Source organism: Pyrus communis, chromosome 13 (genome assembly GCF_041283825.1).
Source record: "Pyrus communis isolate YQ-2024b chromosome 13, ASM4128382v1, whole genome shotgun sequence".
NCBI lineage: Eukaryota > Viridiplantae > Streptophyta > Magnoliopsida > Rosales > Rosaceae > Pyrus > Pyrus communis.
Genome location: NC_142577.1, coordinates 29041135 through 29286708, shown reverse-complemented (window position 1 = coordinate 29286708; position 245574 = coordinate 29041135). Strand labels below are relative to the sequence as shown.

The 245574-nt window shown below is 37.6% G+C and overlaps 29 protein-coding genes, 1 long non-coding RNA gene and 6 pseudogenes across 46 annotated transcripts; 17 read left to right on the top strand and 19 right to left on the bottom strand.

The window, feature by feature from the left end:
• Positions 1-26037: 26037 nt before the first annotated feature.
• On the bottom strand, positions 26038-31807 carry LOC137737388 (uncharacterized). The gene is made up of 7 exons (XM_088683245.1): positions 31744-31807; positions 30364-30825; positions 29981-30256; positions 29716-29877; positions 27568-27650; positions 26752-27457; positions 26038-26514 (listed from the first exon to the last, which is right to left on the bottom strand). The coding sequence occupies exons 2-7, from the start codon at positions 30793-30795 to the stop codon at positions 26170-26172; spliced, it is 2004 nt and encodes a 667-aa protein (XP_088539371.1). The 5' UTR covers positions 30796-30825; positions 31744-31807; the 3' UTR covers positions 26038-26169.
• Positions 31808-33705: 1898 nt separating this feature from the next.
• Positions 33706-35646, bottom strand: LOC137736372 (uncharacterized; annotated as a pseudogene). The gene is made up of 5 exons (XR_015954602.1): positions 35564-35646; positions 35017-35158; positions 34479-34666; positions 34017-34248; positions 33706-33934 (listed from the first exon to the last, which is right to left on the bottom strand). The product of XR_015954602.1 is annotated as an uncharacterized LOC137736372 (transcript).
• Positions 35647-36665: 1019 nt separating this feature from the next.
• LOC137738188 (uncharacterized) lies at positions 36666-39171 on the bottom strand. Of its 2 annotated transcripts, none has more exons than XM_088682258.1 (7): positions 39015-39171; positions 38832-38907; positions 38651-38712; positions 38386-38528; positions 37859-38057; positions 37534-37721; positions 36666-36901 (listed from the first exon to the last, which is right to left on the bottom strand). In XM_088682258.1, exons 1-6 carry the CDS (start codon positions 39015-39017, stop codon positions 37554-37556), a joined length of 651 nt encoding a protein of 216 aa, XP_088538384.1. In that variant the 5' UTR covers positions 39018-39171; the 3' UTR covers positions 36666-36901; positions 37534-37553. The 2 variants fall into 2 exon arrangements, with proteins under 2 accessions (XP_088538384.1, XP_068333918.2); XM_068477817.2 differs by having other exon boundaries at positions 36666-36900; positions 37550-37721.
• A 7508-nt stretch (positions 39172-46679) lies between these two features.
• On the top strand, positions 46680-47696 carry LOC137736371 (putative two-component response regulator-like APRR6). Its single transcript, XM_088683476.1, has 3 exons — positions 46680-46758; positions 46863-47492; positions 47596-47696. The coding sequence occupies exons 1-3, from the start codon at positions 46680-46682 to the stop codon at positions 47694-47696; spliced, it is 810 nt and encodes a 269-aa protein (XP_088539602.1).
• A 39-nt stretch (positions 47697-47735) lies between these two features.
• LOC148692063 (uncharacterized) lies at positions 47736-48761 on the top strand (annotated as a pseudogene).
• An 8555-nt stretch (positions 48762-57316) lies between these two features.
• LOC137736370 (uncharacterized) lies at positions 57317-58057 on the bottom strand. The gene has a single exon (XM_068475650.2). The coding sequence runs from the start codon at positions 57925-57927 to the stop codon at positions 57469-57471; it is 459 nt and encodes a 152-aa protein (XP_068331751.2). The 5' UTR covers positions 57928-58057; the 3' UTR covers positions 57317-57468.
• A 1911-nt stretch (positions 58058-59968) lies between these two features.
• On the bottom strand, positions 59969-60688 carry LOC137736369 (uncharacterized). The gene has a single exon (XM_068475649.2). The coding sequence runs from the start codon at positions 60577-60579 to the stop codon at positions 60121-60123; it is 459 nt and encodes a 152-aa protein (XP_068331750.2). The 5' UTR covers positions 60580-60688; the 3' UTR covers positions 59969-60120.
• Positions 60689-62188: 1500 nt separating this feature from the next.
• On the bottom strand, positions 62189-64990 carry LOC137737073 (lipid phosphate phosphatase 2). The gene is made up of 8 exons (XM_068476431.2): positions 64542-64990; positions 63950-64175; positions 63733-63820; positions 63513-63622; positions 63288-63381; positions 62920-63108; positions 62762-62821; positions 62189-62535 (listed from the first exon to the last, which is right to left on the bottom strand). The coding sequence occupies exons 2-8, from the start codon at positions 64163-64165 to the stop codon at positions 62309-62311; spliced, it is 984 nt and encodes a 327-aa protein (XP_068332532.2). The 5' UTR covers positions 64166-64175; positions 64542-64990; the 3' UTR covers positions 62189-62308.
• A 1438-nt stretch (positions 64991-66428) lies between these two features.
• Positions 66429-69240, bottom strand: LOC137737569 (putative lipid phosphate phosphatase 3, chloroplastic). 5 transcript variants are annotated; one of them, XM_088682923.1, is made up of 10 exons: positions 68889-69240; positions 68744-68818; positions 68537-68607; positions 68003-68230; positions 67802-67889; positions 67585-67694; positions 67363-67453; positions 67063-67251; positions 66920-66979; positions 66429-66800 (listed from the first exon to the last, which is right to left on the bottom strand). In XM_088682923.1, the coding sequence occupies exons 3-10, from the start codon at positions 68585-68587 to the stop codon at positions 66586-66588; spliced, it is 1032 nt and encodes a 343-aa protein (XP_088539049.1). In that variant the 5' UTR covers positions 68588-68607; positions 68744-68818; positions 68889-69240; the 3' UTR covers positions 66429-66585. The 5 variants fall into 5 exon arrangements, with proteins under 5 accessions (XP_088539049.1, XP_068333192.2, XP_068333194.2 ...); XM_068477091.2 differs by lacking the exon at positions 68889-69240 and having other exon boundaries at positions 68744-68874; XM_068477093.2 differs by lacking the exon at positions 68889-69240 and having other exon boundaries at positions 68003-68227; positions 68744-68874.
• An 8228-nt stretch (positions 69241-77468) lies between these two features.
• Positions 77469-80485, top strand: LOC137737077 (uncharacterized). The gene is made up of 2 exons (XM_068476437.2): positions 77469-78866; positions 79012-80485. Exons 1-2 carry the CDS (start codon positions 77653-77655, stop codon positions 80099-80101), a joined length of 2304 nt encoding a protein of 767 aa, XP_068332538.2. The 5' UTR covers positions 77469-77652; the 3' UTR covers positions 80102-80485.
• A 1965-nt stretch (positions 80486-82450) lies between these two features.
• On the bottom strand, positions 82451-87183 carry LOC137737713 (elongator complex protein 2). Its single transcript, XM_068477259.2, has 9 exons — positions 86828-87183; positions 86635-86722; positions 86420-86505; positions 85762-85915; positions 85250-85410; positions 84144-85143; positions 83768-83985; positions 83361-83538; positions 82451-83077 (listed from the first exon to the last, which is right to left on the bottom strand). The coding sequence occupies exons 1-9, from the start codon at positions 86984-86986 to the stop codon at positions 82593-82595; spliced, it is 2529 nt and encodes an 842-aa protein (XP_068333360.2). The 5' UTR covers positions 86987-87183; the 3' UTR covers positions 82451-82592.
• A 114-nt stretch (positions 87184-87297) lies between these two features.
• Positions 87298-91724, top strand: LOC137737714 (uncharacterized). Of its 2 annotated transcripts, none has more exons than XM_088682673.1 (9): positions 87298-87654; positions 87789-87866; positions 88141-89016; positions 89190-89292; positions 89652-89752; positions 89868-90042; positions 90219-90389; positions 90467-90567; positions 91543-91724. In XM_088682673.1, the coding sequence occupies exons 1-9, from the start codon at positions 87298-87300 to the stop codon at positions 91591-91593; spliced, it is 2013 nt and encodes a 670-aa protein (XP_088538799.1). In that variant the 3' UTR covers positions 91594-91724. The 2 variants fall into 2 exon arrangements, with proteins under 2 accessions (XP_088538799.1, XP_068333361.2); XM_068477260.2 differs by lacking the exon at positions 91543-91724 and adding an exon at positions 90678-91051.
• Positions 91725-92055: 331 nt separating this feature from the next.
• IAA32 (indole-3-acetic acid inducible 32) lies at positions 92056-93278 on the top strand. Its single transcript, XM_068475765.2, has 4 exons — positions 92056-92246; positions 92414-92662; positions 92743-92851; positions 93045-93278. The coding sequence occupies exons 1-4, from the start codon at positions 92102-92104 to the stop codon at positions 93124-93126; spliced, it is 585 nt and encodes a 194-aa protein (XP_068331866.2). The 5' UTR covers positions 92056-92101; the 3' UTR covers positions 93127-93278.
• A 707-nt stretch (positions 93279-93985) lies between these two features.
• Positions 93986-96835, bottom strand: LOC137737619 (receptor protein kinase-like protein ZAR1). 2 transcript variants are annotated; one of them, XM_088683098.1, is made up of 3 exons: positions 96637-96780; positions 95119-96519; positions 93986-94961 (listed from the first exon to the last, which is right to left on the bottom strand). In XM_088683098.1, exons 2-3 carry the CDS (start codon positions 96341-96343, stop codon positions 94288-94290), a joined length of 1899 nt encoding a protein of 632 aa, XP_088539224.1. In that variant the 5' UTR covers positions 96344-96519; positions 96637-96780; the 3' UTR covers positions 93986-94287. The 2 variants fall into 2 exon arrangements, with proteins under 2 accessions (XP_088539224.1, XP_068333255.2); XM_068477154.2 differs by having other exon boundaries at positions 95119-96835.
• A 4630-nt stretch (positions 96836-101465) lies between these two features.
• LOC148692062 (non-specific lipid-transfer protein 2 pseudogene) lies at positions 101466-102075 on the top strand (annotated as a pseudogene).
• Positions 102076-102900: 825 nt separating this feature from the next.
• LOC137737704 (uncharacterized) lies at positions 102901-105439 on the bottom strand. The gene is made up of 3 exons (XM_068477248.2): positions 105159-105439; positions 104853-105058; positions 102901-103537 (listed from the first exon to the last, which is right to left on the bottom strand). The coding sequence occupies exons 1-3, from the start codon at positions 105249-105251 to the stop codon at positions 103228-103230; spliced, it is 609 nt and encodes a 202-aa protein (XP_068333349.1). The 5' UTR covers positions 105252-105439; the 3' UTR covers positions 102901-103227.
• Positions 105440-106808: 1369 nt separating this feature from the next.
• Positions 106809-110371, bottom strand: LOC137737430 (uncharacterized). The gene is made up of 6 exons (XM_068476895.2): positions 109508-110371; positions 109218-109429; positions 108526-108754; positions 108324-108409; positions 108156-108247; positions 106809-107562 (listed from the first exon to the last, which is right to left on the bottom strand). The coding sequence occupies exons 1-6, from the start codon at positions 109817-109819 to the stop codon at positions 107330-107332; spliced, it is 1164 nt and encodes a 387-aa protein (XP_068332996.1). The 5' UTR covers positions 109820-110371; the 3' UTR covers positions 106809-107329.
• A 1791-nt stretch (positions 110372-112162) lies between these two features.
• Positions 112163-115256, bottom strand: LOC137736496 (putative F-box protein At4g22165). 2 transcript variants are annotated; one of them, XM_068475760.2, is made up of 2 exons: positions 115138-115256; positions 112163-113795 (listed from the first exon to the last, which is right to left on the bottom strand). In XM_068475760.2, exon 2 carries the CDS (start codon positions 113779-113781, stop codon positions 112573-112575), a length of 1209 nt encoding a protein of 402 aa, XP_068331861.2. In that variant the 5' UTR covers positions 113782-113795; positions 115138-115256; the 3' UTR covers positions 112163-112572. The 2 variants fall into 2 exon arrangements, with proteins under 2 accessions (XP_068331861.2, XP_088539399.1); XM_088683273.1 differs by having other exon boundaries at positions 115034-115237.
• A 3631-nt stretch (positions 115257-118887) lies between these two features.
• LOC137736494 (LEAF RUST 10 DISEASE-RESISTANCE LOCUS RECEPTOR-LIKE PROTEIN KINASE-like 1.2) lies at positions 118888-126353 on the top strand. 2 transcript variants are annotated; one of them, XM_088682683.1, is made up of 4 exons: positions 118888-119717; positions 124302-124334; positions 124601-124849; positions 124981-126353. In XM_088682683.1, exons 1-4 carry the CDS (start codon positions 118940-118942, stop codon positions 125949-125951), a joined length of 2031 nt encoding a protein of 676 aa, XP_088538809.1. In that variant the 5' UTR covers positions 118888-118939; the 3' UTR covers positions 125952-126353. The 2 variants fall into 2 exon arrangements, with proteins under 2 accessions (XP_088538809.1, XP_088538810.1); XM_088682684.1 differs by lacking the exon at positions 118888-119717 and adding an exon at positions 122327-124068.
• A 1357-nt stretch (positions 126354-127710) lies between these two features.
• On the top strand, positions 127711-128488 carry LOC148692061 (uncharacterized). Its single transcript, XM_088682686.1, has one exon. It carries the CDS (start codon positions 127843-127845, stop codon positions 128305-128307), a length of 465 nt encoding a protein of 154 aa, XP_088538812.1. The 5' UTR covers positions 127711-127842; the 3' UTR covers positions 128308-128488.
• Positions 128489-128801: 313 nt separating this feature from the next.
• On the bottom strand, positions 128802-132285 carry LOC137737620 (nicotinamide adenine dinucleotide transporter 2, mitochondrial). Its single transcript, XM_068477156.2, has 9 exons — positions 131832-132285; positions 131628-131711; positions 131070-131176; positions 130849-130897; positions 130574-130686; positions 129970-130064; positions 129683-129771; positions 129486-129580; positions 128802-129378 (listed from the first exon to the last, which is right to left on the bottom strand). Exons 1-9 carry the CDS (start codon positions 131908-131910, stop codon positions 128965-128967), a joined length of 1125 nt encoding a protein of 374 aa, XP_068333257.1. The 5' UTR covers positions 131911-132285; the 3' UTR covers positions 128802-128964.
• Positions 132286-138650: 6365 nt separating this feature from the next.
• Positions 138651-142432, top strand: LOC137737510 (putative protein phosphatase 2C 15). The gene is made up of 9 exons (XM_068477017.2): positions 138651-139376; positions 139622-140040; positions 140403-140574; positions 140679-140832; positions 140919-140982; positions 141096-141203; positions 141308-141433; positions 141526-141758; positions 142042-142432. Exons 2-9 carry the CDS (start codon positions 139834-139836, stop codon positions 142262-142264), a joined length of 1287 nt encoding a protein of 428 aa, XP_068333118.1. The 5' UTR covers positions 138651-139376; positions 139622-139833; the 3' UTR covers positions 142265-142432.
• A 16248-nt stretch (positions 142433-158680) lies between these two features.
• LOC137737509 (LEAF RUST 10 DISEASE-RESISTANCE LOCUS RECEPTOR-LIKE PROTEIN KINASE-like 2.1) lies at positions 158681-160975 on the top strand. Its single transcript, XM_068477015.2, is given in 4 exon segments — positions 158681-159488; positions 159625-159663; positions 159785-160729; positions 160732-160975. Coding segments are annotated over 4 exon segments (1938 nt in total). The 5' UTR covers positions 158681-158704; the 3' UTR covers positions 160902-160975.
• A 4347-nt stretch (positions 160976-165322) lies between these two features.
• On the top strand, positions 165323-173539 carry LOC137738241 (rust resistance kinase Lr10-like; annotated as a pseudogene). Its single transcript, XR_015954833.1, has 3 exons — positions 165323-166132; positions 172209-172247; positions 172349-173539. The product of XR_015954833.1 is annotated as a rust resistance kinase Lr10-like (transcript).
• A 2152-nt stretch (positions 173540-175691) lies between these two features.
• LOC148692060 (putative leucine-rich repeat receptor-like protein kinase At1g68400 pseudogene) lies at positions 175692-177787 on the top strand (annotated as a pseudogene).
• LOC137738349 (rust resistance kinase Lr10) lies at positions 177111-183364 on the top strand. 2 transcript variants are annotated; one of them, XM_068477986.2, is made up of 4 exons: positions 177113-177251; positions 177620-178845; positions 179073-179117; positions 182166-183364. In XM_068477986.2, the coding sequence occupies exons 2-4, from the start codon at positions 178152-178154 to the stop codon at positions 183281-183283; spliced, it is 1857 nt and encodes a 618-aa protein (XP_068334087.2). In that variant the 5' UTR covers positions 177113-177251; positions 177620-178151; the 3' UTR covers positions 183284-183364. The 2 variants fall into 2 exon arrangements, with proteins under 2 accessions (XP_088538811.1, XP_068334087.2); XM_088682685.1 differs by lacking the exon at positions 177620-178845 and having other exon boundaries at positions 177111-177251.
• A 2344-nt stretch (positions 183365-185708) lies between these two features.
• Positions 185709-188397, top strand: LOC137737537 (putative leucine-rich repeat receptor-like protein kinase At1g68400). Its single transcript, XM_068477051.2, has 2 exons — positions 185709-187190; positions 187549-188397. Exons 1-2 carry the CDS (start codon positions 185840-185842, stop codon positions 188226-188228), a joined length of 2031 nt encoding a protein of 676 aa, XP_068333152.2. The 5' UTR covers positions 185709-185839; the 3' UTR covers positions 188229-188397.
• Positions 188398-188445: 48 nt separating this feature from the next.
• On the bottom strand, positions 188446-189849 carry LOC137736367 (glycosyltransferase BC10-like; annotated as a pseudogene).
• Positions 189850-191017: 1168 nt separating this feature from the next.
• Positions 191018-193086, bottom strand: LOC137736701 (glycosyltransferase BC10-like). The gene is made up of 2 exons (XM_068475936.2): positions 192517-193086; positions 191018-191850 (listed from the first exon to the last, which is right to left on the bottom strand). Exons 1-2 carry the CDS (start codon positions 193084-193086, stop codon positions 191203-191205), a joined length of 1218 nt encoding a protein of 405 aa, XP_068332037.2. The 3' UTR covers positions 191018-191202.
• Positions 193087-194554: 1468 nt separating this feature from the next.
• Positions 194555-196782, bottom strand: LOC137736366 (glycosyltransferase BC10-like). The gene is made up of 2 exons (XM_088683289.1): positions 196005-196782; positions 194555-195296 (listed from the first exon to the last, which is right to left on the bottom strand). Exons 1-2 carry the CDS (start codon positions 196596-196598, stop codon positions 194649-194651), a joined length of 1242 nt encoding a protein of 413 aa, XP_088539415.1. The 5' UTR covers positions 196599-196782; the 3' UTR covers positions 194555-194648.
• Positions 196783-197653: 871 nt separating this feature from the next.
• On the bottom strand, positions 197654-199792 carry LOC137738091 (glycosyltransferase BC10-like). Its single transcript, XM_068477695.2, has 2 exons — positions 199100-199792; positions 197654-198456 (listed from the first exon to the last, which is right to left on the bottom strand). Exons 1-2 carry the CDS (start codon positions 199655-199657, stop codon positions 197812-197814), a joined length of 1203 nt encoding a protein of 400 aa, XP_068333796.2. The 5' UTR covers positions 199658-199792; the 3' UTR covers positions 197654-197811.
• A 5093-nt stretch (positions 199793-204885) lies between these two features.
• LOC137738023 (uncharacterized) lies at positions 204886-209406 on the bottom strand. 4 transcript variants are annotated; one of them, XR_015954980.1, is made up of 13 exons: positions 208963-209403; positions 208737-208884; positions 208424-208578; positions 208141-208323; positions 207966-208041; positions 207775-207852; positions 207280-207365; positions 206792-206865; positions 206391-206436; positions 206134-206243; positions 205814-205988; positions 205535-205740; positions 204886-205203 (listed from the first exon to the last, which is right to left on the bottom strand). XR_015954980.1 is itself a non-coding variant. In XM_088683017.1 (13 exons), exons 1-12 carry the CDS (start codon positions 209224-209226, stop codon positions 205577-205579), a joined length of 1470 nt encoding a protein of 489 aa, XP_088539143.1. In that variant the 5' UTR covers positions 209227-209406; the 3' UTR covers positions 204886-205203; positions 205535-205576. The 4 variants fall into 4 exon arrangements, 2 of the variants coding, with proteins under 2 accessions (XP_088539143.1, XP_088539142.1); XR_015954981.1 differs by having other exon boundaries at positions 205535-205659; XM_088683017.1 differs by having other exon boundaries at positions 205535-205651; positions 208963-209406.
• A 4993-nt stretch (positions 209407-214399) lies between these two features.
• LOC137736933 (chaperone protein dnaJ 15) lies at positions 214400-219501 on the top strand. Its single transcript, XM_068476259.2, has 11 exons — positions 214400-215110; positions 215995-216118; positions 216436-216518; positions 216590-216701; positions 216778-216882; positions 217058-217108; positions 217758-217847; positions 217978-218086; positions 218190-218338; positions 218423-218476; positions 219022-219501. The coding sequence occupies exons 1-11, from the start codon at positions 214980-214982 to the stop codon at positions 219259-219261; spliced, it is 1248 nt and encodes a 415-aa protein (XP_068332360.2). The 5' UTR covers positions 214400-214979; the 3' UTR covers positions 219262-219501.
• A 965-nt stretch (positions 219502-220466) lies between these two features.
• Positions 220467-221722, top strand: LOC148692059 (uncharacterized). The gene is made up of 2 exons (XR_015955176.1): positions 220467-220581; positions 221363-221722. It is a non-coding gene; the product is annotated as an uncharacterized LOC148692059 (long non-coding RNA).
• Positions 221723-231121: 9399 nt separating this feature from the next.
• Positions 231122-232037, top strand: LOC137738058 (zinc finger protein GIS3). Its single transcript, XM_068477662.2, has one exon. The coding sequence runs from the start codon at positions 231205-231207 to the stop codon at positions 231907-231909; it is 705 nt and encodes a 234-aa protein (XP_068333763.2). The 5' UTR covers positions 231122-231204; the 3' UTR covers positions 231910-232037.
• An 8764-nt stretch (positions 232038-240801) lies between these two features.
• On the bottom strand, positions 240802-245067 carry LOC137737331 (cysteine--tRNA ligase 2, cytoplasmic). Of its 2 annotated transcripts, none has more exons than XM_068476777.2 (9): positions 244628-245067; positions 244313-244376; positions 243320-243481; positions 243041-243211; positions 242674-242955; positions 242452-242577; positions 241708-241941; positions 241475-241594; positions 240802-241386 (listed from the first exon to the last, which is right to left on the bottom strand). In XM_068476777.2, exons 1-9 carry the CDS (start codon positions 244795-244797, stop codon positions 241033-241035), a joined length of 1683 nt encoding a protein of 560 aa, XP_068332878.2. In that variant the 5' UTR covers positions 244798-245067; the 3' UTR covers positions 240802-241032. The 2 variants fall into 2 exon arrangements, with proteins under 2 accessions (XP_068332878.2, XP_088538836.1); XM_088682710.1 differs by having other exon boundaries at positions 241475-241591; positions 244628-244950.
• Positions 245068-245574: the final 507 nt, after the last annotated feature.

Genomic DNA, 245574 nt, shown 5'->3' with positions numbered 1-245574 from the left:
CTGGATTATCATTATATTTGGTAAAATTACAAAATTTTAGCCAAAACCCGAACTTATTTAAAGTAATTAACGATTAATTATCAAAGTATCGAAGTGCAGAAAAGGGAAAGGGAAAGCATGGAATTTCCATGCTGTCATGCTTTCAGAGAAATCAGATTCTACTTTGAATCAGCATCTAGCTAGAACAAGAGAGACAACACCAGAAACAAAAAGGAAAAGAAGGTTAAAGAGGGAGAGAGACAAAAGATCGAGAAGAAAATTAAAGTTCTTAATTCTTGATAACAAACCAAATTACATGATAGGTGTAAGTGATGCATGCCCAGCAGCTTTACAAACAAACAAGAACAACGTAATTAAACAGACTGGCTACCTCGTATGCATCTCTTACATCCCATGTTTTATAACATTAAGCATGCAAAAAAAAGAAAAATAAAAAGAGAACTAATCGAGAGCAAATACTTACATATTCAAGCACAAAGAGGCCAAAGTTAAGTAAGTAATAAAAGAAAAATAAAAGACCTAAGTTGTTAAGGTAAACTCGGACCGCTACCCTCAATTCCCCGCAATGCAATAATACCCGCTCTTCCGACTCTGCCCGGCACTTTGGTGCTAGCAGGCTAGAGATTCAGGAGAGCGTGCAATTGCAAAGCCTGTTTTGTATGTTGTTCTTTCGTCACTTTTCATTTATATTTACAGCACAACCCTTCTCCTCCACGCTGCTGCCGCTGCCAACCGGCACCACCTTCACGCACTTCACCCAAGTGGACGAAATCCCACTGGTGGCAGCTGGCCATCATGGTCGATTTTGCTTCGTAAATTGCTAATGAGGTGAAATTTTATGGGTAGCAAGAATGGAGGACTAAAAGAGACTGATGAGTATAGAGCTGAGGGGACATGGTAGGTCGTATATAAAGACGAGACTGTAAGCTTTTTGTTGAAACATGAGTGTCACGGTTTTTTTTATTTTTTTATTTATTTGATAAAATTTAATTTTCGTAAAGTGAGGTTGAAATTCTTGGTCCAAACTGGTTAAGGCATGTTTGTGGGGAATGCAAATAACTCCACTAACTCGGTTTCCAAGGCTCTCGGAATTTTCATATTATTCTCTCATGGGAGAGAAAAAGAAAAAGAGTAACGTCAAGGGGACTCAGTATAAACTTTTGGATATTTCATAGTTAATGTTAATTTTTATGTTAATGTTATAACCATTATCCTAAAAATAAGAGGTAATAAAAAGTTGAGTTTCACTTTTGCAATAATCTTCTTAACTTTTGGATGGGGTTGATTTGTCTGGGTGTGTAAACGTGGCTTGTTTTGCTGCATACAAAAGTTGGGAATAGAATCCTTTTCGGATTCTCTTTGTGAGGATTCAGATGATCAATCATTTATGTTTGTTCATTATCTATCGTGCGATCAAATATTATTTTTAAATTTATTATTTAAAATTAAATATAAATAATAATAATAAAACTAACAGCATGATATATGATAACGATATAATTGATTAATATTTCAGATCCTAAGAGAATTCAGGTAGAATCCTCAACCCAAAAGTTGCAAATTTTCCACAGAGCTCAAGACAAAAAATTAAATAAAATAAACTAAGGGACAACTTTATGGATTTATTACCTTATTATTGTTTAGATAGGGTTAGGGTTTAGGGAGGATGAGGTGAGTGCGTGGTGGTGGGTCATTTGCATGGAACCGTGTGCATGCATGGAACTTCGAAGCGGACAAATGGGCCGGATAAATTTCAGCCGAATCCGACCTGTCTGTCGAAGTAAAAGGCTGGATGATTTAGAGCAATAAAACACCGTCAGTTTAAAACATGTATTTAACGTTAATTATATAAGAAAACTAACGTTTTTAAAAATTTTAGTTTTTAATCAAAATAACAAAATAAAGGTGTAAATAAATAGTATCATAAGTAATTTTTCGAGCTAAAAATATCCTTAACGTTAAAAATGAATAATATCAGAAGTTTTTCATTGAGATTTCCTAATTATATTCATCAAGATAAATGAAGCTAATTAAGAATGAAATAATAATAAACAAGGGAAGGAAAAGAAAGGGTTCCCAACTTAAGCAACGTTAAGATGATCCTTTCTGTAGAGTTAGCATGCATATTCCTACCCCCATCATCAAACCGTATCACACGCACACACATATATAAATATATATATATATATGTATATATATTTCGTTTTGCCCATGCACGTTTGATGCTTCAAACTTTATAGCTAAATCATTATATTTTCAATTTCAGTGGGTTTAATGATATAGACCTTTTCTAATCAAATGTCCTAGGTTTTCCTCTTTTCACACTGTTTTAGCAAGGAATGAGGTATAAATGTCTTTTCACACTAAGCATTTTTCTCTGAGCTGCTCACAAGCAATGGTAATACTCATCACTCTACTTAGTATTATTAAATGAGTTTAAATTTTGAGATTTGTATCTATCTATTACACAAAAATCTCACAACTCTTGAAAAATTAAACTTGTCCAACGTTAATAAATACGGTGGTAAAAGCTACCATCACTCAAGGGTGGTGAGCAAATAGATATCCATAAAAATATCTTCCAATTAGTGATGGTTTGTATGGGTGCAACTTGGGTTGGATCAACTCGAATCCACCATGCCTAACTCGATTTCAAATCCGACCGGAAGGTTAAAATATAAAATAAATAAATAAATAAACTCTGTCCAAACCCAACCAGATCTCAACCCAATCATTATTCAGTTGGGTTGGGATGATGCATTGTCTGCCCATGTGTTTGGGCCCAAAATATTGGTGTGGGCCAAGTTAAGAGTTGTTCTCGACCCGACAATATGTTTCTAGAATCATCATAGGCTGCTTGGTTAAGATCGGCCGAGTTCAAGTATGAGGCGGATTGATGGGGTGAGTCGAATCCTAGTATAATAAGGAGTCTCAATGGAATGAGGATGCTGAGATCTGAGAAGTGAATATGGCCGGATAAAGAGGTTGGTTCAAAGTCCTAATAAAGGAAGGATTGGCCGAGATCTGGTTAGATTAGGATGAAGAATCCTAATATGAGTGTAGTTCTGGTTCGGTCATATCGAGTATGGATGCTATAAATACAGAGTCGCATGCAACATTTCAAGCCTCTCGAATTCAACACACAAACTGTACTGTGCAAACCCTCGCTCTACGCGAAACCTCTCAAACATCTTGAGATTTTTTATTTTCTTTTTCGCCAACACATCTTCAGTTTGGATAAACAGTACTATGAAGGCAACCGGCGACATCTTCAGTTTGGATAAGCAGTACTGTTGCCGTAAAATCAGCCGACCCCGGAGCACCTTCAGTTTGGATAAATAACACTACGTCGAGGCCGATTGGTTACCTATCCAAGTCTCAGCCAAGAAGGATTTTCGAGTTCTTGTTGGCAGAGGTCATCTCATTAGCCTTTTCGGCGAAGTGAGGTGTTACAGATTATTGGGCTCGGCACATTGAAAACCGAGTTGTTTATGATTGGATATTCACAAGTAAGTTTTAGAGTTCAGCATTCTGACGGCCTAACGACGTTCACTATCAAGACATACATCTCTTTTGAGTACTTGTGTCCGTATAGTTTGATGTCAGTTCTGCGTGCTTATACTCTCATAAATATAATCATTGCAACCGAACCCAGCACCGACGATCTGTGAACTTCGTAAGACTAGCAGCCTTGTCTTCAGACTCTCGAACCCAAAGGCCGAAACGTGTTCCTTCCTCGACCGCAGTCGCAAGATCAAGAAGTCAGCAGCGCACTCAACACAACATCAACACATTTTACTCCTCAGCCGACAAGTTGGCAAACCCCGCATCAATCGAATGACGTAGTTAGCTTATTAATTACTCGGCCTATGCGCCACGTAGGCTTTGTAGTTTTTAGGGTCAACATGATGTCAACCCAAATTGATTTTAGCCCCAATTCGCTCATGCACATGTTACCAATCCCACTTCATACTATATGAGTTATGTATAAGTTATGGAATGACTATATACTAGAAGTTTATTGTCGGTTTTCATATGGATAATGAATTATAATGTTACTTTTTTATATTTCTTTTGGTTGAAGCTTTGTATACGTCATGTAGTTTAATTTCAACTTTGCATTGTTGAAATATAGTCTCCAAGTTGGTTGTTTAACTTTTGTGTACATGACGATGTGTACATGGAACTTTAATTAACTAATATTGATGTTGTTTGGTTTGAAATTTGAAAAGTTATGCTTATAAGATTGAACATGATAAAGTTGGTTGAACCCAAACCTAGACCCAATCCGAATAAGTCCGAACTCAACTCAAATTTGAATTTTGAAGGTTGGGATTAAAATTGTGTTGACGATCGATCCAACCTGCCAATCCGCGGAGTTGCCCTCCTAATGGTTTGTCAAAGGCTGATCGTGTAAGTGGTTTGAACAAATGCTTGCATTATTAGATCAGTTGATTACCTTCATGCAGACGGAAGCGAACATTTGAGTTTGGCTTATACAATGGGGTAATTTAAGTAAACCAACCGACAAAGAAAATGGATACACGCGGACATGATAAAGCAAAAGTCTATAAAGACGAAACATTAGTCAGCGCTCAGATTCTTTTTCTTTTTATAAATTTTTAATTATGACAGAAATACAAGTGGTACATTACGTATTTATATAAGTGATGAAATTTTTTACTTTTTAAGTTATTAATCTTTTAACACATAAATCTCATTATTTATATAATAATACATTATATATCATCTCATATGACGATCATACTGAAAAATCTTCCATCTCTTTCACTTTGCCTATTATTTCCTCTATTAATTGTATAAAACAAATATTTCGTATTTTGAATTGTCAAGGAACAGGTGGATAAGTTGGTGGAAGTTGATATTGATTAAACGACTTGTGTTTTGACAACAAATATGTCTGGTAATTGTCGTGAAAGTTGACAATATGATCCATCATGGAGCAATAGTAGATGGGACCCATTACGCATTAGGGTTGGGGGCCCCAGCTCCTACTCGTAGAATTTGTGGCCTAGCATTTTTTATGCTCTGCCTCACTGAGTGGCCTCCTACAGTCCTACTACATCTGGGCCGTCAAAATACATTTAAAATTTGATCATCGTCATTAATTAAATTATTAAACAACACCATGTTTTACGTCTTGATTACGTCATTTTTACATCAATTGAACACTGATAACCTTTAAAAAATTTATTGTGAATGTAATTATGGTATTTACTCACACAAAATTAATCACATTGTCGATCAATTTATTAAAAGTATAACTTATAGATAATATGGAGAACATAACTGTATTAGGAGAAAAGAGAGTTGATCAAGAATTTAGTTAATTTTCTGCATCTAAACACCGTACATATTCAACACCCACTACACGAAATTCATGTTTAAGATTTCAGATTTAAGTTGCAAGGCAAATGAATAATGTGAATATGATTATAAGAGAAATGCTAGTAGTACTATCTCAAAAGTGAAACTCTCTATAGATTTTTTGTAATATTTATAACACAACGTTTTATAATGTTGGCACGAGATTTAAAGTTAACTTTGACAAAGAGTTCATAAAGAGTCGCCGTTCTGAGAGAATCCCTTAGCATTCCTCCGTCTATATTTAAGGAAGTAAAACGCTAAGGAGACTCTCTTAAGTAAAGCCGGATTCTTCATGGAGTCTCTGCCACCTCATATTTTTTGCATAATATTTTATATTATTAGCACGTGAATTGTGCAAAATATATGAAGTGGAGAAGAATCGCAATTTTGAGAAAGTATTCTTAACAGAAAACTAGATAACAAATTAAGATTATCCATCAACATCCCGAGTCCCAACCCCAATTTCAGGATTCAACATCATTCCAACCAGAAAAGGGAGGAGAGAAAGCAAGCAACATCCATAAGGAGTTAATAAAGGGAAATGTTATTGACATTTTAAAAATCTCATTTTACACTAATCACAAGTGTATTTTTCTTTCCAAATATAAAAAAATTTGAAGTGTAAAATAAGATTTTTGAAGTGCTAATAACAATTACCTTAATAAAAAAGAAAATAAAATTACAATCATTGGATACTCGAGATATATCGAGTTGCCGTCGTCCTCGTGAGGAAAAACCAATAAAGCGCCATGTGTCCCTTGACTGTCCAGTGATTGGTGGACAGGAAGCGGCGCGTGAGGCCTCGATAGTCCATTTCATCTAGCACGGCGTTGGTTTCCACTCCCCCATCCCCCGATTTAGCCGTTTCCGGTCAAATACGGCGCCATATTGGACCAGAAAGCAGCGTCCAACCGAGCCAACACCCACGCTTCCGCATTGGATCCCTCGTAGGCTCATAGATCACAGGCATGTAAAAGCCAAAATAAACAAAGGAAAAAGAGTTACCTTTCTTCTTTTTTTTAACTATGGTTAATGGATGCCACGTAACACTGCCCACCAAAAACTCAACGGTGATAATGCATGTGTCTTTTTGTACTAATTTGTGCGTTAAATATTGTGACACGTTTTATAATTATTTTTTGTTATAGTAATTAATTAAGCATCAATTTAATTTAGAGAGTTTTAACGGAATCTCACATTTTCATCTACTGATACTATTTAATACATTTTTATTTGTCATTTTTTATTAAAATTAAAGTTTTTTTTTATTTTTATTTTTTATTTTTTACTTTTTATTAGTTTTCCTTTTACTTTAATGTACAAACTTGATTGTTGTCACATTATTTCTTGCACAAATTCAATGTAAAATTTTGATGCGTCTAATATTATTCAATGAATTAGAGTATTTTTGTTATTTTAATTCATACTTAATAGAAATTTTTTATGAAATGATCCAAATAAATGATAATGAACAAATTCAGTCACCACTTTTATTAATTTCAAATATCAAGATCAAAGTACGGAATTATATCTATCTCATAAACTATTTTAGCTAAAATACTGTTTATCAATGTGTAGTGATTAAGAAGAGAGATTGGCCAAAATTAAAATTTAAAGGACAAGTAACAATAAACTGTAAGTTCTTGATGTGTTTTTGTAAGATTTGGATGAATTCTCTTTCTCATGCATCATCATATCATGTAGTAAAATATAAATGTTTTAATATTTTAATAGAACTGGATTCAATTATACATGCAATATTAGCATTTTCTATGAATTTATCATCTTGGATTCTTAGGCTTGGAAGAATGATTGGCTTGATTATAAATCCCATCTTAAAAATATATTTACTTTACTTGGCCTTCCCCTTTCTTTTGTGGGGCCATATATGTATTCGTTTGTCTTGTCTTGGATTGAATTGTCATCTTTGATATGATGTATCATTGGAGGATACTCGAACATGAGTCGCATCAAGTGTCATAATAAAATTGATAGCATTTTTAATGTTTAGTCGTAAATTAATTGTATTATAACATTTATTTATCTTTGAAACAAAAAAATAATTGGATACTAACGGGAGCAATTTGTGTGAAATTAGTTCACTGCCATTGTGTGGTTTCATCCAGAACATGATGTAACACTAAGTACTGGTTTGGAACTGATGTGCTTTTATAAAAAGTGAGTATAAAAAAAAACTGAACTCAAAAGCATGTTTGGTAAAAACTTAAAAACAACTTATTTTCATAGGTTTTGGTGAAAAGAAAGCTGAAAATGTGAAGTAGTAAAAATGAGTTTATTCTCAAAGCACACTAAAAACAATTTTTTTTTCAAAACACAACAATACCAAACCAGCCCTAACCTATTTCCATATAAGTCATACTTCAGGCTAATTGGCACCGCTCAAAACCCTTGGTCCAAGGATCGTCTGCCCTTCCACTTCCGGTGCCCTTCTGTACCATCCTGTTTGTATGGTCACGGTTAAGCCACGTCAACATTTTATATTACTATTCATTTTTGTCTTATTATCACTATAAAAAAAATATAAAATATTAATGTGACTTAACTGTAACCACACAAAACGGGAAGACACCGAAAATAGGAGGACAGACAATCCTTGTCCGGTCTTTGGATTCGTATAAACTCACCTAGCAACCAGTAATTAGTTTTTCTCCGGAAAATAAGAAATGATTTCAGAAAGCCTTAAAATAACAAATAATAAAATTAGAGGGTAAAAAATAAAAATTAAAAAATTAAAAAAAAAGGTATGAAACAAGTTATTATGAAACGCGAAGAATATATGTAAAGCTATAAAAGTTCAAGATGAACATTTAAATCTGAGAACTAGCTCATAGTAGGGATGACAATTCTAACCGTTAAACCCGATAACCGTGAATAATTGCCTGAATGGATTGGATTTGGATATGAAAATTCGGGTATGGTTTGGATATGGGGAAAAACCGTTAAGTTTATTCGATTATGGTTTTGGATATGGTTATAGAGGTACCTAATCCATATCCGTACCCGAATCCGATCGGAATATTATATATATATATTTGATATATATTATAATTTATTCAATTATGTCCTTCGAAGTCTTGGAATCATGCCCACAACGTATTCAATTATTCATATCCCTATAGTACTAATTCATTATATATGCATCAAACCCTATACTATCTTTATTATGCACTAAACATCATACATGGGGCATACCAACAACCTTATCAATTCAATACTCTTATTGTTATACTCAACCCAATTAATTCATTGAATCATTTTATATATCAATTATCAAATGTTCCAAGGTTATCAGATTCATCTCTCTTCAAAAGTCTCACTGTCAAGAAATTGGTGCATGTTGTAAGCTCAATAGGTAATCTTTCATTCTTTTTCATGTTATTTGATTCATGCAAATTATCAATTAGCGTCAGTTTTTCAGTTTATTACATATGTTATGAGCCCATAGAATTATGCAAAATTAAATCAATAATTGTCTTCTTGTTTGTTGTCATATATTTAGTTTACATGTTTTATCTTCCCTTCATATTTGTTTATGTCCTCTTTTTCTTTTTTATTGGACCAATTTATCATATTGGCTTATCATGAACAACTTCAAATATATATTGTTATGTTTTTTGTAATTGGATGTGGCTATTTAATGGCAAAATTAGTATCTACTAAAATTTATAGTGTGTCAATTGGATGAATATAATTTTTTAATTTTTTTTTGACGAAGATGGATATAACCGATAACCGATTGAAAATCCGTTACCTAGTGGATATGGTTATGGATAATCCCCGATGGTTATTTTGCGGTTATGGGTATGGTTAATTTTCATGGTTATAGGGATGAATATAACATTTCTATCCCCAAACCGAACCGTTGTCATCCCTAGCTCATAGTCACCTATAGCATTTCAGCACGCAAGTTGTTGATGGAACAAGTAGGAAAAGATACAAAAAGAGGGAAAAGGATCTTGTCGGATCTTTTTTTTGGGGATCTTGAGAATTTAGTGATAGTGATCATTAATCGTACATCGTACGATCATAAATTATTTCAAAATTTAAAATTTAAAATTAAATATAGGTAGTACCTAACGAAAACTGATACAATGGATGATTATCATCATGGAATTCTCAAGATTCTCAGAAAAAAAGATTAGGCGACAATCCTTTTCGCAAAAAGAGATAAAAAGACAAGAAATCACCAGCTTTCGTGATTTCAGAGAGAGGAGAAAACCCTATTATATCAGAAATTTAAAATATTAGGATTTTCCTTCTCTTTTTTTTCTTTTTTTGATAAAAACTAATGAAAATAATTTAAAAACATTGAGTTTTAATCATAAAGATAAAATAAAGGGTAAAATAAATAATACTATAATTAACTTTTTAGTATAAAGATATGATATTTCGTTAAAATGAATAATACTGAAAACTTTTTGTTAAAGTTCTATTTTTCTATCCCACCAAAGCCGATAACTTCCTGTCATTTCTATTTTCCCCCCTTACTCCTTGCTCTGTACTACTTTCCCTCACACAACCGGCCTAATTATTCATAGAACAGGCTAAAGCAGGGAAAGTTAAGGAAAGTGACGAAAAGGCATGAAATCATTGGCCTCGATGGTTTTCGGAAGAGGAGAATAACCCATTATATCGTAAATAGTAAGTTTTCTCTTCTTCTTAACCCACACAAGCCGATAACTCCATGCCATTTCTGTCTTTCCCCTTACTCCATTCTCTCTATTTTACTACCCACTTTTTTTCTAGAGTAATTCTATTCATAATATGTTTTTATACCATATTTCTATACAATCTTAGGTGACATCTGATGTGAACAGCCACATCGTTTAAAAAATACGGTACAAAAATATGGTATGAATAACATTTCTTTTTTTCCTAAGCATGAAAAGTTAGTGAAAGAGACGGAAGGGCAAGAAGTCATTGGCCTGAGCGGTTACGGAGAGGAGGAGGAGAGACATGGAGTTATTTGGTTTAGTGAATTGAGAAGAAAAAACAATCCATGTTTCTCCATCATTTTCCCCACTATATATATTTAAAAGCAATGAATGTCGCATTTAGTGTATTTGAATGTATTTGAATGCATGCATTCAAATACACTAAATGCGACCTTCATTGCTTTTGAATTCAAGATCAAAATCTCACCCACCCTCTGCCTGGGAAGATTGTGGGAGATGTGGAGTCTCGACTCTTCTCTCTTACTAATTTACCAGAGCCTGGGCTTTCTGTTTTAAAAATAACAAAACATAGGCCCATATACTGTTGGTATTAGGGAGAAGCAGACTATATTTCTCTCTTTTTTTATGGAAATAAAATCATTTAGTACTATATAAAATATTTTCCAGGTATGATTTTTAATGGTCAAATGGTTTTGGCCATTTGTTATCGAACGTTTTTGACATAAGGCTATCGATCCCCCTGCTTCTTTTGGGTCCCGCCCTCCGGACCTGGTTTTATATGGCGTTTTCTTTACGTTCTACTTGATATGATTCGAAAATGTTTCTCATTTTTGTGCTCGATTGACAAAAGAAAAAAAGAAAACAAAAGTAAATGGGTAAAACGCAACACGATACGACACCACATATTGTCAAATTTATAACTAGGCATGATAACATGTTCATTTGACTTAAGCAGAATCTCACCTAACAATATGACGAGTCATATTGTTAGCTATGAAGATTTTATGAAATCCACTGTCTGCTAAAGCCCATAATCTCATGGAATTGGAAATTTTTTAGGGGTAAACTGCCAATTTGCCCTTTGAACTATCACTCAACTTTCGATTTTTCCCTTGAACTTTTTAATTGGAAAATTAAGGACTTAAACTAATTTTTTTGGCCAATTTCCCCCTACCGTTAGTTTTTCATCGATTTTATCCAAATTAACGTTAACTCTTATCATGTGCACATTACGTAACTCTCCTTTGTGGACAAAAGTGTCACTTTACTAGACCTTTAAACACAAAATTTATAGAATCACACATATTTGCATAGGTTTATATTTTAGAAATCTAAGGTTTTCAATTATTTTAAATAATGAAGCGACCAAACTACCCACACTTGTTATACACATGCTTCCATTTAACAGAAATTTGGATGGAATGAATGAAGATTAACAGCAGGGGGTAAATCGGCCAAAAAAATTAGTTTAAGTCCTTAATTTTCCAATTAAAAAGTTCAGGGAGGAAATTGAAAGTAAGGTGATAGTTCAAGAGGCATATCGGCAGTTTACTCAAATTTTTAGTGTATCCGTAAACTGATGCAAAAATATCAAAAATCATAATATAATTAGTTAACATCTTTTATTTCAAGTTTCTAATTAATTATATTATTAATCTATGCAACCTCACCGAATAACAATAACTAAGGAAAAAAAATGGTTTTGCGGTGTGGTGGAGGATCTTTTAGGGTCAAATTCAATGTCAATTTCACTCACAAATAAGTAGTTTTATTATAAATAAATAAAAAAAGAATTAATGAAAATAGTTAGAAAACTTTGAGTTTTAACGATAATGATAAAATAAAAGATAAAGTTAATAGTACAAGAATTGACTTTTTAGTATAAAAATATATTTTTTCATTAAAATAAATAATACTACGAATTTTTCGTTAAAACTTCGTAAATATAAAAAGAAAATAGTCAAGGCAGACACAAGCCAAACTTTACACTTACCATTACAAAGGTTAACTTATTTAAAATGGTAATGTAGAAGCTTTACATCGTCACAATAATATTAAACAATGTGGAATCATAACTTACAAGGACATCAGCGACTTGATTACTTTCTTTAAAAACGTGAGAAGACTGAAAATGCATTTGGGACTTGATTTGCAAGGTTATCGTGTTATTGCACATTTTTTTTGTTTTTTATGCTGAAAATACTGTTCAGTATATTAAAATGTCGTAACATTAGTAATTGAAAATTTAGAAAATATTGAATCACTTAAATTATTGTATCAAATCACTTTTCACATCAGTATTTCACTTTCACTTGCCCTGCCTGTTTTCAAAAGGTTACAGACAAATTCATTGGAATTGCCACAAACAGGCGTGCTTTGTACGCCACCAGACTTTTTTTTTAATATTTCATTGGCCTTTAGACCTTTCCTGAGTCCGAAGATATTTGATTCGAATTCTTGAATTCTTTTGATTCCCAAAACAAAACGTAATACGAAATGGAATAGGATCCTTTTTGTGTAGATCGAAAAAATCAAATCGTGTTCGTTAATTCGATATCTTCTTATTAAAAATTATTTTAAAATTTTAATTTGAAATTAAATATAAATAATATTTAATAAAAATTAATTGCATGATACGTGTAAAATATACATGATTAATTAATTCTCGAATCTTCACAATAACAACCCGGAGAAGATCCTTGTCCATACGAAATATTCATTTATCAAAAACATAAAAGGTTCGAGTATAATAAAGAAAATAGTACAAGTGACTTGTCCCTTAAGGAATTAGATCGTTCTGGACTTTAGTGTCCATAACTTAAGAATCAATTCATTAATTGGTGTGAAAAAAATGAAAGTGGTTGATTTTGTGTGATGGGCCAAGATAATGAGTTAACGAGGATCGTTAGATTGAATTTGTGCGGTTCAGATGAATTGATACTTATACTCTGGACACTAAGATCAAGAGCAGATCCAATTCCGTACCTTAATTAACTAAGAGTATCCACCGTAACATACATCTAAGAGTATTCGCCATCATCTAACTCGTAAAAAATTATTGACCATTAATGAGGACATGTTCATCTTTAAACTATTTTTCCTCTCTAATATTTGTTTTCTGTTCAAATCCCCTCTTTGTGCTTCAGTTTCTTTAGTTTAATATAAATTATTGGGTAATACAAAACTACCTCAACTATTAGGTTATTAACAGTTCTATAACTCATCTTTAAAAAGTATCAATGTCATAACTCATCTATGAATTTGTTAAAATTTCATATATTCCGTCAGTTGTCTGTCAATTCCTCTATTAAAGTACTGACATGACATAAGACGGAATCCACTTTATATTAAAAAAATTAATTAAAAAAAAAAAAAAAAAAAAACGAAACTCAAATCCCATCACCCCCACCCCCAAAACCCCATCATCTTCATCTTCTCGTCCACCCTCCCCTCCCCCCTCCCCCTTAAAAACCTTCCTTCCAAATCTAGAACCCCACCCCCACCTCCCCCACAATCCCTCCTTTCTCTCTTCCAAGCCTCCCACCCACCTCCCTCTCCTCCACTCTCTTCACCTTCCCTCCCATTCAAAAGCTAACAAAAAAAAAAAAAAACGAGTTGAGGTGGTCCGGGGAAGGAAGGGTTGGTTGAGGTGTGACGATCTGGACAATCTAGATTCAAATTTGTTTCTGATTTTTTTTTTTTTTTGTTAGATTTTGAATGGGAGGGAAGATGAAGAGAGTGGAGGAAAGGGAGGCGGGTGGAAGGCTCGGGAGGGAGAAAGGGGTGGGGGTTGTGGGGGTGCGGTTCTAGGTTTGGAGGGAAGGTTTTTTTTTTGGGGGGGGGGGTGTTGATGGAGGGGGTGATGGGATTTGGGTTTTGTTTTTTTTTTTTGTAATAATTAATATATAAAATGGGTTCGCCTCATGTCATGTTCGTATTTAACAGAAGAATTGACAAATAACTGATATAACGTATGAAACTGTTAATGATCAATAGTGAAAATGGTTATGTGTAATTTATCTTAAATTATTTTAATCACATAGTATTAAGATCTAATAATATTCTTTTTTATTTATTGTTAGTAAGAGATTTAGGTTCGATACTCTTCAAAACTAGACTTAAATTACATTATTACTAGTTAATCATAAAACTTAACTTACTATCTACTTAATTAATGTATATAATATCATTTTGTTAAAATCAAAAAATATAATTATCCTATTAGTTGTGTAAAAAAAACAAAAGAGAAATTGATACTTTCCGGGAGGAAAATCTGGGGGCTGGTCCAGTTCCAACCAGAAAAGTCTTTTAATTTATTTGATCTTCAAGCAAAATGGTCTTTGCTTCTTGCTGTATCTGCACTAGATGGACTTACTAATTAATTACTCTAACTGGAATTAAATTATATAACAAAAGAGTTCAAACGACTCCTCGTATTGCCAATTGAATTCTATAACAGAACCTCAACTTTATTCATCGTATCAGATTGATCAGGAAGCTGCAAACGTCTTGTAGATTTCTTGAAAAGAGATTCAACACAAATTTTTTAGCATAAGATAATTGGAGAACGTAACACAGAAATATAATTAAGAAGCTGCAAAGAGACTAAATTCTCACTGATAAAGTTACCATACCTTCCAGCTTCTAAATTAATAGATAAATTAGAAAATTGTAAACAAGGCATAAGATCAGAAAATGGGCAAATTAAAGTAACAATTAACCAAAAACAGAACACGCAAAAATAGCGTTCTACCAAAAAACACAGATTAAAATTATTCTGATAAAATTATTATACATTTTATGAAACTCATCTCTTTCGCCTTACTCCGTAAATTATCTCTTTTCGCTCCCGCTTCCTCTCTCAACTTAAAAAAACAAAGAAACGATTTGCTAGTATGTAAGTTAAAATACGCAAGAGGGGAAAGGGAAAGGGAGAAACTTTAGCAAATTGAAGGAATGGGAGGGATAGGAAAGAAATTCTCTCTTGAATTTGGAAAATAGAAGAGAAGTTTCTTCTTTCCTACCCTTCCATTCCAACAACTTCCCTTAAAGCCTTCCTATCCCACCCGTCTTTCTCACTGGAATTATGTGGATTTTGTTCACCTCCTTCTGTTTATATACGCAGGGAATGGTTGTGAGGAAGAAATGTGAAGCTTCCTTTTTTACCCTTTACCATGCTGCTACCCACCAAACCCTAATCTTTTTATTTTTGAGAGATTATATTCCCATTTCCCTCACCTTTTTATTTTTTAATACTCTACACATCGTTAACACTTAATAAAAAATATTAAAATTTCAAAAAACGTAGAAAAAGTAATTTAAAATGTGAATATAATCTCTTTTATTTTTTTAATGTGAAAATTAACCTTTTCAAATGTCCAGTTCATCTTTTCCAACTTGACTAATAAACAAATGTAGATGGCATCGCAATCCTGTTTGTACATTATGGTCTGGTTCGGTTTCCAACTTGATTAGTAACAAAGCGCCACATGGATTGTTAAATTTGAACATCACGTTTAAAATTTGTTATCTCATTTGGAGATACTTTAACGTTATTATTTGATAAATGATGAGTTTCTCAATATATGTACTCATTCTTAAAGTCCTAGTATCATTTTGTTAACAATTAATATTATCTATATTAAGGGGAAGGGAAGTAAGCTAGGCTTTACAATAAGCTTTCGAATTCACTTTTGGTAAAAATCAAACTTGTGACCTCTCATTTACCAGTGAAAGAAATATTACTAGACTGCAATACCAAGCGGTATCCACTAGTGCGTATATTATATGTATTATTTGCTTAAATCCTAAAGGTATCAAATGTATACTCATTTTGATCTCTCGAATTTTGAAAATTGTCCAAATATAATTCAAACGGAAAAATTATGTACTTTTGACACTCAATGAGTGTTTAATATTTTAAATACTCATTAGTATGTTACTAGTAGCATATTATATATTTTCATGTGCTTAAGTTTTAAAAAGTGTCAAACGCAGGCGATTCGATTTCATAAATGTAACAATTGGCTTGAAGCCAATAAAAGTTACACTTGTATGAATAAAGAAAATAAAACGAAATTTTGTTTAAAAATAAAAAAGTCAGGAAATAATAGGTTAGTCATACGATATATTTACTTACCATATAAGGAATTCCCCTTAGCTTCGGCAATTTTACAGTGTTCTGAGTGTTGTGATCGGTGAGCCCGTGATTGCATGTCTTCAACGGACATTTCAGGTGCTACGTGGAGCCCCTGAATCTGTCAACGTGATTGGGATCATTAGTAAACCTTTGATTAACGTGATTTTTGATAGACTAAATTTTACCAACCAAGCACCAATAAATGCTTAAGAGACGGCACAGACACGGACATGGACATGGCACGCGTAGGTTATAAAAGGTCCCACGCGCAGAAGAATTTGGCTAGACATTTGTCTTGTAAATGTCAATGGACCACACGGACACGGCATGGGTTCACCTTTAAGATGATGGAGAGAAGGTGGTGGGACATAAAAAGTAGTGGTTAGTAATGAGCCACTTTTTGGTGCTTCTTGTCACAATATGGCCACACGGAAAAAGATTCCTTCAATTCAGAGTTCGAGCGTTACGAACAATAAATTTTCTTTCTCAAACAATTCATCTCTCACCAAGTATAAGAATTCGTCTTAATATGTTCTTATAATTACTTAAAACGTTTTTAGAAAAATTATTTTTAAGTTTCAAAAGTATTTAAAGTGGTTTTGCAAGAAATATCAGTTATGTGTTTCGTGCAGAAATATTAATTATGTGCTTCTTCCATAAATCATTTTAAATATTTTTTCAAGATTTACTTCCATTTTTAAAAATTAATTCCAAAAATATTTTCACCAAAAACGATTTCAGTTATATTAAAAGTACATTCAAACGAGCTTTAAACGTTAAGAAGACTCTTAAAGTGAAACTTTTTTTTAACTCTTCGTCATTTTATGTTTTTAACTTAATTATAATGCTAATATTACAAAATAATATACAAAAAATATAAGATAGTAGAATCCATTGAGAGTTTTATTTTAAAAGAGTCTATTTAACATTTCCCATCGATTAATGGCATTTTCCTTGTAAATGTCAAACGGACCCCACGGCATGGGTTCACTTTTAAGAAGATAGAGCGAAAGGTGGAGGTGGAGACACGAGAAATCTAGCGGCTAGCAATGGGAAAGGGATCATCTTCCTTATAATTCATCAAAATTAGGGGATCTATGCTATTCACGGCTACAAATAAAGACTCATTTTATAAGTTATAATAATTTCAGTCGGTTGATAAATTTTTATCAGCACGAATCTCTTGATTTGGTGGATTAAGAGGAAGGGATCCGGAGAGTTCAAGCATTACAGACAATAAATTGTCATTTGCTTATGATACACCTAAACTCTATCTATTATTATAGAGCAAAAATTTTCATTGTGACCAAAACACGAATAGTACATGATGTGTTTTTATATAAATAGTGAGAAATTTTGATTTTCAATTTATTAATTTTTTAACGCACATATTTTATTATTTGTATAACAATACGCAATGTACCATTCTGTGTTACAGTTACATTGAAAAAATTTCTTCATTATAGAGAGAAAATAGTAAACTTTTTATTTAAGTCTTCAATTGCGTCTATAATTCAAACTATCCTTTCTCTTAATAGAAATTAAAAGAGAAATATCGTTTATCATTTTGAAAAAAATAGTAATCATTTACTAACAAGTAAATAGAAAGAAAAAAAAAAGAAAAAAATAGCTTCTTAAATGTTAGTGGCATAGGAAAACTTTGCCTAAAGTTACTCTCTTTTGTTTGCTTGTACTTGGAAAATTTGTTTTGGTTCACATTTTAAGCTAAGACAAAACACGCAATGACAAAAAGAAAAAAAAAAAAAACTAATAAAAAAGGATTTCAAATCTGTATTTTAATAAAAAATCATACACAGACTTTATTTAATGTTAAGAACAAAAACATAAAAAAAAAAAAAAAAAAAATCACGCTGTGCGCGTCTCCCCCACCCACCCACCCCCCAAAAACTCCATCAAACAACTTCGCTTCTAACCAACTACTACCCCTCAGCTTAGACAGTTCTTTCTTTTGCATCATTCTATTCACAACCGCAGCAGCTCTCCCACCTTGCAAGTTTCCTTCACGGCCCGTTCCCTTCACAGACCACGAAATACAAAGCTTGGCGGGAAGATCAAGCACACCACAGCATGAACATCAACCTGGGCACTACCACCAAGCTTCACAAACTCATCCTTTTGTTCTTGCTATAAAATGCGCTTTCGTTTCGGCTTTACCATTTTTCATAGTATCCTACAAAAATATAACAGCATAAACAAATCCAAATCAACAGAAATGCGGAGTGTCATACTAAGTGCTGAGATATACCCGCAAACGTGTACCCAAGGGAGAGTGGAGGAGGAGCGCATGACATGTTCGCAGAAGGTGGACTTGCCGGTTCCAGGCGCACCCACCAATATTACTACGACAGGCTTTCCTTGCTTTTCTTACCCTGTCAAAAGCGCATACTGATTTTGTTATCACCGAAGGTGACGACGACCCAGGATAATATCCATGTCCATGTTTTGGAAGGCTCTGCGTGGCACGTTTGAATTAGTAGTATAATAAGTTAATTAGTAGTATAATAAGTTTATCCTAAGTTTTTATAACTAGTACAGTAAATTTCATAAACAGTACCATATGTTTCATAAAAAATGTAAAAGTTTCATAAACAGTGTGAAACGTATGCGTCAGCACATCAGATTTTTTTTTAATATTAAAATTTGGTCTTTTCATAAAAATTTAAGTTCTTTTGTTATTTTTATTAAAATTTAAGAATTTTTCATTAACATTTAAATATTTTTCATTAAATAAAATTATACCATCATTTTTTATTAAAATAAACTTGATCCAAACCCTTTCCAAGAAAGTTCCAAACAGAAAAAAAAATAGTATTAGGTAACATTGAAAGAAGTACAAAACTTAAAATAACCAGTCTAGCATTAGAAAATTCAGATCAGTCATTAGAAAGCGTTTGAACTTATTAAGAAGCTCCGCAAGCTCATGAAGATTCATTTAGCAATTTAAATCCAATTCGGCAAGCCTATCAGCCGTAAAGTTAAGCTTTAATACTGCAAATTACAACTTTAGTTCTCCATGAACAAATTTCTACACTCCGAGAGAAAACCGTAGAGAAGATGACTAAATCCACAAAATGGGCAAATCAAAGTGACTAATAACCAAAAGCATAACGAACAAAGATGAAATAGAATTTTCTCCCATTCTAATTTCTATCCTCTTTCTTCCCCTTCTATTTGAAGAGTTACGTTTAAGTCACCTTAATATTTTGTGTTAATTTTTTAATTAGCAAAATAACACAAAAAACAATCTATATTTGAAGGGTTACGTTTAAATCACGTTAATATTTTGTGTTAATTTTTTAATTAGCAGAATAACACAAAAAACAATCTGTGAGAGAGAGGGTAGGAAAATGATGAGAATAAGAGGGAACATAATCCTATCTGCAAAAGACATACATTAACGAAGGAAGACAAACAATAAAAAAGAAAATGAGATCACATCAGACAAGTTCAGAGCAGAAGGAGAAGCTGATGGAGGATAAGCAGGGTAAAGAGAAACAGATGCAGAGGGTCATTACAATAAGCAGTTTTGGGGATAGCTCTTGAAATAATTTCGTGTTCTTCCCAAAATCCCTGTTCTTACAGATTTATGCAACTCATCTCCTTCCCCGTACTCCATAATTTTCTCTTTTCACTCCGCTTCCTCCCTCAACCAAACAAACGATTTGCTGGTATGTGTGTTAAAATCCGCAAGAGGGGAAAGGAAAAGAGAGAAACTTTAGGAAATTGAAGGAATGGGAGGGTTAGGAAAGAAATTCGATCTTTAGGATTTGAGACCAAAAAGAGAAGTTGCTTCTTTCCTACCCTTCCACTCCATAAACCTCCTCAAAGCCTTCCTATTCCACCCCTCTTTTTCCATGTCTTTAAGGTTCTCCGATGCTGCACACCCCTCCTTTATATATGGGAATTGGGACGTAGAAGAAGGGCCAAGGCTATTTTTCGTTTCCTTTTTTGCCCTTTCTTCTGTTACTACCCTGCCCTAACCCTACCTACCTCTCAATTTAACCTTTTAAGTTTTTTTATTTTTTATTTTTTTATGTGAATATTAGCTTTTTGAACTTTCTCTTTTCGTTTCCATCTTTCCTTTTTTCCAACTTGACTAATTATGGATGTGTATGGCTCTTTATCTAACGTCAAAAGAGAATCATATCTGTACAGGATAATGCTATATTTATAATTTATTTATTCATCATTTATATTAGGTACCACCTACTAACATATGTAAATTCCATTTTTATCACAGAAGTAAAATAAGTGATAGTACGAATAACATTTTTGATCTATGCATCTTAGTTTGATTAATATCAACTTTTTTTTCTCTTAACAACTGATAATTTAACTAAAGTTATTTATAATAGAAAATAATACATGATGAGTTTGATGATAGGAATAACATTTTTGATCCATGCATCTTAGTTTGATTCATATCAATTTTTTTTCTCTTAACAACTGATAATTTAACTAAGGTTATTTATAATAAAAAATAATACATGATGAGTTTGATAATAGAACTAAGTGTAACTTGTAGAAGTAGAACTAATGTGGAGACATAAAATGGCTTGCTTTCTCATTTAGTGGAATCATATTTATCGTGACGCAAATTTTGTGTCGAATGCCATTACCTTTTTAGAATATAGTTGCAACAATCTGTATATTTAGGATGGCTGTATTCTCTATCAAGCTAAAACTGCTCTGTTATATGGCTCAAGCCTCGGGAGTGCACCCGAGACTACTCCCTTTATTAAATTTCCTTTTAACCTAAAAAAAAAACCAAAATACAGGACACTTTGCAGGTAAGGCGTGAGGTGTCTTTGGTAAATTCGCAATAAGATATAACTGACAATAAAAAGGTTTTTGGGATAAGGGACATTGAACGAAAGGTTACGATTTGGATTGGAATTGGAATCCAAGGCGGATGCTTTGGTATTATTCTCCCTCCACCAAATTATAATAATAAATGGTCTATAAAAAACCAAGCACATATTAAAAAAATAAAAAGCTCACGAGAAATTGTGAATTTTAATTTACCAGGATGCGTCGAGACTATGAACAAAGCACATTTCTCGCGTGCAACAAAAACAATTGTTCACTTACGTATTTACCCATAAATATGGGTAGGTTTAGTTTCAACCTGTTCGATTCAAACTTGTTTAATTTTTGTTTGATTCAATTTATTTTCGATTTTATTTTTTCCTGTTCGATTTCAACTTTTTCCTTTTGGTTCAGGTATATACATTTAATTTATGGACCTAAGAATGCAATTATGCTTGCCTTTTCAGGGATTACATGCATGAAAATGTGATAAAATTTCAGTGTGAAAAGGAAGTAGAAGATATTCTTAGCTTTTTACTTATTGATCTTCCATGTCTAGGTTTTACAGTACATCAAATCTTGAATGCTGTCTCTTTTGCCTTCAATAATTCTTTGTATAGTCCTTTGATTATGGGTGCAATGATTTTGATGGGTGTCATGGTGTCCTCCACCATGTGATGTACCTGGTTATCCAAGAATGGAGAATCCATGATCTATGAGCATGCTGCTCTGGCTACCAAAAATATTTGAAATAGGAAAATTGGCAAAGGTATCCGGAATAGAAAATTTGGTAATTAATTACACACACACACATACATACATACATACATATATCAGTTCGGTTTGATCTAGTTCAATTTCTAAATCACTAAAATCGAAATCAAACCAAGCAATTTACAAAAAAAAAGAAAAAGCGTATGATAAGGTCCCAAGAGACATTCTTTCGAGGATTTTAGAGACAAAATGAGTATGAGTAGCATATATCTAAGCTATAAAGGATATGTATGATGGAGTAAGGATTGCCGTAAAAACTCATGAAGAACAATCAAAAGCTTCTCGATAACTGTAGGGTTACATCAAGGCTTCCTTTTTGCATTGGTAATAGATGAGTTAACGGGACATATTCAAGATAATATTCCTTGGTGTATGCTTTTCGCAGACGATATAGTGTTGATAAATGAAACTTAGGAATAAGTAAATGCGAAGCTTAACCTTTGGAGAAAAGTGTTGGAATTTAAAGGTCTTCGCTTAAGTCGGTCAAAGACAGAGTATATGGAGTGCAAGTTCAGTGCAAACAGAGGCTCGAATGAGTTAGGGGTGAGGATTGGAGATCAGGAAGTACCAAAGAGTGACCGATTTCGCTACCTAGGATCTATCTTGCAAAAGAACGGAGAGTTGGATGGAGACCTCAACCATATAATATAAGCTGGATAGATGAAGTGGAATAGTGCATCCAGCATGTTGTGTGACCATTGTATGCCACTGAAGCTCAAGGAAATTTTTTATAGGATGACAATAAGGTCAGCAATGCTACATGGCACATAATGTTGAGCGGTGAAGCATCAACACGTACATAAATATGGTATATCAGAAATGAGAATGTTTCGTTGGATGTGTGGGCACACAAGAAATGATAAGATTAAAAATGAGAATATTCGAGGTAAAGTAGAAGGAAATTGAAGGAAAGATGAGAGAATATTGGTTATGATAGTTTGAACATGTAAAACGAAAGCCTACTGACACCTTGGTTAAAAAATGCGATTACGAGACATAGGTTCAGGGGCGAAAGGGTAGAGGAAGACCTAAGAAGATTTTGGAAGGGACTCTAAGAAAATATTTAGAGTATGTGGATTTAACAAAAGATGTGACACAAAATCGAGAGCAATGGCGTTTTAGGATTCATACAGCTGACTTCACTTAATAGAAAAATGCTTTGTTATTGTTGTTTTGGTTTGGGTTTGATATACGGTTTGCTTTTTTGAAACCACCCAGATAAGTTTGGAGTTCTACAGCAACCATCGCATAATAATAACACAGCGGCTTTTTAGCCAAAATAGTCCCTGAGATTTGCATAACACATCACTTTGGTCCATAAGATTGAAAATCAATAGAAATGGTCCCTGAGATTGTCCACCATCCATTATTTTGGTCATTCTGTTAAAAACTTCGTTAAGTGTCCTGGAGCTTTTGGCCGGAAGTTTAAGCAATTTTCAAAGCTTCGTAATTCAATCATTTCTTAACCAAATTCGACTCATAATATATCAAAATGAAGATAGGAAAGTGTATAACAAGATTATAAATATTTTGAAGCCCAATGGCTGTTGAAGATGACCAGAAAATAGCCTGAAAGGTGACTGGTTTGCGGGAAACTAGGTAAACTTCAAACGTTTATAACTTCTCAATACTCAACGAAATCGAGTGATTTAAAAACGAAAATCACACTTCTCAATAAGAAAAAGATAATGATACCTTCATCGAAGGCTAATTCACCCTGGTTTGGTCAAAAAGGGCTCGAAAGTGGCTAACTTGAGACCAAGACAACAACTTTCAAGCTGTTTTCCGACCAAAGTGCGATGATTTGGCCATCAAGAAAGGTACCATTCTCCGCATCTTGTCGAGAAGTATGATTTTCATTTTTGAATCACTTGATTTCGTTGAGTATTGAAGAAGTTATGAACGTTTAAAGTTTACCTAGTTTCATACGAATTTTCTAATTTTCCCTCGGATCAGTCACATTTTAAGCTATTTTCCGGTCATCTCCGGCAACCATTGGGCTTCCAAATAGGTATAATCTTGTTTGACACTTTCCTATCTTCATTTGATATATTATAGATCGAATTTGGTTAATAAACGATTGAGTTACGAATCTTTGAAAATTGTCCAAACTTTCGGCCAAGAACGGAACTTAACAGAGTTTTTAACGGAAGGACAAAACTAATGGATGTTGGACAATCTCAGGGACCATTTCTATTGATTTTCAATCTCAGAGACCAAAGTGATGTGTTATGCAAATCTTATGAACCATTTTGACTAAAAAGCCTAACGTAGCCTAATTAAAAATGTTTTCCAATCACAAACGTTATTTTAGACCAATTTCTGGAGAAATTTTTAGTTGTGACGGGAACACAACACAAGTGGTATACCATGTGTTTTAATAGGAGTGGTGAGAAATTTTATTTTTTAAGTTATTAACTTTTTAGCATACATATCGCACACTTTATATAATAACATGTAATGTACTATTTCGTGTAACGATTATACTGAAAAATCTCTCTAGTTTTTTATACATAGAAATATCGTTGTTTCTAAATTTCCGATTAGAAAATTTTCTTTTATGGAACTTTAATAAAAAACTTTTGATATTATTCATAATATTTACTTTACCCTTTATTTTATCTTTATCGTTAAAACACAAAATTTTCAACTATCATTTCTTATTTCTGAATAGATATTTTTTGTCCACATAGCACCTATCATCTTGAGATGGTTTTGGGGTGTCCGTCATATTTATTTTACCGTTCCAACCGCTTCAATTCCACAATACTTTAACATCAAACACAGAGCCTGGTCGTGGCTGTAGCCGTAGGTCGGCAAAGGCAATAGAATTTCATGTATTTCTCGATGGCCTTGGAAATTCCATGTCAAAATATTGCTGGATATACAGTTTGCACCATAAACTAAAATATAATGAGAAACAATTTCAGGGAAGTGAAACGAATATGATGTAAATTTAATCAATTTCATTTATGATTGAATCCAACATATTTATAACTAATTAACAGAAAATAAAGGAAAAACAGAGGAAATAGAAAAGGAGAGGGTAAGAGATCTGACGACTTTACCAGCACCCCAAAAAGCATAAAATAGTGAGAATTATTTATTTAGAGAAAGGGTGGGAAAAGGAGGAGGCAGAGGAAATCATGGGACTTAGTGGCATCGGTAGGAGGAGATGGAGGACTCCAGATCATCAGGTTTTCTCACCGAGCAACTAAGTCCAATAACTTCCTCAACCTCTTTCTCCTTTTCCCCTTCTCTCATATCGTATTTTTCATTTCTCCCTTTTTTGTTTTCCTTTCTTCACCAGACGACGAAAACAACGCTCGCCTTACTCCCTCCCATTTATATACACACACAGCGTGACGTAGCCCTAGTTTCATATATGGGCCGAGTTTTTTGACCTAATGAATACTATTCATGTTTGGGCTGAGCATGGGCCTTCTTTCTTATTACATGTTTTTATTGTCTAATATGCTCTTAACTTTTTTTTGCTCCATATTTTCAATCTACAAGTTTTACGTTTGAGCAAAAATAATATGTGGTTTTATCCACACACCGTCTTTTACTTCTCACAGACTCTTCTTATTTTTCGATCGCCAGATTTAACAATTGAAGAATATCAATGGATAAATATTAATTTAACAAAAGTGTGTAAGAGGTAAAACTGAGTGATACCACTACCCAAACTAAATTCATCGGGTCTAAAATTCATTTGGTGGGCCAAATGGCCCAATATGAATGGGCTTTTAGTTGCCCCTCGAAAAACACATTTTACAGAATAAATAATAAAAATATAAATATAAATAAAGAAGTTGTAGTATCATATGCAGGGCAACAAAATAAATTCATTCAAACAAAAGAGAATGTGCAATTTAAAAGATACATAAACGTGCAAAAGTCATTCCTTATAGAGGAACAATATAACAATATTAAAAAAACAAAAGAGGCTTAGGAGCTCATATCTCTAAAGAAACACCAAACACCTCATGCATGAAGAAGTATATACGATGATACTTCCCAATGTTCAAATGTAGTTGAACCCGAATCAACTTGTACAAAAATGAGATAGGAGCTCATATCTCTCTGGGTAGAAACCGCATCTTTTCTTCACCTTCCAGGCCATTTTTCTTCGCCTTCCACACCATCGCCATCGAGTCTTTACACATTTTACCTCAACATATTTATTATTTACCGCAGCATATCATATGAGACTAATTAGTTTTTATTTTGTTTAAGTCCGTATTTATACTTACTTCATACCCGATATATACCATTATATACGATATCTTCCGATAGGAGGCATATGTAACGTAAACATTTGGCTCTCCATCATCATACTCATTTATTTTGCCTGTCCAGATTGAACTGCCTTTGACTGGGCTTGTTTGGAACCATCAGCTTCTCATTCTCGGTGAGGGCGTGGCGGAAATGGCAGCGGTGACCGTATGGGCAGACAACACCGGAAAGCACCATCCTGCAGACGTCGGTCTTGTAGCGCGGGTGGCGGATCACAGGGCGGAGCTCCTCAATTCCATGTGCAAACTGGCAGTGATCGCCGTAAGGACACTCTCCAACCTCCTGCCACTTGTTGCACAGCTCTGTCTTGAACATGCCTTGGTTGTAAACTTCCAATTCCACCGGTGGCTCCTCCTCTTTCACCCCTATCGGAACGAACACTTTTTGCTGCACCAACCATCGTCATCATCAGTTCCCACCACCATCATTACACAAAATCAAACTGAAAGTTAATACACTGTTTATTCAACAACTGTTTGTCCGCATCGAAATTAGATTAAGAATTAAGCAAATTAAAAAAGCCTAAACTAAAATAAAAACCGCATTAAAATTAGACTGAAAATTATAATTTTATGAATTAAATTAAATAAAATTCAATAGTGAGGATATAGGAAATGGGCTTACCGAAGCATTGAATGTAGTGGCGGTCCCAGTCCGGGTGGCAGTGCTAGCACCGGCTTGAGCGGCCTGAGCAGCCTTCACGTATCCGTTAGACCTCACAGAAATGCTCTTAGGCAGCGAAAACCTCTCCGCATCAATATTCTCGGCGTCGCCGCCTTCGCTCTCAATCACACTCGTAGGGCTCTCGTCGGACACGTCCTGCTCTGCTCGTTTGTCATCAGTTCTCATGTAGCCAAGTCCGCTAACGATCCCAAACGGCGTCGTTGTCCGCACAGAGGAAGGGGAACCGAACTTTTTCTGTACTGAGGCGTGGATGAGTAGACTGAGGTGCTTGTTGAGCTCGAGATTGAGAGAGCGGAGATGAACGTTCTCGCGACGGAGCGCGTCGGCTTCCTCGGAGGTTTCTTGGAGGTGCTTGAGGCAGCGGCTGTGGCGGTTCACCATCTCCTGATGATCTTGAACGAGGATCGAATGGTAGAGTTGGCGGTGGCGGTGAGCTGAAGACGAGTCGTGGTCCGATTCTTCGACGTCGTATCGACTTACCGAAGGCTTGCTATCGAATATAGCGGAGTAGAGGGAAGCGAACACGGCATCGTCTGCGCTAGATTGCGATTTGAGTGGCGATTTCGGCATTGCAGATGTGGCGTGGCCGCCATAGGCGGTGGAGGAAGTGTCGTTTTGCATCTCCACTGTTGTCGTTTCGCTGCACCTGAATTACAGAGCCAACGCAAAAAAGCGTTTAGTTCAATTCGCGAAAGAAAAACAAGAAATCTATCGCTTTATAATCAAGAAAAGCACGTAAGCAAACAGGAATTGTACCTTTTCTCGAAATTCCGGTTCAATTTCTTCAATTTTACTCTGAAATTTAACAGAGGAGCAGTGTTCTGAATCTCTGAAGCAATCTAATTAATTAATGGAAACAGATCTAGATTCAATTTCACAAATATTGAAAAATAAATAGAATTTTCAAAAAAATTGATGAGAAATCGATCGAACGAAGAATTAAAGCAGAGACTAAAAAGCTGTTTGGATCGAGAGAAAACGAAGAGCAGTTGTTTACCTTCAGAAGCAACAGAAGATCTTCTCCTCTTCCTCCTCCTCCTCCTCCGGTTGGAGTGAGAAGAGTGACGAATGGAGGTGCTCAGGTACGGTGGAGGAGAGATTTGGAGGGAAAGGGGAGGAGCAAAACGGATTCGAAACTGTTTTAGACAAAGCGCTTAGCTGAATGCTTTATCAGCTTCTCAACCGAAGCATCTTAGTGTTTTTTACCTGATCTGTCCTCATTGTTAGACCGGCTTTGTTGTATTATGCAGGGTTTTTTGGTCATTTACTAACATCGGTTGGTTAGGACTGAAGTACTGAAGAGCAGGAAGTTATATCTTCAGCTACTTTGAGCCATTGGATTTTGATGGATTTGATCGAACGGTTTTCAAACCTTTCCGGCCCGCCAAATGCGGGGCATGATGAGATTCAACATACACGCGCCCGCAGTAGATAATTTATTCAGTGCGTTCACCCACGAGGTTAGATTGACTGAGTGAGTGCCAACTCGTAACTAGTTCGCAACAAATGTTACAATTATCAAAGGGGTAGAGAAATGCCTAAGGAGACTTGAAAATAGATATGAAATATTTGGAGTTAACGAAAAATTTGATCCAAAACGAGCGCAATAACGTTTTAAGATTCATACAATCGATCTATTTAATAGAATAAAACTTTATTATTGCTGTTAGTTGTTTTGGGTCAACAAATGGGTTGATCAACCCGCAAATTGTTACCTAAAATAATCCAACACCTCATATTTTTACTTAGAAGATTTAGAAATGTTATTGTGTTTTAATATAATATCAGCTTTATTTGTCCAATATATATATCAGCTTTATTTTGTTAACAATGTACATATTGGATCTTATATTCGTACGAATTTCAAATCATGCAACATGTTTTTATTCATAATTGGCGTCCTTACACACGTGCACATTGTACTTTATTTTGCCTTTTGGGTAAACCGGTTTTCAATTAACTTTTAATTAAGGTGGTTAATTATTTAAAAAACCGATTAGGACGTGAGTAGCATTCAAATGAAAGACGGAATCCAATCATCGCTTTCTATCGGTTATGGTTATGGGGAGGAGGTTGCTTGTTTAACACATCCACTGGCATAACAACCTGCCATCAAAATCTACTATCCAATGTTTGGTAAGATCGATCCCGAATGCCTCCCTCCCAATAGCATGTTTTCTCAGCATAATTAAGCTTCTTCTTTATTCAAACAAACTGCTAAATGGTTTTACTGTCATTTTCTTTACAGTTTGGCTGTGTTTTCCACGTAGCTTCTTATGATTCAAACATTATCTATGAAATCAAATTGGAAATCATTAGTCTTCCATATGTAACAAATCAATGGTAACAATTAAGATTATTCTCATGATACTGATGATTAAAATATCATCAACTTGATTGTTTTTTACAAAGTTGATCTTTAAACGTGAATTAAGAACTCGATTATGACATGTGTACGGTGAAATTCGTTATCACAATTGGGTAGACAATGAGGCACACTCTCAGAGTGGATGTAAGTAATTTCTTAATTAAGGCAGTGAACTTTGTACAACCAATATGTCACGTACCCTTTCATACGTTGTGTACATTATACTAGTACATAAATGAAACACAAACACTATCTCCTATTTTTTATTCATGGAATACTCATCACTAAGATAGATAACGAGAAATGTGTTGGATCTTATAGCTTCTATGAATGGTAAGAGCAAATACTTAACTTCCGCCCAAGAGAATAATGGATTATCTTCCCTTTGAATTTGCAGCATAACTTTCATGAATTGCGGCTCTGCATTTGTAATCGTACTTCTGCTAAAAGGAAAAAAAAAAAACACCACACAACATATACGTTATATTTATTTAAGAAAGAAACAAAAGAAATGAATTTGATTGATGTTCAGAGACCTCCTTTGCTCTAGCATGGCCCTCATATGGTACATATTGATCAGCTCCAAATGACTCCTCGAAGTTTCGGAAAATCGAATCAACGTCAGGAGTATTGAGATCAGCATGATCGTAAGTTTGTTCTTCACAAACGCCGAGATCTTGCATATTCTGAGACCACAGCTGCAAAATCAATCAATTGAGAATTCTTCAGTGCACATTCAGCCGAATAATTCATAGATGTATGTTATGGATTGATTTACTACCCGCAATTTCAATTATTTACCTGACTGTTTTGCACTGGACTTCTGCAATGCCAAAATGATTCTGTATAAAATGGAAGTTCTTCATTAGATTCGAATTTCCGGCTTGAAGTAGTACCGTTGTGATGATGCACTAAAGAACGTTTATCATGACTTTGTTGATCATGAGCAGATACCAGAAGCGAATTAGGGTTATTCTCCTCACTCAGCTGAAGCCTTTTCAAATCAAGAATCTGATCCAGAATAAAACTGTTACAAGAGCTTTTCTGATATTTACCTCCATCTCCATGGGAAGATATCTGCAAAAGATATTAATACCGAAAAAAAAAAAAAAAAAAAAAAAAAAACCCTAACTTTTAGGAACCGAAAAGTAAAGTTTGGCTCGTCATAGAAATTCCAAGTTTACCGCATTTCTGCCAGTACTGGTGGACAGATTCTCATTCAGTTTGAACCCCCAAAATGCTGCAAATTCCTTGGCGGACGGGCAACCGGTATAACTGCTGATCATGGTCCGTTTCTGATGCGGCCTTGAAGAGTGCCGGTGCAGGCTCTGGTCGCATACACGGCACATAAACATCCGGTGATCCAAACACTGATCGTCGGCTGAACGGTATTTGCACGAATCGCATAAGAGGGTTCGCTGATGGGAGTCGACAATTGGGTTAGCAGAATGGACTTTTGCATCGCAGGAAAGGCAAAGACGTGCAGCGTCGGCTTCACAGTACACAACTGGCCTCAAATCCAAGCACAAATCACAACTTTTCTTCATTGGGTTTGACCTCTGTATATACTTCACCAAATTCCTCCAAAGATTCAAATTGCTGCAGCAGATATTCATCACATCAGTGGTCACTGGACTTGAACTGACCTGTTTTGACTCAATTAAACGAAGTATAAACTTGCCTTTCTTTTTAATTAACTAGCAATTGTGCACATACTATGCATGTGCTTATCAATTCAACATTTATAAACCTCAACATACGACTTTGTTTTTGTTAATTCATCGTTACTAAATTAAACACTTTACTAATGATTATACGTAATTTATGCAGCAACGAAATGCTCTTGCAGACAAATAGAGCGTTGTTAGTTCATAAAAATAACGGCAACATTTTATTAAAGTCAATCCTTTGAAACGAACAAAGACAACTCTCCCTACGCAGCGTTTTATTAAACTCAAGCCTTCAAAATGTTAGCGTGTTGACTGTTGAGTTTTAAAAGAGAAAGCAAAACAACTCCTCTTTTTCGCGAGTTGTAGAGACTCTTGCAGACATTGCATCTAAATCCAGCTAGCACAACCTGCACAGATAATAATGGGGGGGGGGGTGGGTGCTCAGAGGTCCTCTCAAGCCTTTCTCCAGGACTCCCGTTGCTCCCGGGACCACCAAGTCCCTCTTTAGATTCGGCCCTAACCCAATCGATGAATAATCTAAATGTGTAAATCTCAAAAAAAAAAGAAGCCTAACTTCAAAACAAATTGAAGGAAAAAAAAGGGATAAACAGCAACCTCAATTCGTCTTAGGCGATCCAAGGATTCCAAACTGAAAGAAAACACTAAAAAAATCCCCTGCATGCGTACAAATTAATCCCAAAAATAATTGTAGTTTAAAATTCAGAAACTTAATTAAAAACCCTAATAAGTAAAGATAAACTAAAACCTATCATTTTATTTCCTGAGGAAAAAAAAAAAGAAAAAAAAAGCAGTCTCAGAACGTCTACTGCGTAGAATTTTGCACTAAGAAATACAATTTTTCCCCGGAAAAAAATCAAGGCTCATGAGGCTGACCTTCTTCTGTTGTGATTTGGAGGAGCTGCCGCTCAACTGTTCATGGCCTCTTCGAAATTATCTTTGGCTATATGGGGGGACGTGTAAAAGTGAACCTTTTTTATAAGCGTAATATTCCGACATGGGTAATGGACAGCGGGTCCCACCGGCGGTCTGAAGGGATGTTCTTATTGGTGGATGAAGAGACGTACCTGCTTCCACCAATGGGGATTTGACAGCACTTGAGCTCTGTTAGGTATTTCGGCGCGGGAGTTAGGACTGAGTTGTGGGCTCCATATACCCAACCACACGAATAGCCAGCTGCCAAGTACGGATTTCCGTACCTCCATTATCCATACTCCTCTTTTGTTGATCTTTTAATTTTTTTAAATACAAATCGTTGATGTCATATTTACTTTTCGACGTTACATCCATTGTAATTTTTTTTTCAATTTTTTCAGTCAAAATCTTTTCTATGATTGTCATAATTCTATACTTCAATTTGTGAGATTTAAAATTATTGAAAGTGGTCTATGAAAAATTAGGGGTGTGCTATTATACATCTTATTTTATTTCTCACACATTTTTTAATAATTTCTGTTCATTAATCTTTTTCAATTCATCCGATTCAACGGTTGAAAATTAAAAAAATGTGTGAGAAATAAAATAGTGTGTGTATATCACATCCCGAAAAATTATCCTATTCAAAGTGCTATAAAAATCTGTTAAATAAAACAAAAATAATCTTAATTTTATCAAATCATAATGTGCGACAAAATTATCTTATTCAACTAATAAATTTAGTGTTTTTTTTTAAATAATACATTCAATAATGTGCGACCAACCTACTCTACAATTTTTTTTTATCAAATCCAATTTTATCACATGGTAACGTTGCCCAACTCTATGTAAATATACCAAAATGCCCCTTATCGCTTGCACATTTGAATACATAGTGATAAATTTTATTTAAAAAATAGTATAAATGTAGTAAGAAAAAAAAAATATTAAATATAGCTGTTTTGAACACATTTATTCACCACCCTTTTCCAAATTATATTTGCACAGATCCGAAAATAAAGGAAAAGAAGCGAAAAGATGAATTTGACATTCCCATTAAAGTCTAAAGCTAGCATAAGGAGTCGAGCATGACTAATCACACAACCAGCTGGGAGTGGGAACTCTTGTGCGGAAGCACACTAACATGCTTCACACACACGAGTCGGTATTGCCAATATTCTCCCACTTTAACCACAAAAAAAGAACAATATAGAATTTTACCAAAAGATATCGACATTATATGTGTTACTATTCCTTATAAACCATAGATGGCTCACCTCACCGACCGATTTGGGACTCGGTTGTGGCTCTAATCTCAGCCACCAAACCCAACAGGAGCTATGATTAATTAGGCAAAACCTAGTACTTGATAGGATATTAGAGGAGACAAATTAAAAAAATATCCTACCTAAATTCTGTAAGTTGACGTTTGACATGACATAAGCGTGTTCATGCTTTCATTTGAATCAAAACATTAACTTTACCAACAAGGAAATCATATTGCATTAACTCAAGTAATTTTTTTATTTATGAACGCGTGCAAGAAATGAATGTAGCAGAGATGAAAATGCTTCGTAGACTTTTGGGTAGATGAGAAATGACATGATTAGGAATGAGGTTATCCGCAATTGAAGATAAAATGAGAGAAAATCAGTTAAGGTGATTTGAACATGTGAAGCGAAGACCTACAGATATTTTGGTTAGAAAATGCGATATGAGATTAAGGCTCATGGTAAAAGGGGTAGAGGAAAATTTAGGAAGACTTGGACATAGACTTTAAGAAAAGACATGAAGTATTTGGAGCTAACAGAAGACTTGCCGCAAAACTAAGTGGAATGGCATTCTAAAATTTATATAGCTAGTGAGATAAGACTTTGTTGTTGTTGATTACTATAATGTGAGACGATATCAAGATTTTCAAACGAAGCATGAATTGTGATGTATTTTCCAACCAGAAAATCAAACTGTACAGTTACATGCACAAGACCAAGATGCTTCCAATGCAAAAGTTTAATCAACTTCTTCTTGTGATCAGAAGTCACGGAGAATCCATTTTCTGTTGATGGTTTTGAGGTTCGTTACAAGCCTTATCGTTGTCAAAGTCAGGTGACCGATTAATGAAAACAGACGAAACCTCAGATGCATCATGTTCCTGCCAAATGATCATATAGGAACAGCAACGAGAAGAGAGTATAAGCCACAAACCAGAAGAGAAGGTAAATCAAAATTCACACCACGACTGCACTTGCATTGCCATTATCTGATTTATCAACGGATATGCTCTTCTCCACCAACGAGTATAACACATCTTTAACATGAAGCACTGCAGCTCTGATAGGATCTTGATCACCTCCGAATAATTCTTTGAAGTTTTGAATTGTCATATCAACATCAGGTATATTGAAATCATCAGGACAACACAAGTTCTTCACAAACCCCTATGTCATGCATATTTTGAGGCCACAACTGCATAACCAATACATGACCATATGGTAAAACAAAATGAAATGTGTTCTTATTTCTAACTAACAAGGCCTAAAGTTTTCAGTTGTTGTTGAACATAATTAAACCTTATTGTTTCTATCGCGGCACTTCTAAACGGTATCAGATCAGTGTTTAAACGAATAACAAGTGATAAATAGCTACATATCATTCCAAGAATCCAAATAAATCAATTTCACTGGCATTAATCGAACCTGATTACTTTGAACCATACTTCTGCATTGCCAAAAGGATTCTGTATGCAATGGAAGTCCAGCAGTTGAAGATGGTTGCAATGCTCCATTTGAGAAAATGGAAATGATAAATGATCAACTTTCAGCTCCTGAACTAGACTGTCCCTTTGCCTAAATTTAGTGGCGGAATTCTGGGAATGTTGTAAATGCTGATCAAGATGAACATTGAGCCTCTTTGATGTCTGAAGTACTGAGGAAGATAGGTCAATTTGTTCTGTACCGCGTATCAGCAGCGAAGGTCTATTCCCCTCGGCAAGCTGAAGCCTTTTCAAGTCAAGAATCTGATTGCATAAATCAAAGCATACTAGGAACACTCAACTGACCTGTGTAACTGCTGATTGCCTTTTTCTGATGTTGGGAAGCGATCATGTGCAAAGCACTCTCACAGGCAAAGCACATAAACATCTTGTGATCCAAACACTGAATATAAGCCGGGTCTCTGCACGAATAACACAAGATACTGCGCATATACCGGTTAAAGAGTGTTTGCCGAATGGACCTTCGCATCGCAGGAAAGGCAAAGATGTGCTGCATCGGCTTTACAGTACACAACTGGCCTCAATGCCAAGCAGAACTCACAAAATCTCTCCATTTTTCTGTCCTTCAAAACTTTGAAACCCCAATTCTGCCGAGCCCTATTGCTGTCACAGATAACCAACATTAAATATACAATCTTTCTTGCACGTATATATATACAAACATACTATTTATGATTTTCCATTTAGATCTTAATAAGATCAGGGCTTCATGTTTCTCAGCTTTTACTTTTTAGATCAGATACGGATGGTTGAGACACAAGTCACCAAATCTTTACTCATTAACCGAATGACTAAATGATTTCTGATTTTCGGTGAATTTTTACAATGATGATCTTTGAATGAGAATCTAGAAGATGAATCGATTGTATTGTATCGTGTAATTAAACTGTGATGCGTTCTTACGTTTTGCATTAACTGATTAGCAAAGTTTGAAATTTTATCATCATATAGAAATTCAATTATAATTATAATTTAAAAAAAAGTAGACAAAATTCGGAGAAAAAGTACCTCTTTACGTAGAGAGGGTGAATGAGAACTGAGCTCTTTGTTTTGGTTATCTGCTACTTCTTCCTCCTCCTTTTGATCACTTTTGAAACTTTATGGATCCGACGTGGACATCTAAGAGCGGAAACTTTTCCAGCGTGGATTCGGATACGTGGTTCGTGCCGAATCAGGATTCTAGCCGGATCCTCTTTGTGAGGATCCTAAAAATCCTTGAATCGTATCTGTTTATATATATCTTGCAGTTAGAAATCATTTTAAACATTTTTGCTTTAAATTAAACACGAACAGTACTTGATAAAAACTGATTGCATAATGTATAAATAGGTACAATTCACAAATCTGCAAAATCTTTACCAAAAGAATCCGAAGAGGATCCTGTTGAGTTCGTGGCAGTGGGATCATCCTCCACGTCATCCAATTCCCATTGACTGAGAGACAAGTGTGAGTGCTTACGCGATCCATGCGATCCGAACTCTCACCTGTTTCCGCCGATGGCTGTTTCATTTTCTCTACTTTTTTCTTGCGGTTTTTATTCCCCCCACCAATTTTAGGGAGATCCCTTATTTAAAACAACTATTTTTTTTTGTTAAAAAAAAAAACAATTATTTTTCCTTATAGATAAATGAGAATTTGAAACGTGTTTAAAAACGTTTTATTTCCATGTATTTAAACATGTAATTTGTTTACGGGTTAAACAATCATTTGCAGGTTACTAACCTGAGGTTAGTATAAATAACTTGTATGTACAGAATCAAGCAGTGTTTGAAAATGTAATTGTAAATATACTTTGACTTTGCACCGAGAAGAACTCCCTTGCTTGCATTTTATCAAGCTAGTCTCATACTATTAAGTAAAAAAATTAAAAAAGTGTGATATTGTATTATTAGTTTGAAACACTGTGACAATCGCATTGAAATCGTAGGTAGGTTTTTCTTAAGTAGAGACACTACGACAGTCGCGTTGCTATCGTAGGTTGGCTTTTCTTAAGTCGTTCTCGACTTGCATTTGGGATTTTGGTTTCTGATTGCGAATGGCAAAGGAGATGGAAATAGCATCTCAAAAATTGACATAACTAAAGAATGGTCCGGTCTTGGCAGCTAACAAATAATGCAGAACAAAGTTAGGGAATACTCTCAATCGGGTCCTCTGTCAACGTTCACATAAGATTCGTGAAGAGTTAAAACATAATTTCAAAATATAAGGACACACTATACAGTTAAAGAGCAGGTACTGCACAACAAACTACGAACGTACACCAAAAGACGGCCGCCAAAGGCCCTTCTAGTCCCCATCAAAGATCCACCAAGGTGACGGTTTTCGTGCTTTTGTCGAAGAAAAACCTGAATTCAAAGAAGCAATATTCACAACACTGCAATTTAACAAATAAACATCTAAAACAAAGGTATATTGAGAGCAGCAGTAACAAAGAAAGTGAAAAGAGGGTGAATCTAGATTAAGGTTTTCTTTCCCCAAAACAACACGCATTCAGTTTCTACTTTCTATACATCCCGGGTACTCCCCCTTCTGAATGAATTCGTCAGGGACTACAACAGCCTTTAGCAGACCCACCTTACTGCTCAAATGTTGTCATTTTTACAACTAAAAACAGGTCTAAAACTAACGGAGATCAAAGCTTCGTATTTCCATTCTACACGGTGAAAAACTTCAAACTAGTATAGTAGCTGCTTAAATTGGCACATCAAATGATTTTAGTGTGGCAACATGTTTATAACATCCCCCCAGTCCTGAAGTCAGTAAAACAAGTTCTTGCTGTTAACCACTCCAAACCATGTCCACCCTTTCAAATTTAAGCATAGCCAAGTAAGGCTTATGCACCTAATTTCTTTTTGTCCAGGAAATTTGATGTATCTATACTTTTATTCCTAAAACGCTAGGATCATGAGTGTAAGGATATACGCTAAAGCCAGAATGTAAAAAGGGATACAAGTGGAAAGATTGATTGCGAAATCATCATGATTGATGCATTACCATGTCACCTCGAGGTAACATGCACTTCAATAATGTCATTTTCCTCCATCCCAAGGGCATCAGGCGTAGCAGCTGGACCTATTTTGTCGCCATCAAAACAAAACACCAGACTCTGAAGGTCAAGCTTAACATTATCTGCATACATTTTGAAGAGCCGCTCAAACTTGTCGTCCTGTTGAAGTAGAAGTAGAAGGAAACATAATTAAAAATATTACAATGTTTAATATCACATAGCCTGTATATACATCAGAGATTAGGCCAAAGAGTACTAGACAAACATTGAAGGTTAATACTTCTGGCACAACATACCGCATAAATACGAAACTGCTTAACTCCATCTTTGTCTTGAATAGATACAACTATTTTGTTTCTTTCAGGGCGGGGCTTTGGAGGTTGTTCTTCAACTGCCTCAGATGAGATACTAAGTTCTTTTATCACAGACTCCTCTACCGATCTCAGCACATTTTCAGCTGATTGTGCATACGATGCCAGCTCTTTCTTCTTTTTCCTACATACATAGACCACATTTAATTGGAAAATTTGAATTGCAACAGAAAAACCAAAACGATAAAGGGTAAACCAATATCAACAAGCATAACTAGCCATCACTATTTACGAGACCCAAATAAAGCCTTAATGTTCTAAGATAACTGGCCACATTAAACTATACTTCCTTCAATACACGATACAAGCGTAAAATTCCAGTTACCAACTGGAATCTAATGAACGGGAAAGCTCATGCACTAGCCACTAATTTGTCACACCTTTCTTCTCGAGGGAAAGATATATGTCTTGATAGATATAATAATTACAATCAAAACCCAAAATTCAAATACCTCAGTTCCTTAATGGTAGAATCTTCAACCTTCCGCTTCGCGCCAGCAGAAACCTTAGGTGGAGGAGGTAACCAGTCCTCCTCTTCCTTTTCTTCACAACTAATAACACTCACTACCTTCACAGGTTCATCAACCTTCTCAATCTAACCACAATATTATCCAAAATATCAACGTCAATAGAGTGCAATTTACAACAATTCCTCTTACCAAATGGAATTTAACACACACACATAGCACATATGAACGTCAATAACAAATTCGGTACCGCGGAATCCGAAATTTCCCTCCTTTTCGGAGGAGAAGCTGACGGAGCATCTAATTCATCGTCTATACAAACATATAAACAAAAACAAAAATCAAATCAAGTTTTTTTTTTTATGAAAAAAGTTGAGTAATTTATGTTTCCTATCAACTGAATCGACCGAAATTAGCAGGAAAGAGCTCACCCTCGAGGCAAATTAGACTGACGGGCTGAACGCGTCTGTAATCGAATAAGGGCTCGAGCTCTTCGGAAAAATCCTCCTGGAAAATCAGAAATTGCAGTCAGATATGCTTCCGCTGCTGAATATAATTATAGAATAACCAGTGAAAATTGAAAAAATTAAAACCCCATGGAGTGAGCCTCTCACCATTGTCGACCCGAAATCAGACTCTGCGAATTTTCGATTCAATTTAATTCGAGAGAATCTTAAGCGTCCCGCCGAAAGAAGAAGCCTAAAAATCAAACACAGATTGCAACAAAAAAAATGGAAAGAACAAAAAAAAATATCAAACACAGATCGGGTTAGTAATTTGTTGTTGGGTTTGGTCCTAGCCTAATTCCTAACATGGGCTTCATTTGGGCTGGGCCTTATCTATCAATCCAATTACCCAACATATCTTAACATCACATAGTCAATGGTCAGAAATACCTTCAAAATATATACACGAAATAGAAGAAAATAAATTTGTATCAAATCTTCTGTTCACGATATTCAAGCCAAGAATCTCTTACTTACAAGTGAAGAGAAATGTCACTAAATCGTAATACTAAGTAGTGAAAACTTTAGGATTATAGAGTAATGACATCTCCCTTAAACCTTTCTTTAATGTGATATTTAAAATTGTTGTATGCATTGAAGTGACATATAAAAAATTTCTTAAAAAGATAATCATAAATTTTTGTTTTGGTAAACTACTTAAGACTACCCAAATTGTAAGGTTGATTTCAAACAAGTCCAAGAAATTTGATGACTCGTTGACTAATGTACCTAAATATCGAGTTTTCGCGTGTTGCGTATGAATTTGTTGAGATCAAAGTTCAAGGAACAGTGTGAAATTAATCCTAAAGTTTGAATAATTTTAGTTCATTCACCCTTTGCCTTTTTAATATGGCATATAATGAGAAGTTTCTTTTGTAAAACAGGAGGTTGTGTTGAATTAGTAATATTTGGAAGTTTTTACATTCTTTTCCCCAACGGACGGGTAGCAAATCACCTTGTGTAATCAAAATATATGAACGTTTAGCAAATTTGAAAAACTGTTGGAGTGCGGGAGCACCTACCAAGAGGCTCGAGGCTAGTCCCGTCGGCGCCAATGGGCGCAAGCTTGGTTCTTAAATTTTAATGAAACGAGTTATTCACACTAGTCATGGCTAAACTAATTGCTCAGAGGTTTTTTTTTTTTTTTTTTAAGTGTTGAGTAAGCTGACTCTAATTGATGTTTAATTTCCAGATTTAGTAACATTATTTGGCACTCATGAGTAATCAGCCTCAGTCGCAGCATGATTTTTAATTTTTTTTCCGCAACATAGGAATGGTAAAAACATGGTATGTAAAGAGATATAATTATTTCTCGTTTTTTTTTCTTCAAATAAAACCAGTCAATTCTAAATATTGCAAGAAATTAAGTTCAAAAAACCTCATTAAACCCCAAATAACTAACTCATGGACTCACCATTAGAGCAACTTTATCTTTTTAAGAAAAGTCGGGATTGAGTTTGACCAATACGACACTATGAGGTTAGTCGGTGCTGTGATATGACTCTCAAATATTCAAAAGATGTGAAGCGACAACATAGATCTTCATTGTAATGCTTTCTATTTTCAAAAATGAATAAAAGAATGATGTTAAAACTTAAAAGGCATGGAAAATAAGAAAATAATGAAGTTTTTCTCCATCTTCTTATTATTTTAATTTCAAGTTTTAACCAAGTCACATTGGTCAACACTCTGTTGACCAGACCGTAATCCCTCACAATTTCACAATTTCACTACCATTTCTTCAGTTTTGTAGATAAATGTGAGCTCCCCCAACAAAATATTTCAATTTTGCTTAAGCACCTGAGTTCATGCTTCTGGTAACTCTCATCTTCTCTCTCTATATCTTTCTCTCTCTAAATCTCTCTCTAGGTTAAAGGCTTAAAGCTTCTTAATCTATATCTAATCTTTTTCTAAGATATCAATCTCCTAATCTAATTTCTAAATCATTTTTATCTTCGGATTCAAACTTCTGTCTCTCATGCTTTCTCTGTTGCACTCAATCTTGTTCTAATTGTTTTGGTATCCATGGAACACATGAGCCCTAAAGAGACTAATGGTCTCCCTAGCTTTGCACGTGACCTCCGAATCTTAGTGGTAGATCATGATACATTGCCCCTCATGTCCACAGCGTCGAGGTTAAAAAAAAACTCATTCAAAGGTAAATCATTCCAGAAATTTCACACACTAATATATGGTGTCATGTTGATCTATGAGATAAGACTGACATGGATACAAAATTCTATCTATATTTTATGTATACGCATGCCTATAACGAATTAACTGATTTTGGATGGAATATTTGAACTTGTTTGTGTGGATCTAAAGGTTGAGGCAATCCATGAAAACAAAACCAAGAATAACAAGGTTATATGATGAACAAGGAGCCATTAAATGATTGAAGTAGTTATTATTGGACGACAATATCGTCCCCTTGATATTAGGAATAGAATTGATCCGTATGAATCAATGTAAATCATCTTTGTTTCCTTCCTAGAATAGACTTCTTTGTATTATATAAGTCTTGTATTATATAAGTCTTGGATTCAACTGTGAATTAATAAGAAAGTATTCAAAGTTAATTCCCAGACTCCATATTTCTAAACCCTAGCCGAGTTATCTTTCAACATGGTATCAGAGCACCGTTTCTGGTGACTCTGAATACCCACACAGCTTCCGCAAATCCTAACAAACACAACATCACCTAAACCACCATGGGAGATCCAATACCTAAGACGTCCATTGACACCCAAAAACCTATGGAGACATTCACAGATGTCTCGAACCCTTTTATCATACATCCCTCAGATCAACCTGGGAATATCTTGGTCTCCAAAACACTTCAAGGAGACAACTACAATACCTGGAGTCGTGCTATGCGAATCAGCTTGAGCGCGAAAAATAAACTTGGCATGGTTGATGGCACCATTGACCCTCCATCAGAGACTGACAAACAATTTGCATCCTGGCAAAGATGCAATGATATGGTCCTTGCCTGGATTCTCAACTCAGTCCACGACGACATTGCGAGCAGCGTTTCTTATTACACAACAGCAGCCGATGTTTGGGCAGACCTGCGAGATCGTTTCTCACAAGGAAACGACTCACGCATTTATCAAATCAGGAGAGAGATCGTTGAACACAGACAGGAACAACAATCAATCCAGATTTACTACACGAAACTGAAAGCGTTGTGGGATGAACTGGCATCCTACAATGAAACTCCGACTTGCACCTGTGGGGGATTGAAGAAGATGAATGATCGAGATGAGAAAGAAAAGGTGATGCAGTTCCTGATGGGTTTAAACGACACTTATGCAGCAGTACGTGGACAGATACTATTGATGCAGCCACTATCAGACACTCGGAGGGCATATTCCTTTGTTCTCCAACAAGAGAAGCAAGTAGAGGTATCTCTAAATCGTAACAATATAAATATGCATGCTATGAATATAACCCGTAACAGGGAAACTGCTGCATCAAAAGGAAACACCATTTAATGCTCATATTGTGATAAAAAATACCACACCGTGGATCGATGCTTTTACCTGTATGGTTTCCCGCCTGGCCATAAGTATCATGGCAAATCAGTCAAGTCACCAAATAAAAGAAAACCTGCGGCAAACCAAGTCACGGTGGAGACCGAGACCACCAAGGGTGTAGACTCACGACACAAGGCGACGTCCAGTGACGGTCCAAAGTTCACCACAGAAGAATACAATCAACTTATGGCAATGCTCAAGAAGAGCAACATTGATGGTAATCCGCAGCATTTTGCAAATGCAACAGGTACAATCACACCTTCTTCTGACTTGTCAGAGAAAACTTTATATTGGATCATTGATAGTGGGGCAACAGACCATGTATCTCCTTCTCCTCATTTGCTAGACAAGAAGTCATTATCCATGCTGGATTCTGTTCAATTGCCGAATGGAGGACATGCCTTGATAGACTCGATTGGTTCTATACAAGTTACCCCACACATTAAACTTGATGGAGTGCTCCATGTGCCCAACTTCCGAGTTCACTTATTATCTGTTAGCAAACTTACTGAAGCATTACGATGCATAGTGATTTTCTTCCCTGATTTCTGTGTGATACAGGACATGGATACGAGGAGGACGATTGGCCTGGGCAAGCGATATAATGGGCTTTACTACTTGGCGCCAGAACACAACCTTCGCCTCGCTCATCACATTAGCCGCAACTTCACCCTCTGGCACCAACGATTAGGGCACCCTTCTACCGATCCTCTGCAAACTTTAACCAAACAAGTTCCATCAATAGTATTTGATTCCAGTCATACATGTGACATTTGTCCTCTTGCTAAACAAACCCGGTTATCTTTTCCGTCCAGTTTTATTTCTTCTAAAGCACATTTTGATTTGATACATTGTGATATTTGGGGACCTCACCGAGTCAATTCCCATTCGGGGGCTCGGTATTTTTTAACGATTGTTGATGATTATTCTCGCTATACTTGGATACATCTCATGCGTTTTAAATCCGAAACACAAGGATTGTTACGTTCCTTTATTGCTTGGGTCCAAACACAATTTCATTGCATGCTTAAAACACTTAGGGCTGATAATGGTGGTGAATTTACCTCTTTACGTCCTTTCTTTGATAACAAGGGTATCATATTCCAAACTTCTTGTCCGTCCACGCCCCAACAAAATGGGGTTGTTGAACGGAAACACCGTCATCTCCTCAATGTTGGTCGAGCTCTACGGTTTCAAGCCAATTTACCACACCATTTTTGGGGGGAAAGCATACAAACAGCATGTTATTTAATTAATCGTTTACCTACACCTCTTCTTGGTCATAAAACTCCTTATGAGCTTTTGCATCGTCACACTCCCGATTTTTCGCATCTTCGGGTTTTCGGTTGTTTGTGTTATGCTACCAACCTCCATCCTCACCATAAGTTTGACCAACGTGCTCAAAGATGTATTTTTGTTGGGTATCCATTAGGTCAGAAGGGCTATCGTGTTTATGACCTTACCACACACAAAAAATTTTCCACTCGTGACGTGATCTTCCATGAAGCCACGTTCCCTTTTTCCTCTCAACCACTTGACCATCACCCTGCTACACCTATCCTACCTATCCCCACCGACTCTCCATCTCATCCTAATCCCATACCGCCACCGACTGCCCCTCCTGTACCCACACCGCCCGACATCCTTTTACCCACACCGACAGAAACTGCTCCTCTCACTCCCATAGCACCCTCTCTTCCCACACCAACCGACCCTCACTTAGTCTCTCCACCACTTCCTACCCCACCTGCCCCCCCTGCCCCACCTGCCCCTTGCCAATCTGGCCGTGCTCTCAAGCCCTCCGTCAGGCTTCAGGGATACCATTTATATCATGTGCAATCTCTTGGTCCCAGCGCCACGTCCTCCTCCATGTCAGGTACTCGCTATCCTTTATCTCACTATGTATCTTATGCTCATCTTTCACCATCGCATCGCTCTTTTGCTTGTGCTATTTCGACTCTTGTCGAACCCACTACATTTGCACAGGCTAACGGTGATCCTCAATGGCATGCTGCCATGGACTCTGAGCTTCTGGGCCTTGAACAAAACAACACATGGACCCTCACTACCTTACCTCCTGGTCATCGCGCCATCGGTTGCAAATGGGTATACAAAATCAAGTACCACTCCGATGGTACCATCGAGCGTTATAAAGCTCGTCTTGTGGCCAAAGGTTTTACTCAACGCGAAGGTATCGATTACAAGGAAACTTTTGCTCCTGTTGCCAAACTCATCACCGTCCGTTGTTTATTAGCCGTTGCTTCGGTTCGTCATTGGTCCTTACATCAAATGGATGTCCATAATGCCTTCCTTCATGGTGACCTTTGTGAGGAAGTTTATATGCAGCTGCCTCCTGGACTTCATCGGCAGGGGGAGAATAATGTATGCCGACTCAACAAGTCCCTTTATGGCCTTAAGCAAGCCTCTCGCAGCTGGTTCCATAAATTTTCCACTGCCATAAGTCAAGCCGGCTACCAGCAGTCAATGGCTGACTACTCCCTATTCACTAAGGTGCGTGGAGATTCGTTTACAGCCGTCTTGCTTTATGTTGACAACATGATTATCACAGGCAACGATGAGGCTGCCATCCGTGACCTCAAGCAATTTCTTCAATCCCATTTTCGCATTAAGGACCTTGGACACTTAAAGTATTTCCTCGGTGTGGAGGTGGCTCGGTCTTCTCAAGGAATCGCCATCTCACAACGTAAATATACACTTGACATTATTGATGAGGCCGGCTTACTTGGTGCAAAGCCTGCAAAGTTCCCAATGGAAGAAAACTTGAGATTATCTCCAACGGACGGGCAACTTCTCCATAATGCCTCGCAATACAGGAGGCTTGTTGGGAAACTTATTTATCTCACAATCACGAGGCCGGAGATTTCATACTCGGTCCATATACTCAGCCAATTTATGCAACAACCAAGAAAGCCTCATCTAGACGCAGTGCATCGTCTTCTACGATACTTAAAGGGATCACCTGGACAAGGGCTTCTTTTTCCTTCGAATGAGAGTTTGACATTGAAAGGATATTGCGACGCCGATTGGGCTCGCTGTCCACTTACAAGAAGATCTGTCACAGGCTATTGTATATTTCTTGGAGGTGCACTAGTTTCTTGGAAAACCAAGAAACAATCTACCGTTTCGAGATCCTCAGCTGAAGCGGAGTATCGTGCCATGGCTTCAGCTACATGTGAGCTTACGTGGATGAAGTACCTATTGGCTGATCTGCAAATTGATCACAAGGGTCCGGCAAGATTACACTGTGACAACCAAGCTGCACTTCACATAGCTGCCAATCCCGTTTTTCACGAACGCACCAAACACATAGAGATCGACTGCCATGTTGTTCGAGAACGACTGCGTTCTGGGATTATTTCGACAGCCTATGTACCTACTGGACAGCAGCTTGCCGACATATTCACCAAGCCACTTGGACAGTCAGCATTCCGTTCTCTACTTGGCAAGATGGGTGTTCTTGACATTCACACTCCACCTTGAGGGGGAGTATTGGACGACAATATCGTCCCCTTGATATTAGGAATAGAATTGATCCGTATGAATCAATGTAAATCATCTTTGTTTCCTTCCTAGAATAGACTTCTTTGTATTATATAAGTCTTGGATTCAACTGTGAATTAATAAGAAAGTATTCAAAGTTAATTCCCAGACTCCATATTTCTAAACCCTAGCCGAGTTATCTTTCAACAGTTATCGCATACAAAACGATATAAGATTTATCCTGATTTATCTGTTATGTTTATGTAATTTTTTGTCTTTATATTGAGCTAAATCTTTCTTAACATAAGATATATATTAAGATAAAATTTTTATTATATTCTTTGTTTGTTTGTCTGTGTAATTTTTGTTGATAATCATCACTTGAACGTTTATTGTGTCTATGCATTTGTATATAATTTTCTTTGATATACATGATTTGTTTGTACATAAAAGGGCGATCCCAAGCCAATAAGGTCTTAGGCCTTGCAAAGTTAGGGGGAATGTCTATCGTACACATCCTTACTTGACTTTGCAAAGATACTGTTTCCACGATTCTAACTTGTGACATTTGGGTCACAAATGAGCAACATTTCGGTTTCAAAAGGAATTATCTTTATTTTTCACAACTTGGTTAATAACTCTCTCTCTCGTTTCTCCTCTAGTTAGCACAACCGCGCTGGCTTCTGTTGCATTGTCGATGATTCGGGAACAAAAGGATCACTATGATCTAGTAATGGCTAACATCAGTATGCCAGATAAACACAGATTTTCGTTTCTGCGGGTGCTGCATAAGAACAAAATTCCTGTCATATGTAAGCTTCAATGGATCTAAAACTTTTCCTATTTGGATCGATTGGCTTGTAGAAATTCCTTCTGGTTGTGTACTAATTGTTGCATAACTTATATTTCAACGCAGTCATGTCCTCGGAAGTGAATATTAATGTAGCCAAGAAGGCCCTAGCTGAAGGAGCATGCTTTTTTCTTCAGAAACCAATCTCCTTAGAGGATCTGAAAAACGTGTGGCAACACGTTTATCGGAAGGTAAGAAACCCAAGGAAGGACACACATAAACCAAATTGTGCAAAGAAGATTGATGAGGCCGGTAATGTGCTTAGACCTCCATCTGGAGGCATTAGAATCCATGAGGTTGCTGGTGTGTGTAGGTCTACCGCTGTACACGATTTGCGCCTTGACGCGCAAGACACTCGCTCATTAAGATGCAGATCGGGTAAAGTTAGGAGAGGTGAGGGAAATCGTCAGAGAGAACTACAGTGCTCTCGCGCTGAACAGCAGATAGCCACAGAGAACCATACAAAAGGAGCATTTGGGATAAAGAGACCAGTCGATGATAAAGAAGAGCAAGAAAAAGCGAAGAAAGTTAAACTGAACATAGAGCAAACTGTTTCTGGAAGTACAAATAAGGACGAGGAAGGAAAGGAAAATAAGGATTGCAATGGCAGCTCCGAAGATAGAAGGTGCCGCACCATTTGGACTCCGGAACTTCATCTCAAGTTTACAGCAGCCCTAAGTGCATTAGGAGATCAAAGTAATTCTTCCCTTCTCATAAAACAATCTAGTTTTCCTTTTTTTTATCTTCACCTTTAAGAAGTGCTAAATTATTTTCGTTTCTTGTTTTCTTTTGGACACAGATGCTCGTCCTAGATCGATTCTGAAATGGATGAACGTGCCTAATATAACGCTGCGCCAGGTTGCAAGCCATCTACAGGTTTCTCTTCAACTTATATCTTAAGAACTTCTTTTCACATTGTAATTGTTTTCAGAAGGATTTATGTTAGGTTCTTTATCCTTCTAGAAATACAGGAAACAAGTACAAGAAATTCAGGAGGCTGGCACAACGAGCTTACCTTCATTAAGCAGACCATACAGTTGGAATAGCAGAAATGAATTTCCACCAGCAAGGAAAACTTCTCTAATATGCCGCCCATACGAACAAGGGACTTCAACTTTTGGAGTTCAAGGCAATCCAGCGCAATTAATGACTCCGAATTCTTTCACCAGATTCAGTGACTACAAAAGGCAGAATCCGTATTCAGAACACACAGTCATGTCTCACAACACAAATCATCAAAGCGAAAGCCTCTATGACTTTTATTTGAGAACTCATGGAAAGTTTCAGAATTTGGACCAGATAATAGAAACAAACGGCTTCACATTAGGTGCAGGCATGAATGAAATCGAGAAGAGAAACCACCCACTTGGATTAGAAGAGAGCAGGTTTCAAGTAAGCGAAACAACCTTACCGATTACGAACTACATGACTCCAGGGTTTACTTCTCCCTACATATCAGCAAATACTTTTCAGCTCCCAAATGCGTCTACCAGCATGAATCAAGCGCAGTTTTATACTCCAGCGCCGACCACTTCCATCAATTCCCATAATCGGAACCACTTTTTCGCAGAAATCACGGGAAAAACTGAAGTTGGCATGAATCAAGCACATTATTACACTCCAACCCCGACTACCCCTATCAATTTCCAAAATCAGAACCACTTTTCAGCGGAAGTCACCGGAACAACTGAGTTACTTGAGGTTGGGCCGGAACATATAGCTTCAGGCAATGCAGCCAATGCAGAAACATTTCCAGCAGACTTCAATGGTGGAAGCCAGCAGCTGGATGCTGCAGCAATAGAGGCTTCTCCAGCTAGTTCAAACAATAACCCACCCATGTTGGAGTATGATGATCTGTTGAAGCTGCTTGAAGAAGATCCAGAGGAGTTCAACTGGTTTGACAGTGCACCAAATGCAGGTGATGCCAATGGTTACTGTGAATTGCTAACGGAAACTTCAAAATAGCCCGAATTCACCGTAGTTTATCAGTTCCAAATACAGGGTTTCATTCAAGCATGCATTATATTTCCCTTCAAGATGGTAATATTAGTTTCCTTATAAACAAGACTTCCTGTTTGTCTTCCATCTTTTATGTTGGTAAAGTTAGTTTGTATCAAATCGAATATTTGTAGCCAAATGAGACTTCATTTCTATAATCTGGAATATTACCATACAATGAGTAATTTGTACAAATTAAACCAATCAGTTTTTGTAAAAAAATAAAAAAAAAAGTAAATTGCATGAGCATATTTTCTTAAAGAATAATCATAGTCTATAGATGATTGCAAGAAATGAAAATCACTGAATATACACAAGTTCATGCTTCTATGTTCGTTATAGGACCTTCAAACCAGTGTCGAGCGCTGAGGATCCAAGCTAAAACTGTGATGACCAACAAACTGCCAACAGCAATGGGTTACGGGAGTCAGTGACGGATCCATATAGGGACCCGGGAGGTCCCGGGACCCTCTGAAAGCTTGAAGAAACACTTGTGATCGACCTTTGGGACTCTCCAACAATTTGGGCAGGTGCAGAGGGACGGATCTACTAAGGGGCCTGGGTGGTCCTAGCACCACCGGAAGCCGGGATAAATTTTTGTGAGGACCTCCGAGGATCACCCAAGTTTGGGCATATATGGTGGAGGAGAAGAGGAGCGGAGTTGCAGAGTGTTTTGGTATTCTGCAAACCAGAAAGAAGAAAGAAGAAAGAAGACTACAATTTTTATTCAAATGACTTGGGAAAATGGTGCGCTTGATGTATGGTTTGAAAAAACCTTCTAAGTAAAACGGTGCGTCAATACGTTCTTTAATATATAGTTTTTGCAATTTTTTATTAAACAAAATGGTTCAACGTTCAAATAGAGTCAGAACTTTTCCAATTCCATATCTAACTCCTAATTGGCTAATCCCATTCTCCATTCACCTCCCCACCCACTAGCACAACCCTAGTCTCCTCCCCCAGTCTTCACAAACTAAGTAGTTCAATTCCAATTTTAGATAATTTCAATTATATTCTGGATATTTTCGTTCTAGTTTGCAATAAATCTATAATGACACATTTTCGAGTATGAAACTTCATCATGGACAAATTTAGTTTTTGTAGTTTATTTTTTCGTTTAATAGTTTTTTGAACTTTTATATTGAGACCACTCAATCTTAAAATCCTGAATCTGCCATTGGATGCAATGGAGAGGCTTGTTGCCTTCATGGATGTGCAAGCAGCAGTGAAGAAGATATTTTTCGCTATGAATATCATTGAGGGTCTACTCCGCAACAAAATAGAAGATCAATAGTTCCGTGGAGAGGACATTTTTCACTATAGTTTTTTTTATCTTTATTATTGGGACCCCCTAAGTCTAAAATCCTGGATTTGTCACTGAAGGGAGTATACTATAGTTGAGTGTCCTGTTGGTAACTGGATAGGCCACGGGGATTGAGAAGAGAACGGAGATGATTGCTACCCAATTAACTGAAATTCAACCAACAAAAGTACCCCGTAGTGTCCCAAGTTGACAGGTCCTGGGACAAGGGATTTGCGTGCCAAGGTCACCCTAAAGAAGATGGGTAGGGCATAAGCAATGTACAGTCCGATGCTTGTGATAGAAACCATGGCATTGAATGCCACAAGGCTTCCGAGAGAATGCAAAGATATCGAAACAAACATGGTTACCAGTTGCCGAAGAAAGCAGAGATAAAATCTTGCTGCAAGTGATCATGTGCTTACTGTTAGTTCCCTGCAAAACGATATTAAAGCTGAAAGCCAAACAGCGTTTATGAGGACTTCGGTTTGTTCACTTTATGCCAAAGTGGTGAAAATGGCATGGCTGCATCTCTAGAGAATGCGTACGCCATCCTGAGAACAAAAATGTAAGATTTGTTGCCGACTTCCTCCCCATTATCAGTGTTGAAGTGAGTGAATACAAACTTAGCACTAGCTAGCCCTTTCCGTTGCAACGAAAACGTAAAAATTATAAAATCGCCTGCTAACTTTTTAAATAATAGTGACCTTAATTTATTATTAGATTGAAATATTGGCACAGTGATATCTTAGAAGTCCTCCTGCAAATGATCCACATCCTGTATATTCTTTTTCTACTTACCCCTTTTGAGCAAGACCGGAACAGTAACATTCTGTTTAATTAATGGATCTTATGATTGACTTTAATCACAAAGTTATCTTTTGTCAAAAAAAAAAAAAAAAACACAAATTTATACAATTCCGAACGCTTTAGTTGTTACAACATCACTGTCTCAAATAGCCCAACTTTCAGACTTGTAATAAACAGGAAGAAAAATGAAGTAAATGAAATGAAGCTAAATGTAAAGAACTTTCTGATATGAATTATAACTTCAAAATCTTATCTTCCTATCAGGCCTTACGGGAAGGCTTTGATATATACACCACAACAACACTTTACAGATTAAACTGTAAGTTACAGTCTGCACACCCATGCCGCAGCACTATCTATACACCTTTACATATTAAACTAACAGCACACACACATGCATTAAACTGTAAGTGACAGTCTGCACACTCATGCCGCAACACCATCTATACACCTTTACATATTAAACTAACAGTAACCAAGCACGCATGGGAAGACTTCTGACAGCACACATGCACATGCTCATACAGCTTGTTGCCGACTAGGATTCTTCACTGCATGTGGAGCATCAAAGCATGGAGTGGAGACAGCACACATGCATATGCACATACAGCTTGTTGCCGACTAGGATTCTGCACTGCATGTGGAGCATCAAATCATGGAGTGGAGACTTGGGTTAACAGCCCCCCGCAAGCGAACAGGTGGGGGAACAACTGGAAGCTTGGAGACAAGAAACTTAAATCGTGAAGAAGAGAGGCCTTTGGTAAAAATGTCAGCAAGCTGGTCTTGAGAACACACATAACTTACTACGAGCTGTTTTCGAACCACCTTTTCACGAACATAATGGTAGTCGACCTCCAGATGCTTAGTGCGCGAGTGGAAGACTGGATTGGACGCCAGGGCAATTGAGGAAATGTTGTCACACCAAATGGTTGGTGGAACCAAATTTCAATGAAGATCTTTGTAGAGAGACCTTAACCATGATAATTCTGCAGCAGTATAAGCTAATTGGCGATAGTCCGCTTCTGCACTCAAACGTGAAACGGTCTTCTGCTTCTTTGAACTCCAGGAGACAAGATTAGAACCCAAATAAACACAGAAACCACCCGTAGAATGACGAGTATCAGGGTTGCCAGCGTAATCTGCATCCGAATAAGCTGTCAACGTAGCAGTTCCTGGTTGATACAGTAAGCCATGATTATATGTAGCCTTTAGATACCGAAGAATTCTCTTGACTGCCATCCAGTGTGTGTTTTTCGGGGAATGCATAAATTGGCACACTTGATTCACAGCGTAGGACAGATCAGGTCGTGTGATGGTGAGGTACTGTAGTGCCCCCACAACACTGCGATACATCTCTGGTTTGACGTAAGGATCGCTAATATGAGCACTCAGTTTCTGACCAGACGACACAGGAGTAGAAATAGGTTTGGCATCTGTGAATTTTGTGCAAGTGAGGAGATCCAGTGCATATTTAGACTGACAAAGATGCATGGCATCACCATTATACTTCACTTCAATGCCTAAGAAATAACTGAGCGGTCCCAAATCTTTCATTAGAAACAAACTACCAAGTTTCTGAATCAAATGAGCCACCTGGCATGGATTGTTCCCTGTTATAAGAACGTCGTCGACATAAATTAACAGAATAATATATATACCCTGCTTGTCAAACACAAAAAGGCTGTAATCACACGTAGATTCCTCAAACCCTAGTTGAAACAAGAAATCAGAGAACCGTTGAAACCAAGCCCTAGGCGCTTGTTTGAGACCATAAAGAGATCGATGTAGCTTACATACATGATGAGGAAACTGGTTGTCAATGAAGCCTGATGGTTGTCTCATGTAGACATGTTCATTTAAGTATCCATGCAAAAACGCATTATGCACATCAAGTTGGCGTACAGGCCACTTCTTTGACACAGCAAGACTCAACACGAGTCGAATGGTGCTATGCTTTACCACAGGGCTGAAAGTTTCGGTGTAATCCACACCAGCTTTCTGATGAAAACCATTGGCAACTAACCGAGCTTTATGTCGCTCAAGAGTGCCATCAGCGTGACGTTTAATTTTAAACACCCATTTGTTGGGTAGCACATTCATTGTAGAATTGTACGGAACTAAGCTCTAAGTTCCATTTCTTTGTAGTGCATTAAACTCCTGCGCCATAGCTTCTCTCCACGCCTGATGTTTGACTGCTTGACTGAAACAGGTAGGCTCAACAAGAGAGTTATCAAGTGCAACATGCATAGCATATTTTGGATTTGGTTTGTGAACCCCTAATTTAGACCGTGTAGTCATAGAATGTCCAGTATCACTGGGGACAGTGGGTTGCACACGATGTTCAGTTACTAAAACTTGCTCATTTGATGATAGTGAGGGTCCTATAGATAGGTTAGGGTCTAAATGTGGGTTGAGCTGTGATACAGGTTCAACCATAGATGGTGGATTAGTGGGTAATGGAAAGTTAGGTAAGATATGAGGGAAAAAATTGTTACCTTGTTCGTCGACACTGTCAGAAGGAGATGTGAGTCCCTGAAAAGGGAATGAGTCCTCGTCGAATAGAACATGGCGAGACAAATAAACTCTTCTTGTGGTCATGTCCAAGCATCTGTATCCTTGATGGTTCAAAGAATATCCAAGAAAAACACAGGACTTTGATTTTGGTTGTAACTTGTTTTGCGTGTATGGTGTTAGCCATGGAAAGCAACGACAACCAAACACCTTCAAAAACTCATAATTGGGTTTTCTTTGAAATAATTTCTCAAACGGAGATGTATCAAATAATACACGAGTAGGTAATCGGTTTATTAGATATGTGGCAGTTGAGCATGCATCAAACCAAAACGTAGTTGATATGAAAGACTGAGCAAGCATAACCATGGCAGTTTCGACAATATGTCGATGTTTTCGTTCAGCTAAACCATTTTGTTCAGGATGTTTAGGGCAAGAAAAACGTTGAGAAATACCATGAATATCAAGAAACCTTTGAAAAAAATGATTCTTATATTCACCACCTTCATCACATTGAAGAGTTTTTATGGATTTGTTAAACATATTTTCAACTTTGGCTTTAAACTTCACAAATATCGCAAAAACTTCAGATTTTTGTTTCATGGGAAAAATCCATGAATATCGCGAATAATCATCCACAAACAACAAATAATAACGAAAACCTTCGTTAGAAGGAATTGGAGAACACCACACATCTGAATGAATAAGTTGCAAAGGAAATTGAGACCTAGACTCGGACAATTGGAAAGGTAATTTAGTACTTTTACCTAGAGGACATGACTCACAAAAGCGTACATCAGAGGTACCATGAATTGGTACCAATTTTTTTGAAATTAAAAACTTGATTATTGGTTTTGCAGGATGGCCAAGACGTGCATGCCACTTTTGAACCGACACTCGAACTCCCACACATGCAGTAACAGAATGCTTGAGACAGCCACTGCCATTTGGAAATGGGTACAACCCATTCTCACATCTCCCTCGGAAAAGCGTCTTCCGTGTCTTGAGGTCCTTTACAAGGAAAACATGGGGAAAAATAAGTAAGTAACAATCATTATCTAGGGTAAACTGATGAGCAGAAAGGATATTAGTGGAGGCAGTTGGGCAATGAAGAATGTCACGTAAAACAAATGAGCAAGATTTAGTTTGAAGTTTACTGGAACCATAATGTGCAATTGAGATGCCCGTGTGATTACCTACACCTCCTACTCCTTCATTCCCGTGATACTCTTTGGGATTGGCCAGATTATGAATGTCAGGAGTAATGTGTGCATTGGCTCCTGTGTCTAGGAGCCAAGAACCATTCTGCTGTTTGTTAAGAGTAATTGGTGAATAGGTCATGGCCGAGAGTCGTTTGGCCGGAATTCGTCCTTCAAAGGCAGTGTTCATGCGCTGGTAATAATCCAACGCAGGATGACCTGGTTTACCACATATCTGACACACAATTCTATCACCACAAGAAACAAACCTTTCGCCAGTTCCTTGATTATTCTGCGAAGCATTGTAATGGCGAGGATTGGCACCTCGGTGAGCACCACCACGATGTGAGTAGTTCCCGCGTCCACCACCACGAGAACGACCACCCCCACGTCCTCTAGAAGCCATGAAGGCATTAACAGTGGCTCCTTCAACCAACGGAACATTGTGTTCCACCATTCTCCTTTCTGTTGTCAGCAGCAAGGATTCAAGGGCAGGATAAGTGATAGGGTTGTCACGAGCTTGTGCTGCGCTCACAGTCATCTCATACGCTGGTCCAAGATTATTTAACACAATCTGGACCAGTTCATCATCACTCACAGGTTGCCCAGCAAGAGCAAGATTGTCAGCAATCGCATTCATGCGATCAAGGTAATCCGCCACAGAGAGATCACATTTTTTGGTCTGCAACAATTCATTCCTTAGAAACAAAATACGATTATGAGACGTGGATGCATACCTTTGCTCCAGAGCTTCCCAAGTAGCTCGAGCAGTTCTTTTGCTTGCCACCACAGACAAGACAGACGCAGTCAGAGATCCATTAATCCAGCTAAGGATCATTTGATCCTGTTGCACCCACGTTGTGTACGCAGGATTCACGGTTGTCAAACCAGCAACATGTTTTGGGGGACACACCAAGGTGCCATCAACATACCCCATCAAGTCCCGGCTTTTTAAAATAGGGAGAATTTGAGCCAACCACAGTGGGTAGTTGGTTCTATCAAGTTTGATATTGACGATAATGGAAAAAGGTTGAAAGGTGGTGGTTTGGGGGTTATGGTTGATAGCAGGGACATTGTTTCCAGCCATGGAAGCGATGATGGACAGAATAATAGGTTAGGATCTTTGTCGTTAGACAAAAAAGGCTCTAGATACCATAAAGAACTTTATGATATGAATTATAACTTCAAAATCTTATCTTCCTATCAGGCCTTACGGGAAGGCTTTGATATATACACCACAACAACACTTTACAGATTAAACTGTAAGTTACAGTCTGCACACCCATGCCGCAGCACTATCTATACACCTTTACATATTAAACTAACAGCACACACACATGCATTAAACTGTAAGTGACAGTCTGCACACTCATGCCGCAGCACCATCTATACACCTTTACATATTAAACTAACAGTAACCAAGCACGCATGGGAAGACTTCTGACAGCACACATGCACATGCTCATACAGCTTGTTGCCGACTAGGATTCTTCACTGCATGTGGAGCATCAAAGCATGGAGTGGAGACAGCACACATGCATATGCACATACAGCTTGTTGCTGACTAGGATTCTGCACTGCATGTGGAGCATCAAATCATGGAGTGGAGACTTGGGTTAACAAAATGTACATATATATATATATATATATATATATATGAATTCGAATCCGCAATCAGCTAGTTGGCGAGATGCTGTCAACTAATTCGTCACCACAACAAGCCATTGAAATCTGGTCATGAGGTTTAGCAATCTTCTTCGCGGCAATCCTTCCCACACCGCGGCCTTTTCCTCGATCCGAATCATCATGTCAACGTAACCGTTATGCAACTTAGCCAAAAAGCTTTATGGGGGAAACAAACTTCAGCAACCTCAGCTTGGTCTCGAGCTTCGAACTCCGCCTAGGACTGTTGCTCCCTTTAGATCCGCCACCGTGCCTCACTACCCTCATCTTCTTTCTGGTCTCACCATTCAGCCTCTGGTACCTCCAGTACCTCTTCAAGTTGTCGTAGTAAGTGGTCGAAACGATCTCCATTTTAATTGATTAATTTCTACCAGTACTAGGGTTTCTTAATTTGTGTGGGTACAAATGGCTCGAGAGAGGTGTGTGAAGAGAGGAAGTCAGAGGGGGGTTTTATAGAGGAGGAGAAGACTTGTGTGCCAAGTCAAAGTGGTAGGCTAGGTCTTATGGTTTCTCCAGGAATGAATGAGCTGGCCATTACAAAAACAAACAAAACAAAAGGGTACAAAATTAACATCAACAAATTCACACCACATTCCGATGGAAAAACGGCATCAACAATATTCTCTTGTCAAGTAATTTTATAAGCAAAAAAGAAGATTTGGCACATAGAACAACAGCTGGTATCTGAAAGGCCAAATATATTCCAGTTAGAAACTCAGATCAACCCACAAATTAGCCGTCCTAAAATTAGCATGCGTGCAGATTCTGATCATAATCCGTATATGTTTATGTGTTAAGAAGACTGCGAGTACGACATTTTCTACCAGATAGGAGAATTGAGTTATAATTTCATAGCGGTCCTGTATCCAGTCAAAACCTGGCGACTGCATGCATTAACCTTGTGCAACAATTTCAGCAGTGGATCCATCTCGCCCATATACGTGGTTTGACTCACGACGCATAATTAAGTTTTATTTCTAATCCAAATTCCAAAAACATAAAAATCATAGGCACAAATGTACGAAAAATTCAACCAATATATTGAGTTTCTGTAAGGGCCGGCTTCCACGAGGACGTATGAACATTTTACAATTTCTGTAGATGTTCAAACTTTTGTATAAGAACTAACAAATAGAATTAATCAAATCTGTGACACTGAAAGTGAAACTAACTACATATCCGTCAAGTTGAAGAAGTTGCTTTGGCTTTCAACTATCAATCCATGCTCAGCTAATTGGCGGGAAGCAGCCAATCTCTTGTAAATCTCCAAAACCAGTCTGCTGTCAACTAACTCGTTGCCACAAGTAGCCATTGAAACCTGATCTTGGGGTTTTGCGATCTTCTTCGCGGCAATCCTCCCGACACCGCCGGCCTTGCCCGCCATCCGAATCATCATGTCAGCGTAACCATTATGCAACTTAGCCAAAAACTTGATAGGGGAAACATACTTCAGCAGCCTCAGCTTGGTCTTGAGCTTCCAACTACGTTTAGGACTAGTGCTCCCCTTAGCTCCTCCGCCGAGCCTCGCAACCCTCATCTTCTTTCTGGTCTCGCCATACAGCCTCTGGTAGCTCTTCCTCCTCCAGTACCTCTTCAAGCTGTCGTGGTACGTAGTCGGAACAATCTCCATAGTAGGATCGAATAGCTCGCAGTAGTGTTTACTTCAAATCGTCGTAGCTAGCAACCGGAACAGACGAACAAGTTGAGAGCTGATGTTTTTGGGTTTTGAGGTTTGAGAGAGTCGTGTTAGAGAGAGGAAGCAAAGAGGGGTTTATATAGAGAGGAGAGGAGAAGAATTGGGTGCCAAGTCAAAACATGAGAGCTTGGTTTTAGTGCACAGCGTGTGCTTGGTCAATATTGTCTGTCTGTGACAGTGTGACTGCGACCAGGCAAACGCTAATCTTTGATGCAATTGAATTAATAATTAATTAGGTTTGATTAAGTATGCTTCTAGTTACTAAATCGAGTAATAAATCCAATGCGTGGTATCAGTTTGTCCAGTATTCTCATGCTTGGCACCTTGGACCGGATTAAAAAGTCCAATCCACAATAATCCAATCCATGGTCCAATCTCAAATAATGCTCCAGACTCTTACTTGAATAGGACTCTTCCGTAGCCAAGGAAAGGCGATTATAGGAAATTAATCAGCTTATTTAGAAGTACTTTTAAAATAGATAAAAATGCTTTTAGTAAAAGTGTTTTTTAAACTAATTTTTAAAATAATGCAAGTAAATCTTGAAAAAATACTAAAAATGCCACATGAAAGAAGCACATAACTAATATTATCAGATTGAAATATTGGCACAGTGATATCTTAGAAGTCCTTCCGCAAATGATCCACATCCTGTATATTCTTTTTCTACTTACCCTTTTTGAGCAAGACCGGAACAGTTACATTCTGTTTAATTAATGGGTCTTATGATTGACTTTAATCACAAAGTTATCTTTTGTCAAACAAATCACAAACTTAGACAATACCGAACTCTTTAGTTGTTACAACATCACTGTCTCAAACAGCCCAACTTTCAGACTTGTGATAAACAGAAACAAAAATGAAGTAAATGAAATGAAACTAAACGTGTGTGTGTGTGTGTGTGTGTGTGTGTGTGTGTGTGTGTGTGTGTGTGTGAATTCGAATCCGCAGGCAGCTAGTTGGCGAGAGGCCGTCAACTAATTCGTCACCACAGGAAGCCATTGAAATCTGGTCATGAGGTTTAGCAATCTTCTTCACGGCAATCCTTCCCACACCGCGGCCTTTCCCTCGATCCGAATCATCATGTCAACGTAACCGTTATGCAACTTAGCCAAAAAGCTTTACGGGGGAAACAAACATCAGCAACCTCAGCTTGGTCTCGAGCTTCGAACTCCGCCTAGGACTGTTGCTCCCTTTAGATCTGCCACCGTGCCTCACTACCCTGATCTTCTTTCTGGTCTCACCATTCAGCCTCTGGTACCTTCTCCTCCTCCAGTACCTCTTCAAGTTATCGTAGTACGATCTCCATTTTAATTGATTAATTTCTACCAGTACTAGGGTTTCTTAATTTGTGTGGGTACAAATGGCTCGAGAGAGGTGTGTGAAGAGAGGAAGTCAGAGGGGGTTTTTATAGAGGAGGAGAAAACTTGTGTGCCAAGTCAAAGTGGTAGGCTAGGTCTTATGGTTTCTCCAGGAATGAATGAGCTGGCCATTACAAAAACAAACAAAACAAAAGGGTACAAAATTAACATCAACAAATTCACACCACATTCCGATGGAAAAACGGCATCAACAACATTCTCTTGTCAAATAATTTTATAAGCAAAAAAGAAGATTTGGCACATAGAACAACAGCTGGTATCCGAAAGGCCAAATATATTCCGGTTAGAAACTCAGATCAACCCACAAATTAGCCGTCCTAAAATCAGCATGCGTGCAGATTCTGACCATAATCCGTATATGTTTATGTGTTAAGAAGACTGCGAGTACGACATTTTCTACCAAATAGGAGAATTGAGTTATAATTTCATAGCGGTCCGGTATCCAGTCAAAACCTGGCGACTGCATGCATTAACCTTGTGCAACAATTTCAGCAGTGGATCCATCTCGCCCATATACGTGGTTTGACTCGCGACGCATAATTAAGTTTTATTTCTAATCCAAATTCCAAAAACATAAAAATCATAGGCACAAATGTACGAAAAATTCAACCAATATATTGAGTTTCTGTAAAGGCCGGCTTCCACGAGTACGTATGAACATTTTACAATTTCTGTGGATGTTCAAACTTTTGTATAAGAATTAACAAATAGAATTAATCAAATCTGTGACACTGAAAGTGAAACTAACTACATATCCATCAAGTTGAAGAAGTTGCTTTGGCTTTCAACTATCAATCCATGCTCAGCTAATTGGCGGGAAGCAGCCAATCTCTTGTAAATCTCCAAAACCAGTCTGCTGTCAACTAACTCGTTGCCACAAGTAGCCATTGAAACCTGATCTTGGGGTTTTGCGATCTTCTTCGCGGCAATCCTCCCGACACCGCCGGCCTTGCCCGCCATCCGAATCATCGTGTCAACGTAACCATTATGCAACTTAGCCAAAAACTTGATAGGAGAAACATACTTCAGCAGCCTCAGCTTGGTCTTGAGCTTCCAACTACGTTTAGGACTAGTGCTCCCCTTTGCTCCCCCGCCGAGCCTCGCAACCCTCATCTTCTTTCTAGTCTCGCCATGCAGCCTCTGGTAGCTCCTCCTCCTCCAGTACCTCTTCAAGCTGTCGTAGTACGTAGTCGGAACAATCTCCATAGTAGGATCGACTAGCTCGCAGTGGTGTTTACTTCAAATCGTCGTAGCTAGCAACCGGAACAGACGAACAAGTTGAGAGCTGATGTTTTTGGGTTTTGAGATTTGAGAGTGTTGTGTTAGAGAGAGGAAGCAAAGAAGGGTTTATATAGAGAGGAGAGGAGGAGGAGAATTGGGTGCCAAGTCAAAACATGAGAGCTTGGTCTTAGTGCACAGCGTGTGCTTGGTCAATATTGTCTGTCTGTGACAGTGTGACTGCGACCAGGCGAACGCTAATCTATTAATAATTAATTAGGTTTGATTAAGTATGCTTCTAGTTACTAAATTGAGTAATATATCCAATGCGTGGTATCGTTTATATTATATGGTTTGTCCGGTATTCCCATGCTTGGCACCTTGGACTGGATTAAAAAGCCCAATCCACAATAATCCAATCCATGGTCCAATCTCAAATAATGCTCCAGACTCTGACTTGAATAGGACTCTTCCGTACATACCAAGGAAAGACGATTATTGGAAATTAAACAGCTTATTTAGAAGTATTTTTAAAATAAATAAAAATACTTTTAGTAAATGTATTTTTTAAACTAATTTAAAAAAGAATGCAAGTAAATCTTGAAAAAATACTAAAAGTGCCACCTGAAAAACGTACATAACTAATATTTTCTAAAAGAAACACATAACTTGTACTATATGAAAGAAGCACATAACTAATATTTTCTAAAAGAAGCATATAATTAATGCTTATTGCAAAAAAAATATTTTAGGTACTTTTGTAATCCAAAATTATATTTACTAAAAATACTTTCAATCATTTAAAAAGTACTTTCAAACAATACTAAAGTGTGAAAGATTATTCCTTAATCCGGTCTCTCATGGGGCCAATCGACAGAAAAAGAAAAAAAAATAAAAAAATTCAGGAATGGCCCACACCATGCTTCTGGACACTCACACGTGCGTGTTTGGCCCGGGTCCAGCGGTAGAAACTAGAAGGAGAGCAAAGCATAGTTTGTGATGTGAAGTGTGAATGTGAATAGCCGGTGGGCAGGGAATATCGACGATGACAATACTTGGGCTTTGCTTCTTCAATCACCCATATATTTCAAAAAAACCACATCTAACATGTCACATCACAATTATCTTTTATTTTAGGCTTTTTAAACAAAATATTTCGGAAAGTATCATAACTCTTTAGTTTGGTTCTTAAAATTTAAAATCGATAAAAATAATTATTGAGTTTGTTCATTATCAATTATCTTGATTATTCTGTAAAAAAAAAAAAAAAATCTCTTTTAAATAAGAAAAAAATTGAAAAAAATAATAATAATTTAATAAACAATGGCCAAAATAATTTCACAAAAGTTGAAGTTATTTTTGTCTATTTCATTTTTATTTAATAGATAATTTTACGAAATGACCAAAATAATTGACGAACACTTCTATTAATTTTAAATATCAGGGACCAGATGAAGAGTTATGTCAATCTCATAAACTATTTTAGATAAAAAAAAAACCTTTATTTTACTTGTTCCGTGACGGAGAAAAACTTATGCAAGGCTGCCCTTTCACAACATCAAACAATAAGAATATTCAACGAATCAACTAAACAAACTTAAGCAAAAAGGAAGGTTCATATTTCATCTGGTTTATAAATTCCGATATCCGTCTACGAAATTCACATGGCAAGATGGACCCTATAATATGAACATCTGCTCATTAACTCTATTCTTATCTACAAACACCCGACACTGTGCTGTCTTCTCCCGTTTTCCCTTCCATTTAGCATGGCGTTTCTGTCTCCGCTATTGCCTCTTGACAATTCAACACCGTTCTGAGGTTCGATGTATACACTCGTAAGCTCTGTTGGCTGCACACAAAGACTGTTGGCGTTGTTAGTCAAGGACTCGTCGCGATTTTGAGACTCTGCCAGCATCTGAAAGTATGCGTGCGGTCCCCAACCTGCCCATCCAACAACATCAAGAGAAAGAATCTTGTCAACAATGATTCCGGACTACTAAAATGCACACAAGTTCAAATAAGCTCCTTGTACAATTTAATGAACCGTAGAAACCTTAGTTTTTCAATGCAAGAAAAAAATGCTCATGGACTCGACGGAATTAGTAAACCTCTGCAAAGAAGATAGTTATTAAAAAGAACAGCAAAGCTATACGGTGGGTAAAATTACCATCTGTTTCATATGGAGGTGGAAAGAATTGCAGGTAACAAAATGAAGCAATGGTGATTCCTGCACAAAATAAATATACATATTAGAAAAATGGAAACTCGACAAACATCTTTTTTCTCAAAAAATCATGCCAATGATGCTAGAGGCAGACAAGGTACCTATAAGCCCGCCAGCAAAAACATCTTGCCAATGATGCCAATAGTCATCAACTCGAGAAACTGCCACCAGCGCTGCAGTAAGTAGTGGTAAAATGACAATACAGAGCTTTGCAACATGTCCCCTACGATCAAACACCCTAACTTTCCCCGATAAGTACCATGCAAGGAAACCAAGACCTGCAAAGGACCCTGCATGTTGACAACCGCACTGTCATTTAAGCTACACGATACAAAGTCAAACATACATATGCACTAAAGAAAATACATAGGCAGCATGCAGCCCTTAAGAGACATGAAACACATCCCAGAACATCCCTAATCTTTAATCCTCTTTCATGTACAGTTTCCCGAAGTATCAAAATGCTTACATGAAGTATGCCCGCTTGGGAAGCTTTTATGCCCTTCCTTAATGACACTCTTGATTCCAGTACATATGACATCCTTTGTGGTCTGATCAAATACCTGGACATGGACATGGATCAATCGTACGTCATATGTGTGTATAAGTGAGGAGGATCAAGAACTAAACAATGAAAAGTTCATTTCACGACAAATCAAAAGGTATAAATAATTTTATGCACTAGAAGGCCCACCCCTTTTCCATCAGGAAAACAACGCCAAAAGAAGTCTGGACGAGGTCGACCAACACCATCTTTGATCGCATCAGTTAAAACAGCGGTTATGAAGACAGAGAATAGAAGGCCTGAATGAGCATGGATATAAAATGTAAGGGTTAACAAAATACAACAACTTGCAAACAACATTCACCAATGCAAAAGTCACAAAAAGGAAAAAGAAAGACACGATAGTTACCCAAACTGGCATGGTGCAGATCATAGACATCCTTTCGGATGAAGTAGTACAGAAGAATGACAACAAGCGGCAACAATACCGCAATTATCTGTGCCAGAAATACAACATAAGATTCTTCTTTTCCTTACAGTGTCATCACAAAAGCGAGACCGATGCAAAAGTTAAACTATCCAAATTTTACCAGCATGACATTGTTATCGCAAAACCAAAAACGTACCGGAACAGCCCAGAAGGGAACTGTATTGTCTTTCAAAGGGTAACTCAGGTCTGTCATCATGTCCTCCCCAACAAAGCGGTGAAACGGTTCTATCAAGTTCAAACCGAGATCAATCCCGGCGAGAACCAACAGAATCAGCCAATCATGCATATGAATCCTTACCACCTTAACTCCATGGGACCTTACAGTGTGGCAACCCAACTGAACTTCTGGCATTTTTCACTAACTGGAAATGAAAAACAAAAAGAAAAACACTGTAAGTATCTTGTATTCAAATCTTAATCCCACTGCCATTTCAAATTAAGGGAAAGAAAAAGTTGAAATAATAAGATTAAATTCAACATTTCGGCTTGAATGATATCGATCGAGTATTTCCAATTTATCTTTCTTCGGGGAAACTCATGGAAATCTAGTTTCTTTAATTTTCCTTCATTTTCTAGGCAACCAAACAGAAAACTTGAAAAAACAAACTACAATAAGTTACACAGACACGGTAAACATAAAAAATTAAATGAACAAATTGAAACAAGAACTTTACAAAGCGCAAAAAAAAGTTACAAAAACTAACAGAGAGAGATAGAGAGGTACATACATGCAATTTCCGTACGACAGGAGCGAGTCTCCGAGCGCGTAATGGTGAGGGTGGGCGGGGTTCCGGCTTCGATTTTACGGCGGCGGAGGGAGCAGCAGGGGGAGTAATTTTTGGGGAAGAAGAACGGGATGCAGAAAACTTAAAAAGGAAAAGCGTGCGGCGTGAAAGAAAAACAACGGAGTTTCCAATTTTGTTACGGGGAGAGTGGATTACCGGATCCTACTCTGCACAGAAGTAGGTGGATCTGACGAACAAAGAAGAAGAAGAATAATTGAAATTTTGGAGTTTGGAATTTGAATTTGATTTGGGGAATTTAAATTAATTATCCTATTTTTAGATATTAACAAGAAGTGAGAAATCGCGGCGCGTTGCCGAGTGCTGATTGCTTGCTGTGTTCGGCGCGGGCAGCGACACCAAACTTAGAGCATAATTTGATCAAAACTAATCACAAGTAATTGTGATTTAGTTGTATGATTTATCCGAACGAAATGATTACCAATATGCTTAGGCGTCAATTCAGCTCCATAACTTGCAGTGCAAAAGAAACCATCCAAGCTTGAACTCGGCAGAGTTTTTGTGACTTAAAAACATCAATTTTCAACTCAAAAGTCTTTTTAAATTTTATAAAATTTACAGCTCGAATAATTAAAAATGCTTACTATTTAACTTAAAATCATGTGTTCAAATCTCACGCGGCTCGGAGTTTAGTCGCAGGCATAGTGGATACAAAATTCCAAAGGGAAATGTCTTTTTTTTAAGAGATGCTGTTTTCGGTGCTTAATTGTTGTTCCATTCCATGCGTACACAAAACTGTGATTCTCCGTGTTCTTTTCTTGTTCAACGTGCATGCGTTTTTCTACTTTTATATCTTTTCAAAAAAATTCACCGTTGAAGGAAAGAGAGTGGGTGGCAACACACCATTTGTGGAGGAGTTAAAGATAATCAAGATTAAGTTAATTATTATATTAGAAGACAAGCTAGTTAAGCAAGATTAATTATTCAAAACTGGAGACGTTATTGGCCAGTGGTTGAACGGCTCAGAAAGCAACTCGAATGTTTACAATAATTTAATCCATTGGCGCGTGCCAACGAGCATGAAGTCAAAGCCCCTCAGGATATACCTGTCCCAGTACACAGATTCATCCTTGGACCCTGAGGTATACCTGTCCCGATATATCTACCTCAAACTGTCAGGTATTCGGTTTTGTGGAGTCTACAGATTACTTCGCAGATACCGTATTATACTCTTTTTCGTATTTTTACTTACGTGACGGAAACTAAATCTTTACTTTAGTCACACCTTGATAAGAAAAAAATTAAAAGTTTGATCAACGGAAGCAATGTTAGGCCAACTAAACTATCTTAAATTCACAAATTGATGATATATGCAGTTGGCTTTTCAGCCAAAATGGTTTTTGAGATTTACATAACTCCTCACTTTGGTCTTTAAGATTATCCATCAATCATTTTGGTGATTGGATGAAAAATTATGTTAAATAAGGATCAAAATGACAAAATTACTCTTAATTTAATAAACATGCCAAAATGATTTGACCAAAATTGAGGGTATTTTGTCATTTTATCCTTATTTTATGGAGATTTTTCATGAAATGACCAAAATGATTGATTGTGGACAAACTCAAGGACCAATTATATTGATTTCAAATCTTAGGGATTAGCCACTTAGTACTACGTTTTAGTGATATTCCTCTTCACTTGTAAGTGAGAGGTCTTAGGTTTGATTCTCGCGAAAAGCGAATTTGAACCACATTATTGTTAGCTCATTGTGAGGCTCAGCCTACCCCTCCCCTTTAGTGTAGGTGATATCGTTTGTTCAAAAAATAAATAAATAAATTTTAGGGACCAAAATGAAGGGTTATGCAAATCTTTCAGGCAGTATCAAAACTTTAATAAATTCATCATTAGCAAACTAAACTATCTGTTTATGGTACTAATAACCTTCTACGCAAGGTGTCTTAAACCGGTATCTACACGAGCATAAGCAGTATGCGGAGTACCAAGACGAAGCGCGGCATGTACAATCCTACTTTCCGCCTGATTCCATTTCATGCAGCCTAATGCTTGTGTATCGGTTTCCAGAGAATGCTGCATATGCATCGCTATTTTGTATGTGTTGTTCGTTCACATTCTGAGCCCCCGTTACCTGCACACTCGGTGCATTGTTCGTAGGATTGACACCCAGATGTGAAAGGATACGCGTCTCCTCCAAAGCGGAGAAATACGCATAAGGACCCCATCCTGAATACATCAAAGAAATAGTTAGGAAACTGAGAAACAGAAACAACTAACATACTGTGGCGACGGTATTTTGTGGAAGTATGCAGGAAAAATGAGGAACAGATAAAAGAAGATGTGACCTTGATCATGATAAGGGGAAGGGAAGAATTGCCGGTAACAAAATGAAGCCACAACAAGTCCTGCAGAATATGAACCGCGTATAAAGCTCTCGCATCCTTACATTAGAGCGTTAACTGAAGAAAAGAGATCGTGCAGAACAGACCTAAGAGACCTCCAGCAAACACATCTTGCCAATGGTGCCAATAGTCATCTACTCTTGAAATGGCAACGAGAGATGCAGCAAGGAGAGGAAGCAAGACAATACATAGTTTCGCCACATGCCCTTTGCGATCAAATGCTTTAATCTTCCCGCACAAGTACAACGAGAGAAATCCTAAACCTGCAAAGGACCCTGCAGAGCAATGCCAAGATGTATCGGTTGTATGGACATGGATGATGAAATTTGAAGAACTAAACGGATCTAGTAGACTTAAACAGCGTAACAGCAGGAAGCATTTCTTACATGAAGCGTGACCACTTGGAAAACTCTTATGTCCTTCCTTTATGTCACTGTCCTTACCATGGCACACTACACCCCCAAACTGATCATAAACCTACACAAAGCGAAAAGATATTTACGCATCAAATTTTACTCGATTTGGAGCAGATTCCATATCACATTACAACAAATTTTCCACCAGGACATTAAAAGATAGATAAGGATATGGAGCCAATTAAAACATACATCTTTTCCATCAGGAAAGCAACGCCAAAAGAAGTCTGGTCGAGGCCGGCCAACAGCATTTTTTATTGCATCCGTGATAACACCAGTAATCAGCACGGCGAACAAGAGGCCTGCTCTTGCAGATAGATATATAACCAAATTAATGCACGGAACAATAAACAAACAAAAGGTTCCGAGTTTGATAAAAACTAAGCAAACAGGAAAAGAAATGCATTACCAAGAATGCTATGGTGCAGATCATGGACATCTTTCCGACGCATATAGAAAAAGAGGAAAATCACAATAGGCAACAAAACCGAGTACATCTGAAGACATCCCGTTAACTTTAGTACTGCTTACATCAAATCCATACAATCCAACAACCAAATGCACATTGATCAAAATGGAATTAGACTAAAAGAAGCAGCGAAAAACGTACAGGGACAGCCCACACAGGTACCGTGTTCGCTTTCATGGGATATCTAAGGTCTTCCATCATATCCTTCCCCACAAAACGGTAGAACGGATAAATGATGAACAAAATGAGCTCTATCACTGCAAGGAGCAGCAGTATAAGCCAATCGTACATGTGGTTCTTTGCAAGTGCAGCTCCATGGGATTTAATCGTGTACCTTCGTCCCAGTTCGATCTCCGGGGTTCTTCCCTGCTTGAACAAATACACTGAATCACTTCCCAACAGAAATACATTGGGAAATAGACAATATTCGATTTGAGTTGACTTGATTAGAGACTTTAGTTCAAAGATGTTTCTAAAATCTATATCAACAAACGAACAAAAAGAATCTAAACGCTTACTGCTTTATGCGTCACAGTTCGAAGCTACTACAAATTATTCTTCCCAAAAGATAAAAACTTGTTTACAGTTTAATCTCAATCATTTATGATAATAAATAACACTTAATAAAGCAATAAAAAATTCAAACAGCAAGAAAAGCAAAATTAATCTACCAACCTGAAAGATACCCCGGAAGTTAAAAAGAGATCCTAGATTCCTCCACGCCATAACCAACAGAACCCAGAAATCTACAGGGAAAGTTGTCAAGTTTCGAACTTTCAGACGCAGAAAACAAACCCCAAGTGAACAAACACAACAGAACAAAGGAACAGAAAAGCTAAAAAAAGAAAAAGAAGTGTCAGCAACTTGGTCCGCCTCTATTACCTTAAGAAAAGAAGGCTTCAATTTTTTTCCAGGAAAATGTGAGAACTTTCGTGGAAATTTTCTGCTTGCTGCAAACTGCCAATTATAGTAGGAGAGTTACTATAAACTTTGGAGAGAAAAGAAAGACCTTTGTGTAGACCTTTACCCGCGTAGAAATGATCCTCCGTTTGCTGACGTGTACAGCCGTGTGGGCGCCCACGTCGGAATTTTATGGTTTTTGGGTGCTACGGCGTCGTTTTTGGTGACTGGTTGCATGCGGTGCGGAGGATCGTGGGTGACAGCTGTGCTTGTAACATGGGCTTTGATGGATGGCTAACCGGCGGAATGGAGGTAGTTGATACGGACGGTTACCGTCAGTTGGCGGGGCTATTGGTCCACTCACCTCACAGCCATAAGTAAAAGCGACTTGCCGTTTTACTTTTTATTCATTTTTCTTTTAATTTTTCTTCCTTTTTGTTTGTTTGTACTTGTTTTGTTGAGTTTGTGGTTCGGACTTTATGTTGAGTAATGAGTTTCTTGACTTTAACATTTTCCCAACATTTAATTAATTTATTTTTTTAAATGAGAATTATTTGGCGGCTTTGCCACCGCAATCCACTTTCCACTAACCAATCATGGTATTCCAGCAAATATTAGGGACCTACAACTAGTCTCTCCATTGGAGTTTAGGGTTTAAGCTGGGAGGCAAATCAAACTGTTTGGGCCGAATAAGGCTTTCGGATGTTTTGTATGGGCCTATGGGCTATAAGTGGAGGACTAGATAGAGTATGGGCCTGTGAACAACTGCACACTGCAGCCCAATGTTTTTCTACAGGCATAAATAAAGTCAACGTTAGCAAAGAAAAAAGTCCATTATGCAATGGGATCTTTTGATATAGGTCCAAAGTAACTAAAAATTAGACCTATTTCAAAAGTCAAAAGTCACTAAAAATTGGATTTATTTCAAAAGTTGGCCTATAAAATTGGATATATTTCAAATTTTCCCTTATGCAATTATGATTTTATTTTATTAAACCAAGCAATTTCTAATTTAGTATGAAGTAGAGAGAAATGTGGATTACAGCCAGTCAGTTTCTGATGGAAAGAGGGATCCAAATTCGAGACGTTACAGTGATGTTCTAGACTAATAATATAAATACAATATTTGAGTTCATCGCACGAGATGTATTAAATTAGTTGCAATGTATTAGTATAGAACGTCATAAAAATTTTATCTCACAATAAAATTTTCCACGTACAAAAAGAGAAGACACTAATGCAATTAGGAACTAGGAATATGACTCGGAAACAGAATGGCGTCATGACTGGCCATACTATGACGTCAATAAACCTCCACGGTCACTAGAAATCTGTGTGGAAAGGAAAGCGAAATTGCTAGTGGGTGGTTAGGAAACAAAAAAAAAAAGAAAAAGAGGAAGAAGGGTTCCAAGTTTCCAACTTCCGAATTCCAACCTGGAAATCGAGGTCGCACTTTCCTTGTGTAAACGTTGACGAAAATGAAATTTTTTTTTGGAACGGAAATATGAGTGGTATATCACGTGTTTTTATAAAAATGGTGAAAAATTTTATTTTTTAAGTTATTAATTTTTTAACACACATATCTTACAATTTGTGTAGTAATACGTTGTGTATCACCCTATGTACCGATCACACTGAAAAATCTCTTGACGACGACATCTCGGACTTCTAACCCAAAAACTGAACACACAGAATGCTTGCCTCTATAGTCTTAGTCTCAGCTGTGGTGAACGCTGACGAGGCTGTTGAGCACTTGAGCATGCATTCCAAAACGAAAATGATCATCTTCAGATCATTTCCTCATAATCCACCAAATCAAATAATTTGTACCGTTGAAATTTGATTAAACGGCTGAAGTTATTATAACTTTTAAAGTGGGCCTATGTTTGTAGCCGTTAGATCAAATTTCAAGGGCACATATTCCCTAATTTGGTGGATTACGAAGAAGAGATCCGAAGAAGATCCCTTTCCTTCCAAAATATCCCAAAAGGGATTTTGCTACTACACTTGCAGCCGACGCTAACACAACTATAAGCAATAATAAATACAAGACTTAATGTGCTAGTTTCACGCACTCACATATGATTGATTATACCATATCTCGTCTAAGTAGCATTCACGTAATACATTACTCGCTACGTCTTGATTATGACTCACTTTTTACTCATGCCAAATTACTTATTACATCTCAATTGCAAATTACAATCTTTTATTCATACGAAACCAGGTGAGCACAATTCATCCAAAAGGTCTCGACGTGATGAATTACTTTACTCATTACGTTTTAAGATGCAACTTACTTTTGATCCATGTCGCGCGTCACATTGTTCACAATAAAAAGTAACAATCAATCAACGAAAATCATCTTCTTATTAAAAAGGAGTCCAAGCTCAGAGCAATGGTACGCAATATTTAGGTAAACAATATTCCCCCACGAGAGGTTTGCCTAAACGCCAAAAGGACCCGAATTTTGCCATTTTATTTTTGCGTCTAACACCTAAATTATTAGTCTACCTTATCCCTTGGAAATTAAGCATAAACAAAATGGGAAAAATACAAAAGCCCCACGAGTAGGTGGTTTCATGCTAAAATCTAGTGTATGTCTTATGCCGTTTGAAATATTATCCACCTCCAACTTTAGCTTCGCCTACATCAATAATGTAACCTTCTAATTTGTAAACAAAAAGTGGGTGGCCCCCTACCTAACTGTTGATGGGGGCATTTTTGCTCGACACTCTTAAAATAATGGTAATGTTCATCATTTTATTTATTATTATTGGATAAGTTTAAATTTTAAGATTTATATCTATTCACTACACATACCTCGTCTAGAGGTGATAAATAAAGTGTGAACATCACCATCACTTAAGAGTGATGCGTAATGCCACTTTGTACTACAGTCTAGTAGTATTCATCTTCACTTGTAATAAAAAGTCTTAGATTCGATTCTCGCAAAGACGAATTTGAACCACATTATTGCTAGCCCACTTCCCCCACCTATTAGTCTAGATAATATCTTTGTTAAAAAAAAAAAAATAGTGGTGAGCAATAATTATCCCCATTACTACTATTAGCTTATTCCACATGGTTGTATGGTTGGTAGGTTTGGTTAAACTTATAATCCGTGTTCTTTATCAAATACTATGTTAGAATATAAACATCTAATTTTAAAAGTTAATAATGAATCGGTTCTACGAGGATGTAAAAAATTGTCTCATCTTATAAAGGTATGAAACCTAAAAAAATGAAAAGAAACTTATAAGAAATAGCACTATTTATATATTATTAATCAGTTTTAGATCACGACCTCAACATACTTTCAGATTTAAAATGTTTGTTACTTTAACTGTTATTATATTTTGGTTTGGAACAAGTTTTTGCATTATATTTATTTTTCTAACACTCACGATCGTAAGAGTTCCAATCTTGCTATCTTCATTTTAGACTAAGAAAATTGCTTCCATTATCTTATAAAAATAAAATAATAAATTAAGATGGGTAGTGTTATTATATTTATATGGGTGGGCTGGAAAGCGGTGCGATGCGCCACATTACCACACCAATATGTCACATTGCATGCTATAAATTGTTCTCGATAATATTATTCTCCTTGTATTTGTATATGTAAAGATTTATTTCTTTTCACTCGACAACGCGTCATTACTTATACATATAAACGTCGGTATTCAAATGTTTATTTCTTTATCATCATTTTTAAATATTATATTTTTTAAAATTATTTAATTAAAGTCTCTTTTAATGTATCAAACAAATTAACAATTATACTAACAAGTAATATTGTTACGGTTGCCCGTCAAGCTGTTTGATACATATAAATTACTATCAATCTGTGGATGGATTAATATTTTTCATCAAAATATTTAAGGAATATGACATCGTCGTACGGGAAGTAAAATAATCTCCCTTTGTCAAAACAACATGATATGGTTCTAAACCCTTATGGGTTACGTCATCAAAGAGGGATTTCACTCAATGTGGGTCCCTCTTATTCTGAACCGAATCCCGCTAAAGTAAGCCTATGAAGCTTAAGAATTCTAGTAGAATTGTAGGGTGAATATTCCTTTATGCTTCACAACTTACGGGGTTTGTATAAAAAATTAAAAAAAAAAAAATATATATCTGGCGATGATCTTAGAGATTATGTGATCGTAATTGTTTATTATTTATCGTACGGTTAGTTTTTGTTAAATATTATTTATATTTTTTTTAAATTTAAATTTTGAAATGATTTATAACTTCATGATGTACGATGAACCTGGATCCTTTTCCAAAAAAGGGGCTTAAATGTTAAAATGATCGATCCTTATGTTTATCTTCCTTAGACAACCAAGAACATTTCCATATAATTTATGTAAAAAAAAAAATTATAAATTATAAATTAAAAGGAAAAATTATTCTTCTACCAACTCTTCGACCTCCTCCCTAACATTACCCCTTCTCTTTTCTATGTCACGACCTTAATCATTTTTTAGATTGGAAGTTTTGTTTCTTTTATGTGTTATTTCTCATTGATTTGCATTTTCTGTAAAGAGAAAGAGTAATTATTTCTCATATGATTTTTCTTATGATTTTTTTAAAAAAGATTGAATGAAATGTCCTTAATTGGCTATCAGAGACAAACACATACTAAATTGTCCATATAACTATAACACATTGACTATTTTGACATTTAAGCTAAAAAAACAATTAAAAGAAAAAAGCAACTTATTGGTTTAATATTCAATAGGTGTAGTGTGTGGACTATATCTAAATAGACCAGTCATTTTACTATATACAATATTTATTGTTAAAATTTAAAGTTTTCAAATTATTTTTATTAATTTTATTTATAAATTACCATCAATCTGTGAATAGATTAATATTTTTCATCAAAATATTTAAGGAATGTGACATCATCTTTCGAGAAGTAAAATACTCTCCCTTTGTCAAAACAACATGGTATGGTTCTAAACCCTCTTGGGTTACGTCATCAAAGAGGGATTTCACTCAAGGTGGGTCCCTCTTATTCTTAACCGAATCCGGCTAAAGTAAGCCTATGAAGCTAAAGAATTATCGTAGAATTGTAGGGTGCATATTCCTTTATGCTTCACAAGTTATAGGGTTTGCATAAAAAAAAGAGGAAAAGGATTCGGCAAATGATCCTGGTTATTCTATTATTGTGATTGTTCATCGTATATCATACGGTCAGTTTTTGTTAAGTATTTATATATTTTTTTAAATTTAAATTTTGAAATAATTTCTGATCGCACGATGTACGATGAACAGTCACGATTATAGGATCTTAGGATCCTCTTCCAAAAAAAAAGGGCTTAAATGTTAAAATGATTGGTCCTTATGTTTATCTTCGTTAGTCAACTAAAGACATTTTCATTTAATTTCTGTAAAAAAAAATTATAAATTAAAAGAAAAATTATTCTTCTGCCAACTCTTCGACCTCCTCTTTAACATTATCCATTCTTTTTTCTATGTCACAAACTTAATCATTTTTCGGATTGGAAGTTTTATTTATTATATATGTTATTTCTCATTGAGTTGCACTTTTCTGTAAAGAGAAAAAATAATTATTTCTTATATGATTTTTCTTATGAATTTTTTAAAAGAGATTGAATGAAATGTTCTTAATTGGTTAGTAGAGACAAACATAGACTAAATTGACCATATAACTATAACACATGAATCATTTTGACATTTAAGCCAAAAAAACAATTAAAAGAAAAAAGCAACTTATAGGGTTAATATTCAACGGATGTAGTGTGTGGACTGTATCTAAATAGACCAGTCATTTTACTATATATGGTCCTTTGGTAGGGTAAATTTACCCCCCGGATCGATACATAAAGGGCTGGTTTGGTATTGCTGTGCTTTGAAAAAAAGTTGCTTCTGCTGTGCTGTGAGAATAAGCAGCTGTGAAATAAAGCAGCAGAGTGTTTGGTAAACTTTTTTATAAAAGTGCTTTTGAAAAAAAAAAGCAGTATTAGAGTGTTTGGTAAACTTTTATGTAAAACAGATGTGAAAAAAAGCCGGTTTTTCAAAGCTGGGTTTTGCAGCTTCTTGTTTTTGGCTTTTTTTCACCCAAAACTGTGAAAAAAAGCTGAAGCTAAGTGTTTACCAAACACAAAAACAGCTCCCAGCTTTTTTTGATAGCAGCTTTTTTCAGAATCACCTCAGTACCAAACCAGGTCAAAGTCTACCCAAAATAATTTAGTACTGTATGATTTAGAATTTGACTGGAAATAGTATGCCTATCCTCAATTATTTTAGGCTAAGAAAAGAAGAACTGTGCAACGTCATCTACATCATGACTCATGAAGGTGGGGTTACCATACGAATTTCATTTTCATTACTCATGCTCTACCTTGTCTTTGTTGACAAGTTATTGTTGTTAATCATTATTGTATTTTCTTGGAAAATTTTTTCGACTTCTTCTTGAGAATATGAGAAGGAGAAATGAATGGATGATCGTCGAAACTTTTATAATTGCTCTTTAAACGTCTGATTGCAAAAATTTTAAGGTTTTCAATTTTAAATTTAATTAAATTTAATTAAACCAGACTAAAGTCAATGATTCAAAAATTTGATTTCCTTGCTTTTGAAAATTGTGCGTTTGTAAAACAAATAAGGTGGTTCGTTAGATCATAGTGTGTTTGTGATGTCTTTGACAATGAAGGGAGCAAAAGTTTATCCTTGTAAAAGATAAGAAGGGACTAAACCCTAATTTGATTCTTTTTCAGGATTAGACTGAAAATATGAGTTTAAATATTCAATCATATGGATCTTTGAAAGAAATGAGATGTGATTGGATAATAATATAAAATATTCGCTACAATTAGTTACTGAAACTTTCCATCAATTCTTTGATTAAGGATTAACCATTGATTAGATTATTAACAAATAAGAATACCGAATATTTTGAAGGAATTTACCATTTTAGTAGAACAAATCACGCTTTTTGCTAAACTTGGAGGCGTAAAACGCAAGCAAAAAGCTTGATGTGTAGACCCGGGAGCACCAGATTCTAACAGGCAAACATGTAAACTCCCTCCGGCAAGTGCAAAACGTCGACCCTTTACAGCAGGGAGTCCTCATGGCTGCCCCTGGTAAAGTGAACCCTCGCGTTTCTCGCCCACGCCTGCAAATAATACGATGTTTGGCCAGCTGACGGCCAATCCCAGCAAGCGTTATGGCGCGTGCAACAGGGATGAGCGTGGTTCTCTGATTTCGGCCGATCGGTGATCTTTTTCAAGTAAGAAAAAGTGCGGAATGATTACGTCACCTGTGGGTGGTGCGTTACGGGATTTGCATTTAATTTCTTAATCACTTCCTGATCGGAATGAAGCCCTGGATAATTCAAGGCTTCAATACGCGTTTAATACACTTGTTGCCTTTTGTGAATTGTGACTTTGTGTGAGAGGGAGCCACAAAAAAGTTTCAAAAGATTCTATTTGTGCAATTGTGAATAATTTAATTTTATGACGTAAATAATTGGGAACTTTAAAGAAAAGTTTCGGTATTGTTCAATCAAACGAAAAATCACATGTTTACACTAAAAAGTCAATCATGGTACTATTCACTTTACTTTTTATTTTGTCTTTATCGTTAAAACTCAAAGTTTTCAACTTATTTTCATTAGTTTTTCTTAAATAATTTGCTTTTCCAAATATGAATCAATCCATATCAGTTGAGGATTGTTATAAAAGCATTTTCTGCCCACTATGTTGTTGCTGAGGTTCTAAGTTTGAATACATACATAGCCACTAAATTAGACGCATTTGTTTGGTGGTCACTTGAGTTGTGATAAAATATTTCGGTATGATCATTGCATCACTATGCAATTTTATAATTTACTCATGTTATAATCCATATTTTATTTATTTATTAACACGATAATACTTAAAATATAATGACACTAATAGTATTATGTGACGGTCGTTTCTACGTAAATTTCTAATTGGTTATTGTTGTCAAAAGAGTGTAACCATTCATTTTGTGCGTTCATAATCATTTTAGAGCAAGCTCAACTATTTTTTGTCAAAGAGAATTTTGAACCACATTATTATTAGCTTATATGATACTTAATTTATTTTCTCATCCTCTTAGTATAGATAAAATCGTTTGTTTAAAAAATAGAAATAGTCAAGGGCTATGGGATTGGACATTCAATATGATTTTCATAGGACTACTGTGAGTTTGGGTGCAGCAGATCCCACATGAGCTTCCTCTGGTCGATGAGAAATTTTTCAATGTGACCGATATACGAGTTGGTACATCACGTGTCACTATACAAATGATGAGATATTTGTGTTAAAATTTTAATAACTTAAAAAATAAAAATTTTCACCACTTACATAATAACATGTGATGTATCACTCGTGTTCCTATCATAATTAAAAATTTCTTCTCATGGACCCTAACTGGAACCAATCAGTTTACTAGCTGTCAACCCATCTGGACTAGTACACAGTTTCATTTCCAGCTTGGCCTTTTCCCCACAATTCCCTCCCTCTTTCCCTCCTCCCCATAAAAAAGTTCACAATTTTATTATTACCTAACATTATTAATCCAAATAATTAACCCAAAACCCCCTTTTTAGTACATTTACCAAACAAATAAACTAAATTAATATTTAAAAAATAGACGAAATATACAAAAAAAATTAAAAAAAGAAAAAGCAAACAGCTGGAATATTGAGGAGAGCAGACCAGGTGTGGAGTAACTATAAGAGCATCCACTCCCCATTCGTCAGCCCCTCTTTTTCTCTCTCCTCTCTTTCTCCGCCCCCAAAAGGAGAAGAAGAGTGAAATTCTAAACCACCACCATCCACCAAAAAACCCCCCACAATACTCTCTCACTCACTCCACTCCTCCGCCGCTATGGACCCATCACCAGCGGCGCCCCCGCTGCAATCCCACCACCTCAACTACGCCGACTCCCTCGACTCTTCCCCTCGCTCCCGCAACACCGACTCATGGGACGAGCCTCAACCCCCCTCCACCAGGCTCCGCCTTATGTGCAGCTACGGCGGCCACATCGTCCCCCGCCCCCACGACAAGTCGCTATGCTACGTCGGAGGCGACACCCGAATCGTCGTCGTCGACCGCCAGACCTCCCTCTCCGACCTTTCCGACCGTCTCTCCAAGACTCTCCTCAACGGCCGACCCTTCACCCTCAAGTACCAGCTCCCCAGCGAGGACCTCGACTCCTTAATCTCCCTGACCACCGACGAGGACCTCGACAACATGATCGACGAGTACGACCGCACGGCCAACCACAGCGGCGCTTCGTCCAAACCCTCGCGACTCCGTCTCTTTCTCTTCCCCCTGAAGCCCGAGTCGTCGCAATCGATGGGGCCCATTCTCGATATTTCAGCCAATAAGTCCGAGGACTGGTTCTTGAACGCGCTCAATGGCGCGTCCGGTATGCTCAATCGGGGCTTCTCCGACTCCGCCTCCGTCAACTGCTTGCTGGGTCTCGACGACGATTCGATTTCCGGCGGTGCTGCCAATAATTTGGACTCCGGTTCGAGAGACGTCGAGGTTTCGGTTCCTGCGAATGGCAAGAATGCCAAACAGGGCGGAGGTGCCGGCGGTGGGAACGGGCAGGACGTTCAATCTGTCCCCGATTCGCCGATGCTTGAGAACTCCTCATCGTTTGGGTCCACGTCATCGTCGCCATTGCTTGCGAACTTGCCGCCGATTCGGGTCCACGTGGAAGATGGCGGCGGCGGTGGAGGTGGAGGCGGGATTGGAGTGCAGGATCAGAAGATGGGGATTGAAGAGCAGTTTGCTCAGATGACTGTTGGTGGTGGTGTTGGGCAGAAGCCAGACGACGGTGCTTTCGCGGTCCTTTCATCGCCTCCTCAGATGCCCACTACCATCGTGGCATCCGCCGCGCAGCTGAGCACGGCCACCAATTACTTGAATCGCGTAGTTTCGGACGATGAGCGATCCGATCACGGCGCCCCAGCTGGTTACCGGAAACCAGCGCCACCGCAGCCTCAGCTTCAGCCACTGACTCTGCCTCCTCAGTCTCAGCAGCCCAAATCTAGTGGCGTTATTGATTTGCCCTCCCCAGATTCAGTTTCAAGGTATGCCTAATTGTTCTCAATAATTAGCCTGATTAGTCATTTAGAACTTCTGTTTTTAGTAATCTGATTGTTTAAATTGCTCTTAAGTTGTTGTTTGGGGTGATGATCAAGTGATTAATTGGGGGTTATAATTTCAATTCTGCAGTGACAATAGTTTATCAAATGCCATGTCTCGCCCAAAACCTGTAATTTATCAAGACCCAGTAGTTCAAATCCCCTCTGCAAACGCCAGGTTTCCGGCAAACCTCGTTGATCCGAAATTAAGTCTTTCCGATCCAACCACTCGGATTCAGATGCAACAACAGGTACACGATTCTGGGTACGTTTTGCAATCGCAATTCGATCATCATCAGCAGCAGCAGCAGCAACAGCAACACCACCAGCAACAAGCACAACAACACCACCAACAACAAGCACAACAGCAACACCACCAACAACAAGCACAACAGCAACACCACCAGCAACAAGCACAACAACAACACCACCAACAACAAGCACAACAGCAACACCACCAACAACAAGCACAACAACACTACCAACAAGCACAACAGCAACACCACCAACAAGAAGCACAGCAGCCACATCAATTTATACACGCTGGAACACATTACATCCAGCACCACCCAGGTTCGGTCCCCATTCCGGCGTACTACCCGGTGTATCCGCCCCAGCAGCAACAGCACCACCATCATCATCCCCAGCTTGATCAGCAGCAGCAGCAATACCAAGTTTATTACATGCCTGCGAGGCCGCCACAACCTTACACTACTTTGCCAGTTGAGCAATCAAATATCAGTGATTCTGCCACTCCTATTCCTTCAAGCCACTCCCAAACACCGCCTAATCCTGCCATTTCCTCATCCGCGGCTTACAGCCAGATGAGGAATGCCCAAATTGTCAAACCAGAAATGGCTGCCCCAGCAGGGGTGTACAGAACGGCAACCACAGCAGCTCCAGCTCTTGTTCAAGTCCCTTCTGCTCAGCATCAGCAGCAATATGTCGGCTACTCCACCCAAATTCACCATCCGTCCCAATCGGCCGTTCCTTCTTCCGGGGGTAATGCCAGTTATGCCTATGAATATGCTACTGATCCCTCTCATGCGCAGATATACTACACACAACCTCTGGCGCCCTCAATGCCTTCTCAGTACCAAACTATGACATCTGCGGCCGCCAGGGTGCTGCCAGAAGTCTCTGCTCAGCTTCCCACCGACAACATCAAGCAGCAGAGATGAGGGAAGTGAACAATGCCTGGAGAAGGAAACAATTTTGGGAAAGTGGGAGGCTTTGGTTTTTATGTTTAAAGTTTATTTATCTGTTTCTAGAGTCTTTGGCTTTGGTATTGGTATAATTGGTTATGGTATGTATTTGTGATAGATAATAAGGAAACTTTGGTGGTCGTCGTCGTCGTCTTCTTCTTCTTCTTTCTTGTAAGGTCACATGGTTGCTGCTCCATTGCCGCCGCCGTCGTCTTCATACAAGAGAAGTGGATAGGAATATGAAAAGATGGTCTCTGGGATTATAGTTATATACTGTAAAAGCTGGAAAACTCAACCAAACATAAATATTGTGTGCTTGTGCAGATCGGGTTTCTGAATAAATGTTTTATAAGTAACAAATAGATTTCTGTTTATATTGTGTTGCTTAGTAGATATTTGATGAGCATGACATACATGTTTCGTCGCTCATTTGCAATTTCTCAGCAGAAGCAAGCCACTGCAATTGCAGTTTTGTGATGAGAGGGAGAGGGAACATTTCTGCTCGTAAGTGCTTTTGTTACAAGTAATTTGATGGTTACTGTTGGCATAAATTCAGCTGCGACTTCTTCCTCGAGTTCTGTCAGGATTGCGACTCGATGAAGAGCTTTACAACCGCATTGCCCTTCTTCACTCACGGAATATTCTCGAATTGGGTTTTTCGCCCATTGTCAAGATTCCCCATTACTAGCCCCCGAGTCCGGGTCGTATCTCAGTCCAATTGCCACTAATTTTTCTCCACAAACTAGGGTCGCTTTTAACTTTTAAGCGTTATTATCTTGTCAAACATATTTAGAAACGTTTTTTTTATTGTTAAAAAGCACTTTACAATTTCAAACGGAGCCCTTAGTGATCCATTTCCTACCACTCCATTTCAAAACAAGCCCTGGCTAATGAATGTTAATTTGGATATATCCCCACCAAATGATGTAGAATTTGGCTTTAAAGTTAATGGAATCTGGTGGGATGGGGACACAAATCTTATGTGGAATTGTGTAACATCAATCGACAATGACATTTGATGTTGTCAAAATTTGAAAACTTTGGCTCCCAAAACAAACAAACAAAAAATAAAATAATGTCGACCAAAAGAACAAAAACATAAAATCCACCACAATCATCTAATCTCATCAGATCGAAATTGACCCCTAGCAAAAAGTGCATGATATTCGGCAGATCACAGTGACACAGTGTGTTTTAGATTCTTCTTGTTTTGATTTAACCTAGTAATTAATGTGTTAATTAGTAATTAAACGGCCGGCATTAGTACGAGGTTTGTGGTTTGATTTTGGGATGGGAGAGCGATTACTGAGTTAGTTGTACTATTATGATTATAATTTAAGTTGACACATGGTGCCAAAGTTGTTGTTTTCACTCCAGTCCAAGCGAAGACAAGTAGCTCAATACTTTTAGCAGTAGTTTGTGATTGCTAAAATAACTGATTGAAGTAGACGTGAGTTAGTTTGAGATAAGAGAATATGTTCAGCCATCCTTATCTTTGAATTCTACTTCTCTACCCGTAGTTGAGATTGGAATAGCGCATTTTGCGACGAATATCAAGCAAGTCCATATAGAAAGAGGGAGGGACCATGGAATTTGACGCTCTCAATATTCAATGTTCAACATGAAGAATATGTGAAATATCGTATTTTGATTCCCAGTTTGGCAGATGGGGCATAACTATTTATTTGTGAAGGAGAAAGGTCTGCCAGAAGAAATTGGCGCCATCAATTCATCATCTCATGTCGCATTCATATACAACAAGAATCCTTTTGTTTTGGAATTCGATTTGGATTTGATCCGATTTGCAATGGCTCCCACTAGAGGAAGAGATTTATTTGATTTTTACTTAGTATCATGCAAAGACAATAATGTGGATTGAGGGGCCCACTATTTTCAAAAATATTGTTAGATCAACTCATTTAGATTTAGTCGAAATTAAAAAAAAATTAAAAAAAAAAAAAATTAAAAGTTTGAAATTTGTAATGGTTTCGGCAAATTTTATGTAGTCAATCGGTAAATATCATTAATATTCATTTGATTTTTCTATATCCAATGTTTAAATATGTACAAAATTATCGATATTTCCATTGAAATGTTCAAAAATCGGATAAATATGAAAAGATAAACTTATTCTTGTACCGGCAAGATGTAGGAAAATTAATAATTATCGATGACATCTACCAATTCACTACAGAAAATTGCCGCAACCTATATCTCACCGATATAAGGTGAAGTTTCCTTTTCACCCCCTTTTCATATCGAGTTTTAATTTTTCAAATGTTTCGATGGAAAAATCGACAATTGTGTAGATATTTTAAACACGAGTATCAGTAACCCACCTGTATTAAATAGTGCTTCAACAAAGTTGCGTGTCTAAATAACATTTCTCGCTCTTACATTAGAATTGGTAAATTAATATTGGCCCTTACAAGAATTATTTTACATCTACAAAAAACGATAAATGTGGTCAGTTAATGTTAACCTCGAAAACTCTCACACATTGATCTGCCCCGCAAGAAGCGAGCTGAAAGCTACCGGAATCTTCATTCTTGCAGTTTCTCCATGCCAAACGGTTTACAGCAGAGACATGGCACATCAACGGATCAAGCCGTACGACAAGGGAAGCAACTGCGCCTGCTACTCCAGCATCAGATCTTTTAACGGAGAGATTCCACAATTCAATGAGTCCGTTTTCCATTCCAACTGCAAGGAGCCCATCGTTGCTCTTGCGATCAAGACCGATCCAAGATAGGGCCATGACGCTGCTACTGAACTGGGGAAGAGTCGTGAGCAGCTTCACCAAAGATTCATTTTCCACTGTCCAGATCTTCACTGTCTTGTCCCTCGAGCCTGTGGCAAATTCGTAGCCGTGTGGATTCCAAGAGCATGCCCATATGATTCTTTTGTGTGCCTCCTGCTTCGCTACGAGCTGGTAACTAATTTCATCGGTGCCTAAACAGAGATATCAGAAGAACTATGTATCACGGAAAGTCTTAGCAATCTTTTGACAGGTGATCACTTGGTAACAGTGAAAGTACCTAGCTTAGGGAAGGGATCCGGAGAGGATCCCTTCCTCCTAATCCACCAAATTAGGGAATCCGTGCCATTGAAATTTGATCCAATAATAACTTCAGCCATTGGATCAATTTTCAACGGTACGAATTCCCTGATTTGGTGGATTAGGAAGAAGGGATCCGAAGCGGATCCCTTTCCCCTAGCTTAAACTAAAGCGTACCTGCTTTATCGATTGAAAATACGGAGAACTGGCGATCCCTTGATACCGCCAACAGGAATTTGTCATCATGAGAGAATTCCATTTGTGTCACTGTCAAAGTATGACTCTGCAAGCGACCAACTGCTTTCCATGAACCAATTTGCCATAGCCATATTTCTGCTACCGCTGCTGATTGGGCCTGCAACATAATCATTGTTTAGTACAACAATAACTTATGAAACAAGTTATTCTTGTTACGCCTTACTTTCAAATGATTTACAATTCTTTCGGTACTATCAAATAATTTCCTCCAATCTATCCACCAGTCTAAGTGCGATCCATTCTCTAGAGCAATGTTTTGCCTAAGAAATTTTTAAGATTATCCATGTTTCCGTTATTATCACAGCAAGTACAATGACTCCACATACCTTACATGAAGAAGCAACAAGCTTCCCGTCATGATCACTGCACAAAGCAAACAGTTCATTCCCATGACCGTAAAGTTTGTGCGACTCTGGCCATAGTGTATGCCATGCCAGTTGATCTTCAATGGGAGGTTCAGTCAACACAACTGGAACTGCATCAGGAATGGTTTCAAGTGTGTCGAGGCCATCTTTCACATTCTTGTCTGGGGTATGCTGCTCAGCTGACAAAAAGAAACAAAATCAATAAATAAATTAAGCCCTTAAAAACTATTCCTAATTTACAAAACTTGATTGAGAAAGAAAAAAAAAAGAACGATACTTGCTAGAAAAACCACATTAATATTAGAAAACAAGGAAGGGCGAGAGGAGAGAGAGTTACCGTGAACATAAATAGGTTTCTGTGATAGCCCAAGAGCAGACATATTTGCACCCAAAATCTGAACACCAACTTGGAGATCATCTGCAAAGTTAGACGTTTGTGAAATGGCATGACCCAATGTCTTCAAGAAAGACAAAGGAGCTTCAAACACTCTGGCAACTTTCTCATCAGCTCCGCTGACAAATCGATGGTTCCCTTTTCCTTGGATGATGGCCACACAGCTAATATCATGACCATGAACTTGAGGGCGTGCAATTTCATGCCAAGACTCCTCATCCCTAGGAGACGCCTCATTTTGCCAAGGAGCAAAAATTCGAGTTGTCTGATCATGACTGACTGAGAGCAAGTATTGACCAGACCTTCCCCATGCAATATCTGTTATTGCTGCAAAATGGCCAGATGGAACCTTTTGTGGTTGCCAATTTTCATAGTCAGTGCCGACATTTTTCCAAAGATGGAAAGATCCACCATATCCATGTACTAATATTGAATCTCCATTAGGGCTCCAGTGGCCGCCATAAAACCCTAGAGCACAATGACTTAATTCTCCAACAGTAACAACATTCATCCAGATACCGGATGTCTTTTCGGGTTTCCAAATCATCATTGTCTTGTCCATAGATGCAGATAAGATGCTTTGGGGTTGACAGTAGGCCATCCCTTCGGAAGATGCATTTGATGGGGGTTGCCACTCCACTGAATACACCCAATCTTCATGTCCAATTAGAAGAGATTCCAACGATACCTGATATGATGTTTTGCCGGCTATAAGTACAGGGCCTTCGATATAAGATGCTAAGCTCACTTTTTCTTTCCGGTAAGCACTCTGGTTGCTGTCCAAAGACCCCTTTAAAGCCATCTTCCAAATGCGTATGCCTCTGTCTTGAGATGAACTAACAAGTAGAACATTGCTTGCCTCACCATTGGTGCACGTAGGTAATGCGAAATCCAGACTTCTGATCCAATCTGTATGCCCTTTCAACTCGCACCCTTTAACAAACTACATGTACATATGAAAAGAATTCAAAACTTATTTAAGGCACAAAAATGTCAACAACAAAAAAATAAATAAAAAAAAATCAGAAAATTGATTAATATAATGCTACCTTTCCTCTCCTCTCCCCGCTGTAAAGGTGAATTTTGTTATCTAGTCCTCCCATTGCCAGGACTAAGTGCCCAGTACTTCCATGCAACTCTGATAACGAAAGCGCTACCATGGGTTTTGTACCAACGGAGAGAGAATCCAGATGCAACAGTTCACAGTCACCTAGAAAAACTCAGAAAAGTCATGTTTCCAATTGATTTTGAAATTCTTTCATTTGATGTGAAGGGAGAACTTTTGGCTGTATCATTCATTACAAAAACATGATATTTTTGTGCTTTAGAACTGTTAAAACTTTTATATAATGGTTGTTTCAAATCCATAACATGAACCTAAGTAGATCGATTTAGGGAAGAGTTCGAAGGAATGGTGTTGCCACTTCATGACCTGTCTTGTACCCCTTCTTTGACATTGTCAGTAGAATCAAATGTGTAGAACTAAAGCAAATCAACTTAGATATCTATAAAACTTATGAAAGTTAACAATTTGACTTAGTCCACTGAATTTTGGGCTCACCTCCACTAGATGATGGAAAAACAACCTCCCATATATAAACGGTACTATCGGAAGACGTAGAGGCAAAGATTGCCTCAGTTTGAGAAACCATAATTCCAGTAATGCATGTGACACCCTTCTTGTGCAACTGAGGTAGCTGTTGCACATACCCCCACTGTAAAGGAAAAGCAAACAGAGTCCATGAAGATAACACATTTCAACAGAAAACAATTCTTTCAAATATATTCGCAACTCAGACACAACTAACTGATTAAGAAGTAAACAGACTTCCGAAAACTGAAATAAGTAACGAACCCTCCAACTAGCTAAGAGACATACGAGAGGGCCTAAAAACTACAACCTTTCACACAGTTTTAGCTAGCTAGAACCCTCCTACTAGCTAGGAAATAAATAAGAGGACCTAAAACTACAACTTTTCACACAGTTTTAGCTAGCTAGAACCCTCCTACTAGCTAGGAAATAAATAAGAGGACCTAAAACTACAACTTTTCACACAGTTTTAGCTAGAACCCTCCTAAACCCTAGCTATTCGCTACATTCGTTCAACAATTCAATGCAACCTACTGTACTGATAAGTTTCGAAGGAAACTTTAAGAAAACACCAACAAAAACAATAAGATTTGCAATAACACGAACACCGGCAACGACAAGAGTATACCTTTCCTTCAAGAACAGAGAACTCCCACAAAATAATTGCACCAGCAGCATCTCCAGAGAGCAAATAATGCCGGTCCAAGTGTTTAGCTGTGGAAATCCGGCAAAATCTAGTCAGAAACCCAAATAACAACTTTAAAACAGCAAATTTGAATTCAGAAAACACTAAAAATACTCTCTTTTTTTCTTCACTTGTTTCAGAAAAATCCCAAAAAGTACCTCTATATGCAAACTTGTTACTTGGGAGCCAATGGGTGCAATTCACAGCAGCCTTGTGACCCGGAAGAGTAGTCCAAATTTGAGCTGTCTGCAGCCATTTTTGTAAAATAAAAAAAATTAAATAAATAAATTAGTTTGAATGGAAAACTGGGTTCATAAAGGGGAGATAGAGAGAGAGAGAGAGAGAGAGGACCTTCGGATTAAAGATAGCGACGGCGTTTTGGGCACCGAAAGCAACCAAATCACAAGCACCCCACGAGACGTTGTTGACGATTCTGTTGCAGCCTGCTCCTATGAACACTCCCTTCACTCCAACCCCACTCCCTCCTCCGCCACCGTCTCCGCTAGACATGGTGGAAGAACTGGCTGTGGTTTGGCAGATAGACGGCGGCTTCAGCCTTCAGGTGTTGGAAGCTCTCGTTCTGCTTTTGCTGGTCCGGGAAAAAGTGAGAGAAAGGAAGAAAGGAATTTTTGGGCCGGAGTTAGAAAAATGGGCCGAGGCCCAAAATCAAAGACTTACTTATTGGGCCTAAAACGAAATATCAAGGCCTGTTACGCTTGGTAAAGTATGCAGGCGAAATGTTCAACGCCACACTTCACCGTCTCAACCACTTCTACCGAGAAATATTCAAACTGAAATAACCGAAAAAGACCAAACTTCAGATGGCGGCAATCCAGTACGACATTTGCTGCGCGCTTCTCCTGAATCATCACGCATCGTCGTTATCATCACCATCACCATCGTCATCCACGTCATCGCCGTCGTTATCCACCATTCGGTCCCTCAGCCCCACCCTCCTCGGCTCGCGCGCCTCCGGGGCTCGTCGAGTCCTCTCTCTGTCGACCTCGTGCTGGACGACGTCGTTCCGGCTCAGAGCCTTCTCCACCGACCCCGGAGAGGCCGCCGCCGTCAAACTTCCGGAGAAGCCGTCGATATGCACGGCCGATGAGCTCCACTACGTGTCCGTGCCGAACTCCGATTGGAAGCTCGCGCTCTGGCGATACCACCCGTGCCCCAAGGTACTAAATTTACTTTTTAAAAAGGAATTTATTTCTGTTCAATTTTAAAATTATGATTTAAATGAATCAATTTTTAGGAATTAATACTTATAATTTACGAGAAATTGAGGTTGAGTGAGTGTTTAATGAAACAGGCGCCTCAGAGGAAACATCCATTGCTGCTATTGTCAGGAGTGGGGACCAACGCCATTGGATATGATCTCTCTCCTGAGGTAACATTACATTTGCATGAAATAATTGTTATTAATCTCTCAATTAATCGTTTAATTAATGTATCTAATTAAAAAAAAAATCATTTTTCTTTTTCTTGTTAAAATGTTGTTAATTTGTAGCCAGATGATAGAGAAAAATTGTAATGAATCTCAAATTTACGACTTTATTCTTAATTTTTGCAAAAGAACACTAGAAGGAGTGAGTTTTCAATGTCAATGTGTGCATTTGACTTGGTTTATTTGTGATTGCTGATGGAATGTGGCATATCTGCAGTCTTCGTTTGCGCGTTACATGTCTAGGCAAGGATTCGAGACCTGGGTTCTCGAAGTTCGTGGTGCTGGACTGAGCGTGCAAGAATCGGATCAAAAGGAAATTCAGCAATCTGCCCATGAAAGGTCTGAAGAGATGGAAGCTGTTTCTGAGAGTGCAACTGATGCAGCTTTTCCTGCTGCCTCAGCACCTGAGACTCCTGCTCAGGAAGCAAAAGATGAAAATTCAGCTTCTAAGAGTGCAACTGATGCAGCTTTTCCTGCAGAAAAGCAGTCAAATGGTTTTCCTGTTGCCTCGGCACCTGAGACTCCTGCTCGAGAAGAAAAACATGAGAATTCTTCTTCTAAGAGTGCCACTAATGGGGCATTTTCTGCAGAAAAGCAGTCTGGTGCCCCAGCAACTGAGGTTCCTGCTCAAGGAGTGATTTCAGCTTTCAGTGGAGACGTTACAAATATAGTAACTGTAGGGGATGAATCAAAATCAGTGACAAAGTTGACAGAAACTTTTACGCAGCTGTCAGAAAGATTTTCTGGCTTTCTCAGTGAAGGTCAATCGACGATCATGGCTGCTAAGTTGCTTGACCAAATTTCAAAACTGTTCGCTGGTTCTGCATTATCCGAGCGTATTAATGAGATAAGCTATAAGATTTCAGGCCTGTTAGAGACAAGACAAAACTCAAGTATTGCTAGCCAGATCAAGGACCTCAGTCAAAGGCTTGTAAATATCATTGAAGAGGGTCAGCGATCAGTTTCACCTCCATTGTTTGACTTGCAAGAGCGTTTAAATTCTACGCTGGAAGATTTCCAGAAACAACTTGAATTGATGGTGAAATATGATTGGGACTTTGACCATTACTTGGAAGAGGATGTACCTGCTGTGGTGAGGTGACAATTTATATTGATGGAAGGCTATCATATGATTGCCCTTTTTGAATTTAGTCTTTAGAAGAAGCACAATTTGGATTACACATAGTACCTCTTCTATTATATTGAATCAAATAGTTTTCCTTCCTTTTACATGATGAATTTATAGTTTTCAATGTTAATTTACAGATGGACTATATAATGGCAGAAAGTAAGCCAAAGGATGGGAAGTTGTTGGCTATTGGACACTCGATGGGTGGTATATTGCTTTACGCAATGCTTTCACGATGTGGTGAGATTCCCTTTTTTACCCATGCATTTCCTTTTCTTTATTTGCCTTTTGGGTGGAATTCGCTGCTCTATGTATTATTGTTGATACTTGATTGGTTGAATACCGGTTATTCACGTGCTGTTTTCCTACCCCTCACGCGGTGTTCTAATGTGTTATTTTCTTTCCCCAGTACAATTGAGTCCGGTTGAGTGTTATGAATTTTTTTTCTTAAGAACTTGCTTAAATACTGATAGCAGATTTGATTGAATGCTTCCAGTTTGGGTTCCTTGATATGCTTTGGTACCATTTTCATTTCGTAAAACTTTGTAAGAAACGCTCCAGCATATGAGTCTGATACCTTTATTTATTTCATCTTTAAGGTTCTGAAGGAAGAGAGTCCCAATTAGCAGCTGTTGTAACATTAGCGTCATCACTTGATTACACATCTTCAAAGTCAACTCTCAAACTGCTCACACCCCTTGTAAGTGGATGCAGAGTTGCGGTAGATCATCTCTAAATTAATTACAATGAATGTGTGATTGTTAGTGTAGCTTAAACATTGTTAAGGAACTAATGTTAAGGAACTTGTCATGCAGGCTGATCCCGCCCAGGCTCTCAATGTGCCAGCTATTCCTTTAGGAAGTCTACTGGCAGCAACGTATCCTCTCTCAAACCGTCCTCCTTATGTTTTCTCTTGGCTCAATAACTTGATTTCAGCAGAGGACATGATGCATCCAGAGTTGTTGAAAAAGCTTGTTTTGAATAACTTTTGTAAGCATTCCTACCGACACGATATACTTTGTCAATTTCATTCGAGAAATTCAACAAGTCAATCATGATGGGTGGTTATTTAAAAAGTTGTTGCTAGAGCCACTCTTCATGGATGTCTCTAACTGATTCATCAAGAAGTCAACCATTAGTGATTCTGTGCTTTTTTCAAATGACAGGCACCATACCCGCAAAACTTCTTTTGCAGTTAACAACAGCTTTTCGGAAGGGTGGATTACGTGACAGGAGCGGTGCCTATTTGTATAAGGATCATATAAACAAAAGTAGTGTCCCTATTTTGGCACTTGCCGGAGACCAGGATCTAATTTGCCCACCTGAAGCGGTTGAAGGTAAAATCTCAGCATAGATGGCTTATATTTTCTCTAAAGTTTCTGTGATTCGCGCTTATGATACTTTGGTGAACCAGAAACCGTGAAGCTGATTCCACAGCACCTGGTTACATATAAACTCTTCGGACAGCCCGGTGGTCCACACTACGCTCATTATGATTTGGTCGGAGGAAAATTGGTACGAAGTTTTCTTCTCTCTCCCTCCCTCTCTTATGGTACCATAATGTGACGTTCTCAATTGATATATATATATATATATATATATATATATATGTTTCTGAACTACAGGCAGTGGAGCAGGTCCATCCATGTATAGTCGAATTTCTTTGTCGGCACGACTCAACGTGATTACCAAAACCATGAAACTTAATCCCTTCAATTTGATACGGGAGTAAGCTTGATTTCACAAGCAGCTTGAAAGGTTTTTAGGTTTTTATACAACAAAACACAGTTCATCACCTTCAACATTTTGTCAGCAAGGAGTAAAGTAGTGAATACGAAAAATTATTGTATGATACTGGAATATAGTTACGTGGTGCAACCAAGTTATGGATTGCAAACCCACGTGGCCGTATATCAATCTCTTGTTTTCTTAGATTCTTCAGTATGAGTACCTTCGAAAGTGTTTTATTTCATAATTTTCATTAGTCTCTTTCTCATCACGTGACCTTCCGCAGTTTCAGTAGCATCTTTTATCAATAAATTTCATGGGGCGGTGGAAAAACAAGTAAGGAGTTGAGAATCTTATTATCTGAAAGCTTCATGTCTTGTATTTTAGAGGGCATGCCGGAGTGGGTTGTAGGGATTGGTGTTCCCTCGAAAAGTAACAATCGTGGAATTTAACAGAAGTTGGCCAACAAATAGAACTAGAGCTTTAGAACTCGTTTGGAAGCGTTTTTAAAATGACTGCAAATGCTTTTGATGAAAATGTTTTTAAAACCAATCTTTAGTAAAAATGCAAGTAAATTTTAGAAAAACACTTAAAAGTACTTCCTGGATGACACATAAACTAGTGTTTCTTGCAAAAAATACTTCAAGTGCTTTTAGAACTTAGAAATATTTTTTTTCTAAAAGCGCTTTTAGTCATACAAAGATTGGAGTGAAATTCATTTTCTTATAACTTTTAATTGACTGTTTTATTGTATACATGCAGCAATTTTGTAGTAGATTTCAGATGCAGCCAATAACAAGAGAGTTTCGATAATACCATGGTGTCGAAATGAACACGTATACATGCATGTTTTTTAATTCGTTAAAAGTTCGTCGAATCAGCTGATGAATCGATCTCCTGCGTCCGATTTCTGTTGAATTCCGACCTGAAATTTCAAACCCTTAATCTGTAGCAAGCTTGGGTTGCAGAATCTAACCAATGCTGTCAGAATCACAGAGACCATCCCTTGTCGTTGGGGTGTTTTGTTCCTAACTTGTACCTGCACGTTTTGTAGCAGCACAAGTAGATAAGCAAACACAAAACTGAATGATTGGTAATGGAAGCAGACTCTCAGTCTTCCATGTTACAATGTCTACTCACTACTGCTTCTGGTATAAAATGTGAGTATACATACATATACATACATACATACATGTATAGATATATACATACATACATGTATAGATATATACATATATATATATATATATACATATATATATATATATATATATATATATGGTAGCAGATGTTGTAATGACCAAGTTGTGAGTCAGATTTAATGGATCCAAATGAATCAAGCTTTGTGGTCAGTCCTTCAACCTTCCAGTCAGTTTACTACGAAGCCAAAGAGAATGATGCCATCATTGATCTTGGTCTTAGCCTCAGAGCTCTGCAGCCTGAAACTTACCATCCATCTGCACATTGTACGTTCCTTCTTCCTCCCTTTTTCTTCTTCGATCTCTTCTACGAGAGATATTTTAAACTACTAATCTGCAGAAAACGGAATTCGAACTTGGTTCAAGACAGGCCAACTGGCCAAACTCACATGTGTCTGTGTTTTCTATTTTTTACATTGCATTTACTATTGTAGTGGTGAGCTTGGAGGGATATGATGGTCTGATAGATTGGCCCCAGGCTAACCTGAACTTGAAGAACACTAGCATTCTAAACGCGAGAAATGTCGCGGAAGATTGCGACGAAGAAGCAGAGGGAGTGCAAAGCAAGGAGAGGAGGGCTTATGTGAAGGTTAACATGGATGGGCTTGTTATTGGCAGGAAAGTCTGTATTCCTGATCACAGTGGTTACTCGAGTCTTGCCTTTCAGCTGGAAGACATGTTTGGTAAGCAGGAGGAAAAGATAATCTAAGAAAGTGAGGATCTTTACGCTCACAAATTAATAAGTGGTGCATTGATGTTTCAGGTAGACAATCTGCATCTGGGTTAAGGTTATGTCAGGATGCGTCCGAGTTTTTGCTTTTTTACAAGGACAGAGGTGACAATTGGCGAACTGTCGGTGATGTTCCATGGAAGTATGTTCTTTATCCTTTACTTAGACCTTGTTCGTAACCATTTTGGCTTTTGCTTTAGTTTTATTTCCAACAAAAAAAAAATGATGACAGAAAACTAAAAATGAAATGGTTATCAAATAACTGCTTGAATTTTGATTGGATTTTCCAATGTATTAAAGACTATATTGTTGAAGTTTGTTTTGAATTGTGACAGGGAATTTGTAGAATGTGTGACGCGAATAAGGATTGCAAGAAAAAATCAAGCTTTTCTTTCACCTCCTTTGAAATTTAACTAATTTTTCGTTTTCCGCGTTGTTTCATATGTTCTTAGAGATAATTTAACGTTGGAAGTTGAAACACCATTTCGACTACGAAATAGTGTACCAACAATAGCATGTTTGTATGCACAAGAAATCATAAGATAGGCTTCAAGCTAAACTTTTAATAACGCTTAGCCTTCTAACTAATTATTTATTTTTTTATACATGTCTTTTGCATCATGTGAAAAACATCTAATTACACATAAAATATCGCCGATATTACTGACACGAAGACGAAAAACATTATGGTGTTTGTTTAGTGCAGTGACTTGTGAGTGAGAAAATCACAATCTACAAAGGACACCGAAAGGTCAGTGACAGAATGCAGAGTTAGACAGACCAAATACATTCCGAGTCTCCGACAAAGAAACTCAGCTTTTAAGTCAATAGAACAGAATACGTAGATTAATTACTAATTACTTGACTGATCAAAAGGACAGCTGGAATCTTGTCGAAGATTGACTAACTAAATAGTTTGGTGGAGCCCACTCCCCCTTTATTCGCGCTAAATGGTGGGTAAATAGATAATCAACTGTCTTAATCTTACTGTTTTACAATGTGATGAAATCATGAAAACAGACAGTTCAGAACACTTTCCAGCCAGTTGATAACAAAAGACACTTTATATTCTACCTTAAATGTTTTGGTCCAAGTTGCGATAAACAAGAATCGTTAAATACATTCGTTCTAACCAACGTAGCTTATCCAACGTTTGTTGCTAACATACCAATGTATAAATTCAATGGCGATTATCGTTCATATTCTGAAGGGGAAAGGCGAACCCGTTTCGTTTAATGATTCAAAGATTATATCTGTGGAGATAAGAGGCAGTAAGGAACAAGAAACAAATCAGCAACTTCATTAACCTACAAGAACAAGAAGATACAAAAAGGTCTGAAATAAGAGCATGAAGACATCAGCGTTCACAAATATACTAGTTAAGGGCCAATTCATGCACAGTTAACAATGCTCTTTCAGCGGATCTACCTCAACCTAGCTCTATCAAATGACAGTAGGAAAATCAGAAATCTTACTGTCGAAACGCCTACGCTAAATACACAAATGCATGATCACTAAGATTGAACTAACTCAAACATCAAGCTTCACAAGTGGATTGAATTTGCCGCCTATCATATCTCAGACAGCAGACGTGGCCAACCTGTCTAAAGCATCGGATATGTGCCTCATTATCGGTCTCCTTTCAGGGCTGCTGTGAACGCAAGCCATTGCGATCTTCAGAACCGCGATAATCTCTTCTTCCTTATCCACATCTTGCATCAAATTTGGATCTAAAACATCTAAAAGAGGCTTCTTCTCTTCAATGTTGAGCTGAATCCAATGAACCAGGTCCATTTCTGAGGAACCCACTTGGACTATTGGCAATCTTCCGGTAATCATTTCGAGTAAGAGTACCCCGTACGAATACACATCCCACTTCTGTGATGGTTTCACCACTTTCAGAGCTTCTGGGGCCTGATAACAAGATCCCAAATTGCTGGACAAACTAACCAGAGAAGCTTCAGTTGGCACTGCACTCGTTTGTTGCCTTTCTTGTGATATTTCTGTGGGGATTCGGTTGGATTGCAGTGTCGGTGACCCTCCAGCGATATTTGCAAGGCGTCCAAGTCCGAAATCAGAAATGTGGGGTTCCATGTTCTGTCCAAGCAGTATGTTATTTGGCTTCAAATCTCCATGGACATATTTCTTGGGGCTAAACTCATGAAGATAGACCAAGCCTTTTGCAATTCCTTTCATGATATTCAACCGAACAGACCATGATAGCGGTGTGAATGATACCACTCCTGGCTTTCCTAATGACAGAACAAAACAATCAAATCAACAAAAACACCACATTTATAATTTTATTCGCAAATCTGAGTAAATACACCTACCATTAGCAAGAGAATATAAAAACCACTAACAAGAGTATGAGTAACCAAAATAGACAAGGAAAAATGGTAAGCTCACCGTGAATGGCGGTGGCAAGGCTGCCATTAGGAATATAGTCATATATGAGCAGCTTTTCATCAACAGACCAGTAATAAGCCCTCAGAGTAACGACATTAGGATGCCTTAGCTTTCCAATTGCTTCGACTTCCGTCTGAAATTCCTTGAATCTCTGGGAGCCCCCTTCGCCCAATCTTCTCACTGCTACCGTGATTCCTTCTTCAAGCACAACTTTGTAAACAATTCCAATTCCACTTTTTCCAAGAACAAAAGCAGACGCCTTAAGAAGCTCGTCCAGATCAAATGCCACTTGTGTATCCAATGCCACTAGATCATAGTGCTCCATATTCTCCGATAAAGTCTCCGATTCATCTTTCCTGAAGCACAAGCACTCTTTCCTTCGCTTACCTCCCTTGTCATAACCATTTTCATCCTTAACCTTACTACGAACCCAAAACCTCGAATAACAATATGAGAAAAGCAGCCCAACAAGGCAAATGCCAATTACATCACTCACTATAATTGCAATGACAGCTCTTTTACTCAACCCTCTAGCTTTCCCACTCTTTCCAGCATTATAATCAGAATCCTGAGGGGGGGAGTTATCTGGCAGATACGGAATTGAGGATGGTGGACTAGCACCGGAAACTTCAGAAGAACATGGGTTCTTCAATGGAGGGCCACAAAGATTAGGATTCCCAATAAAAGCAGTTGGTCCTCTGTTCATCAGAGCACCATTTTGCGGTATCGGACCACTCAAATTGTTGTAAGTAAGATCAATGTAAACCTTCTCAGGAAGATTTCCAAGGCTTGCCGGGATTGCACCCGAAAACAGATTATGAGACAAATCAACAGTGCCTTGCAAGCTAGACAGATTTCCCATATCACTAGGAATCGAGCCACTGAACTTATTGAAAGAAAGATCAAGTTTTTCCAGAGAAACAAAACCACTTCCAAACCCTTCTGGTAGAAAGCCAGTGAAATTATTCTGACTAAGATCGATGGTTCTGAGCCTCTTGCATTGTATAATCGACGAGGGCAACGACCCATTAAACAAATTTTCTGATAAATCTAGGGATTGAAGGTATTTGAGCTTACCAATTACATTTGGGACAGACCCAGATAAGGAATTTCCATAAAGCACCAAACTTTGGAGCCCCAGAGCTTGGAAAAGCTCAAGGGGCAAGCTTCCGTACAACATATTGTTCCTTAAATTGACATGGCGGAGCTCGGAGAGGGCTCCCATGGCGGAAGGAACAGACCCAGAAAGTTTCTTCTTTGGAATGCTGAGAGAGACAACCCTTTGGTCCTTGCATGTAATCCCATTCCATGTGCAGGGGTTGGAATCAGAGGAGTTCCAGTTGCTTAGAGACCCTTCTGGGTCTTCTGCAATGGAATGCTTGAACGACAAAAGGGCATAGCCTTCGTCGTTCAAAGAATCCACCAGGCAATGAGAGTTGCAGAGCAGCAGAAATACCAAAACTAAATTATAAAACATTTCCAGCAGAAAATTGCAGAGTCAAAGTTCAAGGGGATTACCTTTACTTTCTCTGCAGCCGAAACCAAGTGAAGGGTTTTGGAGAAAGCAGAGAGAGACAATGGAAGTGGAGTGAAAGGAAGTGTGAAAGCCTTGACAGTGATGGAGAATGGTAGAGGCTCAGCAAGCACGGACCTTGGGACTATAGAGAACCCAAAAGAAAATGGCAAAAGAGTAGGTTGGCGTGGGAATCCATACGATACTGTCACTCAAATCCCTTAAATTCAACTTATCGCGATATTTTGTTGGACACCAATCATCGTGCTTTTGTTCAAGAAACATTGCGTTGATTATTTTTATGACACTCATGACTTTACCTAACCTTAAGGATGTTTGTTTGGCCTCATTAGTCCTCATTAGACTAAACTAGATTAAAGATTGGTGTAATCTGTTGTTTGTTAGTTGGAGAGACTAATTTTAATGGGATAAGGATGGACTTGCTCCGACTAAATCCATCGCTAAACGGTCTTAGTAAGGCATTCCGAAAATCAGCGAACTACTAATACCGTTGCTCGCATCCTCATCTTGCTTGATTGCGTCCCTGTACTACTCATCTTGGTCCTCTTCCTGCTCGATGCATCCTCGTTCGCCTCGACTTCTCATTTGAGAACGCAAAGAAAACCCCTAGACGGCCCAACGTCGTCATCGCCCATGCGTCCATTGTTCACTTTCTTGTTCGTCTCTCTCTCATCCCTTAACTTGATCATCGTCTTCATTTTTGTGTCTACTTACTTGTTTTTCGAATTGGGTTATGGGTTCTAGTTATTTTGGATTTTGGATTTTGTTAATTTGGATGAAATTTTGTTAATTTATGGGATTAAAATATGAAACTTGGAGTGGATTATGGGTTATTTGCAATTTCCCCTGGCTATGTAGAAATCCATAGCCATAAATGGGGATTCTGGATTTTGTTAATTGGATGAAGTTTCGTTAATTTTTAGATTAAAATTTGAAACTTGGAGTGAATTGGTATGTAGGGATTTGTAGCCAAAAATGGGGATTGCAATGAAAGGCAGAGAACCTCTATTTCGTCCTTGCACTCCCAAGGCAAGACAAGAATTGGGAATGTAAAGGATAAGTGGCTCAGAGTCAACTGTTATATTTTCTGGAATTGTTTCTTTGTTTTCTCAATTTCGTTTCCAAGAATTGCTTATGTTTAGCTTTGTTCCTCAAATTTTATTTTTTATTTTTTTTATTGCGGATCTGCTACTTTTTGTTGGATTGAAGCAAATAACGTTAATATTTTGTTATATATATCATCGGTTTTTGTTTTCTTCATTATTCTGCTTCTTAGTCCAACACTGCACTAAACGTTTCACTAAGATAGTCCAGTTTAGTCTAGTCTAAACTAGTTCAGCTTAATCTCTGCAGCTAGTCTAGTCCGAGACAATATGGTGCAACAAACGCACCCTTAGAGTTTTGCACAATGTTTTATAAAATTGACATATGAATTAACTTTAAACTGTGAAGTAACAAATTGTTTATGAATAGTCTATTTTTAAAAGAATCTCGTTAGCATTTGTCAATTTATATTAAGAAAATGGAGTACTGTTTAGAATCCAAACTATATTGATTTGAGGAGAAAAGTTTTAATTAATATAGTAATCAACTATTTGCTAATAAGTAGTAGCAGGAGTAGGATTATTAAACTTACGTTCTTTAATTAAAACATTTGATCTAGCCGTTTATGACAGTATAAAATATGGCCATTCGTAAAGCATCTCTTATAAATAAAACACGGTTTTCCATGCTAAGGTTAGTTTCAACCCTACAATGGTTCCACACTCACACTGATATTGGTTTCACACTTGTGAGAAGTTTCTTATACATGAATGAATTCTTATGTACAAACAATCGCATGTAACGTTTTTCATATAAGTGGAATCACCGGTGAGTATAAATAATATCAAACTACAAAACGTTTAAATTTTACAGTTCAAACACTTCAGCCGTCAATCGAACACTAAATTTTCTCATAAACACGAGGTGGTCAGTCTATCATACTAAATATTTCCTCAAAACACACTGACATTTTAGTATGAAGCGAAGAGAGGCGCAGCCCCAACAAGTGCATTTTAGAGTGATGATTGTTCCACGCAGGTTTCAAACCGTTAATGGGGACAAAATATGATTACGGTCACTGACTCACTGGTCACTATCTGCTCCGATGATGACCTTATTAAAGTCATTGGAAATATGGCCATAAGTCTCTTGCTGACGTGGCATTGAATGAAAAAGGGATAGTCGAAAATATCGCGAGAAAATGATATAGAAGATGGCGATAAATTGACATGTGAACACTTGAGGCTACTGAGAGGGAGTCTAGAGAGTAGCCGTTTGTCAGCGGTGAGGCCCACTCTATAAAGCTCCCTACTTTACAGAGACTGGAGAGTAAATAATTTATTTTTGGAGGGCTTGAATGCAAATAGAGAATTCAGAAAAGAACGACACCGTTTTGGGTGCAAGAAAACAGGGTCCACCTGAAGTACCATGACGGGGACCAGAAGAAGATGCTGGAGATACTTGCTGGATGCAAGAAAACAGGGTCCACTTTTCGTGTGGGTGGCCGTAATGTAGATGGCGTTTTCAAGGTGAAATTTGTAGATGGAAAGCAAACATGGGAGGGACGCGGTCAAAGTGACAGTATTTTATACCTGTCATGCGGTTTCGTGTGTTTATACCTTTCCACGTAGCGTTATGTGATTGGTTAAAAATATCGTCGTCATGTTGCGTATAATTTGTTCTCGTGGTTTTGAGGCATCTGGTGAGTTTGATGGATCGCTAGCTCATGGCAACATGTCAGCCACTGGAATCAAAGAGCCTAGATAAGACAACTACTTGCATTCGGAAAAAAAATATGATCATGGTAATCAAATTCATCTGTAAGACTAATACAAGGGCAACTTATTTTATCTTCGAAACAAACAATTCAATCAAAACCAAGTAATAAAAAGTAAAAATCCAATAAAAATTTACTCTTTCCTACTCTCCCAGCCAATTTGTTTGTTTCTAACTTGTATTCTGCTGCTGTCTCAGCGGCCATAAGCGTGGTTCTTGGAAGCTGAGTTTCAGTCGTGTGCCGGGCGGCGGTTGCTGATCAAGCACCGCAGCCGGCACTTGCAGCGGCGCAATTAGAACCGTAAGTATCGTGACCGGTGGTGGCGGCTTTGTCTTTGGGCACGCCATCTGCACAGGAGAAGATGATGGCTGAGATAACAACAAAGGTGGCTAGGGCTGCCCACAACATCACAAAAACTGCTGCACTGCCGCCGCTTAAACCACTCCCTCCACCTCCGAGCTCTTTCCAGTCCATCGCCATATGACTTGATAAATTGCAAGCTCCTACCTTCTCTCTTAGAAATGGCTGATAAGTAGTCTAATTTTATCGAAAGGGTGTTTTATTTCTTTCCAATTGCTCTCATACATAGTGATTGGTGGTCCATTACCCTTCTCCACGTTGGAGTGGTGTGCGTGTGTGTATATACAGACGCACGTTAAAATGGCTAAATTAAAAATATGGTCAACCCAAAGTGTAGAAGCATCCGAAGTTTTAGTGAAATTATGGACCGCGAAGTTTGAGGGAGATCGAACTCGGATGCAGAGAGACGGACACATTATACCGTCAACTGGTCGAACTCTGGGATGCCGGCTTTCTTCAAAAAAAAAATGAGAATAGCAAGAAAGGGAAGGCCTAGAGATTAAGGAAGACTTAGTGGTCTCCAACTCTCCTTTGTTTTATATAAGATATATACACGTATATCTTTTTTCGTATCTATATGTATACATACTTTTCTTGCTATACATACTAAATAGTTTAGTGGAAATTAATTTTGCATAAATTAAGATGATCAATCTTCAAGAATCTGGCATTGATGGGTAACTAACCATAACCTGTAAACAGCTAATCACACCAAATTAAACTAATCTAAATAGACCTAACAGATTGCTGACTCATGCATATATCATCTTTAACATCAAACTGTTGAATCTGTTGACTCCAGAGGGTACTTTTTAAGATGAGCAAGCTAGCTGAGACTGACTGACGATCTTCTACATTATTTTCCTTTGTTCTTCTGTGCCTTGAACCGTTTGTTTAAACTTTTTAGGGCCACTACTGAATCAACCCTGCTGCTTCTCAAATTTTAGGCAGACCGAGCTTCAATGCTGGACGACGCGATTAAATACTTCAAATATCTCCTCACATCAATCTGCCTCTTTCTTTTCAGTTAAACTTTTAATTGCCTTAATAAAATGTTACTTGTTATGTACATGATTAGACGACGTTCATGGGTGGATGAGCTGTGTACTAGATTTCAAGTATAATAATATAATTGATTAAAAAATTTAAAAAAAAAATTCTAATTAATTGTATTGTGACATTTTGTATATCTAAACGTATCATCGGCACACTGAAAAAATTTCTTATAATCTTCAGTTCTTGACATCATTTTGGATCCAAAAAATTCTTTGAACATTGACCAAATGAAATTAGTACCTCTGCTGAACAGATTGCAAATATACGATTTTTCGGTGTTGAGTTGAGCTAATCATCATTACAACGCCAGTGTAAAAGTAAAAGAATTTGCTTTGGAAAAAAAAATTAGGGAAGGTCGATTATGATCAATGTAAAATGGAGTATAATATTATTTCAATGGGAATATAATTGTTTACCATCTTATTTATCATCGTCATAGAAGTTTAAATTCGAAATTTGTCCAATAAATAGACACAAATCTTAAAAATTAAACTCATCCAACAATAATAATTATGGTGATAAACGCAGTAGAAGAGTATTGTGTTTAATGTTTGATAACTTTTATGGAGATCTCCGACTAATTGTACGAATCACTGTCCCTGGCCACTCTTGTATAAATAGCCAAGAGATCTGACTGGAGCTGCACCTGCACTGCACCAACATTTATATAGTTGACTACATTGCTTCAACTCAAGTTTGAAGATGATGAGATCAATGTCCTACTACAACCTTGGAATATTGTGTGTTGTAGTCGGGGGAACCCAGGTGGGTGAGGCAGCGGTGACTTGTAACCCAATGGAGCTAGCCCCGTGCGCCGCTGCAATCATGTCCTCGAACTCTCCCACCGCCGTGTGTTGCAAAAAACTCAAGGAGCAGAGCCCTTGCCTCTGCCAGTTTGTGAAGAACTCCAACCTCCAGAGGCTTGTCAACTCCCCAAACGCCAAGAAGGTCGCCGACGCTTGTGGTTCTCCATTCTCCACATGCTAATCTCTTTGATTAAGCCTGATTAGCCTTTAATCTCAGCTACCACTTTCTTATTTATCATCTTAATTATCAGCTGCTAATAGCTAATAGTAGTGGCGTTTGTGCTTGTGGGAGATGGATTTATCATGAATTTCAAAGTTGTTAGTGAAGAAGCCTTGAACTTGAAGGTACATTAATCAAGCTTTTTACTACATTTATTTTATTTGAACATCATTCCACTTCCACTGTGATGATTTAAGATGGAGTTTTACATACTCCAGCTCATTGAGCTCAAGAAACTTGATCTAATTTTCTTAAAAAAAAAAACAGAAACTTCATCGATCCGTTGCTAAAGAAAGCATTCAGATTGATTCACTGATTCGTTGATAAAAAAAGTATAAAATTCAATCCATATGAATAGCACTATTGATTCTTTTTAGTACTGCATCTTCATTTGTAGATGAAAAGTTTTATGTTTGATTCTCGTCAATAAAAAATTCGTATCAAATTATTATAGCTAATTCATTGTGAGGCTTAACCAATTTTCCTTCCGTTCATGTAAATAATATCGTATGTATTTAAAAAAAAAAAAAAAAAGCACTATTGATAAATGTGAAGTAAGCTAGTTGGCAAAACAGCATATCCATGCTTTTGTACTCGAGTTTGAAACTTCCAATTTTCTTTTCACAGTATATCACACGAGAGAGAGATGATAAATTTTTAAATCCCAATTGTTTGAATGAAATTTTTTTAGTATGTGATCGATATTTGATAATTATATCATTCATATTTGATCGATCTGTTGTTAGATATTTGTCATTGATTAGTTTATCAATTGAAATTCGGTTTCTGATTGTCAAAAACAACAGTCCCCTAGAGTTACTTCTCTGATTACAATTTTTTATTGGGTGCTCTTGCCTGATCCAAAGAACCAAAGGTTCTAAAATGCATTAATCGGGTAGCGGACATGGACCTTACCTAGACGGGGCTAGGCATTACGTTTATGGATTAATCGGGACGGTGGCCAGCCACAACGTCTAAGCGGGAATTTTTATAATAGTGCTGCATAGATATTTATATACCAAAACACAACGTACATACGCATACCACAAATTCAGAAGATTGAAGTGAAGAAAAATGGAAAATCAACCAAAAAAAGTTGGGGAATATATATGATTGGGGAATTTATACTTCCACTTCTAACATATATATGATGACATAGCATATACAAGTCTCCAGCTCATTTCATATTTTGCTCCCACCATTTCTTTCCCCTCGATTGACAAAAGCCACCAAAACTGCGGAATTGATGATCTTCTTCTCAATCTCATACCACAATCACCGACCCCCCAAAAGAACGAACCTAACAGCAGAATTATACCTTCTGAAATCCACTGGTTTGTTGTTCCTGCTGCTCGTGCTGCCCGTAGTTAGAACTGCTCATGTCGAGGCCTTCGTTTCGGTGCTTCTCCCATCCCCCAGTATCAGCTTTGGAATGTGCCCAGTAGTAAAGACTTGATCCTGCCAGTGACAACAGCGTAAGAGCAGCGCCGGCGGCAAACACGCCCTTGCGCAGAGTAGCACAGGACAAGTCATCTACTTTGAAGATTCCCCGGTACTTGGTGTGGTATGCATTCTTTGCCGACCCAGCCAACAAGCACGCCTCCGCTCCCAAAAAGGTTGTCCTGGTTAATTCACAGTTCAGAAGCTTCAGATTTTGGTTTTAGCAAAACCAAGCAAATGGGATTGCCATTTACACAAACACAATGCTAGAGAGTAGAGAACAACGTTCGCTCAAGGATGGGCTCGTTTGGAAGTGCTTTTAAAATGACTGAAAGTGTTTTTAGTGAAATTATTTTTGGGTTTCAATAGCAATTGAAATGCTTTCTTCAGGAAAATTCACTTGCATTTTTACTAAGAATTAGTTCTAAAAGCACTTTCATCAAAGTGCTTTTAGCCATTTTAAAGCCTTTTCAAAGGAGTCCTAAGCACACAACCACAAGTAAGCAGTTAGATCATAGCACACTACCACAAGCAAGCAGTTAGATCATCCAAAGGAACACCATACTAACCAAATGAGCAAGTGAATTAGCTACTTTGACTATTTCTAACTAGTGTGGAAGGATTAACACCGTTGATCAAATCATCAAACCATGATTAAGAAATTAAAAATGATTAGAGTAAATTGTAGCAATGATCTCTCAATTTTAGTCAAAATAGAGTAATGGTCCCTCAACTAAAAGTCTATTACCATTGGTTATTCAACTCATCAAAATGTGTAGTTATAGTATTTTTCGTCAATTCTAACGTCAAAATAAGTTATATTAGAAGGACTATTGCTACCATTAGGGTCCCTCAACTTATTAAAACGTGTTGATATAATCATTTTCGTCAACTTCGTCAGAATTTTATCAAAATGAGTTAGTTTAAAAAAACCATTGCAACAATTGGGATCCCTCAACTCATTAAAATGTGTAAATATGATTATTTTTGTCAACTTCGTCATAATTTTATCAAAATGAGTTCGTTTAAAAAAATCATTGCTACAATTGGAATCCCTCAACTTATTAAAACGTATAGATATAATCATTTTCGTCAACTTCGTCAGAATTTTATCAAAATGAGTTAGTTTAAAAAAATCATTGCTACAATTGAAATCCCTCAACTCATTAAGACGTATAGATATAATCAGTTTCGTCAACTTCGTCAGAATTTTATCAAAATGAGTTAGTTTAAAAAAACTATTGCTACAATTAGATTAAAATTGAGGGATTATTGTTCTAATTGGGTTAAAATTGAGGAATTATTTCTCCAGTTGGATTAAAGTTAAGAAACCAATAATAATTGATTTTTAGTCGAAGAATCATAGCTAGACATTTTGATGAGTTAAATTAACGGTAATGAATATTTTTATTGAGCGATAATTATTTAATTGAGATAAAGTTGAGTGACTATTTACTCAAATGATTATGGAGAGGCGAAAAAATGGGTAAAAATTACCAGGAGAAGACGAAGAAGAAGACGGTCCAAGTGGTGGAGGAGCCAGTGACTAGACCTTTGCCGCAGCAGAGACACCTGGTGACGACGTTAAGCACCGTCTGGCTGACGACAAGCAGCCCAAACGCCGCTAATCCGTACACCGTGGAGGCGTCCGTGCCGTACACGCAGTAGGTACGCTCGTCGTACTCATCGGGCACTATCTTCGCCTAATTCACAGACACAAACAGTTACAGTTAGGGGTTGAAGGACTTAAATATAAAAATTAAAACTTCAAACAGACAAACTGAGGGAGATGGGGGTGGATACCGTGCTACGGCGTCGTTCGGCGCCGACGGCGAAGATGAAGGCGATGAGGTGGAGGGAGGTAACGATGGCGACTATGGGTATCGAGACTGCCATTGTTTTCTCTCTCTCTCTCTGGGAGTGTGTGGGGTTGGTACAGAGAAATCTCTCTCTGCTTTTGAAAGAAAAAGTAAAGAAATTTGGGCAACTTTCTTTTTCTTTTGTTTATTTTTTGGTTTGGGTGAAGAAAAATCGGGAATTTGTCGCTGCTTTTTAGCTTACGTTGGATTGGATTCCTACACTTCGAGTTGAATAACGCTATTAATTTATATAGATTAAATTTACAAAAATTAAATGATATGTTATCAATAAAAAATAAGATTTAATTATTAATTTTTATGTCATTTAGTTTACAAAATTATAATTAGATTTAGTATCCTTAGCATTACTCAGATTTCAATTTTCAACCTTTTTACATAGAGGAAATAACTCAACTACTTTATTTATATACGATTCATTCTCGACACATTTATTTACATACGACAAATTACTAAATCTAATATGTAAATAACACACATCTGACGACGTGAAATACGTGCGGTCGTTCTTCACACATGTAACAACATGTTTTTGAAGGAATTGGTGTTACGTGACGCTGAGTTATTATACTTACTTGTATTTCACATCATTCCGGTGTGAAATTAAATTGGGTTATTCGACTCTTTATATTTATGAGAGGGAAAAAATAAAAAAGAAGAGGAGCCATCTAAAGTTTGTCTTCAAGTGTGGTGGTGGATGTGGGACCGTTTTATAACATGTATCCAGATAATAATTGTGGACAGATTGCAAGAGCGCGGGTGGGGTTGTCGGATTGCCAGCCTCCCCGGTTGTCTTACCGGAAATAGCAGGTCACCCTTTTTAAATCATTGATGGTGGTTGGATGCTGGTTGGATGCTGATTGATCCGCTGCCCAAGCCACTGTCCACATCACTAAACCAGCAAAGACTAATTAATCTCAACAATTGGGCTCACTAAAAAAACAGCAGCCCATTCCATATTGGGCCTCTACTGTATGTTAGATATGGCATGGGCCAGAATTGTGTGCCTTTTTAAAGAAACCCACCACTAGTGAAACCCCACAAATAAGATAGAAGCTTATAAATATTTTAGCGTTTCAAAAACACTTGCATACTTCCTTGCAAGAAGAACAAGTTATGTAGTTCTTACAGGATTCGCTTGAAGTGCTTTTTCAAAAGGGACTTGCATTTTTACTAAAGATTAGTTTGAAAAACATTTTCTTACAAAAATGACTGGTGTGATATCAAGCGAATACAATTTGGAGACCAAGTTTCACGACCTGCGGATTAATAACGATGCTGATTAACTTCTCCTCACTTGCAATTTCTTATGAAAGAAACGTATGCCCTACAAATCTGAGCTTAAAATCTCTTCTTCCAAGTTCCAACTCCCCAAACTTGATTTCATTTAGCAAGAGAAACAGATGACAAACCAGACAGAAAACCAAGGTAGCGAGTTTAAAGCGTTACAGTTTCCGAATTTCACAAGAATGTCTACTTAATCATCAGGCAACAACTAACCAAATCTCTTAAAACACAATTAAATCATTTGATGCAGTTAAATATCAATGTAACGGATGCGATTCAGATACAGATATGGGGAAGAAAAAACTAACACTGGCAATTATCTCTACATCAAAATCCCCCTGTAGATAGGATTACATACTAATAATTAACATCATATCATGGCACAAAAAAGAGCCTGGTTCTTCTCTCTTATATTTAACGTACTCTTCTTACTACCAACAAAATACAGCGGAAACGAGCAAGATAAAAGCTTGCTTACATCAAAAGCAGTAACTTCCATTTAGAGCTAGACCTTTGTAGATTATCTAACTATATTTTCCTTCTATTCACTTCTTACTGAGCCTCTCTCATCTCATGCCAAAAGCTCACTTTTCTTCTGTGGGTTACCCTTCATCCTTTTCTTTCTTTTTTCGTTTTCCTTTTCTTTTCTTTCTCCGGTAGTAAATAACAGAAAACCACACGACAGAATCACCGCACACCAACTTGCCACCAAGAGTTAAACAAAATAAAGACTTTTCACAAGTAACCCACGCAAACAGGCTTCACTTCTATAACGGTGGTAGTAGCATCACAGTTAGCATCATCTTGATATCATCTACGGCTAAAAAACAGAAAATCTGGGTGATTGACCTGATGCTTTCTTAGAAAGTCGTCAGCAGCCTGCAAAAGAGAGCTGGCTAACTGGCGTTCACATCCACCACTCGGCGTCCACAAGGAACCTCTGAATTTGTATGATGCAAGGCCAAAAGCAGGTAACGACATCTTAGGGACACCGTCCATGTCACTTGGATGTGTCAATACAGGAGCCCGGTCATCTTGTACACCTGAAACATAATCAACAAAGAGACAAGATTATCAAACACCTCTCAGAATAGATACAAATCTTATACATTATTCTAAAGCAAACAACTATCACAGCTAAAATCTAGTCATACTTCACACGTAATGAAGTCATCCTCGATATCTGTCTACCAGATTGCATGTCCATTTTGATATGGAACATGCATGCATGTACGGGAGATAAGACAAGATTAACTTGGGCATTATGCAGATATCAGCATATGCGGTGCACTGACAATAATTTTCTTTAATCAACAGTGCAAAATGCCCATATGCAGTAAATGCTAAAATTAAAAGACACAATCTATAAGAAAATCAATCAACTACATAAGTAGTTGCAGAAATATATATTTCCTTATCTAAGTACGCCCTATGAATAAAAGATATATGATCAGACCAAAGCACCAAACGAAACAATGTGGCATCTCACATTATGATGTATGATTAAAACTATAAAATCAGATCAAAACTCCAAACTGAAATAGAGTGCCATCCCAAAGGTATCAATTATGCAGACCAAAAGTCAGGGAGGGAACAAACTTTCACCCTAAGCAAAACTAACAGAACTAAGAATTACCTCTCATAGGTGTACAAAGTGAATGGTACGTTAGAAAGCACGCATCAAGATCCTTTAAAGTTGGTCCTGTTGGAATCCTATATATTGGATACCTGAAAAGGTCACACCAAAACCAATTAGTCACACGACAGTGTACAAAGAGTAAACAAAAACAGAGATTTATAGTACCATGCAACAGATATCCAGCTGGTTGGCAGTAGATCACAGCTTCTTAGTATCTTTAGCTCAGGAAAATGGAACGCGAGATCTAGTATCTGTAGAAAGGGAAAATTCAGAACAAAACCCAAAAAGAGGGAAGTCATAAATACCCGGATACATTACTATTTGTTCAAAACAAAATAACAAGATTAGAGAGAAATGAAATAATAACCTTGTCAGCTAAAGGCTCACGGCAATAAGGAAGGTCCCGTTCAAAATACTCAAACAGTAAGCAACCTTGAGAATTTATAGATTCGCCCTCATCACTGGAGCAGTCTTCGTGGGGTGGTAAATGTGGGTCTCTCAAAGATAATCTTTCTATCGTACGAGGAATTTCGTAATCACAGCTACCGTCACTGCTAGAATCTCTGAAATCACTATCACTGTCCTCATCTGGTCGCCTATCAATAAACGAACATCAAACTTTGAATAACAAATGAAATAATTCATTCCAGTTTTGATGAAAAGAAAATATGTAAACTAAAGTAGGCAAATGTGCAATATTCAGTCAACAATGATTCTGTTAAAAAGCATAGATTCTGATGCAAGGAGTAAACAATCATAGTAATCCATGAAACCCGTTTCCCATAAGTGCACGCGCCATACCATCAAGAACAACAATAAATTCTCGTATTCTGTTTTGGATTTACCTCTGAATACATGCTGGACAAAATACATTTTGCAGAGATATAACAGTACACTTATCCAGCAGACAAAAATTTGGGTACTCACTTATTCACTACCATGAAGAAAATACAAACACTGCATGCGTGTGACTATAAATCAACTAGAACTAAATCGAAATTATTCTACGAAACAAATGATTATCTAATTAAGTCAAAAGTATGGAGTAAAATGTAATACCCTGTCTTCGTTGCCAATTTCGCAGAGTGGCCGTATATTTGAATGCCGGACAAGTAAGGGACGTAGTACTGAACCACAGAGTCACTGTCATTCAAAATCAGAGGTACTCCTGCACCATAAGCACTCCACTCCTTGAAGGACTCCCATAAATCCCCCAGAACGAAGTATGGCTGATATTCCACGTCGCATGTACTCAATCCTCTCATCGTCCTCTGCAACCAAACAATTAATTACAAGATTAACAAACAAAAAAACCCAAAAAGTTGCACAAATTATATTCAAGCAAACACCTTGGAAAGGCACTGGGCCGGGACGGACGGAGAGATCGACTGCAAGAACCGCTCGAGATTACTCAAGGGTTTCACGACGGGCTCAAAAGCAGGCACGGCGACGGGCTGGGGCGGCTCATCAGACCCGGTCCGGTTCTCCGGCTCCCGGTTGGGGTTACCCTTCAAGGAAGGAGATGGACTGGGCGTGACGTCGCTCTGAGCTCTGCGAAGTTGCTCCGCCTTCTGGTTCTGGTGGGCCCTACGAGCTCTCGCCGGGTCGTAAAATCGATCCTCTCCGCGGCCACGCGTGAACGGCAATCCAGTACTCAACATCACGTGAACGGCGAATCCGAAACTTGCTCTACCCTGAATCCGGTCCCCCACTGCACGCAGAGCGTCTTAAACTCTGAAACAGAGTCAACGGGATGGGAACAAATCAAGAACAACTGGGCGGCGGTATTTAGGGGATCGGCGCCTCTGGGGTTTGTCAAAATTAGGGTTAATCGAGAACAATTGGGGGAATCGGATCGGCGGAAACGATAGGGGTTGCGGGGGCCGAGCCGGAACAGCAAAACCCTAAAATGGAGGCTGTGACTGAAATGGATCTGGCGGAAAAAGGAGAAGATGATGATATGGGGTAGGTTTTGAGGGGCAAATCGGTAAAATAAGAGGGGAAAGGGAAGCGATAGGAGGAAGGCGAAAGAAAGAAAGCAAATGGTGAAGCAGGCTCTGAATAAATGGATGGGTACTGCGTAGGGGTAGGAGAAGAACAAAACTATTTTTTTATTATTTTTTAAATATTTATTGTTTAAATATAAATAATTAAAAATCAAATTACCAAGGCTTAATGCGATAGGGGCACTCAATTTGTAAAATTACAATCTTATCTTGGCTGTGAAGCTTTTAGGCGATGGCAATTGAGGTAATTTGAGCGTGTGTGGGAGTGTGGGTATCGATGGGCCATGATTTGAGCGTCATCTAATGACTAAATGGAAAAGATTACTAAACAGGGTTGCGATTGGTGGCATGGAGGCCACACGGATTAGTGATTGAGGTGAGGGACCTAGCTGCTGACACGTGTGATGGAGGGAAACGTTCTACACGTGTATGGCGGGATTCGCTCTGATAAGGGGAGCTGTCTTTTTCCTTCTTATCCGCATCCGATTTTCTCAGAAAATCGAATAGACTTTTTTTATTTATTTATTAATTCTCAACTTAGAGCCACGACCTTTTGGAAGCGTGAGAGTACGCGCCTTTTACGACTTTTGCGCAATAATTGCCACGTTCTAATATTTTTATTTTTATTTTCTCTTTTGGAAGGTTATCTTTTTTATATTGTATTTTTACCTTGTTCGTGCTGTCATGTCACTTCAGAATTCCCAAAAGTAAATAGACATAAATTTTGATTTTTTTTTTCGTTGTACACAAGAGGAGACAAGTGTCGGTCACGTGATAAATATGATAAGAAAGATGCCTTTCCGTGCTTGATCGTCTTCAAGTTTTTTAGGTTGGAAGTTTTAAAGAAATATTCTATTTATTATTTAATATTAACGAAAAATTAAATTTTTATATATTTTTAAAATTAATATATTTGTATTTATCATTTTTTATTAAAACTAAAAAAAAATTGAACTTTTTGCTAGTTTTCTTTTTTCAATTTCTTTTTATGCAAGTGCCATAAAAACAAAGGAAAGTCAGGAATTCCAAAAGGGTTTAAGCAAAAGGAAATGCTACTTTTTATTAGTTTTATTTTTATTTTTATTTTTAATATAATATTTTATAATATTAATAAAAACGTTAACTTAAGTTTTTCGTTCTCATGGTGAATATTGAGATTTTGACTTTCCAATTCTTTCAACAATGCAAATATAATCATGCACCTCTGGAAAGTGTAATTTTTCATTTATATTTTTACAAGAAAGTAAACAAATCTATTTCTTAAAAATAGTCAATATAGTTGTCCAAGCTTTCTTCATAGTCCAAACTTGCTATTAATCTTTCGATCAAATCTCTCAACATATCATGTAATTTAAAGATAATGTTAACACATCATCATTGCATATGAGTAATTTTTATGATCACACGATGTACAATTTCATAATATTATAATATTGTGAGATATAATTGGTGATGTAAAATTTCAACCTTGTTCGACTTAACCGGAGAACGAAAATTGTTCCTTGCATATCCATAAGCCTCCCAAACCCACCAACCGGTCAAGCCCTCCAAAAACACAGTTGGATCTTATCACATTAAAGGTGGGTATAATTCCAATACGTACTTTGACTAATTATTCAATTAGCCATTTCGATTTGTTACAACATGTTCCGAATCTTGTTATATATTTATGAAGATTTAATTCCTCAAGATATTCATGTCTTTTTTCCTGATTAATAAAATCGCTTATTGTCTTGGTTATGTTAACCAAATTGTATTAATTAATTATTTGTATAATCTTCCTCTAGAAAAAGGTAGGTTATCCATTCATTGTCGTTTCGCCAAAAGCACATCTACAAAACGTGTCAACAACATCATCTCGCAATACAGAAACACGACTCGATACACCAAATGTGATATAACATTTGGTGTATTGAATGTAGGTGCTACCATTGTACAGCACTCTGATGCCAAATTAACTTTGAAAAATATAATTACTGCAAGTAAAAGCAGACAAGATTTGTACTGGACCAAAATTCTAATATATAATTACTGCAAGCACCGACCACACACGAAGGTATAGATCTTGTTCACGAATTACATTACATGATAATATAGATTATAAAAGCTTGTAGCCAATAGGAACATACGTGCAACCGAGACATCAAGATGGTGGTATCTCAAGCCTATCATATACCGCCACGTGTTTCAACTTGCCAACATGTCAACATCGCCTACTTCGTTTGGGATACCACCACCTTAGCGTCTCAGTTCCACATAAGTTCATCGCTTTGTACAGTAGTAACTAGAACAAAATGAGCTCCTTCACTTGTATGATATGCTAGCAAACTGTAACAAAATAGCAAAAGAGAATACGCATTTCATGGCACGCCTGCCCCAGCTATGCTTTAACTTACAAGTTACTTCTTTCATCTAAGAGCCAGATTCCTACAGCACCACCATTGGGGGGCAGTGAACCAAATAGGCGCCCAACAGTCTGTATTGCCACGGAACCGAAAATTCTCTTGATTGTCGTCGCCAAGCTTGAACACACCCCAATCCCTTCTGTCTGGATCAAAACGAGCTGGAATTCCATAAAGATGACTAGAATCCCATTCATTCCACCACGGCGCAGCATGATCATTAGAGAAGTAGATACGGTTTGTCATTGGAACACCAAGTTCACCTGAAGAAACAGATCGCGAACAACATTTTCCTAGAAATAGTACTTGATCCCCCAAATCATGTACCCTCTTCCATGCCATCTGGCTGAAATCCAGCTTATATACGTTGAAATCGTGTGTTTCAAGAATAGCATTTGGTTTGGTGCTGTAAAACCTACAAACAAGGAGAAGCTCTCCACAAGATTCCACAAGGTACTTCAGCACAGTGTAACTTTCCTGCTCGTCTTCCTGCTCCTCGGACATTTTTACTTCATGGCAACCTGTTTCTATCTTACAATCATCATCTGTTCTGATGGCAGCAAGCACATCAGTAACCTTGATCTGTGAAATGTTATAATCACTGCTTAGAAGATAGAAACTTCCATCCGAGAAGACAGCATCCTCAAACGGTTCACCATCTAGCTTATGTTTAAGCCATGATTGAGCTCCGTGGACCCAAAATGCAAGCTCCCGGTGTTGACCATGGACGAGCATGCAAACAAAGTTTTCAACAGAGGGAAGTGCTGAGAGAACCATCTTGTGATAAAAATTCCATGTTTTCGGAAGATCAGTTTTCTTCCCAGAGAATGGATTCAACAAGCTAATCTCAAGGTTGAAACAATCGACATCTTTCACTAGAATCAACCAATCTTGATATGATCCCCAACAGTATCTTCCAATAGCCTGATGAAGCACCATCTCCCAATCTTGATTCTGTAATATGCTAAGACAAGTCCTTACATGTCTGTCTTTCTGGCCACACATCATGAGCCACGGGACACCACGCCTTTGCCAACAAGACAGTTCCTGTCCAATAACGTTGCTCCAAGCTCTGCAAACATCACTAACAGAGATACAATCAATCAGAGGCAGTCGCTCAAAGATAATCTCAAGTATACTCTGTGGCAGCTCTGCCCAATCCACATTCATAAGCTTCTCCTTCTTCCGCCTTTTATTTCTCCTTCGACCCATCATGCAGCTCTATGACTCTACAGATAGCAAATAATAGTGCAAATACAACATCAAAAAAGTGTAATAATTACAGCAATAATCTGATGAAACACAAACTCCTTTAAAAAAGCCGAGTACGGAAACAAAATTTTTACGTCAATAGTATAAGCTCAATTCAACAGTCAAAATGATCAGACAACTAAAAAGATTGACATAATTTAAGGGGTGAACATGATCCCCAATCAGTGCAAAAGGATAATAAACTGCATGCCATATTTTGTTTATTCTCAGGAGTACACAGGATTGTCATCTAGCGTTTACGTAGCAGCACCTTGAAATAAACATAACATTCAAATTCGATGTATAACAGATGTGGATAGAAAAATCATATATTTTGTGAAGTAAAATAACTCCCTTACTACCTTGTAACATGCCATCTTATCAGTTCAAAATCAAATTGGAAAAAACTTTCTAGATAATCTTTAAAGCTTTAAAGGTAAATCTCAAAAGTTGGGATGCCATGTTTGACTACAGCGGCAGTAATTGTTCCTCGGAGTCTAGCACTTGACGCAAACAAATAAAATGATTGCCGAAACAAATAAAAGCACGGACACTGAGACACACAAACAATCAAAACCTGAATTGAATTGCAATAACCAAATGATTGCCTAGACATAATATCGTTAAAAGTCTCAACTCCAAGAGAATGCAAGCCCAATAAGTGATCTCTGCAAGAAGGATACCGTATATTATCAACATTCTCAATTTCTTAGTTAAACCCACGAATACGAAGATTATCTTTTACTACGATTCCACAAGCAAATAGCCATTACAATCAAACTGCGTTCGCCGTTTTAACCAACAAAGAATCGTTCCTATGAGTTCAAAAAATTGCAAAAAAGGGCATGAATCCATGATCAATCACAGAAACAAGTGCTCCGATCAAAAACCCTTATAATAAAGTTGGAGGCTTTTTACGTGTTAAGTGCATTTTACTTAATACACAGTTCTTGCATGCAACAATTTAAAGCTATATTAACTCCCTAATCAGTTCCTAACCCACCAAATCATTCCAGATTTTACAATCACAAAATATCCTCCGTCCTTCAAAGCACACAGATATATACATATATACATATAGTTTTCTGGCATCCAGTAAATGCATTAGCCTCTAGTAATTTCGAAGAAAAGGAACCAAAATTTCACCAAAAACAAAAAAGGAAAGAAAATAATGAGTGAAGTGTGACAAGTAAAAAGAAGGGAGAATCCACTTTACCAAACGACGCCCAGGCGTCGGACACGAACGGATAAAACCAGAAGGAAAGTTGCATGCACAGGTTTTTAAAGGAATAAAACGGTAGTCGTTCAGCGGAAACTCACCGGAGCGGAAGGATCCACCAAGCAAGCGGAGGAGCTGCTTCAGCTGAAAGAAGTCTCTGGAAGAAATTGGAAAACACCGGTTCGTCTCCTTCCAATCAAAACGGTGGCGTAAGGGTTGATTCCTCGTTGAATCAAATATTGCCTGGGTCGGGTTAGGCCCAATTTGGGTCTCTAAAACGAGTCATGTATCGGTCCAGTTAGCCCGTCTACTTGTCAGTTTTTTGTTGGGATTGGTGGCCCAGCTTACTTTCAAACCAACGAAAAAGCCCATTTTACTCTCTTTATTTAAGGTAAAATAGAAAAATAATTTAGGGAGAATATTTTTATTTGGTCAAAAATTAGGGAGAAATTAAATATATGCAGTCTTGAATTTATGACTTTCTTCCATTTTGATCTTTTGCTTTCAATTTGGCTCTGGGTCTTCTACTTTTCAAAACGTGCTAATTTATCATCGATTGTCAATTTTATCACACTTTTTGTAGTTTTCTTCAGTTGAACATATGAAAATAACTCGTAATTTAAGACATAGGCAAAACGACACGACATTGAATAACTAAATTGAAAGTTTAAGATGCCGCTTAGCAGTATGATGTGACTTAGCTCAAATTTTATCGTATTTAGTATAATACGTATAAAATGTAAATTTAAAATTGAAAGTGCAAATTGAAATAAGGGGCTAAGTTCAAAGAGATTTTTTAATGTGTTTGGAACACAGAACAAAACACCACTTGTTACTGTATAACTAGAAGGACATTTGAAAGGAAAAAAAAAATTCTCCAATTATATAACAACATGTCGTGTCCAGCCCCAAATTCAAAGTGCAAATTGAAATATGGGGCAAAGTTCATTGCCGTAAGCCTAAGGTTTCCAAAAACATCAATTTCCACTTGCTAGTTGGCGCCTATTTTCAGTAGAAAATTGCACTTCCCCACTTGGACGAAGGTCCATTTTTAGACCTTGACAGAGATAAAAGTTGGGCCAAAATGCATGGACACCGGACCTTTGAAGAAACACAGGCACGTCAAGAGAAAGAGGTACAACATCAAACCTTGAATCTTTGATTGCCTTTTTAGTTGTCTTCTTTATTCCAAATGGTCGGTTTGAATGGGGCGGGACCTTTAAGGGAAAGAGGAAAATAATAATTAGTTGTAGGACTCATTTTACATATAATTTCAACGATCTGAACTGTTTATTTTGTAAGTCTGGATTCATAAATCATCATTGAAATTTTTTAATTTAAACCAAAACCATTTGACTATTTAATAATCACAATGAAATTTAAAAAATAAACAGTTCGAATTATTGAAGTTCGATATGGTCTGAATCCCACAACTAATCTCCATTGTAAAAAAAAAAAGGGGAATGCCTTTCCTTAAAGATATTCTTTTTATTCTCTTCTATTTTCCCAAAAGCTTTGACGGGAACTAATATCTCACATTATCTAAACTAGTTAGTGCTGCGAGAAAAACTTGTGTAAAAATATTTGGTTACGTTATTTGTAGAATATATTTTATAAATCATGGAACATCATGTATTTTAATTTCATTTAAGAGTTCGCTTGGATATGTTTTTAAACTAATTGAAAGAGTTTTTAGTGAAAATATTTTAAGAACCAATTTTAAGTAAAAATGAAAGTAAATATTGAAAAAGCACTTAAAATGCTTATTAGAAGAAGCACATAACTGATACTCCTTACAGAAAGCATTTCAAATGCTTTTGGAACCCGAAAATATTTTTTCTAAAAACACTTTCAGTCGTCTTAAAAACACATACAAACGAACCCTAAATCTTTGGATCTGTACTTTATTTAATAATTGTTCCTGTTCAGCGCTACCAAATATTTTCTCAGAAATTAAATATTAAAACTCCATGTCAAACATCTATATTCGTATTGCTGACAATTTGGGTCTTGTACTTCAAGAAGTTTTATATTATAGCATAGCTTTTTCACGGTCAAGATAACATACTATAATATATTATTAAGAGGATGGTTAAGATTGGATATTATTATAATAATTTAAGAATCATAAAGTTTGAAACTATTACAATAACTTAGAAAATGTGGGGTTTTAAATTCGGAACACATGTGTTGAAACCCAACACCAATTATTTAGACCAAATTTGCAAAACATGTTATATGTCACCGATATAAAATAAGTACGTTAATCAATATTTAAGTAATAATTCAATCATTAGCATCCACATCATATGTTTTACAAAATTTAGTCTAAATAGTTAGTTTCATTACCCTTCCACTAAGATATTGGACAACGTACGTAAAAAATAAATAACTCATATTTATAAAGTGGACCTCACAAAAACTAAAATAGACGGTTTAAACTATTAAAATATACAAAGTATACCTCACAAAAAAAATTGATGCCACCAATCCGCTCTTATATATATATTACACTAATTTTCACAAGCTTCAAAATTATCGGCTTTTTTGTATTTTTTGTTTTAAGTATTCTTGAATGTATTACTCATCGGATGACAAAAAATTGACCATAGTAACGGTGACAATGATTTTTCAGTCCTCTAAAAACGCATTTGTACCAGGTGATCGTTTACTTTTATGCACATGAATAGAAACCGCATGCATCATGTGACGGTTGTGTATATGTGTGGTACTTATATGACCAAGTCTTTTTTGCTTTGGTCGCCAGTTGCTACTTTTGCTGTTAATATGAAGATACTATTTAGATATGCACTAGGTCTACTTTTTTTTCTTGATAAAATGAGGAGAGAGAATTCTTGTCCGACTCTAATAATCCTTATCATAAGTTACTGTTTCAAAATGTAATGACTTTTTCTTTCTTTGAAAAACATATGAGGGTAATTATTATTCCCAATTGAAAGTAAAAGCTTTTGACCTTATGGAGAAAGAATTGAGATTTTTTCAAAATTTTAGTGTCTAGAGCCTAAGGATCAAGAAATCTGAGCTGCTTGTGTGAAAGAGAAATCGAAGTCTTTGGTTTGTGTGAGGTGGATCATCGGAATAAGTTAATGGGGACAGTCCAATTCAATTCAAGTAGTTTGGATTGCCTAATCCTTAGGCTTCGACCAGTGAGATTCATGGTTGATCTTTGTCCGTGGGGAAGGCATGTGAAGGTAGGCGAAATTTTGACAAGACTGCTTGATTATGGCAGCTCTTATATTAGCATAATCAACATGAGGTTGGGATCAGATCAAAACATAGAAAATTTCAAACGTTTATCAATAGTGTCCTACGATGAATTTCATCTATTTTACATCCGGAAGTTCTTCGATACTGTTGTTTTCCTAGGAGAATTGATGCAAATTGATGAATTTATTTCCTTAACAATGTCCCAAAGGAGAATTGGTGCAAATTGATGAATTTATTTCCTTAACAATGTCCCATGAAAAACGTGATCCAGTTCTCGTACAAAAGTTTTTCCCCATATGGAGGAGGAGAGGAGTTGAATTATGAGATTGGTCAAGTTGTGCGACTTTCATAGGCCCAATTAGGCAAAAATCTGGCTTGTATTCAAGAGTCTTAAGATGTGAGGCAGATTACATGAACATCCTTTCTTTGGCTAAAAAACTCTCTTTCAACCGTCATACGGCACCCAAGGACAATGTTCAAGTCAAACCTGTCCTCCTTCATAAATAATACGACTCAAAATTACTCTTTTATTATACTCATTAACTCCCTCTCTCTCTCCCTCTCTCTCTCTCTCTCCCTCTCTCTCCCCTCACCCCCCCCCCCAAAAAAAAAAAAACCCCACTCTCTCTGCATATTAAATTATCACCTCCACAGTTTCTGCCACAAAATTCCCAAATGAATCAAAACCTCTGCCTCTTCATCCTGATCTTCCTTCTCTCAGAAACCCCAGCATTTGCAGTGGACTTTTACTACCAAAACTGCAGCGTCCCGATAACTTGTGGCCGCCAAAAAATCAGCTACCCGTTCTACATCCAAGGCAGGCAACAAAATTTCTGCGGCTACCCTGGTTACCAGCTCTCCTGCCAGGGCGGCGCAGACGACGACGAAGAAGAAGCCTACCCACTTCTCCGGTTGTCTGGAGACGATTACATAATTCACAACATCAGTTACGAAAGCCAGACTCTTGTCGTCTCAAATGCTTTACTTTCGCACTACTTGGACAACTCTTCCTGCGCTAATCTCTCACTGATCCATAATTTAACGATCCCTAATGAACAGTTTGAGCTGGCTCCAAAGCAAGATCAGTTCTTTCTGCTCTACAACTGCAACCCTTCGTTTGTCGATTCTTTTCCAAAGTACAAGATTGGTTGTAATAACACTTCGGTTCTTGCTCTGCCTGGGCAGATATATCAGAAATTTGGACGTCTTGTGGAGGTTGAAAAGTGTGGATCGAGTGAGGTGGCGGTGGTGCATGGTGGAGGGTATGGGAATGATGAGGCGGCGGGAATGAAGGAAGTGTTGGGAAGAGGGTTTGAGATGAAATGGCTGGCTGCTGACTGCGGCCGCTGCCAGGGGAGTGGAGGGCTATGTGGGTTTAACTACACCACCCGCCATTTTAGGTGCCTCTGCCCCGATAGGACCCATTCTGTGAGCTGCAAGAAAGATGACGAAGGTTAGTCTCTCTCTCTCTCTCTGTTCACTCTTTTTTTCTCTCTTTTTTACATGAAATATGATTGTTAGATAATTACCACGCAGCATACATGATTTAGGCTAGTTCATTAACACAATATGTCGCTTTGTTACACTTGAATTCAAATTCACCTTTGTAGATTAGAGTAGTTTAGAATATCGTTTAATTTCAAAACGAAGATTTCTGGTACGGGATCATTGTCCCACTTGCCCAACTCTCCTGTGCAAATAGTTGAAAAATCGCATCCAGTCTAACTCCTACCATACATTAGATTTCAAAGGAAAAAAGGGCGGCTGCTGGCTGGACGGCTGAATATCGCCACCTCTAATCAAATACTAACGAAGAAGATCGTCCGTAAAGTCAAATCTGAACCTCTACATCGTCACGATTTAACGTGAAAAATATCCTTCACGATTACTTGTGATGAAAACTATATGAGATGCAAACAATAGGTATGCCCCCAAATTAAAAATGCTTTCTTCATGGGATATTTGTTAGCTCTAAGTAATTCTTTAGTCGCATAATCTTCCAGGATAAGATAATTTATTAGGGATTTAGAACCAGGTTGTTGATTACTACTCAGTCTGCAAGTCAACATAAACTTTGATTCATGAACAATGTCTTAATTCACGAACAAGTTAATAACGACATCATTATGTGTAAACAAAAAGGATTAACATAATGAAATGAGAACGCTAAGATGATGGTATTCCGAACCAATAGTACCATATCATGCATAAAACGTAAAATACATAGTGTCGTGTTGTTGGTCTAGGATGCTACGGTAAAAGGATGTAAGTAAATCCTAACAAGTTTAGACGCTCCAGTTGTAGTCACATTGAATAGCAATCCAACTAGAAGTTTGCTGGTTGTCGGTAATTTCTTTCCTCAACAGCCATTGTTGACTGAAACCTACCACTCTGCCAGTTGTTTGTTGCCACTGCCTCTGTCGTTGGAGATGATCAGTGTTCATCTTAATCCCACCCTCCAGAACATGAAAAATCATATTATCATCATTGTTCTGGAGACAAAATGTACACAATAAACGCGTGGAAGCCGCATTAAGTTGGGCCAACTAGTGTGATTTGTGGTTGCACTTTCAGCCCATAAATTTTGGCCACGGAGGTCGCTAGAGTCGTAGAGCATTGCGTTTTGTGAGTGCAACACTTGACCCAACGTGCGCACTGTGCATTCTGATGCTGCACCAGTAGTCCAATACTACTGGATTGTCAAGTCGGACATGACTTGGCCAAAACAACTAAACCAGTTGTGTTACTATTAATCGTTTTAGTCTATCAAGCTTATGCTATGTATAAGCTATGCCTTGATTCAGTAAAATCAACCTAAGGCACGCAAGCACTTGTAGTTCACGATTTTGAACTGAAGCTCTCGTTTGGTGGCTAAGATTGGATTGGTTAATTACAATTTAATGTGTATTCAATAAAGGGATGGACGTCAATTTTAAAATTGCATCCAAGTTGATAGTAGAAGTTGGATTTTTTTTTTAATTGAAATGATAGTGGATTTCATTGGTATTGTAGTAAAAGGGCGGCAATAGCTAACTTAATGTGAATTACAGTCCTCAAACATTAAATTTAGAATAAAGATCGGAAGAGAGTCCAACCAAGCACAAGGGGATTTGACGTATGACCGTACCGAGCAAGGCGATGGGCTACTTCGTTAGCTTGGCGGCAGACTTGGGTACATCTAACCTTACAGCAACTCCGTTGGTGCTCGACCTGCCCAGTATGTGGGTTGAATATCCCCCAACCTAAAAAATTCATCTTCACTGGTCCAAACTCATTGAGGCAATTGGAGCATGGGTGGCAACTAGTTGGGCTTCCCTGCCAATTCAAGCCCGGGCTGCGTCTGCAGGCAGTGGCCTACGTCATAGATGATGTCATGCAGTTGACAGAATGGGTCCACCCACCAAGCCCAAGGCCTCGCCCTCTGTCGTTGGATTTATATCGGTCTTCTCATCTAGACCGTTGGATTTCCAACGTTAAACAAATGAAAACTATAGGTTGTGTCACGTGGCACAATCTGGTGTATCTGATTTTTTTTTTTTTAAAAAAAAAAAATTGGAAATCAGCAACTATAATTGATCCAGAGGTAGAAAAAATTACCAAAAAATTCCAAAAGAATTGCAAATCTTTGTATTTAAAATTCAATCGCAAGTGGTCATTTATTACAGTGGTGGAAAGAAGTTGAGTTATTGCATGACGGCGTGACTTCGAATCTTGTTGGTTGCTAACCTAACATATAATCTAACAAAATTTATCGTTTGAAAAAAAATTTTTTTTTTAACAAAATCTATCGTTTGAAAAAAAGTTTTTTTTATTTTAACAAGCGATATTATCTACAATAAGGGAGATGAAATAGGTTTAGTCTCACAATGGATTAACAATAATGTGCTTCAAATTCGCCTTTGGCGAGAATCAAACGTAAGACATCTCACTTACAAATAAAAAGGAACATCATTAGACTGTAGTTAAATATGGAGTTTTACTGTTTTAGTTGAAAATTTACGTTTGTGAACAGTAAACGGTGGATTTGCTCTTAGTGATCAATGGAAGCTACCATTTCATATCCTCCACAAGTTAGTCCAATTGGAGATGAACTGGGCAGAGGAAATTCAAAGCCCCAATAATCCAAAAATCAGTCTGCTTTAAAGCTAAAATCCTGCCGTTGATTCCTTTCTAAGTTCCGCTAATCATGTTCGTACGAAGGCAAGGATAAAACTTACGATCAGAATCTCCCTATATCGAACAACCAACAAAACCCATCACAATCGCCGGAAACCAGAATCTCCCTATATCGAAGAAATCACAGGCAAGAGACTAAGACGCATGAAGACTCAACGCGCTTTTCGGATTCAACACTCTTGAAGAATGGATGAAAGACAGAGTAGATAACAAAACCCAGAAAGTCGTGGTTACTTCCGTAGCCAGTGCGCCAACCATCAAGACTAACACCACAAGTCTTCGGGAAGGTATTATGGATACGTTTTTCTCTCTTGTCCCGTCTCCTACTTACACCATCAAGACCGCTAAAGAAAACGACAGCCACAAACGACCAAATTTGTCTTGATGTTTTACTAAATTAAATTCCAACGTCAGAACTAGGATATACTTTTCAGCTATGGATCCATTCAGCGTTCACACGAATAAGTAGACCCGAAAGCCAGACGGGCCGGACACGAAAGATCAATCACGTTTCACGGAGCTACGAGTGAACACTGAACAGTCGATTCTTTCCGTAATATGTGTGGTTCAGAGGAGTTTTGAGGATTTTTGAATAGAATCATCGTGACGAGAATGGTTGAAGAGTCGAGGGGTCAAAGTCTTTCTGGTGCTGGTCATTGGGGAAGTTGGGAAGGAAAATCCCTAATAGGCCACGGAAGTCTTTAAGCCGACCAATCAAACTGTGTATCCTGCAACTTTTTTACATGGTTAGTTTCCACAAGTCTTCCGTCTCCTAATTTCCAAGTCAACTGGCGTGTTAAACAGCCAATTTCCTTAATATATTGCATACAAAGAATTCTGAACCTCTAAACAATTCAACACTCTTGTTCTGAAGAGGAGGAGTAGATTTTGTTATTGTTATTCCCTTGCGGCGCTTTCTTCTTGTTGATCAGCTGGGAATCTTCGGATGGCTCCGGTGGCTTTGTTCATTCTCTCCGTTCTTGCTCACCTTGTGGTTCAGCACTCTGCTCAATATTCAGAAGCGGAACCCTCCAAACGTTGTCCGGAGCACTTCTGCGACTCAGCAGGCTACATCATCTTCCCCTTTAAAAGCGTGGGAGATCATCCTGATTGTGGATTGTTCACAGTCAATTGTTCAGACCCCCAACGGCCAAAAATCCAATGGAAAGAGGAAGGATACTGGCATGAATTCAAAGGCTTTTTAGATTCACCTTCGATTTCTATCAAAGACACAGACCTTGCCGACCGCTTAGGAAAGGATTGCGATGATGAAGTTTTCGACGACTTGAGTCTTCCCAGCGCTTCTCAAATCCGTAAAGTACCATTAGTCACACACAATCTGACTCTTTTCAAATGCAACACCACCTTGGACAAAAATTCTTACCCACCTCGTAATTATGGCTGCAGCAATGCTAACCATACTTATTATACCGCTTCATTTAGCAGTAGTTTACCCAACGCCCAGCCGCCAGGGTGTGCAACCATTCAGGTCCCCATGCGTCCGTTTCATCCCAAGACGTTCTCATCATTGACTGCTGAATTTAAGCTATCAACACCACAATGTTTTCAATGTATTGAAAGCAAAGGTGAATGCCTGTTGGAAGAGGAAAAATTTAAATGCGCCAAAGGTATATGCATTTACTTGACCTTTCTTTCTTTCTCTGACGTGCGCTAATCCGATTCCTTTCTTTAAAGGATATAACTCTTGGAAACAGCAAACAGTTTATTGAAACACACAAGTATTAAATGATTGTTATGTATGCATTAGCCTCTTCTTTTTTTCGAATGGTAACATTATTTATGCCACTTCCATCTTCTGTGATTTAGCTAACAGCAGTTTTCTTTGCAATTCATGTTGCAGGAGATAAGTGGTTGAAATTGAAGCTAGGACTAGGTAAGATTGATATCTCCGCATTTAAATATCTAATTGATATGGATACTCATCTAGGACAAGCGATAGAACCAAGGGACGGAAATCAATCATTCCCCAATAGCTCTGGATTAATTTTCCAATAATCATGGGAATGTGCAAGCATTTAAACACGTTGCCAAAGTCAATTGATTGCTCTGCGTAACATACCTTCGATCAAATTTAGCTCTCCCTTAAGCACCCCCAGTATAAACTACATTTTAACTGTCTCTCTCACTTGTATTCTGTAGGAATTGGCCTTGGATTTCCAGCACTTCTTGCAATATGCGGGTTTCTTCTGTTGCTTTACAAGAAAAAACGCTCTTCACTCTTCCTCTCAAGGAACATTTCTTCTCAGCCATACACAAATTCCGACATAGAAGGGGGCGGCGCCTACTGTGGTGTCCCGGTCTTCAGCTACAGTGAACTCGATGAGGCCACAAACCACTTTGATAGCGAAAACGAACTTGGAGATGGAGGTTTTGGAACCGTCTACTATGGTAAGAGCTAATCTTCTATGTATGTGTTAATTTCCGAAAAAATGAAAGAAATCATTTACATTAGGCAAGTAAAGAGGAAGTTAAGTTGCATAGTATCTGCGGCAGCTTACTCTTTGATCAATCCGATATAGGAAAACTCAAAGATGGTCGGGAAGTTGCAGTCAAGCGCTTATATGAGCACAATTACAAACGCGTTGAACAGTTCCTAAATGAAATTGAAATCCTCACCCGTCTGCGCCACAGAAACTTAGTCACCCTTTATGGCTGCACCTCACGCCGCAGCCGTGGACTCCTCCTTGTCTACGAATACATTTCCAATGGAACCGTTGCTGATCATCTCCACGGAGACAGAGCAGACCCTGGCTCGCTCGCTTGGCCTATACGTATGAGCATCGCCATAGAAACCGCCAACGCATTGTCCTACCTCCATGCTTCTGAAATTGTACATCGCGATGTGAAGACTAATAACATTCTGCTCGATGACAATTTCTGCGTTAAAGTTGCAGATTTTGGGCTCTCCCGGCTCTTCCCCTTAGATGTCACACATGTCTCAACCGCTCCACAAGGGACACCGGGTTACGTTGATCCAGAGTATCACGAGTGTTACCAGCTAACTAGCAAGAGTGACGTTTATAGTTTTGGAGTTGTTCTCATCGAGCTCATATCATCTCTTCCGGCAGTTGATATAATGAGGCACAGGCACGAAATTAATCTGGCTAACTTAGCCATAAGCAAAATTCAGAAAGGTTTGTTCAACGAGTTGGTAGATCAGCGTCTCGGGTTCGAATCTGATGGTGAAGTTAGAAGGATGATCATTGCAGTGGCAGAGTTGGCTTTTCAATGCTTGCAGCAGGACAACAACGTGAGGCCTACCATGAATGAGGTTTTGGAGGCTTTGAAAATGATCGAAAGCGGGAGTTATGGCCCTGAGAATTTAAAGCCGGAACTGGACAGTGAGAGTGTGAAAACGAGTGTACAGCCGCCAGCTTCGCCGGATGGTGATGAGATCGGGCTGTTGAACATGAGACCTCCGCATTCGCCGGTTTCCGTCACGCAAAAATGGCCCAGCACTAGGTCTACTTCACCTAATGCTAGTGCGTGACAGTTCTTTTTTGTGTGTGTTACATTTCAGTATAAAGAACATATATGAATGCATTTCAGATTTGATTAGGTGGGTGGAGGTTTATTTGCCACTCATCTCCTTGCTTTGTTAAAACGCCAAGCCAATAACACCCCCTGTTTTGCAAGGGTCGAGAGGGAAGAGCATTTGTCGTACACAACTTTAACCTTCCTTTGCAAAGAGGCTGTTTCTACGATTCGAACTCGTGACGTTTCGAACACAAAAGAGCAACATTTTCGTTGTACCAAGGCTCGCCATCATTGAAAAACACATCTAATTAGTAATGCTAGGTAAAAGCTTGAGGGATTTGTACATATTATATGGAGACATTGTTATTAATATTTTACACATATAGTTTTGATCCTGTATCGTTTTGGCTCTTCATACTTGTTTGATGTCTCTGTCTTTTTTCTTTTATTATTTTCTGCTTCTTCTGATATTGTTTATTAACCAAGTTTGGATTGTATGACATGATCAAACACCTCCTTTACAGGAAAATAAAACCGACATAAACGACAAAAGGTTTTACATTTATAGAATTCTAAATTACTCTAATTTATTTAAAAAGAGTTCAAACTTAAGTATTCTGGCCTATACTATGTCTGTAACCATGTTAAAATATTAGAACCACTATTTCATCAATCATTTATAATAAAATAACACTTCTAAAATCGGATTTTTCAGATTTTTATTTTTTTATTTATTTATTTATTTATTTTTTTGGAAAACTTTTCAGATGTTTGTTTGGTAAAAAGGAATCACATTGTGGTACTGACAACATTGTTGTTCTTGTTCAAGAACCTAGTGTGCAGGCTACAGCCTAGAAAATTGAATTAGAACTGCGGGCCACCTAACTTGCCGGCTAGTTAGATAGTGTGTGTGTTATATATATATATATATATATATATATATATTCACATATATATATATATATATATCGCTGACATGTATTTTAATTTTCTTATATGATAAAGTTTGCGAGTAATATAGTTACAATGTCTTTACTAATAGACCAAGATTCTTTTTTAAGATTAGAAGGTTGAGCCTTCTGAGCAAATCACATAAACTATTGATTTTTCATCTAACGGCTATAAATGAGGAATTTTTTTAAAATTATAATAATTATAATTATTAAATTAAAAATCAATGATCCATTTGCTCAAAAGACTCAACTTCTTAAGCTGAGAAGAGGACCCTGATCCTTTACCAATCTCCTATTGTCTGACCTTTCAATCTTCTTCAGTCAAAGTATGAGGTGGTGTCGCCTCTTTTTCAGAACCCTATGTAGAATTTCAGATTTTGGATTCAGCACCTTTGGAATTTCACTTGGAAAGGCACCCACTTTCTCTCTCTTTTTTGAATTTGTGAAAAAAGAGAAAATTACCAATCATTATTTGGTCTAATTTATTATTGAGAGATTTTTTTACTCTATCAGAACACGAGACGTCAGATTATATATTATTACATAATTAAAAGAAAGTTTATTATTCAAATGTTTACCTAATTGTGTAATGATATGTGTTGTATCGTCATGTGTTTTGAATAGAAAAATTTATCTAATTTATTGAGAAAAATAATAAGGAAACCATCCCTAAATTTATTGAGAAAAATTTAACACAATATTTTATAATTTTGGCATGAAATTAATGTTAAACGTTTTAGAGATGCCATAAAGAGTCTTATCTAAAATTAGAGAGTGTACTTAGCATTAATAAAAAAAGTGTGTATATAAAAGATGCATCCACTTCCCAACATATCCTTTTCTCCATTTCACAAGCAATCAATTGTGTCTCAGTCTCTCCCCTGCAATCATTCTCCAATTTAAATTCAAATATTCACCCCAAAATTTACATGTATATATTGAGAGAGAGGAATGGGAGTTAGCAGCAGCAACAGACCTCAAATCCAGAAGATGGGGACTTTACAGAAATTCAAGCTCCTCGCCACGCAGTGCGGCGTGGCCCAGAGCCCGACGCGAAGCCCGCGGACGAGCCCGTTGATCCAGTTCCGCCGCCGCAAACCCACCTTGCTGATGCTCCTGACCCGGAGCAGCAGTCGCCGCAGTGACCCGCCGGTTCCGATGCCGCTACCGGAGAATATTCCGCCCCAGAGGAACAGTCTGAAGGACCTGTTCGTGTCGTCGCCGCCATTTGAGTTGAACGACCGGGGGAAGGCGGAGAGTGAGAGAGATAAGCGGGCAGAGTTGGGTAGTTTGTTGGTAGGTAAAGAAATTGGTGGAGTTGGACCGGGCTCCCCTAGGCCGGCCTGGACCGGTTTTCGTTACAAGTCGTTACTGAGAAGGGCTTGGCGCCCTGTGCTCGTCACTATTCCCGAGTAAATTAATTAAATAATTTAATCTTCATAAAATATTATTAGAGTATTTTTTGTACGTTATGTGATCGGCCATCTCTCATGATATACCCCGATACAAATCGATCTTGTATTGCATTGCATAATTTGTAGCTACCGGCGTTGGACTCGTAGTTACAAGCATTATCATACATTCGACTTTATGATTTCGTTTCAATTCTCCTTTTTTTCGTGTCATTATCGTTTGTATTAAAAAATATTTGAACTTGTGAGAAACTGGAACCTCTTGCAATATAGGCAAAAGAAATAGAGCTATTTGAATAGATACAACTTCCGAAATGAAGAGGTCGTAACAAGAATTGGAGGGATCCACCGAAGACGATCCTTCCCTTGTTTCGAAAGAAAAAGAGGTTCGGGACAAAATCGATGAAATTTCATTCATTCGTGACCATGCACGCCATTACCATTATTTCGAGGTTCTTTTCTAAAGTTAAAGTGGCTAAAGAGACCCAGGACCATGAATGTTGGGAGAACAGTTTACACTACACATGCTAAAGCAACTCTTCCCTTTGGGAAAAAGAAAGGTTACAAAGAAGGGCTCGATGATTTCGAAGGGACTTTTTTCATCTATTTTGTTATTTAATTCAATTATTACAGAAAAATTTCTTGCAATCAAAAGGTAAATTCATAAAAAGGGTGGAGTCCTTCCATGTCTTGCCGCTAGCGGCTCTTTGGTTCCAAGAGGAATTGGAGTCTGATTTGTTTGGGCTTGTGATTGCCGCAACGCAGAGTCGTTCCCCTCTCTCTCGGTACCTCCATTTCCCTGCTGAGGTTCGGCATGGCCAACAGACTTAGGGTGGCCTTCTGAATGCTCGTTTTCTGGAAGTACAACCCTCCGCAAGAACCTATCTATCATCTCGTAACTGGTAAATGTAATAACGGCAGAAGGAGTGGTTCTTATTAGATTAGTAGCACAACCATTATAGAATCCACGAAGGCCTTCCTTTTGGAACACCTTCTTTATGCAGTCAATTACTCCTGCATACTGGGTTCCAATGTGTCTGGCCTGCCCTTGCTCTTGCAGCCTCGAGCGCACAACCTGGAGATAATTGATTCAGTCAGGACGACAAAATAAAATATGAGATAGTTAGAGAGAGCAGTCATCCAAGCCCCAGTCTGTTTACTGAGAAGTCCAGCTGAACATACCTCGTGAGGGTATGTTATTACAGAAGCGATTACTTTTGATACTGATGAGGCAAAGGCAACCCTACTAGGGTGTAACTTATCAACTGTTGTATTATCTGAAAAGTTAAATTTATGGGGTCAGATATAACTAATTAATTAAAAAACACTGAATTTTCAAGTTAAACAGTTCATCAAAGAAGTAAACAAATAACATTTACCCCTTTTTGCCATGAAAGACTTTATCTTTTCATAAGCAGGAAATTGAATTGCAACATGACTTACTCCAGCCAAAGAAGGCAAGATCCCACTGTTTGAAACCACACATGCAACCAAAAAGGTATCATTAAGGGAAACTACGCGAATAAATTTTATTCTAATCAATGGAGCGGACTTCCTTCACTGAATGGAAAGAAAAAAAATTTTGATTAGTAGTAAAGCAACATCAAATATAAAATTCCCAGTTTAGTGTCATATCCACATAATGCAACTTGGAAAGAAAAATGACCTATATAAACCTCGTAAGCCTTCCTCAGTTGTAATCCTTGAGAAAGCAGATCTCATGCTTTTGTAAGGAATCACACCAGGCCTCATTCCTTGTGTCTAAATGAAGATGGTCAAGAAGAATATATCAATGTATAAAAATGACAAAATGTTCAAACTAGCAAAATTAACCAGTGCAAAGTCCTTGAATTTCTAATCCATGACGGTTGAGTTTAATCCAGAAGCTAACATGTAATTATGTGGAAGAGATTCATTAGCCTAGTTAGACATTGGTTAAGCATCAACCGAAGAATAAAATATGCCCGGAACCATAAGCACTAAAGGACCATCTCTAGCAAATATGCGTCTGCATAGTTGAACTATTACTATCTTTTATTCCCAATTTTTCATAGTTTACTCTCCTGACATCTCAAGTCGAGGACATGATAATTACAGAGAGTTTGTGTCGCTTCCAAAAAAAAAAAAAACAACAATGTTTCCAGTCCCAGTCCAACAGAATGCCACAAAATAACAGTCATTGTGAATGGCTCCGAGGTATCCAATGTGCTACAGAAAGCAATAAAATGAAAATCTTAAATGAATTACAAACATAAAAACAGTAAACTTACTTGAAGTCTGGTCTTAACAACCCACAATGGATTTGTTGAAATGGCTGTGGCTGCCCCGGCACCAGCAGCAGCAATCATATTTTCACCGATTGTGAGTTCTCCGCTGCCATGAACTACAGAATGACCATAGTGAATGTTTAAAAACTAACTGAATACTATTATATATTACCCAATGCTCTAAACTAAACAAAGAATATGGGAATACTATGCATTTCACAAGAAATAATTAGAGACAAACACAAACTTTTAAGTAAGCCACATTTGGAAAAACCAACCATGAGAGTGGAGTAGGCCTTTGAGTTGCTCATAAACTGTGAAGTACACCTGCATACGAACAGAGTACATATGGCACCAGGAAAATTATACAAGCACACAGGAAAAAAAGTTCCATGTCATCTGACCAAGGGCCCCAAAATCTTTGTGAACTCAAGTTTCTACAAGATAAGGGCTCCCAAAGATATGATTCACAATATAAGGCAACAAAAGTAATACTCACTGCCCAATTTGGAAGTAGCGCTAGAATTGTAGGCGAAAGGCCCCGGTACATCCCCTTCACACCTTCCGTCTTTAATATTTTCTGTAGGCTCGTGACAATGATACTACCTGATCATAGGCCAAAAGGAAAACAAAGAAGAACAGTCATACTGATATGTATAAGTATGAAACATATATACTACAAACAAATCGACTGGAAATTATCCTCGAAATGGCGATGAGCCAAATAAAAACTTTAATAAGACAAACACAAAGCCACCTCAAGCCAGTTCACCAAATAACAAGAAATGTGGCATACATCTGGTCAATGCATATTTTCTCATATATACGAACACACTAGAGTTCACAAAACTGAAGCTTTAATCCGACTACGATTCCTTTCCCCCTAAACATGTGCTCCCATAGTCCCAGTGAATCTAATATCGTCAAAAATCGATACTTGCAATCGATAAGTTCCTCAAAATAAATAAAAACACAGAATTGCATCCCAATATTGATAAACAAACCAGAATTTGTTCAAGGGAATAATAAAGCTTCGACTCGGAAAATTGAAGAATACCTCTCTGACCAGAAGGCATGCCATGGACCTGCAGCCTAGTCTTGATGACATCCAAGGGGCATACAAACGTAGCCGCCATAGCACCTGCAAAGCTTACGGTTCAATCAATTTGCAATAAATTCATCAGATTTGCAAATGCGTGCCCAAATGAACGAAACCCTAGAAATGGGAATCGCAGAAGAGCAAAGGAGGAAGATAACTGACCAGCGGAGGCGCCAGCACCGGCGTGGCAGATGACATCTCTGATAGATTGGCGATCGGAATGTTCGGCCACAACACCCATCGTCGTCGAAGCCCTCTCCAGCCGCTCTCTAGAGCTGCTTCTTCAAACTCAAATCAACGGTAATTTTCATGGCCAGTCGCGGTGTGTGTACGTATATATACTGATTTGATAGAGGGGGAGAGATTTGGGGCCGGAAGTTCTAAGGACTGTTGAGAGTCAGTATTCTGAAGCTACGACGCCGTCGTCGTCGCCGCCTGACTTGTTTGAAGGGGGTTAAGTGGTGAAAAATGACGTGTCAGGTACGCAGAGCTCAGCTTCGGATTTGGAATTTGGAAAGGGTAAATGACCCGGAGACGGAATCCGTCGAGGAAAGGAAACTAGAAAACTAGCAAAACGGCTATTTTCTTTCTCGGATAGGTAAATTTCTGGCCAATAGTATAAGTGGGAGGGTGCAGGTTATCGATTATTTAGATCAAATTTTGAAAATAAAAATATGGCGTGGTTATTAATAATTGAATTATTATTTATATTGATGTATCTGATGGTTTGAAAATTTGGTTTAAAAAATTGATTTACCTAACATTACTCTTTAATTAAACTCAATTTCTATCTAATAGGCATGAATGTGATACACATTTTATGACCACTCAACCGTCATCACTACAGTTTGATAGTATTTATCTAGTGAATTTTAAGTTTGGTTGTTAATTGAGTACGTGAGATCAAATTATTATAGATAATTCACTGTTTGGTTTAAGTTAAATCGTAGTATTAAAAAAAAAAGTATATTTCATGAATTTCTTCAATTTACTTTTTGTTTTTGAATTTTGAGATATTACTTATTTATTCAACTGGTACTCTAATTTAATCTATATGCGTATAAAGAGATTATTTTTGTTAGCTTATGATATTTTATGACTATTATAAGGGGAACTTTAACTAAGACCATCTCCAATGGTTGGGCTAAAAGTCAAAATTTTTAGCCCAAAAACAGCTTTTCTACTTCAACCATTCTACCCTAAAATTTTAGCCCGGGATTATTAAAGAATGAATTTAGGTCTTTTTTTTGTTAAATTAATTTTAAAAAAAATATATGTAGACTATCGTAAATTAATTTTATGAACATTTTAATCTAAAAAAATTTAAATTCCGATAAATATTGGGTAGAGTCCACCCCGATTTCTGGGCTAAATTTCGGGGGGAATTTGGCATTGGTTTAGCATTTAGCATTTAGCTCAAAATTTCCCCTTGGGTTGGAGTACGTTTGGGGGGAAATTTTGGGGGGTAATTTGGCTTTTAGCCCACCATTGGGGGGTAAAAGCTCTGAGTATTATTCACTTTAACGAAAAACCACATTTTTACATTAAAAAGTCAATCATGATACTATTCACTTTACCTTTTATTTTGTCTTTATTTTTAAAACTCAAAGTTTTCAAGTCATTTTCATTAGTTTTCCTTATTATAACCCTTAAATGTCAAAGAGTTTAAAATTTTAATTTAAAATCAAGGGCATTAATGTAATTCAATTCCAATTTTAGATTCTCCTCACATTTCCCTACATATGCACAGCATTTGTAGAGTTTGCTAGTGTAAATTTATGAAAACAAAATTTCGATTTCAAGTACATAAATGTCTATATTTTTTTGCTCGACGTAAAGTTTACATTACTTTAACCAACTTAATTTCACCTAAATTTATCCTTAGTTTTAAAATTTGTGATATGAACGACAAATATGCAAAAGTTTGTTTTGTTTTTATATGCTGAGGTAGCCAATGATGGATTTCATAGCTTGACAAATTCTTGTGTACTGATATTGGCCTGCTTTACGAGGAGAGAGTGTTCAATTAGAAATTTTTCAATTCGTTGAAAATTGGATTGAATACATAAAGTGTTATAATACAAATAATTGAGATTTTATGTTTCAACTATTAGTATTATGATATTTATTGTATCAAGTCGTATTCTTGACAAACTGAAAATTCTCTCGGATCAACTAACTATCTCAATTAAAAAAAAAAAAAAAAAAGTGACTTTCCGACGAACAAAAAAACTGATTTTGATTTGATAATGCCACATTTTTTCTGAACATTATAACAAGAAGCTTGTTAGGCTTTTATTCTTCGCATGGGTCCAAAGTCGTAAAGTCAGAGAGGCCCAACTAAATATGGTCTGCCATTCAAAAGGTTTAAAGAATTGGGCCCAAAAAAAGAGCATGCCAAAAGCCTAGAAACAGAGACTGGTCACTGAAGCACCTTTGGCAAATTACCTTCACCAAAGAGCATTTATGCTAAATTTACACAAGATTAGGAGAACAACTTAACAATGTTGACATAGCGTTTCTGTGTCAATCGTACAATTTTATATAAAAATACTCAATAATTATATTAGCTTATTAGTACGAGACGCCACAATTACAGTGTTCGAATTTCTTGTCAATCATACAGGAAATTAGACAATAATGAGAGTTAAGAGGAAAAGTAAAGGTTTTGGTTAAGTGGGCTTAAAACCATCTCATACAAAATCCCCTACCGGACAAGTTCACTTCTGGGGGTATCTTTCAGCGAAGATATCATGATTTCGGGGGCCCAGGCGGGTACGCAGTGGCTTTCTGACTATCTTATGTGGGGACGAGCGAATTTGGATCCACGTCGGATCCTCGCTAGATCTTTTTTATGAGGATCCTGTGGCGAGAATTCTGAAGATTCATAAATCATATTTATTTATCGTATATCGTACGATCAGAAATAATTTTAAATAATTTTATTTAAAATTAAATATAAACAGTATCTGACCAAAACTAATAGAAATATTTAATGAACAGACACGATTTAATTATCAAGATCCTCATAAAAAAAAATTCGGAATAAATCCTGTTGGGGGACGAGCATGGCTGTAGGGCCAGATAGGCCCATTCTCCCAGCCTGTACTTGCCCAGTTCCTCAAAACCAAAAAAATATTTTCTATTTTTAATTTGGTATCAAATACCAAAAGGCAGAACAGTATGTGAATGTGGACGATGGATCGGAGGCACCAACTGGAAAATACCCAAATCTCAGTTGGGTAAGAGTTTGTTGAAGACACCTATATATACAAGTTGGGGAATATTCTAATGCGTGGTTAATTTGAAAGACAGTTGAAGTTTCAATTCATACTTACGAAATTTATTCTTCTTCTAATAAAGAAGGAAACGGCATAAAGAAAATTTTCGATAAGATTGTTTGACTATGAATATTTTTACACTAAATAAGATTTATGTGAGTTTATATAAGACTAAAATATATAAAGTTTCATGCATTTGCGGAAGTACTCTACGAGGCTACGAACAACGTGATCGGAAATGCTTACTATAAGTTTTTCTTCCATTTATCAATTGAGTACTTGACAGTGGCAGGGCTAGCATAGGGTCATTAATTGTTCTTGACCCTAACAACTTCAAAAACCTCATGTATATTTGTATGTGTATTGTATTTGACCCATTTAAACAATTAAGGCAAACTAAACTACAACCTCCTCCTCCTGCTTTTATTTTTTTTCTATCATATTTATCTTCCTTTTTTCTCTTCTTGTGTGTAACCATATTGTGTGTCCCATGTGCTCCATAAAATTCCTTAGTTGACAAGCTTTGACAGTCTTCGACATCACACTACAGTATCATGCATTCACCATTGACAAGCCTCTACACATAATAGTAATTATCGACATATATTACCATAAGTTGTCGGTTTATGATGGTAGGAATTGTTACATGCCTACTAAGTGTTCAATATAATGATCCTATAAAACCATTTTTGGTTTATATGATGATTATATTATTTAAAAATTCTAACTCTGTCAATGATACTCGATAAAATCTCTTTCATTTTCATATGACGCAACACTTAGCACATGCAATATCGGATAGCAGTATTGTTCTTATCTTAAGTCAATTCATAAGATGCCTATTAAAACCTGTACCAGACATCCGTTCCAACTGCAACTTTCCCGTCTTCAATTCATTATGTACTCGAATTAAATTGCACTGTCAATATTATTCACAATTTTCTACTCTAATTGCAACCACAGACACACAACCGCTTTCACACTCATACTGGTCTTGCAACTTGTATACACTATATAGTTTTCTCGACGAGAGATTCTACTGTGTCGTCGAGTGCATGCATTACCGTCAGTGTTTTTGATCAGGATCATGTAAAAAGTTGTGTATACTATGTAGTTTTTTTAGCAAAAAATTCTACTGTGTCACTAAGGACATGCATTAGCATTAGTGTTTCTCATCAGATCAGGTAACGAAGGTTTATACATATGGAAACACACTAGGCAATGATAAAGCACGCGTAAGAGGAGTTTGTCTTTACTTAAAGAATGTTGATGACAAATCAAATCACTTGCATCATCTAGCCAGCAAGCTGCTTGATCGAGTATCTTTTTTAATCCAACTTTTTCGTGTTTAAAAAAAATTCATGATTTCGAAATGTTACTTTAAATAGTTAAAAGTGTGTGAATCTCATAATATAATTAACGATCGCAACTAAAAAAACTAGAAACTATATTACACGTCCATTTTCTGTCTTTTGTATTTCTTATTTTTTGTTCATATTTAATTTGGTTCTAATTAATGTTTTTCGTTCTAAGTAAATAGATACGTAATAAGAAAACATGAAAGGAACTCTATAATTTGGCGGCCAGAATTGGGAAGGATTGGGCGGCGAGTACATAGTCGTAAAGTAAATACAACCCAGGTGGTTGCAAGGTTTCTGGAAAACGACATTTTTCTTGTAAAGTAGGCATTTTGATAACTAATTCGAGTAGAGAGGAAATAGATTACGGAAGAAGACATAACGGATGAATGAATGACTCAATCCCCTCCCACCCGCATGGTTCCTCTATGAAGATGTTCCACACTACCACTTCTTTTATGTGAAGGGGGCGTTTTCCTAGAATTTTACATAAACGTCTATGAGATAAATAGTCTTTTTTTAGTGCCTTATCTTGTCTTATTTTTTTTAATGTATCCGGATCGAATAACAAAAATTTTACTATTTGAAATGAAACTAAGCCCTAGTTTGGTACTGAGGTGATTCTGAAAAAGTGGCTATAAAAAAAAGTTGAGAGTTTTTTTATGTTTGGTAAACATTAAACTTCAGCTTTTTTTTTACAATTTTGGATGAAAAAAAAGCCAAAAACACAAAGTTGCAAAACCCAACTTTGAAAAACCAGTTTTTTTTCACCTCTATTTTACATAAAAGTTTATCAAATACTATAATACTGTTTTTTTTTCTTTTTTTCAAAAGAACTTTTACAAAAAAGTTTACTAAATACTCTGCTACTTTATTCTCACAGCACACCATAAACAGTTTTTTTTTCTTTTCAAAGCACAACAATACCAAACCAGCCCTCAGACAAAGTTGGATCTGACATTGGATACCATCATATTAAATTTAAGTTGTTGGATTAGCCCCATGAGGGCTACAAGCATGCAGACTGCAACCCTACCCTGCATATGCAAATACAGTATACGCATGACCAACTTAATAACTCCACAACCCACATGCTGCCGCAGTTAATCATCTAATTAATTATACTTAATCACAAACACACAATAACGCTGAAAGAATTAAAGTAATTTAACAACAAAAAATACATATGAAAATTGAGATGAGAGGAAACGTGTTCCTCCCTTTGAGTACAACCAATACAGATTTAACGAGTTTAGTACCGTGTCACATTCTCATCTAATAATGCAATGTAACAACGTTGTACATAAAAAATTCACATAACATTATATTAACAAACGCGTTGTATGTCAAATTGCATCACCAACCATCATCAGCATTGGCATTGACTAGGAGGGGTGGGGACCAGAAAAATCCTCGAGTGGAAAAGCAAAGGGTAACCCTACAAGGCTGAGGCTGAGGGGCTACAGGTAAACAGGGTAACAGACATCTGCAAACGCAGAAATGCACTCATTTAACCGGAACCGGATTCTTCAAAATTAAATCCACTAATTAATGAATTCAGGTAATTAAAATTTGATTAAATAATTACAATTATTATAAATTTTAGAGAAGTTTCTTCTTTGTAGTTGTTAGATCAAATTTTAATGATTCGAATTTATTGATTAATGGGTTCAGATTTGAATGATAAGAGAGAATCTGGTTCCCATTTAGCCACATACAACGTGCTCACTGCGCACCTTGTCCACATCATCGCCATCACAGAAACACATGCACCTCGTCCACATCATCGCCATCACTTCTTCATCCTCTTAGCCACCTTAAATCATCTTAGTATTTCTCATTAATTAACAAAATTTCAACCCAAATTAAGATGCATTTCTTATTCGCAAACTAATTTTTGAAAAATGAACATATGTAAATACATAAGGTTTGACTTTTGTTTTTTTTTTCTTGTTTATTATAAAACTAGTTAACTAGCTAAGCATATGGTATTATCGCTAAGAATTAAGGAGTCGGCTAGATCGCTGGTCATAATTATTGAGTTTGAATTTGATTTTGGTAAAAATTTATCTTGAAAATTTTCATTTATGAAATTTTATTTGTGTGAATAACGTGGTATACAAAGTGTTATAATATAATTAATTGATCTTTTTAAAAAAAAATTAGTTAAACTTTTAATATTATAGTTGTGTAACTGACCGTGCTCTTGACATAGTGAAAAATCTAGAGATACTGCTGGATCTTTCACTCACAGATAAGTACAAATATGACTAAACTGTGAAAATAGGTGCACCAAATGCTCTTAACATTGATTAGCTTAATTATAATTTCCCGGAAAACTCTCCTGCAAGATCTGTTAGGTAAACGACCAACCTTGTGATCCCCTGTTTTTAGAGCTATCACAAACAACCAACATAATTTCTATGTGGACCCTACTATCTCTTTTGTATTCCCTCCACACTAGTGAACTTTTTTCCCGGGAAAAAAAATAAAAGCCTCTTGCTTTTGGGTTTTGGCTCTCGGCTTTTGGGGAAAAGCAAATTGGTTTCGGAGAAAGAAAGAAACCGACTTTCTTCAGAATGTGGGTTTATGAATGCATTGCTTCATAGTCACCATACCCACTTTTCTGCAATTTCTCTTTAGAATTTCGATCGAAATAGTTTGCTTTTTTGCCACCAATTTCTCTGCCATTTCTTTTTCACCCCAGAAAGTTTGGAATTTTTTTATAAATAATCGTGGGTGTTTGGTGGGAAGGAAAAGGTTGTCAAGCTGCAGCTGACTCGCATGAATTCAAAGTTCAATTTTTTAATCGGAAGGTTAAGGATTTGGGGGTGTTTGATTTGATTAATGGGTCTTACAGTTCATACCTCGTCACCAAAACGCGTTGCGTCACCGCCTTGATTTCTTTATTGCGCGATTTCTTTCTTCTGGTGTTGTCGTAGTCGTCGGTGTTGCTTATTACTGTCGCAATCGGATCTGCTTTGGTTTCTCAGTCAGACATTCTCTTTCCTGTCGCTTGGAATCTTTGTTCATCTGTTTGGTTGCCGAGAAATTACGAACAAGAAAAGGTGAGAAAAAATGTAGAATAAACGTAAATTTCAGTTCTTTGTCTTCTGGGTTAGCTGAATACATGCTTATTAGTGACATTTTACTTCTGTTTTGTATGATTTCGATTGCCAAATGATGGAATATCCAAGATGTAACCTTTCCCGTTTTGTTTTACTTACATGTGTCGGCAAGTGAGACAGCATATGGTTGTTGATATAACCAATCTGTTGACGTTGTTCTTTGTTTTGTCTTATGATAAATGCAGATCAGTTGTTGTAGCTTGTGAAATATTCGATCTTTCGTTGTTAGGATTGGACTTTGTGCTATTTGTGCAAAGAAGTTCGTGGGTTTTGAGGCCATTGATTACGAAAAATTGTAGGATCTTTTAGGTGTTTTGCATTAGTATGCTATTGAGGATAAAAGAGTTAGATAGTTTGAAGGTCTTGGGCCTCTGGCAAAGACAGCGGTGAGGTAGTTATGGCGTCTGGAGATAGGCGTCAGCATCATAATATGGTGCCTCTGGCTGCATTGATCAGCAGAGAGCTGAAGAGTGAGAAGATGGAGAAGCCAACTGTCAGATATGGGCATGCGGCTCAATCCAGGAAAGGGGAGGATTATTTCCTGATCAAGACTGATGGTCAGCGAGTACCCGGGAATTCTTCATCAGCATTCACCGCATTTGCGGTAAGCCTGAGTCTCTTATATTTGCTAGATTATAGAGCCAGAGCTTGGCAGCTTAGCTCTGTCATGTTGTTGTACCATGGTGAATGTCCCAAAAGTTGAATACTGCATATCAGTGCTCACCTCTATGCTCTAACCATTTAGTTCCTTAGTCTCCTGTCTTGTTCACTGCAAATTTTTGATCCGGACTATATATTGGTTTGTTCCCTTCCAACATAGGCAGTGAACGAGATATTTTTCGAAAATTTCATGTACTTTTGGTTTTAGATTATGGAATGAATCCGTGTGCTCAAACCAATTTCCTTTAGCTATCAAATATGCTGCAAATCAGGTATAACAGTCACCGTTCTTTTACTGATTGTCAGATCTTTGATGGGCACAACGGAAATGCAGCAGCAGTATATACAAGGGAGAATTTGTTAAAGCATGTGTTGGGTGCTATTCCCCGTGGGCTAGGAAGGGAGGAGTGGCTCCAAGCTTTACCTCGAGCCTTGGTTGCTGGGTTTGTGAAGACTGATAAGGATTTCCAGAGCAGAGGTGTGGAATTTGCAACTTGCTTAAGTCTTTGTTCTTCTTTTGTTTTTTCTCATATATTTCAGCACAGACGTACTAATTCTTTCTACTCTTATTATTGTTGCCAGGTGAAACTTCTGGAACAACAGCTACCTTTGTAATAGTTGATGGATGGACTGTGACAGTTGCATCAGTAGGAGACTCCCGTTGTATCTTAGATACTCAGGGTGGTGCTGTTTCCACCTTAACTGTTGATCACAGACTTGAAGAAAATGTAGAGGAGTATGTATCCACTAAAATTCAATAACATTCCTCTATTTTTACTGTTCCCTGAATTTGCTAATTGAATATCTGCTTTGTAATTGTAGGAGGGAGCGTGTTGCTGCAAGTGGTGGGGAAGTTGGGAGGTTGAGCATTGTTGGTGGTGCAGAGGTGAGTGCTTTTAGATCTTTTTTTCCTGACACTTAACAAAGAACGGGATACTTCTGTGGTCTTAATTAAAATATGGTTTTCATTGTGTAATGTATGTTGTTTGACATTTACAGATTGGTCCCCTCCGTTGTTGGCCAGGGGGGTTATGCCTTTCTAGGTCAATTGGAGACATGGATGTTGGGGAGTTTATCGTTCCAATACCATATGTGAAACAAGTCAAGGTATCTTTCTCTGCTCAGAACTTAATTTTTTTAACCTGTTTTATTAAATTCAATGCCAAGTATTGTTTAGCCTGAAAGCTAACATTCTTACATTGTTCGAAAAGCTATCAAATGCCGGTGGGAGGCTTATAATTGCTTCAGATGGCATCTGGGATGCTATATCTTCCGAAATGGCAGCACAGTCTTGCCGTGGGTTGCCAGCTGAACTTGCTGCCAGACAAGTTGTGAAGGTTGTTTGAACTACTTGGCCTTTTTCTTCCAATATGCATGTATAATCTCGAAGGCTAGAACTCTTTCTCATTGATGATGGATTGTGTTGTAGGAGGCATTAAGGTCAAGGGGTCTAAAGGATGATACAACCTGCATAGTTGTTGACATAATCCCTCCCGATACTACGGTAGAGCCTTCAACTCCGCCGAAAAAGATTAACAAGTTTAGGACCCTGTTTTTCAGAAAGAAGTCGCGTGCTTCTGCTAATAAACTATCCAAGAAGCTATCGGCTGTGGGTATTGTGGAGGAGTTATTTGAAGAAGGCTCTGCCATGCTTGCTGAAAGGTAGTTGATTCTCTCTTCACTCAAGTTAGTTGATTCGATGCTAATTTTCTGGAAGAGTTTCACACTCCGGTTGTCTACTAAAATTGGAAAAGAAAATTTTCAACGATGTCATTAATTTTAGTCTTGTATAGCATATTGAAGTGAAGTTTCATATATAGATATCATAAACCTCATTGTTGAGTTACAAGTTCAAATCGCGGGTTGGCTTCTTGTGAAATGTGGTATTTTGGTGTCGTGTATTTGCTTGCATCTGAAAATGATTATCATGTCAAATGTGTTGCAGGTTGGGCAGCGATGAGTGCACACCACAATCGACTACATCTGGGCTATTCATGTGTGCTGTATGCCAAGTTGACCTTGCACCGAGCGAGGGCATATCGGTTCACGCAGGTTCTATCTTCTCAACCAGTTCAAAGCCTTGGCAAGGGCCGTTCCTCTGTTCTGATTGTCGTAACAAGAAGGATGCCATGGAAGGAAAACGCCCTAGCGGAGTCAGAGTAGCATAGGTAGCTTGTGCATGGTTTCGCCACCATTCTTTTAACCCTTTATTCCCTTTGTTTGGTAATCCGTCTTCGTAGGCCAGCCAATATTGTTTGAATCTTTACTTTAGTGATGCATGAAATGTATATGTAAATTTGATAAGTAATTTGGAATGAGTTTTAGAAGTTGAGGAAGGTCTTGTGCAAGGAATCCTCTTTCGATTCTATTTTGTCGGGGTATTGGGCAAAACAAAAGTGTGTCGAACTCGAATACAATAATTGTTACGAAAAGCAAATTAATAAATGAACGGAGTGATTTTCTTTTGATTTGTTCAATCCAAAGGTTAGAAATAAAGAAACACGAAAGCGCACAGTGGGAGAAAAAGGAAGTGCGAAAATCACTTCTATATTGTATAACTGAATTTTCCAAGTCAGGTCTTGATTCTATATTGTATGCAAGTCTTTGAATCAATAATATAGGTTGTGAAGAAATAATAGGCTATCCAAGAGCCTTGAGTTGCTATTGCTATTCTATTGTATTGTTAACACACAACATAATGGCTCTGTTTCTTTTCTCTGTTCTCGCTCACCCTTCAAAAGCAGGACACATCCTCCTGAATGCGGATTGTTCACTGTTGTTTGTTCTGACAAACTTCGTCCGAGAATCCAACTGAAAGAGGGAGGATACTGGCATGAATTCGAAGGCCCTCGATCATCTTTGATTTTTATCAAAAACACGGCTGCAGGAGCACTTTGGAAGAAATTCCTGCGAGGATGAAGTTTTCGACGACTTGAACTGGATGAAGAAATTCGTTTGCAGAGTGTTAGGAACGAAGAAGACAAAGTAAGAGGCGAGGAAGATGATCTTAGAGAGCTTGTGGTGCATATAAACTGATCCTTCAAACCAGCCAGCGATGAAAGAAGTATAGATATGTTGGAAGGGAGTGTTGATTCATTGCAGAAACCACCCAAGCCTTACTTGTCTTCTCCTCCAAAGATCAGACGGTTAGATTTATCCCCAAAAAAAACCATCTACATTATGCAATCCACTCAGGAACAAGCAAAGAAACAAGACTTGGCAAGCAAGCAATTCACAGAACCACAGGGATGACAATGAAGCTATGATCAGTTTTATCATATCATGTGAGCATATATTTCATTTTATAACAAGATCATTAGGGCGTATTGCGAATTCATGTCCAATCCAACCTTATCTTAAATTTAATGTTGAAGCCTCGTTTGGTATGAATGATAAGATTGAACTGGATAATTCTTTCATTTCAAGGTACTACTATGGCAGAAATGAAAAAATTATGTCCATTGATGTGAGGATTTCCGTGTCAAGACAAGTCATGCCAAGCGCACAAAACATCAGCAAAATGCATGCCATGACATGTCATCGCATGCCAACAACAATGTTTTGGCATGCCACGATGCGAGGGTTAGCGTGTCAAAGATAAGTCATGCCATGTATCTTTTATTTGCACAGCTTCTTACCGGTAAGAACACGTTCAATATCTGAGCCGAGTATTTACACATGTTCTTACCTGTAAGAACACGTTCATTATTTTAGCCTAATATTTACGAAGGTTATTACCGGTAAGAACACTTCATATATTTCCGAAATAGTGGGCAAAAGTGATAGCGGAATCGTAGTGCCTTTTCTATTATTGTTCTTTCAAAACCTTTATTTTCAAATTGTTTTTCTTTAAATTATTTTCTAGTTGATTTTTTAAATTGTTTTTATTATTTTTAAGTCATAAAATTAACCCTTTCTAAAATTTAAGAATTAGTTTAAATACAAATGATTCATTCAATTTATGTGGAAAGTAACCTCGTTTGAGTCGTTTATACTATAATTACATTATTCTCTTGCAAATATTTTTAAGTGTTTTTATCCTTCCTTTTACAGGTGGTAAAAATCCTATCAATTATCCAAGTACCTTGAGTTGTTATTGCTATTGTATTGTTGTTAACACACAACACAATGGCTCTGTTTCTTTTCTCTGTACTCGCTCGCCCTGTGCCTCGCCGAACAAATAATGAGACGGCAATATCCGCTTACCTTCAAAAGCAGGACACATCCTCATGAATGCGGATTGTTCACTATTGATTGTTCTGACCAACTTCATCCGAGGATCCAACTAAAAGAAGGATGATACTGGCATGAATTCGAAGGCCATGTATCATCTTCAAATTTTATCAAAACCTAGGTGCGGGAATTCGTTGCAGATATCGCCACAACCCTTACTTTTATTCTCCTCCGAGATCTCTCTCATATTCTTGCACCGCATTGGTATGAATACAGAAGAAACTAGAAACCCTGTAATTTACTGATATTAATTCAATTCAGCCGGGTAAGGGCTTGGCTTAACCTTATGTTCTCCCCTGGTCGGGTAGGAGGTGAAGACTGGCAAAGTTCATCATTCAATGGTGGGGTGCTCATAGAAAAGAAGGCGCCCCCCCAACAAGTGGCAGATTTTGATGGGGTCTCGCTTTGATGTTGAGGAGATCCATATATTTGGATAGAGTCTTGTCCATATATAGAGGAAGAGTAGCTTACACAGTTGATTGAATCAGATAGCCCTTTGGGCAACCAACCAAACCTAGCACTTCAAATTCCAATCAACAACTTGGAGGAAGGCATTTAGAACATCTAATTGTAACATAGGCCAATCCCGATTGTCAGCAATAGAGAGCAGGAGACGAAGAGACTTCATCTTGTCTACCGGGTCAAAGGCTTCCTCGTAATCTATCCCATATGTTTAAGTAAAGCTTTTAGCTACTAACTTGACCTTTTCCTCCTTCCACTCATAAAGCTTCCCTTCCCCCAGTCTCATATCGAATTAGTAGAGATCAATACGGGGAGACTCAAATGATACTTCGATTATGCATTTCATTTTTTCTTTTTCTTTTCTATATATGAACGAATCATTTGGAGCAAGAAAGATTCGACGGTTTTAGGCTTTAAGCACAAAATATAGAAAGAGCAGAGGGTTTGATTTATCCCAAAAAAAAACCATCTGCATTCTGCATTCCACTCAGGAACAAGCAAAGAAACAAGAGTTGGAAGCAAGCAATTCATAGGGATGACCAGTGGCTGATCCAGGATTTCAAGTTCGGGGGGTCCGAACATAAAAGCTCAAAAAAAGAAAAAAAATATTAGACTAATTTGGTTCCGTATCACTATTTTCTACTGAATTTGGTTTATTAAATAAATCAAGATTAATCTCAAAAGTAATAAAACGAACAAATTTTCCTCAGCAACATAACGCAATTAGTGACTCTACAAAGATAAAATTTGTTAATGTAACATATATATTATTAATTGGGAGTTACGACTAGAGTCTAGGATTAAAAAACTTATATGAATTTGGAAGAAATAAAATTAGGCAACTAAAGGCGGTGGAAGGGCAAATGGTGGTGGGGAATAGGATAACTTGGGTTTAAAGTTGGAAGGTTGTGACGATTGGAGCTGGAAGTTCTTAAATATAATTTGGAGATACTAGAAAAGACTGGGGTTCTCGGGCTCTATAGAGAAAACAAAGATATTTTAGTTTTTAAATTTTTTATTACGACCTGGCTCAAAAACACTGTCGATTTGACTAGGTCTTTTAAAACAAAAATTAAAAACCTATTATTCTTCTTTGTTATAAGCACTGCTGCCTACACATCCATGGAGGCAACAAGCCTCTCCACTGCACCTGCCCAAATTGTTGGAAGGTCCTGAAGGTCGATCACAAGTGTTTCTTTGGACTTTCGAAGGATCCCAGAACCCCCTGGGTCCCTTTTATGGATCTGCCAGTGGGATGACAATGAAGCTATGATTAGTATGTGAGCATATATTTCATTTTATAACAAGATCATTAGGACCTATTGCAAATTCATGTCTAAACCAATATTATCTTAAATTTAATATTGAAGCCTTGTTTGGTATGGAGGATAAGATTGGAATGGATAATTGTCTAATTTCAAGGTATGGACCATGGAGGATAAGATTGGAATGGATAATTATCTAATTTCAAGGTATGGACCATGGTGGATAATTTTCTAATTTCAAGGTATGGACCATGGAGGATAAGATTGGAGTGGATAATTTTCTAATTTCAAGTAAGGATTAGGAGGGATGAGTTTTTTTCATGCCTAATAATTTTCTATTCCTTTTTATGTAAAAAAAATTTACTTAGTTTTTCAGATATTAGAAAATTATCCATTAAAATCCAATCCTAAGTACCAAATAAGCCGGTTTTTCTTAGTGTCTAAAATGATGACGTTTTCTACTTGCATTATTCCTCCTTTAGCCATTGACTAAGGAAGGAAAAGTATGTTGTGAATAATATGTGGATGGCCCACATGAATAGTTTGTTACTATTTATGTATAGTATTTTCACTATTCATTTGTGGAAAATTTGTAAAGTGAATAGTGTTCTCTTTGCTTATAAAATGAATGAGAGATGAATAAGAGGTTCACGGAAGAGATTGTGAAATGAGAGAAAAGAGAGGAAGAGGAGAAAGGATAATAGAGAGAGTTATTTTGTACTCTTATTATTCTAAATTATAATAGAAGCACCACTGCTGTTCCGAGGACGTACTCCAGTCACACTGACTGTAGAAGAACCTTGTAAATTTTGTATCTTGTTTCTTTTATTCCACTGCACACATCATCGATTTTACAACACGTTATCAGCACGAGAAGCTCTCATGTCAGTGGAAAGCATAACGCTATAAATTCAGACAAACAAAGGTACAGTAAAATAAGCAAATGTATGTCCATTTTTTTGTCTCTCCCACCGCGCCAGAAGCGCCCCATCGAATTCCAGTGAAAATTGAAATTTACAATGACCTGTAGTCGTTAAGAGATAAGAAAAACTCGTACCTGACAACTGGTTTCCAGAGATCCAGAAGAATCTCATCAGACTTGGAAACCCAAATCGCGTCATTTTCGACGGATCTCGAGAACTCCTATGAATACTCGGTTGTCTGAGATGGTGATGGCAGAACTGACTCCACATAGGCCTCCCTCTCTTGTACCTCCATCAACCCCGATGTCATCTATGTTCCTGTATGGAAGTTTTTGCTTCACGATGCCATGTTTTCTGGACCATGCAAGGAAAATTGAAGAAAACACGGGAATGGGAAATGGTATTCCTTATCTGGCCTCTCCCATGGAAAAAGTAACAGTATGTGAGTTTTTGCAGAAAGAAAAAGAGGCAAAAGCAATGGAATGATGCATCAGCGCATTTTGAAAAAGCATAAGACAAAATAATAAAATAAAAGGAAAAATAATGGTGCGTCAGACACTATGTGGAAACCAAGAAAAAAAAAACAAAGGTTATTTGGATTGTTGCACCATGTGAATGAATAAGAAAAATAGTAATAAAAAAACAGGGGTAAAGGCTTTTAGATGGTGTTGCACCATCTAAAAAGAAATAAGAAAAAATATATATTTATTATGTAAATGGTGTTGGCTTAAAACACTTTCACACGTTCTATTTACTTTAAAGCAATTTATTTATCATAGACGGTTTTACCGTCTACTGCTTTAAGTTTTGATTTATGTGAATGATGCTGAATTAAAGCCCTTATCACAAACTTTATTTACTTAAATGCAATTTATTTACTATGGCTAGAATTGCCGCCTATTACTTTAATTTACTTATTATACTTTCTTTTGTTACGATGAGTATATATAGGACCTGAAGTTCCTTGATCAGATCAAAACCTGCAGTTACTTGATCCTCATCATATAAAAATGATTGGACCTAAAGTTCCATTATGTAAAAAGATCAGGCATGAAGTCCTTTGATCCTCAAGATCAGGACATAAAGTTCCTTGATGAGTACAGTAAGTTTGAAGTGCCGCAGTGCCTCAACTTAATTGCAATAAAAGTCATAAGAATCTCAGTCTACAGACTATTAAATAAGGATCAGAAGTTCTTTATGTCCATACTCAAAATGGTTTAGTAGAAGCATTTATTAAGTAGATGAAATTGATTACCCGTGCTCTACTCATAAAAACAAAATTGCCAGTTTTTACATGGGGACATGTTATTTTACATGATGCAATATTAATTCGGTTGAGACCTGTTGCCAACCATCAATATTGCACAGTACAACTCGTGTTTGGGTACCAGCCAAATATTACACATTTACGAGTTTTTGGTTGTGTTATACATGTGCCTATTGCACTGCCACAACGTACTGAATGAGGCATCATCGCGAATTGGGCATTAACGTTGAACACCATCTATCATTCAATATTTGGAATCCTTGACTGAGGATATATTTATTGCGTGATTTGCGGATTGTCATTTTGATAAGACAATTTTCCCGTCTTTAGGGGAGAAAATAACTTCGTTCTAGAAGAACGATGAGAAAATATCATTCTAGAAGAATGATGAGAAAAGACAATTCCAAAAGAACAAAGAGAATTTGTCTTATTTTTATTCACGAAGCGATCAATGAGAAAATGAAGTAAGAATAATTGAATGATGCAACGAAAGTGATGAAATCACATATACTTGCTGCAAATGTGCCTACAAGAATTGATGTCCCTATTGAACAATATAATAAGGCAGTAAACGATTTCTTTGTTGCACGCCTAAAGCGTGGCAGACCCTCAAACTCAAAAGGTTCAGTCATTCAAAAGAAGAAGAATATTGCACTACTAAAACTACTGCATTCCCGAAGCATAATTGTTGCATGCCAGAAGCATGACAGTCACCGCGTGGATATACGTCGTAGAAAGGATAATCCGCGGACATGGGAATGTAGATGTTCTCATGCATGAAGCATGATAGACGTATAGGTTCCAATGACTTAACTCTCGAAGTGGAGATTAAAATCTAAGCTCTATAACGCTCAAGAGGAGGTTATGATCCGCATTCTCTAAATTATAACTATCCTGGAAGAGATAGTGTAATGCCTTTGAAGAGGCAATGGATGTCCAAAAAAATGAAAAGCTTTTATGCATGCGCATGCAAATGAGAATATGGGATCACAGATTGATGATAACCAATGGTAATTTTGGTTTTTACAAGTAGCTACTAAATTCATCAGTGAGCTGTATTGATATTGAGTCCTGTTTTTTTTTTGTCAACAAAATTATTGGCCAAAATGAAGAAAGACAATTCTATTACAATTTTGAAAGAATATGGAAAAATGGACCTATATACTTGAATACAATATAAATAGCCAAAGGATGTTGAACCAAAGAGGTTACATTGGACATTTGTTATACAGTGAAATACACTCACATGACATGACACAAGGTTACTAATTGAAACCTGAAATTATACTCTTGTAAACGAGTTCAAAAAAAAAAAAAAAAAAGGAGAATTATATACGAAGGGTTATGAGTCGCCCACATCATATCTTCATAAGTAAATCTCTCAAATATACATGGAAGCAAATTGCTCTGTACAAATTCCAAAGAAAAATATGTCATGAAGTGTAGAAAATCCCTGAAGGATTCAAATTGCTTGAAGTAAGCCCCGGAAGGGTAAAACATAAAATATGTACTCAATACCAATGGATGGTATAAATTGCCTTAGTGAGTACTTTCATTATGATATTGTTGCAACATACTAAAATCTCTTGCAAGAGTTGATGATATTAAATTGGGACTCCTGAAGAGTCAAGAAAGATTATAAAGTGTTGAGAGAAATATTGTCTCGAACTGCAGATCGAACAATATGCCAACACGAATTTTATCCATGATGTTTATGATATTAAAGAATCATATGGATTGAAGATTATGAGTTGAATACTCAAATGATTTAGGTACTAAAAATGATCATTTATCTTCGTGAGGGTAAAGATAAATTGATATTTGGTCCAGAAGTACCACACCTTAGTGAAGTCTATGCTTTATTATATTTGGCACAATACATTGAATGAAATAAAGCTTATATATTGATATCTCCAAGAAATTACAGATATGTGCATACACATGAGTTAAAACAAACAAACAGGATGAAGCTTTCACAAAGGTTGCTCATGTGAAGCCTCAGTACTCGGCAATACCCCAGAAGGGGGAGGCACTGGAGATTTATCATATTGCACCCCAATACTTGACAAAACACCAAAAGGGGAAGGCATCAGTTGCCTTCGGAATCTAGCAACGAACCTCTGGTGATCACTTTGAATTTGACTTTCGGATTCCTGTAGTTGGTCGAGATCTTTTTTCATGCTCGTTGAGTAATTATTTGCAAGCACGTGTAACACTCTATTCTCGTGGTTGAGCCATCTGATCTCTTATTTAAGAATTGCTACCTTAGCCATCAATGATTCAACTTGGTGAGTTCGAGCAAGTAGGCGTTGGCCCATATTGGATACAGAGCTCGCACATTAAACACTGAGAGCCAAGGAGTCTTGAACGGCCAACTCATGAGACCGTTTTGAAAGGGTTCTGTTGTCCTTTGGAGTGAGAAGATTCATAGCTACCACAGTAGTTGTTATGTTATTCTTCATCATAGAGTCCCCAACCGTAAGATCACCATTAGAAGATAAGAAGGACGGACGTCATATATTATCCTGATGTTGCTCGTTTGTATCACTTCTAAGACTCAAATCTAAACAAATGTTAGATGGGCAAGCCATTTTTAAAAATGATGAAGGAAAAAAGAGGTCAAATAAAATCTCAGAAGTGCAAGAAAGGAAAATTTTCTACAGGCAACAACTTTCTAAGTATACTTTTGAACACAATTGATGTCTCTATAAAAGAAGAGACAACAGAGCCATTTGTTCAAAGATCGAAGAGGCACCGCTCTCCGAATTTTAAAAGCCAGATTTTCAGGATAAAGTTCGTCAACATTTTTTAGATGCAATCTCAGCTTTTTCGGATATTGCGTGCAACTTTGTCAAAGATCTCTGACAAAGTTGAAAACGAGTAAATCTTACTGTTCTAATTACACCACAGTTGCTGACAAGAGTAAAGGCACAACACCAATTCTTGCTATTAAAAAATCTCTATATATGTCGACCTTCGTTCTCCATAACAAGGCAGACTTACAAGAATACCTAACTTTTCCTCATCTCCGAGAAAGCATATTCAACAAAGAATCTCGAAATACTCAGTTTTCTTCCTCTCCGAAAATACCTCTTCAAAACCAGTCACACCAGAGCAAGATTATCTCATAACATCAGGGACGATAGCAAAAGTATCTCATATCATGCAATCTACTTGTCATTCCCTTTGTCTTTGTTCTCACCTGCAGGATAAGGAGAAAGAAAGTAATCAGTCGCCACATAGAATCAAGCTTATGATTTGGAACTGATTGCCCGGAACCTTTGCCTGGTTGTTTATCTTGCATTGCTCTCGAGTACTCATCTTCAACTGTTGATATGATGTTGGCTATTTACACTGAAGCTGCCACACATGGATGAGTCACCAAGAATTGATGAACCATCCAAATGCAAGAGTTGCATTCCACTCTTGCATCAATGGACAAATACTGTAAGAGAAGATGTTAAACCTGCATAGGGAAAATACCACTTCTGCAAGGGGAACATATAAGGCAAGTGAAATGATACATTGAAACATGTGGAGACAACCACAACAAAACACGTGCCAGTTCATCCTCGACAAAGCCTAACATCACTTGTCACATGAAGCTCCTCATGGTCCAATTTCATTCAAGATCAAGCCTAGATGACCCTTGAAGAAATCATAAGTCCGATTTAAGATCAAATGTCCACAACCCTTGAATCAAATTCAGCTCCAGATAAAAGTAGTAAATTTAGACCTTTGGAGGAAGTCTAACAGAAGGCCCTCCAACCCAGTTCAAGAACAAGCCTGTGAAAAGTTAACAACAAATAAAGCATCTCTTTTGGCAACTCTTCTTGCTAAGTGACTGAAACAGAATGATCAACGATCAGCCTAAATGATTTGAAATCAGAGGGAGATACTCATCAGGATGAGCATCCAAAACAGATCAAGATTTTAACGAGTCAATCGAGGACTTGTGACCATCCAAGGGAGAGTGTTGTGAATAATATGTGGATGGTCCACATGAATAGTTTGTTACTATTTATGCACAGTATTTTCACTATTTATTTGTGGAAAATTTGTAAAAGAAGAGGTTCACGGAAGAGATTGTGAAAGAAGAAAAAGGAGAGAAAAGAGAGGAAGAGGAGAGGAGATAATATAGAAAGAGTTATTTTGTACTCTTATTATTCTAAATTATAATAGAAGTACCACTGCTGCTTCGAGGACATACTCTAGTCACACTGACTGTAGAGGAACCTCGTAAATTTTGTGTCTTGTTTATTTTATTCAACTGCACACATTATCGATTTTACTGTTGTAAAATCGACGGTGTGTGTGCAGTGGAATAAATAAAATAAGACACAAAATTTACGAGGTTCCTTTACAGTCAGTGTGACTGGAGTACGTCCTTGGGCAGCAGTGATGCTTTCATTATAATTTGGAATAATAGGAGTACAAAGATAACTCTATGTATTCTCTCATCTTCTCTTCCTCTCTTTCTTTTTCTGCTCTCTATTCAAAGCATACAGAGTGCTCTATTTATAGAGCAACTCCAAGCACACGTCTTTGACAATATAATATTTCTTCATCCTTCAAGTCAAGATTGATTTTATGGGCATTGAAAATCTACCCAATGTCTGCAGTTTCTATGTCGGCATTCAATACCCACTAGACTTTTCAACACTCCCCTTTGCATGCCCACATATCAACATGAGTTGTCTCGTTAAGATCTTGATCTATTTTGGATGCTCCCCCTTGATGAGTATCTCCCCCTGATTTCAAATTATTTAGGTTGATCATTGATCATGCTGCTTTAGTCTTTTAACGGTGATAGTTGCCGAATGAGGTGTTTCACTTGTTGTTAACTTTCCACAGATTTGTTCTTGAATTGGGTTGGAGGGCCTTCTGCTAGACTTCCTCCAAAGGCCTGAATTTACCTATTTTATCTGGAGCTGAATTTGATTCAAGGGTGGTGGATACTTGATCTTGAATCAGACTTGTGATTTCTTCAAAGACCGTTTAGGCTTGATCTTGAATGAAATTGGACCATGAGGAGCTTCATGTGACAAGTGATCTTAGATTTTGTCGGGGATGAACTGACATGTGTTTGTTGTGGTTGTCTCCACATGCTTCAATGTATCATTTTCACTTGCCTTACTTGCTCTTTTTGCAGAATTGGTATTTTCCTTATGCAGGTTTGACATCTTCTCTTGTAGTATTTGTCCTCTGATACAGGAGTGGGATGCAAACCTTGCATTTGAATGAACCATCACTTCTTGGTGGCAGTGAAGGTTTGAGTGGAGGTTCCGACATATTGCTTTCTCTGTCATTGTCTTGGCAGGTAAGAACAAGGACAAAGGAAAGGACAGGGAGATTGCATGATATGAGATACTCTTGCTCTCGTCCCTGATGATATGAGATACTCTTACTCTGGTGTGACTTGTTTGCAGAGCTATTCTCAGAGAGGAAGAAAACTGAGTATTTTGAGAAACTTTGTGAAAGATGCATTCTCGGAGATGAGGAAGAGTTAGATATTTTTCAGTTCTGCCTTGCCATGGAGGACAGAGGTTGACATATATATGGATTTCCCAATAGCAGGTAGTAGTGCTGTGCCTTTACTCTTGTCAGCAACTGTAGTGTAATTAGAACAGTAAGATTCACGCGTTTTCAACTTTATCAGAGATCTTTGACAAAGTTGCACGTGATATCCAAGAGCTGAGATTGCGTCTAAGAAATGTTGACAGACGTCATGCAGGGAAATCCAGCTTTTGAAATTCGAAAATCCGTGTCTCTTCGATTTTTGAATAAGTGGTTCTGTTGCCCCTCCTTTTATAGAGATATCAATTTTGTTCAGTAACACTCAGAAAATTGTTGCCTGCAGAAATTTTCCTTTCTTGCACTTCTGAGATTTTATCTGACTTCCTTCATCATTTCTAAAAATGGCTTGCCCATCTAACATTTGCTTAGATTTGAGTCTCAGGATTGATACAGACGAGCAGCGTCAGGATAATATATGGCGCCCGTCCTTCTCATCTTCTAATAGTCCTCTTACGGTTGGGGACTCTGTGATGAAGAATAACATAACTGTTACAGTGGTAGCCAGGAATTTTCTCACTCCAAAGGACAACAGAATCCTTTCAAATCGGTCTGATGAGGCAGCCGTTCAAGACTCATTGGCTTTCAGTGTTCAATGTGCGGGCTCTGTATCCAATATGGGCCAGCGCCTACTTGCTCGAACTCACCAAGTTGAATCATTAATGGCTGAGGTTGCAAGTCTTAAACAAGAGATTAGAGGGCTCAAGCATGAGAATAGAGTGTTACACATGCTTGCAAATAATTACTCTACGAGCATGAAAAGAAAGCTCGACCAGCTACTAGAATCCGAAGGTCGGACTCAAAATGACAATCGGGGCTTCGAGTCTTTATTCCAAAGACATCCATTGTCTCAGCTGTCTGGAATTCCACCAAGTTTTGAGACTCCAAATAATCAACTTCTGGTGTCTCCCCCTTCTGGGATACTTCCGAGTACTGAGGCTTCACATGAGCAACCTTTGTGAAGGTTCCCTCCTATTTGTTTGTTTTAACTCATGTGTATGTAATTTCTCGGAGATATTAATATATAAGCTTTATTTCATTCAATGTATTGTGTTAAATACAATAAAACATATATTTCACTAAGATATGGTACTTCTGGACCAAATATCAATTTATCTTTACCCTTGCGAAAATAAATGATCATTCTTAGTGTCTAAATCATTTGAGTATTCAACTTTTGATCTTCAATCCATATGATTTTTTAATATCATAAACATTATGGATAAGATTCATGTTCACATATTGTTCGATTATGCAGTTCGAGACAATATTTCTCTTAACACTTTATAATCTTTCTTGACTCTTCAGGAGTCCCAATTTAATATCATAAACTCTTGCAAGAGATTTTAGTATGTTGCAACAATATCATAATGAAAATACTCACTAAGGCAATTTATATCATCCATTGGTATTGAGTACATATTCTATGTTGTACCCTTCCAGGGTTTACTTTAAGCAATTTGAATCCTTCATGGATTTTCTACACTTCATGACACATTTTCCTTTAGAATTTATACAGAGCAATTCACTTCAATGTATATTTGAGAGATTTACTTATGGACATATGATGTGGGCGACTCATAACCCTTCGTATATAATTCTCCATTTATACGAACTCGTTTCTAATCTTGTGTCATATCATGTGAATGTATTTCATGGTATTACAAATGTCCATATGTAACCTTCTAGGTTCAACATCTTTTGGCTATTTGTATTGTATCCAAGTATATAGGTCTATTTTTCCACGTTCTTACAAAATTATAATGGAATTGCCTTTCTCCATTTTTGGCCCATAATTTTGTTGATGGAAAAAGAACGGGACTCAATATCACCACAGCTCATTGATAAATTTAGTAGCTACTTGTAAAAACCAAAATTATCATTGGTTATCATCAATCTTTGATCCCATATTCTCATGTACATGCGCATGCATAAAAGCTTTTCATTTCTTTTGGGATATCCATTGCCTCTTCAAGGGCATTACACTATCTCTTCCAGGATAGTCGTAATTTAGAGAATGCGGATCATAACCTCTTCTTGAGCGTTATAGAGCTTGGATTTTAATCTCCACTTCCGGGAGTTGAGTCATTAGAACCTATACATCTATCATGCTTCATGCATGAGACATCAATATTCCCATGTCCGCAGATTGACCTTTTCGGGACAAGTATCCTTGCAACAACTGTCATGCGTCTGGCATGCGACAGTTATGCAATAGTTCAGTAGTGCCATATTCTTCTTCTTTCGAAGGACTGAACCTTTTGAGTCTGAGGATCTGCCACTCTTCAGGCGTGTAACAGATAAATCATTTGCTGCCATATTATTTTGTCCAACAAGGACATTAATTCTTGTAGGCACATTTGCAACAAGTATATGTGATTTCATTACTTTCGTTGCATCATTAAATGCATCTGGCATTTGATTTGCATATCGTTGCATCATTCAATTATTCTCACTTCGTTTGTATATTGATTGCTTCATGAATCAAAATAAGACAAATTCTCTTTGTTTTTCTGGAACGGTTTTTTTTTTTCTCATCATTCTTCTGGAATGATATTTGCTTATCATTCTTCTGAAACAAAGTTATTTTCTCCCCCTAACGGTGGGAAAATTGTCTTATCAAAATGACAATCCGCAAACCACGTGGTAAATATATCTCCAGTCAAAGGTTTTAAATATTGAATGATAGATGATGTTCAACATCAATGCCTAATCCGCAATGATGCTTCATTTCAGTATGTTGTGGTAGTGCAATAGGCACATAGATAACACAACCAAAAACTCGTAAATGTATAATGTTTGGCTGGTTCCCAAACACGAGTTGTACTGAGAAGTATTGATGGTTGTCAACAGGACTCAACCAAATCAATAATGCATCATGCAAAATAGCATGTACCCATGTAAAAACTGGCAATTTTGTTTTCATAAGCAGATCGCGGGTAATCAATTTCATCCGCTTGATAAATGTTTCTGCTAAACCATTTTTTTTGGTATGGACATAAGAAACTTCTGGTCCTTATTTAATAGTCTGCAGACTGAGACTCTTATGGCTTTTATTGCAATTAAGTTGAGGCACTGCGACACTTCAAACTTAAGGTACTTATCAAGGAACTTCATGTCCTGATCTTGAGGATCAAGGGACTTCATGCCCAATCCTTTTATTTGATGGAACTTCAGGTCCAATCATTTTTATTTGATGAGGATCAAGAAACTACAGGTTCTGATCTGATCAAGGAACTTCGGGTCCAGTACGTACTCATCGTAACAAAAAAAAAGTACAATAAATAAATTAAAGCAATAGGCGGTAATTCCAGCCATAATGAATAAATTGCATTTAAGTAAATAAAATTTGTGACAAGGCCTTTAATTCAAGACCATTCACATAAATCAAAACTTAAAGCAGTAGGCGGTAAAACCGTCCATGATAAATAAATTGCTTTAAAGGAAATAGAACTTGTGAAAGGGTTTTAAACCAACACCAATTCACATAAATAACAAGAAGTATCATACCTCCTTTTATTTATTATTTTTCTTTCTTTTGTCAGCACTTATTCAAACCTTATTATTGTTACTTTTCTTATTTCTGTAGCATGGTGCCATGCACCAACAGAAACCATTTATATCATTTTGACTAAATGGTGTCATGCACCATTCTGCATCATTCAAATCCTTTATATATATATATATATATATATATATATATTTTTTTTTTTTTAGATTGCAGTCAACATCTCTGTTTTTCTACTTCACATGTGTCTTGCCATTCCATCAATTCCCATTTTCTATTCTTCCTTCTCTGTCTCTGCCAGTCTCGAAACACAAGGCCAGCTGGGTAGTTATGGAGGTTGCTCAAATTCAATTTAATCCAAAAGGCAACTAGAGGCTGGCGTTGTTCTTGCATGACCCAGGGAACATGTCATCGTTAAGTAAGAACCTCCTTACAAAGACATAGATGACAGTGGGGTTGACGGAGGCACAAGAGAGGGAGGCCTGTGTGGATTCATTCTTGCCATCACCATCTCAAACAACCAAGTATTCATGGGAGTTCTCAAGATCCGTCGAAAACAACGTGATCTGGGTTTCCAAGTCTGATGAGATTCTTCTGGATCTCTGGAAACCAGTTGTCAAGTACGAGTTTTCTCATCTCGTGACGACTTCAGGTCGTAAATTTCAATTCTCATCGGAATTCAGTGGGGCGCTTCTGGCGCAGTGGGAGAGACGAAAAATGGACATACCTTTTATTTTGTGAGATTTTAGATGACGGAGGTGAGAGGTGGATAGTGCTTCACCGGATTTATGGCGTTGTGTTTTCCACTGACATGAGAGCTTTTCGTGCTGATAACGTGTTGTAAAATCGACGGTGTGTGTGCAGTGGAATAAATAAAATAAGACACAAAATTTACGAGGTTCCTCTACAGTCAGTGTGACTGGAGTACGTCCTCGGGCAGCAGTGATGTTTTCATTATAATTTGGAATAATAGGAGTACAAAGATAACTCTATATATTATCTCTTCTCCTCATCCTCTCTTTCTTTTTCTGCTCTCTATTCAAAGCATACAGAGTGCTCTATTTATAGAGCAACTCCAAGCACACGTCTTTGACAATATAATATTTCTTCATCCCCAAGTCAAGATTGATTTTATGGGCATTGAAAATCTACCCAATGTCTGCAGTTTCTATGTAGGCATTCAATACCCACTAAACTTTTCAACATTTACAACAAAGTATGGAATTTTTGGCCTTTGCCGTGTATCCCCGATATGTTTTATGAACCGAAGAGTTCAGAGTGGTTATCATCAAGTCAAGCTAAATCACCTTCCAATGTCTCAACATTATTAATGTACTGTAATTCGCTCTCATCTCTCTCTCTCTCTAAAATTTATAATGAATCAAAACCTCTGCACCTTCATTCTGATCTTCCTTCTCTCATCAGAAACCCCAGCATTTGCAGTGGACTTTTACTACCAAAACTGCAGCGTCCCCACAACTTGTGGCCGCCTAAACATCAGCTACCCGTTCTACATCCAAGGCAGGCAACAAAACTTCTGCGGCTACCCTGGCTTCCAGCTCTCCTGCCAGGGCGGCGCAGACGACGACGAAGAAGAAGCCTACCCACTTCTCCGGTTGTCTGGAGACGATTACATAATTCACAACATCAGTTACGAAAGCCAGACTCTTGTCGTCTCAAATGCTTTACTTTCGCACTACTTGGACAACTCTTCCTGCGCTAATCTCTCACTGATCCATAATTTAACGATCCCTAATGAACAGTTTGAGCTGGCTCCAAAGCAAGATCAGCTCTTTCTGTTCTACAACTGCAGCCCTTCGTTTGTCGATTCTTTTCCAAGGTACAAGATTGGTTGTAATAACACTTCGGTTCTTGCTCTGCCTCGGCAGATATATCCGAAATTTGGAGGTCTTGTGGAGGTTGAACAGTGTGGATCGAGTGAGGTGGCGGTGGCGCATGGTGGAGGGTATGGGAATGATGAGGCGGCGGGAATGAAGGAAGTGTTGGGAAGAGGGTTTGAGATGAAATGGCTGGCTCCTGACTGCAGCCGCTGCCAGGGGAGCGGAGGGCTATGTGGGTTTAACTACACCACCCGGCTTTTTAGGTGCCTCTGCCCCAATAGGACTAGACCTGTGAGCTGTGGTGACGAACACGGTGGAGGTCAGTTTTTTTCTCAAATATTCTTCGTCACATAATCTTATTGTTAGCGTGTGTAAATCTGTACTAATCTAGTTGTCCTAACCAAAATTTTAAATTTGGTTTTTGATTATGATATGAGATAATGATCATTGTGCAGGACCTGGAACTGGAAACTTAGTCACTAAAGTCTCAATAGGTAATTATAACTTGCTTAGATTAGTTTTTCTAAGTTTATAGGTTGTAATAAGGTATATAGCATGTCTGCAATGCCTACCATTCGATCGAATAAATCACCATATTCAACGTATATTCAGCAGGTGCAGTTGCTGGTCTCATATTTCTATTCGTTATCGTTTGCTGCTTAAGAAGAAAGTTGTCATCATATAGATTTCTTTTCTTTTGGAAGAAGCAAAACAAAAATCGTCAAATTGTAGAGGCCTTTCTAAGGAGCTACGGGCCTCTTCAAGTACGAAGGTATAGCTATTTGGAGGTCAAGAACATGACCAACTCCTTCAAAGAAAAATTAGGACGTGGAGGCTACGGTGCTGTTTACAAAGGAAAGTTACAGGACGGCTGTCTTGTAGCAGTGAAGGTCTTGACCAAACTAACAGGAGACGGAGAAGAATTTATGAATGAAGTGGCAGCCATTAGTAGAACTTCCCATGTCAACGTCGTCGCCTTGTTAGGCTTTTGTTTTGAGGGTTCCAAAAGAGCTCTCATCTATGAATTCATGCCTAATGGATCTCTAGAGAAATTCATATTTGAATCAAATACTCCCAATATAGGTCATGATCACTTGGGATGGGAAGCATTGGATCAAATTTCACTTGGCGTTGCTGGAGGCTTAGAGTATCTACATCGTGGTTGCAGCACAAGAATTTTGCATTTCGACATCAAACCTCACAACATTCTTCTCGATGAAAACTTCACCCCAAAAATCTCGGATTTTGGCCTTGCCAAAATATGCAACAGGAAAGAGAGTATTGTCTCAATGTTGGGCGCTAGAGGTACAACAGGTTACATTGCTCCAAAAGTATTTTCTAGAAACTTTGGAAATGTCTCACACAAGTCGGATGTGTACAGCTACGGAATGATGCTTTCAGAGATGGTTGGAGGAAAAAGGAACATCGATGCTGAAGCTGAAAATACAAGTGAAATATATTTTCCGCATTGGATTTACAAGCGTCTTAAACTGGACGAAGAGCTTGGGCTGCAGAGTGTTGCAAACGAGGAAGACAAAGCAAGAGCAAGGAAGATGATCATAGGAGCTTGTGGTGCATACAAACTGATCCTTCAAAACGGCCAGCGATGAAGGAAGTGATAGATATGTTAGAAGGGAGTGTTGATTCGTTGCAGATACCTCCCAAGCCTTACTTATATTCTCCTCCAAAATCCCCGGCGGATTCTTCTACCACATTGGTATCAATAAAGTAGAAACCTTATGCTTTACTTGAACAAATCTATGTTTTTCTGAGGCCATCGAAATAATGAAGCATGCGTTTGATGTTTGTTTTGTTTTTGACTATACATGAATCAACACAATAGAAGTGACCCTACTACTGCCCCTCCTGATTCAACACAAAATGTACAATATTAGTAGGGAAGGTTTAACAAAGTATTCCCGTAACTATTCATTTTTAACGAAAAACCACATTTATATCTTTTTTTGGTACTATTCACTATACCTTTAAAAAGGGCTTTTCATTAAAAGAGAAGGTTTTTTTAGACTTTTCGTTAGTTTTTCTTATTAGTAATACAAAATATTTGCATTTGTGGGTCAGAATAGTTGATCAAGGTAGTGTGCCTGCTTCATCCTCTTGCGCCCAAGTTCGAATCTACTTCTTCATAAATCAGAGCATTTTAGAATAATTTTTTCAAAAAAAAAAAAAAAGAAGTTTTAACGAAACATTTATGGTACTGTTCATTTTAACAAAAACCACAATTTTACTTTAAAAAGTCAATCATGGTACTATTCACTTACAACACATTTTTGTCATTTTCTTTAAAACTCAAAGTTTTCAAACCCTTTTCGTTAGTTTTCCTAAAAAAAAAAAGGGTGAAAACAATTTAGTGTTGAAAGTGTTGTACCATACAGCCAAGCTAGGTTCCAACTTATTGTGCAAAAATTGATGTTGTCACCGAGTGGATGGAACGGTTCTTGCGAGCCACGTGATTGTATTCTGACAAACAGTGAAGAGAATCGAAGCAGTGTTGAATTTCAGGATTTTTGCAACACTTTTGGCAATGAGTGAACAGGCAGTCCCCGATTACTTGCAAAATCGCTATATGGTGGTGCTTGATAGATTTTCAAGCGAAAAGCATATTACATCTGACAAACGCAAAACTATCCATGCCCGTCGCCAATACAATTGAAATTTCAATTTTAATTTTAGACTTTAGCTCTTGAAATATAAAAAAATGTGATATAGATGATTGTCTGATTCAAAAAGTGATTACTTGAAAAATGTGTACTACACTACTTTCAACCCCACCTACCCTACACATAAAAATACATTAAAATTAAAGTTGCATCCAAACTCTAAGTGCACTTGTATGATCAAATCCTACTCTAGACCAAAACAATCGACGATATGATTCCAAAGTAACGAATTAACAATCGACTGATGCTACTTTTGATAACATAACCTACATTTGGACATGTGAATACCAAAGTTATATCAACAAGCCACGCACGACTGTCATGATTTTTCATGAAATTTGTGTTTCGCTAGAATTTTTGAAATGCACATGTTACATCATTACCGAAGTATATTTTAAAGCACACTGTCAATATCATATGTGAAAGTAATGTAGTAACCTAAAGTTCTTGGATCAATATGAAATTGGCAAAAACAAAACTTAAAAATATAAAAAGTATTCTGTTTTTGTATGATGTGTTTACAAATGATGTGGTCATATAACCCTAATAAACTTTAGAGCTTAATTACTAAATTATTTTATTTGTTAAGTGTATATATATGATCAAGAATCCAAATTAAGGGATGAGTGATATGATTTTTACCACCTACAAAAGTATGGATAAAAACACTTAATAATACTTGCAAGAGAATAAGGTAATTATAGTATAAACGACTCAATTAAGGTTGTTTTCCACAAAGATTTAATGAATAACTTATGTAAAATCAAATCTTAATTAAGTGCTTGAATTTTTTTTATTTAAAAAAGGTTGATTTTGTGACTTAAAATATTAAAAACGAATTTAATTAAAAATATTAAAGAAGTCGGCAAAGGTAAAATAAACTAAAATAAAACGGTTTTGAAAATCAATTTGCAAAACCACTAGGTTCCACCGTCATCTTAACAATCCTATGTAGTTCTTCCAATTACTTATGAATTACCCATGCATATTTTGAAGGTTAAGTTTTCCCAATTTATGTCCTACTTGGAATCTCCAACCTAGAACGTATATCAAACATGCAACCAGTCTGGACGTTCGAATCGAATATGAACATGAAAAACTCATTAAGTTTTATGAAAACTCTTTGAAAAACTATGCAACCCTTAAGATGTGGTGTTCATCTTAAGTGAAGTTACAATAATTAACCACAAGAAGCCAGCACCAATTTTAGGGAACCTTCTAACCAAAATTGCATTAAATTACTTTTCTAAACATCCTAATGGTTGCAAATCACTAAGATACTTAGATAATTTAAACACGATGATTAATAATTCAAAACATACACACATAATATCATAGGTAAATTGAAAAGAACTCCATATTCTTGATAAGGCTGGCCTGAGTGGTCTCGCCCTAATAAAAGAAATTAATTACGAATAATCATGAAACAAAATATTATTAAAAACATGAATAAAAAACGCCTTGAAAGAAGAGTACAAATCCTCAAAGTTTAGCACAGTTCTCCAAATTGATCCCAAAATAGTGCTTAGAGAACCCTAATGGTTAAATAGCCTTATTTACTAATACAAAATAAAATTCTTCCTAGGAAAGGTCTTTGGGAAACAAAATAAAAAAAATAAACTAGCAAGTAAAAGGCTTCATATTTAAAGTCAAATTCGGACTTCTTAGAAAAAAAAAAGACTTTTGATCGACCAAATCTCATTTCCGATTTGGTCCCAAAATGTCTATTTTGAAAGCTTAAGACAATCTCCAAAGGAGATGTCAAAATGCCACATAGACATATAACAGTAAGAAATGACGTATCATTTACTCTAATTGAGATATCAATGATAACATGGAAAAAAATGCTAAACTGACATGGACAAAAATATGTCAAATTTGAAGCCTTCAAATTTGATTTTTACTATTTCCAAAGGCATTCCACATGCCTAACCTTAGACCATCTCCAAAGGAGATGTCAAATTTTGAACATAAAATTTAAATTTTGATAGCTTATGTGGCACTTTGATATCTTTTAAAATTTTGTTATCCAACCGATATGTCAAATTAAATTATTATTTTATAAAATTAATTAAAATTTAATAAATGACATTTAAAGTTTAATCAGTAATCTGTTCACCTTCCTTGATTGAAAGAAGAAAAAAGTAGGATAATTGCACCAGTAAACTCAACATTAATTATAACAAATGATTAAACTAATTAAAAATTAATAAAATACATTTAATAATTAATTAAAAAACATTTGAAGCTGTGCAGTCAACTTAACATTAATTATAATAAATGATTAAACTAATTAAAAATTATTAAAAAAACATTTAATAATTAATTGCATCAGTCAACTCAACATTTGAACATCTTTTGCTGCCAATTTATGTTATCGCCACATAAGATTTGGCTATATTAATGTGGTTTTTTTTACTGTTATAGCTGATGTGTATATTTTGGCATCTCCTTCGGAGATGCTCTTAAATGTTAGCATATTTAAGTATTATTTTATTATTTTTAAACCAACAACAACCCAACTTTTATTAATTTTGTTTAAAAAAAAAAAAATGAAGCAACATATTGGGTGGAAGGAAAATCTTGACAATATGTCAAATTGCCAAGTTAGCCATCAAATTGAAATTTGATGTTTTGAATTTGACGTCTACTATAAATCCTCAGAAGGAATCTTCCTCAAAATATGTCATCTTGACCTCCAAAATACCCAAAACGTTCAAAAATGTCAAGATGAGCCTTCTTTTCTTCGCTACGGTCAAATGGCTTGATAGAAAAATTTGGAATTTTGATACAATCATCTTGAAAGACTCACGAATATCCTCCAATTGGAATCACTCCAAAATTCCTCCGTTTGATTACTTAAATTTAATATTGAAGTCCAGTTTGGTATGTAGGATAAGATTGAAATTGATAATTCTCTAACTTCAAGGTATTATTAAGGGAGAAATTAAAAAAAAATGTCTAACTTGGGTTTGAAGACGGATTACCCATGAAGAAAACTTACACAACGCAGTCATCTTCAAAATGGAAGGATTAGGAGGGATGAGTTTATTTCATGTTTAATAATTTTCTACTCCGCTCTATGTAAAAAAACAAATTCACTTATACTTTCAGTATACCTTGATGTTTTAAAATTATCCATTACAATCCAATCTTATATACTAAACAAGCCCGTCTTTCCCAGCATCTGAAATCACGACATTTTGTAGCCGCATTATTGGCCAAGGAATGAAAAGTATGCAATTTTTGGTCTTTGCCCCGTCTTTCCAAGTATGTAAAATCATGACATTTTCTACCCGCATTATTGCCCAAGAAATGAAAAGTACGCAATTTTTGGTCTTCGCCGTGGATCCCAGATACGTTGTATGAGCCGAAGACCTCAATGGGGGTGGTTACATCAAGTCAACCTAAATCACCTTCAAATATCTCAACATGATGACTGTACTGTAATTCGCTCCTCTCTCTCTCTCTCTCTCTCTCTCTCTCTCTCTCAAATTTACAATGAATCAAAACCTTTGCATCTTCATTCGGATCTTCCTTCTCTCATCAGAAACCCCTGCATTTGCAGTGGACTTTTACTACCAAAACTGCAGCGTCCCCGCAAATTGTGGCCGCCAAATCATCAGCTTTCCGTTCTACATCCAAGGCAGGCAACAAGACTTCTGCGGCTACCCTGGCTTCCAGCTCTCCTGCCACGGGGGCGCAGGCAATGACGAAGAAGAAGCCTACCCACTTCTCCGGTTGTCCGGTAACGATTACATAATTCACAACATCAGTTACGAAAGCCAGACTCTTGTCGTCTCAAATGCTCTGCTTTCACACTACTTGAACAACTCTGCTTGCACTAATCTCTCACTGATCCATAATTTAACCCTCCCTAATGACCAGTTTAAGCTGGCTCCCAACCAAGATCAATTCTTTCTGCTCTATAACTGCAGCCCTTCGTTTGTCGTTTCTTTTCCAAAGTACAAGATTGGTTGTAATAACACTTCGGTTCTTGCTCTGCCTCGGCAAATATACCCGAAACTTGGAGGTCTTGTGGAGTTTGAAAAATGTGGATCGAGCGAGGTGGCGGTGGCGCATGGTGGAGGGTATGGCAATGATGAGGCGGCGGGTATGAAGGAAGTGTTGGGAAGAGGGTTTAAGATGAAATGGCTGGCTGGTGACTGCAGCCGCTGCCAGAGGAGTGGAGGGCTATGTGGGTTTAACTACACCACCCACCATTTTAGGTGCCTCTGCCCCGATAGGACTCATGCTGTGCTCTGTAGGTACGACGCTGAAAAAGGTTAGTCTCTGTTTTTCTCTTTTATTTTACATGAAATTATGAATTGTTAGATGATTACGACGCGGCATGCATGATTTAGGCTAGTTCGTTAACGCATAATGTCGCTCTATTAGACTCAAATTCAAATTCACTTCTATAGATAATATCGATTAATTTCGATAATACTCTTAAATTCTACCAAATAACTCTCCCTCTCTCTGCATATTAAATTATCACCTCCACAGTTTCTGCCACAAAAATCCCAAATGAATCAAAACCTCTGCCTCTTCATCCTGATCTTCCTTCTCTCAGAAACCCCAGCATTTGCAGTGAACTTTTACTACCAAAACTGCAGCGTCCCCCCCCCCCCCCCCCCCACAACTTGTGGCCACCAAAACATCAGCTATCCGTTCTACATCCAAGGCAGGCAACAAGACTTCTGCGGCTACCTGTTTTCCAGGTCTCCTGCCACCGCGGCACAGACGACGACGAAGAAGCAGCCTACCCACTTCTCCGGTTGTCGGGAAATAATTACATAATTCACAATACCAAACCCAGACTCTTGTCGTCTCAAATGCTCTGCTTTCACACTACTTGGACAACTCTGCGTGCACTAATCTCTCACTAATCCGTAATTTAACCCTCTCTAATGACCAGTTTAAGCTGGCTCCAAACCAAGACGAATTCTTTCTGCTCTACAACTGCAGCCCTTCGTTTGTCGATTCTTTTCCACCGTACAAGATTGGTTGTAATTGTTAAAAAACCAGAAAGATCTTCGAGAGACTGAGAGAGAAGGAAGTTCAATACACACTTGGTTTCTGGGAGAATAATCTTATTGAATTCTAAGATAACACAGACTACTTATAGCCTTACAAGATAACTGAATGAAAGTAACAACCCACGATTTTACAGCACCTAGAATCGCGGTATCTGACTAGGGTTAAAGATTGAACGTGAAACAATACTGGTTCCTTAATAATAGGAATTATTAACGACTACAAAGTTGACCTATAAACTAGGAAGCTTAACCCTAGTGGTTAAAAGACTCCCAACAAGTTTAACATCCTCCCTTAAACTGAATGTTATCACCATTCAGTTTATTCCCGGATAAGCACAGATGCCCAACAAGCCTCGCAACTTCAAGAAATCTTCAAGCTTCAACGGTTTTGTGAAAATATCTGCAATTTGCTCCTGGGTTGAGCACTGAACCAAATCTACAACTTCTTCCTTTGTAAGATCACGCAGGAAGTGAAAGCGGACATCAATGTGTTTGCTTCGACCATGCAGAACTGGATTTTTTGAAAGTTTGATAGCTGATACGTTGTCACATAGTAGCACCGTAGCCTTGCACTCATCATGACATAGTTCCTTTAAGATTATCCTTAACCAGACAGCTTGACAAACACTAGATGCAGCGGCAATAAACTCGGCCTCAGTGGTGGAAAGAGTGACCACTGGTTGTTTCTTCGAAGACCAATACACAGCTCCTGAACTCATTAGAAATACATAACCTGAAGTACTCTTTCTGTCATCTTGATCCCCTGCATAATCACTGTCCGAGTATCCCAGAAGCTCTTGATTTCCTCCATTCCTGTAAAACACCCCAAGGCCAATGGTTCCCTTCACATACCTCAACGCTCTTTTTGCCGCCTGTAAATGCATTTCAGTAGGGCGTTCCATGTACCTGCTGATCAAGCTTACTATAAATGCCATGTCAGGGCGTGTAGCAGTTAAATACATAAGGCTTCCTACAATTTGTTTGTAGAAGGTGCTGTCCACCCTTACTCCACCTTCATCCTTCGTTAACTTAAACCCTGGAACTGCTGGATTATCCACTGGATTGCATTGATCCATGTTGAACCTGTTAAGCACCTCATGTGCATATTTACGTTGGCCAATGAATACCCCATCTGACCGTTGCAACACCTCAATACCCAAGAAGAACTTCATTTTTCCAAGATCAGTCATATCAAATTCTATCATCATGGATCGTTTAAATTCTTCAAACATAACTTCATTGTTTCTAGTAAAGATTAAATCATCTACATACAGGCAAACAATCAAATCTTTACCTCCATCCGCTGCTTTGATGAACAAAGTGTGTTCATATGGACACTTCTTGAAACCTTCATTGACAAAGTAAGTCTCTATCCGGCTGTACCAAGCTCGAGGAGCTTGCTTGAGACCATACAAGGCTTTCTTAAGCTTGTATACTTTGTGTTCGTGTCCTATTCTCTCATATCCAAGAGGCTGAGCAACGAAGACTTCTTCATTTATCTCTCTATGCAGAAACGCAGACTTGACGTCTAGTTGATAGAGCATCCATCCCTTTTGAGCAGCAAGTGAAATCACGACTCGAATGGTGTCGTGTCTAGCCACCGGTGCAAATACCTCACCATAATCTGCCCCATACTCTTGACTGTACCCTTTTGCAACGAGTCGCGCCTTATACTTATCTACTTCCCCATTCTCATTGAGTTTTGTCTTGTAAACCCACTTAACACCGATAACTTTGCCTCCAGGGGGTAACGTAGTAAGTTCCCATGTTTCATTCTTTTCGATAGCCTCGATCTCTAAGTTCATGGCATGCCTCCATTTCTTATTCTTAACTGCATCTTCATAGAAGATGGGGTCACTATCAGGAAACTCAACCATGCCTGCAACATTGGAATCTTCTGAAGCCACAGCCATGCATGCAACGTTGGAAGTCTTCCTCCTCGGAGCAACCTTCCCCACTTACATAGTCTCGCATCCATACTGGTGGTCTTCGTATCCGTGCCCCATAAGGTGAGTTCTCCATAGTCTCTTCATGAAGTGAGGCTTCACTGCTTTCACCCTCCTCAGTGCTGCTAGCTTCTGATCCCTCTGCATTATCGCCATTTTTTGTACCCTCTTCCTCATCTGATTCCCACTCAAGGTCTGCTGCAATATCTCCTGTGTAACATGCCTCCCACTTCCAACTTTGATCCTCGTCAAAAACAACATCTCGGCTCACAATTATTTTTTGAGAAATCGGATCATATAATCTATAGGCTTTTGACTCATCACTCACCCCAAGGAATATGCATTTCAAGCTCTTGTTGTCAAGCTTTATTCTTCTGTTATCTGGTACATGGACGTGAGAAATACATCCAAAAGTTAGTGAACTCTTGTGATGTGCATTCTCCTCCTCTGTCAGTGCGAAGAGCCCTGATGTATACTCCTGTTTCTTTTTCAACCCTAGCTTTGTAGTTCTTAAAAACAACAAAAGCTTCAAACTTTTCTACCAAAAAATACACCTAAGTTTTACGACTAAAATCATCTATGAAGGTGATGAGATACCATTTCCTCCTATGTGATATTGGATTGATTGGCCCACAGATATCAGCATGAATTAACTGAAGAATACCTGACGCCCTCCACGTGCTTTCCTTAGGAAAAGAGTCCCTTCGTTGTTTCCCCACCAAGCAATCTTCACAAACCTTCTAAGTAACTTTGAGCTGTGGCATACCCTCCACCATCTTCTTCTGTTGAAGAACTTTGAGACTACTCCAGCTTAGATGACCATATCGACAGTGCCAAAGTTGGGACTGTTCCGAGACGAGAGATACGAGACACTTATGCTCCCTTATCTGACATCGTACAATGAGAATGAACATCCTGTTATGTGACATAGCAGTTTCAATGATTAAGCCCCGCTCAGGATGAAAGATTTTGCAAGCTCCGTGTTGTATGAGAACTGCAAGACCTTTCTCTTGTAGTTGTCCAATACTCAATAGGTTATTCTTCAAGTCTGGTACATAAAATACCTCAGCAATCACATGTATGAGTCCATCTATCTCCATTCGAACACTGCCCTTTCCCTGCACTGTCAGGCTTGCATCATTTCCTAGTTTAACAGAATCTTTGAAGCCTTCATTAAGATCACAAAAAAGCTCCTTCTTGCCACTCATATGATTGCTGCACCCTGAATCTAGAAACCACACACAGTCACTGCTAGTCTTGTTATCATCCACGTACGCCATAAGTAGCATCTCTTCACTTGTCTCGGCCAGGTTTGCTTGTTTCTCCTTTTTAGGGCACTCCCATTGAAAATGGCCAAGCCCGTGACAATGATAGCATTCCACTGTGGATTTGTCAAATCCCGATCGACCACGTCCTCTTCCTCTTCCGCGGTAAGAGCTACGGCCTCCTCTTCGTCCTCCATCATTCGTGACTTGTAGTGCTTGTTCATCCTCAGTATGCTTACACATTCTTTGCTCATGAACCAACAGACTGCTTTGAAGTTCGTCAATGGACAAACTGTCTATATCATTTGATTCCTCAATGGAGCACACAACGTAATCAAACTTTGGAGTCATGGACCTTAAGATCTTCTCGATGACCACCACATCACCCATCTGTTCACCGTGCACTCTCATCTTGTTGGCAATGGTGAGAGTTCGAGCAAAGTACCCATTAACAGACTCATCCACCCTCATATGGAGTACTTCAAACTCTTTGGGAAGAGCTTGCAGCTGTGCACGTTTGACTCGAGCCGTGCCTTGATATTTTTGCTTCAAGGAGTCCCAAATGTCTTTTGCTGTATCCTTTTTCAAAATTGTCTCCAAGATCGATCGATCGATGGCTTGAAACAGATAATTCTTTGCCTTAAGATCCTTTAGCCTTAGATCTTCGATTGTCTTCTTCTGTACCTCTGTAGGATCCACTCATTCTGCTACTGCAGGGACCCCAGTTTCTATCAAACTCGGATCGCAGAAAATTCTCCATTAGCATGCTCCAATGATCATAGTGCCCATCAAGTTTAGGAATGGCTGGCTGCACAAAACTACTTTCTCCTGCCATATCGCTGCTCCTTCTCACTGCACTCGTGTTTACTGTCAGACTTTAAATCAGGCCCCGTGGTGAGGCTCTGATACCAGATGTTAAAAAACCAGAAAGATCTTCGAGAGACTGAGAGAGAAGGAAATTCAATACACACTTGGTTTCTGGGAGAATAATCTTATTGAATTCTAAGATAACACAGACTACTTATAGCCTTACAAGATAACTGAATGAAAGTAACAACCCACGATTTTACAGCACCTAGAATCATGGTATCTGACTAGGGTTAAAGACTGAACGTGAAACAATATTGGTTCCTTAATAATAGGAATTATTAACGACTACAAAGTTGACCTAGAAACTAGGAAGCTTAACCCTAGTGGTTAAAAGACTCCCAACAAGTTTAACAGTAATAACACTTCGGTTCTTGCTCTGCCTCGGCATATATATCCAAAATTTGGAGGTCTTGTGGAGTTTGAAAAGTGTGGATCGAGTGAGCGCGCGTTAGCGTGTGGTGGAGGGTATGGGAATGGTGAGGCGGCGGGAATGAAGGAAGTGTTGGGATGAGTGTTTGCGAGGACATGGCTAGCTGGCGACTGCAGCCGCTGCCAGAGAAGCGGAGGGGCTATGTGAATTTAATTACACCACCTACCATTTTAGGTGCCTCTGCCTAGACCTGTAAACGGGTCGGGTTTGTTAGATTTTGATTGGGTTCAATCCGACCCGTTAAGTTTACGGATCATCCGAACCCAACTCGTTAAGCTTAATGGGTTATCCGAACCCGACCCGTTAAGTTAACGGGTCACCCGTTTCATCTATTAAAATTATTATTATTATTATTATTATTATTTTGCATAGTTTATTTTTTGTTGTTAAGACTTTACTGAAATTACTAAAACATCATCAACTAACGGGTGCTAACGAATGTTAACGGCTGCTAACGGGTCTAACAGGTTGACCCAAAGTAATCCGTTATTTAATGGGTTATTAATAGGTTTACCCGTCAGTGACCCAACCCGTTAATCATCCACCCAAATACTAATATTAAGGGAGCAGATCGGGTCGGGTTAATGGGTCGGGTCCAAAATGCCAGGTCTACCTCTGCCCTTAATAGGGCTAATGTTGTGTGCTGTAGTGACGAAGATGACAAAGGTGGAGGTTAGTTTTTTCCTCAAATATTCTTCGTCACATAATCTTATTGTTAGCGGGTGTAACTCTGTACTAATCTAGTCGTCCTAACTAAAATTTTAAATTTGGTTTTTGATTATGATATTAGATACTGATCATTGTGCAGGACCTGGAGCTGGAAACTTAGTCGCTAAAATCTCAATAGGTAATTATAACTTTACTTGCTTAGACTACAAGGTTTATAGCATGTCTGCAATGCCTACCATTCGATCGAATAAATCACTATATTCAACGTATATTCAGCAGGTGCAGTTGCGGGTCTCATATTTCTAATCGTTATCGTTTGCTGCTTAAGGAGAAAGTTGTCATCATATAGATTTCTTTTCTTTTGGAAGAAGCAAAACCAAAATCGTCAAATTGTAGAGACCTTTCTAAGGAGCTACGAGCCGCTTCAAGTACGAAGGTATAGCTATTCGGAGGTCAAGAAAATGACCAACTCCTTCAAAGAAAAATTAGGACAAGGAGGCTATGGTGCTGTTTACAAAGGAAAGTTAAAGGACGGCTGTCTTGTAGCAGTGAAGGTCTTGACAAAACTAACAGGAGATGGAGAAGAATTTATGAATGAAGTGGCAGCCATTAGTAGAACTTCGCATGTCAACGTCGTCACCTTGTTAGGCTTTTGTTTGAGGGTTCCAGAAGAGCTCTCATCTATGAATTCATGCCTAATGGATCTTTAGAGAAATTCATATTTGATTCAAATACTCCCAACATAGGTCATAATCACTTGGGATGGGAAGCATTGGATCAAATTTCACTTGGCGTTGCTCGAGGCTTGGAGTACTTACATTGTGGTTGCAACACAAGAATTTTGCATTTCGACATCAAGCCTCACAACATTCTTCTCGATGAAAACTTCACCCCAAAAATCTCGGATTTTGGCCTTGCCAAAATATGCAACAGGGGAGAGAGTATTGTCTCGATGTTGGGCGCTAGAGGTACAGCAGGTTACATTGCTCCAGAAGTATTTTCTAGAAACTTTGGAAAGGTCTCACACAAGTCGGATGTGTACAGCTATGGAATGATGCTTTTAGATATGGTTGGAGGAAGAAGGAACATCAACGCTGAAGCTGAAAATACAAGTGAAATATATTTTCCGCATTGGATTTACAAGCGTCTTGAACTGGACGAAGAGCTTGGGCTGCAGAGTGTTGCAAATGAGGAAGACAAAGCAAGAGCAAGGAAGATGATCATAGTGAGCTTGTGGTGCATACAAACTGATCCTTCAAACAGGCCAGCAATGAAGGAAGTGATAGATACGTTGGAGGGGAATGTTGATTTGTTGCAGATACCTCCCAAACCTTAAATGTCTTCTCCTCCAAAATCCCTAGCAGATTCTTCTGCCGCATTGGTATCAATAAAGTAAAAACCCTGTATTTTACTTGAACAAATCTATGTTTTTTTAGGCAATCTAAATAATGAAGCATGTGTTTCATGTTCCCCCCCTATATATGAATCAACACACACACACATATATATATATATAGGGAATTGTTATTGGCATTTCAAAATTTTCATTCTACACTCCAAACTTTCTATATTTAGAAAGAAAAATACATTGTGAGGAGTGTAGAATGAGATTTTTGGAGTGCCAATAACACTTCCCTAAATATATATTAGTAATGTGAAACATTTGCATTTGTGGGTCAGACTAGTTGATCAAAGCAATGTGCCCACTTCATCTCCCTTGTGCCCAAGTTCGGATCCACTTCTCCATAAATCAGATCATTTTAGAAAATTTTTGTCAAAAAATAGGTGAAAACAATTATTTGGTGTGGAAAGCTTTCTACCATACAACTAAGCTAGGATCCAATTTATTGTGCGAAATTTGATGTTGTCACGAATGGAATGATCAAGTAGATGGAACAGTTCTTGCGAAACCACGTGAATGTATTTTGACAAACAATGAAGAGAATTGAAGTCGTGTTGAATTTCAAGATTTTTGGAGCACCTTTGGCAATGAGCGAATAGGCAGTAACCCATTACTTGAAAAGTCGCTGTATGATGGTGCTTGATGAATTTTCAAGCGAAAAGCATATTGCATATGATCAACCTAAGCAAAACTATCCATGCACACTGCCAATACGATTGAAATGAAATTTCGATTTTAGACGTTAGCTCTTGAAGTGAATAAAAAATGTGATGTAGATGACCGCTCGATTTAAAAAGTGATTAGTTGAAATGAAACTGCAAATCAGTGAAAAACATTAGAAAGACAACAAAATCATAGTTACAAAATGACGTACATTCAAGATATAAACTTTTGCAACTTGTATATTACGCTTCCTTCAACCTCGCCCATTCTACACATAAAAAGACATTAAAATTAAAGTCATCTCCGAACTCTAAGTGCACTTCTATTATTTTGAGGGATTAAACTATCCATTTCTACGATCAAATCCTACTTTAGAACAAAACAATCAACGATATGGCTCCGAAGTAAAACGAATTAACAATCGATTGATGCTACTTTTGATAACATAACCTACATTTGGACATGTGAACATCAAAGTTATATCAAAAAGCCACAAAGCACGTCTATCTTGAGTTTTCATGGAATTTGTGTTTTGCTAGAATTTTTGAAATGCACATGCCATATCATTAACAAAGCATATTTTAATGGATCTGATTCTCTCCTCTCCATCACTCTTATTCGAACGTGGAAGAATAAGTCACATCATCTTCTTATTTTATCTTCTCTATAGAGAGAGAAAAACGAAAAGAAAACTGAGAGAGGAGAGAAGGGGAGGGAGCGGAGGAGAAAATGAACGAGAGAGAATCCAATTTCATTTTAAAGTACTTTGTCAATATCATATGTGAAAGTATGCAATGTAGTAACCTTAAGCAAGAAATGATAGATTGATTTTATTCTTACTTTGAGACAAATCTTTAGTAAAGTTTTTTTATTAGGACAACTCTTAAATCAATATAAAATTGACTAGAATTAAAATATAAGAAGTATTATACTTTTAATAGGACGTGCCTTACAAATGATATGGTCATGGATTTGTTGACACTTTCTTTTTGTTCCTACAAACTATAACAAACTTTAGAGCTTAATTACTAAGTTATTTTATTTGTTAAGCGTATATATGATCAAAAATTCAAATTAAGAGACGAGCCAATCAAATAAAACAACAATGTCAATGTAACAATGCATTAAATTGTTATAAAACTCGAACGAGTCAACATGTGTTTTAACTCATTCGTGTATCGTATAATTTGTAGACATCATTTTGTTAAACAAATTATTGTACTATACAGAACTATGCCCGTATTAATCAAGCGTGGCTGTTTTGGCCATTCCACAAGAATCGTAAATTACAAATAAATAACAAATTTGACTCGACGACTCATTTAATGGAACTTGTGAAACCCTAAGACTTGAAGGAGCGCGTACGGAAGACCGTCTGATTTACAAGACAAGAATCACTCCTCTGGTATGATCTCGGAGCGGGCCCGAATAAATCTACCGACGTCCCCACGTGTCCGCTCCTCCTCCATCAGGAAATGCTAATCTACGGCAGCACACAAATACTATGAACCCCCATCACACTCCCTCTATTCCCCCCCCGAGTATGATATCCATCAGGTGATATGAAACGACATAAAGTCCTCGCGTTACACGGCTTTATACGTTACGCTGTCACGCTGGCCGCTGGCAGTGAAAGGTAAATTGCATTGAAGCTCCTCTACTTCCCAATAATTACACCAACGGTCCACCAACCCCTCATTAAACTTATACCCAAGAGATTTCACTCGTCTCCTTCACTCTCTCTCTGCTCTCACTTGCAGAGAGACAATGGCAGCCACGGCCGCTGTGGCCACTCTTCTCCTCACGAGCTTCTTCTTCGCTGCTCTCCACGTCTCTTCGAATCCAGATGCCAAACCTCTCCTATCATTCAGAGCGACGTCGGACGCATCCAACAAGCTCACCACCTGGAACTCCACCTCCGTTGACCCGTGCACCTGGACCAGCGTCTCCTGCACCAACAACCGAGTCTCTCGACTCGTCCTCGAGAACCTCGACCTCCGCGGCTCGTTCCAGCCACTCACCGCGCTAATTCAGCTCCGAGTTCTGAGCCTCAAACGTAACCGCCTCTCCGGCCCCATTCCAAACCTCTCCAACTTCACCGCCCTCAAACTCCTATTCCTCTCCTACAACGAACTCTCCGGCGACTTTCCAGCATCGGTAATATCTCTCTTTCGTCTCTACCGTTTCGATCTGTCCTACAACAACCTATCCGGCGAGATTCCCGCAACGGTCAACCATTTAAACCATCTTCTCACTCTCCGGCTCGAGGTGTACCGGTTCTCCGGTTCGACTTCGGGTCTGACCCTGCCGAATCTGCAGGACCTCAATGTGTCTGCGAACCGTTTGACCAGCGAAATACCCAAGTCCTTTTCGACTTTCCCTATAACCGCTTTCGCTCAAAACCCGGGTCTATGCGGGTCTCCGATGCAGAGCCGCAAGGGTACACCAAACGACCCGACCCGGCCTGGATCCGACGGAGCCATTGCGTCTCCTCTCCTGTAATGCCTGCTGCTAACCCAACCGTCGTAGTCGCCGAGTTCATTACCCGGGAACTCAGCGCCGAACAAATCGGGAAATCCTCACCGAAGTGGTAGCGTGAAATTGAGTCCGGAGGCTCTAATCGCCATTATAGTTGGCGACGCTTTGGTTCTCGTGCTGGTTTCGCTGCTACTGTACTGCTACTTCTGGCGGAATTTCAGCGCCAAAATGCGGCAGGGCAAGGGCGGCTCGAAGCTTCTAGAAACTGAGAAGATCGTGTACTCGTCGAGCCCCTACTCCGCCGCTCAACCGGTGTTCGAGCGGGGACGGATGGTGTTCTTCGAAGGAGTGAAGCGTTTCGAGCTCGAGGACCTGCTCAGGGCCTCGGCGGAGATGCTGGGTAAAGGCGGGTTCGGGACGGCGTAGAAGGAGGTTCTCGACGATGGCAATGTGGTGGCGGTTAAGAGGCTCAAGGATGCTCAGATTGGCGGGAAGACACAGTTCGAGCAGCACGTGGCGATGCTGGGGCGGCTCAGCCATCCCAACATTGTGAGCTTGAGGGCTTATTACTTCACCAGGGAGGAGAAATTGTTGGTATACGATTACAGCCCAATGGCAGCCTGTTCTAGGTTCTCCACGGTAATTTTATTTCAGTTTTCCTGCTTAATTTCTGTTTGGTTGCCAAGAATTTTTTTTTTTTTATAAATATTAGTTTAATTCTAGGTTTCAATTTGGTGCCTTGTTTTCTGTATGTTTAGGTCAAAATTAGGGTCTTTTTTATAATTATATATTTAGGGTTTTACTGTCGGTCCTGTCAACTCCAGTTCTGTCTTATTCCTTTTACTTTTGTCTTTGTTTTTTGCTGCCTGCTTTTCCTTCCTGCTCTGAATATGACCAAAAAGCGACTGACTCCGCTGCACTTCACGCTTTTGCATAATTGTCCTTATTTGTAATTATCGTGAACTAACGATGGCTAACTTGAACACTAAATTAAATTCCAACGTCAGAACTAGGATATACTTTTCAGCTATGGATCCATTCAGCGTTCACACGAATAAGTAGACCCGAAAGCCAGACGGGCCGGACACGAAAGATCAATCACGTTTCACGGAGCTACGAGTGAACACTGAACAGTCGATTCTTTCCGTAATATGTGTGGTTCAGAGGAGTTTTGAGGATTTTTGAATAGAATCATCGTGACGAGAATGGTTGAAGAGTCGAGGGGTCAAAGTCTTTCTGGTGCTGGTCATTGGGGAAGTTGGGAAGGAAAATCCCTAATAGGCCACGGAAGTCTTTAAGCCGACCAATCAAACTGTGTATCCTGCAACTTTTTTACATGGTTAGTTTCCACAAGTCTTCCGTCTCCTAATTTCCAAGTCAACTGGCGTGTTAAACAGCCAATTTCCTTAATATATTGCATACAAAGAATTCTGAACCTCTAAACAATTCAACACTCTTGTTCTGAAGAGGAGGAGTAGATTTTGTTATTGTTATTCCCTTGCGGCGCTTTCTTCTTGTTGATCAGCTGGGAATCTTCGGATGGCTCCGGTGGCTTTGTTCATTCTCTCCGTTCTTGCTCACCTTGTGGTTCAGCACTCTGCTCAATATTCAGAAGCGGAACCCTCCAAACGTTGTCCGGAGCACTTCTGCAGTGACATGGTAGGCCACATCAGCTTCCCCTTCAAAAGCCCAGGAGATCCTCGTGAATGCGGATTGTTCACAGTCAATTGTTTAGAACCCGATCGGCCAAAAATCCAATTGAAAGAGAGAGGATACTGGTATGAATTCCAAGGCCCTTTATTTTCACCTTCGATTTCTATCAAAGACGGAGACCTTGCTCGCCGCTTAGAAAAGGATCGCTGCGATGATGGAGTTTTCGAAGACTTGAGTCTTCCCAACGCTTCTTCAATCCCTGAAGTATCATTATTCGTACACAATCTGACCCTTCTCAAATGCAACAACATCTTGGACAAAAATTCTTGTCCACAACCCAAGGATGGCTGCAGAAATGCTTACCATACGTATTATATCAATTCATCTAACAGTAATTTACCTAACCCCCCGCCGCCAGGGTGTACAACCGTTCAGGTCCCCATGAATACGCTTAAGCCCAACATGTACTCTTCATTGACAGCTAAGTTTTACCTCACCGTGTCAGCACCAGAATGTTTTCAATGTATTCAAAGCAAAGGTGAATGCCTGGTTGTAAAGGGAAAATTTAAATGCGCCAAAGGTATATACATTTACGTGACCTTTCTTTCTTTCTCTGACGTGCGATAATCCGATTCCTTTCTTCAAAGGATATAACTCTTAGAAACAGGAAACAGTTTATCGAAAACACTTCGTATCAGATACAAAAATATACACAGGGACACATAAGTATTAAATGATTTGTTATTTATGCATTATTTGTGCCACTTCCATCTTCTGTGATTTAACTAACAGCAGTTTTCTTTGCAGATCAAGTTGCAGGACATAAGCAGTTGCAATTGAAGCTCGGACTAGGTAAGATTGTTATGTAAATGCAATCATCCAATTTGTTTTCTTCACATCAAATTTCAAATACCACTGTCTAGAAGCTTGCTTTAACCCATATATTGACTTATTGAGCCAGCAAACCATATTTTCCTTCCTCTTTTCAACAAATCCAGTTGGTTGCTTCATGTAAATACTCTCTTCTAGGTCACCATTAAGAAAAGCCATTTTCACATCCATTTGATGCAACTCCAAATCAAAATTACATGATAACTCTCATTGAATCTTTAGAAGATACTGAAGAAAAGGTATCATCGTAATCAATACCTTCTCTCTGAGTAAAACCCTTTGCAACTAACCAGGCTTTGTATCTCTCAATTCGACCAAGAGCATCTCTTTTGATTTTATACACCCACTTGCAACTTATAGGCTTAATTTGAGAACTAGACTCCACAAGTGTCCAAACATTGTTCTTGAACATCACCTATGTAGAAATCAGTTTCTTGTAAATAAACATAGTTACTCACAATAGTACTTTCACTGCCAGAAACCAATTTTGCATTAGAGTTTTATATTTCAGTTGACCTTGGTTGAGGAAATAACAATACTTGATTGTAGCTTGTTTGTGCATTATTATCATAACCTTGAACCATCTCTTCAAAAACAAAATTTTCCCTTGATAGGTCTGAAACATCTTGATCTTCCAAGAAGGTTGCATTGTGTGTTTCTTGAATTCGGGTGTGGCCTTGAGGAACATTGAACCTATACCCTTTCAATTTTTTAGGATAACCTATGAAGTAACATGACTGAGTCCTTAAATCCAATTGTCTTTCATTTGGATTATAGAACCTGGCTTCAACTTTGCAGTCCCAAACATGAAAGTATCCAAAATTAGGTGTCCTGCCATGCCATAGCTCAAAAGGTGTGGAGGAAACAGATTTACTTGGAACTCTGTTCAGAATGTAATTTGCAGTTTTCAAAGCTTCTCCCTGTAAGAAACCTAGTAACTTGGACCTTGTCATCATGCTTCTAACCATACCAATAAGGGGTCATATTCCTCCTCTCTAAGACTCCATTTTGTTGAGGTGTCCCAAGTGTGTATATTGAGCTACAATACCAATTTTCTCCAGATAGAGTGCAAATGGTCCTTTTTGTTGTCCTGATTCAGTATACCTGCCAAAATATTATCCTCCCCTATCGGATCTAACAATTTTAATAACCTTACCTAATTGTTTTTCAACCTCATTTTTATAAATTATAAAGCATTTACGGGCATCAGCTTTCTCACTAATGAGAAAAGTGTATCCAAGTCTAGAAAAATCATCTATAAAGTTGATAAAATACTTGTTTCCGCATATTGTTTTGACTGGAAAAGGACCACAGATATCAGTGTGTATAATTTCAAGTAATCCCTGACTCCTTTTGGCATCTAATTTCCTAAAGTTAGTCATTTTACCCTTTAAGCAATAAACACATTTAGTTGTAGTAGTGAGATCTAATTTTGGAATCAATTTAGACACAAATAGCACGTCCTTCAACTCCAAAAGAAAACCATAAGTTAATTTTAATTTTACAATCCCAATTGAATTTACTGCAACTTTAGTCCCTTCCCCAACAAAAACGTTATATAAAGCATTCCCAATTTCCTTTTGTTTTTGAAAGCCTTCTAAAGAGTTAGTTATATGTACTGAGCATCCAGTATCAAACCACCAAGAATCAATAGGCACTTCACAAAGATTTGACTCAACACAGACAAGTACTTGGTTTCTTGATTCCTCATCTGATAGTATCAGTCATCCCACTTTCCAAGATGGAAATTGCCACTTTATTAGCCCTTGTCCATCTTTCATAATCTGATTTCTCAACCTTGGTGCTTTGATTAGTGACAATAGGCTTGGGATTATCAATTGCTATATCAAACTCATTAAGAGTCAATAGCAAATTGATATCCCTTCTCCATTTTTGGTAGTTGCTTCCACCAGTGAGGATTGGAATGTTTGCCAAGTTTAAAGTCTGCAGACACTGAACTTTAGAAATCACAATATGAACTTTAGATTCCTGATTTCATTCCTCAGTCTATTGCACATCAGGACATCACAACTATTTAGATGGTAAGCACATATAGGATGAACGGTTTTATTGAAAAACTTCAGGCAAGCACAACATGTAATCCCAGAATAATTCATCTCAATCTCAAGAAGGTATTCACCTCGTACGAAATAGTCAAAAGTTAAATATAAACATCATTTGAAAACTGAATAACTTATTCAATGAAAATCAAAGCTTAATATATTCTTTACAGATGATCAATTCATATGCCCCCTGATTTCAAGTTTGAATCAATCATTAACGATAGGTTTAGTTATATAATTCTAATCAAACTTATGCAAATTTAAGGCGAAATTAAACTCGGATTTCATGCTAATTATACGGGGTTTCAGAATACATACCGTGATGAATGAGAGATTAAACATCGCGAAGCGGAAGGAAAAAGCAGACATATTCAATACCCAGACCAACAAGGCACAAAAATCGCAGAGAAGAGAGAACAAAGATATAATATTCATCCCCTTAATCCCAGAAAAACCCAAACAAAATGCAGGTTTTCGAGTTCTAACGGTCAAGAATTTTGAATAACCTTATTTTATTCAAAAGCACCGTTTTGTGTATTCCCAGATTTTTCTTGTAACCAGAACCTGTTTTGAAACCTGACAACTGAAGGTTTTGTTTTTTTTTTTTTTTTTTTTTTTTTTAAATTTTAAATACATGATTCAATCAACTTTGCTTGATTGAATTTAAGAACTTAAACCTATGGTTCTAATGCACATCAGTCTAATGCCAAAACAAAATCTTTCATAGACAAGAATTAGCTACAACTTCTCATAAGACTTTCTTATACCAATTGAACTTAATCACTTGTTGTCAAAACATCCAATCTCATGTTCATACTCTTACATAACTTGCTTAGAGCCTTAGATTAGTTTTTCTAAGTTTATGTGTTGTAATAAGGTTTATAGCATGTCTGCAATGCCTACCATTCGATCGAATAAATCACCATATTCAACGTATATTCATCAGGTGCAGTTGCTGGTCTCATATTTCTAGTCGTTATCGTTTGCTGCTTAAGAAGAAAGTTGTCATCATATAGATTTCTTTTCTTTTGGAAGAAGCAAAACCAAAATCATCAAATTGTAGAGGCCTTTCTAAGGAGCTACGGGCCGCTTCAAGTACGAAGGTATAGCTATGTGGAGGTCAAGAACATGACCAACTCCTTCAAAGAAAAACTAGGAAGTGGAGGCTATGGTGCTGTTTACAAAGGAAAATTAAAGGACGGCTGTCTTGTAGCAGTGAAGGTCTTGACAAAACTAACAGGAGGCGGAGAAGAATTTATGAATGAAGTGGCAGCCATTAGTAGAACTTCCCATGTCAACGTCGTCGCCTTGTTAGGCTTTTGTTTTGAGGGTTCCAAAAGAGCTCTCATCTATGAATTCATGCCTAATGGATCTCTAGAGAAATTCATATTTGATTCAAATACTCCCAATATAGGTCATGATCACTTGGGATGGGAAGCATTGGATCAAATTTCACTTGGCGTTGCTCGAGGCTTGGAGTATCTACATCGTGGTTGCAGCACAAGAATTTTGCATTTCGACATCAAACCTCACAACATTCTTCTCGATGAAAACTTCACCCCAAAAATCTCGGATTTTGGCCTTGCCAAAATATGCAACAGGAGAGAGAGTATTGTCTCGATGTTGGGTGCCAGAGGTACAGCAGGTTACATTGCTCCAGAAGTATTTTCTAGAAACTTTGGAAAGGTCTCACACAAGTCGGATGTGTACAGCTATGGAATGATGCTTTTAGAGATGGTTGGAGGAAGAAGGAACATCGACGCTGAAGCTGAAAATACAAGTGAAATATATTTTCCGCATTGGATTTACAAGCGTCTTGACCTGGACGAAGAGCTTGGGCTGCAGAGTGTTGCAAATGAGGAAGACAAAGCAAGAGCAAGGAAGATGATCGTAGTGAGCTTGTGGTGCATACAAACTGATCCTTCAAACCGGCCAGCAATGAAGGAAGTGATAGATATGTTGGAAGGGAATGTTGATTTGTTGCAGATACCTCCCAAACCTTACATGTCTTCTCCTCCAAAATCCCTAGCAGATTCTTCTGCCGCATTGGTATCAATAAAGTAAAAACCCTGTATTTTACTTGAACAAATCTATGTTTTTCTGAGGCAATCTAAATAATGAAGCATGCGTTTCATGTTTTATTTATTATTTTTTTCTCTCTATATATGAATTAACACAGTAGGAGTGACCCTACTACTACCCCTCCTGCAATCATGTATATACATATAGGGAATTGTTATTGGCATTCCAAAATTCTCATTCTACCCTCCAAATTTTCTATATTTAGAAAGAAAAATACACTTGTGAGAAGTGTAAAATGAGATTTTTGGAGTGTCAATAACACTTCCCTATATGTATATGCGTGTGTGTGTGTGTGTGTATATATATATTAGTAATGTGAAACATTTGCATTTGTGGATCAGACTAGTTGATCAAGGCAGTGTGCCCGCTTCATCTCCCTTGCGCCCAAGTTCGGATCCACTTCTCCATAAATCAGAGCATTTTAGAATATTTTTGTCAAAAAAAGAGAGGTGAAACAATTATTTGGTGTGGAAAGCTTTCTACCATACAGCTAAGCTAGGATCCAATTTATTGTGCGAAATTTGATGTTGTCACGAATGGAATGATCAAGTAGATGGAACAGTTCTTGTGAAACCACGTGAATGTATTTTGACAAACAGTGAAGAGAATTGAAGTCGTGTTGAATTTCAAGATTTTTGGAGCACCTTTGGCAATGAGTGAATAGGCAGTACCATATTACTTGAAAAGTCGCTGTATGGTGGTGCTTGATGAATTTTCAAGCGAAAAGCATATTGCATATGATCAACCTAAGCAAAACTATCCATGCACGCTGCCAATACGATTGAAATGAAATTTCAATTTTAAACGCTAGCACTTGAAAGGAATAAAAAAGTGATGTAGATGACCGCTCGATTTAAAAAGTGATTAGTTGAAAATAAGCTTTTTGATAAGCTCACTTTGAAAAGAGTCTCAAACTGATGAAACTGCAAGTCAGTGAAAAACATTAGAAGGACAACAAAATCATGGTTACAAAATGACGTACATTCAAGATATAAACTTTTGCAAGTTGTATATTACGCTTCCTTCAACCTCGCCCATTCTACACATTAAAAGACATTAAAATTAAAGTCGTCTCCGAACTCTAAGTGCACTTTTGTTATTTTGAGGGATTAAACTATCCATTTCTACAATCAAATCCTACTTTAGAAGAAAACAATCAACGATATGGCTCCAAAGTAAAACGAATTAACAATCGATTGATGCTGCTTTTGATAACATAACCTACATTTGGACATGTGAACATCAAAGTTATATCAACAAGCCACGCACGGCTATCATGAGTTTTCATGAAATTTGTGTTTTGCTAGAATTTTTGAAATGCCCATGCCATATCATTAACAAAGCATATTTTAATGGATCTGATTCTCTCCTCTCCATCACTCTTATTCGAACGTTCAAGAATAAGTCACATCATCTTCTTATTTTATCTTCTCTATAGAGAGAGAAAAAGGAAGAGAAAACTGAGAGAGGAGAGAAGGGGAGGGAGCGGAGAAGAAAATGAACGAGAGAGAATCCAATTTCATTTTAAAGTACTTTGTCAATATCATATTTGAAAGTATGCAATGTAGTAACCTTAAGCAAGAAATGATAGATTGATTTTATTCTTACTTCGAGACAAATCTTTAGTAAAATTGTTTGATTATGACAACTCTTAAATCAATATAAAATTGGTTAGAATTAAAATATAAGAAGTATTATACTTTCAATAGGACGTGCCTTACAAATGATATGGTCATAGATATGTTGACGCTTTCTTTTTGTTCCTACAAACTATAACAAACTTTAGAGCTTAATTACTAAGTTATTTTATTTGTTAAGCGTATATATGATCAAGAATTCAAATTAAGAGACGAGCCAATCAAATAAAACAACAATATCAATGTAACAATGCATTAAATTGTTATAAAACTCGAACGAGTCAACATGTGTTTTAACTCATTCGTGTATCGTGTAATTTGTAGACATCATCTTTGTTAAACAAATTATTGTACTATACAGAACTATGCCCGTATTAATCAAGCGTGGCTGTTTTGGCCATTCCACAAGAATCGTAAATTACAAATAAATAACAAATTTGACTCGACGACTCATTTAATGGAACTTGTGAAACCCTAAGACTTGAAGGAGCGCGTACGGAAGACCGTCTGATTTACAAGACAAGAATCACTCCTCTGGTATGATCTCGGAGCGGGCCCGAAGAAATCTACCGACGTCCCCACGTGTCCGCTCCTCCTCCATCAGGAAATGCTAATCTACGGCAGCACACAAATACTACCATGAACCCCCATCACACTCCCTCTATTCCCCCCCGAGTATGATATCCATCAGGTGATATGAAACGACATAAAGTCCTCGCGTTACACGGCTTTATACGTTACGCTGTCACGCTGGCCGCTGGCAGTGAAAGGTAAATTGCATTGAAGCTCCTCTACTTCCCAATAATTACACCAACGGTCCACCAACCCCTCATTAAACTTATACCCAAGAGATTTCACTCGTCTCCTTCACTCTCTCTCTGCTCTCACTTGCAGAGAGACAATGGCAGCCACGGCCGCTGTGGCCACTCTTCTCCTCACGAGCTTCTTCTTCGCTGCTCTCCACGTCTCTTCGAATCCAGATGCCAAACCTCTCCTATCATTCAGAGCGACGTCGGACGCATCCAACAAGCTTACCACCTGGAACTCCACCTCCGTTGACCCGTGCACCTGGACCGGCGTCTCCTGCACCAACAACCGAGTCTCTCGACTCGTCCTCGAGAACCTCGACCTCCGCGGCTCGTTCCAGCCACTCACCGCGCTAATTCAGCTCCGAGTTCTGAGCCTCAAGCGTAACCGCCTCTCCAGCCCCATTCCGGACCTCTCCAACTTCACCACCCTCAAACTTTTATTCCTCTCCTACAACGAACTCTCCGGCGACTTTCCACCCTCCGTGTCCTCTCTCTTCCGTCTCTACCGCCTCGATCTGTCCTACAATAACTTATCCGGCGAAATTCCCGCAACGGTCAACCATTTGAACCATCTTCTCACTCTCCGGCTCGAGGCGAACCGTTTCTCCGGTTCGATTTCGGGTCTGACCCTGCCGAATCTGCAGGACCTCAATGTGTCTGCGAACCGTTTGACCGGCGAAATACCCAAGTCCTTTTCGACTTTCCCTATAACCGCTTTTGCTCAAAACCCGGGTCTATGCGGGTCTCCGATGCAGAACTGCAAGGGTACACCAAACGACCCGACCCGGCCTGGATCTGACGGAGCCATTGAGTCTCCTGTAATGCCTGCGGCTAACCCAACCGTCGTAGCGTCGTCGCCGAGTTCGTTACCCGGGAACTCTGCGCCGAACAAATCGGGAAATCCTCACCGAAGTGGTAGCGCGAAAATGAGTCCGGTGGCTCTAATCGCCATTATAGTTGGCGACGCTTTGGTTCTCGTGCTGGTTTCGCTGCTACTGTACTGCTACTTCTGGCGGAATTTCAGCGCCAAACTGCGGCAGGGCAAGGGCGGCTCGAAGCTTCTAGAAACTGAGAAGATCGTGTACTCGTCGAGCCCCTACTCCGCCGCCCAACCGGTGTTCGAGCGGGGTCGGATGGTGTTCTTCGAAGGAGTGAAGCGTTTCGAGCTCGAGGACCTGCTCAGGGCCTCGGCGGAGATGCTGGGGAAAGGCGGGTTCGGGACGGCGTACAAGGCGGTTCTCGACGATGGCAATGTGGTGGCGGTTAAGAGGCTCAAGGATGCTCAGATTGGCGGGAAGACTCAGTTCGAGCAGCACATGGCGGTGCTGGGGCGGCTCAGCCATTCCAACATTGTGAGCTTGAGGGCTTATTACTTCGCCAGGGAGGAGAAATTGTTGGTATACGATTACATGCCCAATGGCAGCCTGTTCTGGGTTCTCCACGGTAATTTTATTTCAGTTTTCCTGCTTAATTTCTGTTTGGTTGCCAAGAAATTTTTTCTTTTTAAAATATTAGTTTAATTTTTCAATTTGGTGCCTTGTTTTCTGTACTTTTAGGTCAAACGGGGTCAAATTTAGGGTTTTTTTTGTAATTATATATTTAGGGTTTTACTGTCGGTCCTGTCAACTCCAGTTCTGTCTTTATCTTCCTTTTACATTTGTCTTTGTTTTTTGCTCCCTTCTTTTCCTTCTTTCCTGCTCTGAATATGACCAAAAAGCGACTAACTCCGCTGCACTTCACGCTTTTACGTAATTGTCCTTAGTTGTAATTATCGTGAACTAACGATGGCTAACTTGAACAGGAAACCGTGGACCCGGTCGGACTCCGCTGGACTGGACAACGAGGCTGAAAATCGCAGCCGGAGCGGCTCGAGGCTTGGCCTGCATTCACGACTCGTGCAGGCCGCTTAAGCTCACCCACGGTAACATCAAGTCCACCAACATCCTCTTAGACAAGACTGGCAACGCCCGCGTCTCCGACTTCGGACTCTCCGTTTTCGTGCCTCCTCCGCCCTCCACGTCGTCCGCTCCGCGATCTTGCGGTTACCGCGCTCCCGAGACGTTGGACGGTCGGAAGTTGACGCAGAAATCAGACGTGTACGCTTTTGGTGTTCTGCTGCTGGAGCTGCTCACGGGGAAGTGTCCCTCCGTGGTGGATAATGGCGGGTCCGGGGGAGGATACGGTGGGCCTGTGGACCTGCCCAGGTGGGTCCAGTCTGTGGTCAGGGAAGAATGGACGGTGGAGGTGTTTGACTTGGAGCTAATGAGGTACAAGGATATTGAGGAGGAGATGGTGGGGCTTTTGCAGATTGCAATGGCTTGTACGGTCGCTTCGCCTGATCAACGTCCCAGGATGAGCCAGGTGGTGAAAATGATTGACGAGATTCGGGGCCTGTCTGGTTCGCCAAGTCACGAGGCCGGCTTTGAATCCATGTCCGAGTCATCGTCCTTGTCGGAGGACACTTGCGGAGCAAGTCAGTGATCGCACCACCAACCATTTTTAACGTTCTTGTGTCGTAAATCTACGGGTTTTGTTTTGTTGGCTTCAGTTCTCTTGCCTGCTTATTTAATCTCTAAATTTCGTTTGTGCTAATTTAATTACATCGATTGCAACGATTTTATAGAGCTTAAATGGGAATCGTTTAATTAAATTGATTTAGGATTTAGTTTTAACAAAAAGGAAACGTAACAATCTGAATCTATGTGCTGAAATACATGATCTGCGGTGCAAGTCTCAGCAGGTTATCCAAAGTATCAGGCATGAACTTTCTGGCGAATAAGAAACAAACATCCGTGCTCCTCCCATTGTATTCACATTTCCGACCATAACCACTCTTCAGGCTACTCAGAAGTGCCGTCGTCACATTCCGGCTCCTGTACTCCATCGGGTGTGGGCCGCCCTTGCTCCAGTCAACCCAGGTCAAAGTCCTATTTGCATTCCTTGCTGCAAATTTCAAGCGCACAAATGTTGGCAAATAATGTTCATCTGGAAAGCAATGCCCTTTGCACTTGAGGAATTCCGGGAAGTATTTTCAATCCGAGATGGATTCAATGGCAACGTCTCTATCAATTGCAAACAACGCCCACCTTTTTCTTCATTGATCTACCGTGATTCTCGTGTAGTTGCTGAGATAGTACCGGCCACGTCTGACCCAACTTGGGTCATCGAAGAAGACCTCTACGAAAGTTCGGGTTGAGTTGACGAGGTAGGAGTAGACAGTGGAAAAGTTGTAGTGGGTAATGCATGTCTCTGAGAGGAGAACAAAATGTTGGTTTGAGATGTCGAGAAGAGCATTCGCCAATAGGCGGCGCACAGCCTCAATCAAGCTCACCTTCCCCCATTCTACTTCCTGCAAAACATGTTTTAGGCTGAACATTGTAACAAGATCAAGAGAATTATCATTAGTATTTGGGGAAAAATAAATTAAGTCAAGCAAAAAACTTATCACCTGACTAGGAATTCTTCGCTCATGAAACACCGGACTTTCAGGATGCGATGATGCGTCGTAGGATGGACTTGAGTGCACGTAAATTGAGTACAAACCTTGATGCCCTTTGAAGAAATTTTCCCATAACAGGGCCAAATGAACAGGTCCCTTTGCCAAGAACATGAAAGCAACTTTGGGAACAAGATGGATAGGATACTCGGGAATCCGAGGGCTCATCGAGGCTCTCCATAGCAATTGTGAAACGTTCATGTCGTGAAACGCCTTCGGCGGCCTCAGATATTTCTTTAAATATCCTCCTGTTATGTCAGGTTGGGTTACACATATTTTTCTCATATTGTTAGATCGTATTTGGGATGCAAAAGTTCGGCTCGTATTAGAATTGGATGCTGTGGGGGCTGCCGTTACATTTTCCAGTTTCGTATTTGAATTTTGCACTGCCGAAGTTACATCAGGCATTAGCGTTTGTGAAGGAATATTGGATGGAAGGGATGATGAGATAGCTGAGATGGATAGGCTTGCTAACTGAGGATTCAATGGGTAGTACTCTTTGAGATTGCTGAGTACAACCCCGAGGGTAAAACCACAAACAAAGAGCAGGACATTCGAGACTTTTGTAAACAAGCTGGTAGGGTTTCGATCTTGACGAGTCGTCATTTTGGAGAATCACAAGAGAGATGAGATTTGGTGTGAAGAGATCTCCCTCAATATAGTTGTAGCTGCGCAACTATCTCTTCTTTGCATTGCGTTCAACCTTTTTGCAACGGGGAAAGGAGTGTTTCAGTTAATTTTTTCGTTTCAAAGAAAAGGGATTGGTTTGCGGTAAATTTACAGCGATGGAAATTTCATTTCACAGATAGTTTAACTATAATCTGAATTTTTGTTGTTGCAAGGTTGCTTCATTACGGACCAAACACAAATAAGATTGATTACCAATAATATATTTTAGTTATAGGGCTTATTGTTTGTTGTTAGTTTACGATTACATTGCCTAATAGCAACCTAATTAGGTGTTTGGACAAGTTGCTTCACATCCGCTTGTTTGATTTGTTGCTAAGAACATAAAAGCAACCTTGGGAACAAGATGGAATGGATGTCCACGAATCCTAGGACTCATTGAAGCTCTCCATAGCAGTTCTTCAACGTTCATGTCGTGAAACGCCTTTAGTGGCTTTAGATAGTCCGTAAATCCTACAATATGTGAGGTTTGGCTGTAAATGTTCGGCTTGTATTGCATGTTGCGCTGTTACATTTGGGATTATCATTTGTGAAGTATTGGGGGTATACAGGAGATAGCCAGCAAGGATACTTGGAAGTCTTTCTGATTGCTAAGTGCAATTCCAAGGGTTAAACCGCAAAAACATAGAAAGAAATAAGAAAGCAGATTGAGGAGGTTGTATTGGACGCCAAAGAGTTTGGGAAACAACTTTACTGGACTTGAATCTGGACCCTTCATCATTTCAGAGAACAAGAGACTGAAGAGATTTGTCCTCCTAGGCTTTAGGTATATATCTTCCTTATATTTGTGCCTTCTGTAAGTGGCTGCACAAAACTCTCCTTTTGCGTTACGATCGACCTTTCTGCAACGGAAAACGGAGTGTTTCGGTTCATTTTTGTATGCAAGGTAAAATGTATTGCTTTGTGTTGAAGTTATAGAGATGAGAAGTCCATATCACCAATATTTTTACTCGAACCATAAATTATTTTTGGTGCAAGGTGCTTCATTGCAGACCAAAAACAAAGGAACCATTTTACCAGTGAGGGTGTAAGCGCAACGATTGTGTCTTTTCTCGCAACCTATTTACCTGGAATCTAGAAGATCATGAAACTCAAAATCGCAACGGAAGCGCAACGATTGCGTGTCTGTTCTCGCAAGATCTATTGAAGAATACAAGAATTTCACAGTGGATAATCTATTGCAACTCTTCCCATTCCCACTTACTCCTTTCTCTATTTTTCCCCCCTTTTTCTTCCGTGAAGCAGTAATATGAGCACAGTAGTCATGAATATCTATGTGTTGAAGTGCATAATCTCCGGTGCAAACTTCAGCAGGTTATCCAAAGCAGTTGGCGGGAACTTCCTGGCGAATAAGAAACAAACATCCGTACTCCTCCCATTGTATTCACATTTCCGACCAAAACCATTCCTCAGGCCACTCAAAAGCACCGCCGTCACATTTTCGCTCGCGTACTCCGTAGGGTGTGGGCCACCCTTTTCCCAGTCAACCCAGGTCAACGTCCTATTTGCATTCTTTGCTCCAAATTTTATGTACACAAACGTTGGCAAATAATGTTCATCGGCGAAACAATAGCCTTTGCATTTCATGAACACTGGGAAGTATATTCGATCCGATATGAATTCAAGGGCGAGGTCTCGATCAGCTTGGAACCACTGCGACCCTTTTCGCCACTGATCTATTGTGATTCCCGGGTAGTCACTCAATTCATACCGGCCGCGTCCTACTCCACTGGGATCGTCAAAGACCTCGACAAAAGTTTGGGTGGAGTTCATGAGGTAGGAGTAGACAGTGGAGAAGTTATAGAGGGGAATGCATGATTCTGAGAGCAGAACAAAACGCTGGTTTGAGACGTCAAGAAGAGCATTCGCCAGGACGAGGCGCTCTGCCGCGATCAAGCTCACCTTCCCCCATTCTACTTCCTGCAATTAGTACATGTTGTTGAACAGAAAATAGTGAGAACAATTGGCAGCCACCTATATTGTGGAAATTATTGAGAATTCCAATTTAGAAACAAACTGGCTTTACAATATAGTTATTAACACTCATTGGTTATATTTAACTACATTTCACACCCTCAAAAGTCAGTTTTAAAATGGACCATATGAATTCAATTTTTTCACTTTGTACTATCAGGTCTAAAATCTTAACAATTTATGATTTATAGATATCTGATTGTATGATCGTTTAATTAAACTAATGATCTGACATACATTGAGCTCACCTTGGGCTAATGTGGAACTCAACTATGGATCAAAAAATAGATATTTAATTGCACGGTTTTAGCCTGATTGCAGCTAGTGTGGCTAATACTAACCCAAACACGGATTCCACATCTGTCATGCCATCAATTTAACAGAGCATAAACAGTCAGAAATAAAAAATTGTGAAAATTTGAAAGTTGGCGACTTCTTATAAAATTTTACTCCAAACAATGCCGAGGTTGTGAAGGTAGGTAGTACAATGTTAATTTGCTTCTGTGGTTTTATAGTCTGTGTGATGAAACTTGAGTAATAATTTCAGTTCTGAAAAAAAATCGCAGAAATATAGCTTTTACTTAGTGCAGACAATAGGGGGAAAAAACTAACCTGACTTGGAATTCGCCGGCCACCAAAAACTGGAGTTTCGGTGTACGATGAGTGATTGTAGGACGGACTTGAGTGCACATAAATTGAGTACAAACCTTGATGCCCTGCAAAGAACTTCTCCCACAGTGGTGCCAAAACAACAGGGCCCTTTGTCAAGAACATGAAAGCAACTTTTGGAACAAAATGGAATGGATATTCAGGAATCCGCGGAGTTATAGAAGCTCTCCACAGCAGTTCTGCATTGTTCATGTCGTGAAACGCCTTCGGTGGCTTCAGATAGTCCTTCAACCCTGTCCGAGGAGGACTTGACGAAACAGATGTTGTTGGGGAGGTTGCATTTGGCATTCGGGTTCTTGAAATATTGGATGGAGGAGGAGGTGACATATGTGAGAAGGGGAGCTGTGCGAACTGTAGACGGCCAAATGAAAAGTCATTGAGATTGCTAAGTAAAACTCCGAGGGTTACTCCAAAAAGGAAGAGCAGGAAATATGAGAGCAGATTGAGGAGGTGGCGTTGGAGATTGAAGGATTTTGGAAAAAAGATTGGAGAGTTTGGATCTTGAGCCTTCATGTTTACACAAAGAGATAATTATAAAAAGTTTCTAAGAAACTTGTTATAATTAATCTCTGTCAATCAACAAAAATAAGACGATGAGCTGAGAAAATTTGGGATTAAGAAATCAAAGCAATCTGAAACATAAACATATCACATGTTATGAAGATTTGGCCTTGAAATTATCTGCTGTGACGACTTTGTAGTTCACCATTGCATGGGGGGTTACCACTGGGATCTGTTTGCAATGAAATACGAATACAAGATTTTAGTTTGCTTTTCGCATATCAAGGAAAATGTATTGCTTTTGTATTAAATTTACAGAAATGAGAATTCCATTTCACCAATATTGTAACTCGAATGAGATTTTTTTTGGGGTGAAAGGATGCTTAATCACGTACCATAAACAAAGATTGATTACCTAGTAATTTTAGATTGAGGGCTTATTGTTTTTTTTTTGTCAATTAGTTGTTAATCTATGATTGAGGGCTTATTGTTAATTAGTTGTTAATCTATGATTGCATGCCTAATTGTATTTTCTTAGAAAAAAACAAAAAAAAAAAAAAAATTTATGAAAAATAAATGTGATTGCTTGGGTTTAAACCAAAAAATAAAACTTACAATTTGGTATGATGGTGCTTGGAGACATGGTTCCGGTCGTACTAGTTATGGTGGTGTGTTTCGGAATTTCAAGGGCCAGTTCCTTGGAGTCTTTTGTTCTAGCCTTGAGATTCTAGCTCTGGTGCGGCGGAGGTAATAGCTGTAACTAAGGTTATTGAATTAGCTTCAGTTTGGGATTGGAATTTTATTTGGTTGGAAGTTGATTCTGCTTTGGTTCTTGACTTCTTACCCTCTCCTCAATTGGTTCCTTGGCAATTGAGAGTGGAGGGTAGAAAATGCTTGCACTGAATTTCCCAAATGCATTTTTGGACTCCTCACATTTATCGAGAAGGTAATTAAGTTGCTACTGCCCTTGTAAATTATAGTTCCTCTTCTACGAGTCTTGTTTGGTGAGATTCTCCTCCTAGTTTCATTTTGACATTATCATCGTGATTATGTAGCGCTTCCTCACTAACGCTTTAGATAGGTTATCATTTGTTGGCCTTGTTATATCTTGTATTGGTTGTTATAAGTTTTGTTTGTTATGACTTTTATTATGGTCAAGGTTAGACTTTGTGTCTTCTTTGACAAATTATATTTTCCTTCTTTTTAATAAAGCAACCTTATTGTCACTTATCTTTTTCTTTTTTTTTTCTTTTTCTTTTTTTGTTAGGAAATCTCGACGGTACGAGGAAAATTTTATTAATAACGAAAAAATAAGTTACACCTAGTCAGGAGGACATAAACCTTACCCCTCAAAAAACAAAGACAATAAAAAGGAATAACTTTGTGATTTTACTAAAAAAATGGTATAATTAATTTGCGAATATTTTCCATGAAAGTAACAATTAAATTTTTCAGACTGCAAACAAAAAAGAACTAATATTGTGACCCTATATGTTGTAATTAGCTAAATTCGAGTTTTTCTTTTCTTTTTTTCTTTCCCTGAAGCAGTAATATGAGTACAGTAGTCAGAATATCTATGTGTTGAGGTGCATGATCTCCGGTGCAAACTTCAGCAGGTTATCCAAAGCAGTTGGCGGGAACTTCCTGGCGAATAAGAAACAAACATCCGTACTCCTCCCACTGTATTCACATTTCCGACCAAAACCATTCCTCAGGCCACTCAAAAGCTCCGCCGTCAGATTTTTGGTGGCGTACTCCGTAGGGTGTGGGCCACCCTTTTCCCAGTCAACCCAGGTTAACGTCCTATTTGCATTCTGTGCTCCAAATTTCATGGACACAAACGTTGGCAAATAATGTTCATCCGAAAAACAGTAGCCTTTGCATTTCATGAACACGGGGAAGTATTTTTGATCCGATACGAATTCAAGGGCGAGGTCTCGATCCGCTTGGAACCACTGCGACCCTTTTCGCCATTGATCGATTGTGATTCCCGGATAGTCACTGAGTCCGTACCGGCCGCGTCCATCTCCATTGGGATTGTCATAGACCTCGACAAAAGTTTGGGTGGAGTTGATGAGGTAGGAGTAGACGGTGGAGAAGTTATAGAGGGGAATGCATGCTTCTGAGAGAAGAACAAAACGCTGGTTTGAGATGTCGAGAAGAGCATTCGCCAGGAGGAGGCGCTCTGCCTCGATCAAGCTCACCGTCCCCCATTCTACTTCCTGCAATTAGTTAGCACATGTTGTAGAACAGAAAATAGTAAGAACAATTGGCATCCACCTATATAGTGGAAATGATTGAGAATTACAATTTAGAAACAATCTGGCTTTACAATAATTACTATTACAAAGACTCCTCGGTTATATAACTACATATTACATTTTCAAAGTCAAGGAGCTTTGTAAAATGGACCACCCGACTTTAATTTTTGCTTGTTGTACTGGTTTTAAAATATTATCAATTTAAGATTTATAGATATCTAATTGTATGATCGTTTAATTAAATTAATGTACTAACATGCATGGAGCTCATCTTTGAGCTGATGTGGAAGTCACACCATGGAGCTCATCTTCGCCTTCACCTCAACTTATGCTTTCTTTACGCTGTACGATAACCAATTGCATGGTTTTAGTATTAGTGCGGCTTGTGTGACTTATACGTAACTCAAAAACGAGCTCCACATCGGTCATACCATCAATTTAACAGAGGATAGACACTAACACATAAAAGACTTAGTGTCAAAATTTGAAAGTTGGCGACTCCCTATGAAATTTAACCCTAGACAATGCGGAGGGTGTAAAGGTAGTCAAATATTAATTGGCTTCTTTGGTTTTATAATCCGTGTGATGAAACTTGACTATTCAATTCTGAAAAGTATCACAGAAATATAGCTTCAACTTAGTGCAGACAATAGGAAAAAAAAAACTGACCTGACTTGGAATTCTCCGGCCACGAAAAACTGGAGTTTCGGTATACGATGAGTGATTGTAGGACGGACTTGAGTGCACATAAATTGAGTACAAACCGTGATGCCCTGCAAAGAACTTTTCCCACAGTGGTGCCAGAACAACAGGCCCCCTTGTCAAGAACATGAAAGCAACTTTTGGAACAAGACGGAATGGATATTCAGGAATCCGCGGAATCATCATCGAAGCTCTCCACAGCAGTTCTGCATTGTTCATGTCGTGAAACGCCTTCGGCGGCTTCAGATAGTCCTTCAACCCTATCCGAGGAGGACTTGACGAAACGGACGTGTTGGTCGCAACAACGGATGTTGTGGGAGAGGTTGCATTTGGCATTAGGATTTCTGTAATATTGGATGGAGGAGGAGGTGACACAGGTGAGAAGGGGATCTGAGCGAATTGTAGGCTGCCAAATGAAAGGTCCTTGAGATTGCTAAGTACTACTCCGAGGGTTACTCCGAAAACGAAGAGCAGGAAATATGAAAGGTAATTGAGGAGGTGGCGTTGGAGATTGAAGGATGTTGGAAAAAAGCTCGGAGACTTAGGATCTTGAGCCTTCATGTCACACAGAGATAGTTATAAAAAGTTTCCAAGAAACTTGTTATAATTAACCTCTGTTAATCATCCAAATTAAGACGATTAGCTGAGAAAATTTGGGATTGAGAAATCAAAGCAATCTGAAACATAAACATATCAGATGGCATGAAGATTTGGCCTTGAAATTATCTGCTGTGAGGACTTTGTAGTTCACGATGGCATGGGGATACCCTTTGGACCTGCCTGCAACGAAATATTAAATACTAGATTTTATTTTACTTTTTGTATATAAGTTAAATAATGTAATTTTTATTTATTTATTATTATTATCAATTTAAGGATTTGTTTTAATATTAGAGACTTGTTTTCTTCCAAATTTTTAATATTTGAGATTAATGCACTAGAAAATACAAGAAACAGAGATTTATTACCTTAGTTAAAATAGTTTTGCATAAAATAAAATAAAAAGATTTCAAAAGATTTGACTACCTTTGTCCTTCCAATACTTTTCAAGAGTTTTGATTTTTCAATGCCAAATTGTGGCATAAGTTTTTATTACATGCGTGTTTGATTTTATTTTTGATTTGCTAATATTATAATAGGAAAGTTTTTCTACTTTTTCTTCATTAGGAGAACACATACGATTCCTTGAGCTTTAAACAAAAATGAATTAAAGACATAAGATGATTTAAGTCCATAATTTTCAATGCCATGTTTTGATTAGGATCCATCTGATTGTCCCCAATCAGCCTCTTTCCCTTAATTGCATGATGAACACAAAGGGTTTAAAGATTTTTTAAAACGTTTTGTGGCAATTAGTACTTAGCAAAAATCGAAGCCATGGCACATGGAATTTTTAGGTTATTTTGAATCGTAACTGATTACATTCCCATAATATATACAAGACTAGGAATTTTTCGCGACTGCTACGCTCAGGTCCTTCCGTTCAATTTCAGTCCACAATTCCATCAAATATATGCAACAGGTCAAAGCCTGTGAAATTGGGCTTCTGAGGCAATTGAACCCACCATCAACGCTTTTGCTTTCAAGAGAAACAAACACAAAAATAGCTTACCAGATATGGAAGAATGAAGAGATTTAAATTATAAATAATTTCGTCTGGATAACCATTTTCTCTTTACTATACACTTAATCAATGTGATAATGAATATAAAGCTGTTGGACCGCGACGTCGATCTTCGACATCATAAATGAAAGTAGTTTAAAATATCAAATTCTATCTGTTGAATCGCATGAGCTTCGGCACAAACCTCAGCAGTCTCTCCAGTGTACCAGGCCCAAACTTCCTAGCAAACAAGAAACAAACATTGGAAACTCTTCCATTATATATACATGCAGTCCCATTCCTCAAGCTATTCAAAACCTCGACCGTCACATCCGTTCTAGTAAACTTGGCTGGATGTGGACCGCCCCTCGACCAGTCAACCCAGGTCAAACTCCTATTTGAATTCTTCTGTGCAAATTTTATGTTCACATATGTTGGCAAGTAATGCTCATCTGCGTAGCATGAGCCCCTGCAGTAAGTTTGGAACAACGGGAAGTATTTTTTATCCGAGACAACTTCAATGGCAAGGCTTCTGTCGATTTCAAACCATTGCGACCCTTTTCGCCATTGACTCAACGAGATTTGTGGATACATGTGAGAACTGTACCTGCCACGCCCAACCGAGCTTGGATCATCATAGACTCCCACAAAAGTTTCATTGGAGCGAATGAGGTAATTGTAGACAGTGGGGAAGTTGTGGAGGGGAATGCATGACTCTGAGAGCAGAATGAACCGTTGGTTTGAGATGTCGAGAAGAGCATTCGCCAATAGGCGGCGCTCGGCCTCAATCATGTTAACCTTTCCCCATTCTACTTCCTGTAGTACATGTAGAACGTATAAAAATTAGTAAGAAGAACAATCTTGCAATTAAATGAACAAGCTGCCAGAAGAAGAAACTCATCGAGTGCTGCTACGTGCGCTTACAATGCCGTTTTGTGAATCTACTAGGGTGAATAAATGTGGCCAATTAGACAATGGTCCATGTCATGCTCTTTACTTTGCATTAACACATTTCGAATCAAGTACGAATTAACCCCGTTACTGAAGGGTTTTCGACACATCTATGATGGTAATCGATCAAATCACATGATTATTTAAGAGATCTACGATGACGTGAAGGCATGAGCTCCTAGACCAAATATGTGCTTTTAAGTAGGTGGATTGTCTAAAACAGAGCAGGCAATCTGTCAAGCATTCAATCTTATTCTGCCAACAAGCTTTGTAGTTAAAACTTTTTAGTCAATCAACTTCAAACTCTAATGTCATTGTTTAATGGATTCTTAATCTTTCTTTCAAAACTAATGTTCCCTCCAAATTTCACCTCTGCGGCCTCAATTTATTTACGGAATTGTTATTAGTACTTTAAAATCGTCACCAGATCAAGGTGCGCATGATAGCTTCAATTTCATCAAATTCAGTAAAATGCAACAAATAAATTTATGCAGGGAAAGTAACTGACCTGGCTGGGAATTCTTCTGCCATGAAAAACTGGACTTTCCGGGTGCGATCCATTGTAAGATGGATTCGAATGCACGTAAATCGAGTACAATCCTTTATGTCCTTTGAAGAACTTCTCCCACAACGGGGCCAAAAAAACAGGACCCTTTACCAAGAACATAAAAGCAACCTTGGGAACACGGGGAAACGGATACTCGGAAATCCGAGGACTCGTCGAAGCTCTCCACAGCAACTCCACATCGTCCATGTCGTGGAAAACCTCCGGCGGCTTTAGATATTCCTTCAATCCTACGTGAGGACGACGGTGACTCGTGTTGGGTTCAACTGCTTTAACGTTCGGCATGAGGTTGTGCGGATTGGATGCAGATGTTGAGGTTGAGAAGGAGAACTGTGCTAATTGCAGACTGACGAAAAAGTCTTTCATGTAGAAGCTGAGCACCATTCCGAGGGTCAGGCCGCCGCCGAAGACGAGGAAGTAGAAGAGGAGATTGAGCAAGTGGAGCTGGACATTGAAGAGCTTTGAGAAGAAGTTTAAAGGGTTTTGATTTGGTCCCTTCATTCTACTAACAAAAATAATATTTACAAGAAAATTTGATCAATGCTTCTGTTATGGCTTCAGAGGGTTGATCCAGAAGAAAAAGTCCACTCAAACTCGTGGGATATGATATTTTGACAAATACCAAGTTAGATTATGGGTATGAATCTATATGCCTTTTTGAACAGATGACGAGGTTCCTGCTACGAAGCTGCTTCAATATATATACATATATATATGTATATAGTGATATATCAAAGTATCTTTTTTGGGATATTAACCGAAGAATCCGAATCGAAATCTGAAACCAAAAGCAAATCACTTTGAACAAATCCTGAAAGGATAAGGTATTCGTGCCAGGAATCGAAGTACAAGGCAGAGTGGGGAGAAGAATGGAGAAGTTAGGGAGGGAGGGAGGCAGGGAGGGAGAGAGAGAGTTAGAGAAGAAAGGTCGGTGGCTGGCTTAAATTTATGGGTTGGGGAAGGCTGGTAACTATAGGCGGCCGTATGCTTTCATGACTTCGTAAGGCCATCGGGATGGGGTAGGGATACAACTCTCCCATCTCAATCCTTCAACAATTTGGAATTTGAGTTTCAATTAATCTCTCTCTTTTTTATGTTATTAGTGTTATTTATTTAATTATGTTTGTTTGGCAAAGTTCTTTCATTTTATTAATCGTAATTAAGGTAAAAACGTAACGCTTTTAAATTTGCAAATACACAATACCAGGATCCATAATTTATTTTAATATAAATTAAAATATATATAAATTAAAGAAGAAAAAGGCAAAAAAGTCTTTGTTTTTAGGGAGCCGTCGTCGTTTACTCACAGTTAAGCTGAAAATTTTGAAACGACGGAGGCGTTATTTTCGGCATTAATTGGACTTTGAAGTTGGAATATTAAAGCCGCCAATTAATAATTTTAATTAAAAGTATTAAGGACTATAATTGTCCATGTGAAAGACGTAACTTCCAGTACACGTTTTCGTTTGACCATTCAAACACCCCCAGACTTTTGGGAACCAGAAAACTTCCAGATTGCATGGCCGACGGCCTTTTACCAATCCCATGCAAACAAATCAAATCATGCAAAGATAAATCACAGGAATCTTCTTTTGAAAATCAAGGCAGCTAACTTTGACAGAATTCATTCGCTTAATATTACGATTTGATGATATTTTTTTTATTTATAAGTGAAAAATTTTAAGTTTGAATATTATAGATAACAAATTCGATATCAAATTAGGTTATTCATTGTATGGTTTAATTGAACTCTCATATTTTTTAAATGTAAAATATATTGTTATACTACAAAACTTTGACCAATTCAATCTCCCAATTATTTTATTCCCTTAACCCTTTTCATGAAATTCCATGCATAATAAAATAGGAAACTTAGAGGAAATAAGGACCTGAAAACTCTATTATGCTACAGTGTATGACACGTATCAAATGAATGAATGTGCAGCTAAGAATTTAACAACTAAAGATCTAATGGCTAAATTTTTTTACGTATACTATATATCAGTGCACACTAAAAATCCCAAAAGTAAACATTATAAAAAATTTCTCAGCTGTTGTTGCAGTGATTTTCGGCGGTGATCTATATTCACCTTCCAGGACCAGAATTCAAATTTGTATATGATGTTGAGTACTTTGTTTTGTTCGGCTTTAAGCAAATTATAAGGGATTTAGATCCGAATCCCATCAATTTTTCTACCCTATATGACACTCCATTATAGAGCAGTTCCACTGTGGGAAAGGCCCCCCTAAGCAATACACTATGTTATCTACCCAATGAACAATAACTGCCCTTAATGAACAATAACCGCCTTTTGCATCTTCACCGTTGCACTTCAATAGCCCTGGTAATAGACAATAAAATACAAGTATTTTTTTTATTCATAAAATAATACCAAGATAATTAAAAAAAGACAAAGAAAAAGCAGCATCTCTCTCTCTCTGTTGAAATGAACACCAAGTAATCGACAAACGCGCGAAAGCCACCACCTGTGGCTCCTCTTCTTCTTCACCTTCTTCACCCTCGCATTCACCCTCACTCTCATTAGCACCACCATTCACCAAACCCTCCCCACCTTTTCCCTCACCCCCACCTCTATACTCCCCCTCCGGCCCACAGTCCTGGACGCACTTCTTCACTACGCCATTTCATCATCAAACACCTCGTCAACACCCCACATGTCCCCCGCCGGAACTCACCTCCATATCCTTCGCCCTCACCCACCTCTGCACACCCAACTGCAATTTCCTCGTTTTCAGCCTCACTGATCCAGAACCTGACAGAAAAAAAATTAAAAAAGGCGTCTAACGTCAGCTGACGTCAGATCCACCTCAGGCTCTCGGGCTGGCACGAATCCACCGGCCTGGCATTCGAGCCTGCTCGGGCTCCCTCCCAGCCAACGCTGGACTTCCTCCCTCGGGCAATCAGGTCCTGTGCTGAAGCCTGTCCATCGTGCAAAAGCTCCCGCTGGAGCTGCTCTTAGGGACTGGATTGTCTGCCCTTTCCATCCCATACCCTTCTCATCTCCTCTTATTTCTGTGATCACGGTTAAGTCACATCAACATTTTATATTGATTTTTTATAGAAATAATAAGACAAAAAGCAATGAGAATATAAAATGTTGACGTGGGTTAACCATGATCACAAAAATAAAAATAGATAAAAAGGGTACGGGATGGATAAGGAGGACAAACAATCTAGATCCCCATTTTAGATACAGATTAGAAGTGATGAGCGTGAAAAGAAACTGTGCGTGATCCGTGCAAGTAAATCAGCAGCTGACAACAGGGCACCGGTCCCTGTATTAATATCTACACAAAAAAGAAATGGTGTTGGCCCTCTTGGAGGCTGGGGCTAATGAAGCATTGGCGTGTCAAACATTCCAAAATGGGCTGCGCTTGCACGCATCTCGCCATTGTCAAGTCATCATCGTTCATTTTTTTTTTTTGTCGCAATCATCGTTCGTACATGACTTAGTTTATTTTACTTTCTTCAACAAAAACTATTTCACTAATGGCTTCCAAACAACACTTTTTTAAAATGTGTATGTAGGTTGAATTTAAAGAATGAGAATTCTTTCTGAATTCTTCTTAGGGTTGTGATTTTTACACACCCTTAACTACTTTTCCCACATCTTTTTTTATTTTTTAATACTTAATTGGTATCCTACTATTTAATCTTCCATATATACCCTTTCTACTTGTTGATGGTAATTAATGAAAGATTAAATAGGGAGGGGTATATATGGAAGATTAAATAGTAGGATACCAATTAAGTATTAAAAAATATGGAGGAGTGTGTCAAAAGTAGTTAAAGGTGTGTGAAAATCACAACCCTTCTTTTTATAAGGATTTTGAAATTTTTTTAATTGTGTCTATTTATCGTACATCGTACGTTTTCATTAGGTACTATTTATTCAGTTTGAAATAAAAGAATTTATAATAATTTTTTATCGTACGATATATGTTAAACAGACACAATTGAAGAATCTCTTCTAGGATCTTCACAAAAAGGATCCGGAGAGGATCCTCATTCGAATTTAAAAACTAGTGAACTTGAGCCTTTAATGAATCATTTTAATTCTTGTTATACTCTTTTAATTTCTTAAAATGACATTATTGATTCTTCTACACTTTATTTTCTCCATTGGAAAACAAAGTAAGCACAACACTTACCACTATTAACCTTACACCACCACCACAATACCACCACCACTGTTGCCAGCACCACCACAATAACAAACAACTGCCACCACAATCACAACCGTCACCATTGCCGCTATCATAGCCTCTTACCATTATTACCTCTACACTCCAGCCACCACACCCCACCCCACTCCACAATTACTACAACATCACCGCCCCACCCCACCCCCCTCCCAAAAACAAAACTCATGGCTACCGCCATTGCCGTCACCACCTACGACTACAACCACCGACCTTACACCATTGCACACATCACTGCAACCATTATTGCCACCACCAACAACGCCGCCTCCACCACCACCACACCGATGTCACCACTTCTAACACACCCTATTATTGGCACTGTCACCATAACTCCACTATTGTCATTGTCACCATTGCCAACACCACAATTGCCGTTGCCACCACCCCCACTACTATGCCCACTTTTTAATTATATATAATTATCACTTGTATATTATAATTTGTCAAACATTTTTACACTGTTTTTCATACTCACATTACTTTTAAAATATAACTTATCAAAAACTTAACTATTTATTTTATAGCTGATTATTCTTAATTTAGAAAACACAACAATTTCAAACTAGCCCTCAATCATAACTTAAAATCAAAATTATTAAATTCATTTTAAGTCGGAGTTGAGATATTTTCGAATTAGAGTTGAATTAAAATGTCACTTTACTAAGCCATGTGGATTTACTTGTCAATATGCAAAAAGCGACGTGACTTCGACTTGTCAATTCGAAAAATCAACCGGGAAGGATAAAAGAAAACAAAATTACAAAATCCCTCATTATCACGGAATGGATGGAACATAAATACTAACATGCATGTATTTTTTTCATGCGAATGAAATATAATACCCAATTACTTGGTGGTGGTGGACTGGTGGTGGACTCCAATTTTCCGTTCGAATGTAAAATTTGGTGCCCGTGGTCCTAAAGCATAACGAAAAAAGTTAGAAGGCAAGGGTAAGGGCAAGGCTGAGGCTCTTCCGCCAGTCAATGCACCTATCTTTGCTTCAATTGGCAACTTTTTGTACAAAGTTGTGAACATACTGCTTTATTCAACTGGTCTATCTTACATTTTCAATTTCAGGTGTTAAATTCAAAAGATGAATAGTGATTCTTAACAATTGCTCCAGCGTAATTAGATGAAACTTTATTGCAAAGAGATGGCATATGGAACTCACGCCACCATTGCAATTACAATTAAATCCGTCTCTTAACCGATTGAGAAACTTTGCTGTCACGTCCTTCAGTTCCATCCTTTTAGGATAATTGGGGACCCTTTTTACTTTCATGCTGTGAACGCAATTGGGTTAAGAATCTTTTTCAAGGGAATTGGCAATGGACCAAAGCACCGAAAAGAAGCCTCAAGGAAACACTTGCATGGGACGAGCGTCTATGCCCTGTGTTAATCTCACTCGTCAAGTGAGTCGTGACCATGATGCGAGAGAGACACATAGGCGCGTAAGCCCGTCCTGCCAACCAAGGTTTTTCTCGGGATCTTGGGAGTCTGACTTCGACGGAAGAATGTCACTGGTACTAAACAAAGAGAGTTGTACAATTTTGACATTTGAGATTTAAAAATTTCATATGCTACTCATCCCGAGTACGCTAAGATACAATTACAGCCTCTACATTCTAAGTCTAATTTGGAACGAACCTGTTTTTAAACAAGTAAAACACAGCAAAGCTAGCCACTGCCCTGGCAATAAGAACCTGAGGTTTCCATGGCTTCCAACAATTTAACCTGACACCACTACTTAAATATGCCCAAATCCATCGAGAGAGGAAGTGCAGCCTACAAGTTTTTTGAAACCTCTGAATCGAAAATTCCTGCACGAAGTAATGCAGCAAGCTTTGATAAGCCCCAAGTGAGTTAATAACTAACATTGGAAATATTGTTTAACTCTTCGATGCTAAATTGATAAGGTTACAATGATCAAATAACAAAAAAGATCATCTCTCTGTAAGTAACATATCAGACTGGAAAAACGGATATGATATAATTCAATTCACAAACATTCAAGATTCTGTGTCTGGGCTCTGTATATTTCAAGGATTCAATTAAGCTGCAAATGGAGCTTCATCAACGAATTTTCATGTTAAGTTATATCCAAATAATCATATATCATTTTGGGTGAAAATGCAAGTTTAGTGATCTAACCTAAAGGTAGTTTGTGAAAGGACCAAAGAGAGAGCAGCTTCCTCACTTGGGCTCATAATTTCCCACCTTGGTAAAGAATGCAGCCAAACTGCTATGGAAAGTTTCTAAAGAGAATCCCTGCACACCTTAAAGGGAATTGTTTGAATTGGAACTTTACATGTATATGCTTCAAGAACAATGTGTCTGGCGTTCACCAAATCATCAACCTACGTGCATGTTAAAGTTGCATTGATGTAGGACCAAGTTAAAGATTACGTCATGAAACCAGGAAAATGTTACCTTTGGTAACTTATCTTGCTGGGCAAGATGATCCACATGAAGCCTCACATTAGATGCACAATGAATCCAAATGCTACGATCAATCTCCGAATATACAGTGGAAACTATGTCAAACAATGTTTCTGCTCCATTTTCTATCGCTTTCAAGACAGAACTTTCTCTAGCTCTGCGGTTCCTGAAAGGTAAGACTCCTCTGTCTGAATACATCTAATATGGTGCCATGATAATCCTTTTCTGAATTATAGTTTTTAGGCCAAGAACATTGATGATGATTTTACTGATATACAAAACAGGGGGAAAAGGAAGAGAGAGTTTTATACTTGAGATATCCACAAAGCATGTGCTTTGGCCATAGGTTAACTCTCCCATGCATGGGGACCAAGGCATGTGGGGAAAGCTCCATGAATTTGTAAGTTGATTGAAAATAATCCTGTGTTTGAAAAAAAAAAATTATGGTTATACGTATGTAATTATGACAACGGGAGTAAGCTAGACCACCATAGCATGTGGCATACCAATAACCTCTGCTTTATAGAGAAAATTAACTTAAAGTAATATACCATCGATAGGAACTTACAGTCATATTTCCCCCACCAGAAACATCCAGTACAGCACTACCTTGTCTGCAACAAACCAAAGTTATTTTTTTCAGCAGAGCAGTCCCAACAGGTAAAAAAGTCGGAGCTATTATAAAACCTAATTTCGAGAACCAATACTGAAAAAGAATAGGAAACTTTGGGGGATAGGCAAAGCTAGAAACATAAACCGACCTAAAAAAGTAAACAAGAAGGCACAGATATTTTCTATTGCTGGTGTAAGTGCAAAAGAGGACAACACCATAAATTAGAATTTTTGCCTAAAGCAAGGCAGTTGATTTGTAATATAGCATAAAGTTTACAACAGGTTTTCACAAGCAAGGGGCTGATCAAATCATAGATAGGGGTGCTCATAACAAAGAAGAATTCTCTTCTATCTCACCCCACACAATGATCACCGACAATCAATGAGTGAGTACTAGCATGGAGCAGTGCCATATGCCCATCTGTATGCCCCTGAATTAAAGTAAATAAATAAACAAAAAAAAAATGTTATTTTCAAACTGCATAGTAGATTAATTTCAGAAGTTATATCAAATAGAAAGACTAAATCAGTAAAACTCTATATCATTAGTTGTAAATATGAAACCAAAACCTACAGTATGCTTTTTTTCCCTAAGAAAGCATAAAGCATTGGTACCAACGTTTCAGCAAGGATATCAAGATTACCAAACAGTTAATAACTCATTAGAATAATGGAAAAATAATAAGCTTAAGAATATCTGAGAACAAGTGGCTTTTACTGGTTAAAATCAAAGATTGAACTTCTGCAAGAGAAAAAAAAAGGGAATGTAGTGAGGTTCATCACTCTATTCCAATTCCTTTCATAATATGATTTTATTTAGAATAAGAAAGTCAAGTGAGAAATACCGGAGAAAAAACGGCAATCAATCGCTGTCCACCAATGCAAATCTCTTCAGTTCCAGAAATTGCAGTGAAGCCAAGAGACCAGTCATCTGTCGTCATATATTACCATAAAATTAGGAAGTACATTTTATATGGAGACCTTAAGAAGAGCAGAACAAACAGCCCAAAGTAATAAAATAGTAAACTAGAAGGTAATAGCAACTCATATCCCTAATCTCATATAAAGGATCCATCTTCCATCTTACTAAAAGATTACCCGTCATTCTACCATTTTAATTTAAAAACTTTATTGATGTACAATCCGAAATTGTAAAAGAGGACAGACACTAGGATATCAAGCGCTTTGAAATAAAGGTCTTTCCTCTTCATCTAAAGTTAGTTTCAAAATTGACCTCATCTAGAAATCACAGTAAAATGTGGTACAATCACAAAATTGAGCTAAGCTCCTCATTACTAGACTTCTCAGTCGCTGGAAACACAAAGTGTTAAGATAACAACCTTTTCCAATGCGTCGCATGGTATTTTCATGTGCTAATAAAGTAGCATCAGGATTGCAACGCTGAATAACTGAAAGACCTGGAAACATTAAAAAGACCAAATGTCTACGTATCAATTTAGTTTGACCAAACACAAAAGTTAAATAAAAAAATGACCTATCATATTTTGTCTAGTTTTACCAAAAAACTTACCATCCACATGATCGTGATGATGATGAGTAACAAAGACAACTAACTTTCTTGGCAATGAAGTTACAATTTGTGCAAGCTGAATGTATAAAGTATAAAACAAGTTACCAAGAGCTTCAATAAATAGCTAAAACTAAACCATACTACAGAGGTAGCAGAGCAAACTATCATGTCTTACCTCTTCATGGAATTCAGACCGGCATCCAGGGTCCACTATCAATGCATCTCCACAAGCAATAAAATCATCCTTCACAGATTCATTTGAAGCATGTTTGGGTGCAAAAACAATCAGATTTGTTGTATAAAAAGGTTTTCCTGTCCTGCTTCCCATAGGTACAAGCACAACACCAGGAGGGTACTCCTGCAATCACGACAATCTTTACTCCGGGGGAACACAATAGTACAAAGCGTATAATGGAAATAAATAAGGGAGTTAATAAGACCGAAAACACACGGCAAACCTGGTAAGGTAAGGTGGATGGAATGTTCATCTCTCTCGATTTCTCAGATTCATTTAGAAGACCGGCAACTATCAACGGCCCCACACGATCACTACTTGGTTTCACTTCAAGAAGCCAGCTTAGACAACTCGGGACAGACATCCATTTACACGATTCTGCATAAGTAAATCTAACATAAGCTGCATATATCTCACCAAAATATCATATCCATTACCATATATAATTCACACGAAGTACATTTACTTACTAAATTAAACAGAGTTAAAAAAAGGGAAAACAAAGAAATGCTCAAGCGACAGTGATATGAGCAAACCTTGTAAATTTTGCTCCGGAGCTACCAATTTTCCCCTAATAAACACCGAACTGATGGGCGGCCCGGGTCCGAACTGAGCTTCCTCCACGTACTTGGACAACCTCCAATCTCCACCGTCAGCTGCCTTAGACCCTACTTGTTCCAGAACCTACTAAACCAATACTTATAAGTATATAAAACCCTAAACCCAAAAATTACAATTCGACGATTTGAAACCACACGATACCTGGTTGAGAGCCGACTCGAAGTCGAATTTTGCCAAATCGATCTTCCCCGACCACGGTTCTGCGCCTGCCAGTGCAATCGAGGGCTTCGATTGTCCTTCTAGAAGGTTCAATTGGGAGGATGGCAAGTCCCAGAGGTCGGAATCGACGTACGAGTCGTACTCTTCGTCGTCGAACTTCGGCGGTCGCGTCTGTTTCACGAGGAGGAATTCGGCGCCGTTTTGAGGATTCTCGAGAATCACAGCTAGCTTGTGGTGCGCTGCCATTGCTAAGATTTGGACGAATGCGACGGAAAGGTTGATGAAGGAGAAGAGCGAGAGGGTTAGGATTTAAAATTCCCAGGTAGTTGTACTGAACAGCAGCACAACCGTCACATGTTCTTTGAAGAAGTAGGTGGTGCGGGAACAGTGACGTTGATGTGACCGTTATTGGAGGTTTATGTCGTTGGAGTAGCCGCTCGTTGGTGTTAAAACTCGAAAATATGATGAGTTGTGTGTTGGGCTTAATCTGTATTTAGCTAAGCCCACTTATAGATTGGGCTGCTGCTTGGGCCTTGACGCACCCCAATTCGTACGCGGCTGTTATAAATAGTTCTTTCAGTAGTATTTTCGAATTCTCTTCTCTATTTAATGAAAAAGAAAAATTCTAGTAATAGTCGGCAAAAAAAAAAAAACCTTAAGTCTCCGACAAAAGAGAAAATTGTAATAATAGTTTCTCAAATTTAATCCATTTAGAACGATGATCCCTCAACTAAAAATTCGTGATCATTAGCCCCTTAATTTCTCAAAATGTGCAATTATGTTCATTTTCATCACATCAGTTAGAACTTTCATCAAAATAAGTTATGTTAAAATAATCAATCATACGATTAGATTTTTAAGGGACTATTGCTCTAATTGTGTTAAATTAAAGATCATTTTTTCAATTGCGTTTAAAATGAGAAACCATTTATTCAATTAGGTGAAAGTTTAGTGACCATTTCTACAATTTTCTCATTTAGTTTTCCATATTTGCCCATTCATTCAGCCTGAAGTACATGGTATGTGACTTATTTTGTTGAATGTTTCAATGGAATTAATGAAAAAGACAATATATGCACATTTTAATGAATTAAAGACCAATAATCATGCATTTTTAATTGAAAAACCATTACTTTAAAGTTAAAATTAAAGAAACATTGTTAGAATTTTTGTCGACAAAAACAATCGAACTGTTGTAGAAGTACATAAGCTTACCGAACGATCGAAACCAGTTCTGAGAGCAACTCCAGCGTGGAAGCCTTCCCCCCAGGCTATTCACTATTCAATTCACCTGGTGAACAGTAACCGCCCTTAATGAACAGTAATCGCATTTTACATCTCCACCATTACACTTCAATAGCCCTGGCAATAGGCAATAAAATATTAGTATTTTTGTTATTCATAAAATAATACAAAATATTTTTAATTGTAATTTTGGATAACATTTTTAATCGTTCTCATTGTGCCACTTGTCATAAAATCCGAAAAGACAATTATTGGGGATGGATTTCCGATAAGATTTTTAATCGTACTCGTTGCGCCACGTGTCATTATCCGAAAATACAATTATTGGTGATAGATTTCTGATAAGATTATTAACCAATCACGTCGCGCCACGTGTCATAATTTGTTTACAATCTTTGAGGATAGATTTCCATCAGATTTTTAACGAATGATGGCATGCCACGTGGCATTATCTACAACCTACTCCTTTCTGAATCCTCCATATAATTCACCATCCATCCTCACAAATCTTACACCAATTTTCTCAAGATCTCTATCATTATTCATAGTTTCTGCTTCATTCTTCACAAAAATCTCTATCATTATTCATAGTTTCTGTTTATTTCTTACAATGTCTTCTTCTTCCTCAAGGATGATATGGGAACTCGATCAGGAAGAGGATGAATTGTTTAACCAATCAGAAGGAATGTTCAGTCTCCATGTAGCAAAAAATGAGAGGGAAAATGACGAGGAGCATAGAAGGAGAGATGACGAAGCAAGAATGGGCAGAGCCTCCCATTCCTGTCGAGTCATCCAAGCTGTGGCTCAGATCTGTAGGCCCAGCCGTTCTGGAAACCTTGATAGAAACAGGCAACGATGAGGTACGGAACTCTTGGATGATTATTTTGTCCATAATAGTGCATTCCCTGATACATACTTTAGACGTCGTTTTAGAATGGAACGACATTTGTTCAACAAAATCATGATTGTTGTTTGTAACCATGATTCTTACTTTGTGCAAAAGAATGATGTTTTTGGTGCTATGGGTCTCATTCCTCAACAAAAAATGACTGCTGCCTTGCGGATACTTGCATATGGAGCATATGCAGACCAAGTGAATGAGATAATGAGGATAGGGAAATCAACCATTCTTGAGTCCCTGATGAGGTTTTGCGGAGTAATCGAATCTATCTACACCGCAGAGTACCTCCGGAAACCTACAAACATGGACTTGCAAAGGCTTTTGAAGAAGGCCGAGATGCGTGGTTTTCCTGGGATGATTGGAAGCATTGATTGTATGCACTGGACGTGGAAAAATTGTCCAAGTGCATGGCAATGCGCTTATGGGGACAGAAAATGAGCAAAAAGTATCATTTTGGCGGCGGTGGCATCTTTTAATACATGGATTTGGCACGCTTTTTTCGGTGTTATGGGAGCTCAAAATGACCTCAACGTCCTTGCCCAATCCCCAGTGTTCAACGATGTCCTGCAAAGAAAGGCACCAAAAGTCACGTATGAGGTCAACAAACGTATGTACGACGGGCCATACTAGTAGCTGACGGCATTTACCCAAGGTGGTCAACATTTGTCAAAACAGTGCCACGTCCGCAAAGTGCAAAAGAAAAACACTTTGCAAGCTGTCAAGAGGGGTGCAGGAAAGATGTGGAGCGTTGTTTCGATATCTTCCAAGCTCGTTGGGCGATCATCAGGGGTGCTGCCAAATTGTTTGATGTAGAGTTGCTTCAATCCATCATGATGACGTGCATCATTCTTCACAATATGATTGTGGAAGATAAGTACGATTATGAAGCCGTTGATAAATATGAGCCAGACACAATGAACAATTGAAGAACACTTATATATTGTGCTCATGACGCCACCGATGAGCCCGTGCAACATGAGCCATTACAAAGGGATGAACGTTACAATGAAAGGGTCATTCAACGACATACTGCATTCCAAATGCCAGACATGCACAATGCCCAGCAAATTGACTTGATAGAGCACCAATGGGCATTCAAACAAGCTGAAGATAATTAAGTTCATTTAGTGTGTTTTTTTATTATTTGGTATGTTTATGTAATTTTATTTGGTGTGTTTTATTATTTGATATGTTTATGTAATTTTATTCGGTGTGTTTTATTATTTGGTATGTTTATGTAATTTTTTTTTAGTTCAGCTTTAGTGAGTTTTTTATTATTCGGTATGCTTATGTAATTTTATTTGGTGTGTTTTTGTCATTTGAATAAATATTCTCTTAGTATAAATAACTTACCAAATTCATTTGAATAAATATTCAATAAATTGGAAACAACATAAAGTACTATATTCAATAAATAATAAATTACAACCCAAAGTGATTGGAAAATTATGGGCTCCGATTACAAAAACTACTCTATTCATCATCACTTAACCAATTTGTGGTGCTAGGATGATCTTCTCTTGTGGTGCTAGGACCATCTTGGCTTGCTCTCGCTTCTCTTGCACGCCTCCTTTGCACCACGTCCGCTTTCTCTGACTTCCAAAAAAATTTAGAATTTGGAGACTTCCCTTCTAAAGGCGTGTTCATAATATCACGATCTCATTGAGCCCGTCTTTCTTCTCTAACATGTTCCCTTTCTTGCCTAAGTAGCTTTTTTTCTCTCTCATTAGCCTGAAATTCTCTCTCAATAGCTACAGCTTTTGCGTCCTCTCTAACCTTATCAGCCTCATATTTCGCCATTTCCCTCGCCAAAGTCAATTCACCTTGGCGAGTAAGTTCTTCCATGAACTTTGCATAATCATTCTTGGAAGAACTCCCTTTTCTCTTTGAAGCCTTCTTACCTTGAGACCTAATTGGATAACGGGTCGAACCCGACGCTTGTTCATAGAAGGGCGTTTCGGGCACTTCTTATGCATCATCTTCATGAACATGCGAGCCATGATCGGCTGTAGAGTATAGAGGGGTGCTGTTCATGAAAACTTCTGGACCAACAGGCACAACTCTAAATTTAGGACAATCTTTGACAATATTCTAACATTCCCACCGGTTGAATGATTTATTTTTGCTTTTGCTTTTGGCACCGTACCAAGCTTGTGCTTGAAGTTCTTACACAATACGGGAGAAGAAATAATTATAATGAAAATAGGTAACAAATAAATAATACAAACAAATAATTATAATGTAAGTAGGTAACAAATAAACAATACAAACAAATAATTATAATGTAAGTAGGTAACAAATAAATAATACAAACAAATAATTATAATGTAAATTTGGGTATAGTACAAACAAATAAATAATATATTGTTACATGATCCGAGTAATTTTCCCCACTTCGAATATTAGTACTAGCTTGTGCCAAGACGTCTCTCCACGTACTAAACGATTGACTAAGTAATTTCCAACGACTAGACATCGATTCTTTGGTTCTTTTCCCACCAATTTTCTCAAGATAATTGGTATGAATAGGACTCCACATTTCTCGTAACTGCATATCATTACCCGTAAGCGAACTATGAGTAATTTCAAACCAGCTAGTACACAACGCAACATCTTCAAGAAGCAATCAATTCGTACCTGCATCAGTAGTCATTTTGTTGAAAAAAAAAAGGATTGAAACTTTGAGAGAAAGAAAGGAATGTGATTGAAAGTAGTTGAGAAAATATGAAATTGTGGTGTAAGGTAGATGATAATGAGAAGGTATTTATAGAAAAGTAAAAAAAAAAATTTAAAAAAAAATTTCAGATTTTTTTTTTTGAATTTTTTACAATTTTTTTAAAATTTTTATTCAACTAATTAATCTCTGCCGTTGGATATAAAAAAATTTGAATTCCAACACTCCAGATTGTGATACGTGTCACAACGGTAATTTTTCTTAATTTTAAAACTATTTTTTATTTTATTTATTTATTTATAAAGCATATTAATATCGACCGTTGATCTCAGATCGAACGGTGGATATTAAATAAGATTTTTTTTATTTTTTTTACCGTTGAGATCGAACGGTCCAAGTTAAAGAGTTGTTAAGATCGAACGGACCGTGGGAAGCCACATGACTTCCTAACGGTAACATTTGAATTTGAAAAAGTGGGCTGATTTTTCTGAAACTATGTTGGCAACGCGCCCCCATGAGCGAGTGGGGTGCACGCGCCTGAAAAAAAAAAGAAAAAAAAAAAGCCTGACGTCACATTCACTCGGACTCTCGGGCTGGCAATTCTTCACAGACCCGAAGCTTGGGCCTCCACCTCCGCTTGGGCTCCTTCACGCTGGAGCCGATCCACAGGCCTCGGGCCCTTTTCTCCGGCCTGTCCCCCGAGCAATCCACCCGGTGGAGTTGCTCTGAGAGTCCGTTATTTTAACGTAAAAAAAAGTAGAAGGGGAAACTGCAAGGGAAGGCAGAGGCAAGTGAGTTGGCTTCGGGTCTCCTGTTCATCTCCCTCAAGCTCTCCCCTTCTCTCTCTCTCGGGAAAATGGTACAAAACCCTAATTTAATATTTTCTTTCTGCCTCGTTTGGATTAGATCAAAAACCTATTTTCCAATCCCCTGACCTGTTCGCCATAGAATTCTCATCCCCTCTTCATTCCCCGAGATCAGAAAAGGAGAGAGCGATCCAATACCACTTTAAATTGCGCGCTTCGGCGACCAAAAGTTGCAATTTTATCATTGTTTTTTCAATCCGGTTCTTTCATGATTAGACCAACTCAGCTGCTTCGGAGGAGATTGCTCTAATTTCCAGATTGTAAAGTCGAATTTTCTTTAGAGAGAGAAGAAAAGGGGGACACAGAGAGAGAGATGGGGACGAATTCGAAATTGGAAGGGACGTCGGCGGCGGCCATACGGCGGGACCCCTATGAGGTGCTGAGCGTTTCGAGGGATTCGACTGATCAGGAGATTAAAACCGCTTACAGAAAGCTTGCTCTCAAGTGAGTTCAATTCCCTTGGTTTGTTTAATTCAAATATTCTGTTTTATTCATGATTATTGTAGGTTTAGTGTTTGGTTTCAGCTCAGTGAGGAATTAGGATATTATTATTACGATCGAGATTATGGGCAAGAGTGACATATATTCAAACCCGAGCTTTCGAACATATGCTTAAAATGTGGTATATAGTCCTGTGCAGCCATTGTGCTTGGAGTTGATCTTCGCCATTGTAGCTGTTTTAATAATGTGTATATCGTAGAGACCTTTTATTTTTTCCGGTAACAAGTGGGAATTGAGCTGCCTTACCGTGTTTTCAATCCATTCTGTGGGATCTGTCAGTATCTACTGGTTAAAAATGGAACTAGAATTATTTAGAAATATATACTTTATGCAGAAAGAATCGGTATGTCCATGCTGTATTTTCTTGACAGATCAAAAATGGAACTAGAATTATTTAGAAATGTGTACTTTATGCAGAAAGAATCGGTATGTCCATGCTGTATTTTCTATATAGTGCCCCATGCATGTGTGTAAGTATCTATGTCAACGCCTCAAAGATGATGAACAATCTTGAATGTCAAGTGAATTTTGGTATCAGCATATTTGATTGTTACTTGGTGCCCAAATGCTCCCTTCCCCGCTCTCTCTCACTCATAAATCTTACACTTTCCCCATGATAGATGTATAACAACCCCATTTCATGAATACAACAATGATTCTGCGCAATATTTCCTTGTTTTTCTTGTTTCACGTATTTTTATTGTGTATGGTCATTGTAATGTGATGAAAGTACACATGAGTGTTCATTCAGTGTGATGTTAATAACTAGAATGCTATTGTGAGACATATTTCACGTACAATCTTGTTTTGAACCAAATTATGAAAAGGTATCATCCAGACAAGAATACCAACAATCCTGAAGCTTCAGAACATTTCAAGGAGGTTGCATTTTCGTATAGCATCTTGTCCGATCCAGAGAAGAGGAGGCAGTACGACAATGCAGGGTTTGAGGTGCTTTTCTAATTTAGCTCACTATTCTATACCATCCCTCTCCCCAAACCCACAATAAACATATGTACTGCTGAGTAGATGCTTGATTCCATTTGTTTGTGTCTACTGTGTAATTTTAAGGATTGCGTCAGTCAATACTTCTATTCATATTTGATCGCTGTAAATTACATTTCATTTGTCTACATGGAGTTTCAATTTTAATTATTTATGTTCCACTGTTCTTTGAAAATATAGACCTCTTTGGAATTTATGCCACTTTCTAATGTCTTGATAATGTTGCCATAGATCTGTTCTTATCAGTTCTAAATTTGTTTCAGGCTCTTGATGCTGATGCCATGGACATGGAAATTGACTTGTCAAACCTGGGGACTGTCAATACAATGTTTGCTGCTTTGTTCAGGTAATACATTGTTAGATATATGTGTGGGTTTCGATTCATTGTCCTTTGATATTCATTTTATTTGTTTATAGCAAGTTGGGTGTTCCTATCAAGACGACAATTTCCGCCAATGTACTTGAAGAAGCTCTTAATGGTACAGTTACAGTCAAACCTCTCCCGATTGGAACTTCAGTTAGTGGAAAGGTGCTGTTTCTTTCGTATCACTATGAAACAATAGTGGATTTGGCGCATCTTTTACACATTTTGTGGTTTGCTGCAGGTGGAGAAACAGTGTGCTCACTTTTTTGGTGTAACAATCAGTGAGCAACAAGCTGAATCTGGGATTGTAGTTAGAGTTACTTCAACTGCACAAAGCAAATTTAAGGTGCATATATATAATATATATTTATTTATTTTACTGAATTAGGTCCTTTTCTGCATCCTGTTGATGATAATGTACCTGAAGCATCTATCTTTGTGTTTTATGCACTCAATTTATCTGCTTTGTTAATATTACTCGGACAATACTTACATTTCAATCAAACCATTGTGATGTGCAGTTACTTTATTTTGAGCAAGATGCCAATGGTGGTTATGGTTTAGCCTTACAGGTACTTCTTATTATTCTCCGATGCTTCTCCATCTCATTTCTTATTGATAATCATGTTTGAACTCCGCTGGAGTAAATTGCGTGAAATCATTTTAGATTTAAACATCAACGGTTGGCTTCTACTTGTCTGCTCTATAGTGTGCCAACCATACACCTGCACACACAACTTGAGCGAATCTAGTGATCACCAAACCTCCTTTGAACCTGTTATGAACAGTAATTTTAACCAGATGATGGTCTTGTCATGAACATTCTCCCCATGTTTGACTGAAGCAATGTATGTTCAAGTACGTAAAGCCTTTTAAGAAAACTTACGAGAAAAGAGAAACTTTGGAATAATACACCATCACTCTCTTTTTCTAAAATAGATAATATCGATAAAGTGTCACTCTGCATTATTCTTCTTTGCATTTTATTCAGACCAGTCTGTTGATTTCACATCTAATTTATAAGCTATTTCAATTTTTGTGCGTTCTAATTTGCTTTGTTATAGCAAGTCGCAATTCAATATTATATCATTGTTTCTTTTCTTTTCATGACTGGATTAGTATTAATTACTACGTATTTGTTTTGTCAATACCAGCTATGTTCTAACTCGTGGCACTTGCATGTGGATGTAGTAAATATGAAGTTATTGCTTCTCTGTGCAGGAAGATAGTGAGAAGACAGGCAAAATAACATCTGCAGGGATGTATTTTCTGCATTTTCAAGTATACAGAATGGATTCCACTTTGAATGCGGTATGCAGGACATTGATTTTTCTCCTCTTAGAATTTGTTCCCTGCTGTTTCTGTATGGGCCTGAGAAGTGGTTATTTAGTAGATTTCTATTTATGGCTCAAAATGGTGTTGTATGTTTGTAATGGTGCAGTTGGCTATGGCAAAGGACCCTGAAGCTGCTTTTTTTAAGAGGTTGGAAGGTCTTCAACCCTGTGAGGTCTCACAACTAAAAGCTGGCACCCATATATTCGCTGTTTATGGTCTGAACTTTGATTTGGTCCCTTATTCTTTTGCTTTCTGGGGTTAACTCCATCATAAATCGTTGGTCATCCTGTTGTTTAACCTCCACTTACATTTCTTCAGGAGACAATTTTTTTAAGACTGCTACCTATACGATTGAGGCACTTTGTGTAAGGTCTTACGAGGATACGACGGAGAAGCTTAAAGAGATTGAGGTTCAGATTTTGAGAAAGAGAAATGAACTTCGTCAATTTGAGACAGAGTACAGGAAGGTATTGATCTGGATTTTCCTGGCTGTGGCTTTTAATAGGAATTGATCATGTTTGTCTTTAAAAGTTTTCTGCAATGTTATGTAGGCACTGCAACGCTTTCAAGAAGTGACCAACAGATACACCCAAGAAAAGCAATCTGTAAGTTTTGGTCGTGCATAGTTCTCATTGTTTGTTGTACACTGCTAAGCATGGATGCACACACAAACATACTCATTATTAACATGAAATTCTAAGCAGTACGCGTGAACTTCTTTTATGCTTATTTTCTTTACCGAGTCAAGATTCTAGGCCAGGTTTTGGGTTTCGGTTAAAAGAAAAAAACCACAATGAAGTTTGATGGTAGTGTCTAAGCGGGATCCCAGATATCAATTTGAGCAAAGCATTACTTTTAGAATAATGCGTAGCAGCCTTCCCCTCATCAGCACAATCTGTCGAGTACTTTCAGACTCCGTGATCTGATGTGGTTGGCTAGTAAAGTTCACCCTCCCAGCCGGTCTGGTTTACCCAATCCTCACTAGCTGGTCTGGTTTTAATGGAATTTGAGGAACTTAGTCTCTAGGTCTAAAAGTTCACCCCTATTTGTTTTAATCAATGGAAGACTTTGTCGCTCTCATCTCATATCTAAAGTATCCTTCCCTTCCGTATTTATTTTCTGATTGGATCTTATCATTCTGCTTAATCAGGTAGATGAGCTGCTGAAACAGAGAGACAATATCCATTCTTCTTTCACCATCACCAAGCCAAACAATATTATCATGGGTGGTGGTAGTGGTACGACTAACGGCAGCACTAGCAAAAATTCTGGCGAGGATTCAAATGCGGAGAGCCCAATGGAAGACGGAGGCTCTGACGGGAAGGATAAGTCGGGTAAAAAGAAATGGTTCAATCTTAACCTCAAAGGATCAGATAAAAAACTTGGTTGAGAATCTGTCTGTGTGGATTATTTTTTATTATTTGAGATGTTTCAATATCCATTCGTGCTAATGCTTGCGCCGTTCGGTTGCATAGAGCCTTGTCTTGTATTGTCTTGTCTTTGAAATTTTTCTCTCATAGGTTGCCCCGTTGTTGTTCTTGTTGTCATATGTTGTAATTTTGCTTCCGTAAAACGTGCCAGTTAGAAAATGCATCTGTATAAATATCATAATGTTCGAGTTTCTCGTGAATTATCCATGTTTATGCACCATTTCATTTCAAAAACAGTTCTGATGCCACAGATTTTCGGTTTTGCTCGTCTCATCCGATATTTTTCAGTGTAACTGGCATACCATCACGTAGTATTAGTACCAATTCTCTTATTTTATACACGTCAATCTATTTATTAATATTATATCTTAATTCATGACACATGAACTCTCTCATTTCAATCATAACATGTTTTGTGTACGAACAAATACAATCATAAATTGAAATTTTCAACACCACAATGTTCGTCCTTCTGGGGTTAATTCTCTCAATGGAGAATCAAGCGAATGTCATTTTTCGAGCAAATCAAGAGAAAAGGGAGAACCAGGCGTAGACGGGCCATCAAAGTATGGGGAGTGCCACTATTGCTTTCATTGTTCTACTAGTGCAAGTCTCGCTTATGATGATGGGAATCCAGATCTCCATCTCCGGAAACATATGATGATAGGTAAAAATATTTCCAATGCACATTGCAAGCCCATTGAGATTTGGAGAACAGCGTTGAGGAAGTAGTGGTCCATATGGGCCGTATGAGTTGCGAGTAAGAATTTGGGCCCTCTATTAGAATACCCACAATGGGAAGGAAAACTTTAATAAAAATTGCGTTTAATAATTTGTTTTCCATAAAAATTGTATATAGTAGAGATTATCTATCTCAGGTTGGGGTGGGCACTTGAACACGAAAATCAAAACCGAAACACGAATTAAATCGAACCGCACCGAATGATTTGGTTTTGCGATTTCAAAACGATATTGGTTTGAAACCGAACCAAATGAAGGAAAAACGATTTGGTTTCGGTTTCGGTTTCGGCCATCTGAAGCCGCACCGAAACCGAAACTGCATAAATATATTAAATATTAAATTCTAACTGGTTATTTCTTTGAGTCCATACATTTAGTATGGACTCAACCACATCATAACATGGCCACATAATCTCTATCTTATCTTTCTTCTAGTATGTACTGCTCAACTTTATTCATCTAAGATCTAACTCTCTCTCTCTCTCTCGGTCTCCGCTTCATACCAGCTCCTAGCCTCTAGAGTTCAAGATGCTAATATGGTAAGAACTATGATTTATAACTTGTTTTAGTTAAATTTACTTATATATTTGAGAATTGAGATTGATTTTAGGGTTAAATTTAGGGTTGGGTTTTGAATCAAAAGGGGATTGGGATTTGATTTTGCATGTTTATGATTTTGAGTTCCGGCATGCCGATTCTGTGAAATTTCTTGAAGTTTCCTATCCTTTTTAGCATTGGTTTCAATCTCCCCTCATATGTTCATTCACCTACTCTTGATTTTATTTCGATTTTGTTGTATGATTATGTTTCTATAACGAGGTATATGGATAAATGTTTCGTTTGATGATTTTGTTACTTCCTATCTTTTATGGTAGATTTTTCTTCAGATTTCATGCTATTCTTCGTTGTTTAATATGGATCTTTAGGTGGTTGTTTATGTGGTGAAATAATTAAGTTATTCGAATTCTTTTGTTAGCTGGAAGTTCTAATTCTTTTTTGCATCCTGTAATATAATTGTGGCTTCTTTGATAATATGGTCGAGAATTATTATGTTCTGTAAACAACGATGTCCATTGATGTTGTAATTTATATTTCCTGATAAGCGCACATTGTCGGACTTATTAGACACGTTAACTTGTTTGGAAATAAATCTATTTAGCTGTAATGTCGATGAAATAGGATGCTTTTGTGCCCTGAGCTTGCTTTCATTTGCTGCATCCACTTTAGATGCGGCATATTCATGCCTCAATCCAGTTAAATTGAATGTCACTTAGTCATTAGATGTTTACGTTGTTTTTATTTGTCCTATATTTTGTACAGAGACACCCGGTACTCTGGTGGATTTGAAGTTTGTGTGCGTATGGACGTCAATTGCTAAATCTACGACCTCAAACTCTCTGTATGCTATGAAATCATAGGATGAAAATGATTCCCTTGACACTATCATCAGACAAGCTGCAGAAGAGCCATCTATTTCTTTCTCAAGGGCCGGGGATAGCCCAGTCCCGTCGATTCAGCTACTTCATGCCTTATGACATGCAAAATGAAAAACAAACATTAAATGTTGCTCATAAAAGAGAATTGAAGTGTATATAAAGGGAAAATGAAATGAGATACAACTAAGTATCCATAATAGCTTTTAAAAAAAATGAAACCGCACCATAACCGTTTAAAATCAAACCGAACCGAACCAAATGGTTTGGTTTCATTTCGATTTTAATCTCAAAACCGCACCGAACCAAACTGCAAAAACTTGCAGTTTTGGTTTTTGGTTTCACTCAAAATCGTACCAAACTGAACTGTGTCCACCTCTAGCATGGCCTGTGAAAGGATATTTAGTCACGTTATCTATAAGGCACTTCTTACGTAAGTATAAGAGAGGATCTGATTTGTCAGATCCTCTTTGGGAGGATCCCAAGGATCTTCCAATCACATCCTTTCATCATACATCGTGCAGTCAGTTTTCGTTAAATACTGTTTATATTCAATTTTAAATAAAAAAAATTACAATAATTTCTAACTACACGGTATACGATGAACGGATATGATTAGAGGATTCCTGAGATTCTTACAAAGAGAATCTGGTGAGGATCCTCTCTCACGTTAGTATGAGATTATCCGGCGTCACGATGGTCCGTCAAGTGTAAAAACTGACGTAATCAAGTGTTTTACCAAAATTTCTCTCAAATAACACACACTAGCTAAGGGCCCACGGAGATTCTGAATCCAAGGCCCCTTCCGGCACAGTTCCTTGTTGCATGTAGTTGCAGAGTCTTGTCAATAACACTTGACACTTGTTAATATATAATTACTTCAATTAATTATCCAAAAGATTGGTTTAAAGTTTAAACAACCATGGAAAACGTTAATCTTTCCTTAAAATTAGGGACCACTAACATTAGTAAGCAGAGTCTTAGGTTATCTGCTGGTGGCCAAAAACCAGCCACCTCATGCAAACCTAATTAACAGACCAAGGATACTTTCAAACTCAATTCTTAATCAAGCCAAAAGTTTGTCTTGACCTATGTTTTCAATTCTACGGTGTAGAACTTCAGACAGATGCATCCACTTGGATCTTGTTTTTAAAGAGAGCCATGAGAGACAGATTGCTGCAAAATTCATGGGATTGTTTATCTGACTCAGTGTTCTTGTTTTAATTTTAAAAAACGCATCATATGTACAATGTAGATTACTAAATGCTTAAACCCATTTTCTAAGACCAAGTCCCACATGCCTATAAAGATTATGGGTTCCTTGTACACACACACACACACCCACCCCTTATGCTAGATTCGATCCCATGTTCAGTACAATAGGTTCTGAATAGTTGTCTCCTTGTTTTACTACATGTTATTAACACCCATGTCTGGTTTCAAGTCGTTCGTTGAACACTGAAATACAAAAATATAATTTTTTATGTATTTTCATTTCACTCGAACTCGAGTAGACATTTGGATTCGATGGGAGAATCGTCCTACTACTGAATATCAAAAATTAGGTTACAATAAAAATTTGAGGAAAATATAGTGGTCATATGGACAACGTGGGTAGACTTGTTAGAATGCTAAGACCATCTTTAGTCAATGGCTATAAGCCACATTTAGCTCTTAAATTGACAAAATTAGTCTACAACTAAAGGGCTAAATTAGAATTGAGCTAAAAGAACCAGTTTAAGTTGGCCCCAGGACAAGCAACATGTAGTCCCATGACAGACTAAGTTTGGCACCAAAAAGTAATAAAATATGAAAGGGAATAAGACGGTTGAAGATTGAAAAATTTAGTCCAAATTTATCTTTAAGATATTAAATTTTAGAGAGCTAAAACAACAAAGACTATGTTTAGCCCTCCGCAACTGAAGATTTCCTCGTGACATTGAACTTGTGGAACTAGGTTGTGAGAAGTGATTCGGCAGAATCTAATGGAGAATTTTCAGATGTGTTTTTTGTCATGTCATGTGCAGGTGCCTCCCAGCTACATATGTTGTTTGGGTTATATGTTATTTGGGTGTGTTTTTAGTGTAGCCGTCTATGTCTCTCTCTCTCTCTCTCTCTCTCTCTCTCTCTCTCTCTCTCTCTCTCTCTCTCTCTCTCTCTCTCTCACTTTATTTAGCAAACAAACCACATTGATTTTGTCTCGTTTATTGACCAAAGTCCCTCTTCTCCAAACCCACTTCACGGACTTCCAATTAATGTATTTTTAAAACCCTAAAGTTTGATGGACTTCATGTAGCAATTCTCCCAATTATTTTTAACATATAAAACATTCTAGACTGTAATATCTAGGGTTTAGCTCTAATTAAGTTGGATTAGTTAATAATTGTATGTATTAGTTAAATAATCTAGAGAGAGAGAGAGTCACTTCACATGACTTAAAGCTAACTCCACCCAACCTTCACCCTTTTTCTATTAAAAAAGAAGTAGGCAGTGTCACTTGGAATACATGAAGAGTTTCATTAAGTCACCCATATTGTTTGGAATTTTCCCTAATTAAAAAAGCCCTAAACATATCCCTAAAAGGGATTTCCAACTTGAAAACTAAGTCACATTGGGTTATCCTTTTATCCTTTTTGGATCCTTCCAAAAGTAATGGTTGCTAAAAAGAAACAATTAAAGGTGACTAGAAGTTAATGGAGTTTTAACATGATATGGGATCATGTCTTAAATAATAATCTCTCTTGTTTATTTAATGGACGTTGTTTTCTCATTGGTTTGATTTTCTTTTTGTAATAAGCACAACTTGGCGGGGGCCATGCTCGAGATTTAGGCAATCTTAAAACGATAATATTGGCATCACTTCAATCAACAACAAAGCAAAAAAGCATGATTAAGGCCCTAAAATGTGTTTTATATTTAGATGGTGGAAACCATTCCAACATCAAGAACATGAAGAAACCCATTGTTAAGTAGACAGTTGTTAATTAATCAACATTAGTGATTGGACAATCCTCTCACCACCCCGACTACTTATTAACTTAAAACTCTTCTTCTTTGAGAAAGTGAGAGTTGCTCCTTGTAGGTCCAATGTCACAAAACTTGGAAATTTAGGTGGTCCCAAACGTGCCCTAATGTGCGCGGGCCCTAACCAGAGTTTGATCAACCACTTAGATGCAACTTCACATGCCTAACCCTCCATCAGTGGAGAAACCCTTGTGCCTATGTCACCCGTCCTACAACATTACATTACATTATATTTTAGCTTCCAATTAAGCCACCGTTCGATCTCCCTCTTATGCAGCATGTTTGAGTTTACCCATGTTTGAACTTTTTTATGTCCAAATGCTTTGGTATTTTTTTTTTCTTTTTCAAAGGAACATAAAATGAGCTTTATTCAAGAAAATGAGCTTTTCTTTTCCTTTTATTTTGGATTCGATTCTCATAAAAAAAGAGTCTAAATCCCGTCTCCAAGTAAGCATTAAGAAAAAGAAATAGAAAAGTTCTTTTGGATAGAAAGACGGTTCACTTGCAAAGTTACAAGGTGAAGCCTACAAACCCTAACTAGCTATATGAAATGAACTCTTCAACTTCGTAGTAAAGATAGGACCTGGATCCCATCCGAATCCAAATTGTAGGGATCCTCACATCTTAATCATTTATCGTACATTGTACGATCAGAAATTATTTTATTTTTTATTTAAAATTAAATATAGATAGTATCTGACGAAAATTGATTACATGATGTACAATAAACGGTTAAAGTCTGGAAGTCCTAAGAATCCTTTCAAAGGAAATTCGAAAAAAAATCTTCATCCGTAAAGATATGCACGTACATGAGAAGATCGCTTCGGGACGTATAAGGTGAGCCCCATATCGTGAGAACCGTAGCTGGTTGGCCTGGTTTTGCTAACCCTCCCTTCCAAGTGTGACTCGAGACTCAAAGTGACAGATGAGTGAGAACGACCCAAAGGTCACAAAATCATTGGATCCAATTAATAAAGCGAAAAAGGTTGTTAGGTTTAATCAGTAGAAATCCATCATTTCAAACTAATTAGTGCAGAGATATTCCTAATCCCAAGTCCTAAATCGATGTGCATTAGTTTAATAATTCAGACCCCCCCTCCCAATATACTCTTCTATCTATGTTTCATGTTAGGGATTTCAGCATTATGGACCCACATAAACCATACAGGAATGGGCCATCACAAGTCTCAACTATCATCTCCAACCTGCTTGTATAAATTGACATGCCCTTTGGTGAAGGAATCATCTCGACCCTTGGCAAACGAAATGGGTTGCTTGTGGGGCCATTATTCAAATTATTCAATAATTAAACCGTCTATATCTTTTTCTTACTCTATAATTATTAGAAAACTAAATAATTGAAAATTATTATTTGATTAATAAAAACACTATCTAGTTATTAACTGTGATTAAACAAATAGGATGAACATTACAATAATCATGATGATAATTGAATTGTTCGAAATTTTTTGCACGAATATTCCGTAAAAGTAACACCCCTCCCTATAAACAAAATGAAGTCTAAATATTTGCCTAAAGGGTGAATAAATTAAATATACATCGATCAACCATTCATGATGGAGTGATTGACTTTTGTTTACCTAAATATTGCATATCTAGGTCATACTTAAGCTTTGTAATGGATCAAAGAAACCGCCTCTTGTTTTGTGGTTAGTATAAGTAATCATGATTATCCAGACCACAAAACATAAACACACATGATTAATTGTGAAATCTAACGGTCGAAAAAGAATGCAAGCTTTCACTCGGAAGGTGATCCAGATGATGATGGGGATCCGATTTCTTGTATGGGAAAACTTGACTAAGGAAATAGGAAAGAAGAGAAAGAGGAGACAAGGTGGGTCAGGTTTGGAGTTGTGACGAAGACTTATTAGGGTTAGGGTTCAGGGGCTGCTTTCGAAAATAATATATATTAATCCCACATTAAGCAAACTTTATGCTCTTGAAGTGGGAGATTACGAAAGCCAACTTCTTGTCTCTCTTGATTTTCTCTCGTAGTTAGTAAGATTCGCAGAGATCTCTCGCAAAGAAAAAGTAAATCACATTCATTAATTATTCATTTGATTAATTTATATGGATTTCAAACGTCAATCACGCAAACATCCCAAACCACTACCGATCATCAACACGTAATGGTGGAGTCCGTGGGCCCCAAATATAAGTTGTAAGCACACCTGAACCCAACTCTGTAACCCTTGCTCGAGTTACACAAGGGCTTCCCGTGTGTCCTTTATTCACGATACTGCCATCATTACCGTAGCTTTCGACCGTGGGAAAAACTTATGCAGTGAAACACGCGTATCTTAGGGTTTAGATACGGAAGCTAAGTAGATGGCGACACGTGGGCCATTCGAAGTGAGTAGAGGCAAACCTACGGTAGGAGATCTCAGTTGAATCCATCTCTTGACGTGGGACCAACACTAGTGCCAAAAACCATGAAAGCTTTGCATTTTGCACATTTGCATGCATGAAAGGTATGACTTTTCGGAGGGAAAAAATGGAAATAAAAATTGAGTTTTAATAAAATATTTCTGATACTGTTTATTTTTAATAAGAAATAATATTTTTATATTTTTCTAATACTATTCATTATAACTTTATTTATCATTTTCTCATTAAAACTAAAGTTTTTTTTTTAATTTTTTGTTAGTTTTTGTAAAAAAAAAAAAAAAAAAATGCATTGGTGGGTGATGTCGGCCCCTGAGATTGAGCACCTCGGAGCCAGCTAGAAAGACAATGAGGCGAGGGTAAAATTGGAAACTCAATTTTCATTGTTAGAGAGAGAGAGAGAGAGAGAGAGAGAGAGAGAGAGGATGTAACGAGTTTTGGGATTTTAAATTTTATAAGCTTCTAGCAGTTGAAGGAGCAGTTGGGGTCAGGGGAAACAGAGGAATGGGCTTCATGTTGCTTCATCGAGTTGCGTTCCCTACTGCATATCTGAGCCACTGAGACTCAAAGTACGAGATAACAAAAGTACCTAAGTTTTTAAATTGTGAAAAACTTAGTTTCTACATTCTTATAAGGGATTTCTGATATGGGTTCAAAGTAACTAAAAATTAGACATATTTCAAAAGTTAAAAGTCACTAAAAATTTGACTTATTTCAAATTTTTCCTACTTATAAACCTAATCAGAAAGGTCCAGAAATGTTAAAAGAAAATTCTTTGTTACCTTATATTTTTAGCATAATATTTTATAATATTAACATATAAATTAACATTAAATTGTGTAGTATTAGATAGTTTCACTTTTGACAAAGCACTCTTAGTATTTTTTCAAAACAGTATTATTTATACAATTCATTTTAGCGAGAAAGACTATCATGCAATGAAAATGTCATAATACGTAGCAGTTATTTGAGTTTATCATGCATTATAATGTGTAGAAATAAAAACCTATAACAGTATGTAATTGATTTAAAATACTATTATAATAAAATTCGTGTTGTAGTAGGTCAAATTCCTTTAGGCCATCTCCAACCGATGGCTGGCCAGAGGTCTCGTTTTAGCCCTCTAGCCCTCTAAGAAATTAATATTTTAATGAACAGTATATGACCATATTTGCCTCCATTTCCAATCGAGAGCCATAAGGCTCGTTTTAGCCCTATCACAAAAAAACCGTCTCCAACCGAGGATCAAAAGGCCATAGGGCTAAACATAATTTATTATTTAAATTTAAAAACTATAACAACTTAAATTTAAAAACTACAACAATAACTGGCCCAAAAAACCAAAAAAAAATAGAACTTAAATTTAATGAATGGTTTAGGTATTTATAGGAAAAAAAAATTAGAATTTTAAGAATTTAAAAATAAAAAAAAAGACCCAAAAAACCAAAAAAAAAAAAAAAAAATTGAATACAACAGCTAGCTGACTAGTCTTTGTATTCAAAATTTTTTTTTAAGCAATCCTATCAGTTATAACCGACATGATTGCTCTATTTTCTGGCCAGCCCTCTAGCCCTCCCCGATTCTGTGGAACCCTCTCAGATTCCACAACTTTCTGGCCTAACCTTCGGTTGGAGACGATTTTCGGGCTATTTTTGGCCCTCTGAATCATTTGGTTGGAGATGGCCTTACCCTAGAGGAAGGAGAATAAGAAGAATATTGTTTTTAAGAGAAAAGTGGAACGTAAATAAAGAGAGTATAATCCTCCCCCCTCTTTTTTTTCTCTTCCCTTCCTTCCTTTCCTATTTGAACAGTTATGGTTAAACCACATTAACATTTTAAATTAAATTTTTATAAAAAAAAAAGAATAAAATAGAAAATATGAGAGAAGATGATGAAAGGGAATAAAAAGAGATAGGAAGAGAATCCTAGTCCTGCTGTGAGAAATATATAAGACTTATAGGAGGAGTGTACTTGTCATAGCGTGTAGGACGTGTCGCCCAACAGAGAATTTTGAGTAGGAAGGCATTCTCCAGGCAAAGTTTCTTTATTTGATGAAACATTTTCTTTGGATTGGATTGGTCATCTTCCCCAAAGTCCCCATCATCACTGACTGAAAGGAAAGCCAGTGGCTGGCCCATGCATTAAGTTAATGGAAAATCATTCTCGTCCGATCCTTTTCATTTTTCCTATAATTCTAAAGATTTCGTAATCTCATCCGTTTATCGTATGTTGTACGGTTAATTTTTGTTAGATATTATTTATATTTAATTTTAAATTTTAAATTTTGAAATGATTTATAACCGCACGATGTATGATAAACGAATGTGATTTAAGGAATTCCTAAAATTTATAAGAAAATGATCCAGCGATGATCCTTTGCCTAAGTTAATTACATGCATCCAGACTTTTCTAACCTAATTTTTTTTTCCATGTGGCTGATAATCCTCTAATTGAGCGGCTCATGTGAAGCTTGATCGTACTGGTCCAATTCATAGAAAATGAAATTACAAGTTAATCACACAGCTTGTTTGGCATAAATTATAATAACCACAAATAACAATAAGAAATTAAGATGGAGGTTGATTAAGCACTTCCTGGTTGAAACAGTAGTGGACAAACTCAATCGCTTAGATTTTTTTTTTTTTTTTTTAACAAACGATATTATCCGTACTAAGATGATGAAAATTGAGTTAAGTTCACAATCGAGTAGCAATAATATAGTTCACATTTATCGTCGGTAAAAATGGAACCTAAAACATCTTACTCTTACTTACAAGTGAAGAATAATAGACCATAATACTAAATAACTTTAATTTGATTCGTATACAAATATATGTACTCCAAACATGTACCAAGCTAGGCATCACATTCTCTCCTCAAGTCACAAATGACAAAACTCACACATTGGTCTTTAGAAATTTGTAACAAGTAATGTTGTGTAGAAATACAAAATCAATCGTTTTACTAACAGATGCTTTGAGGCACACATGAATTTGTATCTAACTAACCCCATTAATGTACGTCTCAACAACATGATCAATAATTTAAACCACTAACTCCATTATAGTATATCTCAACAACGTGACCAATAATTTAAAGGAAAACTAATGAAAATAACTTGAAAACTTTGAGTTTTAACGATAAGGACAAAATAAAGAGTAAAGTGAATAGTATCAGGATTGACTTTTTAGTATAAAAATGTGATTTTTCGTTAAAGTGAACAGTACGGTGAACTTTTCGTTAAAACTCTCATAATTTAAATCAAAGTTTGCAAATTATATGATTTTATTATTAATAATTAAATTATTATTTAAATATTAATTAACGTGTTTAATTATTTGTTAATAATGTCAGGCCTACTTATCATTATTCTTGGTTTAAATATCGATTTTGAATTATAATTAATTTCGAATTTATAATCCCATCATGTCAAGCAAAGGGCATTGTTACAATTTGACATGTATTGAAAGAAGAAACAGATGTGGATGAATTGAAAAGAAGTAGATTAAGTGGCAAGACAAGTGCAATCCTTTGGGGCCCTAGAGTGTCCTTAGGTCGTGTTCCCATATTTACATTATATTTACACAACGAATAATACTAGAGAGATTAAATTTATAGATAAAATCTTAGAAACTAAAAGATATGAATGTTGATAATTAGTTTATTATTTAAACATTGATAAACATACTTATTTTTAATAATGATACATCATTTAATTTACAAATTTTATCTTCAAAATTAGTCTCTTCGCGTTACCCTTCCACAACCCTCACTTTCTTTCCCTTGGGATGTCCGCAACCCACAACCATCTCTCTCACAGTATACGCACATATATTATACATATGCGATTCTAATCAACTAATTACATCAATAAAGGGTTTGTCGCTCAAGTTAAATATAATTCTTTATCTATCATAGACCATGTATTGTTAAATTGTTTGAGGAGAGTGGTCATGATCATTCACACTTGCGATTGATGTTCTGAGTTCGATTTTTTTTATGCAATTCAGTAGTTTAGAAAATAAACTCTAAAAATCCAAGAGTGATGATTACTTAAATATAGAACTACTTGGTAGGTTACGCAACAAAAAAAAAAAAAAACACGTTTAAGCACTTGAAATATATTTTTAATTAATTTTTTTATTGAATTGAAGAACCTTTTTTGTTATCCTGTGTATAAATACCCCCAACACATGCAACAACTCCCCTGCATCCTTCATTTCCCTTTCCTGCTCCCTCTCTCTCTATCTCTCTCTCTCTCTCTCATCACTTCAATCCTCTCTCTTAAAAGCAAACATGGCTGAGGCTGCAGAGCTTCACTATCAACCCAAACCAACCAACAACACAACCACACGCTTAAAACTCTTCGGTTTCAATGTCCAAGAAGACGACGTAGAATCACCCGCCCTACTCGACTCCACCAAGACCGCCACCACGCCTTCCGACTCACCGGAATCCGCCCCCTTCTCCACCTCCGGCGACCGTAAATACGAGTGCCAGTACTGCTGCCGAGAATTCGCCAACTCCCAAGCCCTCGGCGGCCACCAGAACGCCCACAAGAAAGAGCGCCAGCAGCTCAAGCGAGCTCAGCTCCAAGCCAGCCGAAACGCTGCCGTCTCCTACGCCAGAAACCCCATCATCTCCGCCTTCACTCCGCCGCCTCACCTCCTCTCCCCGGCCGGATCCCTGATGGTTCCGGCGGCGTCTCCGGCAAACCCGTCGTGGGTTTACGTCCCTCGCACGGCCACCCCGTTCCATGTGTCGCACGGGTGCGTGTTTCCCGCGGCGGCGAGTCACGGGAGGGCTGCAGGGAGTTATTCCTACGGTGGCGGTGTAGGGGATTCCGCATTGACGTCAATGGGACCGTCTCATCACCAGGTACTACAACAAGGCCGGGCCCACGTGAGAGCGGACGGGCCGTCGTTGAGTAGGTTCACGAAAGGGGATGGTGGGCCCAGTTTGGACGACGAGTTGGGCTTGGACTTGCATCTCAGCCTTTGACTCAGCAAACCAAACGGTTGTTGTAATGTGAACTCAGCCTGGGAAAAACTGTGTATTTTGCTAATGGAGATCTTTGTACATTTCAAATTTTATTTATTTGTTTAATTTAAGACGTAATTTAACGGCCATATGCATTGCTCATTAGCATCATTTCTACCATGTTTCCTTTTTCTGTTTCATTCCTTCTTTTGTCACTAGGGTTTATGATGAGTAGATAGAATAGAATTCACGTTTGCATTTAGATCATTTTGTTCCGTCTGGTTCTTGGTCTACTGATATTTCTTTTTTAAAAAGCGAAAATCCCACTTCCAAGTTAGAATGATGAACATGGGACGTCGAGACTTTCTGCGTCTTGTGTCTTCTACATAGAGTTGAATGCACACCCAATTTGAGTCTTACATTGCTTGGCCACCATATGTGTATTTGATATAAAGGAAATGGAAAAGGAATGTGAAAGTACATATAAATGTGGAAGTTCTTTGCAAAATTCAAATGATAATGCTCACTTTAGAAATTTATCGGATTCCTGTTGAGAATCTCAATATCTGCAATAATCTTGACTTTTGAAACAAGAAATTAAGTTGAAAAATTGTTCACATTCTATAGCTACTTTAGAATGTTTATTTTGTTAATTTATTGAATTTAATTAATTAATTAATTGATATGTAAAGTAAAAGATGAGCTTGTCATTGCCAACCATTTGGTGTTGACTACTCAAGTAGTAGTCAGCAGTAGAGATTAAAGTATAGTAAGGTTGATTAATAGATTTTGACACTAATTATCTTCAGATTTTACAACCCCCCCCCACACACACACACATACACATGACGGATTCGTGACACCACTTTTTTTTACACGCTTTTTTGTGGGACACATTTCTTAATGTATTTCAACAATTCGTACCGTCTATCTTTTAAGTCTTCTCTCAAAGATCATGCATGTATACCAAAAATCACCTAAATCTGAAATCATATGACCGTTTGATTAAGGATTTAGGATTCTTTCTAGAACATTATTTGTTCGTTTTCTTCTCTACAAGTTTACAAATGAATGTCTTAATGGTTTTAGATTTGTCTAATTTTTGATAAGGATGATCTATGAATACTATTCTAAAAGATAGACGGTTCGGATTGTTAAAATACATTACAAAATTGACCCTACAAAAACATGTGCCAAAACTTGTATAAAGAAGTTCCGCCACAGATATACTAACGTTCTCTCTTCTTAGCTATAGATCATGGGCTTGCAGGATACAAACGTTCTGCATATGATGAATGACATGACGAACAAGAAATTCATTAGTTGCTTGTGGAACAAACACATGACTAAATTGTAGCAGCATTGTCCTTGTACATTTTAGGCCAATCATCTAACTCCGTGAATAAAATTACTGACAATTAAGAATGAGTAGTTAGTGGATGTTTATAATTTCTTGGAGTGTAAGCATTTTAGAATGCATCCTAAAGTTGGCTATAGGACGTTACATGTGTTTTTAGAGATTTTTCATGGAAGGACCAAAATGATTGATGGTTGACAGACTCAGGGACCATTTCTGTTGATTTCAAATCTCAAGACCAAAATAAGGAGTCATACAAATCTCAGTAACTATTTTAGTTAAAAAGCAATATATATTCCTTGATCAGCTATGTCTTTAGCCTCTATATACGCTCCCTCCTCTCTTTAGCACAAATAAACGAACGATGGTTCAACACTTCAATTAAAAGACACCAATAACATTAAACCTTATTACTTTATATTTTATATACTTAATCATTCATTGAAGACATGATAAATTAGGTAGATAATTGCATCAGCCCAACACAGCGTTTGGCCAACTCAGTAAATAGTCTTAGTTTTTAGTATTTTACTTAATGACTACACAATTTAATTCACTCAAGCTATTAATTCCAATATTCCATATATCATTTCAGGAGTTTCTAGTCTCAAACACCTCCAACTAACCCATTGATGGATAGTTGGTGCCTTCTTTTCACCTCTCTTATTCTTGACTAGGTGGTGTTGATGGATGTGTGGGCCGGGGACCAATCACATGCAGACCAATCTCCCACAACTGATAGAAAATCAGTGGTTTGATTGGATAAGCTGATATAACACTAGGGTTTAAGTCAAACACTACAATCTTTCAATGTTCCCTGTAATTATTAAGCGATTAGTTTATTAATCAAGGAAGCAGCTACGGTCTAATGGAGGTTAATTGGTTCCTGATATCCAACCAGAAAAAAGCAGCACAGATAGAGTGAGAGTGAGTGTTTCTGCTGTATTAAGAAATATAATAAACAATAGAGTTCTAGAGAGAAGTGGTTTGATTTAAATTTACAAACTGAGCAAGTTGGGAGAGTCTCTTGCGGGTAAAACAAACTAAAGCATACGTGTTAGCACGAAAACAAGATAATGTATTCCAAGCAAGCATCTAATATATATGCATCGTTGGTTTTTTATAGGGTTTCTTCCCACAAATCTTACATTGCTCGGTCAAAAGGTAGGTGGCACTACCAAAAATGGTATCCTTTCTTGGTGCAAATTCAAGTCTAGAACTTAACACAACGTCGGTGCTTTTGCACCCAATAACATGAACTATGGGCATCCAGGAAGTAAGCTTTGCCGACCTCCTTGAAACGGAAAAGGCATTTTTATATTTTTGTTAATTATAGTTTGATATAAGTACAAATTTTGTTTTCATATTTTCATTGAGTTATGTTTGCATATATCGTTAAACTGTGATTTACATGAATGAAAAGTGACTCATTTTAAAATATGAGTCATGTAGTGTTTTGATAGTAGGGTGGGAGCTAGCTAGAGAGAGAATTCTACAAGGGAACATGAGAATTATTTAAGTTATATATAAATTACTAGAGTATAGAGATGGATTTAATTGGATTGGATGCTTTTAGGGTTTTCCTTTTTATTGTTTGTTTGTTTTTGGCATGAAATTTTTGATGATTTGAGGAGTAAAGAAAGGAGCTAAGATAGGGTGTGGAATCAAGTACTTATAATCATAGATTTGAAAAACTTATGCACTTGAAAAAGTTAATTCTTCTTTTGAGCTTTTTGACGATAAGAAAACATCAACCAAATAGTTGGTGAGGCATATAGCAAAGAAAATCAAACTCACTCCCGCGACTTTGCCTTAAGCAATATATTAATCTCCGGATTGGGCCCCAATTTTAGCTTAATTAGCAATTGATTATATTTAATTAAGTATGGTATAAGTTCCTAGTCACCATGATCCAATCAAGTTGTGGCATAGTTAAATAATGCACGCCTCTAAGTGTGACAAATCAAGCAAGCTAATTAGCTTTCCCGAACGTAAGGCCGGGACCAGGGAAGTAGGGTTCTCAATGAGACACATTGCGCCTTGGTTGCATCTAAGGAGAGAAAAATACAAGATAATTAAGCTGTCTTTTTCTTGTACGAGTACAGTTCAACTACAGGTCATGAACTCATCAGTGACCGCTAAATGCTTACCATATTTATACACACACGCACACATATATAATGGCTTCCGTTGGAAAATGACCTTAAACAGGAACCACTCAAGTATCATTTATGCGTGGGTCTTGCACTGATTCCATTAAATTAATAGGATTTTACAAATGAAGTGGGCGGTTTTGGAATTCAATTGGTAACATATGTCAGTTGCCCCCATGTTAGGTTCTCTAATTATTCACTGTAATTAATAATATTACGTATTAGGGTACTGTGATATATAGATATAGTACTGATTAATATCGAAATAGTTGGTAGCTAATGAAACTGGTTGGAATTCTGATAGTTTAATTTAAATATATCTTGAGAGAATTAACATATGCATGCATGCCTGTGGTTTTGTGATTGGTTATCCAAACCTTTTCTTGTACAGACAAAAAAGGCATGCATGTTTAATTTGATCCATAGTAATTAATCATCAAATAATTTTTCGGTATACTTAGTACACAGTTAGACGATGTAACTATTCTACGTAAACTACAACACGCAAATTCTTTGTATAATATACTCTAAAATTGAGACAAATCATAATCCTACTATCCAATCTTTATTAAAACATGTAAAATGATACATTACAATTATTTTTTTTTTCTCGAGATTCATAAAACTTTCTCATTAATAATCTAATATTTCAATATATTTGTCCATGTTCGGATATTCCGATGACAAACCAATTTTGATTAAACAAGCTTAATGGCTACAAACCAATTTTGTTCGGACAGTACTAATATGAGATCACTGACTCATGATCTCATAGATCCTAGAGAGCTAGCTAGAGAAAGTTGTGCCGACCTTGATTAATATATAAGCAAGCGCAGTCCTGTGCCAAAGAACAGATTTGATTTGATATATTCATGCATCTGTGTCAATAAGGTTACACATAAGGTGTGAACCATATGAATTACAAGACTCCCAAATCCAATAGTACACAGATGTGATGTATATGAGCTTTGTAGGGCGCCATACAGCTGAAATGTTCTCCTTGTCGGCAGCTAACAGTAATATAAATTTAAGGGAGCATATAATATCTACCAATCTCTGTGATGGTCTAATAATAAAGGTTAATTATAATGCAGAAAGCAATAGTTTCTTTGCAAATAAAGATAAAACTGTGTACGATAGACGATTTTCTCCGACTCTTCGTTTTGCAAAAGTCTTGTTAATATGGGTCGCCCATGATAACGCAGACAGGAACAAAATAGCATAAGTGCTTCATTCCTTTCCCATATCGTATGTTAGCTTATTAGCTTTAGCTTTCATTTCATGCCCTTTTATGGAGGTAAGAGGTTCAGTCTGAACATGAAAAAGGACGAACAGATTTCCAATGTACAAACTTTAAAGTCCTTCAGAGTTTGCTTTTAACAGTCATGCATGTGCACTACTGTGCATGCTTCACAAACCACCTTTAATACAACCATGTTTAAAGTACTTCAAAATTGACACAACGTTTATCCGGTCCGTACTTAGGGTTTTCACATCTAGTAATCTACCCGGCCCCCACAAGAAAAACCTGTGTACACGTTGCTCGGATTATCTCACTTGTGTAGTGATATTTCTCGGACTATGTCAATTGCATGACACTTAAACACTAATAAAATATCTCTATATATTTTAGTCTCACATGATCTCATGCATTCCAATCAATATAAATATTTATGCACTTAGACAATCATACCGAATATCTTCCATAAGCTCTAGCCCGCTAACCCTTGAAACAATCTATGAGGAACTACATAAAGAATGAATTTCAGCAGGTACTGACTTTTCTTTGTATTAAAGCAATTATGGTTGCAATCATAATAATTAATATCCTGCAACTTACATCGATATGAGTTTTTCATGTCGTATAGCCTTTTTAAAACATGTTAATTTTCTTCAGGATTACTCATTCCATCTTAGACTTTTGAGACGGAATATTTAGCTTAGCCTGCAGACTTGACCTCAAGTCAAACAATTTACAAATATATAGTGGCTACCATTCAAACCAATTGAAGAATAAATAAATGATGATAGTGAATTAAGCCAAACTTTTCAACCTTAAATTTATATGGAAGTTATACTTGTCAACTTTGGGGTCCCATCAATCAAGAGGAGTGTCCCAATGTACAGTTCAAGCTGATTCTTGTCGACTAGGATTATTGTTTTAAAAATTTCAGCGTAAATGCTAAACGGTTAGTCATCGTTCCGATTAATATTTAGATGTTTGAAAATTAAAAAATAGCACCTAGACCTGCTAAGACGCCAGCTTAGACTGTCTAGATATTTGCCTAACCAGCCCAAACTCATCCAGGCATTCGACTAGGTTGCAACTCACTTAGACAAAAAATAGATATGTTTCATTTTGTATTTTATTTTTTTTCAATAAATTATAAAGACTTGTTGAATACTTAAAGGAACACACATTATATGCTTTTTCCCCATGTTTTTCATTATGTTCCAATACTTCATAATATATATGTCATTCTATTTTGTAATTTATGATGATATTTTATATATATTTTAAGTATAAACGGACACCTATTTACACAAAATATAATAAATTTACTTAAATCTGCCTAATCCATCTAGGCGCCCGCCTAGGAGCTAAGCCTCAGCCCGCCGCCCGATTAGTGCCTAGCGTATTTTAGAACCTTGACTAGAACTAGTTTGGTATTTCAATGTTAAAAAAATAAAATAAAATAAAAAATAAACTAGTACTATTGTGTTGTAAGAATAAGCAACTATAAACTCCTAAGGGATTGAAGCTGAGGTTGTTCCAAGCTCATTTATTTATTTTGTTCAAGGCTCACCTTATTTCATTAAACTCCTCAAAATTTAGTGTCACATTCATTTACCCGGTGGAGAAAAAAACAGTGTTCATTGGTCAGACCAACCAATGTTGATGGGAATAATAGCATATAGAAAGCTAGGCTACAAGCACCTCCTTAAATTAAAGCTGTAATCATGAGGCATATATGTGGAGACAACTTGTTGGGTTTGGACCTACGTAATTAGTTTTATGCAGTTTTACGCTTCATGATTCATAAGTCTTAAGTGAGAGTCATAGATGGTGAGTTCGATACCATATTATTATGGTTGAGTTATTATGTGGATTAACCTAAATCACACACCATTTAGTGTAAATATTTCATTATATTAAAAAAATCTAAACCCTAATACACATAATAAAAGGTGTATGGGAATGGGAACACACTATATATATATAGCGTTCTCTTGTGAAAAAGAAAGATTATAGCGACTGGATACAACATCACTGTGGCATTCCAATCAAAGAACACAATATCAGTCTTTCTTCACAAGCATGACATAGTGATATAGAACTGGAACGTCACAGTCATTACTCAATACATGAAAGTTGATGTCCTTACGAAAATTGCTTAACATGAATGAGCATGATATACTATTAGTAATTGGTGGGGCAGGACAGCCCGAAAATAACTCAGCCAAGAAATGCCACCACTGGTCGCACTAGCACAATACGAGAGTTGATGGTGAACTTTTTCTTGCAATGTTGCTCTCACAGCTGGCAAGCTAGGCCTCTCTGTAAATTGTAATATGCATGAAGCTGCATGCATGGCTTTTAGAAACAAGGACGGCATCTCCACTATTGAAATTGCTGCTTTTGAAACAATGAGGGGAACTCAAGTCCCCACAAAAAAGGGAAGGGCGTTGCTTTTGCATCCTACCTTGCGACTGCGAGGAAAGAAGTAGGAACTGGTGCCTTCTCGAATCGCACTTTGTAAAGCTTCTTTTTGTGCTTTCGACGATATTAATGTTTAACTTGTAAATTATAATCTATACTCTTGTGATTAGGGGTACAAAAGATTTGAAGCCTGTGATTAGATTAACTTAATTAACATCAGGCATGTGTGACTTCAAACTCAGTTTTAACATTAACTTGGATTCTTCTCCTTCACTTTTGTATTCTAACTTCGATACTAAAAATATTGGTATATATGAATTGTATTATGCATCATGAAACCGAATTCAAAGTGTTCTTTGTTTTTTAATAGTCTAGACTACTCAGTAGTGAGGAAAATAAATAGTCATGATTGAATTTAAAAAATACAATTTTTGATTACTTGCCAGTCTAATAGATATAAAATCGGGCTATCTTGTAGTTAAGATTATTGAAGACTTCTCCGGGCAAGTGTTTTGTTTCTCATGGTGGGTGTTTTGGATCAACGGGCCCACACGAAGGAGGGCTCTCAAAGACATGACAACCAAACTCCAATCTTGGACCAAGCCCAAGATACACACGTGTCAAAGTTGACAACTTCCACCATTCATCTAAAGCCTACGTACTCTCTAGGAGTAAAATTACGTTGAGGACCTAATGCACTTGACTTTATGCCATTCGTGGATCTACTAAAGTTCAAAAGCCCAGAAGACCAGGCTCTAACCCTAGACCTAGTAAATTAGTATTAATGTGTTAGCCATTGGAAACTGTTATTAGTATTTTAAAAATCACATTCTACACTCATCAGAAGTGTATTTTTATATCTAATTATAGAAATTTTAGAATGCCAAATGAGATTTTTGGAGTGCTAATACTAATTCCCTATCCATTTATCAAGAGATGAATTTTGTGGCTGATGAATCGACTAACATGGGAAAGGGATCCTCTTCGGATCCCTTCCTCCTAATCCACCAAATCAGGAAATCCATACCGTTGAAAATTGATCCAACGGCTACAAACAGGGGTCCACTTTAAAAGTTATAATAACTTCAACTGTTAGATCAATTTTCAACAATATAGATTCCCTGATTTGATGGATTGAGAGGAAGATATTCGAAGATGATCCCTTTCTGAGTTTATCATGTTTCCTTGGTCCAGTTTGTTTCAATCAAAGCTCATGTATCTTGTCGGCATCTTCTTGTGGTAGACGCTGCTTGGAGCTCTAGGGCCTTGTTGTAGTTTCTTTTTGTCAAGCGTTTAGACCAATCGTCAACCAAAAAAAATGAGGGAACTTTAACGAAAAGCTCTCGGTACTGTTTACTTTAACGAAAAATCATATTTTTACACTAAAAAATCAATCATGGTACTATTCACTTTACCCTTTATTTTGTTCTTTTAGTTAAAACTCAAAGTTTTCAAGCCATTTTCATTAATTTTTCTTAAAAAAAAAGGCTTCACAGAATCAATCGTGTAGACCTAGTCTAGAAGCTCGTTTGAAAGTGCTTTTAAAGTAATTGAAAACACTTCTAGTGAAAATATTTTTTGGCACTAATCCTTAGTGAAAATACAAGTGAATTCTGAAAAAACATTAGTTATGTGCTTACAGGAAGAACTTTTAAGTGCTATTAGAACGCAAAAACCTTTTCGCTAAAATCAGTTTCAGTCATTTTAAAAGCACTTTCAAACAATCCCTAACACAACGGAAATTTAGAGGACAGTAGGACCCAAAAAATATATATCAAAAAGGAAATAAAATAGGTTACAGAACAAAAACTTCAAGACTCCAGGGGGACTTGGCCCATCTGATCCCCAAAGTATTACAAGACTAATCATGTATGAATCAAAACTAATAAGCGATTTCTCGACCTCAGAAGATATAAAATCCTGCCAATCATCACTCACGCTAAGTTGCTAACAGGTCTAAGGTTGTACAACATTCATGTCGACGCAGGCAGTTCCCCTTCGACCGGTAATGCCTTGTGTTCTTCTTCACTTGACAGCTGCTTTTGCTCTTCCTTTTGTTCAACCGGCAATACCTTTTGTTTCTCTTCAGTCGGCAGCTGTTTTTCCTCTTCCTTGATGGGCTCCTCTCGTACACAAGGTCTCCAGATTGTCTCCTTGCCCACGTCCATGAGTGCAATGCCTTTTCTAGTCAAATCAGCTCTGATCTGATCACTCATTGCAAAATCTTTGTTTTCCCTTGCTCGTTTTCTCTCTTTAATCTTCTTCAGTACATCGTTTTCCACCATCCCTGCTCTCTCCAATGCTTTCACTTTCAATTGCTGCAAAACCTGTACAACACAGTATCCCTGTGTAGTTGATAACTTCAATCCATGATTTAAAATTTAAAGGAAAAAAAGAAAGAAGAGGACATATAACCTCCGAGTATGTATGGGGCGATTTTAAACCCAAAACGTCCAGAACATCATCAGTTACTGCTTTCTTTACATCGATTAGTGACTGGACCATTGATAACTGTTTTTGCTTTTGCTGCTTCTTCTATAAAAGTAAAAATACTTTCTGTTATCACAACACAGCCATACACACATTTAAAGGTGGGAGAGAGCACGAAAAAAAAGTCAGGCATGGTGGAACTGAATCTATATGTTTACCTTGAGTCCATTCAAAGAACTGTTTATAAACTTCAACGAATCTTGGAAAGCACCAGTCAATATCTGGGCAGTGTTTAAGTCATCACACATTTTGGACTCAAACTCATTCTTTAGCTTACTGATGCATACTTGGGCAGTCAGAGTAATTTTAACTATTTTGCCATTTTGATCTACACCTTCCTTCAGACCCTCTTCTCGAAGTGGAGCTAAAGCATCTTCACAATCTTGCAAGGTCTAACAATCAAAAACATCAAGCCATTCGATGCTAGATACAGAAACATAAAATCCATTTGTGCTGTGATCCAAAATGCATGTTCGACTTGTCTTATTAACTTCTCTATACAATTCTGTTCAATCTTTATCAGTATTTTATTTGTATTTCACTATATTAACCAAAAGTCCAGAATTTTCTGGAACCAGCTACATCACAAAGATTAATATTTAATGCCAACAGCCATCATTCCAGAAGACATTGGACAAACAGAAAATTTGCAGGGGTAATTGAAGAAGACAATAACAACTATTTAACCCAACCAGGAAAAATTGCCAACAGAAAGTTTAGAGCAATGTCCACTAAAATTACATATCAGGATACAGTAAAAGATATCAACGGAGAACAATATTCCGCAAAAGGAAAGGTCTTAGAACACTTAGGAACTAAGCAGGTGCATGCATAACCATTGAATAGCTGAGGACTGAGAGACAAACTTCCAAATGAAAATTATTTGGATACAAGCCACATACCTGATATACGTAATAAATAGCATCTGATGAACTTTCCAGCTGGGAGATTGTGTAGTTGAGGGGAGACCTATAGTGAGCGCTTATCAAGAAGTGTCTCAAAGCCAGTGGATGGTACTTTTCAGTAATCTAATAGAGAATGAAATTATATATTAAATGGTAGTATAAACTGAAAATATATAGAAGCTCGAAGAAGCATTAAAAGGAAAAGTTAGCACAATTTACCTCCCTAATAGTGAAAAAGTTGTTGAGGGATTTTGACATTTTCTCGTTGTTATTGGTAACATGTCCATTATGCATCCAGTAACTCACACTGCTCTCTTGGCATGCAGCACAGCTCTGGGCAACCTCATTCTCATGATGTGGAAAAATCAAGTCAATGCCGCCGCCATGAATATCAAACTTGAATGTCAGATAATGTGCACTCATTGCACTGCATTCAATGTGCCATCCAGGTCTACCAGGTCCCCAAGGGCTTTCCCAACTTGGCTCACCAGGCTTTGCAGACTGCAGATTTCTTTTGAAGTTCCATTAATTTAAAAATACAAACAAAAAACTGCAAAAACGAGGTAAATGGTTGAGGACTTCAGACCTTCCACAATGCAAAGTCTGCAGGATTACGCTTCCTTGAATCAACAGCAACTCGTTCACCAGCCCGATTGTGTTCCAATTTTTGTCCAGATAACTGGCCATAATTTGGAAATTTATCAACAGCAAAGAATACATCCCCGCCAACCAGATATGCATATTCTTTGTTAATAATCTGCATGATATAACAATCAATAGAGAGAAACTGCAGGCCTATAAAAACAAAACAAACAAGAAACCATCACAAAAGCACAATATATAAGCATTAGAGCAAGCAGAAAACCTGTGTTATCAAATCCTTGATATGTTCTATGTGCTCAGAAACATATGGCTGATGGGTGGGAAGAAGGCACTGGAGATCACCCATGTCCTTGAGATATTCTTTGCAAAAACGACTGCTTAAACTAAATGGGTCTTCACCATTCTCATTTGATCGCATTATTATCTGAAACATCCAAACATTAGCAATCTCCACATGGCATCAAGTAATAAGTACACAACGAAAATGAAAAGGAACAAGAAGAGTCAGAAGATTCAAAATAGAAAATTATATGAGTTCGAGAGAATATATGTATAAAAATAGAGATAAACTCATAGAAGTTTAAAAACCATGGAGTAAAGAACTAATTGTTATTCCAGATTCCAGTGTTTAATCTAAACCCTTTTACAATGAATTCACATGAGTTGATGAGTTAAGAGTGTTACACACGCGGAACAATAAATGACAACAGGCACACGGCAAAAAGAAAGAGATGCTTCTAAAATAATTGTGCAGATAAAGACAGGATGTAAGAACTATAACCGCTAAATGCACAAAATTCTTTCAAGAACATGGAAAGCCATATGTCTCAGATATTCAAATGCCAAACAATGTTAAAGCATTAGCCAGCTGCCAGATAACTGATTCTGTACATAAGAAAAAAGACCTCGATATCAGGCCAGTAATTTAGTCAAAAAAAGGTAAGCAGATTTATAGCACTAAACAAGCCAAACGAAAAGTTTTAACTATAATGCGATAACAAGTATACGATAACTGAAGCATTCACATTTTGTTTCGATGACGGATTCCCAAGTACTAAGGGATTTTAAATTAGTTAGAAATGCCCTAAAGGAAACATTAAGTGGAGGGGCTGAAAATGCACCACATGAGCATTACAGCAAGAATTTTTAAGGGTATTAGTATAACTATAAACGAACCAAAGCAGAGCACACGCTAATGAAGGGTAACAAAGGAATGCAATCAAAATCATCTCATGATACGGTTCAAGATTCTCACCTTGTCATCAACATCAGTGAAATTCCGGACATACGTAACCTCGTAACCCAAATGCTTTAAGTATCTGTAGAATTCCAATTCAATGTCACGCATGATCAGCTGCCACAAACTAATCTTCACTCATGTATTATGCTAAACAGATTTGGCAGCGTTTGACAGTGATCAACCAACTAGCTTTATCAAATTGATAAAACAAAAAAAGCAACTTAATTTCTAACAGAAATCAAACATATCAAATTCCACACTAATCAAAAGCACAATTAATTGCATAATTATTAAATTAAACATGCAAATAATGAGATTAAATGTGCAAACCTGAAGAGGACATCGAAATTGACGGCGGCGCGAGCGTGGCCGAGATGGCTGAGATCATAGGCGGTAATTCCACACACGTACATGCTGACCTTGCCGGGTTCTATCGGCCTGAAGATCTCCTTCTGGCGGGTCATCGAGTTGTAAACCATAAACTCCTTGCCGGCCGCCATTCTCGGATTTCTCAACCCTTTGCCGGCCGCTCAATGCTCTCTGTAAAGACTTCTGCAATCGAATTGAGAAAAAACCTAAACCCTAATTCAAGTTCCTTTTTTTCCAATTCGATTCGCAGCGCATAAATCACAAGGTTTTGCTTTTTTTTATTTTTTATTTTTATTTTTATTTTTGTTTTTTTAGTGAAACGATAGCATTAGTAAATTAAATGTTAGATTAGTCACCGACAGAGTTTAAACCCATGCCGTTATGCAAAGGCACAATACCGCAAATAAAAGAAAGTGACAGAAATTTGTAATGCTTTGCATTTTAAGTTATAAAAATTTTAATAGGATAGAATTATTAGCATAAAAGGAAATTTTTTAAGTTATAAATTTTTTAATAGGATAGAATTATTAGCATAAAAGGAAATTAAATCTGCCAAAGATTTTTAAAATTTATGTCACAACAAATCATTCATAATCCCAAAAAGTAATCATTCCTAATTAGAATTTTGAGAAAAAACAACTTAATTTGAAAATTTTATACTTTTCGATCAAAATATTTTGAAAACTTTCCATTTTTTTAGTTGGCCTTTTTTAAGGTACTAAAATTAATTAAAGGTTATTTTTTTAATTTAAATTCCATTAAATGTTAGATTTTAAATTTTATAAAATGTCAAACTTAATTGATATGAAAATATACTAATATATTGAGATGCACAAAGTAAAAAAAAACTTTGATAAAAACTGAAAATCTCTTGCTTATGACTAGGACTTGTGAGGTCCATAAGAAAT

Coding starts and splice junctions, on each gene's coding strand:
- LOC137737388 (XM_088683245.1), bottom strand. CDS start 30,795: ATGAATATCTGCTGCAGCAATTTGAATCTTTGGAGGAATTTGGTGAAG. Junction 29,878..29,980: donor GTCCAGTGCAAAACAGTCAG/GTAAATAATTGA, acceptor TTGATTTTGCAG/CTGTGGTCTCAGAATATGCA. Junction 27,458..27,567: donor AACCGGAATTTCGAGAAAAG/GTACAATTCCTG, acceptor TCTGTAATTCAG/GTGCAGCGAAACGACAACAG.
- LOC137738188 (XM_088682258.1), bottom strand. Junction 38,713..38,831: donor CAGTCTAATTTGCCTCGAGG/GTGAGCTCTTTC, acceptor ATGTTTGTATAG/ACGATGAATTAGATGCTCCG. Junction 37,722..37,858: donor AGCAGTTTCGTATTTATGCG/GTATGTTGTGCC, acceptor CTACTTCAACAG/GACGACAAGTTTGAGCGGCT.
- LOC137736371 (XM_088683476.1), top strand. CDS start 46,680: ATGGCTAACATCAGTATGCCAGATAAACACAGATTTTCGTTTCTGCGG. Junction 46,759..46,862: donor GAACAAAATTCCTGTCATAT/GTAAGCTTCAAT, acceptor ATTTCAACGCAG/TCATGTCCTCGGAAGTGAAT. Junction 47,493..47,595: donor AAGTGCATTAGGAGATCAAA/GTAATTCTTCCC, acceptor TTTTGGACACAG/ATGCTCGTCCTAGATCGATT.
- LOC137736370 (XM_068475650.2), bottom strand. CDS start 57,927: ATGGAGATTGTTCCGACTACGTACCACGACAGCTTGAAGAGGTACTGG.
- LOC137736369 (XM_068475649.2), bottom strand. CDS start 60,579: ATGGAGATTGTTCCGACTACGTACTACGACAGCTTGAAGAGGTACTGG.
- LOC137737073 (XM_068476431.2), bottom strand. CDS start 64,165: ATGCCAGAAGTTCAGTTGGGTTGCCACACTGTAAGGTCCCATGGAGTT. Junction 63,382..63,512: donor GTTTTCCTGATGGAAAAGGG/GTGGGCCTTCTA, acceptor GTCCATGTCCAG/GTATTTGATCAGACCACAAA. Junction 62,822..62,919: donor TTTTGCTGGCGGGCTTATAG/GTACCTTGTCTG, acceptor TATTTTGTGCAG/GAATCACCATTGCTTCATTT.
- LOC137737569 (XM_088682923.1), bottom strand. CDS start 68,587: ATGGCGTGGAGGAATCTAGGATCTCTTTTTAACTTCCGGGGTATCTTT. Junction 67,454..67,584: donor GCTTTCCTGATGGAAAAGAT/GTATGTTTTAAT, acceptor CGCTTTGTGTAG/GTTTATGATCAGTTTGGGGG. Junction 66,980..67,062: donor GTTTGCTGGAGGTCTCTTAG/GTCTGTTCTGCA, acceptor CATATTCTGCAG/GACTTGTTGTGGCTTCATTT.
- LOC137737077 (XM_068476437.2), top strand. CDS start 77,653: ATGGACCCATCACCAGCGGCGCCCCCGCTGCAATCCCACCACCTCAAC. Junction 78,867..79,011: donor TCCCCAGATTCAGTTTCAAG/GTATGCCTAATT, acceptor TCAATTCTGCAG/TGACAATAGTTTATCAAATG.
- LOC137737713 (XM_068477259.2), bottom strand. CDS start 86,986: ATGTCTAGCGGAGACGGTGGCGGAGGAGGGAGTGGGGTTGGAGTGAAG. Junction 85,144..85,249: donor GCGGGGAGAGGAGAGGAAAG/GTAGCATTATAT, acceptor ATGTACATGTAG/TTTGTTAAAGGGTGCGAGTT. Junction 83,539..83,767: donor TTGTTGCTTCTTCATGTAAG/GTATGTGGAGTC, acceptor ATTATGTTGCAG/GCCCAATCAGCAGCGGTAGC.
- LOC137737714 (XM_068477260.2), top strand. CDS start 87,298: ATGGCGGCAATCCAGTACGACATTTGCTGCGCGCTTCTCCTGAATCAT. Junction 87,867..88,140: donor GATATGATCTCTCTCCTGAG/GTAACATTACAT, acceptor GCATATCTGCAG/TCTTCGTTTGCGCGTTACAT. Junction 90,043..90,218: donor GCTTGTTTTGAATAACTTTT/GTAAGCATTCCT, acceptor TTCAAATGACAG/GCACCATACCCGCAAAACTT.
- IAA32 (XM_068475765.2), top strand. CDS start 92,102: ATGGATCCAAATGAATCAAGCTTTGTGGTCAGTCCTTCAACCTTCCAG. Junction 92,247..92,413: donor TTACCATCCATCTGCACATT/GTACGTTCCTTC, acceptor TTACTATTGTAG/TGGTGAGCTTGGAGGGATAT. Junction 92,852..93,044: donor GTCGGTGATGTTCCATGGAA/GTATGTTCTTTA, acceptor GAATTGTGACAG/GGAATTTGTAGAATGTGTGA.
- LOC137737619 (XM_068477154.2), bottom strand. CDS start 96,595: ATGTTTTATAATTTAGTTTTGGTATTTCTGCTGCTCTGCAACTCTCAT. Junction 94,962..95,118: donor CCTTGCCACCGCCATTCACG/GTGAGCTTACCA, acceptor TTCTGTCATTAG/GAAAGCCAGGAGTGGTATCA.
- LOC137737704 (XM_068477248.2), bottom strand. CDS start 105,251: ATGGCAGTCTCGATACCCATAGTCGCCATCGTTACCTCCCTCCACCTC. Junction 105,059..105,158: donor CCGAACGACGCCGTAGCACG/GTATCCACCCCC, acceptor TCTGTGAATTAG/GCGAAGATAGTGCCCGATGA. Junction 103,538..104,852: donor TTCTTCTTCGTCTTCTCCTG/GTAATTTTTACC, acceptor TGAATTAACCAG/GACAACCTTTTTGGGAGCGG.
- LOC137737430 (XM_068476895.2), bottom strand. CDS start 109,819: ATGTTGAGTACTGGATTGCCGTTCACGCGTGGCCGCGGAGAGGATCGA. Junction 108,248..108,323: donor AGCTGGATATCTGTTGCATG/GTACTATAAATC, acceptor TGACCTTTTCAG/GTATCCAATATATAGGATTC. Junction 107,563..108,155: donor ACTTTGTACACCTATGAGAG/GTAATTCTTAGT, acceptor ATTATGTTTCAG/GTGTACAAGATGACCGGGCT.
- LOC137736496 (XM_068475760.2), bottom strand. CDS start 113,781: ATGATGGGTCGAAGGAGAAATAAAAGGCGGAAGAAGGAGAAGCTTATG.
- LOC137736494 (XM_088682683.1), top strand. CDS start 118,940: ATGAATCAAAACCTCTGCCTCTTCATCCTGATCTTCCTTCTCTCAGAA. Junction 124,335..124,600: donor GAAATTGAAGCTAGGACTAG/GTAAGATTGATA, acceptor TGTATTCTGTAG/GAATTGGCCTTGGATTTCCA. Junction 124,850..124,980: donor TTTTGGAACCGTCTACTATG/GTAAGAGCTAAT, acceptor AATCCGATATAG/GAAAACTCAAAGATGGTCGG.
- LOC148692061 (XM_088682686.1), top strand. CDS start 127,843: ATGGGAGTTAGCAGCAGCAACAGACCTCAAATCCAGAAGATGGGGACT.
- LOC137737620 (XM_068477156.2), bottom strand. CDS start 131,910: ATGGGTGTTGTGGCCGAACATTCCGATCGCCAATCTATCAGAGATGTC. Junction 130,687..130,848: donor AGGCCTACTCCACTCTCATG/GTTGGTTTTTCC, acceptor GTCATTCTGTAG/TTCATGGCAGCGGAGAACTC. Junction 130,065..130,573: donor TTGTTAAGACCAGACTTCAA/GTAAGTTTACTG, acceptor ATCTTCATTTAG/ACACAAGGAATGAGGCCTGG.
- LOC137737510 (XM_068477017.2), top strand. CDS start 139,834: ATGGCGTCTGGAGATAGGCGTCAGCATCATAATATGGTGCCTCTGGCT. Junction 140,041..140,402: donor CAGCATTCACCGCATTTGCG/GTAAGCCTGAGT, acceptor ACTGATTGTCAG/ATCTTTGATGGGCACAACGG. Junction 141,204..141,307: donor CATATGTGAAACAAGTCAAG/GTATCTTTCTCT, acceptor TTGTTCGAAAAG/CTATCAAATGCCGGTGGGAG.
- LOC137738349 (XM_068477986.2), top strand. CDS start 178,152: ATGGCTCCGGTGGCTTTGTTCATTCTCTCCGTTCTTGCTCACCTTGTG. Junction 178,846..179,072: donor AAAATTTAAATGCGCCAAAG/GTATATACATTT, acceptor TTTTCTTTGCAG/ATCAAGTTGCAGGACATAAG. Junction 179,118..182,165: donor GCAATTGAAGCTCGGACTAG/GTAAGATTGTTA, acceptor TATATTCATCAG/GTGCAGTTGCTGGTCTCATA.
- LOC137737537 (XM_068477051.2), top strand. CDS start 185,840: ATGGCAGCCACGGCCGCTGTGGCCACTCTTCTCCTCACGAGCTTCTTC. Junction 187,191..187,548: donor CCTGTTCTGGGTTCTCCACG/GTAATTTTATTT, acceptor TAACTTGAACAG/GAAACCGTGGACCCGGTCGG.
- LOC137736701 (XM_068475936.2), bottom strand. CDS start 193,086: ATGAAGGCTCAAGATCCAAACTCTCCAATCTTTTTTCCAAAATCCTTC. Junction 191,851..192,516: donor GCCGGCGAATTCCAAGTCAG/GTTAGTTTTTTC, acceptor TACTAATTGCAG/GAAGTAGAATGGGGGAAGGT.
- LOC137736366 (XM_088683289.1), bottom strand. CDS start 196,598: ATGAAGGCTCAAGATCCTAAGTCTCCGAGCTTTTTTCCAACATCCTTC. Junction 195,297..196,004: donor GCCGGAGAATTCCAAGTCAG/GTCAGTTTTTTT, acceptor AACTAATTGCAG/GAAGTAGAATGGGGGACGGT.
- LOC137738091 (XM_068477695.2), bottom strand. CDS start 199,657: ATGAAGGGACCAAATCAAAACCCTTTAAACTTCTTCTCAAAGCTCTTC. Junction 198,457..199,099: donor GCAGAAGAATTCCCAGCCAG/GTCAGTTACTTT, acceptor CATGTACTACAG/GAAGTAGAATGGGGAAAGGT.
- LOC137738023 (XM_088683016.1), bottom strand. CDS start 209,226: ATGGCAGCGCACCACAAGCTAGCTGTGATTCTCGAGAATCCTCAAAAC. Junction 208,042..208,140: donor GGTCTGAATTCCATGAAGAG/GTAAGACATGAT, acceptor TTATACATTCAG/CTTGCACAAATTGTAACTTC. Junction 206,866..207,279: donor TGATTGCCGTTTTTTCTCCG/GTATTTCTCACT, acceptor ACTTTAATTCAG/GGGCATACAGATGGGCATAT.
- LOC137736933 (XM_068476259.2), top strand. CDS start 214,980: ATGGGGACGAATTCGAAATTGGAAGGGACGTCGGCGGCGGCCATACGG. Junction 218,087..218,189: donor CCATATATTCGCTGTTTATG/GTCTGAACTTTG, acceptor ACATTTCTTCAG/GAGACAATTTTTTTAAGACT. Junction 218,477..219,021: donor ACACCCAAGAAAAGCAATCT/GTAAGTTTTGGT, acceptor CTGCTTAATCAG/GTAGATGAGCTGCTGAAACA.
- LOC137738058 (XM_068477662.2), top strand. CDS start 231,205: ATGGCTGAGGCTGCAGAGCTTCACTATCAACCCAAACCAACCAACAAC.
- LOC137737331 (XM_068476777.2), bottom strand. CDS start 244,797: ATGGCGGCCGGCAAGGAGTTTATGGTTTACAACTCGATGACCCGCCAG. Junction 243,212..243,319: donor TCAAGGATTTGATAACACAG/GTTTTCTGCTTG, acceptor TATATCATGCAG/ATTATTAACAAAGAATATGC. Junction 241,942..242,451: donor CTATTTATTACGTATATCAG/GTATGTGGCTTG, acceptor TTTGATTGTTAG/ACCTTGCAAGATTGTGAAGA.